At 35.8% G+C, this 288,358-nt stretch overlaps 1 protein-coding gene and 2 pseudogenes across 2 annotated transcripts; all 3 read left to right on the forward strand.

The window, feature by feature from the left end:
* The first annotated feature begins 18,865 nt into the window (after positions 1 to 18,865).
* Positions 18,866 to 236,639, forward strand: CNTNAP4 (contactin associated protein family member 4). 2 transcript variants are annotated; one of them, XM_016155989.2, is made up of 24 exons: positions 18,866 to 19,053; positions 56,799 to 56,909; positions 86,835 to 87,028; positions 131,937 to 132,084; positions 145,812 to 146,015; positions 146,562 to 146,746; positions 147,518 to 147,661; positions 151,040 to 151,301; positions 158,475 to 158,624; positions 163,022 to 163,193; positions 169,509 to 169,615; positions 172,052 to 172,171; positions 179,735 to 179,932; positions 183,834 to 183,990; positions 189,451 to 189,578; positions 203,051 to 203,221; positions 203,931 to 204,149; positions 214,790 to 215,029; positions 216,956 to 217,180; positions 219,441 to 219,574; positions 220,379 to 220,466; positions 231,980 to 232,198; positions 232,541 to 232,612; positions 236,341 to 236,639. In XM_016155989.2, exons 1-24 carry the CDS (start codon positions 18,969 to 18,971, stop codon positions 236,532 to 236,534), a joined length of 3,927 nt encoding a protein of 1,308 aa, XP_016011475.2. In that variant the 5' UTR covers positions 18,866 to 18,968; the 3' UTR covers positions 236,535 to 236,639. The 2 variants fall into 2 exon arrangements, with proteins under 2 accessions (XP_016011475.2, XP_036087397.1); XM_036231504.1 differs by lacking the exons at positions 18,866 to 19,053; positions 56,799 to 56,909; positions 86,835 to 87,028; positions 131,937 to 132,084 and having other exon boundaries at positions 145,906 to 146,015; positions 147,523 to 147,661.
* On the forward strand, positions 150,487 to 150,605 carry LOC118611677 (annotated as a pseudogene).
* LOC118611807 lies at positions 165,604 to 165,722 on the forward strand (annotated as a pseudogene).
* Positions 236,640 to 288,358: the final 51,719 nt, after the last annotated feature.

The following is a 288,358-nucleotide window of genomic DNA, read 5'->3' on the forward strand; positions in this document are numbered from 1 at the left end:
TGCTTCAGTTTTGGATTACTTAAGTAACTAGCAAAGAGTTGTAATATTTTCATAATTGTTACTCTTTTAAAAAAATAATGCCCTTTCCCATGTAAAACAATAAACAACTGGCTACTTTACCAATCCAAAATATTTATGTAACCCATTTTATAATTTCTTTGGACAATAGTCCATGAGTGAATAAATCTTTGTCATTTATCATAAACCCTAATTTCTGAGAGAAAGTGAACAGGCAAGAGAAATGGGCAGGTTTTTATGAGTGATTGAGCTGTTTATCCTAATACAGATTCATATCTTCAAGGAAAAAGTGACTTATTTAATAAGCAGGCCAATGATTTTGATAATATATGATCCAATGAGATATTTTCAAGAGAATCCATGAGCTTCTTAAAATTTCCCTTTGTGTTTAAAAATTAGCAGGATCATTGGTTAAAGGTATGATTTCTTTTCAAGAATGTATAACTCCCTCCCTAAAGGAGGGAGATTCTGTGGCACTCAAATTTTCTTAAAAATGAGTCAAGTGAAGGGATGACACCTATAAAGCTACACATCTAAAATCTGATGTCATTGAAATATTGTTAGATATATAATTATATATAACTGTACCTATACAGATATCTATGTACATATGTCATATACAAAAGACAAATATAACACATATGCTATATACAACACACGTATCATAAACTATTTCACAAATTGAAAGGAACATGAAGTTAAGAAATAGCACATAGAAAAAACATAATCCTAACCTGCCAGTTGAATCTATAGACAACATCTTTATGCAAAAAAAAAAAAAAAAAAAAAAGGACTCTTTTTAATTCAACCAGGACAAGGGAGTATATGATTTCACAAGGACTTTGGTAATTTAAAAAGCCTCACATCATTTTGTGAAAATTTTTTTTTGGCAATAAAGAAAACATGAATATAATGGACTTCGGTAATAGAATTTTTTTAGTGCAAAAATTGATCTGGGGTAATATCATCTGAACATACAACAGATAATTATAGGAAACCAGAGGGGTCAAAACTGATGTTTTATCATACTGCTTTCTGGCAAATTTTATATCTAGTATATATTTTAAAATCTAAGGGTTAGTATATTGAACTTTTGGTTTGGGCTAGACACGTAGTGACACAAATACATTTAAATTATTAGTTTTTATTTTGGAAAGTTTTTAAAAAACACTTTCCTGGGTTTATTTTTTAAGCCACTTTATTGAGGTATAATTGACGTACATGAAGCTATATATATTTAATGTGTACGACTTAATAAATTTTTCTGGGTTTATTTTTATATTAATGATGGGACCCATTTATTAAACCCTCATTGTATTACAGGAACTGGAAACTTTGCGTTAATTATTCTCATACAATAATTACAAGGTGTAAATATCAAAGGTTAGAGAGATTTGGTGACTGGCTCGAGTGGGTGTAAGTGCAAATCAAAACTCTTGCTGTTGGACTCATTCCCTTCACCATTGCATTCAACTGGACTGCAACACTCTCTAAATTTTAACTAAAATCAATACTATTCTATTTTTTAGGTCATTTTTAAAAGTGGTTTTGCTTTTTTCCCTATTATTTCCTCACATCCGAGTTACTTTATTTAAAATTTTTATTTTCAATTAGAGTCAACATTCGGTAGTATTTTATATTAATTTCAGTGTACAGCATATTGGTTAGACATAGTTTACAAAGTGATCCCTCTGATTATTAGTCTAGTACTCATTTGGCATGGTACATGGTTATTACAATTTTATCAACTGTATTTCCTCTGCTGTACTTAACATTCCCGTGACTACATTGTAACTACCAATTTGTATTTAATTCCTTCACCTTCTCTACCCAGCCCTGCAATGAACAATGCCCATGCCATCTGTTTGTTCTCTGTATCTATGTGTCTGTTTCTGTTTTGTTTGTTCGTTTATTTTGTTCTTTAGATTCTAAATGTAAGTAAAATCATACGGTATATTTGTCTTTCTCTGTCTGACTTATTTCAATTGGTATAACACCCTTTAGGTCCGTCCAGGTTATTGCAACTGGTAAGATTTTATTTTATTTTATTTTTTATGGCTGAGTAATCCATTGTGTATGTGTACCACTTCTTTATTGAATTATCTATCAATGAACAGTTATGCTGCTTCCATATCTTGGTTATTATAAATAGTGCTGCAGTGAATATAGGGGTGCACATATCTTTTCAAATTAGTGTTTTGGTTTTCTTTGGATAAATTACCCAGAAGTGCAATTGCTGGGTTATAAAGTAGTTCCAGTTTTAATTTTTTGAGGCAACCTCCACAATGTTTTCCATAGCGGTTATACTAAATTGCAATCCCATCGACAGTGCACAAGGGTTCCCTTTTTTCCACATCCTCACCAACACTTGTTGTTTGTCAATTTATTGATGATAGCCATTCTGACAGGTGTGGGGTGGTATCTCATTGTGGTTTTAATTTGCCTTTCTTTGATGATTAGTGACAGTGAACATCTTTTCCTATGTCTATTGGCAATCTGTGTGACCTTTGGAGAAATGCCTATTCAGGTCCTCGGACCATTTTTCAATTAGATTTTTTTTTTTTTTTTTTTTTGGTGTTGAGTTGTATGAGTTCTTTATACATTTTAGATATTAACCCTTTATCACATATATCATAGGCAAATATATTCTCCCATTCGGTAGGTTGTCTTTTTATTTTGTTGATGGTTTTTCTGTGTAAAAACTTTTTAGTTTGATGTCATCCCATTTGTTTATTTTATTCTTTTGTTTCCCTTGCCCAAGAAGATATATTAGAAAAAATGTTACTAAGAGCAATGTAAGAGAGTTTACTGTTTATGTTTTCTTTGAGAAGTTGTATGGTTTCTAGTCTTATATTTAAGTCTTTAAACCATTTTGAGTTTATTCTTGTATATTGTATGAGAAGGTGGTTCAGTTTCATTTTTTTTGCATGTGTTGTCCAATTTTCCAACACCATTTATCAAAGAGATGGTCTTTACCCCATTGTATATCCTTGCCTCCTTTGTCATAGATTAATAAGCATATAGGCATGGATTTATTTCTAGGATCTCTATTCTGTCTCCTTGATCTGTGTGTTGTTTTTATGCCAGGACCATGCTACTTTGATTACTATAGACTTATAGTATAGTTTGGTATCAGGTAGCATGACACCTCCAACTTTGTTAGTCTCTTTTAAGATTGCCATGGCTATATGGGGTCTTTTATGGTTACATATAAATTTTAGGATTATTTTTTCTAGTTCTGTGAAACATGCCATTGGTATTTTGATAGAAATTGCGCTGAAGCTGCAGATTGCATCTGGTAGTATGGATATTTTAATGATGTTAATTCTTCCTATCTATAGGCATGATATATGCTTCCATTTATTTGTATCTTCTTCAGTTTCTTTTTTCAGTAACATAGTTTTATGAGTATAGGTCTTTTACCTCTTGGTTAAATTTATTCCTAGGTATTTTATAGTATTTTGATACAATTATAAATGTAATTGTTTTCTTCTCTTTCTGTTCATTATCGGTATATAAAAATGCACTGAATCCTGAATATCGATTTTGTATCCTGCTACTTTATTGAATTTATTTATCAGTTCTAACAGTTTTTTGGTGGAATTTTTAGGGTTCTTTGTATATAGTATCACATGTCATCTGCAAATAATGACAGTTTTACTTCCTCCTTTCCAATGTGGATGTCTTATATGTCTTTTTCTAGTCTGATTATTGTGGCTAGGACTTCCAATACTATGTCAAATAAACGTGGTGAAAGTGGACATCCTGTCTCCTTCATGATCTTAAGGAAATGCTTTCAGGTTTTCTCCATTGAGTATGGTGTTAGTTGTGGGTTTATCATATATGGTCTTTATTATGTTGAGGTATGTTCCCTCTATTTTTACTTTGTTGAGAGTGTTTATTATAAATGGATGCTGGATTTTGTCAGATGCTTTTTCTGCATCTATTGATGTGATCATGTAATTTTTATCTTTCAGTTTGTTAATGTGGTGTATCACATTTTTTTGCGAATATTGAACCAAACTTGCATCCCAGGAATAAGTCCCACTTGATCATGGTGTATGATATTTTTAATATATTGCTGAATTTGATTTACTAATATTTTGTTGAGGATTTTTGCATCTATGTTCATCAGGGATATTGAGCTATGATTTTCTTTTTTTTTTTTTGTAACATCTTCGTCTGGTTGAGGAATCAGGGTAATGGTGGCCTTGTAAAATGAGCTTGGGAGCCTTCCATACTTTTGAATTTTTGGGGATAATTCATCTGGGAAGCCATCTGCTCCAGGACTTCTACTTCTGGGGAGATTTTAATTAGTGATTCAATTTCATTAGTAGTAATGGGTCAGTTCAGATTTTCTGTTTTTTTTTTCTTGACAGTCTTAGAAGATAGTATGTTTCTAGAAATTTATCTATTTCAGATTTTCAAATTTGTTGAAATATAATTACTCATAGTATTTTCTTATAATCTTTTGTATTTCTGTAATAGCAGTTGACACTTCTCTTTCATTCTTGATTTTATTTACTTGGGTCTTCTCTCTTCATAAAGAGTCTGGCTAAAGGTTTATCAACTTAGTTTATCTTTTCAAAGAACCAGCTATTTTTTTTTTATTATTGTTTTAGACTCTATTTTATTTATTTCTGTGCTGATCTTTGCTATTTCCTTTCTTTTACACACTTTGGGTTTGTTTACTGTTCTTTTCCTGCTTCCTTTAAGTGTAAGTTTAAATTGTTTATTTAAAATTGTTTTTGTTTCTTGAGGTAGATCTGTATTGCTATGAATTTCCCTCTTAGGACTGCTTTCGCCGTGTTCAATAAATTTTTGAGTCTTTGTGTTTTCACTTTCATTGGTCTCAAGGTATCTTTTGAATTCTTTCTGATATCACAGTTAAACTATTCATTGTTTAGTAGCATGTTATTAGATTCCATGTATTTGTGTTTTTCAGTTTTTTCCCTTGATTGCTGGTTTCATATCGGTGATTGAAGAAGACACTTGATCTGATTTCAATCTTAAATTTACTGAGACTTGCTTTGTGGCCTAACATGTAGTCTATCTTGGAAAATGTTCCACGTGCACTTGAGAAGAATGTAAATTCTGCTGTTTTGGGGTGTCAATGGAGTTTTAAAGTCCTGCGCTATGACTGTATTATTGATCTCTCCCTTTATGTCAGTCAATATTTGTTTTATATATTTAGGTGCTGTTATGTTGGGTGCATAAATATTTATTAGAGTTATGTCCTCTTGTTGGATTGACCCCTTAATCATTGTGTTATGTCTTTTTTTGTTTCTTTTTCTCTTTGTTTTAAAGTCTATTTTGTCGGATATAAATATTGCTACCCTAGCTTTTTAAAATTTCCATTTGCATGAATTATCTTTCTCCATCCCTTTACTTTCACTCTATGTGTGTCATTTGATCTGAAGTGAGTCTCTTGTAGACAGCATATGTATGGGTCTTGTTTTCTCATCTATTCAGCTACCCTATGTTTTTGATTGGCACATTTAATCCATTTACATTTAAAGGGATTATTGAGAGGTACATAGTTCTTGCCACTTTATTACTCATATTTACGTATGCCCCCCACCCCCGTCCCCCTTCTTCTCCTTAAAGAAATTTCTTTAACATTCCTTGTAATGCAGGCTTGGTGGTGATGAATTCCTTTAGCTTTTTCCTGTCTGGGAAGCTGTTTATCTCACCTTCAATTTTAATTGATTTCCTTGCTGGGCAGAGTAGTCTTGGTTTTAGGTCCTTGCTTTTCATCACTTTGACTATTTCCTGCCAATCCCTTTTGGCCTGCAAAGTTTCTGATGAGAATCAGCTGACAGTCCTAGGGTGGTTCTCTTGTAGGTAACTAACAACTTTTCTCTTGCTGCTTTTAAGATTTTTTTCTTTGTTTTTATCCTTTGTCATTTTAATTATAATGTGTCTTGGTGTGAGCCCCTCTGGGTCCATCTTGTTTGGGACTCTCCACACTTCCTGGACTTAGATGTCTATTTTTCCTGCACCAAGTTATGAAAGATTTGTCATTATTTCTTCAAATAGGTTCTCAGCCTTCCAAATAGGTTGCTCTCTCTTCTCCTTCTAATACCCCTATGATGCAGTTGATGTTGTCACAGAGGTTCCTTAAACTATCCTCATTTTTTTAGTTATTTTTTTGTTTTTGTTTTTGATTAGGTATTTTCTGCTACCTTGTCTTTCAAATTACTAATTCGATCTTCTGCTTCATCTAGGCTACTGTTGATTCATTCTAGTGAATCAGTTAGTGTATTCTTCATTTCTGATTTTTTGTGTGTGTAGTTTCTTTTTTTATACTTACTGTCTCATTGTTAACATTTTCTCTAAAATTATTTCTTCTTTTCCTAAGTCAATCGAGGATCCTAATGACCAATGTTTGAACTCTTATCTGGTATGTTGCTTGCTTCCATTTCATTTAGTTCTTTTTATGGAGTTTTCTCTTGTTCTTTTATTTGGGACACATTTCTTTGTTTTCTCATTTTGGCTGCCTCTCTTTGTTGTTTCTATGCATTAGGTAGATTTGCTATGTCTCCCAGTCTTGGCTGGGTGGTCTTATGTAGTTGGTGCCATGTGTGGCCAAGTGGTGTGGTCTCTCTGATCACCTGCATGGGGTGCTTCAGGAGTGTCCTTTGTGTGTGTTGTGTGTGCCCTTCTGTTGTAGTTAAGCCTTGATTGCTATTGGCATGTTAGTGTGTGAGACTGACTCTCAGGCTGATTGGCTGTGAGAACTGTGGGTGCTCACAGGGTACGAGTTGCTGTGGGAGCTAATCCTACAGAGTGGGATTTGCCCCAGCAGGCTTGTGTGCCTTTTGAGACCACACTTTGGGTGTGCTGCCTGCGAGGCTAATCGGGTGGTGCCCTGTTGTGTTCTGACTCTAGTCTCTGGGTGTTTTGATTCCGGGGCCCCTTGAAGGGGCTCCCATGCAGGCTAAGGTCAGCCACTGCTTATGGCTAGCCCAAGTCTACCTGGTAGGAGCACAAAGCAATCTGTGGTTAGTAGCTATCTGCGCTGGACCTGGAGGCATGTGGGAGAGACCACATGGTGAACCAAGTCTGGCTGCCACCAGCACCAGGCATGGGGGAGCTTAGCAAAAGCTCCAAGGTACCCCAAGGCCTGAGGCTGCCTGCTGGCTGCCTTATGTGAGTTGGGTGATGTGCTGTACCAGCAAGTTATCAGGGTGGGGCAATCGTCATTCCCCAAGTTAGTGCTGGTTCAGATTTGGTGACAGTGCTGAGACTGTTCCATTTGCAAAAGTCTCAGATCACACAGAGGATAGATGCCCCCAACACTTTTTCAAGAAATACTGAAGCTTGAGCTAGGGCTGGTTTCCCGCCACCTAAATTGTCTCTAGAGATATGTGAGCTGAGGCCTGTTGATTGCTACTAAAAGAGCCTCTTGCCAAGAGGGTTGTGTGGGGGTTAGTTGCCCAGCCACGAATATTCCTCTGGCAGTTTACAAGTTGGATAGGGCTGGGTCCTAGAGAGGAACTGTGGTGGAGTGAGGGGATTTTACTAGGTCAGTGCAGATTCAGATTTGGCCAGGTCAGGGGAGGGTTCTTCACAGGCAAGACGGCCCCACCTGTAGGCTACACTGGAGGAAAGCTCAACACGGCCATAATGGTGGCTGTCCTTTCACCCCTTACCCTGAAGCTATATCACTGAGTCTTTCTCTGTATGTCTCTGGTACCTCTCATGCTGCTGTCCCTTTGCCAGAGCCCACGTGAGTGCCTGCTAGTGAATGAGTCTATGCAAAGGCCCTTCAAGGACACAGTCTATGTTTCCAGTAGCCTTCCGTCTCACCTGGACAGTCAGAATCCTCACTGATTTTTATAGCCAGATTTTGTAGGGACTCCTTTTCCTGGCACTGGAACCCTGGACTGGGGACTCCCAGTGTAGTGCTGGGGCCCCTCACTCCTCAGGAGAACCTTCACAGCCAAAATATCCCTTCCGATGCTCAATTGCTCAATTGCCACGTGTGGGGTTGGGACCAGCCCATTTCGCATTTCTTTATCTGCCCCCCCCCCCCCCGCCCTACCACGAGTCTTGATATGGCCTCTTCTTTATATCCTTAGTTATAGGAGTTATTTTCAGCTAATCTTCAGATGGTTCTCCAGGTCGATTGTTCAATAATTTAGTTGTAATTTTAATGTGGTTATGGGAGGGGGCAAGCATAGCATTTACTTACCTTGCCATCCTGACCAGAACTCACCAAGCTACTTTACTTTAAAATGTGAATCAGGGTATGCGCACAAATTTGTATTAGAGGACTATTTACTGTATATTTTACTTATGCTGCATATAATCTTTCATCTTGGTAGGCATATTCAACATACAACACCAAAATATTTTCCATGTGCAGTCTACAAAGTTATTTGAAGGAGCTAAGTTTACTTTTTATCCATAAAGGGCATAGCAACTTTTTTCTCTTGAGACTACAATGTGAAATTTTAATGCACATTATTTTAGTAATATTGGAAGGAAAATTGCTTTTAAAAGCTTTTTTTTTTTTTTTGAAAAATTAGGTACTGAAATATTGGCATATTATTAAAATTTTACCCAGCCTTTACAAACATCTAGAGCAGCACTGTCCAGTATAACTTTCTGCTTTGATGGATGTGTTCTATATCTGCACAGTCCAACATGGCAGCTACAAGCCTCATGTACTATTGAGCACTTGATATGTGGGTAGTGTGAGCAACTGACTCTAATATTAATATGGTGAGTGGCTATGATACTAACAGCAGGTAAGAGTGCAATGACTTCACATATCCATCCACTTCATAGGGCTGACCTCCCACTACTGTCCAGACAGTGCACAGAAAGTGAGCTAGTCTCTTTATGAAAGCAAGCGAACCCTGTAACTGCACTCTTCCTTTTTCCTGCTACTGTAAAAATGGCACCATTACCATGTTTGCAAAAGCCTAACAACCAGTTCTACTCATAGAAAATTAACCCCAGCTATCCTCACTGTCCTAGAACTGTAGTTTTCTACCTGAGAGTTGGACAATTGCTCCCTTAAGGCCCTTTAATGCACATGAGCCGCCAGGCATGAAACTTGCTGTGTGTTGTAGATCTGAAGATGTAGGTGGTGAGTAGATTTGATTTTCCTGGACCTGCCTAAGGCCAAAATTGTTTCTGCTTCATTATTCTGAGAAATGGAAACTTTCCATGAGGCATTCTAGAGTTCTAAAACATAAATGCTGGTAGATATAAAAAATTTTAAAGTCCTTATCTACAGAATTCTTTGTTTTCTACAGTAGCTGTGTTCCCTTATGCTTAAATCAGTTCCCTATAAAGATATCACAAATCTAAGCATGACATTTCCTAATGCTGTGCATTCCTACTAGGATAAGCTTTGTCTATCAGAAAAGTAAAACTTTGAATGCTGTAGTCACTGAGACAAAACTGTACAGGAGGCAGATCCATCTTTGCCCTCTAATTATCTCTTTTTTCCTCCTCCACCGTCCCCCACCACACTCTATTCTGTTTTTTTTTTAAAATTTATTTTCTGTTCAACCTTCTTGAATCTAGTGATCTTTTCCTTTTCCTAAATTATAGTCAGTTCCTAGTAAAAGGGCAGAAATTCAGATGAAGGTGATTAAAGAAAGAAAATCTTACCTTTTTAGTGTACTTGAATTTTAAGCATAGTATTATATCTGTTTCAGGAATTGAGTGTTTTATCTTATGCTAAGTATATTTAAAACAATTTGATGGAATCAAGGATTTACTTTTCAGCTCCTGAAATCTCACCTTAATTTTGTATACTAGGTCCCAGGTGGCAAAGGATAATAATCTCTGAAAGTTAAGAAACAAAGTGAGCTTTAAGACTGCTTCAGCTTATTACCTATAGAATATTTCCAGGCCATGATGCAGGAAGGAGAAGTCCATACAGAGTCTGGTGAATTCCCTGAGTTGAAGAGAAGCAGTTATGAGTTTGGGATGATTCACAGAGAGTACCAAGAAGAAAGAGTTGCACAGTGAGAGAACCTCAGACATTTATGGAGGATTCCTCTTGAGTATTCAACAAAGTACTGATCAGTGTATCTATGTGAAGAAATTATCTGAGACCTGAAACAAACTCTCAAATATATGAGAAAGAAAAGGTTTTGGCACTCTCAAAAGGTGTTAAATAATGCCTATGTCTACCAGCCAGTCAAGAAAAATTTATAATTCACAGTGCATAGTAGAGAATACTCAGGAAGGTCTTGCCTCAGGAGTGGAGCACAATTAGCCTTAGCCTAAAGAATTCTCAAGGTCCACTTAAAACTCATAAAAGCAAGACATGAATGGGTCAAATTATTTCTAAGTAACCTAACTGTATCCTAGAATAAAGATTTATAGGAATACAAAAATATCTAGTAAGCAATAAGTTAAAATTCATGCAATGTCTGGCATGCAATCAAAGATTACTAACCAGGCAAAGAAGCAGGGAACACAACCTATAATGGGGAAAATAATCAATAATAATGTATTATTATTATAATCTAACATGTTAGAAGAAAACATATAAGAACATTAAAACAATATAAATGTATTCTATATACTCAAAGTTTAAATATTATCACAGAAGAAATAAAATAGATGTGAATTGATGTTCTTGAGCTGAAAGTTACCATGCCTGACATGAAGAATACTCTGGATGTAACAGCATATTAAATATGGCAACAGGAGATTAGTGAACTTGAAGACATAGAAATATAAACTATTCAAAATAAAATACATAGAAATTATAGATAAAAAGAGCATGTGTGAATTGCAGGAAAACTTGTAATGGCCTAATATACATGAAGTAGAGTCCCTGAAGAAAGTGTGGAGTAAAAAATTTTGAAGAAATAATGGCTGAAGTTGGCAAATTTGATGAAAACTATAAAATGTAAATCCAATGCACTCAGATTCATGGATTAGAAGACAAATATAGTTAAGAATTAGTTCTTTCCATGTTGTTCTATAGGTGCAACACAATCCCAAATAAGTTTCAGACATTCTGTTTTGTAGATATTGGCAAATTGATTCTAAAATTTATTCAGAAAGACTGAAGATCTAGAATAGCCAACACAATACTAAATAAGAACAAAGTAAAAAAAAAAGAAACTGACACTATCCAATTTCAATATTTACTATAAAGCTGTAGTAATCCAGACAGCATGCTATTGGTGGAAGAATAGCTATAGAATAATAGAACAGAAGAGTGCACCCAGAAATAGGCCCACAAATATATAGGGAGGAAATATATATAGAACATATATCTGATTAATGAATTGTTTCCAAAATGAACAAAACTCTTGAACTTAATAGTAAGAGAATAAAATACCCAATTGAAAAATGGGCAAAAGATCTGAACAGACATCTCACGAAAGAAAATATACAGATTACAAATAAGCATATGAAAAGGTGATCAAGATTATTTGTCAGAAGAAAATTACAAATTAAAACAATAATGAAATACAACTAGTTATTAGAATGTCTCAAATTCAGAAAACTGACAAGAAAATTGACGGCAAGAATGCAGAGCAACAGAGCTCTCATTAATTGCTTATGGGAATGCAAAATGGCACAGCCACTTTGGAAGACAATTTTGCAATTGCTGATGAAGTTAAGTATAATATTACCATATGGTACAGCAATAACACTTTTAGATATTTAGCCAAATGAGCTGAAAACTTGTGTCAACTCAACATACTGCTTGCAAATGTTTATAGTAGCTTTATTAATAATTGCCCTGAACTGGAAGCAATCAAGGAGTCTTTCAATGGTGAATGGATAAACAAAAAGTGGCATACCCATGCAATGGAGTATTATTTAGCAATGAAAAGAAAAAAGCAAGTGAATCATGAAAACCATAGGATGAGTCATAAATGCATTTTGCCAAGTGAAAGAAGCCAGATTGAAAAGGCTACATAGTGTATGATTCCAATTATATGATTTTTGAAAAGGGAAAACTATAAGGGTAGCGAAAAGATCAGGGGTTACCAGGGGGTTGGGGGAAGAGTATAACACAGTTAAATAGATGAAACATAGGAGACTTTTTTTTTTTAAGAGCAAGAAACCACTTTGTATCATACTATAATTATGGATACATAACTCTATGCATTTGTCCGGAGGCACAGAACCCAGAGAAACTTATAGCACAAAGAGTTAATTTTAATGTATGCAAATTAGAAAAAGCATTTAGGAGGGCAGGATTCCTGGATGGAATGCAGAATGGACAAAATAATTACCTGTATTAGAAATGCATGAAACAACCTCGTTTGAGCAGATGGATGAAAAAGGTTCTGAACTAATTAACATTGGAAATGAATGCTGTAAGACTAAAGGAATAGTACCTAAGCGCTATACTTTAGCTGATAAAGGTGTTTCTCATGGGAGTACAGGTTAAAAATTGTGATACCACTCTAAAGCCATATTGAAATTAAGTAAATGATGGTAGATCATGGGAGTTTAATTTCTCACTGTTAGAGTAGCAGTTTACAGATAAAAAAGAAAAGATAGTTGGAATAATCCATGTGGTAACAGATTAGATTTGGAGCCTTCAGTATGAAGTCATATTTAGCTTATATAGACACAAATGGATACACAGAGAAATATTTGTAGATATCCAGATACACACAGATTAATATACACATAGAAATATGTATAGATATCTGGATCCACACAGATTACTATATACATGTATATTTCTTTGCTGTTTTAGCTAACAGGACCTAGAAGTAAGGATGTCCAGTAGCAACAAGCTAGGTCTTGGTTTGTAATACCCTTCTCCAGCAAAAGGAACCAGGGCTCCTTAATAGCTGATTCTGAGACTGGGGTAGGAAATGTAAAAGATGAGCTTAGAGAATTTTGTGGTGCCAGAAAGAAAGGGTTAAGCATGTGCATGCGCGTGCGCACGCGTGCGCACACACACACACACACACACACACACACACACACACACTAAAGCCAATATATCAAAAGGACACAGAATCCGACTGAAAAGGCAACTAATGGAACTTTTTCTTCTAAAGTTGAAACAATTTGACTAATAAAATAGAGTAATATTGAATTATAAGTCAACATAAAACATAAATATCCAAGTGATCGAGGTCAACATTATCAATGATAAGTCATGTTAATGGTATGTACTCTTAATATGGTGTGATGGAAATGGCATCTTACCTCTAGTCTTCATCTCAAAACCTCTAATCCCAAAAACAGCAGGCAAATTTCAGCAGAGAGACATTGTACAAAATAGCTGACCAGTATGCCTCAAAACAGAATTGTCAAAAGTAAGGAAACTCTGAGAAACTGTCACAGTATTCTAAGGAGGTATGAATACTAAATGTGATGTGGTATCTGAATAGGATCCTGGGACATACAAAAAATACATTAGGTAAAAACCAAGGATGTGACTATGATAGGGCCTTTAGTGAATGATAATATACCAATACTGGTTCATTAATTGTAACAACTGTACCAAACTAATGTGTTAATAATAGGGAAAACTGGGTGTTGGAGATAAATGGGAACTTTCTTTATTTGTAATTTTTCTATAAATCTAAAAATATTTTAAAATTAAGATTTATTTTTATTAAAATATTTAATAAGTGAAACATTTAAAGTATTTAGAATAAAAAATTTATTTAAAAATGAAGTATTTCAAGTCATTAAAGATACCACACTCACTGTATAAAATATTTTAATCAGAATAGCTAAAATCCTTAATACTTTATACTAAAAACTAAATCACATTTTACTTTAAATATTGTTGAATTACACAAACAATGTCTAGATGCATATGTAAAATATATGTATACAGATATACATTTATATACATATATATGTATAATTCCTTTACATAGGAAAAAATTCCAAAGTTTCTTTAACAATATTAAAGAAAAAAAATGAAGTACAAATGCCACAAAAGAAATGTGCATATTTTTTACTACTGTTATTTTTCTGAAGAGAGCATCCAGTGTTGTCCATATTTTTTATCTTCATTTACCAATTAAATTTTTATTATAGAAGGGTTGTGCCAGGTGAGATGTTAATAGAAAAGTGCATTGCTAGAGCTTTGGGTATTTTCACAGTTGCAAAATTCAGTACTTTGGTTTATCAAAGTCATCACTTGCACTATTTGCAACATACTGATTAAAAGAGAAAACAAAATAGTAGCACTTAGGGCTTTAAAAAATTGCTTATGAAAAGCGCATTTATGTTAGAGAATGTCAAGTCTCTTAACTGAAAATGTATTACAAAATAAAAGTAAATACCATTAATAAAATATTAACTTCATCATGTTTCAATCCTGACAATGTTAATAATAAATATTTTTGTATGTTTACTGGTTATAGCATAGAAAACATTGTTTATATTCAATATAAATATATTTGGGAAGGGACTTTCGGTAAAAACATTATTGCCTCATCAATAGGTGTTCTGAGACCGATTTCAATGTGGGTGTGGGTGTGGGTGTGGGTATTCCCCACACTAACAAGCAGTTCTCAGATACCATCAAGGTTGCCTGAGAATTTAAGTCCGTTCTAAGGCTATCTATCAAGAGACAGCATCACTTCCTGTAGGCGAAGGGCTCAGTTCTACAAGACTGTCTTCCCCCACTGCGTATACCAGTGGCATGTCCAGTTGTTAGTGCTTCTGACTGGCTATAAATCAGAGGTTCCCATGACCCCTTTTTGAGTTTGATTAATTTGCTAGAGCAGCTCACAGAACTCAGAGAAACATTTTAGTTACCAGCTCACTGATTTATTATAAAAGGATATAACCCAGTAACAACCAGATGGAAGAGATGCATAGGGCAAGGTATAGGGAAAAGGCTCAAAGCTTCTGTGCCCTCTCCAGGGGTACCACTCCTCCCAAATCTCCACATGTTCACCAACCTGGGAGCTCTCCCAACCCCGTCCTTTTGGGTCTTCATGGAGGCTTCATTACACGGTCATGATTAATTAAGTCATCGACCATTTGCAGTTGAACTCAGTCTCCAGCTTATTATCCTCCCCAGAGGTGGGGTGGGAGGGAGATTGGTGAGGGGAGTCAAGGGGTAGGAAGGACCAAAAGTTACAACACTAATCACGTGGTTGGGTCTCCTGACAACAAGCCCACATTCTGAGGTTACCTAAGGGCTTTCCAGAAATCACCTTGTTAACAAAAAAGAGGCACCCTGATCATTCTTATCACAGGAAATTCCAAGGGTTTTAGTGAGCCAGGAACCATGGAGGAAGACCAAATATATATTTCTCATATATACATTTCTGAATGACCAAATATATATTTCTTATAAGTCACAAAGTCACACCTCAAAATATATTTCAGTTTTAAAAAGAACTAATTTCGAGTAGTGACCATCAGTCAAAATGCAGAATAAGGAGCCCGAATCCTCCTTCCCCAGGGAGACTGAACAAAATTACACAGAGCAATTACCTTTGTAAGAAATCCAGAAACCAGATCAAAGGTTCAGGTATCAGATAAAACAATTGTTACATGAATAAAGAAAACAAAGAGTCACATTTTCATCTCTTTCAAGTCTTTTGATGTGAGTTTGTTCTACTATAGCCCTATGGTCCTTTTCCAGTCTAAATGTACAGATCCGGAGCTTCCAGGTACCACTGTGGTACCACAAGTCATACCAAGAGGCAATTAAAAGCCTTATTTTACAAATTCTAACGTTTCGGTTTGATTTATGATGCTTTCTCAGACACAGTCTGGCCCATAACATGCATATGCCAAACCCTAAGCACCAGCAGTTGTTTTCATCTTAATCAGTGGAAAGTATAACCACAAATGTGTGCACAGGGAGAAGTGATTCGTGGCATCTGCATCAGCAGTACAGTAATGTGCAAGATTAGGTCTCTACACTTTTCTGATTTTCCCCATTTAGACTCCTTTTTCTGACATTAAGCACCACTTTGGTGGGGGTGGAGAAAAGCACAAGTCAGTAGATCTTAATGACCAACCCTTTTCTGCCACTAATGGGCCATGTGCCTCTGGCAAGTCATAATTCCTCTGCTCCTCGGATTTCTCAGCTGTGTAAAGTGAGCTGTAGTAACAATGATTGCAAGTAACAATACCGATTTTGTAGCTCGAGGGGCTTTCACTTTATAAGCATTATTTCAGCCATGAAGTTGATACTCTGCTTATCCTTGGTGCACAGATGAGGAAACTTAGAATCAAGGATGGCAAGCAGCTTACCCTAGAGCATGCAGCTGGTCGATAGTAGAAATGGAGCAGATGTTGAACCCGGGCTGCCAGATTCCAAAATTGCCTGCCGAAACCACTATTCTGTACAGTCAGAATGCAGAGATCTAAGGCGAGTAAGTAATTCAGGTCCTCATTTGGGGGTTGTCACACATTATATCACAGTGGCTTTTAGTCATTATTCTTTTTAAAAAAAAAAATAAAGGAAATCAAACACCAGAGTAACTCAGTCACTTAATCAGAACCACAGTGGAAACTGAATTTATACCTAGGCTTCTCTGTTTACAATGTCCAAGCTCTTTTCACTGCTTTACTTTATCCCTGCAGTTCTCTGCCCTCTGTGGCCATCAGGCAGGGACAGGAGTTACAGGGGGACAGGGACAGTGGCCTGAGGTCTTTTGTTCATTGCCAGCATCCAGCTCATTCTATTTCCACAGCTTGTTGATAGAAAAAAAATCCATTGTTAATGGCTGCTATGATAATTTACACTTTGTCCTGAAGAGGTTATTATTGGCGTAAAAGGTTCAATTTTCATTATTGATATGGGTACTGATCCTTTAAAATTTTTTTCTCTCATTTGTTTTATGAGAACAATTAAGTACAGAGTTTTAATAGGAGGACAAGTTTTCTCTTCCAGAGAGCCTGAGACCCTGTTCTTCAGTATGGAGTCATTAAAAGTGATGTTTTTAGAGCTTTGCAGACCGAATGCAAAACCCAGCTCTCTCTCCTACACACTGTGGAACTTTAGACATACTGCTTAACTTCACCAAGGTGCAGTCTCTTAGTTAAATAGACACTTCAAGGAATGCCATAATAATTTAATTAGATAACAAATGGCACGTAGTATGTGTTCAATAAAATAGAATCTCTTTCAATAATTAGTTAACAGAGATCATCAATTTATATCTACTTTTGCTTAACATATTACATTTGAAAATAACCAAATTAGACATGTATGACTAGTAAAACAGAGTAAACACTCAAGCAATGACCTGTCTTTCCACTGCCGTTTTGTTCTCTAGGGCCTCAGGTTTTTGCTGCTACTGACAGGGGTCCAGAAAAAGGTGTTCTGTGATCGGAGGGGCATTAAGTCCCAGTGTGACAGCCGTGAAATTGGAGTCAGAAAAACAAAGTCCTGTCCTCAGTATTTTATTTACTAACTCTCTGTCCTCTTCAAATTATTTAAATTCTGTTCTTTTTGTTTTGTTTTGTTTTTCATCTGCAAAATCAGAAAAGCAAAACTATCTCTTCTGTTGTGTTTCCTATGGGTTATGTAGGAGGATGCTGTTGTCATTTCCCTCCTTGTTTCGTTCGTTCCCTAGGAAGGCTGCTGCTCTCTGTACGTTCTCATTTGTGATCACCGAGAGGTGCTCGAGAACTTTAGTATTTCTGCTCTTATAAGATCTAGTACATTTTCAGTTAAATATCCTGACATTTATTTTAGAAAGGTTATTTACCCCCTATGATGATTTATCACTCATCGTCGTGTAATATTAACTCTGTTATTGAAATATCTTAGTATTCTAGTCAAGAAATAGCAGTATCCATGGATCAGCCATTCGAAGAGTAATTTTTCTGTAGTTGTTGATGTTCTGAATTCAACTTTTCTCCTGTAGATCATTGCAATTACATCTGTATATTGTTTAGGCTTGGTGTGTGTGTGTGTGTGTGTGTGTGTGTGTGTGTGTGTGTGTGTGAGATGTGAAGTTCCCTTTCTTTCATATCCCATCATTTTTCATTTTGGGCCTTTTGGGAATTGTTAAAGAATTTGTAGAATGCAACTGTGTATTCACAGCATGATGCATTCATCAAAATAATTCTATCCACAGCATTTAATTTGTGGATTTGTATTCCTGCTGCACTAAAATAAGAAATGTTAATTTATTGCAGACTATTAACAGATGATTTAAAATATCTGCCAAACAGGAATGTCTGTTTCCATGTGAGGAATTTTCATAATAAAATCTTGGCACCGTAGCTAAAGAGGATAGTTTTTTAATACAAACTGAATGAAATAACAGAAAGTATTTTCCTTGAGGACAGTTTTAGCTACAACCTGCCAATGCTGTTTAGTTATTTCTGTCTTATTTTATGCTTTTGTTTTGAAACATAGTGAAATTTTACCTGGATGCACTCCCGGATACTCAGGAATTAGCTCCTTAAGTTGACTGGCTCTGCCAAAGACAATACCTCCAGAATATCGGGAGGCTCTGCCGCCTCTCCCCGTCCCCTACCCACATCTCTAGAGGGGAAAAAAGGGTTAAGGATTATTGAATAATACAGGAGAAGGGAGGGAGCCCCTAGCAGGCCCAGGAGCAGCAGGCCGCGCCTCCAGGTCCAGCTTTCATCAGCAGCGCAGCACGGTGGAGCTCCGAGCGCTGCTGTGAATTTGGAGGAGGGATGCTGCTGTCAATTTCTAAGACCGCTGCTGCGAGGAGTGGGCGTGGCCTCAGCGGTGTGGATGCTTGTTAGGAAAGATGCTGGGTGCTTTTTAGTGAGGAGTCAGGGCTGTGGTGTGTGCGTGTGCGCGCGAGAGAGAGACAGAGGGAGAGAGAGGGAAAGAAAGAGGGAGAGGGAGGGAAAAAGGGAGGGAGAGAGAGGTGGGGAAGGATAGGAGGAGGGAGGGAGGGAGGGAGAGAGAGACTGAGAGACCTAGAGGCGCTGAAGACAGAGCTGGGAGAGGGACTGAGAACAGGACTAGAGCACTGGGAAAGCCTCTCAGGATCTTTTCTCGGAGCCTAATAAATACGAACATGGGGTCTGTCACTGGCGCTGTCCTCAAGATTCTACTACTGTTATCTACTCAAAACTGGAACAGAGTCATAGCTGGGAATTCCTGTAAGTATACAGCAAATGATTTAAACTTGTAGGGGAGGCTCTCCGCAAAACTTTAATTCTCTTGTTTTTATGATTATTATTTACAACTGAAATTACTGCAAAGCATATTGCTATAAATGAAGCATCTCTTAAAAATTTTGTAAATATGACTGGATTTACACCTGTTTTTCCTCGTAGTCTGGTCAAAATATGCAAAGTGTCATTTTTCTTTTTGTCTATGAGCAGAATCTTATCTTTTCATCTTTGAATATTCATTGAGAAAGCTCAAGTTCTAGTGAAAACATTAAATTAGCATCTTAACCAGGGAATAGCCTACGAATGTCTTCATTTCTTTCTCTTTTTTTTAGGATTACTGAATTTTATTGGAATTATGTCTAACAAGAAAACAACTGGCAGACTTTACATTATGCTGCATTAGCTTAGGTTTCTGAAGTTTGCTATTTGGCAGACTGAGAGCTGGCTTCATCTTTAAAATGATGCCAGGCTCATAACTGAAATGTACTGCAGAATTCAGGAGCAGAATTGGTGGAGGTGAACCTCAATATTAAGACTTGTGCCCTCACTGCAAAAAGAATGAGACTGAAGCACTCCTGAAAAGGGGGGGAGGGCTCGATTTCCACATTTTGCTTAAATAAAAAACATCCGGGTGATTTTCAGAAAGTATTATTTTTCAGTGGTTGAATTTCGAACTTTATAAATTTGTAATAGAATATTCTGATACTGAGTTAATTGATTCAGGGAAGATTTATAAAGGTCTTATTTTTAATTTAAGTATCCTCCAAAATAATTTGGCAAAACTCCCTTTATCCACTTTTTATTAGAGATAGAAAAAGTTTTAAAAGTTATATTTAGCTTAAAATGTCTAATGGGAAAATTTTTTCCTCTTTGATGAATGATAAACAAGCTCTGCAAGTACAACTTTTTATCTCTTTTACAGATTTTAAAGGAAAAGCTCATTTGCTTTTCAAGAAAGGGCTGTGAGGCCTGTTCAGGAATTTATGTTGCTGCTGTGTAATCGGGTTTAGGTCGGGGGGTTATGAGAAAGCCAGTAGTAGTAAGGTGTTTGCTGTGGCACATCCCTTGAGTGCACTGAATACCCCGATGTGGGAAGACCATTATTAATGACCTTACTGGTACAAGTCACATGCCCGTTTACACGGCCTGGCTACTGTGATTTTGCATTTCTGTTCAGTATTAGATCATCGAGTGGGCTGGTATAGCTATAATTCTGAAAGGAAAGAACTTTCCTCAGATGCTGCACTGTGTCTCAGATTCAGTTTTCATTTGGGTGTATAAGAATCCCACGAGTCAATAAAATGTGTATATTTTCACCTAGTCAGAATCTTGGAATGCTGTAATGGTAGCGTTTGACAAACATTGCAGCACACAAACAATAACACAGACACATACACAAAGTTTTGTAGAAAGGGCATAAATAATTCATCCTCCAACTACTGAAGTTCAACAAAAAAGGAAAGCACTAGAGGTCACTCTTACAATGTAAAGCACATCACTTGAAGTGTCCTTACCTTAAGAAAAGCAGAGGTTGAGTCTGGCCTAGATGTAGTCATGTCTTTCCAGTACTGTCCCTATTTGGGTTTATGGTATATTGATGTGGTTGATTGGGCCACTAGTTTACATCGGTTCGTTTTCTTGAAGTCAAATGAAAGGCAGATCGACATTAAATAGGCTTCTTTTGAAATATATCTTCTTAGCAAAAGAAAGATGAATTTCTGAGATCTTAGAGGGGCAGATATTTTGGGGACTTAGTTCTAGCTGAGCCTCTGACTCTTAAAATTTCAATCCTGAATCTGTATTCTTTCAGCCTTGGTTTGTTCAGGAAGTGGTTTAATGCTCTTTGAAAGATTTGATAGATGTAAGGAATATACAATTTTAATTTATTAGGAATATTTAAATATTAAAGTTGTAGTTCTTGGTTACCATATGTTAAGGGCTGACTTCTTAAAGTGTCAAAAATACAGTTAAATGACTTTAGAGAATTAAAGTCGCATTTAGTAATTTCTTGTTAATGTGACTTTGGCAGTATGATTTGTAGCAGTATATATAAAAGAAAATAATTATTTCTCTATTTTATTTTATTTTTCAATATTTAGTAAGTTTCTCCCCCCTTTATGGAAGTAAGACAATTCTACTTATTACCAAGCTATTTCATATGTTTTATCCTTTTTGGAAGAACAAGTATGTATGTTTACCAGCAAGATTGGGATTCAGTGTATGGATAAGTAACCATTAACCAGCTTAAGCATTTTTTAAAGTGTTATACAGTAACTTCAATAATTATTCTGGACAAGACTTTATATTGAAACATGAATCAATCTTAAATACCAGTATCGAAGTCAGGGAGAACTGAATATAAATAAAGAAAATTAAAGGTCAGTCTTTCAGGTGAATAACAAAGACCTTCTCCCTTTATTTACAGCTGATTCACCAGGAGCAAATCTGTTATCCACTGAGTCAGCCCAAGGCTGCCAGTGAGAAAGCATTCATGGGACAGGACTCTGTAAACCAGGAACAGCTCAGGGATTAGGGGCACTTTAATGTGAATGTTAGTTGATCTAATTAATCAACAGGGAAACTTTACATTAGAAGGATTCTGTGCGAACACATACATGTTTATGTATAGGTACATGTTCATGGGTATATATGTATATAAATATGTATAAACCCTGAGACCCATGTGCTCACACATTGTTGATGTCTCTGCTTACTCCTTATCTGTCTTAAGATAAAATATGTTGAATGGACCACTTTCTTTGCCTACTAGTGCCCTACTTGACATTTCAACAGCAGTGAAACAGTCCCAGGTCTTTCTTCTTTGTTCTGATGTAGTTGAGCTTTTTATTAGATTGAGGAGTCCCTTCATGAAAGTTTAGAGACAGATTCCCACAGAAGGGCTAGATCTTTGAAAGTTGTACAGGCTGTTGTTGGTATCTTCACCTGCTATTGCTAAGAAACATACATGGAGAAGGGAGTTGTCTATTGTTTAATCGCTCTTAGGAACCTACAACATCTTTCTGATCATTAAGACATTATTGGGGATGGTGTTGACTCACCACAACAGAAGGAGCAGGTATAAGTAGTAAGGCAAGTAAGAGTTTTGCTGTCATTTTAATTCTTGAAGATCATGTGATGAAGTCTCCCTGGCTGCCTCAGGTGTATGAGGCTTTCTCCGAGAATATTTAAAGCTCACCAGGTAGCTTATGAATGACTTAATTAGAATTTAACTTCTCTCTGTGTTCTTTTTTTTCTCTAATTGAAATAAAGGCTACATCTGATATCTACCCCAAAAGAAGCACTAAAGAATATGTTAAAATCAACAATAAGTAGAAGTGATTACTTGAGTAGAGGATCATGCTGTGGACTCTGGGACGCAACCTGAAAGCAACTGGATAGATTCTCAAATTATTAAAACTCAACCTTGTAATTTTTTCTAGAAGTTTATTCTTTTCCTCCTCCTCAAAATTCCTTTCTATAGTTAAAAACAAAAACAAACCCTAGAATACAACAGTAAAGTACTGATAAACTATAATTACATGAAGCAATATATAAATAGTTGTCCTTTAGATATTAAGGCGGGCATACACATTCGCCTACTTTTCTAACGGCAAAACTGATTTTCATCATTTTGGTGCATTTTGTCACTCCTGATTACATGCATCCCAAATCATTTTGATAGGAGCATCCTTCAGTATGGAATAACACAGGTGATAGCTAACATAGGGATCAAACACATGACTTTCATGTGATATCTAGTGCTTCCTCTAAGTAATAAATCTTTTAATGTCTTCTGTAATTAATTGTGGAAGTTGTATTATTTGGAAACAATTTCTTTATACAAACCAATCTCTATATGAAGTTTGAATTCATCTCATCAGTGAAAACAATTAATAGAATTGTATAATATTAGCTATAAGATAATGTAATATTTAGCTCAGTGGTTGGTAAAATATGGCCTATGGGCCAAATCTGGCCCATGGCCTGTTTTGTGTAGCCCGTGAGCTAAGAATCATTTTTACATTCTTAAATGTTTGAAAAAAATTAAAAGAAAAATTCTTTGTGGCACAAAAGATGATGTGAAATTCAATTTCAGTTGTCCATTTTTTCTCATTAGTAGACCTGAATGGAAAGAATTCATATTCAGTTATTAGTATTATATTTTTAATTTTATCAATAAAATTTTCTTAAAATTGATTTCCCTCTTATAATGACCTACATAACATTCTTTACTATCTAGCCCTTTATAGAAAAAGTTCATCAACACTTGATTTAAATAATATGTAATATAATGTAATGATGAGACAAGGATAGTGAATAAATAAAACTGCTATGATAAAACTTAGTCTTAATAATTTAGCACACAAATACATACTTGTAGGGTTGTGGTACTGAATTTAACCACTGCTCTTGCCAGAAATTATAACAGAAGAAGCCTTCGAGTCAATATCTTCTTCATATGTTTCCTCTTTAAGACTTTATTGTTCAGAAATTTTATTTCAGTGACTCTAAATTATAACTATTTATAAAGTTTCAGCAGTTTTGGTTGCCAAAGGAGCACTTTCTAGCTCAAGTGTTCCCACTAATATTAAGAAGTTCAATAAAGTATATAAGTAATCGTGCCTTAGATATTTTGACTAAGAATTCTGTTGTTTTCTACATCCATGAGTGTAGAATATTCCACTCCATACTAATCAGAAACTTGCATTTGGAATCACTGATTGTGTGAGGGAAATTTTCTTATTGAAACAGTGCTCTTATCCCTATGACTTGAACAGTAGTAGCTTCCTAAAAATTCTGAAATTGGCAAACTTTCTAGAGCACTAAATTGAAAATTAGATTTCCATTTAAGCAATGTCCACAGAGAATTCATAATAATTAAGCAGGTGCCTCTCACCTACTCATGCCAAGACAATTAATTTTTAAGTAAATATCTTGTCCATTTGAAATTGTATTTACTTTCATCTCCAAGAACTGATGATTGGCTTCATTTATTTACATTACACTGTTTACTATAGTGATTTTTTTAAATAAAAATTTAAGTTTAAAGGAATATGATATTTTAAAAATTCTTTTCATTGCAATTCTACTATAACATTTTTATAAAATGTCAATGGCCATATGTTAAAATAATTTAATATTCATAATACTATTTATAATGATTCATTTCCAGTAAAGATTTCTGTCTTATAAAAAGACCAACTTCCAAATCAAAGACAATCTAGGACAGTCTCATAGAGTTCTGGGTGTCAACAAGAATTGTGATGGGGTTCAAGACTATTCACTGAATAAATGCTAAGAGATAGTGACACATTACACAATTCTAAATTTCTTTACAATAGAATATCAGTATTGATTTACAAATGCCTATTTTTCACATTTTGATATAATATTTAGAATTTAAATCCTTTTTATTGTAAATCAATATTGGAGCCTTAATATTGTCCGCTAATGCATGATTGTCCTTTAGTTTGCTAATTATTCAGGTTATCAAAGAAGTCCTTCACTAACCTATTAAAAAATCTTTTTCTTTCCTACTTAGTGATTAAAAGTTTAGAGAATGGGCTAGCCCTTGAAAACAGTAGGAAGAATAATAAAGATTTATCCAACTTGTTATATAGACCTCAGATACTCATATTCACATTGGTAGGTGAATATTTCTGGTGAAATCTTAAATAATGTAGACTTTGATCTAATTTTTTCAGTGGCCCAGTGTTTCAATTATATATATATATAATTTTTATTGCTTCAAAAATTTGACCTCAATGGTTTGTTTGGTATTTACGTAGAATCATTATAGTTTTTCAAGTTAACTAGTATGACAGGGAAGAGTGGTGCCATTATAGAATATACGCTTAAAATAGATGTTTCATGAATTAACTGTATTCATAAGGTGAAATGATCTATCTTTTTGTTGGTGGTAGTAGAGTGAATTCTTATGAGATATATGGATAATTGCCTTAATGGGTATTTCAGCTAGAAACTTTTAGAAATACTGTCTAACAAACTCATCTTTAAAAATAGTCTTGAATTGTAGCATCAGTGCTAAGGTCAGTTGATTTCGGTCACATTAAAAAGAAAAATCTCAGAAAGAGAAATGCCCCAAACTAAATGCAGACAAAATTTATGGCACTTTAGCAGACCTCACAACTCTCACTGAAACTCTTCCTTAAAGGAAGAATGAACTCATCAAAAAGCCTCAATTAACTGAGTATACTTAAATGAAATAATTTACTTTGATGATTAATATTGTAATTTGAAGGCTTTGAGGTTTTTAAAAAAAGGTTTAAAATTTCTTGAGAAATAATAGTTTACTCATAACTCTAAGTTACAATAAATTGCATTTCTAAATAATAAAGATGTCCCTGATCATTGGGTTATTTTAGTTACTTTTCTGGGGAAACTTCGATGTCTAAGATTTCACCATTAAAATTTCTTCAGTGATCTCTAAGGCTGTAATTGTCTTGCTTTGTGCTTCAATTATGTATGTATGTATGTGTGTGTGTGTGTATATTTTTTTATTTGATTTCTGGAATTATTGCTCTTTGTTTATAATCTAGGAATTTAGTTCCCCCCATTGCTCCTCCATCTCCTCCCCCTCAACGAGCCTGGTGACTGTGTTGGTAAAGTCAAATCTGATATGCTACTGCACAAGTAAAGAGAGATATATTTTTGTTTCCCAGCTGACTTTTGGAGGATAAAGTTTTTTCCAAAATGTCTTTTGCCGAGGTAGTCACTACAGTATTATGTAATGGAAAAGAATGTACATGCAAAATTCGCTACAAATTACCATTATTGTTTCAGTTCTCTTGAGGAAAATTGATATTTGGAAGAGGAAGAGTATGTGTATTTTTTTTTTTTCCTCCCAGTGAGTTTTCATCATGGTTCACAGAAAAGTGGTATTCTGGTAATAAAACTGGAGAAATAACATAACAGGAGGTAAAATGAGCCTGTTTATGTTACAGTTAATGAGTCATTCCAATGTAATAATTGGAAAAGTGAGTGAAGCCTGAAAACATTTGACATTTTAAGTAGTTTAAAATTAGTAACTATAAAAATTTTTAATGCCATAAGTATTTAATAGAACAGTGATGAAATTTACTTCTAAGTTTTTTTAAATCACAAAGGAAAAAAATGGTATGATATGTATCAGTTGGCCTAAAGCTCTAATTACTTTTTTTTTTCATTAAGTACCTCTCATTACTTAGCAGTGCTCTAGAATAAGATAATATGTGTTTCTAAATTATAAAAGACATATTTGTTTCTGTAACCATTTTTTTTCCACTGGCAATTATGGTACTTATAAGTGAGGTCATAGTTTGATACTAGTTTAGAAATAGCATGTAAATATGTATATAAATTCACCTGCCTCCTTAAATTACATTTGTGGTATAGTTTTTAGACAAACTATAACTTGTAATTTTATTACTTGACTTACTTGGAAGTTATAGCCTATATAGAGAGAGTTCCTTTTCCTTAGTTTTCTAAGTTATTAATATGTGTTTATCTTTTAAAATATGCTGATCAGATGATAACCAAGCAAAAGGAAAGAACTAAATTGAAAATGGTCTGTAAGGGAAATGAGTTGCCAAGACGAAATTGTCATCGTGCGCATTCGCATGCTTGTGCGATTGCGCTTGCGCAAAAACACACGCATGAGCATGCATATGTTGAAAGATATTGTGGATGGGAATTGGGGAACGGCCCTTATTGGTAGAATGGAAAACATTGCCCCTAGGTGGCACATTTTTAATTAAGTACTGTTGCAATATAGAATAACAGTCTTCTTTGCTACCAAGCCAGAATAGTCTTCGGTATGGTTTTAAAATAGTGTATGGGATTAAAAAAAAAAAAAAAAGAGGCCTTTTGGGATCCAATTTAAATTTATTCCCAACAGAGGAACAGTGTTATCCTTTTTGATCTCAAAGTTCTTTATTTTCTATTGTATAACATGAAGACCTCGGGGTCCCCAAAACTTAACTCAATTTGTCAGTCGCAGGGTACTAGTCTTTATGAAAATGGCAATGAAAGCAGAAAATGGAAGGAGAGATTTTAGTTTCAAAACACCACTGGATAAACTGAAGCATAATTTAACTCTCGAAGACAATGCAATAAAGTGATACTGGTACCAAGAGAAGGGCATTATAAACAAAGTTTAACATTTTTCACATCATTCACTTTTATCTCTCAATTTTGGCTGACTTTAAACAAAAAGAATCTATCTCCAAGGCAGAAAGCTGCATGGATGCTTAGTGATCCTCATAATTAAGGATTTATAATACATATTTACATTTGCCATGTTTTAGATGTTTAGGACTTAATTAAAAGAACATTGCTAAAATAAAAGCAATTCTATCTAAAGTGGTGGTGAGGGAATTCTGTGCAAGGTTATAAAGCTGCTCAATTAGGCTCTTTTGTTCCATTGTGTGTATGATTTCTATGTTTATTTGAACTGTTGTACTTTAACATAGAGCCCATTATAATCCTGTTAAGAAAACTTCTTCTACCTGTAAAACGTCATAACATAACCTCAAGTACCATAAAACCTTCCCTAAAACAGAAGAGAGAGATAATTCGGGAAAAGAACTAGGATACATTTAAGAAAGGAAAGAGCAAACATTGAAGATTACATTTCAATTTCTTAAACTCATAGCACCTTATAGGACCTAATGATAAATGAAACCTGATAAAATAAAATATTTCTTAGGCAAATATCTATTAGAGAAACGAGAAAAGTAGGCTACTAAAAATATGGTGTAGAATTTTAGGTACTAAGAATAAAATTATGAACACAGTAATTTGCCATGCTTGATGTATTTACTGGTGTGGCCTTGTAAATGACCATATTCATTCCTTGAAAGCCTTGCTATGCGCTTGCCTATGAGATGAATTCTTTCTAATCTTTCTCTTTTTAATTGCAACATGAAATAGATTAGCATGAAAAGAATGTATGTAGTATCATTAATCACTGAACCATTCTCTAGAGAAGATGCCGGCAGTTCTCTGTTTTTCTGAGTTAGCAAAACTCAGCCTTCCACGATCATTTTCCTCTTTCACTTTCCTGGATGTGAGGATGATCTGGCTGTGGCATCTGTCATTTTAGTGATTGCCAGGGTTGATTTGGCTGATACAACTGGTAAGGCAGCTGTCCCCTTCCTCCCTCACTACTTCTTGTGACTCCTGTTCCTTCCCTTCCATATGATACACTATTCTAAAATACTACACATAATATTGTATTTTTAGGTAAGTTTTCCATAATGCATTAATATATTCAATACATTTTAAGGTTTTTGTGAAAAATGAAAGCAGGTCTCCCCTTGCAGATATTTCATTGTTAGTCGTTTCTAACATTAAGTTCAGACTTATTAGCACAGTGAACAAAATACCTTCCTGCTCTGCATTTGCTAATCTTTCCACCTCTGTCTGTCCTAACTGCTTTGTCTCCCTCACAATCTTGTCCCCATCATGTCCTCTAGCCTCTTTCACCTGGCCTTTACATCTGCTGTTTCCTTTGCCTGAATTGCCCTTAATCACTTATTTCTAAATCATCCTGGAAAACTTCTACACAGAGCAAGCCTCACCTCCTTTCTCCATGGAGTCTCACTTGATGAAACCATCTCAACTCTCAGATTTTCTTAGCAGAAATTCCATAGCACCTGCCCTTATAGAGTAAAAACTTGTTTTTTAAAAAATGCCTCTCTTATAAAATCCTAAAATCTTTGAAAAGCAAAGGTAGTATTTTAATCATTTCTGTATCTGCACCCCCTAGCACAATGCCTGGAGTAAAGAGGATGTTCAGTAAACATGGAAAGGATATACTGATAGATGGATGGCTTTTTTTTTTTTTAAGTTGCAATACTCCAAAAAGGTGAACAGAATTAGGTTAGATAAGTTGGAATATTGTCTGTTTTTTTTTAAATGATGAACAAGTCATTTTTTATTTAGAAGGCCATTAATATTTGCTTTTTAAAAAAACCTTTATTTGACTTTGTATTTATCTTACTGCATTTCATTTAGTTAGGTTGAGTACTTCATTACAGCCTGTCATAATCCATTAAGATGCATGTTACCATGGCCAACCTACTCTTATTGTTTCTTGCTTTCTCTTCTCCTTCTCATTCCCTTTTTAAATTTATAGTTAATGTAATTTGATAGGCTACTGTATCAAGTCTTTTTTCAATGGAGGATTCTCAATGGACAATTGAAAAATACAAGAGTGTTAAGTTAGAAGAGCATTGTCCCCCTTCCAGGTCCTCCTTGTGACTCTGCATCCCCCCCCCCCCCCGTAGCACCTCCCACATCATTTCCTTCAGTCGGAAAGTCGTACTGCAAAGTTTTCTCCACATTCTAGAAAGGAGTTTTCAACTCCTTCATCTATCTTAGAATTCAATTTCTTTATGTTTGCCTTTATTTTACATTTTCTTTTTTGAAGACCTTGCTCCTTTACAGAGGGTAGAAGAAAAATAAAATTAGCTTTCCATTTTTTCTCTTTGTCATTAACTTAATAAAGAGTGTACTTGCAGCTTCCTTGCTTTTTTTTTTTTTTTGCTTACAAATATAAACAAAACTTTTTTCATTGCCTTTAGCAATTTTTACAAGCAGTGATGAGTTCTGAACTTTTATTTTCCTCTCTTAATTGCACACATGTTTTTTAAATTATTTTTTTGTAAAACATCACTTAAAAAAATTTTTTTCCTGGCTTTATTGAAATATAATAGGCAATTAGTTGCTCATATTTACATTGTATAATTCAATGACTTTTTTTCAATTATAGTTGGCATATAATAATATACCAGTTTCAGTTGTATAACCTAGTGACCAGAGATGCCCATAACTTGCAAAGTGGTCATCTCACTAAATCTATTACCCTTTTTCCTCTTACTTATTTATTACAACATTATTAACCATCTTCCCCATGCTACACTCTGCATTTCTATGTCTATTCTGCAGCTATCCATCTGTACCTCTTAATCCTTTGCCATTTTTTTCCCACCTCCAACCACCCTCTCATCTGGTAGCCCTCAAAATATTCTCTGTATCTATGAGTTTAGTATTACTTTTGTTGTTGTTGTTTATTTGTTCTTTAGATTCCACATGTGTGTTAAATCATGTGATATTTGTCTTCTTCTGTCCTTCCCATTTCACTCAGCACAATACCCTCTAGGTCCATCAAGGCAATATCTTTCTCCATCCCCTTTCTATTAGTCTGTGTGTGTCTCTTAAGCTGAAGTGAGTATTTTGTAGGCAGTGTATGTTGGGGTCTTGTTTTCTTATCCTATTCAGCCACCCTAACCTTTGGTTGGCACACTTATGTTTTTTCCATTTCAAGTACTTGTTGATAGGAATGTAGTAACTTACTACTTTTTTTTTTAGATTCCTCTCACGTTTCTATTTCCTCATTATATACATTTGTGATTATATAGCTTGTAGCTTTCCACACATGTTGACATACATTTTCATTATAAATGACAAATGTTCCTTTTGCACTGGGCTCTGTGAGTCTAAGGTGGTGAAATGTGCCTCTCAGGCCTGTGAGGTAGATTTGTTAGTACTATTTTACAAACTAGGAAATTGAAAGTTAGGAGGTACTCCCAAAGCTCCTGAGTAAGGAAGACTGGAGCTGAGATGTGGATGGAGCTTCAGTGAGGCCAAATCCATTGCTCTTTGAAATGCAATACACTCACCTTCTCTATAAGCCTTTGAAATCACCAACCCTGAGAATCAGTGTTCCCTCTCTGGTATGATGAACTCTAGAGTAATGTGCTTGCTTTCCTCCAAGAATCCTGTCACCTGTATTTTATCAACAAGCTCTTCCTTACTTAAAGTGTCAAGTGTCACTCACCATGTGTAACTGAATGTACCCTGATCCCCCTCAATCCTTGGTACCCAGAGACTTACCTACTCAGTCTAAATTCCTTCTTGTGTCACCAATTCCGAGAACAGACACTAAGGGGGCAGAAACAGCTCGAATCAGAAAGAAAAACCAACATTTTTCTGCGAGGCTGCAACACTGCCTGCCCAAAGCCCTCCACCAGTTTTGCTTCTTCCCTCCATAGAGCCCTTCTCCTTCTCCATGCTCAGGATTACCCGTCCTTTGGGTGCCGTATTAGTCTGTTAGGGCTGCCATAACAAAATGTCACAGTCTAGGTGGCTTAACCAGCAGAAATGTAGTTTCTCAAAGTTCCAGAGACTCGAAGTTAAAGATCAAGGTGCCCGCAGGGGTGGTTTCTGGGGAAGCCTCTCTTCCCGGCTTGCAGATGGCCACCTTCTTGCCGTGTCCTCACATGTGATTATTCCTCTGTGTGTGATTATCAGAGGGAGATCTGTGATGTCTCTTCTTTTTCTTATGAGGATACCAGTCCTATCCCAATTAGGGCCTCACCCTTATGATTTCGTGTACCTTTAATTATCTTCTTAAAGTCCCTATCTCCAGACATAGTCATATTAGGGGTTAAGGTTTCAATATGTGAATTTGGGGGGTGGGGGACACAATTCAGTCTATAACAAGTGCTCTCCCAATTATAATTGCCCGAATAAAGTAACTTTTCTCTTGGCGTTGGAAGAATTTTTGAAAATTCAACAGCAGATATATCGCTTTTACTGATTAAAACTTTTCAAGTGAGCGAGGTTGTCTTTTCGTAGAATCCCTCTGCAATAGCATCACTGGGATCCCATGTGGGGTTCTCATCCATTAGCTCTCACTGCCTGGTTGTCACGGGTTGTGATCACTGCTATTTCCTTTCTCTTTATTTCCTTTTATCTGCACTTGATGCTCTCTTGCTGCCTCTACCTGAGAGTTTCCAATAACTCTTCAAGGTGTGCATCTTAATGGCGCACGCGCACACACACACACACACACACACACACACGCTTCCCATGATTTCCCAACTGTTTTATATCTTTGAAGCAATCCATGTCCTTTGTGTACATTATTCTGTTCTAAATTCCCCTTCCGATGGGTCTTAGAGATACACAGGATGATAATTTGCTGCCCTTTATTAAAAATCGCCTCTTTATTTATCACCTACATTCCCACAACTTTTATCACAAATATTATTTTATCCCCTTCCAAATTAGTTTTTCCTTTATGTTACTGAGCTCCAGTTGTACCGTAATTTGCTCTGTGTATGTCTCATGTCCCCTTCCCCAAAGTTGATTTTGCAGTTCTTTTTCTCTGGCATTTTTCCATTTCTAATCTGTAAATCTAAGCACACCAATTCTCCCTTTTCTTCCTGTGATACCTTATATATCTAGCCTAAAACAAACAAACAAAGCATAAATAAAATGAGCTATCATCATTTTAATGACTTCTTTAAATTCAATTTAAAATTTGTCTAATTTTGAATTTGTAGGATGCCCTCCTCATATCAGAAATTGGGACAGATGTTTGCCATACATTATTTCACTCAATCTTAACACAGCATCTGTTCACACCCAATCATTTCCGTGTGCATGTTTTCCCATCTTCTCCATTGCATTTCTCTTGTGGCTAAATAGTCTTTGTATTTATCTTTTTAAATGTTTCATAGTAACCTATCAAATGGATGTGCTCTCATTTAAATATTCCTCTATTTTGAACCAATTGGGTGTTCATTGATATATTTTTAAATTCTCTTAGTCTACCATTATCTGCTTCCAGTTGTATATGGCTATCTTAAGATTCTTTAATTCTTTTAAGATTAGAGTATTTTATACCATGTACAAATGTCAGTGTCATGAAGTGTTCAATGTCTTTGTCCCACTTTGGCAGAAATATAAATTCTTCTGGAAGGAGAAATTTCAAGCTATAACTGGTTTTTACCCTTCCCTCACTCAAGAATTTATAACACTTAAAGATGGTCTGTGTCTCTTCTAGCAGTATCATTTGTTCAAACATGAATCAGAGGTGGTGGGTAGAGATTGCCACATTTGACAGATCTTAGAAGTGCATCTGTCACCCTCCAGGAAACCTGCTCACTCATCAATTGGTCTTGTCAGTTATACGGATAGTCGTCTTGTCTCTACAACCCTTAGCAGAAGCATCAATCATCTCTACATGCGTTCCTCTCAGGAGCTCAATTCCTGTGGCTTCTGATAGGCAAATGCAGGCTTTGATTGTAATGGTGAGCCTAGTGACTTCTCCAGAAGGCAAGAGTCACTATTTATGGGAAGAACCTCTTGGCTGTTGTATCACTTCTCCCTTAGATTTTGATTTCCTTTTGGCACCTTAGAGTTTTGTCTTCCTTTTTTGAAAATTTTATAATTTCTTTTATACTTTTGAGAAAAATTTCAATATCTCAAGAAAACAGACTAGTATCCCTCAATACTTTTATTCCCTCTGAAATCTGGGAAAGCAACCTATATTTTATGACGATCACAATGAGAAACACTTTAGATTTACAATTTTGAATGAGAACTCTGTTTCCATTGCTAAACTGGTACCAATACTACTTGAGCCCGTCTCCCAGAGAGTATATATGATTCTGTGAAATATCTGATATGCCTTTGAATGGTGTTCCCCATCAATCCCAATCCCTTGTTTTATAAAAGAAAAACATCAGAGACATTCAGGGCACTTTGTGCCTCACTCTTTTTTGACAGTTGACCCCTATTCATCTAGCCCGGCTCTCTTTGTAGTTATGCCTGAGGCTCTTAGTATTTCCTCCTTTTATGCACACTATACATTTAAATATCCGCCCTATCAAACAAAGCAATGACATTATCATTTTAATATTTTCTTTGATGTAACAATATTGATGAGCGGCTTTTTAGTCCCCTTCCTGTCTTCCTGATTGCACAGGTAATAAATATTATGGGAAAGTGATTTTGTAGGGTGTTAATAAGTTGATTCTAAAATGAATTTCTTGTTCATTATACAATACATTTTTAGGTGGACTTCTGTGACTCTGCACTTAAGGCAGTCTGTCACAAAGTATACTGTCACAGTTTTATAGCTATTTGCTTGGAACTAATATATTTAAACACACATTTCGTATGCTAAGGAAAACACAGGGTAAAATACTATAAGCAAATAGCTAATCCTAGAATTGAAATTTATTGCACTTTTTAGACTGAAACTTTTTTTTTTTATTAAAAGGTACAATCGATGCCCAAAACTGAATATAACATTTTTAGTGGAGTGGTTTGAACTGAGTGTTGTGATCAGCGTTTTTGCTCTTTATGTTTGACAGACATTTCTTAAACCACACATTCTTCTAAAAGTAACCAGAGTTAATCCCTATCTGTCCAGCCAGTTAAAATTTCAGGGTTCTGCTTCTTTTCCAAGTGAGCTCTTGATGTGATGTACAGAAAAGCAGATACTAGAGTTACCCTAGAGTTTTCATATTTCAAGGTAGAGTTGGTTAGGTGAGGAAATTATTCATCTATCCACTCAATCTCTAAAAGAGCTTGGTATGCATTACTTGTTCTCATTAAGGTGGTAGTATAAAATCATAAACCCCTGCCATTCAGGGACCAAAAACCAAATGGGGAAGATAGAAAGACATGTCTTGAAGTAACTCTAATAAAAAGGAGACTGTGATATATTCCACTTCAATCCAGATTTCTAATGTAACACCATTCTGACTTAATTGGCAACCTATGTGTTTCTTCTTATTTCATTTTTTAAAAAGATCAATAAATGACTTCTAATATCACTAGAGTTGATATGAGTTATATTTTTCACTGACTATGAGTTGATAGTTTGGACATTATCCTCAGGGATTACAGTAGGTGAATATGTTTTATGTTATATGAACCCTGTAATTGCACGCTTGGGGACCATACTTATTTTTCAGTTGGCACTGATGATTCAGAGAATTATACCTAAGAAATAAAGAAATACTAGCTAAATATATTATAAACATGTTTAGTAAAATAATGTTTACATTCTCTGGGTGTATTTAGTTTCATACAATTACTCTTCACTGGGTTGGATGATTATTTATTCAGTCTATTAAAACGTTGCTTACCCTTGTAACTTCGGATGCTTCTTGGGGTTTTGTCTTACTCTGCTCATTTTATTCATTTATTCACTCAACAAATATTTAGTAAGCCTCACAGTGTGCTACCTATCATTACACAGGTCTTTAGCAACAGTGGTCTTGAAATGTTATAATGGTCGGAATCAGTAACTTCTTGCTAACAGTTGAGAATGGAAGTTTGACTCTCAAATACATAATGCTTTTGCGATCATATTTTGTGCCTAAGGGTTTGCTTTCCTTTAAAACAAAATGTGCAGTACTGTTTGAGGGCGCTTTCAAGGTTGCCACTAGCAGTATAGGCAGTGTGCTCAGTTACTGCTTTGACTAACTCTTAGCAGCCCGCTTTGGGCTTTAAGATCAGGTTTACCACCTTCTAGGTCTGTAGAAAAGCACAGCACAGTGTGATAGACACCATGAGAGGTATTTGGGGGGTGATTACAGGCAAAGCATCAGAGAAAGCTTATTCTTGAAGGACTAATCAGAGAGCCAGGAAGAGAAAGAAGGGGAAGGCACACTTCAGTTAGAATGAGCCTTACAGAAGCATGAAGTTTTTGCATGTACCACACATAATCCAGAGAGACTGGCCAAAGGTGTGGAGTGACACCAGATAAAGCTACCGAAATAGTTGTGATGCAGTCAGACCATGAGGAATCCTGTATTTAAAGGACTAAGTGTTTTACCCAGAATCTCAAAAATATCATCTGTATGTTGCGTTATGGACTCACATGTGCATGCCATTGATTAGATTTGCATTTTGTGCAGTTAAAACTCTTGGTGATATGAAAGGTAGGAATGACCAGGGAAAGAGAATGTAGTCTAACCTGGGAACATAGAAATCAGATATTTAACTCTTGAATTAATTCATGTACAAAGTTCTAAGAGCTGCCGAATAGCTGAGGGATTGGCAATGGTGGTAAAGAGCAGTCAACAGACTTTCTCCCTGTGAACGTGCCAGACTGATAGAATATTGTGACTGACTGAAAGCAGAGATAGATGAGAGCAAGGAGAGATCATTTCCAGTTGGTGGCTTTTCCTTTGTTTTATTTCTTGTTTATCTTTACTTATTTCTTCCTTTTGTACAAAAGATTGTAGTTAAAGTTTTATGAGGTTGTGTGTGATATGCACTATGCAATATTTTACAAAGATTCATGCCATGCTGGTATACTGAGTAAAATCTCTCTAAAATAAGGCTCCTGCAAAATACTTCCTGGCATCACATGCAGTTACATTTTAATGACATATCTTATTTTTCAGCAGGAATAAGAATTATCCTGAATTAAAGGTTTTATGAGTCTCCTCTTTCCTCATCACTGATAATCGTGATTTTTTCCTGTCTTTCACTCAGATATCTACCCCTACTCCACTCATTTGGCTCAGAGAGTAGAAATTCGATACTTGCCTCTTAGGACAAAAGGCTGAATTCCTATCGTTGGGTTGTTTAGATACTTTGGGACAAATACAGTCCAGATGGAAACAATCTATCACTTGATGTGTAAAAAGAGGACCTAGATAAAATGAAAAAGCAACAAAAGTCAATTAAAATTTTATAATGTGCTCTTCAAGTTATGTTTAATTTAATTAAATATTTACCAAATGACTGACATGTTGAAGCATATATTAGAAAACAGGTATATAAAGATGTACAGACTCTGCTCTCAAAATGGAAGCAGGGAGAGAGAAAGAGACAGAGAGACAGAGAGACAAAGAGAGATGATGCAGTTCATTATGATGGTACTAAATGTACCATTTTTGGAAATATGTCATTTTATTTTGAATCCTTTTCTTTTGCTATTATCTAAGGATTCAGAAGCCATAGGTGAATGCTATTAAATTATTGACCGTATTTAATACCCCCAAGGATTAAGAAGAGCTAAGGTAATTGCCCCTTCAGAGAGCTTTAATTCTCCAGTGTATTCTGTAGTCTTATATGATCTCATGAGATTTAAAAATCTGTGGCAGGAAACATTTGAGGCTTTCAGTTGCTCTCCAATGGCAACAGTTAAATTTTTAAAATGTGCCTCTGGACATACCCCGCTATGAAGGAAAACTCAAAGTTGTTAAGAAATAACCTTTACTAATTTATAAATAAACTCAGAAGATTTATGAAAAATGAGAAGGAAAGCTCTCTTTTAGACCGTTTTAGTATTTTGAGCATCAAAATTTCAAGTATTACACAATGAGTAACTGGTCTTTAGGAAGCTATTTTAATTGATGATACTATATAGCTAACTCTCCTTTGCCATTTAGATTTAGAATTTGTAATACACTATTATTTAACTTAAATTCTGCTTAAAACCAGCAAACATATATTCAAAATTCTATTAGTTAGGAATGTGCCCCACTAATATAAATTCTCTACATTGCCAAGAAGTTGAGGTATTGAATGAACTATAATAAAAATGATAATTTATATTTATTTTATTCAACCACAATAATATAATTTATTATGTTGCAACTCTAAAAATATAATTAAAAAAGGACCTGTTCTTCCTGATGTACATAATATGAGTCAATTTACAATGGAAATTAAATGCTTGGTATTGAGGAATGAGATAGTAATTTTATAAGGAAATCTTGACTCCTGTCTATCACTAAAACTTCTCTCAAGTTAATTGAAATGTATGCAGTCATCCCTCAGTATCCATGGGGGATTGGTTCCAGGACCCCCAGAGATAGAAAAATCTGAGAATGCTTCAGTCTCTTATATGGTGCAGTAGTTGCATATAACCCCTATTTGCATATGGGCCACAGCAGGGTCTACCTACACATCATTTCATCTCATAGATGCAGTACAGTGCATAGGCATGTGACAAATTCAAGTTTTGCTTTTTGGAAATATATGGGATTAAAATATATATTTTTGATTCTCTGTTGGTCGAATCTGTGAAAATATGTGGATGGTAGGCTTTTAATGCCAGTAGTAGATTGGAAAGGGGTAGGGAGGGTGCAAATGATGTCAAATGGAGTTTGTACTATACCCATTTCTCTTCCTGATTGTGATTCAGTGTCTCTAGAATCTGGTAGAGATTTTTAATGTGATTTATTACAATGTCTTATCTTCAAAAAATTAAATAAGCCAACTTTTTGCAGATGATGTCTAGTTATCATTGATGTGCATTTAAAGAAACTCACTACAGAGAATATGTTCTATTGCTGTCTGTTATGTTGAGAACCTTGCCTATCCCATATCTTGTCCACTTAGGACAATGTGCTTAGTGTAGTTGCTCGAATTTTTTTTTATTAGTTAGATAGAGTTAATATTTTGTATTAGTTTCAAGTGTAAAGCATAGTCAGACATTTATATAATTTACAAAGTCATCCCCTCCATTAGTCTAGTACCCACCTCACACTACTAATGAATGGTACCATATTATTGACTATATTTCCTATGCTGTTCTTCACACCCCTGTGACTATTTTGTAACTACCAATTTGTACTTCTTTATCCCTTCACTTTTTGCACCCATCTCCTCAGCTATCCTCTCGTCTGGTAGCCATCAGTTTGTTCTCTCTATCTATGAATCTGTTTCTGTTTTGTTCATTCATTTATTTTATACTTTAGATTCCACATATAAGTGAAATCACATGTTAATTTTCCATAACTTATTTCACTTAGCATAATGACCTCTAGGTTCATCCATTCTGTTGCAAATGGTAAGATTTCATATTTTATGGCTGAGTAATGTTCCATTGTGTGTGTGTGTGTGTGTGTGTGTGTGTGTGGATGTGGATGTATGTATGTATGTATATATGTGTGTGTGTGTGTGTGTGTGTATCCCTCCTTTTAATTAATTATTTTTTTTAGCATTTTATTTTATTAGTTTCAAATATTCGGTACATTGGTTAGACATTTGTATAGTTTATGATACCACTCCTTTATCCAATCATCTACTGATGGACACTTAGGTTGCTTCCCATGTCTTGGCTGTTATAATTAGTGCTACAGTGAACATAGGGGTGCATATATCTTTTTGAATTAGTGTTTTGGTTTTCTTCGCAAAAATACCCAGATGGTGCAATTGCTGGGTCATAAAATAGTTCTATTTTAAATTTTTGAGAAAATTCTGTACTGTTTCCTGTACTGGCTATACCAAGTAGCAATCCCACCAACAGTGCACGAAGGCTCCCTTTTGTCCACATCTTTGCCAACACTTGTCGTTTGTTGATTTACTGATAATACACCATTCTGACAGGTGTGAGATGATATCTCATTGTGGTTTTAATTTGAATTTCTCTACTGATTAGTGAGCATCTTTCCACATGTCTATTGGCCATCTGTATGTCCTCTTTGGAAAAATGCCTATTTAATTTATTTCTGCTCTGATATTTACTATTTCCTTCCTTCTATACACTTTGGACTACGTTTGATGTTCTTTTTCTAGTTCCTTTAAGTGTAATTTTAAATTGTTTATTTGGCATTTTTCTTGTTTCCTTCAGATAGGCCTGTATTGCTATGAATTTCCCTCAGGACTGCTTTTGCTGTGTCCCATAGATTTTCAAGTCGTGCTTTCATTTTCATTTGTCTTAATGTATCTTTTGACTTCTTCCTTGATCTTATTAACTCATTCACTGTGTAGTAGCATGTTATTTAGCTTCCATGTATTTTTGTGTTTTACAGTTTTTTCCTTGATTTCTAGTTTCATGCCATTGTGGTTGGAAGAGACACTGACATGATTTCATTCTCCTTAAATTGATTGTGATCTGTTTTGTGGTCTAATATGCGGTCTATATTGGAAAATATTCCACGTGCACTTGAGAAGAATGTATATTCTGCTGCTTTGGGGTAAAATGCCCTAAAAGTATCAATTAAATTCATCTAGTGTGTCATTTAAGGCCGCATTTCCTTGTAGATTTTCTGTCTGGAAAATCCGTACATTGGTATCAATGGGTGTTAAAGTCCCCTACTATGACTGTATTATTGTCCATCTCTCCCTTTATATCAGTCAAGATTTAGTTTATATATTTAGGTGTCCTATGTTGGGTGAAAAATGTTTACTAGGGTTATGTCCTCTTGTTGGATTGGGCCTTTGATCATTATGTAAGGTTTTTTTTTGTCTCTTATTATAACTTTTGTTTTAAAGTCTAGTTTTTCTGATATAGGTATTGCTACTCCGGCTTTTTTTTTTTTTTTTCCTTTTGCATTGAATTTCTTTTTTCATCTTTTTACTTTCAGTCTCTGCGTGTCATTTGATCTAAAGTGAGTCTCTTGTAGACTGCAAATGTATGGGTCTTGTTTTCTTATTCATTCAACTACCCTATGTTTTTTGATTGGAGCACTTAATCCATTTACATTTAAAGTGATTACTGATAGGTACATAGTTATTACCACTTTATTACTCATATTTATGTCCCTCCCTCTGCCCCCGCTTCTTCTCCTTAAAGAATTTTCATTAACATTTCTTGTAATACTGGCTTGGTGATGATGAATTCCTTCAGCTTTTTCCTGTTTGGGAAGCTGTTTATCTCACGTTCAATTTAAATTGATATCTTTGCTGGGCAGAATAATCTTGTTTGTAGGTCCTTGCTTTTCATCACTTTGAATATTTCCTCCCAATCTCTTCTGGCCTGTAAAATTTCTGTTGAGAAGTCTTATGGGAACTCCCTTGTAAGTAAACAGCTGCCTTTCTCTTGCTGTTTTTAGGATTTTTCTCTTTGTCTTTAACCTTTGCCTTTTTAATTATGACATGTCTTGGTGTGAGCCTCTTTGGCTTCATCTTATTTGGGGCTCTGAACTTCCTGCACTTGGATTTCTATTTCCTTCATTATATTAGGGACGGTTTTAGTCATTATTTCTTCAACTGGTTTCTCAATCCCTTGCTCTTTTTCTCTGCTCCTTCTGGTACCCTTGTGAAGTGAATGTTGTTACATTTGATATTGTCCCAGAGATCCCTTAAACTTTCCTAATTTTTTAAATTCTTTTTTCTTGTTGCTGTTCCGATTGGGTGTTTTCTGCTACCTTTATCTTTCAAATCACTAATTCGATCCTCTACATCATATGGTCTACTGTCGATTCCTTCTAGTGTATTCTTTTATTCTGATTGGTTCTTTTTTATGTTTTCTATTTTTTTTTTATGCTTACTGTCTTTTTGTTAAAATTCTCTCTGAGATTATGATTCTTTCCCTAAATTGATTGAGCATCCTGATAATATGTGTTTTTAACTCTGTATCTGGTATGTTGCTTGCCTCTATTTCATTTAGTTCTTTTTATGGAGTTTTTTCTTGTTCTTTTATTTGGGACACATTTCTTTGTTTTATCATTTTGGCTATACCTCTGTATTTGTTTCTATGCATTAAGTAGATTTGCTATGTCTCCCAGTCTTGGCTGGGTGGTCTTCCATAGTAAATGCCATGTGTGGCCCAGTGGTGCAGTCTCCCTGATCATCTGCACGGCATGCTCCAGGAGTGTCCCTAGTGTGGGTTGTGTGTGCCCTCCTGTTGTAAGCCTTGATTACTGTTGGCTCATCAGTGTGTGGGATTGACTCTCAGACTGACTGGCTAGGAGGACTGGCTACATTCACAGGGTATGAGCTGCTGTGTGTAGGGGATGGCCCCACAGAGTGAAATTCACTTCAGCAGGTTTGTGTGCCTGTTGAGACTATGCTTCATGTCTTTCATTTGTGGGACTTATCAAGTGATGCTCTGTTGTGGTCCAATGCCAGCCTCCATGTATTTGTTCTGGGGCCCTTTGAGAGGGTTCCCATGAAGACCAAGGTCAGCTAGTGCCTGTAACCAGCCCCAGACTACCTGGTAGGAGTTACAAAGCAATCTGTGGTTAGTAGCTGCCTGTGTTCAACCTAGAGGCACATTGGAGAGGCCACATGGTGAACCAAGTCCGGTTGCCACCAGTACCAGGCCTGAGGCATCTTAGCAAAAGGTCTAGGGAACCCCAAGGCCCGAGGCTGCCTGCTGGCTGTCTGTAAGTCTCAGCAGCTGAAAAAGCCTCTAGTGGTATGAAAGTTGGCTGAGACAGCGTCCCAGGGAGTCATCAGGGTGGGGCAAGAGGTGTTCGCTAGGTTACTGCAGATTCTGGTTTGGTGCCAGTGCTGAACCTGTCAAGACTCACAGAAGTCTCAGATCACACGGAGGCCAGCTACTACCTACTTCGGTTCCACAGACCCCCTGAGATTTGTCCAAGAAATAGGACAGCTTGTGGCTCACCCCCAAAAGTGTTTCCTGAGATGCACAAGCTGAGGCCTGTTAATTGCTGCTATATGAACCTCCTTCCAAGAATATGGAGTGGGGCCATTTGTCCAGGCACAAATATGACTGCAGCAATTTGCTTCTTGGTTAGGGTGAAGTCTCAGAAAGTCATGGGGTGGAGCAAGTGAAGCTCACCAGGCCAATGCAGATTTAGATTTGGCCATGTTGGGGGAGAACACAACAAAGGCAAGATGGCATCTGCCTGTAGGTTGCACAGGAGGTGGGCTCAACATATGCATAGTGATGGCTGTCCCTCTAGCCCTTGCCCTGAACCAATACAGCTCAGTCCTCCTTGTCTGTCTCTGTCACCTCCTTAGCAGCTGTCCCTCTACCAGAGCCCAGGGTGAGTGCCTGCAAGCAAGTGAATCTGTGCACGGTGCTTGGGGGGAACCTTTGGGTTTCCAGCAGCCTTCCACCTCATCCAAGCAGTCAGAATCCCCCTGATTTTTACAGTCAGATTTTGTGGCAACTCTTTTTCCTGGCACTGGAACCCTGGGCTTGGGAGCCCTGGTGTTGGGCTGGGGCTCCTTACTCCTCCAGGGGAACCTCTGTAGTGGAGATAATCCTCACAGTGCTCAACTGCCACTGTGGGGTTGGGACCAGCCTGTTTCATGTCTTTGCCTCTCCTACCAGTCTCAATGTGGCCTCTTTATATCCTTAGTTATAGGAATAGGAATTATGTTCAGCTGGTCTTTGTAGGGTTCTTCAGGTTGATTGTTCTATAATTTAGTTGTAATTCTAATGTGGTCATGGGAAGAGGAAAGCACAGCATTTTCTTACTCTGCCATCTTGACTAGAACTCTGAAGTAACTCCTTAAAAATTCAGGCAGTGAAGTGGAGAGTGGTGCTGGTAGCATAACATAGTCATTAAAAGTAAAGAGATTGAGTGATAGGGGGCACCCAAAGTCTTCAGCAAGAAATTTAAATTCTCTGACCTTCAACTCCATATCTGGAAAATAGAGATAATATCTTCCTTAGAGGGTTGTTGTGAGGATTTAACATGGCTGGGACCTAACATGCAATACATGCAGCTATTATTGTTATTAGCATTTTCTCTAGAAGATTCCAGTTAAAATATCATTGGTACATTGGCATGGATTAGTTCGCTCTATTCATGCTTTAGTTGTTAAACATGAAGTCGATGTGTAGTAGATTAGACACTGTGACATATGTCAGCAAAGTACCTGAGTGATGGCTCCAGGAGAGTGTGTCTTTTACACTGAAAGTTCTGAGGGTGTATTTGTTTAAGTATTTGTTTAAATCCTTGATCAAATCAACAGCATTTTATAGAAACATATGAAAATGATAACTTATAGACATCAAGTCAAAGTAAAAGCCATAAAACACTTTCTAAACACAAGAAAATGTGAACATAATTATACAGAACATTAGCATAAAAAAAAGAACAATTTTGAATGAGATTGTTGAGTTTTGTCTATTATGGGAATAATCAGTTTTTAAGAATAGTAGTCTTAAAAAACAAAGTGACATATCATGTCCACTTGTAATACCATGATCATATTAAAAACTCTAAGGATTATTTAAAGCTATTGTAAGTTCAAAGTCAAATGACAAATATTCAAAGATTTTTAAAAAATTGCATTTGAGGTCAAAAGTGGATCATGGTGGAATGTGCAAAGAAATTGAAATACATTTTTAAATAACTTATGGTCTAATTCAAGATATAGTACATAAGATAACATTCACAGCTAATATAGTGATATTTGTAAATAATATACAAACTTATATACACTGAAATATCTGGAAGTAAATGAATTGCCAGTGCTTGATTTAGTTACAAAGGAATGTTATTAGAATGTTGGGAGTGTTAACAATAGTTTGAAAAAGAGATGAAGGACCTAGAAACATTAAGGGTGCATCCTTCGGTCTCATCTAAGTCTTGGTATCCAAGCTCACTTGTTTGTTAGCAGAGTTTAGTTCCTTGCAGCTGAGACCCTTGCTTTCTGTAAATCTGGAGCTATTGTTAGTTCCTAGAGGCCACCCACCATTTCTTGCCATATGGCCCTCTCCACAACATGGCAGTTGCTCCTTCAAGGCCAGTGGGAGTAATTTCACATATGTTTTCTCTGACTTCGTTGTGTCTTTGACCTTTAAGACTTTTTGAAGAGCTCCCCTGATTAGGTCCTGTGCACCCAGAATAATCTTCCTTCTGAGTAACTAAAAGTCAGCTAAATTAGGGACTTATTTACTTAACCACATCTGCAAAATCCTTTTTGTCATATGATGCAACAAAATCACAGGAGTGACATTCCATCGTATTCACAGATTTTGCCTGTACACACTTAATGGGAAGGGGTTCCACAAGGTATCTACAGCAGGGGGCTGGGCTTTTGGGGTCATCTTAGAATTCTGCCTACTAAGGGACCCACATACTTGGCTGTGGGATTCGTCCCATGATGCTACCTATATTTAAGGAGCTCAGGGGCTGGAAACCTTCAAATGTCCTTGAAATAGTGGTGGTTCTCTAGCAAGGCTGTGGCCTTGTTGGAAAGAAGGAAGTTCCAGAGATTAGAACAGGCATCAGCCAGTTCTCCCCTTGTAAATCACACCTGCTCAGCCAGCTCTTAACTAAATTGCCAAAAACATTGTGGAAATACAGCCCACACTTCCAGGCCAGCTCAGCTTGTCTCTTGCTTGATTATGAAATCAAACACAATAATCTTAGCTAATGAAATGGAAATATCCTCTATCTAATTTCATGTTATTATTCAGAGAAACTCATTATTTCTAGTTGGCTTGGTTCCCCATGGCCTCCCCACCCTTGGTTAGAAATAGATGTTCATTAAAAAACCTTTATGGACTCACCTACTACAATTCATTTATCTGCCAAAAAATTCCTTATCACTATGAAGCATTTCAGCCTCATCTTTAGGTGGGATATTTTGAGATACAAATAACAACTCTCAAAATAATTTAGTAATAAAATGGAGTATTTCTTCACAAATGTTGAAATATCATCTAATATGACTAGAAAAGGAATTGAATTGAGGCTTACCCAATTTTCCCTCCAGGAATCAAAGTCTAAAACATGGCAATTTCAGGTTGAAAATATCAGTTAATGGAAATAGCACACACTTAGGAGGTCACTGTTGCTGTGACTTCATGCACGTGTGGTGTAGCCAGGCATAGACAGCATGCTCTAACTACACCATCAGCAGTGTTAAAGTGAATAGATGCCCCTGTGTTCTCTGAATTCCTTTTCACTTTCCTCATGAATTGTGGCTCCTCAAATTCTGCTTTATATGCAATCTTAAATTCTATATGTCTGGAGTAAATGAAACAACTCTGAAGTTTAAGAGATAGACAGGAAAATATGGCCTTTTGGAACATTAAAAATTATTCTATAAAAGGAAAAGAATGCATCACAATAACATTTTAGTTCCTTTTTCTTAGGTTCATGAGTCTGTGCCAATTTTTTTAGAGGGATGGATAACAGTGTGGTTAAGTATGATAAATATTGCCTTCTCTCTTTTTCTCCCTCTCAAGGGATAATTCTTATAATAAGATTTGTAAGAGATACCCAGCTAAATTTTATTCAGTTCCAACTCTTTATTCTTTTGAATTTATTATAATAAACACTTAAGGCAGCAATCACAGACATTTACGTAGTACTTATTATGCATCAGGTACCAGTACTCTTTATATGCTGACTCTCTTAATTCTCAGAAAGTCCTTCTTGGTACTATCATTATCCCCATTTAGTGATGGGGAAGACAGTTTAAATAAAGTCCCAAAGATCAGTTAGTAGTTGGTGGAGGCAGAACTTGAGCTCAGAGAGGATGGCTCTGAAGCTACACTTATAATCACTGTGCTACACTATGTTATGTCTTCTGTGTAAAGTGACAAGTAACACAAGATGCTGACCCTCCAGACACTTTCATCCCACAGGTAGAGACCCAAACCATGTAAGAGATGCTGGATTAGGAGCCTGTTCACATTAAGGTTGGACCTTCCAGAGGGATGGGAGGGATGGCGGCTCTTTGCAGGTGTATCACAGGAAATGGGGGAACTATTGCTGAAACTTAGAGAAGAAGTAGGTAGTCCATATGGAAAGAAAAACATGTTTAAGCTTTGTACATTGAGGAGAAGATAGGTATAATCTTCCAAGTGATGTTGGGAATAATGTAGTCTTGTCTATCTCAAATCATAATGTATTCTTGTCTATCTCAAATCATACCTGTGAATTCCATTTTTAACTCTAATGACTTATTCAAAACAAGAGGTCTCATCATTAAAACAATATATGTGTCTTACTATTTCAGACTTAAAACTGCTTTTTTTTTTTTTTTTTTTAGCAATTAGTGGGCAATATTTCGAGCCACAGAAACTGAAAAAAAAATTCATTTCTTGATTCTACACCTACAGTTTGGTAACTGTAGTAGGCAAAGTAATGGCCTCTCTTAGATGTTTATATCCCAATCCCTGGAATCTTGACTATGTCACCATACAAGGCAGAGGAGACTCTGCAGATGTGATTAGATTAAGGCTCTTGAGATGGGGAGATTGTCATGAGTGATTCAGATGGACTCAATGTAATCATAAGAGTATAAAGGAATGATGGTTGCAGGAGAGAAGATGATGGAGGCAGAGATTAGAGGGCCATGCCTAATGCAGTCAACCTTTACAAGATGGAAAAAGAAGGAAACGGTCTCCCCTAGAGTCTTCAGGGAAATTGTCGCCCTGCTGACACCTTGATGTTAGCCCAGTGAAACTAATTTTAGACTTCCCATAGCCAAAACTGTAAGATAATAAATTTATATTGCTTTAAAATACTAAGTTTGTGGTAATTTGTTACAGCAGCAATGGCAAACTAATGCAACATTCATACTTCTTCTGCCTCTGTTCCTGGGCTGTGGAAAACAAGTAGTTATCTACAGTAGGTAACTCAAGAGTTTTTACATGAACCTATTAAAAAATAAGAAAAAAAGAGAAGAAAAATTCTTTATATTATACATTTAAAGCGATTTTCTTTTACAGACATGTCTTCATTACTATTTCACTTTAGTTGTTCTGTCATAGATTTTAAAGTCAATTTAATCTGTGTTGTTTGCAATAAATGGAGGAGGAATCCCATAAACACCTATGCATGAGCTCAATCTGTGGGCGTTCCAGAATCTGTGTATGACCAAATGTAGACAAAACTGCATTGGGTTCATCTCTATGTCATATTTTCTCCTTCATCTTTTTTCTTGCTTAACTGTATGTTATTATGGATTTAGATTGTCAATGGCATAGACTCCATGTTTAGTGGACATTTATTATCATTTTTTGTAACTATCGTTTTTTTTAACCTTACATGAGAGTTTTCTTTAGATTTGGCTTAATCTTTATTAATTCGAAGCATACTTTATCTTATCCAAATTACACATCTATTGATGTTCTAAACCTCCCTCCGCTCCCGTTTCATAAAAATTCTAATTTTGTAAGAGGACACTTTATATTACCGTTTTAAACATTTTACACTCTATAATTTCTGATTTGACTTACTTGGAGTTTTAAAATTAAAATTTCTTTCTTCGAGTCCTTTTGAATCAAAAATCACTTCTGAAATTTAGATTTAACCATGAAAGGAACTGATTCAGGATATGTGCACAATCTTAAATCTGCTCATTTTGCTGTCGTATGTGGCCATTTTATCTGTCAGTAAAGGCCTGTGATGTGTATAGATAATTAGAGCTCTGATACTCTACTTTTTAATTATTTCTTCCACCCACTCACCTTTGGTTGAATTTGTTTGGTGAATTTGTCCTAATATCTGGACTTTAAATAGTTGCTATTAAACCTCTAAAATCAATCAGCCTCTGGCTGTGCTGTCATTAAAAGTTGACTGCCTTCCCATTAATCCATTAATTGTGAAGATTAATTGGAAAAGCTATTCAAACCAAGGTTTCAACTTGAGGCATATAGCCAGTGTTTGCCTCCAAGTGAAAGCTTATCCCATTAATACCACAGAGTATTCACAATTATATATATAATTCACCCATGTCTTATTTAGGAAAAAATGAGTAGAAATTTAAAGGCTGTTGCCAAAATGAACTACTCGACAACTAGAAAACTATCCCTGCCTTTAGCTCAGCATTAGAAAAACATACTGAAAAATATTTACTTGTTTTAAGTTGCAGCAACATGTTATTTTTTAGATTTAAGCCACTGATTAACAAAGTTAGAAACTTATGTTTATCTTATTTACTATATCTGAAGTTAGTACCCTCAAGTGAATGTCAATTTTCATGTCCAACTCAAATTAATACTCAAAGAAGGTAAAAAAAATTTAGACGCAGTCACCTGCTCTTACAAAAAAAATTATACTTTATTCAAGCCCAGCTGTAACATCACTAATCTTTAAAATTTATTCTTTTTCTTTTTTTCTCACCAGAATGTCACTGTGCAGCAGCTGCCTCCACACACTGTCGGTTAATGTGGCTGCACAGGGAGAGAATGGAGGGGCGACACCATAACCATTTTTTTTTAATCTTTAAAAAGCCTCAGGAAATAATATAAAAAGCATAAAGACATTTGTGAAAGGAGCAAAACTCTCCTTTAGATAGAATTAACTCGTAAGTCTATTTTAGTGATTTCCAAACTAGCATAGTCTTAGCTAACCTAAATTACACCCCAGACAAAGTCAGAATGACCTGGAATAGGGCACAGTCATGGGCAAGTTTAAAACTTTCTCCATGCTATTCTACTGTGTAGCTAGGCTGTACTGAAGGTACACAGTCCACAGAAGTGACAACCTGGAGCTGATCCATAGAAAATAACATCATCCTCCTGATACAAAAATATATGGATCAGCTCCAGGTTGTATTTTTGTATCAGGAGGATGATGTTATTTTCCAAACATACTTAGGTCTTCTGTAGGTATTTTGGGTGGACTCTGTGGCTTTTCTTTGATGTGCTGAGTGAATGCCTAGGGCGGCTACAACTGTGAAGAAGAGCCTACCGAGTTGGGACGAGTTTATTAGTATAGAAATAAACGAAGACTACCCAAAGGAGAACAAGCAAAAGCTACCCATTCAGAGTTCACTATAGCAAGGGAGTCAGCCACCAATTGTCTTTGGCACAGAGACTCAAAGGCAGGCTGGGGCAAGGGAAAGCTTTCTAGTGGATAAAATGGGAAGGCTTAGGATATGCCCTGATTAGAGGCCGTTGACAGAGGAAAGCTGTAGGCAGGCTGACTACAAACAAGGAATCCTATGTGATTGATTTGTAGGTGTGCAAATTTGGCTTTCTCTGCCTTTGAAATCGCGGCTCAATACATAGTTGAAAACAGGGACACAAATTAGGGAAGCTCTAAATTATTAACCAAGTCCTGGCTCAAATCCAATTGCTACAGGAGTGATTGTCTGGCTTCCTAGGTTGGCTACTAGATAGCAGGTTGGCTTCTTGGGCTGGTTGCTGCAGGTTATGGGCTGAAGTTCTATTTTTGTACATAGTCTGGCCACTGTCCTTTTGTATAGTCAGTCTTTCATTGGGTAGAAGTCAGATGTGCGTCAGGGACTAGATGTTGTGACATGCCAGGGCAGGGAGATGGGACTCCTGGAATCCTAAAACTAGACCTGAATAATACATATACCTCATGCTGGGTCTGTGCTTAGAGAACAATATCATTGCCTAACTTTTGGATGAAATCTTGCCTTGTACACAGTATTTTTGATATTTGTTAGCATAACTCCACACTTCTTTAAATTAGTTGATGATTTCCAATTTCAACTAGATGACAATTTCAATAATACGGATTGGAATAAAACATTTTGTTTAAGGGAATAGATTTCTGGAAGGGAAGGGCATTCTTTAATCTTGAATCTGCCAAAGGAATATTTGGACTAGGTCTAAATAAACTTTATTTATTTGTTTTCCAAATAGATGGAGATTCTAACATTTCCAAAGCTCCTTGTCAGTTGTTCCGCCCCTGCCTCCACTGTATAGACTTTTTGAAGTTTTTGAGCATGTTTTCTATCTAGTCTATTCCGTCCCATCCTATCCCATCCCGTCCTATCCCTTCCCGTACCATCCCATCCTATCTCATCCTACCCTACCCTTCTCTAATGGATATTCCTATAGGAAACATGATTCATTAACAGGCCTGCAACTGATTTTGGCAGGACTTGCAAATAACAGAGAAGGTTGGTGTTACTCATTGGCAACTAAACTGAATGCTACTAATAATCAGCCCTTTTTTTGGTTGAATATATTTTAGATAAGCAGTACTTGCTTTAACAATGTCCCGCCTCAGCATAGGAGTGCTGTGTCCTTGCCTAAGTTATTTAACCATTGCGTCCCTTCCTCTTTCATTGTCCAATGGAGTTAATGGTATCAAGTAGTATAGAGTATTTATCAGGATCAAATGAGTTAATACATGTAAAGCACTGAGAACATAAGCAGCCAATAATATATATACCTACTATCTTAGTACAGGTAGTATTACACAGAGATTAAGAAAATTGCATTACTTTTATTAAAAACAGAACAGCTTTTACTTACTTGAGAATTATGTATTAAAGCCCTTTATAAAATTAAATTAAATTACTTTTGATTGAGCTATATTAAAATACTTTCAATATAGCTTGCATCTTTATTTGTAAAAGGCTATTGAAATTTTTCATATATACAATTTGCCAGAGATCTAATTTATCATTGTCTTTTTAATGACAATGGTTTTTCTCTTATGTGAAGAGTAAATGGTGAGTTTTGAGCTATTGACCTGAAAACTATAGATTCGAGTGTGTGTAAGTGTGTGTGTGTGTGTGTGTGTGAGAGAGAGAGAGAGAGAGAGAAAGTGAAAGTTTTAGCACAAATTAGGTAACTTATTTCCCTGATAACATGAATATTTTAACAAAATTAATTGAAACTTTTCACATATAATCAGCGTATAGAATTTTTTTTTTTTTTACAAAAAGACTAAAAATTATAGTTTCACATTTCCAACAGTATATCAAAGTTAATGTGGAAATTCTAATATCACCATGAAAAAAGCTGAATAAAAAGTAATATAATTTTGGAATGACAGAGAGTAAACGTGATATTCATTTTTTCTTGTGATAGAAAAAAAGAAAAAAAAACCAAACAATTAACCAGACATGCCTGGCTACCATTTTAAATTGTACAAGCCTTCCTCCCTGATGACTGTATTTTTAAATTTCTCTAGTGAGTGGAGTCTTCCTGCTCTCCTGTGCTCCTCTTACCTGGAATGTGCCTCCCCCACTGCTTCCCCCACCCTCCCGTCAAAATCCCTTCTTTATTATTTCTGGTCGCCACCTGGCATGGCTCTGGTTGGGACAGTGCAGCTCACTACTCACAGCGACTGGAGCTGGGCGAGGGGTGGGGCGGAGAGTGGGAGCTGAGTCCCAGCGTGCAGTGCAGCAGTTCTAATCCTGGAGGGAAGCCATTCTGGTGCCCTGCCCTTCCTCTCTAGGAGAAGTGGGATGCAGGCTGGATCTCTCTTGCTGGGAGGTAGTCAGCGCTGTCCTTCCCTTGTGCAGGTGGCAGGGGTATAATAAGCAAAGCTGGTAGCCAAGAAGGCATCAGTCTCCCAGAGGCCCATCCTAAAAGCTGGAGAAGGCAGCAAAGGATTTCCAACCTTCCTTCTAATGTGAAGAGATAGCAGAGGCAAGCCAGGAGCTGGGAGCTACGGCCTCTAGGCCAGTGGTCCCCAACATTTTTGGCAGCAGGGACTGGTGCTCCTATGAGATCAGAGATGCAGCTGAGGCAGTGATGCTAGCGCTAGGGAGTGGCTGCAAATACAGATGAAGCTTTGCCTGCCACTCACCTCCTCCTGTATGTCCCAGTTTCTAACAGGCCATGGACAAGTACTGGTCCAAAGCCTAGGGCTTGAGGATCCTTGCTCTACACCAATGCAAAGCAAAAACTGAACAGAACCAGAGCAAGTGGCACACACATGCCAGCGATGTGCAGGACGGAGGTGAGAGCTGAGCAGGCTGCAGCACTGGAAGGGGGTTGGGGGTGAGGCAAGGGCCACAGCCTGAGCTGCTCCTCTGTTCAGAGAGGGGTGCCGCAGAGGGCGAGGGTCCTGGCCCAGCCTCCCCACTCCACAGCTGGTCCAGGCTCTCCCTGCTTGGAAATTGCTGTTGTGTGCCATCCTTGGGAGGTTTGTAAGGTGGAAGTCAATAATTGTACGTTATATTTTTACATAAGTAAATCACATGTATATTTAATACTGTATCTATGTCATATATATATAATATAGTATCATATGTAGTGTTCTATATATTTATATGCATATATTATGTGTATGTAATATGTAATAGTTATATAATGTAACATAATTATTATGTACATATACTATGTAGTAAATTTACACATGTAAATACATGTGCGTTAATGTATATATAACATGCAATATAAAATATTCATACATGTAAATACACATACAGTTATATATACAATTATATAATATGTATGTATTTCACATATGTATGTGAAGTACATTCATATACATATATACATGTATTATTAGTAGTGATGCATATATGTATATAATATGTATATATATATAACTATGTTCATACATATTTATACAAGGCTTCCATACAATAAGTGTATATGTTGTCACTTATGATCTGATGGCCAACTTAAAATTTATACAGGGTCAGCTAATATACACATTATATATGTACATGTATACATTATAATATGCATATGTATATTGTGATATATGTATATTATAATACATATGTGTATATATGCATCATATATGTATAATTATAATACATATATAAATATTGTACATATACAAATATATGTATATAATATAGTATATACTATTACATAGGTAACATATGTACATATATATGTCCCTGGTGAAGGGACCTGGATGGTATAATAATCTGATAGAGTACATAAGTAAAAAACAATACAATTATGTTTCAAACTGAAATAGTATGTTATTTCAGATTTGAGAGCTCCTTACTTAAATGCCTATATATTTATGCTTCTGGGTGGTGAGTGTATGCACTCTGAAAATCTGTAAATTAGAGCTAATAACCATCGAAATTTGAGAGGAAGCTGAGAGTTTAGGCTGAAAGATTAGCTCAGAAGACTAGCTTACTGGGTCACTTTTTCTGGAGTCTAGAACAGGGTTTGTCAACCGTAGCCCTAGTGACGTTTGGGAGCGGATAATTCTCTGTCACAGAAGGCTGCCTTGTGCACTGTAGAATGTTTAGCAGCATCCCTGGCCTCCTCCCACTAGAGTCCAGTAGCATCCCCAAGTCGTGATGACCAGAGTGTTTCCAGGTATCGTTTAATGTCCTTGGGGGGCAAAATCGCCCCCAGTTGTGGTTCTTGGCTTTATAAGACCAGACCTACATTTTATTGTGTTTACTGGTGCAGCCAGGGAAAACTGGTTTTCTGGAATTAAATTCACAGATGACAGAATTTCATTTCATTGTCTAGAGGGAAATATTCCTTTTACTCATGCTAGACTCATTATTGCTGTCTAAGATCCCCCTCCCTGTGTCAAGACTATTGAAGATCAAATTGGTAATAAACAAATAGCTTGGGAGACCTGGAATTGGAATACAGAATTTCTCGAGAGGTATTTTATTCATGTCATGGCGTCTGATGAAATTCCTATACTCTAAAACTAATGAAATAATCGTTATGGTCATGGTGTTCTTACATACTGGATTCTACACCTCAACACACTCTGTAAATAGCATGGTCCCACCATGATGAGGTTAGCAATTTAAACAAATTCTGTGTCTCAATTACCTGATATGTAAAATGAAAATAATATTAGTACCTCAGAGAGAAGTAGTAAAGATACGATGTGGGCGATGGTTGTAAGTTCATAGTCCAGGGTGCTCACTGAACATGGGCTGGTTATTATTTAACTTTTACGTAAGAATAACTTTAGAATATTTTATTGCTTGTAGTAAAGAGTAAGAATGACATGTAACACCATTCAGGGCAACGACCAGAACTTTACCCAACACCAGGAGCCCCCCCCCCCCATCTGCCTCCCCATTCATTTCCCATGTCATATGCCCCTCTTCCCACAGTGGAATAAGTGCCCCTTCTCTTATTTTAATCCCATTCCTTTAAAGCTAAAAATAGAACAGTATTGATTATCAATTTATAGTGGCAAAAACAAATGCGCAGAAAATGTATGCCCTCTAGAGAGACTGTACTAGAGGTATTTTACATCCAAAATATTGATTTGAATCTGCATAATTGATCGTGAATTTCAGTTAAATACTCTTTTTTTTGGTAGTGTACTGAAAACTGATAACAGTTCAAAAATGACTGTTCTGGTAAATACATACACATACGTAACACACATACACACAGATAATGCACTCTGTAGCACATGCAAACACACAGTTTCCTCAGTGTACTAAATTTAGCATTGGTTGTTGCTTGTGATAGGGCATAATCAGAATTTTCTTCAATACTCCATGGGTTGTCTTTTAACGTCTACACTCCTTAATACCTGAATTACAACTAGATTAACAGTGTCAGTACTTAAGCCTATCAATAGACATACGGGAACTGTGGGCCAGTTATCAAGTCTTTTTTAAGAATTTAAGGTGCGAAATATGAAAAAGTGGACTTTAAATGAAAACGAGGTGATCTTAAAAAATAAAATGTTATCTTAGGCAAATTCTTGCAAAAGGCATTCAAATGTTAAGCTGGTAAATTTTTACTTATCATTTATATTTTAGGCATATAGCTTGAAAGAAAACATATTTCAAATAGCAGGACTACAGAAAAACATTGTAGTTTGAATATTTAAGCAGTAAAACTGCTAGTGACTGAAAAAACTGTTTTTTAAACAAGCAGGATAAGCTTCTGAAATTTCAGAATGATCTAGATAATTCCTATGTTAATTTAATTTAAATTAAATTGCTTATCGTTAATTTAAAAATTGGGAAAATAATCCTTTATGATTTTTAATTACCAATATGTGTTCATCCTAAATATGAGAGAAATATTTTTCTGCGTATAACCCAAATGAACAGTTTAACAATTGTATACAATAAAGGACAAATACTTGAAAGATTGCATAGAATGAAGAATTAACTAAAATAAACATGTATGGATATCATGGTTAACATGAGGCATATTTTATATTTTCCCCCTCTCTTTGTGCCTTATTTTTATCTTATATGTGATACACATAAAGGGATAGATAATAGGTATATACTTTCATTTATATTCTTATATACATGTATGTATATATACACATAAACACACATATTGCCTTCCTCCAAAAATAATCAATCATCCTGAATTTTATGGGTTTTATTTCTTTTTTTTAAATAGATTTAAAAAAAATCATACATGTCCCCAAACAATATATTACTTAGCTTTGCTTGTTTTTGAGGTTCTCAAAACTATGAAACATATATGATTTTCTACAACTTGAATTTTTTCATTAAAAATTTTGTTTTTAAGATCCAACCCATGTGTATGTGTGTTTCTCTGTGTGTATTGGTGTAGTTCATTTTTACTGTTGTGAATTCTTTCATTTTGAAAAGTGCTATAACTTAGTGATCTGTTCTTTGGTCTTTGAATGTTTGAATTGTTAATGATTTTTTGTTATTACGAGCAATGTTGCTAGAAATTGCACATGTCTCCTAGGGCACAAATGCAAGATTTTCTCTAGGTCTGCTTTCCAACTGTTTTCTTTTCATGGAACACAGAAAATACTAGTATTTGTATCACATTTTTGGGTAAGAAGTCAGAGTGCCTTGAGACCAGTAGTTCATGATAGAGACATTCTCTTCAAGAGGACTTATCCGTGGATTTGGAGGAATATGGAGTACAGAAAGTTCAAATATAAAATTGTTTTTTAAAAGTAGTTGCTCAAATTTACACTCCACTAGTAGTATGTTAGAGCTTCTCTTGGCCCACATTCCCTGTATGATCTGGTGTTGTCAGACATCTTAAATCTTGATAATCTACTATTTGTGAAATAGTATCTAATCGTAGACTTGATTTACACTTCTTTTTACTGATTAGTGTGAGCTTCAATTTATATTAGTTCTATTCTGTGAACTCCCTGGTCTTGGTTTGTGCCATTTTTCCTAATGTGTTTTCTAATTGATTTCAAGCTAGTTTTTGTTTTTCTTTATTTTATTTGTTTTCTTAATATGGAATGCAACTTGTATACCGTTTCACAAGTATCTTCTACATGTTGGTATGTTTCTCTTCACTTTACTTTAGGCCACCATAAGTTCTTAATTTAATATAGTTAAAATTATAAATCTTTTCTTATATAAGTTTATTTATAAATTAAGTATAGTGATTTGGTACTTTTGTTTTTTGTTAAGTAACTTTTCTACCTCAAGATAAATCATTTTTCTATGAAGTTTGCCTTCTCCTTTTTTATATTCTCTTGACTTCAATTCTTTATCTTTTTTTTATTGAACTTAATAGACCTATAGGAGAATACTGCATATAAGCAGTAGGCATATTGTTAGAGATCCTAGTTTTTCTTATTTTTGTTTTGTTCATTTTGTCTGTAGAAGCCAAGAAAGCTGTCAGCACTGTACTAATCTGAATGTGGATTTTTTCCCCTTGGCAGATGATTGTGACGAGCCTCTGGTGTCTGCCTTGTCTCAGGCATCATTTAGCAGTTCATCCGAGCTCTCTAGCAGCCATGGTCCTGGGTTTGCAAGGCTAAATCGAAGAGAAGGTAAGTTTTTTTTTTTCCCTCCAGTTCAGAATGAATCTCATTAATTTTCCATTCTCTAATAAAATCATTATAAGTGATATATTGTAAAAAGAAGTAAATAGCTAAATAAGCAAATGGCGGAAACTCATGGGATGTATATGACGTACGGATTGGTTCTGGAATGGTAGAGGGGTGCATTCCATTTTAAAATTCTGTATTATCAATTCAGCACCTAAAGAGTTGAATTCCTTCAAGCTTTTTATGTATCCTATATAACAAACTTTTCTACAACAATATAGATGATCCCTGACTTACGATTGTTCAACTTATGATTTTTGACTTAACGATGGTGCAAAAGTGATAGGTGTTAATTTTTCCCCAGGCCAGAGTTATGTTATATGATACTGTCTTGTGATGCAGGGCAGTGGCAGTGAACCAAAGATCCTAGTCAGGCCGCGATCACAAGGTTAGACAACCGATACCCTGCTGTGTATTGTGTTGCCAGCAGTTTCTGGATATTGCGTTCTGAGCATGTTTAAGGTAGGCTAGGCTCGGCCATGATGTTCAGTCAGTTAAGTGTATTAAATGGATTTTTGACTTATGATATTTTCAACTCGTGATGGGTTTTTCAGGAGGTAACCCCATTGTAAGTCAAGGAACATCTGTATACAACCATTATGTATACGGTAACCATGAAAATTTAATTGGCCCTCTGTTTCAAGATAAGCAAGGAAGTTTGCAAGAAGTAATTTTAAAAGTTGCTATTTAAAAATAATAAGCTCCCGATGTGTTTAATTTACAGTGTGGATGACATGATTTACTCTCCTATTGAGGAATGGGAACTCAATCAGCTTTCATGCTCCTTTAGGAATACTCAATTCATATTGTTGACTGTTTGGTTGTGTTTGATTCCTTGAATACGTTTAAGGGAAAGTGCAGATAATTAAAGGGCAACTTGCTGTAGATATGAGAAAATTTCAAAACTTTTTGTACTTAGAGACAGAATATCATCATGGTTCATATTACTTTCATAATACGCTAAGGCAAAAACCATCTGTGCATATGCTCTATGGGAAGAGGCTTGGCAGTACTAAAACGGAAAACATTTTTAACCACCATAAAACATAAACACGGAAGACACTTTTAACCACCATAAAACAATAGACACTGACATCATATATTATTAAAATTGTGATTAGCTCATTTATTATCCCCTTCGTGTATGCCACATGTCAGACATATCTAATTTTACTCCTCGATGTCATCCTTATTGCTGCTGTTTAACGTTCGAGTACACTGAACACTGGACATTACAAATAGCTCATGTGTGCTCGTGTGTGTGTGTGTCTGTGTTTAATCATCTGATACATGTAATAAATATCTAAAATGTTAGCATGATTTTGAATTTAAGTTTATTTTTAAATGTTATCTCATATTACTTGAGATGATTACTTATGTGTGTTCCAGTTTTTAAATTGTGTATAATTGACATAACTTATGTATGTTTCTGGGTGTGAGAATATCAATAGAGAGTAATCACTGAGATCTTTGCATTAAATGGGGAGTTTGGGGGCCTGGAATATGTTTGTGTCCATAATGCTTGTCTGTTACTTTTATTTGCCCTGTGGTGAGAGTTATTGGTCGCTCTGAACTATCTCTCCCTATTTTCCATTCTGACTACCTTACTGACCACAGGCAAGTGGGCTCTCCAAGCCCTCTGAGGGCCAGTACAGAGCCTTCGCCCATGGTGCTCCCAGTAGGAATGCTGCCATCACAACCTTAGCATGGGGCACATCTTGTATTCCTTTTTAAAATAGAGCAGAGTTTAACCTTTACCACCACTCCATTTGAATAATAAAAGCTTTCATAGGGTTTGGCCCTTGGAAAGAGATATAAAATTTAATTTAACTATTTACCTTTATTTCATTTGTTGAGTTTCAATAAATCACAAAAAGTGTATATGTTATTCATTGGATCAAATCATATTTTTCATTAATTTATATACTCATCAGAAATGTTCATCAGTGGGACTCATTTTCATTCTTAATTCATTTCTATGGTGAAAGACAATATCAAACTTCATGAATCTCATTTGCATGTTAATGAAACAGAAACAAAATAAGATCATTTTAATTATCTTTTGCTAGTTGTCAACCTACTTGATTACATTTTTTCTTTTTTATTTAGTTTTCTTTTTTTCCTATTAATTACATGAAGTATTCACAAAGGAATGTCAGATTTTGAGTGATTTATTAAAGGATATATATTATTTCTAGTATGGTGATATTCCTTGTAGTATTTAGGTCAGGCTTTGGAAGGGCATTCAGCCAAATCAACAGGTCATGTATAAATAAACTAAATCAGCAAATAAAGGTCCTGGTGTCCTAGGAGCACAGGTATGGTGACTTCTTTCCTGTAGAATCTGGAAAACTTAGAGCCAAAGATTGATAGGCAAGAAATGAGGAATGAAGTTCAACAACCCAGTGCTTTCCGTCTGTGAAATAAGAACTGTGAAAATATCGAGGCCTTTGAATGGGGAAGGAGATGGAGAAAAGACTTAAAGTTTCTATTCCTACCAGCAGGGAAGAAAAAAAAAATTAACCTGTTTTGGAGGAGGGATTTTAATTTAATCTTGTCACTAGAGTGCAATTGTGGGTTGAAATGTGTCCCCCAAAGGATACATTCAAATCCTAATCCTGATACCTATGAACGTGACCTTAACAGGACATAGAGTTTGGGGTAGATATGATCAAGTTAATAAAAGGTCATATAGGCTTAGGGTGGGCTCCCAATAAGGCCTTATCAGGAGAATGAGATTTAGAGACACACAGACACAGAAAAGACAGATAGAAGGAGGCCCTGTGAAGACAGAAGAAATTGGAATGATATAGTTATAAACCAAGAAAAGTCATGTATTGCCAGCAATGAGCTATCAGAAGATAGGAAGAGGCAAGGAAGGATCCTTCTCTGAAGCCTGCAGAGAGTGTGAACATGCTGACACCTTGATTTTGAACTTCTAGCCTTCAAACCTGTAAGAGAAAAAATTCCGTTCTTTTAAGCAGCTCTGGAAAACTGGTACAAGTGCCATTGAGTGAATGAGTTCGTTTTCATAGCTCCTTTACACTGGGAAGATGCATCTCAATTTGAACCTGACAGGTTACATAGCTCAGAGAAGTATAATCCAAACTTAACTGTAAACAACACAAACAAAAACCAATCACTTGCTAACACTGGCTATGTAATGACATTAAATCGCTCTCTGCCTTTATAGAATATTTTTATTGTTGTAGCTTCTGTATAGTTTGAATTATAACAGGCAACTTACATTTTTACTATTGTCATAGAGTTCAAACAGGTTCTCTTGCACTGTTTGATAGTCCAAGTGTATCCTTAAGACAGAATTTAAAGAAGCCACGTAGGTAGAACTGTTCCTGAGTTACAGTATAATCCTGATGAAAGTTTTTATTTTTGTGTACTTGGGAAACCTTGGAATTAGATTATTGCAAACTGACATACTTGTGTCTACAGGTAAAGTAATAAAGCAGCAAATAAAATTATCATACACAGCAAAAATAAAATGTTTATAGGCTTGAGTATAAACATAGATGTGTACATGTGTTTAATAATATAGCAGAATGCTTCCATAACTGATACATACAGATATGCCTCATTTTATTGTACTTTGATTTATTATGTTCACAAATGTTGTATTTTTTACAAATTGAAGGCAAGACTCTCCACCAGCAAAAAAGATTATGACTCGCTTTATTGCGGAGGTTTGAAACAGAAACCACAATATCTCCAAGCTATACCTTTTTACCCTCTTCTTTTCTTAAAGATCATAGTATTTCCTGTGTTGCCATAAAGTAGAATATTTGTCTATATTTTGCTATTATCTGTTTTTTTTTTTTTAAACCAGGGCTAAGCCCTTCTACTCTAAATGCTTATAAACAATGCTTTCCTCAGGCCTATAGGGTCTGCTGTTAAAATCAAGCACCTACATGTAGAGAATTTAGTGTATTTGGTTAATTGACAGAGACAACTCTCATTCTTGGATGGACTTCTAGTAATAATTATAACATTCTAAGCAGAATCATTTGGCAAATCTTAGTGCCCTGACTCATTGTGCTTGTTCGCACACAACTATTATGCTTAAATTAAAATCCCAAAGATAAATTTCCAAGGCATGCATGATATGTGTCAGTGCTCGAGAGGACAGATGAGGTGAAGGTTTCCTGTTGTTAAATATAGTGCATGAAATCTTTATAATTATTACATTTAAAAATAATAACATTAATATACTTAGTAACAATTCTTTACAATGAAAAGAATAAGAAATGAATTTTGTACTGGACTGAAAAAAAACTCAGGCCTGAGGAAAGCGGTGCCTTGTTAGCATGGTGAGTGTGGGTCTGAAATATGCCTGAGAGGTCCCCAGGACCAGAGGTGGGCAAGCTTCACTGCCTGAGGAGTAGAGTATTAACGGCATTGGGGCTGGCCTTTTCTTGTAGAGTTTATTAGAGAACAAAAAATGCCAGCAGATTATTTGCTTCTATTTCTACAGCTTCCCCATCATATAGGATCTGATGGGCTGAGTAAGGTCTTGACACCTCAATAATTAATTGAATTGCAAGGATTCTGTACCTCCGTGCTGATTCAGGCTGTGGCACAGGACTTCTTATTAGCCGTGCCTGATTTTTATGTCTTGTGTAGTAATTTATCTCTGGGATTAGGAGATGTATAGTTCTTAAAACTGAGTTGAGAGCTCTTAAACCTGACTAAATCCCTGAATAGTCAGATACCTGAGAGTCACCCCTGTGATCACAGAACACACACTTTCTCCAACACACTTGAACTTCAGCTAACCTGCTCTACTTCTCTGTGTTGCACTCTCTCCAGAGGATTATAAAATTTTCGGCGAAGAGCAAACACTTCGGCATTAAACATATCTGGAATCAATTCACCACCCCTGGGTTTGAATCCCTGCCACTTCTTACGCATTTAAGGACAGGAAAAATATTTAACCTCTATGCTTTAGTTCCCTAATACTCTATTGGAAGAACTAGTACTGGAATAGCATTGGTCTTATGGAAGAAGGTCGCAGCACTGTCCTCTGGTCACAAGAATTACAAAAGCCCAGTCCCAAGAGAATGTTTAATGGTTTCAAACTGTGTCCTGCCAATTAACCCCATTTCAGCAAACCTCAGAGGACCAAATTTATACATCGATTTATACAAAGGTAATCTCAGGGAATTCAGGCTTTCCTATAACTCTGGTAGGAAGAGTTAATTTATTCCTGATGAATTACAAAGCAAAGTAGGGTCAAAGATTTATAGTTACATTTTATATGTTCATTATTAGCTTGAAGTAAAGACAAAATGTTCTCATATATCCTTAGTCAAAGTCTGTGAGCTAGGCTGTTCTGATGGTTTTATTTAAAATATTTTTACTTTTTTTTTTTTTTTGTAATTGGAAATTGGTTTGTGAAGTTAAAAAAAAAAAACTTCCTAGCATTTTGATAAAGGTGTGGAAAATGAAGTTGCAGATCAATTTTATGGTCAGTAGTGTGTCACTTGTGCTTGTAGATTATATTTTGTGTACTGGCCTTGAGAAGGTGAAATAAAAATGAGTGAAGATTTGTATCTGCTTTCTCGATATGCTTATATTCTCTATTTATTAAAGAACAGAGTTGGCTCTCACTTCTGGGATTAATATAGAATCTTTTCTGATCTATCGATTCATTTGATTTAATAGCAGGGATGATTGTCCATCTGACCATTTGATTCTCTCTTCACTTTGGGTGTTGCTCTCTTTTCCGGGTCCCCTTCCTTGGGGACACGCTCCACTCTCTTCTAATCCTCTCTCCAGTGTGTCGGCACGTCCTCTCTCTTACCCTTCATCGTCCTTGTCTTCCCTGTAGCAGACTTTCTTTAGCTTGACTCAATCTGATAATGTAATATGAGGGGATGTGCCAACTAGCCAATCCTAAGCATTTTATAATGATAAAAATGCTGGTTTTGGAATCCTGAAAACTAGATTATAATACGAAACTGTGGGTGGCCTTGGGGAAACGGCATTTCCTCTCTTTTTTACCTTTCTTATAAATGTATGTGGTTGAATTTGAGGATTTCTAAATTCTATGACAATGTGCTCTTTTATTTGTCATATTCTATAGGCAATGTCTTTTCTTTATAACTCACTCTAATAATGGACATTTTCAAAGCATACGAATGAGTGAAATTGATTCAGAAAGAAAGAAAGAGGAGGACTTTGAGGCAGATTGTCTTTTTAAAGCCCCTCAAACTAGGAGATACAGAATGCTCCTGGCTTAGGAAATGTATTCAACCGTATAAAATCTAGGAATTCAAATTATAAATATGATCCTACTAAAACTGATACAATGACTCAAATTTGGTTAATTAAATATATTCATAAAATTAAAATTTATCAATGATACATAACTTAGATTTCTTTGTGTATATCTAATATTTTTCACAGTATTGAGTAGGAAAATGTCACATGTAGGTATAGTGTGTAAACCGAATTAAGTAATCAGGTGGTGTCTTAGGTTGGGTTCTCTTAGTAGCACACCTGGGACTGATTATTGAGGTGCCAGTGTTACAGTGGGTAGCTCCTAAGAAAAAACATTGAGGGAGCGGAGGAAGCAGGATAAAGAAGGCGAAGAAACCAAACCATTCCTTGTAAAACCTGATTGTCCAGAAAACTCTGGATAATAATAGCGTTTTAGCTAAGACTTTGTCTCACCTCATGGTCAAGAAACTGAGTCTAATAAGGTGGTTGTCTGTATGATTAATTTAGAAAAGTTAGTGTCTTAGTCAACTTGGGCTTCTGTAACAAAAAACTGTTGACTGGGTGCCTGAAACAACAGATGTTTATTTCCTACAGTTCTGGAATCTGAGGAGTAGAGATCAAGGTGTCAGCAGATTTGGCTCCTAGAGAGAGCTTACTTCTTGGCTTCTCCTGCTGTGTGTGTGTGGTTTTTTCTTGGTCTATGCATGTGGAGAAAGAGAGAAAGATCTCTCTGTCTTCTCCTTGTAAAAGCACAAATCCCATCATGAGGGTTTCACTCTCAAGATGTAATCTGAACTTTATTACCTCCAAAAAGTACCAAATACCCTCTCATTGGGGGTGACGGTTTCAACAGATCAATTTTAGGGAGACACAGACATTCAGCCCATAACAGTTAGCTGAATTTCTATAAACTAGTAAACCAACTAGAAAGTGTTAACTGCTTGAAGATATCTGAGAGAAAACAAGATAGTCGGGCTGTCAAGGGCAATGGTTCTGGAGGAAAGGAAATACTATACAGTGAGCCTGACATTTTCTGTACCAAATAACAGAGCTTCAAAATATATAAAGAAAATGGACAGATATAATAGGAGAAATAGACAATATAAATTGAAACACAGACCATAGCAAGGGGTAGCTTATTGAAGAATTAGCTACAAAAAAGCAGTGGAAACACAGAAGATTTTAACAGCAAAGTTAACAAATTTGACAAGATATATAAATATGTAATTTATATTTTAATGTGTTACAATATACAACTCTGCCTCCAACAATTCCAGAAGACACATTTGTATCCAGTGTATCTAGAATATTTACTTAAATTTATTCTGGGCCATAAATAGTATTTCAACAAATGTCAAAGGTTTTGAATCATATATATAGAGTAAGTGTCCTGGGTACAGTTGAATTAAGCTAGAAAACAATAATTAAAAATACTTAAAAACTCAGAAAGGTGTGGAATTTAATTAATGCACTTCTCCAAAAGAAATCTCAATTGAAATTAGAGAGCATTTTAACTCAATGATGACAAAATACTGTAGGTCAAAATTGTGAGCTGCAGCTTAGACCACATTGATAGCCTTAATTATGTGTATTACAAAAGAAGGAAGGCTAAATATTAATGATCCATGCATTGCCTAATTTTTGAGTTTCTCAAGAGATTAGAAAAACAATAGGTAAAACCAAAAATAAGGACCAGGAGAGGGAAAAAAGTACATTAATTAACGAAATAGAAAAACTGCAATACACATAATCAATAAGACAAATATAGTAATATTTTAACAAAATTCCTGCTAATAATTGTGAAAATTTAAAAGAATTGAAAAAATTATTTGAAAAACACAACCTACCAAATTATAGCCAAGAAGTAAAACAAAATTTAAATATTTCTGTCTTTTAAAGATAGTCAATCCATAATTCACATACATTTACAGAGAAAACTCCAGGCTAAAATGCCTTCATATGTGAATTCTTCCAAATACTTTAAAGGAAGATATAGCTCCAATCTTTAATTTTCTCTTCCACAGGACAAAAAAAAAAAAGTCAAAATACTCCCCAACTCATTCCATGAGGCCAGCATAACCTTGATACCAAGCCCTATCAAGGACAAACAAGAAAGGAAAATTAAAAGCCACTCTCCCTCATGAATATAAATGCAAAATACTCTAAACAAAATATTAGCATACGAGTGTGAAGGGACTCAGCTTCAGAATGAGAATGTATGTGTGCTCTGAAAACATGGTGGCTGACAACCAAAGAAACAGTGAAAGCAGGGGCTTAGAGCTTTTTCTGGTACTGTGCTTGAGCGTTCAGATTATCTTCTCCAGGAAAGGATTGAACAGAAGTATGATAGCTAGAAGTAGAAAACCATCTTTTTTGTATTCACTCATATTAGAGACTATTATAATTAAAAATGTGTTATAATCTGTCATGAGGGTCCCCAACTGGGTGACCGGGGTATCGATTGTGGTCTGTTAGGAATGGGGCTGCACAGTAGGAGGTAAGCAGCAGTTGAGGAAGCAAAGCTTCACCTGTATTTGCAGCCGATCCCCAGCGCTAGCATCACCGCCTCAGCTCCACCTCAGATCATCAGGCATCAGATTCTCATAGGAGCACCAGTCCCTGGTGACGAAAAGGTTGGGGACTGCTAATCTATCAGACCCTTGTTGAAGGACACTTACATCCTTTCAGCCCTACTTCTTTCTCCAGCCAGTGTGGTAAGGACCAGCTTCCCATGGGTATAACAGGGCTCTTCTTGGGCTGCACCACTTACCTGTGGCTTCCTGCCCCTGATGCTGAGGGATGATCTGCCTCAGGGAATCCTCGGGAATCATGAACTCTGATGGTAGGCTTTGGGGTATGCCTACCTATGAGGCTAACCTCAACCAATAAGGGATGGGGACCGATGGGTAAACTCTTCCCCCTTTTGTTCTCAGGGTGGAAAGTTCTGGGATGCATCTCATAAGGCTGCTCAGAAGTGTTAACCTGCTCTTTTTATTCTTTTTATTCATGCATTGTTCTGATTTTTTTTTTTTCTTTTTGTGTTCTCTTGTACCTCATGAGCTTCTTTAAGGTGATCATTTTGAATTCTTTGTTAGGCAATTCATAGATCTTTATTTCTTTGGGGTTGTTTACTGAAAGTTTATTAGTGTCATGTTTGGTAGTGTCATGTTTGCTTGATTTTTTGTGATCTGTGTAGCCTTGCATTGTCGTCTTTTCATTTGAAGGAGTATCATTGGGCAGGTCCCTGGACAGGCAGGATTGGTCTCAGACTGTGTCTGAGAGAGGCTGGAGCAGACTCACAGGGCTGCTTCAGGGTCCACAGGGTCTGCAGGCCGGTGTCTGGGGCATGGACAGGTGTGCCTCCTGTGAGTTTCCTGTGTAAGCTGGACTCTCCCCACACTGAGGCAGAGCATGGCTAGAGATGGGTCCCAAAAGGCTGCTTCAAGATTCATGGTCAGACCAAGATCAGCAGGTCTGCCTTCAGGTCTCCTGCCAGGTTCCTGCTCAGCAGGGCTACTCTCAGACTGTGGCAGTGGGGAGCTGGAGCCAGGTCACAGGGCTACTTCAGGGTCTGCAATTGGATCAAAGTAGGCACAGGTGGGTGTGTCTCCCTCCATGTCCTTGAATGGGCAGGACTGTTCCTGGACCGGAGCTGGGCTAGGTTACAGGACCACTTCAATATCCACAGTCAGACCAAGGCTAGAGGGCCCACCTCTGCCGGTGGGAACTGGCTTGTCTCCCAGCAAGACCACTCCCTGAAGGCAGCTGTGAGGGGCTGGAGCCTAGTTATGGGGCCACTTTAATTAAGATCTGCAGTTGGACTGTTGTCGGGTGGCCTGCCATGGGGACACAGAGGAATGTGTCTTCTGCCTGGTCCCTGATTAGGAAGAACTGTTCTCAGACCAGAGCTTGGACAGAAATGGGTGGGCCTACCTCCAGAAGCACAGGCAGAGGTGTTTCCTGATGAGTCCTTGGGAGGGTGGGACTGTTCCTGGCCTAAGGCTAGATCCTAAAGCTCCCACAAGGGCACTTTTGTCCATAAATGGCTGCCAGTTTTTATTGCTGATGGGAATATGAACTGGAGACTTCCCATTCTGCCATTTTGCTGACATCTATCTATCTATCTGTCTGTCTATCAATCATCATCTGCCTGTCTATTGTCATCATCTATATATCAGTTCTGTAATTTTAAATCTTTTGCCATGAATTTTCTTATTTGATTTTTAACTGTAACCTTTTTGAAGGCTGCCCTATAGAAGTAATTCCATGAGAAAAAGATGTAGAAAAATTACAAGATTTTATAAGGACTTTTCTGTTTCTTTTCAATAGGACTTCATGTCGGATGTCTCCCTTAGTGGGCATTGTTAGGGCCTTACAGGTCTAATTAAGTAGAAAGATAGCTAAAATCACATCTAAGTGATTTGAGGATTATTTATTATTTTTCTCTTCTCTTTTTAATCTATTTTTTTTAAAAAATTGACATTTAATGAATATTAACAGTAGAAAATAAAAGGGACCCATAAAATTGACTATGTCATTGGCCATATAAAATATAACTGATTTACTAGACTGTATAAAAATATCCGACTGTACAAAAGTGAAAAACAAAGTCAGAGACTCTGTGCCGAAACATGAATGTTTATGTGGGTTTTTCTGAAGCCTCATCCTTGACTTTGACATTGCGCATGCCCTCTCTGACTGAGCCAGACCACCTCCAGGGCCTCAGGAGGGAGCCTGTGCAAACACCTCGTACATATGTGCTGGAGGAGAAACATGTCTAATAATCTCCTTTCTTATATTTTCAACTGCCTGCTGAAATTTTCCAGCTGCCTGCTAGACGTCTTTATAAAAAACTCAACATATCGTAAGTTAAATGTACCACCTCTGAACCAGCTTCTACTTGTAATTTTTTTTTTCCTGGTTCCTGGTGATTATCTTAATCACCATGGCTTAAAATTCACAGAGTCACCTTTTATTTCTCCCTTGGTCCCTCCTCCAGAAGATGATGAATTCTGTGCATTTATGCCTTGCAGTCTCTCTATCTTATACTTCTTTTTTGTTGTTGTTGTTTTTATTACTACTACCCCAATGCAGTTCTTTGATTTCTAAACAATGCTATTTTAATATACCCATACTGGTCATGCAATTTTGAGGCTTTTCTTAATAAAAGTAAATTGTAGACATAAATCTGAAACTAATTTGTATATCAACTGTACTTTAATTTTAAAAAATTAGAGTACATTCATGACCTTATTTTTTGCCTGCTTAGACTTTCAACTCCACCTCCATGACATGTATGGGTGTTTGTGAGTATGCTTCTTAAGTCCAGCTAATATTCTGCAGTGGTCGAGCAGATAACTTGGCAGTTTCAAAGATAAAGGAATTAAAAAATCATAAACTTTTCAGAAATTAAACTGTAAAATAATTTATGATTTGTATATCATTCATTGACAGAGTAGGCTTTCTCTTAACTAACCCATCCTTGCTTAGGTTGTATGCTATTACCGATATTTACTATTTTGCTGTTAGCGCTACATGGTATTCTATGGCTAGTAAAAATATATAAAGGTTGATGCATCATTGATGCATAAAAGCACAAAAGAAAAAAACTTACAAGAAATAGAATTCAGAATACATCGTAAACATAAGGTGCGACCACAATTTTAGCATGAAGAATAAAATATGTGAGCCAGGAAATGTGAATATTTGAATATGGTGATTTCATACAAGCATCTAAATAAGAAAAATGCTGGATAGACAAAGCAAAGGTGTGGACTTACTAGACAAAGATTTTAATCAGCTCTCTTAAATACACTCAAAGAGCTAAAGGAAACCATGGACAAAGCACTAAAGGAAACAAGAATGATATCTCAATAAACAGAGAATATCAATAGTTGCAAATTATAGAAAAGAACTAAACCAGTGATTTCCAATGTGAATGTTATGATTTTATTCTATAAAGGAAAAGAATATAAGTAAATATACATAAAAAGTGCACTCCTAATGGCAAAAACACATCTTGTTACTAATAACATTTGGGGAGCAAAGCAAAACAAGCTGTTTGCTAAATTCCTCTATCAAAAGACACTATTACAAACTACATTTTTTAGTGGCTCTGTATGTGGAGGAGTAACTTATGAGAAAATGTTGGTAGACTCCTGATTTCTCCAGTGTAAGAACTACGTTGATTTCTGAGTTTTAATCCTGCTCTTGCCTGTGTAAGAGCAAACACCAACCTTTCAATCTGGTTAGAGGCGGAGGAGAAAGATCTTTTCCTTGTATTCAGGGTTATCTGGTCTGCCATGTTGTAGCTTAGAAGAGGCTGTGTATCTGGACTGAGGCAACACTGGACGGACAACAAAAGCTCTGTTCACAGAGCACAGTGGCAGTCAGTGACATGTCTCAATATTATAGTGTTACCAAACTGAGGTCACTAGGAAGTGTGCAAAAAAAGGGGCAGTAGATTCTGTTTTTCTGCATTAAAGTACACTGGTTGATGTTGGGAAAGGTTAGCACATAAATTCCTCTAATCAAGATGAAATAGAGACAATTTTAAAGACAATAATACCTTTTTTAGAGGTCATTTCTATGTGTGGTATAGTGTGAGGAGTAAAAATGGACATAATCTCCCAACTTGTCCTTTGTCTCCCTTCCCGGCTTACATAGACTTACGCCACCCAATGCTTAAAGGGAAAGGGATCACAGCGTAGCTGCGATCAAAGTGGGTATCTTTAGGTCTGAAATGTAAATAATTTAAAAGGGGAAATGGTCGGCCTGAAAGAATTTTTTCCTCATGCCCCACTGAGGGCAAGAGGAATGGAGAGTTTAGAAACGGAGGAAGAGAGTTAAACATGAGCAAGTAAGTGTAAATACTCATTTTTCCCTGAAGTCCTGTCCTCAAACTAAGTCTACAGTAGGCAGCTTCATTCACTTTCAATGATCTGACTGTGAAAGGAATGCTTAGGGAGGGCTCTTGGAGAGGAGACTGCCTGCTCCCAAGAGAAGTCACTAAATCATCCCGTTGCTGCGATGCAGAAACGGAAGTATGGCAGAGACCCCACATCAGCCCCAGATGGCATGCGAGGAGAACCAAGAGCTACTGTGGGCACCAAGAAAGCTTGCAGAAGTTAGAGAGTGAAGCGATGGGTGTGGGTAACGTGTCACACCTGGATGGGAGGAAGAAGAGCACAATGCCAGGATCAGGTATGTCCCAACTGACCTGCGACAAATCACCACAGAGCAGAGTGGAAGCTACTTGACTGTTGGGATGATTCATCACCCATGTAGATGACCATGAAGGGGTCCCCCTCTCCACTGTGCCAGGACTAACTCCTAGGTCAGCGAGAAGGGAGGGTGGTCCCTGCAAGCATTTTGAAGCAGAAAGTAATAGAAACATAATCCTGAATTGCCCAAGTAATCCATGAATTAGACCAAGTTCCTCTGAAATGATTAGATTGATTTTTCTACATCAAACAGGATAGGAGCTCAAGAGAGAAAATTAGATTGAGTTAGGGAAAAAAAAATGCAGTTTTCCTACCTGAGGCTGTAACTGAGAAATTCATAACTGCAATATGATTCCAACTGCTTTGCTCAAGTAGCTTATCTGAGATACCGTTAATAACCTGCTGGCTTGTGAGAGCCCACTGTGAGCAGCTCTCCCCAACTCAGCATCATCGGGTTGGGAGCTTGCAATCTGCTACGGAGGGAACATTTACACCACAGGAATTGACAAATGCTATCAAAGCAGGACTTTTCTCCCCAGAGAACAACTTATTAAACACCTACCAGCATACCACTTACCTGAACTTATCTCTTATGAGCCAAAATATAATGATGTTGGGATAAAAGATATTAGAATTTCTTTTAAAAAATTGGACTGTGATGCAAAAGACTTTTGAACCAAAAGAGTTTGACTCATTCCTAGGGCTTGATTGTTTGCTGCTTTTTAAAAAAATGTATAAATATGCTATTTTGTGTATTCGCAGTACACATCATCTCTTTTTCTCAGTGGCATATAAATGTGAGTTAAGATTTTTTATTTAGTAAATATGAAAAGTTAGAACTTAAACCAACTGGCTGTGGAAGCTGCCCACAGCCAAACTATCCATCATCAAGCTTGGTATAGCTTGGTAAAAGATTACAAATACTCTCTTCTTTTAAAACAATGTCAGTAATCACTCATGTTATTAATGATCTTAAAATATTGCTTTTTCTGTACATTTTAAATAGTCGTGGCCTTTTTTTTATTATTATTAATTTACCTAAAATTGGTGATTTACATGTGTGCCAAACACAAAACACACACTAAGTGGTCCTCAGATGCTGAAAGTTTCTTCGCTCTGGCTCCACTCTCTTCTCCTGCCTTAATAACCGCTGCCCTCTCCGTGCCCCCTCACTCCCTTCAGCCCAATTACTGCCATCCTGAAAAATGTGCCTTGCATTCGTCTGCCCTCATGTCACTCCTCTGCTTCGAAGGCTTCAGCCCTTTATTTTGACCTTTCAAAATCCCACTGTAGAACCTACATGAAATATTTCTTTTTCCCTAGTCACTCAGCCAGCAGTGATTTCCACATCCTAAACTTTTTTACTTTGGTTTCAGTTCCTAATATAACACGTGTCATCTGCTGATGTGTCGTCTTACTCTTTCATGAAAGACAAACTCCAGTGATGGTGGAAGCCGCATCATGTGTGAAGAACAGGCTCTGGGTCAAACTGTGTTTAGGGTTTTGCCTGATTTTATTGCAACTCTGTGATCTCTCACAGATGATGTTATCTCCCTTTCTCTTAGTCTATTCACATCTAAAACTGGCAAAAAAAAAAAGTTTCTATCCAATAGGCTTATTTTGAGAATCAAATGAGTTAGGACCGTGAAGCACTTAGTACATTATGGAATACACAGGTGATTTTTATTTATAGCTAGTAGATCCAGAATCATTCTTAACATTTCTTTTAATTATGTAGATGCCATTAGAAGTATTAATCACATTTTGGTTCAGGTGTTTAGAATGTAAATTGTGGGTATTAAGGATGGTGATTAGAATGATGTTGATACTTCCTTGCATATAGTAGTTTTCTCTATCTGAAAAGTTTATATGTAATCTAGCACTGAAAAATATAACCAGTCAATGTGATTAGGGAGATTAATTCTGGACTCTTTGTAAAGAGATAGCATTTAGGAATTTTAAAGAAGGTGATATATCATAACTTTATTTTCTTCTGCTTCAATAATTTTTTAAGAATGAGAAATGTCCTAAAACTTCATAGGAGCCCCTCTTTGATTCAACTTTTAATGTCTCATTTCCGCCTTTTTCTTATTTTGAAAAGATGTGAGAAGTGTTTGTTAACAGTGTTTAGACTGTCCAAAACCAAAATCTACTTTGTAATCTATACACAAATCAACATAATTTAAAATTTAAAACATTTAATTATATAAAATACTTTATCAAGTCAATGTTCAGCCAATATTCACTTGTTTGTTGGAATTCAAGACACATTCAGATACTCCAAAAAAAGATTGATGGGAATTAATCAGAAGTGTTTCTAATAACAGAAATGGCAAAAAGAGAGTTTAAGGTCTTTTGAAATGTCTACTTTGCTCATTAAAAAAGTCTATCATTTTACTTTATTACTACAAAGCTAAATTCTTACAGCCCTTTGACCTTCTGAAGTCATCTAAGAATCTAATTTATTTCAATTGCTAATTTATTTCAATTACTCAATTGGTTGTATTAGAACAATAACAGTTCACCTAATAGCAAGTCTGATCAGCTCACAAAACTTTTTACAGGGTTGGATTCAAATATGACAATGGTATTCTAATGTGGAATTGGATTCTTACTTATTAATTTAACAAACATAAATAAACTCGGTTGTCTTATACTACGAAGTTCTTATATGTAACATACTAAATTGTAGGGGAGGTGGTATTTGAGCTCCAGCTGAGAGATGGAGGAAAGAAAGTCCTGGTCAAATGAGAGACCTAGGAATACATGTAATTCAAATGAAATCACAAAGAATGAGAATAGTTTTCATAACAAATTTTACTGTTTTCTGAAGCTCTAATGCCAAATCGAAGTTGCATTAAATGCTGTGCCAAAAAAAAAGGTGCCTTTGTTACTACGGGAGAAGTTATTAACCTGCTATTACCAAAACAACTCTGGGAACAATGGCAACAATAGATTTGTTATTTAAGAGGCACATGTTGAAGATTTCTAGGAAGGGGAGGCTATTGGGCAGGAACATGATTTTCTGTCTTCTTCCCCAAACCCTATGAACTTATTCAAATCTCCCTGACCTTGCTTCCTTCATTCTCAGCATCCCAGAAGAGCTGCCCCTCCATTCTAAAGCGAATCACTCGACAGCGTCCTAAATCTTTTGTATTTCTGCAGGAGTCCTGTTCCTTCAATTTTACACCTTTCAGATTTTCCTTCCACTAATGATTCTTTACTCTCAGCACCACCATCCAGAAAGTTTTCCAAGTTTTCATCCTCGACTTTGTCCTCTGCCTCCTCCTTGCCTTCTCAACATCTAATATCTGAAGGGTTATCCACAGATCATCACATCCTACCAATTCTACCCCACTAAGATGTCTCAAATGCTTTCACGTCTTTTCAATCTTCCATTTACTTAACTCAAAATGATATCCCCAGCAATTTTCAAATAAATACAGAAAATAATTTTTTTAACCCCATGGTTGAAATAATACAGGCTCAAACTAAAGTGGCGATAATGACAAGGCAAAAGTTGCAATGAAAATCACTTTGGAGGCAATGTAGGCCAGATTTGGCAATTTCTATACATATAGAAATTTCTATTTCTGTTATTGAAAGGGAATAATTAGGAATGACTTGAAGATGTGAAATGATGTGGCCATCTGGTTTTGACAGGAGTATGGCATCCATTTTTGGAATGTTGAGTTCGATATATTTATAGGGCATCCATGAATAGCTATATAGGAAGCATTCAGAAGCTGGGATACAGATTTAGGAAAGTCAGAGCTAAAAATATAGATTCAGTCTTCATCATCCAAAACCAAAAACTTCATAATTGTAGCCATAGTTTAATCATTGAGAAACATAGTTCACTGAGAATGTAGTAAAGTTAAAGGAGAGGAGAGTTGTGTTAGCTTCCAAATGAAAGTAGAGAAAGGGAAGTCTATGAAAGATGCTGAAAAGGCTGGCCAGAGAGGTTGGGAAAAACAAGAAGTTGCAGTGTCACGTGGAACTAAAGAAGGAAGAGCTTACTTTAAGTGGCAGGATTTTGGTCATGACTTCTGGTCTAGAAACTCTTCCTGATGTTTTTTCCTCAGCTCATTTATAGACATAGATGAATATTCTAAAGATACAGGATGTCAGCAAGGCAAAATAAAAAGTTTTTTTTTTTTTAGAGCATCATGTCAAGAATCATGAAAATCATGAATTCATCATTAAAACTCTACTTATAGATCATCTGGGAGTTATATGTAATGTCCATAGTATCATATTATCCCTCCTATTTTTATATAAAGGAGCATAAAATGCTAGGAAGCTTGTATCCAGGCTCGCATATCATTTTGCAAAAATTATAGACTTTAAAAATTTTATGAAGGGTATATAACACAACACAATATTCTTCTACTCAGTTATGCATCTGTCGAAAGAAAAATTGGTGCCTTTAAATAAAAATATAAAGTTCTTGACATTTATGTTTAACTATTGAGCTTGGCTGACTCTGGAAATATTACATTCATATTTCCTAAAATTACAAATTGCCAATTTTTAAAAATCACTTTATTGAGGTATAATTGTGTTGGGCCCCAAGGCGGGCCTTCCCAAAATATCCCACAGTGACATATTGATTATTTTGAATTAAAGTTATTTAAGAAACTGCCAATGCAAGAACAAACGCTCTGACCTCTCTGACTCTCTGTCCTTCTGAAAGCAGGAGATAAATCTCCCCCGTTAAAGGTGCCCTCCCTGCACCTGGGGGCTAATGAAAGTGGCATCCTTATCACCAGCCAGGGAGTTCAGGGCTGAGAAATGTATATAAACAAACGCTATTAGGTTTTACTAACTTGCTACCCCAAACCCACACTTTGCTTAGATCACTAATGAGCACCTAATTCTAAGTTTCTTTGTCTTGTATGTTCTTCAAACATTTATTGTTCTTATTTATTAATTATTATTATTATTATTATTTTTGGTCTAAAAAGTGTAAAAAGCTGCCTGCTTTGATTCTTTCTCTGAGCATCACTTATGATCTCCCTTATGCACATATTAAATGTTTTTTTTCCTCCTGTAAAACAGATCAATTTTATTATTAGTCCAGCCATAAGAACTCAAAAGTGATACAGGAGGAAATTTTCCTCTCCCTAACAATTTATACATAAAAACCTGTACATATTTAATGTGTGCAACTCGAGTTTGGAAATAAGTATACTCCCATGGGACCATCACTCTAATTAAAACCATTTGTGTATTCATTACCTCCAAAATTTTCTTTCCACCTATTTGTTTATTTTTATTTAAAAAATTTTTTTAAAAAGATTTTCTTTTGTGTTAGCTTTCAAAATTAAAATGCAAACTTCTGAACCCTGAAGCTATATTCCAAACAGCAACACCAAATTGACCTTAATTTTTTCCTTTTTATTTCTAGAAAAAGAATCTAATAAAGTAATAATCATTGCAACGTGATAATCTATGCTGGTAATTGACTTTCCATTTTGCTTATCAAAAGTATTTGCTTTATATACATCACAAACATGCATTGAGCCGTTTCTGCTAGGATGCTATTTTTCAGTTGCCACATGCTTCTTTGTGGTAACAGAGTGTGTGGAAAACGCAGGGGTGTGGATGAGATTCGCAGTATTGCCAGAAGCAATTTGAAATTGGCTTGGCAGAAGCAGACCTATTTTTTTTTTTTTATCTCTCTTTTTTGATCCAGAAAATGTTTGCATTAACTCTCATTCCCCGCTGGAAGCACTACTTTATTATGACTCAATGGATCAATATACACTGAGAACCATGAACTATGATAGGTGGCCTGACAATTGTATGAAAGGCCTCATTGGTTTGAGTGGAAATGAGGTTGCTTTGTGAGACTTTCTTTTTATCAAAAAGGACAATTTAGAACTTTCCATTATACATTACAGATAGAAATAGGATGGAGATAAACAGAGCAAAATGGTCTGGTTTTTCCTCTTCTGTCTGCACTTCCTACCTTCCACATCCTGACAGGCTCAGTCATGCTCCCTCAAAATAAGATGATTTTTATCTTGGCGAAGCCAGGGAAATACTTCCCTACTCTTTCTAATACAGAAAAATTAATGGTGTATAATTTTAGAAAGTATTTATTCTTGGTTTAGGAGATACGATGACAAAATTACAAGTTTAAAAACATAGGTTAAAATCAGATAAATAAACAAAAGTGCTGTGATTAGAAAAATCACCCAGCAGTGGTTTGTTACATTTGCATCTATTTGTACTCTTCACTAATTTAGCATAATATAATATCCCCAAATTGAATATATTGAAACTTGATTTGTTTTATATAATGAGGTAAAGAAATCATTTGAAATACATGTAATAATTGAGGATAATTCTTAAAAATCTAAACATATGTCAATCACTGGCAAAATTAATGGTAATGTTTTATAATTTTAACATAAATCTCATTAGAGCATATTTTTTCTCTATATTTTTAATAAAATCATACCCCTTGTGTGCTCCTTTATTTGTACACAAGCCAGGAGCCAGATAGAGCTGGCTAGGGCGCTTGGATGTTAGAGGAAGCAATTCATTTGTGTGACAAAAGGGTCTGCAATCAAAAGTATTTCTAGAATTGAATATGTGCACAAGAGAATATTGTACCTGCTGGCTTCAGACACTAAATTCTGTTTGTATTCACTCCATCATATAATCATAGAACGTGATATCTATTAAAGCCTATATATATATGGATATGGATATATATACACACATACACACACACACATATAAATAAATACACACACACACATACACACAACATTCGTTGGGCATCAAAATGACTTCCAGTACCAAGGAAGCAGAAATTTTCTCCCCAATGAATGTTGAGGAATTCTGCTCTAGAATGCTAACATGACTGTATCAATGCTGTACCTAAGGCAGAATAATTTTGAATCAGATAGATCTATCGATTCTGGTTGACCACCCATATACACATACCTGCAGATAGCATTGTTCTTGACAATCCACATATAGTTTTATAAAATTACAATGTATATAAAATGCATAATTAGCAACTTTTGGAATGTTAAGAATGCAAACAGAATACTCATTAAGATACTACAATGCATTAATTACATAGATCTGAAATATTGGTTGATCTAATTTTCTTAGGCCAGTTGCAAACTTCTGAGTCTACAGCTTATGTTAATAAGTGGAGAAATAACATGGAAATACCACTTTTTTTATTATTGTCAAAACTTTAGCTGCTGTGAGTATTATTTTAAGGTGGGGAGGTCCTATTTGCTCTTCATTCCAGAGACTATTTCCCATATATGCCCACATATCAGATAACCTCAAGTTCCCTAGCCTCGGCGAGGGAAAGTAGTCTCTTTTGGTTCTGTTAGTCTCTTCCAGGTACATGCTTTCACTTTCTGATTTCCTAATCTTTCCTGTTACTCCTTCCCAAAATGGCAGTTGGCATTTGAGGAACTCAGATGACACCATGGCACAGTTGGGCGGGGAGCATCCTGGGCATGCGTTGGTTGTGCTGGTGTCCACCACAACGTCATTGGCCGGATCCATGTGTCCCAGGTCAGTGATGTGTGCTGAGTGTGGCTGGGTTGGTACTAACCCTGGATACTTGTTGACATGCACTGCCAAGTGTAGTGGCCAATCAATTCCTTTGACCGCTCTCTTGGCAAAGGCCAGCTCCTTTTACTGGCTCAGCCCCATGACACTTCTTGTTACTATTCAGATTTCCTGAAGTTGGCTGTGACATTCTTTTGGTTAATAGATGGAACAGAGGTACAGGAGTCTCAGATACTATTACTACCATGAAGAATCTCTCTGGTTAGCTTCTAGTCAAACCCTCATTCATTTCTAGGCATTGTTCTTTATCTTTTTCTCTTAGATTCTGAATGTGGAATGGTTTCTGGGGAACATGATTCAATAGATAGAAAAATAAAAAACACTGTTCTAATAAAAAAAAAATCTGTCAAAGAAAAATTGCACTGCATTGAATTAAACTCAGAGGAAAGACTTAATTCAAGACTATAGCAATGAGGGCCAAGGCTCTTGCAATAGGGGAGAGAGAAGTCAATTGAAACAAAAGGTGGAAGAATTTTTAAGCACTGGGCTGAGCTAATAGGAAAGTACTGGAGAACATTATGGAGGGAGTTGGTCAGTGTGCTTAGGCCATTTGTGTTTACTAATTGGCTCTTTTGGAAATTAGGCTCCTATCCTTTCACAGAGACTGGGAGATAGGGCTTCTATCTTCTTTGATTTACCAGGGACGATTCTCAGGACTTTGGGAAAGACATTATTGGAAAATGAAACTAGAAAAAGGCTTAATGAAGATTTACATCTCAAGGGGGCAGAGAAATAATTTAGAATTGCAAATTTCCTAAATTAAATGCTCTAAGAAAAGGGAGGTCAGGGACTTATAGTCAGGAAGAAACTAGTAGTGTAAGGTTTAGTCAAACTGGGGTACATTAAGGCCATCTTGGTCACAAGCATCACTAATTATTTTTCCCATTTCCTGGAAAATAAAAATTTTTACAATGAAATAACACCTAAAAAGGAATAAATCATGGTATTAGATGAAGTATGTATATTCAAGACTGAATTCAACAAATAGCTAAGCCTAGAAATAAATACATTTCATTAATTGGGAACATGATGCTCTATTAATATGTTTTAACATTTTTACAGATTGAGAAAATAGTGAATGATTTAATCAACCAAATGCTTGGGATTAGTTTTGTACTTTTTACCTTTTGATATATTATGCCATAGTATTCTGTTTTTTGTTTTTTGTTTTCAATCATCATGTGTAAATAGTGTCTGCTGGCTATAAGAGGAGTAACTTTGGTTTCTTGACCCAAAAGAAGTGATATGAGGACATTTGACTCATGACAGCTTATCATCTCTGTCTGGCTGGGAAGATTAAAAAAAAATAAAGGTAGGGAAGCAAAAAACAATTTTTCACCCTCTGGGATATTGTCAGTATGTTCTTTCTGATGCATGATGTCATTTACTGAAATGACCTGCCTCACTGTAACAGATCTAAATCTAAACTTTTAGAAAAGTATTATAATGGGCTTAGAAAGCAAAACATGGGCATGTCCTGATTATCATCTGAATTTCTAGACATCATGTGCTAAAAAGTTGTTTTTCCAAAACTATGCATTTGAATTAAATAAAATTTACCGTGATGAAAAAATTTAAGGCACAGAATTTAGTGTTTTTGTAATTTTATTCTAGCTTTCCAGAGGAAATTTGACTGTCACAAACTTTGCAAATCAAATAACCGCCTGAAAAAAAGAAAAGAATGTAAATATTTACTTTTCAATCCACTGAATTATTAAAGATTTCAGAAGTGTTTGATCTGGCAATGGGAGAAGAAAGACTGAAAGTCAGTCTGCCAGTTTGCCAGGAGGGAAAATTGATCATCAGCAAAGAACTAAAACCTAAGAGAACTGAGTGAGGTATTATTAATTTAGAACCTTTCTGGGGAAATGAAATAAAAAGCATCTTTCTTTTTCATTGTATCAAAAAATCAAAAACAAGGCAGTAAGTACACCCAGGAAATATAGTTTACAAGTTATTAAACCGTGTGACTTTGAGGCAATTGGTAGTCAATATATGTGTGCATGTGTGCATGAGTACGTTTGTGTGCATCAGCCAAGTGCTTAAGCTTTCTGAAGTTTGAAAATCTCATTGAAAATACTGTGCTGCAAAGAAAAATGTCTTTTGCTTTTATTTAGTTAGGCTCCAGTTTCAGTGTTACCAGTCATTTGGTGTACAAATTTATATTCTTCTTATACTCACATGGCTACATATTTATTCATTCCTTTATGCGGTAAATATTTTTTAATCATCTATGTGTCAGGCACTGTGCTGAACACTCAGGATCTATGAGTGAACAAAAGTGGCAAAGAATCCTGACCTCACAGAGCTTCCATTCTAATCTGGCACAATAAAGGGTAAAGCATAAATATAATACATAAGAAAATTATATGCTGTGTATAGAGATGTCAATTTCTACCAAAATGAAAAAGTGGTTTATAGTAAGATGAATGATATTAGGATCACTGGATGGAAGGAATTTTAAATAGGGGAGGACGGGAAATGAAAACCTCTAGGAGAGGGATCAGATCTGAGCAAAGACTTGAAGGTGGCAAAGATGTCAGCTCAGTGTATCTCGGAGAAGAGCATTCCAGGCAGAAAGGATAGCTTCACAAAGCATGGGTTGGGAGATGCGAGAATGGCTGGGGTTTGCTCAGAGAACCTCAAGGAAGCAATTGCTGATGGAGTGGAGGGAGCTGGGATAAAGAGGACAGGAGGTCAGACATGGGGTCGGGGTAATAGGGGAAGATCATGTAGGACTCTGTAGGCCATGTGGTAATGACTTTGTTCTTCACTATGTGTAAAATCGAGAGTGACTGCAGTGTTTTGAGCACAAGAGTGATATTTTAGCCATTTCTGTAAAGAATGTAAACTTAGTGAGCAAAGGTAGAAGCATGAAGACTTGTTAGGTGGCTGTTGCAAGAGTCCAGGCTAGAAAAATGTGGCTTGAACCAAAGGAGTGCTAGTGAAGGTAGAGAAATAGTATGATTCTGAAGAGGTGAGTAGCATCAACAGCATTTTCTGCTGGCTCGGTAGTATGGTAAGAGAGAGAAAGGACTCGAGCACAACTCCATTGTTTTTTTATGTCCTTAGAAACTGGAGGAATGGAATTGTCATAAATTGAGTGAAATTCTAATTGGAGTTGGCCTAAGAGAATGGAATGAAAAAAATTGCAACAAGTGAGTCTGAACATCTTATTTGAAGAATGTTAATACAAAAAGCAGAAAAAAAAGTAGAGTGGGGTCAAGAGAAGCTCTTTATTTTTTCTTTCAAAATGGGAAAAATAATTGCATGCTTGTACTTTGAAGTGAATGACCCATTAAAGGGAAAAAGGTCATGAAGCAGGTGAGAGAGAATTGCTGAAACAGGGGCCCTGAGCAGGTTCCGCATGAGTGGGAGAGCCCTGTGCCACGGAGGGCACCGGGATGCAACGGCAGAGGCACGACGGAACTCAGGGGTGCTGGCCATGCCGTCGGAACGTGGCCTCACTTCATCTCCCAGCTCTGCCTCCCTCTGTGCGGGCTCCACTCCGGCAGGCTTTCCACAATAATAGCTCCTACCGCTTGATGCCTACATCTCATCTTTTCAGCATTCAAAGCAGAAAAGAGGGCTTCTTCTCCAATTGTCCCAACGGAATCTTAGAATTGCCCTACTGGCTTGACGCAGGTGACCTGCCCATCCCTGAAATAATCGCTGTGACCAGGGGAGGCAGTGCCAAGATTCAGGAATGTACCTGAGATAAAAATGGCAATGCACCCAGCATCAATAGAGTCATGTTTTCCTCCGGCAAAAAGAACTATGCTGGTAAGAACACAAGGCAGTTAAAGGGTTTTAAATGGTGGCTCAGGGCCACCGCAGACCATTTAAGGGATACAGACAAATATTGGTACAATGTTTTTTACGTTTTCTTACACTATTGTAATTTAATGTCAAGATCAAAACGATCTGGGCAACCTTGGATTTTGGGGGCAATCTAGATGAAATCACATGTGAAAAAAAAAGTAATTATCTTAGAAGGAAATTTCTTTGACAATTTTAATTAAGCCAATTATTTTCTAAAAATGTAGGTGCCCTAATGGTAGCTAGGACTGTCATTCAACCATGTTCACTTATGTTTTGAGTCCTTGAACATCTGTGTCCTTTTAGACTTTAAATCCTGAGAAAGAAATATGACTTCCCCTTTCTGTGTAGTTCCTACCTGTACAAAGTTGATAAACTCTGTTAACTCATCACCTTCATTGACGACCACCAGGAATGGAAGTCATGCCATTTTAATATTAGGAGGAGTGAGAAGTGATTCTTTTCTGTATTTTAAGGCTTCAGCCAAGAGTATTCTTTTTTCAATTTCTCTTTTCATTTTCCTGAAATTATATGACCAGGATATATGGGTCTTACATACAATTCAGCCAACCACTTATTTACATTTAAATAACACTGAATAAATTATTTGGATATATTCTTGGGATAAAATAGTTGTTTGATTATTTCAGGGGTAAGTAATTTAAAAGGAGATGATTTTTAAAATGAGATCCTTATGCAGATTTAAGTTGTTTTAAAAGTAAGTAATTTCTCATCTATACTAAAATAATTTGCATAATATTGGGAAAATTTGCTTAGCCTCTGCAAATCATTTTTTAAAACTTTTATTTGAAAAGAAGAGATGTTAAAACATATTTCATCTCACTAGATAATTTTAATAATTAAGTTTAATATGGTACATAAAATTTCTAGTTGAGTACTTAGCATAAAACAGGCACTGAATAATTTTTATTGGGCTTTTCTTTCTTGACAATTCACAGCAACATATACTATAGAAGCAAGTTCCTTAGGAATTGGATGTTTAAAAGTGGTAGGCAGCAGATAGAAGAGAGACTGTTTTGTGGCCATTTAGTAACTAAATCTTTTCAAAGTTCACCTTAATTGTCATCATAACTCTGTTTGGAGTTGGTGGCAATACTTGTTTTACAAGTCAAAAGGTGACGTATTCTCATGTTTGCTGTGTATGAGAGAAATCAATAGGTACTTAATATGTTTTTAAAATTTAATGCTCATAGCAGCACTACAATACTTAATTTAAAAGTCTAATTAGTGGGGAAGGTTTTTATTTTTAAATGTGAGTTTTCAGGGTGTTGTATGAAGAGTCAAGACATGTTTCTGTTTGAAAAGATTTATGAAACTTTATTATGTCAAATCTCAGTAATGAAGCTAAGGCAGGAGATAAAGGAGTGTAGAATAGGAAAGAAAGACTGTGGTGTGGGGAAGACAATGAATGGAGGGGCAAGGCTCTTGTTTTCGTTTTGTGGGATAAGTGTCTGTAACCATTGAAAAAGATCACCTTTGGTTTCACAGGTATTGGTTTTCAATGATGTTGAATATATTGGTGTATTAAAAACACCATTAAGGATGAATAATCCTTGACCAGCAGTTGAAAGGTTTGGTTAATAAATAAAATAAAGAATGCATTATTATATTTTATTTTTTAGTAATTCAGAGTTTGTGATTTGCTGTAGTTAGCCATCATTTCTCCATTAAAAAAGCAACTATGGCGGTAGTATGTCTCCAGGAGACATAGTGGTTGGCGGTGCCATATGGCTAGTGCAGCTTGACCTCAGCTGCAGGCACATTTCTGTGTCATGTCACTCTCGTGTCTACCTGTCGTCACAGGCTGGCACTACCAAATGTGCCAAGTTTCATGTCCCTCCCTCCCTCTATGTCTATTCTATATTTGCATTTTCTATATTATTAGGCATTTGTTTTAAAAGAGAGCAAGCATAACACTCCATAACACACTTACACCGTGTGCATCTGCAGAGCCGCGCAGCTCAAAAACCACGTGGGGGTCTGGAGTCCCTGCTGATGACTTATCCTGCTGAACTCACTTGGTAAACCTTGGAGCATCCGAATTTCCATTGCTTTATTGGTGTACCCCCTTAATGATAGAGCTTAATTTGCATATCCGTAGTACCTTTCACCACAGGTGAGAAATTGAAATGTTCAAGGTCAATTAATCGTGAATGTTTAAAGTTGGTTAGTGCAGCTATCACAGTGAGTGATGCTGAGAAGAGGGAGCGGTCAGTGAGAGGTTCCTCTCCTGATGAGAATTGATGATCCTGTTTTAACTCACTAGAATCACCCCTGATTCTTTTTTCCTCACTGTGCTTCTCTCTTGTGTTTACTTTTTAAACACTGGTCTGTAAAGGAGTATCAAAATGCCAGAGAAACATTATGCAAAATTTTTTAAATCATTTCTTCAATTAAAAAAATAAATTTTTTAAAATTGAACAAAAATATATCTTCATTATTAACTTTAGACCATTAAAATTAGCTAGAAGAGCAAGGAACAAAATAATCAACATTTTCTTGGCGGCATAAACTGATATGGATAAAAGTCCAAATGTAGAAATGTCAGGTCAAGATGATGTCTGGCTGGGGGCATGTCCTTTATTCCTTTCCAACTTTCCTATGTAAAAATAGGATAAAAATACAAACAGATAGGCAGCTGCAGCAGTAAGAATACCAAGGAGGATTTGTTAACATCAGACCCCAGAAGACTTTCAACTTCCAAACTTTTGCTAGATCCTGAGGCAGAACAGTTTGATGAGCTGTGACAGTAGAGGGAAGTATTGAGCCATTGACCACTCCCCGCATGTGCCCATCAATTCCAATCTCCCTGGAGTCAGGTATAGACAGCCAGGGACAACCCTATGTCCTGGAACCTCTTCAGATTAGCCAATTTACAGGAGCTCACAAAACCCACCTGACTCCACCCCTTTTGCCATACATTAGCTGTCCCAACATCTCCAACTTGCCACCCTTTCTTTGGGTGCATCTTCCTGTATGGACCTGGCTGGCAGCCTTCTCTTCTTTGGAGCTGTAAGTAACAAAAAGTTCTGCCTTTCATCTATCAGAGTGTCACTTTCTCGTGTCTGCCATCAAAAAGTTTTTAAATCTTACAAAAATAGTTTATTAATATAGATGTTTCCTTTTAGATCTCATAATGCTGTGTGCTACGCCATAATAGCAAACATTCATTGAACATTTCTTTGAGCTAGAGCCTGTATTCAAGATCTTGTGAAACAGGGCATAGATATCAAGGACAATGCTTGAATAAAAACTGTGTATAAGTTAATGGTGATCTCTATCTTAAATGGATGGACCTCAAGATAATCATGCTAAGCAAAACAGGCCAGACAGCAAAAGGTGAAAATCACATGATATCACTTATATGTGGGATAGAAACCTAAAAGCAACAAATGAACAGGACATACGAACAGAGACTCATGGACATGGACTATGACTAGTGATTACTGGAGGGTAGGGAGTAGGGGAAGAGGAGGGAGGTAGATGGGGCAAAGGGGGTCAAATATAGGCAGGTAGGGGGAGTGTGAAGTGAGTAAAGGTATCAAATATATGGTAGCTAAAGGAAACTGGACGTTGGGCGGTAAACACACAATGGAATATATCGATGTCAAATTATAATGTACAACTGAAAAATATGTAATTGTATTAACCAATGTTACCCCAATAACCTTAATAAAAAATAAATAAATAAAATTACAGACCTTAACAGATTCTTAAGGTGGATGGCAAAAAAATGGGAGAAATAAAACATGTATTAGTAGTCTTAATAGGGTGTTATATGATGTTACATTTTAATAGTATTAAATATTAGATAATTGTGAATTTTAAAAAGTGTCAAATGCTATTTCATGATGTTTACAATGATTGCATATTGCTCACACAGTCAACAATGTCATCATTACTGAAGATAAATGAATTCTTCAAATAAATTATTCTTATATTAAACTATAAGGATGAAACATCTTAAGACATATAGTAGTCACATCTATAATTTTCTGGTGTGCGTTGAATTAAATAAATCGGTAAACTTCGTTCTACCCATACTTCCTTGAATGTACAACAAACTATTTTTCACTTCTGAGTGCTTAAGCACAACTTACTTTGTGATCTTTACCATGATTCTTCCCTACCCCACCTCTTACCCACCACCATCCTCTCCCCAGGTGGAACAGAGCCGGTGGTGCCCTGGTAAACTAGCTGGGGTAGGGGCAGGTGCTGACTTGGAGAGACTGCCAGTTTTTGTGGTTTAAATACTCCTACCACAGCCAACTGCAAAGATGTTTATGTTTAACAATTGGCTTGAAAACTTCCTGAAAATTTAATTATCTCTCACACACTGTTGCAAGCCAGCTTCCACTGGATAGAACTCTCCATCATTTATCGTGTTATTGTTCCCTGCACATGCCCCACTGTTAACAATTTTCATGTTGTATTTCAAACATGCTTTTTAATGTCTGTTCCTCCTATGGACTGTAAACTCAGGAGAAGGATGGTTCCTTGACCATTTTTGTATTCTCAGGCTTCATGGTGTACTTCTTACTCTAAGGAAGCTATATGACTAGACATCAAAAGTAATTTTCTTGTTTTGTCTTAAATTCAGGCCTCAGCAAAAAGATTGAAGGCCAGATTATTACCTAATCATGCATGTGGGCAGTGAACATGCTATTTCCAAGTGTTGAATTAAGCACTTTAGGCATTAATGAGACCCTTAGTTCTCCCTAGTGTCAGGGAATTATAATACCTAGAAACAAACACAATGAACATAGCCTCCATCCATTTATAACTAAATTCATGTGTTTTTTTCCCCTACAATTATAGAGATGTTTTATATTTTGGAAATTTGACTTCTTAAGTTCCATATAGGAATACATTCTTATTGTTGTTTCTGTTCCACTAACATAGATTTATTTGTAACTAATTCTTCTTTACCAATTTTCTCTTGTTTCTGTTTTTACAAAAGGAGCTGGCGGCTGGTCTCCACTTGTGTCCAACAAATACCAGTGGTTGCAGATTGACCTTGGAGAGAGAATGGAGATCACTGCTGTGGCTACCCAAGGAGGATATGGGAGCTCCAACTGGGTGACCAGCTACCTCCTGATGTTCAGTGATAGCGGCAGGAACTGGAAACAATATCGACAGGAGGACAGCATCTGGGTATGTTTCTTTAACAGAATGCACGGTTTCTCAGGGAAAGAAGTATATTCATCCCTTCATTTTGTTTACTTCATTCCTGCATGAAATGCGTAACCTGAGTTGAGAAGTGGAATCTCAGAATTACTTAGAAAACATTTTTTTTAAGAGAAAAATATGTGAACATTAATTTTCTAATGCATTTCATGGTATAATTTATGAAACTACTAAAAGTAAATTTATTTCACAGAGTCCTCATAAACTGAAAATAAAATCTTATTTGTCCACTAAAAAGTGTGGAACTCTAAGAAATAAACAAAACATGTATAAAATTTTTAAGTTTTGTTCAATAACATAGTAGTTTTGTATTGTCTTTAAGGTTAGTCAAGAGAATTTATTCTTTTTATTTCCTCTGATGGTTCTGAGATTTCTGAATTAATCCAACCCCTTTCCATTCTTTTTCCCTCTCTCCCTCTCTCTTCTCTAGTATATGGTGCTTTTTATATACAATATTTGGAGTATTTATATCTACATAATATATACATATGTACACATATATACACATATATGATTTATATATAAACCATTCTCTAGTCTTTTAAAAATGTGTAAGTATGTGAAATGCTGTGTTTTGTGAATGGACACAGCTCCTGTAAGAGAGAGACTGACAGGGGACACTTGGTGATAAAGTGGGTATAACTTGTAGTTGACAGATTGTATAGCAACACCTGGTGGAAGAAGAAAGCTAAAGGAAGTTTGCTTGGTGGCGAAGAATGGAATTCTTTGTTAGTGTACAAAAATATTGGTTTGGATCTTACATGGACCAGGAACAACATACTACAATCAAAGAACAATTGTCCTCCCCCGTGCCCCTCCTCCCCATCCCCTCTCTGGCTGAGCTGCCAGAACAAGAGAAAATGAGTAACTTAATGAAGCATCATTCTTAGCACACAGATAATTTGGAAGCCTATTTGGGCACATAATGATAATTTTCTTTGATCAGTCAACTGCCTCTCTTTGAAACTTCCTAGAACTTCTTTTTACATTACAAACTCATTGAAGAAATGGACTGTGATTTACTCACCTTTGTATCTCTGAAGCACTTGGTGGCCATTCATTGCATGTTTATTGATGTAAATTGAATTGAGAGGTATCCCTGTTCTTTCCCTGGAGAGAAAAGTTAGGCTGGAAGAAGTTGCCTACGAGAATCTTTAAGAAAAGCTGCCTTAAAACCCAAAGCAAATTGAAGTTGTGTATAAGAGTGACAAAAACTGGATATGATGGTTAAATTAATTCCATAAAAACCATTCAAACTATGGCTAAAATAAACAATAACCAATAACAGTGAAAACTTAGTGAGGTATTTATTTTAACTAGGTGTTTGAACTTTTACTCATTTTCTAAATTAAACATCGGATTTTTAAACTAGATCAGAAGTAGCCAATTCATATTAATATTTAGCTGTGTTAAGTAAAATGTATGTTTTTGACATTTTTAAAAATGATAGCTCCACCATGAAAATTGTCTTTCCGTTCATCAAGCTCGGAGAAAGCCAAACCTGGACAGCGCCGTTTTCCTTTTTTGCTCTTGCTATCAAAGGCGAGGTGCTCAGGGTGAAATAGTGGCGTGAATAATACCCTTAACTAATCCAAACCAATCAATGTAGAGACAAATGGCATCTATCACAATTACCTGTCAAGGTAATGTTATTTTTTAGATTATCTTATAATTTGTTGATGTACTCACTGTCTTCCCTTCTCAAGTGTGAATACGCTGGAAATAGGGCCTGTACCTTCCACCCTTTCATCTCAGCATCCCCAAATCTTACCAGTACATGACAGGTTGCAGGTGTGGGGGAGGAACAACCTTTCTTTTACTCTCGAGGTTCTTCTGACTGGTCTAATAATCAAATAGACATGAGACGGATTAGCAAGAGATAATAACCAAATTTAATATGTACATATGTGTGAAACCCTGCATACATGAGCAAATCAGAGACCCCACATGCATGAGAGGTTCAGAGATAGAAAGGGAACACGAGTGTGTAAGACATTCTGAGCTAGGAATGAGGTAATGCACACTGGAGGCTTCAAAGGGTCATTGCAGAATTATAAGAAGAACAGATATTTAGTGTACAAAAGTTTGCCCTGCCATATAGGTGGGTCAAAAAGAGATTATCATTGATAACCTCTTTTATGAGCAATTTTTAATTGATATACATAGCAAGGAATTTAGCCTTTGGTCATCATTTTACAAATATGTATTTCCTAGCTTTTTTTTTTTTTGGTATTTTTTTTTTTTTGCCCAGTTTTTCTAGATATTACGGGATGTATACAAATTAAACAAAACATGCCAATTTTCTTTAAGAGCTTCACAGTCTGCTCCAGATGATAAAAATAAATCTATGAAAGAGAGTAAGGAAACACATAAAGTATGTGATGGAAAGAGGAAGAAAAGGCAATTGTTATAAATTTAAAAACAAATAAAATAAAACCCATCAACACAGATTGAAATGCTTCAGTGAGGATGCCTCATTCTTCCCTCATTTGATCCCATTTCAAGAACTAGAGAGAACAAAGACTTCTATATACCTGAAAGAATCAATAGAAAGCCCTGTTGCCTCTCACAAATAATCTTTAAAAAGAAAGAGGAAATATTTTATTTATTATCTTACAGGTCATGCCATATTTAATAGAACTATAAGCTTGACAGATATATATTTTACAAATTAAATATTAAAACATTTCCTTAAAACAAAATTATAGTCCAATGCTTATAAGTGTAATTTATACCAAATACTGTATTAGATGGCATATAAATATTTTACAAAAAATTAGAAAATGCAAGCCACAAAAATTATTGCTCTCAAATTGAAGACAAAACAAAATCCCTGAACAAAAGTCTTTCTAGTCAGTTTATTGCGAATGACTGAAAAGTAAATGTAAGTTATCATTTTCACTCATTTAAGAACAATTGCTGAAATTTTATGAAACTAACATCTTAGAAATTATTTTAAGTAGATCAACATCTGCAGGAACTTAGCCAAATTTCCGAAATCTCTCTTACATGTGCCCAAGATTCTTTTGAGCAGATTGTAAGGGCAAAGAATGAGATGGTACCAATTTTATAAATTATTTAAGTGAATATGATTGTTGTACACAAGAGTAGTTTACTTTTTTTTAATGGATTTCAGTTATACCTGATTTTACAAACAAAAATCTTCCAGCTTATTTCTGAAGTTATTATAACTTTTTTTTTCTTTTTATTTGTTTTAATTAGAAATGTATGATGTTATGGTTCTGGGTTTGGCTGGTAAAAGATACAGAACCCCTGTGACATAGTCAATTAGTTAGGAGTATCACCTGTCATACAGTATTTAAGCCATTATTATCACTGTGAATGATTGAGTTTTCAACTCTATAAACTAGACAGGGCAGAAACACTACCTGCAAGGATTTTAACATGCATTTGTCTCCAGTCAATTAAATAAGCAACTGGGAAATTTTGGTAGAAAACCAGAGGAGGTGGAAATACAAGTAGGAGGTATACTGAGAGCTTGGTGAACTCTCTGGCTTATGAGTTGGATCTTTCTTAGCCCTTGCGCTATGTCGAGTCCTTATTTGAGTGGCCTAAGCCTACAAAAATTATTTGTGGTCACATAAAGTACAACAGTACTAAGGCCATGTGTATCAACATGTCAAATTATCAAGCTTAATACATTGGCATACTTGCCTCAGCACTTGGGCAAATGCCTAGAGAATGCCTTAAGCTGTTTCTGCCTTTCAATTGTGCCTCTACTTGAATGCCAAAAAGACATTTTTATTGAAAGTCTATATTATTAGTCTATATCTTCAGGGAATCTCTTGTTTATATTTGTATTTAATATGAGTTCTCCACCTTTTTGAAAATGATTAGCCTAGTAGTACATGGTTAAAGGTGGTTGACTTTGGCTTTTTAATATGGCATCAGTCATGAATCTGAACGGTTTGTTGGCTAAGCACCTTCTCTGTCAAGTCAGGGGTTTATTTTACCACATTGCATCTGTGTTCATTCTATATAATATGTCAGTCTCTTATTTGGACACACACATATTGGAACTTTATATCAATATGTACTATACAGAAAACATCTATAAATACCTATGAACTATAGGTACACCAACCAGAGAATAACATGTTATAAAAACATTTTACAACTCATATCCCACATTTTACCATATGACATTTCAGTGATAACATCACCTCCTTTTCTCCATTCCTCTTGTTATCTCTGTGACGTGATGCCGTAGGTGTCTAATTCTGGGTTGTCTCATTCCCTAGTCCCAGGAGGCTACGTTTAAAGTTCTTCACTCTTAGAGGCATTTCTGTCCTTTTGAAATATTTCTTTATTCTTTAAGACCTAGGCAACTAGGTCTTCTAGAAAACAAAATATTAGGCTCTTTTTCTTAATTTTACATTTTTAATTTCCCTACTTATTCAACATATTTCAATCAGAGAAGAGGACAGAAAAATATGAAAAGCTAGCAGGAGGAGATAAGACAGCATTGATACAATATTTTTCTTAGAACTCTAAGAGAATCATCTTACTATTTTTTTAAAAAAATAATTCAGTAATGTGCCTAACATAAAATTAATTTTTAAAATCAGTAATTAATTTATCTTCCTACATATAAATAACTAGATAATATAAAAAGAATACATATCCACTTATAATACAACCAAAATTTAAAAAAATTTCAAGAACAAACTTAAAAGAACATGTACAAGATGTATGAGAATAATATTTAGGATATTACTAAAAGACATAGAAGACTTGATTAAATGCAAGGACATATTTGTTTTGAAATAGGAAACAATATTATAAATATACCTAAAATAACCCATAAAAATAAAATTATTCTGACTTTTCCATACAAGAAATATTTATGAGGAAATAGATAAGGTAGCAAAAACAACAGTGGTAAGGAGAATCTATGTGTTTGGAAAACCTTGTAAATCTGTATTAATTAAAACACGTTGATGCTGGCACATTGAAACATAGTGGAAGAACAAAAGAGAAAATCTCTTACTAAGTCCAAATCCACTTAGGGATTTGGCTAAGATAGATGTAGCTTTGAAAATATGTGAGGAAATATAAATTAGTTAATATGGAACTTGGTAAGCTATAGCTTACATTTTTATATCAAAATAAATTCCAAAAGAATTGAATATTTAACAACAATACAGACACAGAAAATAAAGTATTAAAACACAGGAAAATTTATAGATAAACATATAATATTGGAAAAGGCATGTCTTCCTAAGCAAAGGAACCAAATTCAGATGCCATAAAGGACAAATCAGATAATAGAAAGTTGCATGAAAAAATAGCACAAACAACATTAAAAGAAAGAGCATAAGTTGAAAAATATTTTTAGTCTATATGATGGCAATGCCCACTTAATTCTCTAGCATCAGTAGTCTTGGGTTAAGATTGGTTCTCAGAGTGAATATTCACTCACCTGAAAGTTTACTTAGATTAAAAGAAGGATCGAGGACAGGCAACAGCACAAAATACACAGCAAGAGCATAATGCATAAATATGTGTTCAGTTATACTGAACAGCTTCTAAATATCCCATCACTTTGATAAATATGGTCACAACGAACAAACCTGGGTGCCACCATCACAGATCAGGAAAGCCACCTGCTCTAGGTGCCTCAGCTTATATACTTTGCTAATGATGGAACTTTTCTGAGACACCTGACAACCCCCTTCTCCAGTGTACATGCATCTCGCCAATCCGGGGTTGCTCACTGATCACAGGTTATGTCTGTGGTTCTCTGATTTTACTGCACATTTAACTTTTGATGCCCAGGCAACATCCATGCCAATTAAATAATATTTAGAGGTGGAAACCCAAGTATTGAGATTTAAAAAAAATAGTTCGAGGTGGTTCCAATTTGCTGCAAAGTATGGGGACCACTGGATTATTCAGTAAACAAACTTGACAACTAAGTACAGGTGTTTAGGTTTAGTATAAAGCATAACCAGCAGGAAACCAGTTCATCTTAGATACAGCATAGATTCCTTGAGTATATGCTGCAAGAAAGATTTGGCTTAAGATCTAGGCTAGGTTAAAAAAAAAAAAAAAGCTATTATCCAGATGTTAACTCTGTCTCTCCAATTAGAAAGACCCAATTCACTTAAAATTTAAAGATATGCTGTTTAATATGGTAGCTAATAGCTATTCAAAGGCTATTTAAATGTAAAATTTTTTATTATTTAAAATGAACTAAATTAAAAACAAAGTTTTACAGTCAGACTAGCCACATTTTCAGTTCTCATTAGCTATATTAAGCCAGGTTACTGTATTAGACAGTGCAGTTCTAGAACATAATCATTACCACAAAAAAATCTATTAGCACATGTAGAAAACATTTTTTTAAATTTAATAATAAAAGATTAGGCTTCATTTTGGTTTAAAAAAGAGGCAAAATACAGATGGGCAGTTCATAGAAATAAAAACATGATATATAAATATGTAAGTGTCTTGAACCTCATTCAATATTGAAGAAATGCAAATCAAAGTAGGTGTCGGGTAGCACTTCCTAAAATTTTGAAACAAAAGTGAATGTTGGGACCACAGTTTTATTCAAGACATAATTTTCCAAGTTGTTGTATATAACAAAATAATGTTATCTTTAATTTTAATACTGATGCTTTTTAATGTAATGGCTTTTCTTAAAAAGTTTTTACTACTTTATTATCATATTATGGATACTACTGTTTAACACAAGAAGCTAAAAGTGAATTTTAAAGAACATTTAAGAAGAAGAATGACCATTTATTCAATATTTATTATATGCCAGACACTATTCTACATGCATTATAGATATATATACAATTAATCTTCACAACCCAATGAGTTAGGTATTATGACAATGCCTAGTTCCTGTTTAAGAAAACTGAGGGATAATGAGGTTATTCTTCCAAGGCCATGTAGCTAGGCGGGGCAAGATTTTGATATCCAAGAATCTGGCTTAAGTATCCCCTATGCTATATGTTCAAGTATCATGTATTTTGAAATCAACATTTTGAAGGAGAAGTCAGATGATTCAAGACAAGAAAACATTTCCATGGGGCATGGGGATGCGGGAAGGCACTCACACTCTTCTTGTGGGAGAATACATAGGTACAAACTCTTTAAAAGGTAATGAATGTTTTTAGTGCACTGAAGGAAGGGATTACAAAACAACATTGGTTAATGCATTAAATCTACCCAAATATATAATCTACACCAAGAAGCAACTCAAACAGCTTGGGTGATTGATCCTGCAAGTTCACTTGCATTGTGCAAAGGAAACATATGCAAAGATATTCATTGCAACATTGTAATAGCAAAACAACATTGGTTGAATCTGTCAGCAGAATGTAGGTCACTTGCTTAAGTAAATTAGAGTACCTCCACACAATGGAGTGTTTTATGGTCATCAAAAACACGATGTAAGTGTATACTGGCCATTTCTAGAGTGAATTCCAAAACTGGTGTAAAATTTTGAAGTAAGTTGTCATTTGGTACTAAAGAATGAATCTGAAGGAGTGAGGAGGAAGAGATGGGGCAATGAATGGAATATAGTTATTGAAAGCATAGATAAAGATTAGACTTATATGAGGTTTCAAATGGATAAAGCAATCAGAAAGTGAAAGGAACAAAGGATAACAGAGGAATATGGATAGAAAATAGCCCAATTATTGAATTCTTAAGAAAAATAAATAATATATATTTCCTACTTGTTATATGACATTATCCTGTATCATTTATTGATGCTATAAAATCTATGGGAGTTATCAACCTGAAGCATCATATATTATTTTAATATTTATTTTGTTAGTACTTTAAAATATATATTTATATTTATGTAATGGCTGGGTGGCACTTATAATCTTTGATCATATTATGACAGGATGTAAAAACACATTAGTTCAGATTCTTAGCTGGTCTCTGAGTCAGTGCCAGTCGGAAAAGCAGAAATTATTCTGGGCATCTGAAACTGGGAAGTTGTCATAGGAAATTGGTTACAGGTGATGGAAAAGCTGATCAGTCCAACGTGTGGGTGTGAGGCAACTCAGAGCTTAGAAACAGCAAGAGGATAGTATAACTCCAAGAGCTGGAGAGAGAATGAGAAGGTGGTGCTTCCAGAGCTTAGAAGCTGACAGTGTTCATTTAGTGCCAGAACCGTGGCAGGGGCTGCCCAGGAGAGGATTATGGAAGCAAGGGGTGCCCACTGGGAGCAGGAGCTTTGTAAAAGACTCAGTCACTACCAAGAAGCTGCCTGAGGCAGAACAAAATAGGGAGAAATATCCTGGTTCCTCCCTTCCTTTGACCCACTAGTCTCTCTCTAGTGCCCAGCTGGAAGCATGTGAACCCAAGAGCCTTGGATTCTCAGTCTACTTCACTCAGCCCTCCTATGGCTCAGAACAGATCAGGGAAACAGTGATGCATGGTTCTAAGTGAAATAGGAAAATGACTAGTACAGCGCTAAGAAGATACATTACTAAAGACAACTCACCTCTATGAACTTCCTTTTCTTTACTTACAGAATAAGGGTGCAAGTAGAATACAGGTACTTAGTGATATCTCATTCCCTTACAGTTGCAAAATTGCATGCTTCTCCATCAACCTATAAGGACAATAGATCAATAATATTTTGATAGTGAAGTAATTGAGATTTAAGACAGTAAGTCTCCACCTAAATTTATGTTAACTAGTGCTACATTTACAATGTTTCACATTTAGCTTCCTTCCCTTCTGCTAACATTCATGAGTATGCAAAGCTAGCAAAGAACAGTATTTCAATATTCTGAAAGAAGAGAGTCCATGGCGAAGATGAAATCATTGGTTTAGGGTCCTCCTTTTTTTTTTTTTCCTAAACACATTATCTACTCTAAGGCAGTAGAATGATGCCATCTTTCATAAATTAAGGGATTTGATGTTTTGTTGTTTATCAAAATATGTACAGTAGTTCAAAGTACAGACTTGCTGCAAACATTTTGCAGGTGAATGAATGCCAAGGCTCACTGCACAGGACCAAGTAGAAGAGTCTATATGTGGATTAAAACACACCTGTCGTTTCTTCTGGGATGGCGTTATTACACACATTTGGCGTACAAAAAACAGTGCACTGTTATATGTTTTGCTTGGAAATGTTTTGCTTGGCTGGCAGACCTGATGGCTCTGTCCAACTAAACTTGGTACGTTTTGGTGACAACTTTCTTATGTACCCCAGCTCCCACCTCAGATGCTTAATTGTTACTCTTAGGATATTCATCAAGATTTCTTGTATTTTCAGTTTTCTTTTGGATCATACTCTTAATTTATCTGAGGCCTACTTGCCAAATGTTCTTCAATGCATTCTTCCAACTCAGGGCCTTCTAACCCCTTATTCTCTAGCCCCCTGCCCTACCACTTTTCCATTTACTAACTCATCTCTAGGGTCTCAGTTCCAATAACATCTACAACAGTGTTATTTCCAGGGTGTCTTTCTGGGTGACTTTGCATTGTTTGTTATATATAACCTTTATTAACTGAATTTCAAACTCATTCACACATATTTTTATTCTCTTTTACTCTACTTATATGTTTTCCATTATTCCAAATTATACAAATGATATAAATAAATACCCAAATGCTACTGGACAAAATGCATAGTATGCATACTGTCTTCATTAAAAAGTGTAATCATTTCTTAATTAAGGATGTGAATTCCTAGGAGATAGGAACATCATGCTTTTTGGCGAATGTGGTTTAGAATAGATATTAATAATACCATCATAGTAAAAGGAAACATTTTTTATGATTACCTACTTCAAATCCAAAAATGCAATAATCTTGTTCACAATGCAGAGGTCTGTGTATGTACTGAGTTGAAGGCATGCACCTGACCTTTTGTATAAATATGTAAAAGAAAAACTTTTGATCATAGGAACCAGAACTTGAACCATGTGACTTTATGTATCCATATTTCCAATTGCCTTTAGGAGTCACACCTCTAAGTTGGCATTGTCTAAGATTTTCTTTTTATATTGTTATCTGCATCTTACTCTTTTCAGAAATGTTCTATAGCTGTGCCAAAGACATGATTCAAGTGTTAGAGCATTTGTCCAGAAGTAGCCATGACTGTGAAAGGAAGAAAGAAAACACAAAGGAAAAATAGTAGGAAATACTCTACAGAGCTGTGTCTATAAATCAGAGAGATGCGGTTCAAAAGAAATCATTTTTGACTTGTATTCTGCAAATGAAATTTTTATTTGGCTTTGAACTCCTGTCTTCCATTCTCTGTTTCTTATTGTTATTATTAATCTCTCATACTGAAAGGTTGTCTTCCTTTTGGAGCCTTGAAAATTTTAAGTACTTAATAATAGCGTTCTTTTTCAATAAGAGAGGGAGAAGAGAAAAATTGCTGGAGCAGTGAAAAGAAATCCTCAGGGAGCGATGGCTTTATTACAATATTTTCGAGTCATCATGAGTTGGGGTGGGCTGGGGAATATCAGTTTCAGGGAAAAACTCATATTTATCTTAGCAAGTTTGTGGAAAGTTGCAGAAAATTGTCCCAAGAGCTACAAAGCTATTATGGTAATAGCAGTTCCATCTTATACCCTGAAATAACAAAAGGTTAATTTTTTTGTTTTGTTTTGCTCATATGCCACTTTGGAAATAGTCTTTCTGCCCTTGGATCAGAATAAACACGTGATTTAATTAAGCTCATTATGATACTTGTGCTCTCTTTAAAAGTCTGCATGTCACATATGACAAATAAATATAAACTTCTCTAAATGGGAAAGAAATCCGTCTGTCCAGTTTCTCTTTTCCCATAAAATCAAGCCATTTGGTTACATGCACACACAACATTGAATTTCCATGTGGATTACTCTCACTTTCTTAGTTTGTACTTTAAATTCCTAGCCCTTGAATATTTAATCCATCTAAGCTGAATAAAGTATGTACTTGGTTATAGCACAGTTTTTTAAAAGGAATTTTTACCAACAAGGAACTACGTTTGGTGTGATTAGAGTAGGCACATATTTATGAAAATACATCCCTTCTGTCTCATCCTACTTTGAACATTGCATAGAGCTTCACACTGGAGTCTTTTGCTGTGTGGAAAACCCGCGTGACTTTTCATGGTGGACCACACCACAGAACAATGGGCGTCTCTTGCCTCTGCCACAGGGAGAATACCTGTGAGTCATCCTCGCCTCTCTTCTCTTCCACTGAAACTCACCATTCCCAAGCTCCAGCACTGGAAACAGTAAACGTGACTGGATCTGATAATCTTGGGGCAGGTATAGCAAATAGCATTGGCATACTGTCTCAGTTTCTGTGTGTGTGTGCTTACGGTGGCTTTCTGGAAACAATGGCCCTATTTCTCTTGTCTGAGCCAAGAGTGACTCAAATAGCATGTTGAGCCAAGTCCAGTTCAGGGTACCACAGCTATAGCACACAAAAGGAAGAAATGAGAGCCTGTGGGTGGCAGTTAAGGATGTCATCCCTGTGATCAGATTGCATGCCTTCAGATGCAGGCTCCATCTCTTCCAAATTGTGTGATCCTGGGCAAGTTGCTTTCACCTTCTCTGAAAAATGGGCATAGCAATAATACATTCTTGAATCTATGTGAAAAAGCAAAAGAAAATGAGCAGAGTAAGGATGAGGCTGAGAAGAGAAGGGGAGAGGGAGGGTGGGATGGAGTAAGGGAAGGAGGAAGGAAGAAAGAAAGGAAGAAAGGAAAGAAGGAAGAGAAGGGAGCAAGCTTTGCAGGATTAAATGCAAAATGAAAAACCCTTGTACAAAATTAACAGTAGATCTGAGGTTATGAGCAATTCAGCCAACAGGTGAGAATAAACGCCTGACTGAATGCAATGGTTTTTGGAAAAGAAACATGATAAAGAGGAGGGGAGAGAAAATGGCAATATTCTTCTCAGTAATTTGGCTGTGTAGAGAAGGAGCGAATGGCAATAAGGAAACAGGGATGAGTGATGCCTAGACAGATGGAGGAGCTATAAGCGGAAAGATTTGAGCAGAATTATAACTTGACTGGTTAAGCCCATGCTGGTCCAGAGGTTAAATATGAAGGTGATTTCAGAGGGTAGATGATAGAACAAAGGGATCCAGATCACAGTTGGCTTTGAAGAGAGACATATCCTCTTATGAAAGAAGAAAAAAGTAAATATGAGTTTGAACTTCAGTCTGTAGAACAGGCCCTTGATGTGCAAAAAGATCCCATATTTACTGAGAACAGAGAGGGAGAAGTGAGGATGGTGCCAACTAGGAAAGTGACCCCCACAGAGCACTGAGAGGCCATCATAGGTGGCGATTACAAATGGGGCACCTGTATACACTGTCGTTGGTTTTCTTCAGCCATGCGCAGCTGCCCGTGTGTAGAAGCAGAGGGTGCAGATTCTTAGTTCAAACCAGGGTTTGTATCTATAGCGATACTGTGGTGGGAGGACACTAGGACAAGGGTACATATGGGCTGGCACCAGCAGAGAGGAAGGGAAGTACCATAGGTTAGCACCATGTAGGGGAGGAAGTGAAATCAGGGGGGTGCTGATGGAAGATTGTATTAGTCAGAGTTCTCCAGGAGAAATGGAACCAACAGAATGTACATAGATGTATTTTAAGGAATTAACTCATGTGACTGTGGTGGTTTGGTAAATCCAAAATCCACAGGGTAGACTGGCAGGCTGGAGGCCCAGAGAAGAGTTTCAGTTCAAATCCAGTTTGTTGGCAGAGTTGTCTCTTATTTTTGTGAAGTCAGTCTTTATTCTACTAAGACCTTCAACTGATTAGACGAGGCCCGCCTACATTATGAAGCGTACTCTGCTTTATTCAAAACTCTACTTATTTAAATGTCAATCTTATCTAAAAAAATACCTTCACAGAAATATTGAGAATCATGTTTGACCAAATGTCTGGGTGCTGTGATCTAGATAAGTTGACACATAAAATTAACCATCACTGAGATGAAGGAATTCGAAGGAAGAATGGAGTTACTGAGGCTGAAGAACAAACAAGTGGGAAGGATAGGAGTGGAGGAACTGGAAAAATCTACTGGTCTAGAGTCAAAGAGTAGAATATAAGCATTTGCAATTTCAGAGATGGCACACTCACAGGAAATGATTAAGTACCAAGGTGTGGCCAGGGAGATGTTAAGGGAGGTATAAGGGAGCGTGCGAAGGTCGTTTTAGGCCGGTGTGTTTTATGGGTCATTGAAAGCATGCTGAAGCATAGAGTTTCTGAGAAAGCTGCAGTGAATAGGACGGAATGACCTGTAGTTTGGGAGAGGACCCAAGCTAAGAGGGGCAGAATTTGCTATAACCATCTGGTATTCATAAAAAAGGAGAAGAAATGTGTTTTCTCTTTCTTTTTCCTTTTGTTGGCTTATTTTCATGAGGAAGAAAGAAAAATTATACAGAATTGGCAGGGCACTTATAAAAATACTTAATGACTCCATAGAGCATTTGGGATAAAGTGAGCAAACTTCACTTTAGATCTCAAAGTGTTGATTTGGATTTCATGGGACATGATAATCTCTTCTAGAAACGCGCTCACAGACACACCCAAAAATAATGTTTTACCGGCTATCTGGACATCTCTTATCCCAGTCAAATTGATGCATGAAATTAACCATCACAGATGCATGCCTTTCATTCTGCACCATTCCTCCACTATTATAGGAGCTAATTAAATCTGTGCTCTACTCTCTGGTCCTTAACAAATTGCTCCAATTGACAGAAAGATATGGGAAATAGAAGAGAATGCCAGAGGATCATGATTTTTGGAAGTGACCGTGGAAGGCTTTCCAGAGAAATTCATACATGCTGAAAGAGAACGAAAGAAGCAGTAACTCTTAACATCTTACTTCTAACCACAATATAGAAGTTAGTTTTACTCTACTAGTTCTTATTCTATTTATAATTTTCGTTTTCATTGAAAATTTAAGTTGTAAAATTTATTTTCTCGTTTTAACTTTCTTTGGAGTTGGCATTGGTTTCGCTTTCTGTTTTTTTTCCCGTTCTGACTTCAGCTGAGTCAATTCCAAAATAATGCCACTCTTCCTCTTACTGATTTTGTCTTATAATTGCCATTCTACCTTGTAGATTGAAGCCAGAGGTCACGCCCTAATCACTCAGATGCTTTTTTATCATTCATGTGAGATGCAACTATTAATCATGTTTTCCCTCCCAGTGGAATTGGAGATTAATCAAACTGTGACATTTTCTTTTAAGCAATTTTCTATATCCTACTTCTGATTTAGTAGTTATGTGCACACATCAGTTTCAATCATTAGTGACTGATCTTAGTTGGTTCTGACCAGGACAATGGTCTTCATCTTTTCTCTAAATTGATTCATGGATGTGTAATATTCTGGCTTTTGTTCTGTACTTGGGTTAATGATTTGTGAAGGATTTCTCTGTGCTTAAGTTTAGATTTAGAAAGATATGTTTAACATCTATATAATAGTGTACATCATGATGACCTCAGGATATGATGCCCTTGACTGTGAGTATATTTGTCTTCTAGTTTAATGACATTCAAAATTTCTACATTGATGTAGGAAGTCAAAATTGAATGGTGAATATTCTGCATATTTTTTGAGAACAATATTCTATCACCTGAAACTCAGGTTTACTGCATTATCTCAAGACAGTCTATGTCCATTATATTATGCTGGAAAATAAATGTATTTGAAATGACCCTATGTATTTAGGACTAGATGACATACACTATAACTTATATTAATTTGAATAAAATATAATATTTAAAGGGTTTGTGGCATCTAATATGGAAATTAGGTGGGGTTGAAGGTTTGTGCCAGGTACTTATGATTGCTGAGGGGAACATACTGATTCTGGCATGAGTACACAGGACTAGGAGTTGTATATGCTGAGCAATTCCAGGCTACTCTGTATTACATGAGTTGGTTACATGATCTTGGTTTCATTGATGAAAAGAAAATTGGAAACTAAGTTCCATACTTTTCCTCAGATTGCAAGATCACTCTGATATTAGTGTTGCTGTACTTTTAAGGAAATGGTGGGCACGTTTTTTATTCTGTAATTTATCTGCTTTTTATCCATTTTAAAAATGCTCACAGTTATGTGAATAGACTCAAGCACAGTGTAACAAGATGACTAAGAGATGACTTTGAAACCGAATGTGATTACAGGGATTTTTTTTTCTTGAAAACATTCATCAATTGCTTATTTGAGATACTACTTCTATACAGCCTAAGAGCTGTGTTATTAACACTAGACAATGCTTGGAACAAAACAACATGTACTCGAACTATCTATAAATATTTAAAGTTTTATAATGTAGCATTTACCAAGGATAGAGCCAATATGTGCTCAGGAAGTCAGATATACCGGATGCTTCTTTCACACCACAAGCATCAATGCGTGCACCTTAGAATGCTAGGAAAAAGTTATGACCCATCATGAACTCACTTTCTTTTAAGTTAGACGTTTGCTGTGGTAATAATTGTTATATTACTATTAATTACAGACCACCTCTGGGTCTTGCCTTGTTGTTCTTCTTTGTAAATGTGCTCTGTGACTTTCACTAGTTTTTCCCCATTCCTTAGAATTTCTGTTCTCTGTTGTCTATTACCATTTATCCACGGTTACTTTTTCCTAAGACTTTCTCAGCAAATTCTCAATACTTTCACAGTCTTCCCCAAAATGCAATTCATCAGATGGTCCAAATTTTAAAATCTGACAATTTTAATGAAAGGAACCTTTTTTCCTAATTCGACGGTCTTCAAAACCCAGCTGTCCCTAGGCACATTAACATAGAGGCCACTCACATGCCTTTGGAGTGAATGTCCAAAGGTGGCGCTTGAGACAAGATGCAGTAGCCTCCCCGTCCCCTCAACTCAAGTCTTTTCCCAACAGAGACTATGAGAAATGTACAGCTCTCTCATGGGAAGCCATAATAATAGTTCTGACGTCTCACTAGTGGAAGGAGAAAGCAGGTGGCCAGTGGTGCCTGAGGAATTAGGTTAGAAAAGAGGCTCTAGAATATACTGTAGGATGTCCTGGATTCTATTTCCCCTTTCTTCATGGGATCACTTTCATCTGGATAATCTTTAAAGGGTGAAGACCACTCAAAAAGATTAATGTGGCAGCTTACCTCTACCCTTCACATTTGTTTAATTATCTTGACAAAGACAAGGTGAAGAAACTAGGTAGGGTCTACTATCATTTATTTAAATAAAGAGAATGAAAATAGATGCATAGATTTACCATTTGCTTTTTTTTCAATAATGGGAGGATAAGCAAGGCAATCTTTTCTTGCACAATTTTTTTTTAATTTTTATTTTTCAATTATAGCTGACATTCAGTATTATTTTATATTACTTTCAGGTGTATAACATAGTGGTTGAACAGTTACATAATTTATGAAGTGATTCCCCCCGATTAGTCTAATACCTACCTAGCACAAGACAATCTCTTTTTTTCATACCAATTCATAATTTTAATAAACCTAGTAACTTGTTTTTCCAAACCTTTATTAAGATATAGCCACATATCATACAATTCGGTCAGGTAAAATGTACAATTTAATGGCTTTTAGTATAGTCAGAGTTGTGCAACTATTACTACCTCAACAAGAAACACCATAACCTTTAGTAATTCCTCCTCATCCTCTATCCCCTCTCCCAAACCTCAGCAACCACTGATCTATTTCCCGTTTCTACAGATTGCCTATTCTAGACATTTCATACAAATCAGATCATACAATATGTAAATTTTTTGTGTGTGTGACTGGATTATTCCACTTAGCATAATGGTTTCAAGGTTTATGCATGCAGCACTGTAACCTGTATCAATATATTATTTCTTTTCATGGCTGAACTATTGTATGGATATACCACTTTTTATTTATCTGTTTATCAGTTGACGGGCATTTAGGTTATTTTCACTTTTTTGTTTATTATAAATAATGCTGCTATGAACATTCATGTAATGAAAGCATATACTTAAATAAAAACTTTTTTTTATATGCTTTCATTTCTCTTGGATATATAACTAGGAGTGGAATTGCTGGATCTTTTGTTTAATCCTTGAAGAACTGACAGACTGTTTTCCAAAGCTACTATACCAGTTAACATTAAAGAGTTCTCATTTATCTATAAGATTATCATTTTTTAAAAAAACAATGTTACCTCTATGATAATTTATAAGGGGGAGGGATGAAATAGAGATAGAGATAGAAACCCAACTTTGCTGAATATACCTTGTTTTTTAAAGCAATATATACAATTTAATAATTGTTCATCAAAATTAAATAAAATTTAGAAAGCTATTTCTAAAAATCAAAAATAAAATGCAAGAAGTAAACCTTTATGTTGAATTAAAGGCGTAAGCACACAGAAAAGAATTATTTTAAGGGATTTCAAAACATAGCAATTTATGTATCTTTACTATTTTATACAAAAATATTAAATGCCTTTTAATAATCACATTTCGTTAATGACACTAATTATGCTTTATTTAAAATATTATATTGTGACTTTAAAACATATTCTGATAAAACAGTTAAATAAATATTAATATCTATAGAAATCATCATTTCAGTATAAGAGAAAAGAGAAACAAATCTAAATTTGAAGAGGTTGAGTAAATATTCTGCAGTCTTGAATTTGGATTGGATATATCATTATGAACTTCAAATATATTTTCTCTTATGGAAAATAGATTTCCTAGTTCTATCTGTGACCAATCTAAAAGAGTGATTTACTCTAGCACCTAGATTGTGGGCCCTAAATAACACTTTACTCTGAAAGTCCCCAAGATTCCTGTGAGAAATGGCTGAATCCACACCTGGGGCATGAAATATATGAAATAAATCTGGAATATTTTATGCCAGAAAACTAGAATTTTGTTTTGCCAAAAAGACTCAGGAGCCAACTCAGGATTTCACTGGCCAAAATGAAACAATTAAAACATTGATAAGAATAATATCAGAAATGGATTAAAAAACTGAGTAAATTAAACATCCATAAATTTATAATAAATAAAAAGTCCTTTCACCATTATTGAAAAATGCTAGGCAATTAATTCATTATTTTGAACATTAGTTCATAAAAGGAAAAATCAGGTATCTTTCTACTTTTTCTGATTAAAGTGTACCTCAGAGTAACCAAATATTTGATGAGAGGAAGTTTATCTTTGCAGAAGTATCTAGATTTAAAAAAAAAATATTGAGGAAGGAATGATAGAGTCATAATGTCATTATTTAATAACTTTTAAGGAAATAATGTACTTAGAGAATACCAGTAATCACTAGAATCATAGGAAATAGAGAAAGCTAAGTATAATGCATATCCTGATGGAAGTATACAATGTGTTCTTTGAAGAATTCTTGCTAAAAAGTCAAACCTAAGTCAAATCAAGCCTCAAAATCTAACTACAAGTATATAAGCAATATAGGAACAGAATGACATATCATATGAGATCATAGAGAGACAATCAGAAAACTGTGGGAAATTATGACAAATGGCCAGACTTTTTCAATAAACAAATTGAAAAAAAAAAAAAATGAAAGGGAAAGTGATCTGTAGGTAAAAGGAAATTTAAGAGAAACAACCAAATACACTGAATGAAAATTTTTTGTATCTTGATTTGAACAATATAGTTTACACACGCATGCACACAGGCACATACACTTTCAATAGATAAGCAATCATCACAGGATGTTCATGACATTACAGAACTATCATCAACATCTTAGGTGTGGAAATTAAATAGTGAATTTGTTTCAGAGGGAATCCTTATCTCTAAAAGATTATTTTTGGACATTTATGCAAGAAATAATATGATAGCTGAGACTAAATTTATAATAATCTAGTAGGAAAGGTGATGAACTGGGAGGGGGCATGGGTATAGATGAAATAAAATTGACCATGAGTTAGCAGTCTTTTAAGCTGGATATATGTAACCCTTCTGTCTTCCCTACTTGGATATATATTTGAAAATGCCCATAATAAAAATTCTAATGCCATATAATCATCTTTTTCTCTTTAAATTTTTAGTAGCTAGTTTCCATTCTTACACGATATGATTTTACTTGAGATAAGGTGGATAATAATGAATACCATTAAGATCACAATGAATAAAGAATTGAGATTAATGCGAATTAATGAGATTAATGTCAATCAGGGATGAAGGAGGTGGTCCAACCTAAGTGAGGCCAGTTCTGACAAAGGAGCAGTCAGGTTGGGAGTGCTGTGGCAGGAGATGAAGCTTGCTGCTACCAAGAAATAGAGAAAAGGAAGGAAAGACATTTTACAGAGAAGATATGGGGAAAAGAAGGGAATCGAAGGTGGCAGCCATATCTTCTCTTCCTTCTCCACTCGCACAGCTCATTTTGAGTGATGCTTGTGCCCTTGAGCTGCATAGATTTGGCTGTGACTTTCACTTTCCCCCATTTAGAGCATACGGGGCAGAAAGGAGCTAATGAGTAGATTAACGTCCCTGCAGTGGGGTAGATTCCTTCGCTTCTCTCACAGAAACTCCCATGGAAGGTGATTGGAGGTGGTCGTGTTAGCCAAGCTTTAAAATAACCTCAAAATCATCTAATCTACATTCAACTAGCCTTTTAAACATAATTTCAAAAGCATATTTGTATGCATAACACATTTTCCACAAGGTTTTTTCTTATTATAATTAATCAGCATCTGTATTTATAGTTCTCTTGTTTTTAATACCCTAAATACCTAATATAAAGTAAAACTGAAAAATGAGAATGACTGGGAAAACATATATTTCAATACATGAGCTACATCTGAAGTGTGTATTTAAAATTTTTAAAGAAATCAGTGATTTTATTTATAGCCGCTATTCAACAGCTACAATATTTTTAAAGAAAAATAAACATAGCAAACACATACACGTGAATTATTCTGACAGTTGATAGGTACAACTTGTGAAGTATGAAATAGCTTATATGGTAGGAGCATAATTATAAATCTTTAAAGGTCATTTTTTATGCCTTTATAATCCTTTTTGTGTGTGTGTGTGTGCTTGATTTGCCTTGATGCTTACTCCAGATTTTTCCAGTTTATTTAAAGCAGTAAGAGTTCTATGGTAAATACAGTTAATTTTCTTTATTCATGGTAGTTATATTTATAAAGTCTCTGTGGACAGTGAATTAGCGAATTTTGAACCACTGCTCCTGTGGGAAATACAGGGTCAGGTTGCTATGAGCCTCAGTCACATTTTCATCACCTAGTTGATACATAACCTTGTTTTTGTGTGTTTCTATTTAAAGATACCTTACTTAATGTGTATTGTTGATTCATTAATATTGAATTCATGGCTAACAGCAGTATAACTCATGCCTGAATAAAGCTTATCTATCACATATATTTTCTCCATAAGGTACATCACAGCCTTCCTGCACTTATGAACACTAGACAACCTTCAGCATTAATAATTAGGGGCCCTTTTAAATGGCAAAATCACCAACAAAAGTACAAAAAAATTGTGAAGACATGACACTAATAGACCATGAAAAGGACCCTTGCTTTTACAGTATGAGAACTGAAACAAGAAAACAGAATATTGTCTATTTAAGTTCAGTTGGAAACACACACCAAAGGCAACTCAAATTTTTCATCACTCTGGTCTTGCGCAAATGACCACAAAGCACCATGAATACTGATTTTGGGGTTACATAAAAAATTTAGCTAGTAGACTAATTTACAAATACAGAATCTGTGAATAAAGAGGATAGATTGTAGTTTACTATTTGCCTAAAAAGTATGATACAGTCACTAACTCCAATATATTCTTTCTACAACTTTTTAACTTGTTTACAGAACAATTCTGCTTCAGACAGAATCATGGAGTACATTTTTTTTTCCTCATGGAAACTGCCTTTTGCTTTCTCAGTGGTGCACATTTTTTTTTTTTTTTTAAAGTCAGCCTATGTTTGCTCCTAGTTAGGAATTGATAAGACTAAAATCTGGAATGCAAGCTCCCAAAGATAAAGATCACATCCATCTTGTGTATGTTAATACAAAGCCTAACATGGTACATGAAATGTAATAGGTGCTCAGGAAATGCTTAGATAAAATAAACGAATACGTGTCATTAATAATATATGTCCTACTATGATAAGCAGAATGACCCTCAAAGATACTCACGTCTTAAATCTCAGACCCTGTGATTGTTACCTTATGTGACAAAGGAGATTTAACGTTGCAGGTGGAATTAAAGTTGCTACTCAGCTGATTTTAAGACAGAAAGATCACCTAGAATCACATAGGTCAGCCCAACAAGATCATAAGGGACCTTAACAGTAAAAGAACAAGGCAGAAGGGGAAATTCAGAGGGAGATATGGCTATGGAAGGAGGTTAGATTTCTGCAGTGTGAAAAAACCTCAACCTGCTGTTGCTGGTTTTGAAGATGGAGGAGGGGGGTCATGAATCAAAGAATATGGGCAGCCTTTAGACGTGGGAAAATACGTGGATTGTCTTCTCTAGCTTCCAAAAAGGAATGTGCCTTGCTGACATCTCGATTTTAGCACAATGAGACTTGTGTCAGTTTTTTGCCCTACACAACTATAAGACAATACATTTGTGTTGTTTTAAGCCACTGAATTTTTGGTTATTTGGTGTACAGTCATGCCATAGAAAATTAATATACTCATCAAATAGTATTTGTAATCTAATAAGTGATGTCGCAAATTTGAAAAGTCTTTGAGACACGCAACAATGACTAGATGGGTATCAACGTCAAGCATCCTGGCGAGGACTAGAACTCATATTTTTAGAGAAGCTCATTCCCAGTTTCTAAATATGGTAAGATCAACTTCACAGTACTGAAAAACAAAGAAATTACTCTCTGAAACTTCAGAATGCATATTCATGAAATAACCTAGCAAAGAAGTAATGAAAATTAATGTTTTAAAAACTGTTGAACATGGACAAAATCTTGATTGCATATTGTTAGCTGATGTAATTTAATAGAGTTTAGACAAAGAAGATTGTGTTGTCATGAGAATGAAGTAGGATGATATAGAGTACTTACTTCTGCCTAATGTGCTGCCTGTAGGTTGTGCTCAGTAAATATAAAGCTGTTGTTATTGTCGGGGATGTCATCGTGATTATGTAAACAAGATAAGGCTATAGCCCCCTCCTCCCTGTTTTCTAAGTCAGTAAAATTATTTCCTCGAAAAAAACCATTAATTTTCCTGAAACCCCAAACCATGTACATATTAGTCATTTTGCCCCGAAATGAAAGGTTTTATATTTTTACCATAAGTCGCTGATGTTACTTATGCATGAAAACCACCCTCAAGTATAGGTGGGTAGGAATTACTTTATAAGTTCCCATCCTGTGGATTTAGCCAAGTCAGCTTCTTGTGGTGTCAGGAACATTACTGAGACATTTACCCAGAGAGTTCATTATAGCATTGTTGTTTATTTCATCCATCCTTAGAAAGGCAGCAGCATTATGTACTGCCAGGAATTCACTCTCCTAGAAAGTCAGCATTTTTCAAACACTGCTATAATAATTAAAATGAGAGGAAAAAAAAAAAAACAACCACTTTCCTCTACACAGCAAAACACCATTTCTTTCTTATTTGGGGCAGTGATGAAGTGGTCCTGAAACATTTAGAAATGTACGTTTAGTAGACTATTGATTAAGTGAATTTAAAACAATTGAAGGAGATGTTAATCTGGTACTACTGTTTTCATAAATATATCAGTCAATTTCCACATGGTAAAATGAACACAAAATTAAAGGGAAAAGTTAAAATACTCAAAGTTATCTCATTTGAAAATTAAGCACCAGAAGGCCGCCTCTGTCAAATTTTATTTCATCCTTGTTCCTCCTTGGCTCTCTTAGCTAAATTGAACTCTTTGACCATTTCTGGGTTGAAAATTAGGAATTTACCTTCTTGAAGTTTGGAGAATAGAGTCTGATATTTCTTTCAGTTCCTATTAACTGCTTGTGTCTATTGATGTGGACAGTAAGTCACGCTGACTTTTGGCCAAAACGTAAAGATTATTACTGTCCCCTCATCCTTCTATATGAGAAAGCATCAGACATGGCAAGCATTTCCAACATAAATGACCTCAGCTGTTACTTTATTTTACACCTCTTATTACTTTCTGCCGAAACAGCTGACCCACTTCCAATTTTTTTTCTCCACCAGTGGCAGTCTTTCCATTTTGTATCCGACTTGTAGAAATTGCTTTTTAATGGGGGAATGTTCTAGAGCACACTAACGTTTATTTATCTAAAATGTCCTGTTATCCCAAAACTGTGTGCTTGGCCTAGTAAGAGTCAGGTGGGCATTTTATGGCTCAACTAGATTACCTTGTATTAGGATTAGAGAATGTGAGATCCCACCCCAGACCTACTCAATCAGAACCTCTGGGAATGGGGTCCAGGACTCGGGTTTTAACGAGCCTGCCATGCGCTGTCACGCACACCACGCCGGAGCAGCACAGCTCTGTGACTTTGCTGCTCAGCTGTGGTTCTAAGACCAGCAGCGTCAGAATCATCTGAAATGGGAGCTCGTTAGAAATGCAGAATCTCAGGCACCACTCCAGGCCAACTGCGCCAGAAGCTGCGTTTTAGCAGAAGCTCCAGAAAATTCACGTGCACATCAAAGTTTGACTAGCGCTGTTCCTCAGGACTTAGCTTGTGTTTTCCATGTCAGTAACAATAAGATGTGTCATATTATTTAATAAAACTGGCATTATTAGATATGGATCCTAATATACTTTAAATGAAGTGTTATGTTAAGGAAATATCCCTCAATGTAACTCCCCCAAAGGGAGAACTGGTATTGACTCTGAAATCAAAGTTCTCATTGGAGAGCCATGAATCAGTATATTGAGTATCTATCTATAAATGAGTCCTACAAAAAGATAGCTACTAGAGATACAAGGATAGAGAAAGTCACCTTGCAGACCTACTGTCTACTTCATTCCTTTTTTTTTTTTTAAACAGGACACTGTAAGTCTACTGAAAATGACTGGAACTCATCCTTGAGGCAATGGGGAAAAAATGCCTTCCCTCAGTGCTTAGTGCAGAGATTGGTTTTCTAGCAAATACTGCCAGCTCTGCTCTGGCACATATTGCCATTCGGGAAATGTGCCTCAGTCAGACACACAAAAAACTAATTTTTTTGTGAGTGTTGAGTCCTTAGGGAAGAACTCTTGTTTGAAATAACAAATGGACATGAAATTTGAATTTTTAAAGCTTGCACAAGTACGTGGACACCTGGGCACGAATTCATTCCTTTTGCGCTGACATCCCTGAGTCTCGTGGCTCAGAGACAACTGTCAGCTGTCACGGCAGGGCAGGTTGCTGCAGCTGCACTGCTGGGAGGAAGAAGCCAAAGCCCTTAAACCAAGGTCTGCATCGTACCTCGCCGTGTTGCAACCACTTTTGCTTCTTGCTAAGCCTGAGAAATGGGGTCTTAGCATAGTAGCCTTGTCGGTTTCTCCATAAAGATTTTAATCTCTATAAGCCTGCAAAATGGCTTTGACAACTGTGATTATCTCAATCTCATTCTGGTATCAAGCTCTTCTTTATTCTTTTATTTCTGACACTCAAAGATTCTCTACCAGATTCACTTTCTTCACCAACTACCTTACAACCTTTTCCACTAGGAAAGAAAGAGAACCTATACATTGATACCTTACTGTTGCTATGGTTATTCTTAACAATGGAGATCAATTTTAATATCCATTTCAAAGCTCCAGAATATGCCCTAGATAGGAAATGTGATGAATTGATCAATAAAGCTCAGAGGTAGTATTAATCATATCACAAAATGAGGGGGACGTGTCACCAAGTTAACCTTATATTATACCACATCCCTTATGTCACATGCTTATTTATCTCAGCGACAATGATACGGGCTGTCATTCGGGATCGTATATCCGTTCAGTCAGCATGCACTAAGTACTGGGCACCTGTTATGTGCTGCTGGGTGTTAAAGTTAAATGAGACAGAGTTCTGAGCCCCAAAATGATCACAGCCTGATAGGGCTGAGAGGTCTGTGATGCATCACAGAGGGCCCTACCTGCTTGTGGGGGTCAGGTAATGCTTTAGTGAGGACCTCTTGAGGGTTAGGTGAGAGGAGAAGGAGGAGGAGGGCATTCTTGGCAGAGGGGAAGCATATGCAAAATTATGGCAGTGGGTATGGGGTAGAGAATGGTATACTCAAGCAGCAGTGAGAGGCTCCACGGAAGTGGAGAGCATGCTGGGAGAGCCTGATGGGATGCGGCAAACAGTCCATCTTCAAGTCAAGCTGTGTCTCCAATCAGCCTCCCTAAGAAAAGACTTCAGCCCTGTGTGCTGTGAGATCCAGCTGAAATCTAGCAGTGCTTGATGCCTCTTCAGAGAACTTTTGGATCTATCAAGTAGCTATAAAATAACTTAAACATTAGGGGCTTAAATTAGATCAGAGAAAAATATAGTCAATCCAAATGACTTTTCTCATTTTTTCCTATCAGAAACAAACTCTGTTAGACTGTGAGCACTTCAGTGTGTCTAATACTCTCTTGATTGTTTTTTTTCCTCTGGATATACTTTTTTATGGGGATGAACAGACATGCCAAAGAAAAAAATCAAATAGAGCAGGGAGAAAAGTTATGTCTATTTATTATGGCAAGCAATGGCTTCTGCAACATCTGAAAATTCATGAGAAAATATGTACTTTTAAAATTTGTCTTATCATTTGACACTTTTCACGAGAGGCTCTGATCTTAGTAGTAGTATGGCGTTGGTCAGCGATGTTTACTTATTTTGCAAGTTGACCTTGAACAAGTTATTTAAATAGTGTCTATTTAAATGGAGTTTATTCTGTAAATCACAGATGTCATGTCCTTTATTGCCACTGAAATCGGAAAGGTTGGATTTGCAAGTGCACATATACACCTCAGAGTGTTGAAAAGTGCAAATAGAGCAAATCTGTCTTCTAAATGTTAATTAGTTGAATAAAAATGAACAATATTGTATTTACTGATACTGAATTACAATTATAAACTGATTTAACAGATAGGATATAACTATAAACAAACAAGAAGAGGAAATGACCCAATTTTCTCCTCTAAGTTTTAGAGTGACCAGATTGTGAGTGTGGCCTTTTTTTACTTCTCTTCTCCTTTTTCCCCAAATTCTGTCGCAACATATTTAAATAACTTTTATAATGAAAGATTTCATTAAACATAAATTATACTTTGAAATAAAATTATTTTATTAAAACTAAATTTAAACACTCTCGTTATCTACTTAAATATTTATTTAGTTCAGTTAAGACATTATCATTATCAAAGAAGCCCTCGGTGATGTCAGTGAAGGAATGCGCGAAACCTAGAAGGCATAGACGAAGTCAGCTGCTATGATGAGTGATACATCGTTTACATCGTCATACTGTGGAAAATGCCCACAGTTTAAGTCATCCGTTTATGCCTTCTCCAGTTAATACTGTCAGGTTGTAGGTCCTCTTAGGGCCACCATTACTTTTTCCCTGAGTGATGTCTAGATAACATAATGAATAAATTTCTGCTAATTAAGAGAACAACTAGGCAAATCATCGTGACCAGAAGTCCCAGACATTCCTCTTTTTTAGACAGTTGTGTGTTTGAAATGGTTTATTTCTGATGGCAACACATGACTCTTCTGGAAGAATGACCAGAGTGACAATTAATGGAAGCCACCTGGCAAGCACTAAGATTATGCTGTAGGGAGTTCGTGACCTTTTGAAATTGTTCAAATCAGATTTTTAGAGGGGATCAGGGGACTTGACATTATTAATATTTTTTTCACTTTTACTTTTTCTTTTTTAGGCTAAAGGTTATTAAAATAGAGTGATAAGTTATGCCATTTGAAGAGAAATTAAATATTGAAAGTATCTGCAGTAAAAATAAGTGTACAAGGAGAATCTTTTGGCAGCTCTGTCTTGGTCACATTGTAGTTAGTAATGGGGCACCAGTAGATACCATGGACCCCTGAAAAAAATCTCTGGTTTTTAAATTAACCTGAATGTGGCTAAAATGAAAAAATCACAAATAAGGAAAGATTTCAACATCAAGTAAAAAGACATATTTTTACTTTACGATCTGGACTTTGTTTACCATCTTTGCCTCCTTAAACATTGCTTACTAACTTCTTACCCATTTCTATGTCTGAAAGAGCAAAAGGGATGATGACTTCATGTCTCTTGAAACTCAGGGTAGCTAGCCATTTAATTCGACAAATAATAGCAAACATACCGATTTCAGTAATAGCAGCCATTGTTGTCTACCAGCCAAACACCACCAGATACAGAGCTGTAGTCAAATTGGGCTTATTACCTGTTGCAACGAGGGAAAAGCCATATCATATTTGAGTATTCGAATTTTTATTCAGCAAATGAAGGGAGGGGACAGAGCTAAAGCTGTAATAATTGGTAAAGAAGGAACAGTCACTCATGCTAGCTAAAGAGGTGGGCATTTGGGCACTTTTGTGGTTTAGACATTATTTTAGTTTTGGTCTTCATTCAGACAGATCATAAAGTGGTCTTATTTTTGTCTCACTCTATCACGGTCACAGAGTGACCTTGCGTGACATTGGTGTCCTGTGACATTGTTTATGTTGAATAGTCAGACAGCAGCCTGGCTCACAGCTAACAGCAGTCAGGGCTGCTTTTATCTTTCTCGCTGTCCTTCACTTCACGTACGCTGTGTATCAGCCAGAACTACCAGATCTGCACATAGACCACTCACTCTTCAAAACTACCCCACGAGAATAGGAGGTTTCATTCTTCCTGATTTATCCACAAAACCTCCACATCTCTTATATGTCCGGTTGCTTGCCCATGGACACACAGTGAACAACTGAAGCCATTTATTATAAAAGCATAACTAGGTCAATAAGTAAACATGTAAGAAACAGTGAGAAGTTTCAAAGGAAGTAGAGACACAAGTGGTTGAGGGGAACTGGAAAGACTTGTGGGCCTGCAGCATATGGTATGTCATTTAAGTAGTGACAGAAACTCAGAAAAAAGGTTTCCTGGGCAGGTGGTTTCTGGGAGTCATTCCAGGTCCACTGTGAGCAAAGGCAGAGAGGAGGAAAAATGAGAGCACAAAGATGAGTATAACTGGAGTGACAGCACACAGAGAAAGTATGAGAAAGTCAGGAGCAGAAGACCAGGATGGGGTTCGAACAAAAGCCTTGAGAAGGGCGTGCTTAATTCATCACTGAATGTTTTTGACCTAGGAAGATTATTCCAAGCTGCGAGTGATGTGTGTAATAAAAATGAACCTTTACTGAGCTTTTAGCCATCAACTAATCATTCATTCATTCAGCAAATACTTATTTAGTGTTGTGCCTTAGGCAATGAGATACATGCAGGGGAATCAATCACGGATAAGACATTTTCCCTTTTTTTAGAGGGTATCACAATGACACATGGAAACAGGACTTTATAATCCAGTTTCTATGTTAGTACTCGTGTGAACAGAGACCCAGGGGCCACAGGAGAAGGACCAGTGACTCTAGGTGGGTGTGGGGAAGGCCATATGTATGTAATAGGTGGTATTTGAACCAGGAGTCCAAAGCGTGGCGAGAAGTTTCCAGGCAGAGAATCCATGGATGACACTGGGCAGAGGGAGGGCAGAACATGAATAGACAAATAATGAGAACTGAGAAAAGTTGTTAAATATGACCATGAGAAGAATGCCGGTGATCACTGAGCTCTTACTGTCAGAATTGTAGGGAAGGAGATAAAATCATAAAGAGTTAAATATTAGTGAAAATGAAAGAGGCAGAGGTGGTGGTTGTTTATGTCCCCTTTCCAGGGAGAGTAGGGTAGGGCACGCGATAGAGAGGGAAGCAGCTCTGGAACCTGCAGACAGCACACATCAGATATGGAGCGTGCAGTTTGTTTCTATCATTATGCATTTCTAGGGATAGAATATGTAGCAATTGTTACATACCTAAGAGTAACAGTAGAATAGCCCCAAATTATAAAGCCCGAACTGTAAAATAATAGTGCTATCGTCAGTTCGCAAATTCTGTCATTTCGTGAGTAAAATGTCATGATTGTAATCACAGCATTATAAATAAATTAATAAATAAATAAATATGTGGAGAGAGAGAGAGAAAGATTTTGTGCTAGAGGAAACCTTGGACTTATGTAGTGTAACGGTTCTCAAGTTTGTTTCACATGCATTGGAATCGTCCAAAGGGCTCACGCACTGCCGCGTACTACCGCGTGCTGGGCCTCTGCCCTGCCTAAATACTCTCTCTCCCAGCCGTGGACACTCAGGTTGTTTTCAGCCCTTAGCCCCATGCTGCATATAGCATCATGTCCATGCCTTGTATGCACCTATGTGAGAATTACTTTTGGATATATATCTACAAACAGAATCACTAGGTAATAGAGTATATACATATCAGTGATTAGACTACATAATGCAAGGGTGCTCTCAAGAATAGCTATGCCAGTCTACCCTCCCACCAGCCATACACGAGGCTTCCTGCATCTCTATGTTCTTGCCACATGTGGTATTATCCACTGACTTTTGCCAGCCTTTTAAGCACAAAGTGCTACCTTATTTCCTACTGTCTTTTAAAATAATAAAAATTGAGCATCTGCTCACATTTTTTTTTCCTTTCTTAATTTGCTGTGTGACCTTGGATGTCATTTCAGCTTTCTAAGTTTCAGTTCTCACATCTGTAAAATGAGGAAAAAGTAAACCTCTTTCATAGGAAGGTCATGAAACGAATTAATGCTTGGAATGTAATTTGTGCTAGATCTGCAAAGTAGTAAGCTCCCCAAAGGAGTTATCTATATTTCTTATTCTTGATTTTAAAATACGATTTATCAAAAGGCATATTCAAAAAGCATTTAAGAAATTCGGTTATTAGGAAATGCCAGTAATCGGAATTCAGTTATTCTGATATTCAGTTTGGAGACATTCAGGTCACTGGATTCCACAGTGAGAGGTGATCAAGAAAAACAACACAGCCGAGAATGTCCAGGACAAGAGAATTTTGGTAAAGGAAAGAGGCTTACAGATGAAAACAGAATAATAGATTTTGCTTTTTCCTTTTTCGTTTACATTTTTATGTGTATTATAATTACATCATTACAAATGACCAAATAGAGGAAGTTATAAAAAGAAATTCATAGTTTATCATTTTAAAAAATGATTAAAACATAGATGTACCATCATTATTCTTTTCTTATTATGCTTAACTTTGAATTAACTTATAAGTATGCGGATCACACAGTCACGTGTTATACCTAATAAAGAGAACATGCTAACTTTTCAATGGTCTTCAAAAATCACCATTTCAATTGCTTTATAATATTCCATCAAGTGCATGTGCCAGGGTAATTACATTTTAGTGCTCTGCAGTTGAAAGTAATCCAATATCTTCAAAAATGTGTAGTATAAATTACAAATTATTTTAATCAAATGGATTTAAATGTGTTAGCATATCTTATTGTAAGCCAACGTGTTTAATGATACCTTATATTTGTACAGCTCCATAGAGAGTAAACACTTAGTAGCATTATCTTCAAGCAGTGCTGTGAACTTAGCAATCTGAGTGTTATTACGGTGTTCGAGATGAAAGAACCAACCAAGGCTGTGTGTTTAAAATATGCCTGAGATCTGACCTTTGGAAGAACCTGTACAGGGATTCCATTCTCCAGTGTGCTTCCTTAATACATCATTCATTACTTAAGTGAAGCAGCTCACAGTAAGGTTAACTGAGGGGCTGAATTAGAATCTCTCAGTACAGGTGAGTGTTCGATTAATCATTCTTAAGTTGCTTAATACGTGGGGTCTTTATATAAAGCTCTGTCAAGACTTTTGTGAGCATTAAATAAATATGTGAAATTGCTTAGCACAGTGAATAGACATATTAGAAATTTAAGATTTAATGCAAGAATTGCATAATACTTTATATAAACACTCATATTTTGAGTATTTCATAACTTATGACAATGACATGATGCTAAAGAATTTATGATAAATGTATGATAAAAGCATGTATTTCAAATAAGGAAATAATTTCTTGAATTTTGAATAGAAATGACACAGAACTAGTAGACTGCTTAAACGCAGTTGTTAATGAGCTTTTATCAATGGAATTGTGTTTTTTCAGGGTCACTTACTATGAGCACTTAGCCCTCACTATCAAAGGTAATATTAGGTTATATTATTCTAGACACCACCATAAAACCACACAAGCATTGTGATTGCTTCTTGCCGGTGGTCACTTAGGTCTGATCAGTACAACTGCTGAACAAAATAAAATGGAAAACTGCAACTTTCAATGTCATCAATTTCTAAATGTATAGAAAACATACTGTATAGCATGTGAATGGGTCCCTGGATTATAATTTTTTATGTTGCTAAAGAATATAATTTATAAAAACTGATAATTTTATCAAATATAATCAATTTTCATTACTAAAAAAAACAATTTTTTTTTTGTGGTGCACTGAGAGTTTTTAAGTTGACTAGCTACACTAAAATGAGTTTCTTACCTGTCAACAGGAAATTTTCAAAATATATGCCTATGATGAGTAGAAGAATATTATGAAGACTTCTTACATACTCTAATTCATTTTATCATCCCAATGATCATCACCTGCACTTACTCCCATACACACAAGTAAAGCAGAATGAACACCCTTGTTCACATGCCCCAGCTGTTAAACCATGCCAGTACTGTCCCATCCATCTCCCTGATATAACTTTTCAAATACTTCAATCTAATAAAAAATAAAGATTCCTATGCAGCACTATTAATGCCAGAGCCTGTTCTCTGCGCACGTACTCTGTACACCATTGCCTCGTTCACTCTCTGATCCTCAGGTGAGACTTGAGTCCCTGAGGAATTGCCAAAGGCATACCTATTCAGAGGAGATCCTAATTCCCATTCTTATAGAGTCATGATTTTCCTACCCAAGAGATCAAAGCCAGAAGAGGTCACTGTGTCTGTTGTTCCTTCATTCATAATTGTGACATTTGTGGGCTAAGAATTTGTGACTGTTCTGGAAGAATTCAGAGGAAAATTTGAATGTATAGAACAATGGACTCTATATTACATTTTTAAAAAAGACAAATATTATTTAAGTGTAAAATAATAAGCCCCAATACTGTGTTATTGGAATTCTAGTAAAGGTTGCCCTCGGATTCATCTATTTTAGTTTCTTTATAGAGAGCCACAAAGCATTTTACCTGGTTCCTTAAGGAAGTGCTTATGGTTATTCTACGTATTATAAATATTGTAATTTCTTAAAATTTAAATAAGCAGAATTTGAATACTTATACAATATCATTAAAACCACATTCAATGTTTTATGAACTGACTTCAAGGATGCACACTGAAATCTATCAAGGTTCTCCATGTTTAAATTTATTACATACATTGGAAATATTTTTCAAATGCTCATCAACTAATCTCAGTTGCACTGAAACAGAAATAACATGAGTATTTAGGAACTTCTTGCTGCATGGGGCCATAATTATACCGACTGAAGTGTAATTTCCGAAATTTATATTCAAACTAAACTAGTTTAAAGAGAAATAAAGCTCTGTATTCAAGAAACTGAAACTATTTTTAAGTGACATTTCTGGGGAAGTATTTTCTTGACATCTTGTCTTGAGTTGAAAAATATCGTCAACTACATTCAAACCAGTATTTGCCTTTACTTCCTGTTGGGATCATCACTTTGATCAAGGGATATTTAGAGGAGTTGCTATTTCCCTTTGACCATTTAGCTGAGAGACTTGGATGTTAAGCCTAAACAATGCGATTCAGTCAGACTAATTAGCTGTTGGTGACAGGGGGCCACCTGTGAGAACTTGATAACTACACAACGCAGCAACCACAACTGCACTTTATTGAGGTTTATTATGAGCCTGGGAGATGATAATCTCTTCATTTTACTTAATTTGCACTTCAGACTTTGAAAGTAATTATTTCTATCCCCAATTTATAGATGAAGAAAACTGAGGTTTGGGAATATGTGTCATTCACGATTCTCTAGCTATTGTGATAGATCCCAATCTATCAAGAGCCATGATAAGTCTGATTTTTCCAGGGCAAACTAAAGTCTCCAGGTCAAAGGTTTGGATGAACGTCTTTAATTTCTCTTTATGGAGAGGGGGTGAAGGCCATATTAATGTTTTAGTTGTAATAATGACTATTGGGGCTTGAAAAAAGTTTTGTACAAAGATAAAAGAGATGTTTGAACCTGAAATAGATGAGTTTGTGTTGTCTCTGTTGAGGAGAGGAACTATTTCCCAAATCTCAGGCATGCTTACATTAAAAATGAAGCACATGTATTAAGGCATTTATGTTTTCTGTATCCTTTGTTCCATTCATCTACATCAAGATACCCATGGGTATGTGAGTCACTTACCAGTTTGTTTTGTTACACCTGGCAGTATTTCAAAAGGCAACGCAAGTACGCAGGTGTTATTATTGATTAAAATAAAAACACTTTTGCACCAGTCTCTCTAACCCAGTGTCTGCTGCATGCATTTATTCACTCTCTGCTCCCAGATGACAGATGAATTTGTCTCTTTGGTGAAGAATAGATTAAGAAAATCTGCACGTTCTTGCTCCCTGGTTACATTATTACTAAGTAAAGTAGTGTCTCTTTTGACTTTCTGTGTGAAGAAACTTTAATTGCGTGACCAAATTATACAGAAGTTGAAGGTCAGACAACCCAAAATAATACTGCATTGTATTTTTGGCTATGCATTCTAAAAATATTTGGTAAAATTTAAAGTTGGCACCAACTTTAAAAAGAATACTTTAGAGTCCATTAATCTTTGTATCTGCTAAGACTCAATGTTACATTTAGGCACACCTCAGAGGTTATACATCTTCTCTGAGTGATAAGCTTCTGTGAAAGTTTGGATTATGAGCTAAATGAAGATACAGTGCTCACCAGTCAAATGAGGAATATAGTATTTAATGTACCTCACAATGTGCATTAATATACATGTAATATACATTAATGGTATAATATATTTAATACACATTAAATAATGAATGGCTTCAGGGGCCTAAATAAGAGCTATTGACTCTAAAACCAGAAGGAACAGTTAAGGACTGATTGAACTCTATCCACGTTTTTCAAACATTTCCGTTTTTCAAAATAAGTTTAACAAAGTCGGTATTTTATTCTGCTGGAGATATTGGTCGATTTTATTAGTCTCTTTCTAAAACACATATTTAAGTTTCTACTTGGGAAAACTATTAGCAATTCATTTAATAAATAAATGGCATCTTGAAGCACTCTGACGACTAATCAATAAATTAGAGAAACTATAAAAACATTAATAGAATGTAGAGGTAAGCGAGGAATAATTTACTTTAAATTTTATAATATTTCTAATAGGAAACTCAGTTTTCTTTCATCACTGAACAATAGCTATTTAAATGGTAACGGTTATAAGACTGCCATTATTCTTTGTAAAATTAATGGTAAAAAGGAAAAATGTTAATGGAGCTCTTTATGGTATAATGGATGATAAATTATATGATATCTAAAATCCGAAGTTGAAAGGTACTTCTCATGGTGTTCTTAATGATCTATAGAAAAGCACAAAAGTGAAAAACACAATTTTAATGAGGTATTCTTCAAAACTCTTCTGTTTTTGCTTTTGGATAAATACATGCAAATTTAAATCTTGTCTTCACTGAGCTATCTTTTAAAACGTTAAGGATTTTTTTCCATTGTTAGCTTGATTAATTTTGTTTAACTTTTTTATATTGAAGTACTACACACATCCAGAAAAAGACAAAAACCATATATCTATACAACTCATTGAATTAGCAAAAAGTGAACACACCTATGTAAATATCACCTAGGCCAATGATATTGTTGCATCTTAAAACAACTCCTTTTGATGCTCTTTTTGATCACTACTACCTACCTCTTTTCCCAGAGTAATCACGATCATGACTTCTAATTATATACAAAAGAAATCAATAGAATATATACTTTTTTACACCTGGCTTCTTTGGTTAACATACTTGTAAAAATGCATCCATGTTGTTGTATCTAGGTATAATCGATTTATTTTTATTGCTTTACAACATTTCATTATATGAATATATTAAAATTTGTTCACGCATTCTACAAATGGACATGTGAGTTAAATGTTGGGACTATTCTAAATGATACTTCAAGAACGCTCATGTGCATGCTTTTTGGTACACAGTGCTGCTTTTTTTGTAGGGTGCATTCTTCAGAGTAGAATTGCTGGCCCATAAAATAAATATATGTTTAACTTTAAAAGAATATGTGAAAGCCTTTTTGTGGAGATTGTGCTAATTTACACTCTCAACAGCAGTGTACGGAAATTTCATTTGCTCCACATCCTTGACAACACTAGGTGTTGTCATTTTTCTCTTATTTTAGCTTTTTATCATTTCCTTCACTTTTAGCCATTCCGGTTGGGGTGCAGAATTCTCACTCTATGATATTAATTAATTTGCAGGCCCTATAGCTAATGAGATTGGACATCATTTCATAAATTTGTTAGTTATACAGACATTTCTTTTGTCCCTCTCTTTCTTATTGCTTTGTAGTTCTCTATATATACATATGAATTGAAATTATGCAACTATTAGAATAGCCAAAATCCAGAACACTAGCAATACTAAATACTGACAAGGATGTGGTGCAACAAAAACTCTCATACACTGTTGGTTGAAATAAAAAGAGACAGGAATCACCAAGATACTGTGGAAGAAACACAAAGTTGGAGGATTTTATTTGCTGGATAGAGTTTTAAAATGTTATAAAACAGTAAGAAAATGTCATATTGGCAGAAGGTTACTCAACTAGACCAACAGAACTGAATAGAGAATCCAGAAACAGATGCAACATATATGGAGAGTATGGAGAGTGAATTCTTGACTTCCTGTTTCATTCTTGGTTTTAATTTACTGTACATTTCTCCCAACATTTTAGCTCATTAATTACCTTCCATAGCTCATTAATTACTTTTCTTCTTTTTATGTCCATGGCTCAGTAGCAGTGATTTCTCTATCATTTGTGATATTGATCATTTGGATCTTCTCTCATTTTTCCTTGGACAGCACGACTAGGGATTTACCAATTTAAGTAAACTTTTAGAATAATCAGCTTTTAGTTTTGTTGATTTTTTTCCCTAATATTTTCCTGTTTTCAATTCACTAATTTGTGCTATCATTTTTATTATTTTTCTTTTGTTTATTTTAGACGTACTCTATATTTTTTAGTTTCTTGACATCAAAACGTTATTCATATAGGTCTTTTTTCCCTTAATATAGGAATCGAATGCTATAAATGCTGCTGTATGCCACAAATTTTGATAAATTGTATTTTCATTTTCATTTAGATCAGTTGTGAAAAATTTTACTTGAGACTTCTGCTTTAACTCTTGGATTGTTACTAAATATTTGGGGGGACTTTATAGCTATCTTTATGTTACTGATTTCTAGTTTAATTGTGATTTAAGAGCACACTTTGAATGATTTATATTCTTTTAAATTTATTAGGGTGTATTTTAGGGCCCATAATGCAGTCCATTATGGTGGATGTTTCATCATATAAACTTGGATGGAATGCTTCTTGGTTGGAATAATCTAAAGGGTCAATTAGACATAGTCGATTAATAGGGATATACGGGTCTCCTATATTCTTACTGTTTTTCTGTCTTCTTGATATATCAATTACTCTAACTATAATAATGGAATTTTCTTTTCTTTTTTTCAATTCTATTAGTATTTGCCTCATGTATTTTGATTATCTGTTATTAGAGACATACACATAGAGGATTGTTATACTAACTTGGAAAATTGATGGCTTTGTTATTATGCAATGTATCTGTTTGTCTCTGATAATTTTCCTTGTTCTGTATTCCTCTTTGTCAGGGATTAATATAGTTTTTCCAGCTTTCTTTAGATTAGTGTTAGTGTTAAAGTAAAATACAAAATGAAAACCAAGCTTCAAAATTCCCTGAGCAAACAAAACCATTTAAGCCACATAAGCAAAACTAAGTCTAGCTTATTTTATCAACATAAGTGAAACTTAATGTAGTTTGTTTTTTATAAATATCTCACAATTATCAATGAAACGTAAATCAATTTCCTAAAAAATGATATTAGATAATCATTTTTAACCAATTCGCTGGAAACCTCCTTTGTAATAACCAATCATCATTAAGGTTTAACAGTTTCCTCATCTTCACTTTATAAGCTGCCTTGTAACGTCATGTCTTTGAGCTTTACTTCATGTCAATTTTGGTTTGAAAGTTTCCAGTTCTTGAACCATTCTTACACGCACAATAAACTCTTAACGAATTACTCTCTTATTGATCTAGTGGTTTTAATTTTGCTATTTCTGGATCTTTTGGTAGTAGCATGGGCTATTTTTCTCCATTCCTTTACTGTCTTAGTCTTTATATTTAAAGTGAATTTCCTGTAGATAACATGTAATTGGACTTGGTTATTATACTGCAACAATCTGTCTTTTAAGTAGTGTATCTAGATCACTCTCTTTTAAAGTGATTGTTGATATATTCTGATTAATATCTACTATGTCTATAATTGTTTTACATTTGTTGTCATTTGTTTCTTGGTCAATGTATGAATTTTGGACAGACATCATTCAGTCCATAGCACCATGTAACCTCAATTTTCTGACAGGTCTCAGAAAAGTCTTTGATTTTCAGTTTGTCCAGCTTTCTTGTTGTATAGAGTGATATTTTTCAAGGTCTTTAAATATAGAGCTGATACTTTTTCTATTTACTAATGTTTGTGTGAATGTTTACATATGTGTATGTGTATTTAAGACTATAAAGTTCCCTTTAAGAATAGTTTTTGCTGATGTTTTATTCTTTTCTTCTGGGTATAGGACATTACATATGAAAACTTTTACAGATAATTTGGGATCTAGATGGATATTTTTTTACAGAGTGTAATTACATTTGCTTCTACAGGCAGCAGGAAGCACTAAATATCTCTGATAATCTTAATATAATTTCACAGTTTGAGAAGATGGGGAGCTGAATTTTAATCTCTGTGAGGAGTTGTCATTTTCTGACTTACTCTTTATTCTACATTGTAGACCTTCAAAGTTCTAACACAAAACCTATGGAAGCCTACAGAGTATTCCCATCCTTGAGGGTCCTAGAACTAAAATTTTCTCACTAATCCTGTGAAGTTTCAAAAGACCTCAAGTTCTGTGTCTCAGTTTTTCCATTTTAGAAATCATTTAGTCACCTATAAAGAGAAAAAGCCTTAAAAAGTAGGGCTCACCTCTTCGGATTTTCTTTTCTCAGAACTTGGGAATTTAATATAAATTGTCTTTCAGTACATCATTACCTATTTTTTATTTTGTACCACTTTTCTAGCAGGAGAGTTGTTCAGAATTTAGTAGTCTGGCATGACCATTACATGATGATTTTTTAGTTAAAAGTTATTTTCCATCTCAATAAAATTTTATTCTTCTTCCACAAAATCGTACACATATTATTTTCATATAAATTTAAACTTAAAGACTTCTCCATATATCTTCCATAAAACACAGCCTCCCTGGTCACCTCCTATGGGTTGCATATGCCCTCCTATTGTAGTTGAGCCTTGGTTGCTATTTGCACATCAATGGAAAGGATTGACCCTCAGGCTGATTGGTTGTGAGAACTGGGTAGTGACCACAGTGAAGGAGCTGTTATGCAGGGGCTAACCCTATGGAGCAGGATTTGCTTTAGCAGGGCGCTGGTGCCTGCCCAGTTGGCCTTTGGGTGTGTCTTCCTCAGATACAGCACCAGGTGCTGCTCTGGCTCAGTCCGAAGCTGGTCACAAGGTGTGCCAACCATGGGGCTTCCTGTGAGGATCCTCGCCAAAAGCCAAGTTCAGCTACACCCTGTGCCCTGCCTGGCTGGGGTCACCTGGCATGAGCCACCAAGCAATCTGCAGAAGGCTGCCACCTGTGCTGGGCTGGGAGGTGCCTTGAGAGGCCAAGCCCCCAACTGAGGCTGGCTGCTGCTAATGCCAGGCTTGGGACCGCCTGGAATGATGTACAAGGCACTCCAAGGCCAGATACTATTAGGATTTTGTGAACTTCTGAGAGATTTTAGGAAAGTCTGCAGCATGAGCCAAGACAGGCCATGGGGTGAGGTATCAGGGAATCTCCAGGGGGCACCTAATCACTTTAGCTAGGTTGATGGAGACTCAGATATAGTAGTCACTTGCATCTGTACTTTAGAAAGTGCTTAACAAAGGAACAGTAAATTATGCCAGCACTTCTGTCTAGAAGAAAACTGCACCTCCAGCCCTTGCCTTAAAGCCAGATAATTCAGTTCCTCTAATATCCCTGGCACCTTTTCAAGCTGCTGCCCCAGTGCTGGAGCTCATAGCAAGTGAGTCCCTGAGCAGGCCCTTTAAGAGGAATGCCTGGGACTCCAGCTGCCCTTCATTTCACTCAGCCACAATATCTGCTGGCTTTCACAATGGAAATTGTGGGGACTTCTCTCTCTGGCACTGGAACCCTGGGCTGGGGGCCTGGTGTGGGGCTGGGACCCCTTGCTCCTCTGCAGGAGATATCCCTCCCAATTTTTAACTGCCACAGTCAGGTGTGGACCAGCCTGTTTTGCATCTCTGCCTCCAGTTTCAACATGGCTTCTTCTCTGTACCCTTAACTGTAGAATTTCAGTTCAGCTAGACTTCAGGTGATTCTCATTGATGGCCGTTCTGTAGTTTAGTTGTAATTTGATGTGATCATGAGGGGAGGCAAAAACAGTGTTTACTTACTCTGCCATCTTGATCAGAAATTAAAAGTTATTTTTTATCTGGGTTTATGTTAGCAAAATTAGCACTTTTCAGTAGTTCTTATTTTTCTATGCTTTTCTTTTGCACTTTTTTAGACCAGACAATGTCTTGTGAAGCATATTTGATAAATATGTATAACTGACATCATAAAATAAAAAGCTCATTTCCATTAGACAGCATTTTATGATATATTTAGTGTCTGCACATCAGCTGACTGTGTCAAAAAGCGTTGTACTTGGAAATAGGTCATATGAAAGTCACATATGTAACTCATAATAAGAGAGTCCAGGAGATTTTCGTGTTTGCCTGTTTGTTGTGTAAAATTTCTGCTAGTGTTGCTGTTTATTTTTGTGGGAGCTGGATCAATTTTTATGTAATTACAGAGTCTGCTATATAACCACATGTAACTGGTCCCATGGTTCTGATTTACTGCAGCAATATTTTGGATCCCCTTATGAACTGCCATATGAGCATATCCCTTTATGCATTTTGGCTTTCTTAGAAGAGTTACTCAATTAATACTTGAAAAAAAAATTAATGTTATTATACCTCTTCATAAATTTTAAAATCATTATGCAAATACTTAAAATCCTATGAAAAACTTTAATTCATTAACCCCATGTATTATATCGGTTAGAATGCATTTCCAAACCATCTATGAACACCTCATTGAGTTTGAAAATCATCAATTCTCAAAGAAAGGAAAAATGCAATGAAGGCTTCCTGATTTTTATCACATAAGACACATTGCCTTAATTTTACTTGTAGATATTTCATGATATAATGGCATATTCCTTTACATCCTCTATCTGTTAGAAGGTTATCATTTATATGCAAGAGTTCCATTGATTATGGAACATTTGTCTTTTATTTTCATTCTGCTCTAATAATTTTGAGAAAATGTAAAGTTTAATAGAACAATCTTTTTGTTTATTAAAGTCAACTGCTAGAGCTGTGTCCCAGTTCAGCAGTAATCTAAGTAGTGTTACTCTCAAATGTGTTGAAGATTTTAAATATAAATTAGGAGAAAAAAAAAAAAGCCTCAAATAAAATATCAAGTTTCCTCTAGGGTGAGTTGTTCACTTCTATATTCTGTTAGAATGAGGCCCTTTTGATGGCTTAGCTAAATTATGGGCTTTGGGGTCAAGAAAGCCTGGAATTAAATTCTTACTCTGCCACTTTCTAGCTGTGTGGCTTTAGGCACATAACCTCTACAATTTTCATTATCCTCAGTTTTAAAGTGGGTAGAAAATAACTACTTCATAGGGTTCAAGCAAATATTAAAGCAATGTGATATATTTCTACTGTGTCTGATTCTGAGACACAGACTTTGCATTGAAGACATTTCTACTGATAACACAGAACACAGTTGCTACTTATTTCTCTTTTTGGAAGTTAGCCCTAGCGAACTCTTCTCCTAAAATCTTTTCTCTCTCCGAAAAGCTTTGAGATAACACAGAGAGGGAAAATGATCATTGTTTATCCACAAGCTAGTAATATTTACAAAGAGTGAGCCCATGACCAAAAGCACAAATTAGCTTGGTTCTCACTAGAAATGCAGAGTACAGCCCACCCACAGACTTAGTGTGCAAGGTGCAGGATCTAGAAATCTGCATTTCTAAACAGTACTAGTAATTCTGACATATACTCAAGTTCAGGATCTAGAAGGGAAGACACAAGCAGTCACATAATAATTTTTTTTTTAAGAGAGGTATTTAAATCTGTGATTTCCTTTACGAATTGTGATGGCATGAAAAATCTTTATAGCAAGTTAAAGAATGTCCCCTAGGCAAAGGAAATATAACCGAAACCTGATAGCGTGCACAGGACTTTCATTTATAAGGTAATGTAACTTCAATCCCATGTCTCGTTCACAAACATTCTGAAAAAATTCCCATTAAGTACTGGATTCCACAGCAGAATCTTTGTTATGTATGTATTGAAAACATCTTCAACAAATGGAGCAAAACAATACAAATATTATTGTTCAGTTAAATATATTTAATTATTAGTAATGACGCATATTGATATGAGAAAGTTAAAGTACCCAGAGGACTACTCAATGATGTTTTTATCTATTGTGTCACTGTGCAGTCTCCCTGTGTCCATGTCTTAACTTTATTGTACTAATTACTATACAATTAATACAGGCTCATTAAAAAATTGAGATATGATTGAAATGTGCTAAGTAAAAACCCCATATCTCCCACCTCACAATTTCCCTCAGTCTTTATAAGAAAAAACAGCTTAAAATTTTGAATGTGCCAAGGTATTTTTATTATATAAGCAAACTAAGTATCTTACATTTCTTCTTTATGTTCTCAAAATTCAAATAACTCGCCATAGATTCGGTAAATGTGAAAGGCCCTCATTTTTAGACCTCCTCGTTCTACTGGCCTATCTGTTGCCAGTGTCACGATGCAGCTTTTCTCCTGATCCCTTAAGATGCTGAAATCATGGTAGTGGCATCCATCTAAATCTATGAAGCTACATTACTTTGGAAAAAATGTGATCTTTTGGAGGGTTATCTAATTCATCATCCATCTGTTCACTGAAAGAAATCATAATTAGAGATTGTATTAGCCTGCCAGTGGCACCCAGGAAAATAGAATCAGAGTATATAAACGGGTTAGATTAGGATTGAGTATCTATAGACCAGGTTCTCAACCCTGGCTGGACACTACCCTGATTTGGACACACACACACACACACACACACACACACACACACACACGCCAATACCAAGGGTGTGAAATTTTGGAATAGAATGGAACTTCCTAGGAGGATCTTGTTATCAGTCCAAATATCTGTGGCACTAAACAATGTTCTCTTATTTAGGTTCTGAGAAATAGTATCTAAGAATGTGGGTGTAATATGTTTGAAACAGGCTGGATGACTGTCCTCGTCATGGAAGACCCAGTGCACATTTGCACATTCACATTTGACATGCTCTGAGAGGCCCTGTAATTGAGAGACCTGTCGAACTTTGCCTTGTTTTTAAGTCCAGCCTTTTTCAAACATGCGCAGCTAACAAATATTTAATTGAGAATCCCTTTGAATCAAGCTATGTTCTAGGTATTACGAATGGAAGGCAGTAAAGCTCTCTGCTTCAATGGAGTTTGTTTTCTAGTGGGATAAGATAAACAAACATAATAATCAAACAGAAGTAGAACACCCCAAATAATGAGTAAAATAAAATAAAACAGAAGATGCAAAGGGTGCCAGATATGCTACTATAGAAGCTGGAATCAGAAAGGGCCTGTCTTAAGTGGTAAGATTTTGACCAAAGCCTGAAATGGTAAGAGGAGATTGTTGTATAAAGATCTTGAAGGAAGAACTTTCAGAGAAAGGTCTGATGCCAAGACCCTAAGCGGGGCTGAGCTTGGCTTGTTCACAGTGGTCCAGTGTGGCTAAAGCATAATAGAGGATGTTGCCAAAGACCGTGTATGTTGATAAGGAGATTGGATTATTTTCCAAGTGGTAAAAGAAGCAGTGGGGCGACATGGTTTAATTTACCTTTAAAACTCTTACTGACTGCTCAGAAGGGAAGAGATTAGGCATTACAGATGTGGATGGTGACAGAGAACTGAAGAATAAAAAAGCGAGGAAGAGGCCATTGAGCTAGTTCTGGTAAGATAATGCTTTGTTGAACTGAATGGTCATAGCTGAGAGGAAGAAATATGCCCAGATTTTTGATATAATTTAGAGATGCTATCACAGAACTCTCTGTGGCATAGAAGCCTGAGAATGGATATATGAGAGCATTGGGGGGGGGGGGGTCTGGGAAAAAGGTAAAGAATTGATTGACAAGGGGAATAAATTGGAATTAATTTGACTGTGAAACATCCAACATTTTTTTTTTTAATATATTAGAAAATATGTTGGTAAATGCTGATAAAGGGATATCTGTGAAGTAGAAAGAAGAGTAAGCAAATAAATAAACTTCCTGGGTACTGGTATTCCTAATGGATTTGCTTTTGCCTTTGCCTGTGTAATCATGAGGTTGACCTTATTTGTTGATCCAGTCATGGTAAATGGTGTTATCATGAGCCCACACAGGGGGTAGCATCATATCTTATTTTGTTTCTACATATGATGATTGTTACAATGAGGAGGAGGAGGAGGAGGAGGAGGAGGAGGAGGAGGAGGAGGAAGGGAGGTGGTAGGGAGAGAGGGAAGAGGAGGAGGAGAAAAAATAATTTTGAGAATAACTTCTGCTTCATCTTATCTTTTTCCTTTACAAAGCCTTATAATATGTCATATAGGAGAAAATAAAATCTGCTTAGATGTTAGATGCTGTAGTATGTTAGTTTTATAGGTGAGCTATGTGTTATGTAGGTGCATTCTGATATTGTGGAAGGAACATAGCTCCTGATCTTACTAAATAATAGTTTTACAAATGCTAGAGTTTTTTAATTCCCCACCTTCCTGACTTTTCATTTCCTCATCTGCAATTTGACTGCTGGTTTAGCATCGTTCCCAAGGTCTTTCTGGCTTTCAAATTCTAGAGTCTGTAAGTCTAATTACAGGTCTTTCCATATAATTGCTTCCAACTTCCCTTAACAGTTTTTAACATGGGTATCAAGCATCAACAAGAAGTTTATCAGCCTGATATTAAAGTGTAGTTCCGACTTGAACATTGGGTGATTCTTTTATGTTAATGAGCAAGATAAGAAAGTGAAACAACAGAGAAATGTCAGAACCTTACTCATTCATTAGTGATATAAGCAACTTCTTTGCTGAATCAGATCATGGTTTTTGGAAGAAGATTTTCTCATTTTTGTGCTATTCATAATGTTTAAATTTAATCTGTACTTTATAAAAACAAACTTTATTGAGTGTATCATCCTTGAAAGCTGGCTTAACGGGGATGACAGAATTCAGAATAGTCTTAAAAAGAGGACAAGTTTACACAATAGTAACTTCTGTGGATGGAGAAACATCCTGACATAACCGTTAATATGAAGTTAAAGAAGTTAGCCATCATTTTAGGAAAATAAATCAGATGTTGCTCACTGACAAGGTGAAATGGACATACTTTGGGTGAATTGATTTCCTTCTTCCCCTTTTCTTCTAGGGTTTTTCAGGAAATGCAAACGCAGATAGTGTCGTGTACTATAGACTCCAGCCTTCGATCAAAGCCAGATTTCTGCGCTTCATCCCTTTAGAGTGGAACCCCAAAGGCAGAATTGGAATGCGAATCGAGGTGTTTGGATGTGCCTACAGTAAGTGTTTGTTTATCCAAAACACTGAAATAGGTATCAAAGGAAATGTTTTAAAAGCCAAACTTCATACAGAAATTGACTTTATAGATATGTAAAGAGAGAGAAAAACAGGAATGATTTTTGTGGAAAGCTTTGTGTGTGTGTGTGCCCGTACATGCCAGTATTGACTTTGGTGGTCGGCTTTTATATTTTAAATCAGAAATGGAAGTATTTTATAGATAGAAAAATCAATGTGGAGATAGATAGAGATACACGTTTGTGGACATATGTAAATTCATTTATTCAAATCTAATATTATTGACTAGATCCTAACTTTCAAATATTAGAGCTTTCTCCACATGGAATATATTTTCACTCGGGCATCCTGAATTTAATAAAAGAGGCAGTGTTCTATTTAATATAACTAGTCATTTTTAGGAAATCGAAGAATATTTTTCTAAAAATAATATACCATGCAACTCACTTATGCTATGCTCTCAGCATAAATTCATAGAAAAGGTAAAGACCTCTGTCAAAATATAATTTGAGTTTGAAATACTTTCACATGAAAATAAGATAGAAACCACAGATTTCACTTAGTCTCCTCTTAATGAAGTATTTTTATTATATCTTTTTGTGGGACAAGGACCTAAGAATTATTGATAGCCCACCTCAAGCCTCACCATCCTGTTAGATGCTCTTTTATTGTAGAACAATGACTTTGTTAATATGATCTACAGTCATCGAATTGAGCAGTCTGAGGTTTAGAGAGATTCAGTAATTTGCCCAGCACTCCATAAATAGTACATGGAAGAATCTGGAAAAGAATGTCAGACCGTTAAATTTTACCACATCATTATTTCTCTAGTACACTTTTGGTTTTTAGCCACTAAGACTTTTTTCCCCCCCAAATATTTTATCACTTTGTGAAGTTGAGTTAGGTTCTGGTTCACGTTACTTACATGAAAGGAAGGCTTATCACATGAGGGCAAGCAACTTGCTGAAGTTGTCCAAATTGTGTCTGACGAAGAAGCCATGTTATACATTACGGATCGCGTAAGTCTCACTGCATCCTTAGTGATGTTCTCGGTGTCCACCGCCCCATCAAACATTCTGTCCCTGCCAGGGACTGCAGAATAACAATAATAGTGTTAATATCAAGAGTAATAAAAAGGATCGCAATAACACTGATATTAGTAGTCTTGATTTTTATTATTTTAGAAATAGCAAGCCTTTCTTGAGTGCTTACTAGATATCTGTACTATATCAACCAGTTTGTTTATTATTCCAAAAAACGTCCAGATAAGAATAATTAGATAACTACTCCAGTCCTCCACTTTGAAAACGGGAGCGCTGAAGCTTGGAGAGGATGACTTGCTCAAGCCACACAGATAGGAAGTGACAGAGTTGGGTGTACAGCCAAGCCCGCCAGACTCCAGAACTCAAGCTTATGCTCATTTTCTCTCCAGCTGCTACATCAGCGATGAGCCACGGGCCGCTTACTTCTCACCATCTGCCCAGCCTACCACATGGCGTAGGTGCTCCCGTTATGTGTTAGTTCCTCCCTTCGCCATTATCACACTTAAATAAAATCATCCCTTAAAAAAAATATCCCACCCCCAAATTTAATTCTAGAGCACAGAACCTTGACAAGCTGTCTAATTTTTCTTTGGATCACAGAGTTTAGCAAATCCCATTCCACACGATGGACAATTACCAAAACAAACTTCAAAATGCTTCATATTTGTAGTCACATTCTGCCCTATTCAGAGCATCCACTTTGCAGGATATTTATTGCAGGATAATAATCACTAACAGTTATGTAGCACTTAAACTCAGTGTCAGATACAGTTTTTATAGATCTTCTGATTTAATCCTAAAAATCACCCATCTAATAAAGTCTTAGAAATATTAAGTAATTTTTCCAGTAGTAAACACTTACTATTCATTCAATCTAAGATTCAAATTCAACATTAGTGTGACAAGACTATCGATGCCGTTTTTCTGAAACTAACACACCTCTCATAATGTCTCTATGGAAGTGACTGCTGAGATACAGGCTCCTTTGAGTTCTGTGCTGCCATGTGCTTAAGGATAACTCAAATATCCTCCCACTTTTATTGATTTGCAATCCTAGGGAACATTCTTTTCATTGTGACTTTATTTGGCATCTCCTGGAGCGAGTACCATGTCGACTTATTCAGTCAGCATCCTTTCTTCATTGACCCACAGTCAAAGTAGCAATACTGGGAGCCAACATGATTTTAAATACGAACATAAACACATATGGTAAGATGATTTGATAGGATTCAATGTAAAATGACTGTTGTGTAGTTTAGCATAAAAGGGAAAAAATAATAAACCTAACGGAAAAATACTCTCATAGATTGCCTAAAATGACCTCAAAATGGGTTGAGTGTGAATGCCTTATGGAATTGTGCTTGATCAAATTGACTTTAATTCCTCAATTATGCTATAGTTACACTCATATTCTCCACCTATCATAGCATCAGTCTTACAGAATATTAATTTACTAAAATATGATGCTATAAAACCATCATTCATTAAACAGTTACTATGTGTCAGATACTATTCCTCTTGGCATTTTCTGATTTACTCCTAACAACACAGTGAAGCAGTATGTGAATATTACCATTTTATTCAGATGTAAGAGGAGGTAAACAGAATTGTTGGTTGAATGGGGCCTGTGGCTTGCTTGCTCTGGGTTGCCCAGTGCAGAAGTAGATGGGACCATCGGCCTCCCCTGTCCTCAGTAGGAAGAGCTTCAGATGCCATCGGCACGAGAACACAGCTGCAAGATTTTGTCCGAAAGAGTCCAGATCCAAGATCAGACTGGATTTTCTCCAGATTTACAAGGCCGTTCTCCTGCAATCCCTATAAAAAGAAAAGTGGTGTCGGGGGCTGGGCAGGGTCTCTCTTTTGGGTCACAGTTATGGATACCTGTCCATACTGGCAATTAACTGAGCCTCTTGTGAGGTTGATAAAAGCCTGGAGGATTGCATGCAGCCCGCCTGCCTGTGTGTCGTCACCTGCACCAAGTTAATGTGACTCTTAGGTGTGCTCTGCCAGAACCACTCACTCAAGAGTGGCGTGTATTGGGGTGCTTCAGGTCTCTTGATGTGGGGAAAAGTAAACCTTAGAGAAATCAAGAAACTTGTCCAGGGTTACAGAGCCTGTGTTAGATCCAGGATTAAAAAATCAGATCATCACATTTCAAAGCCAACAGTTTGACAGCTAGATGAATCATTAGACATTCACATTTTAAGTATTTATTGACACTTGCTGAAATAGAACTCTATTAGGTATTGGGTACAGTGAGAAATTCTAAAATACTATATATTTTCTTACTATGGGAATTATTATATATATACATATGTTACATAGATTTATTCAATACAATCCTTTCACTCTACACAACGAAGTAAAAACACAACATTATCTAAATTGCTACAAAATTACAAAGCTCAAAACAAAATTTATAGTACTGACTGTACATTGAAAGCCAAAGTAACTGTACACGTTGCCAAGGTAACCTGCAGGACCACCGTGAATATCAGAAGTAACCGGGCATCCGTGATGGCACTGTAAAACTAGATGTCAGTTTGCTCGCCAATTTCAGAGAGAGAGGGAAATGTGGAGAATGCGTGCATGTGCGCAAGTACATGTGAAACAGAACTATTTATGGTAACTAATGTGGAGTATTTGACCCTAGAGGTCAGAAGAAGCAGTCATAAAAATTATACAAACTCAATGTAAACTTATTATAGCGTATGTTTAGGGTGTGAGCAATAAAGTGATTGGTAAATTGAAATTAGTATAAGACACTAAGATGCAGATACTTCACATAGGAGGCTGGGGGTGGGATAGCCCAAATAGGAGAAGGGGTGTACCCAAGCCGAGCACAGGAATGAGGAGTGCTCGGAGGATCAGTTTGTATTTGAGAATGGTCATTCAAACCGAAATGAGGGGCACAAATGGGAGAGTTAAACGAGGGGTACAGATTAGAAAGTTAAATGAGTGATACAGATTGGAGGCAGCAGCTCAGGAGACTTCCGACGTCACTTGTGCAAGTGACAATGGAGCCTCAAACTAAGGGACCAGCAATCAGGAGAGAGGGTTCTTCTGACCTGAATCAGATTCAAAATATACTGAGCATGTTCAATCAAGAGCTTAGTGATTGTATGTGAGGGACACTGAGTTATGAGATTTGAAGAACTGTCTGGAAGGAGTTATTTACTGGGAGGGGGCCCTGGAGAATTAATGAGTTCTGAAAGGGCACAGGAGATAATTTGTTTTATTCTTGACTCGGTTGAATTCAAATGCCGTGAACTGTGGAAGGTTGGAACTCTAAACCCTTTTAGTGGTAGACAGATCATTAAAACCTGTATAAATATCATTATTATTATTACTAAATCATACCATTTCCACTTATTGCATTACTGTTAATAATACAAATATAAAGTGCTGTGTTTGGACCACGACTCATATCTTTGAAAAGCAGAAATGCATTTCTATCATAGTTAAGTAGGGTCTTTATTCTGTCTTTCGGATAGTCTATATTTTTATGTCAGGCCCTCCTTTGTGCCTAATACATGTGTTTGCCGAAGTCCTAGGTGGAAGCTGGTCTCATGAGCATTGCAGGGAAAGTGGTTACTGTGAGATCTGCACCTAATTTTATTACCTTCTGTCCCAGTGAGTGAGAGCAGGAACTTGTTATGAAGGAGCATCAAATAAATAGAAAACCCAAATCAAAGAGCATGTCCTACTTTTATGTCAGTGAATGTGAAGTTGATTCCTGAGTAATGAGAGAAGTAGAAGCTAAATTTTAGGGGTTCAAAGAGAAAGCATAAATTTTAGATGTCTTGGCCAGAGCAGCTGTGAACATGTTTATGGATCTACACACAAGATGTAGGTAAGGAAATAACTTGTGAAGAAACAAAAAGAAAATGTTTCAGGATAAAGAAGTACTACTCTACTAAATGTCCCAAAGGAAAGTAAGGCATGGTAGACAAAGGCAGGGAAAGGGAAATGACTGGGTGAAAGTGAGCGTGTCTGAGACATCCTTACGAAATGGTAATCAAGCCACAGAAGATGATGCCCTGTAATAATGGGTGAATTGCTGAGACAGTTGCCCTTAGTATAAATTCTAAGTTCCTTTTCTCTAAGTCTTGTACAAACATCCTCATTTACAATCCATGATCTTCCTGTCCTCATCCTCAACAAAATAAGAACATCCAACTGCCCAGCCATACTAAACTAATTTCCATTTCTTTCATATGCCATGATGTCATGATTTTTCTAGACTTAGGATCTCTGTACTATGCTTAAGGCAATCACCACATATCCAGGTTTCATGCCTCTCCCTAGATAATTCTTTTACTCATCGCCATTTCTCCACATAGAAATCACTGTTTCTGCCAACTTTTCTGACACACCATTAGGTCTGAAGACATTTCCACCTGCTTCTGGAGCCATTCTGCTCCTAATCACATTATGCACTCATTATACTGCGTTGTCATTAGACATTCCTTTTTTTTTTTTTTTTTTTTTTTTTTTTGTTATTAGTCTTCTGCATAGATGAACGAATGAAAGGAGGCAGGCTTGGTGAGCCTCACGAAGGCTTTTCCTGTCATCCTAGCAGTATATTCAGCCTGTTAAAGATAAGGCATAGAACACAGGGAGAACTAAGTGAGAAGATCGGAAGAGAAGAAATGTATGCAAGTCTTAAACTGATGTTCCATTTACTAAATAAAACTCATAATTTTCTCTTAAACGGTCTACATTTAAGCAAGTAAACACAATAGTTTAAGAATGTGCATTTTACAATGTAAAAATATTGAAAGTTGGGACTACTTACTTCAGTACATTTCCATTTAAAAAATATATTGATCAGAAATCTAAGATAGTACCGTGAAAAGAACAATGTAGATCTCTGCTCGAATTTCCCTTACAACCCTCATGCTCCACTTAAATTTGTAAATTTATATGCATATTCATGCAATGAGTTGCTTGATGCTTTTCTTTTTCCTTGTTTTGGAGGATCCATGAGGACAGAATGTGTTCACTGTTGTGACACCATCTCCTACTGTAGGACTTGGTTCAGTACCTATTTGTTAATGGATGAATTAAGAAAAACATCTGATGAGCCACAATATAAACTGAAAAAATTAATAAATATGTAAAAATCATAAATGTATTATATTAATACAGTAGCAGTTGAATAAAGGAGAACTGTCTCTGAGGTGAACATATGAGATTTCAAATATTTTTTATTATCAAAGTGACAATAATAGCATATAAATTTAATAAAACGTTGAGGCGTTTTGATACCCTTGACTTTTTTGTGTAGTATGAGAGATTGGAATTATTCTCCACATCTTCCAAACGAGGAAATTAAGAATAAGCATGTAAGTGACTTCTGTGGCATTATAAAATTATAAATAAATATTAGAAACAGTGATACAACTTACATTCTCCAGTGGCACACTCAAGTGACCTTGACGTAGTAGACATTACCAATTTCAAATCTATTTAAAAGGTTAATTCAAATTGATATTTCAGCATCAGCGATCATGTTTGTTCCCATAACCTCCTGGAGTACTGTCACTGACCTTAACTCTATTTAAAACTGTGATAGTAACGTCACCTCTTCCCTGTGGTTATATGCAGCATTTGATCCTGTGTCTTCTTCCTTTTTATTGAATTAATTTTAGTTGTTTTAAACTTAAGAGTCCCTTAAATCATTCTGTGCTCTTTTATGCTACTATGCAAAAATAGTACAACCTATTTCCTGTTGATTTCTCAAGTGCCTGGTCTCTTTTCTCCATCTCTTTAAAACCCAATACAGTAATGCAGATCTCAAGTGCCTATACATCATGCTGTTGCTTTAATGTTTCACTATATAATAGTTTAACGGTGATTCAGTCTGACTTATATTTCTTAGAAATCAAAATTGGACCTCTGTTTGTTTAGCAATTCATCAGTAGTAAATTTTCAAATAAAGAGCAGCATGATCAGTGTTTAAGGCTGATTTCATGTAAGAAGAGTTTGGTCCATAGCTCTTTTTCCAATGGTAGCACTCTTTTTTATTTTTTCCCTATGTATATTTTTGAGGTGACTCCCAAAGAATTAATAGAAGACTCTTGTGTTTTTTCAAGAACTTTTTCATGACCTTCAAATAAAGTCAATTTTCTATTATTCGAGGATTCGTTTTCAAGTTCACTCATTTTCTATTCCAATTTTTCTCTTTTAAGTTTCTTAGTCAACTGATCTCATCAATAATGTGATGATTCATAGTTTAACTCACAGAATCAATTTCTCCCTGAAACATCTTTCAGGGGAAATCACTCCCACCTCCACAATTTCCTGCAAGTACCACCTACAGTATAGATAAAGAAAACATATTTATTTTCCACGGTACAATTCAGTATGCATTGAGGTCATTCATTTTCAGAGACTAGGTTTCTGTCACCTTCTTGTTCTTCTTGTCAGATAACCCTCACGCTGTCATCTGCCTCAGGATCACTCAGGAACATTTATTCCTGGGTATGACTCAGAGCCCAGGATGTTAAATATTTATTCTCCTCAGTTGATTCTGGGGTGGGGGGCGGGGTGGGGGGCGGGAGGCATGGAGCTCAATTTAAGAAAGCATGCTCTTGGAAATGTTACTCTTAGTGATCTACTTGGGGAGGGGATGTAGGGAGGATATTGCTTTTTTCAAATGGCAACCTCTCACAATTGCAAAGCCTCAAACTTCTGGAGCAGCAGTAGGGCGCAGGGGTGAGAGAAAGATACCCGGTCAAGTGGAAGATATTACAATGAGTGTGTTTTCATGTGAAATATGCCGAGGTAGAAAAACAGTTTACTGCTCAGAGAGGTGAAGCGTTCCTGCAATTTAGTTGACATCCTTCTCTGAAGCTGAGTGGATCGACTTCTGCACATGTTAGAAATCACTTGGGACCCAGCCCTGACGCAGAAATAAAACTCCTTGGGGGAAAAAAAGCACTTTGTTTTTATGCAATGCCGTGTTTTCCACTGGGTTCACAGAGAACTCAATATAAATATGTGCTGCAGGAAGGAGCACAGAATACACATTTTTAGCAATACCACGCTGACATAACTCCTTAAAAGTAATTTGAATATTTTTTATTGGAAAACTCTGAATTCCATGGAAGATTGTATTTTTAAATCATGCAGATAAAGCAGACTGTCCCTCTTCCTGTGGTCACACGGAGAATTGATATGAGAGAAGGCCCACAATCTTTGTGAGTCTTTTCTTTCTTGATTCCTGCTATAAATGGGAAGATTTGAAATGGAGGTATTCGCTGAGGAGGATTCAGGTCACCGACAATTGCCATGGTGAATCAGCTCAGGCATTCACTGACAGACAGAGGAAAAGCCACAGAACCCGCAGATGGCTCAGAATCATTCTTGCTGCATAACCTGGCAATGACATTGATAATTGAGCATTTCTTGTACACTTCAGAAATCCATTATTTTTTAAAGAGGTCGCTTTTAAAAAATGAATACACCAAATGTATTTATTAAACTATTTTTTATGAACCTGTTTCCCTGCTCCATATTCTAATAATAAATCATTGTATTAGCATTAATAGTAGCTAACATTTATTGAATTCTAATTATATGTCAACAACCCTTCCAAAAATCATGCAGATATACATTCACACAAAAATCCTGTGAAGAATATACTATTGCTGTTCCCATGTTACTGTTGAGGAAACAGGGACTAAGATGTTAGGTAGCTTGCTGTGATAAAGTAATGCCTTGTCACCTGCAAATACGTTACATTCTATGACATGGACACATTACAGATGTTATTAAATTAAGGATGTTGAGATGGGGAGATTATCTTGGATTTTCCAGGTGAACCCAATGTAATCACAGGGTCCTTAGAGAGGTGAGAGGATCAGAGTCAGAGAAGTGACTACAAAAGCAAAAATGAGAAAGCGTGAGAGATGGGAAGATGCTATGGTACTGGTCTTGTACGTGAAGGAAGGTGCCACAAACTAAGGGATGCAGATTGTGTTTAGAAGCTGGAAAAGGGAAAGAAAGGGATGATCTTCTGTAGACTTCAGAAGGGAAACAGGCCCTGCTAACACCTTGGTTTTGGGACGTCTGAATTCCAAAGCCGTAAGATAGTATATCTGTATTGTTTTATGCGACCAAGTTTGTGACCATTTGTTACAGTAACAATAGGAAACTCATTCACTTGTGCAAGGTAGAGTGAAGATTCAAGCCCACACAGACTAGTTGTTTTAACTACGAGGCTAAACTATAATACTGTACACGTAACCTAAAATGGCTCAAAATGGGGCTAGGCTAAAGGAGGTGACTGTCAGAATAGTTTGCAACTTGTTACTAGAAAATCAGAGTACATGCCTTCCCCACAGTGAGCCAGGGTGTAGCAGGGCCATGTTAATAATACTGATAATAATCCAATCATCAAAATATAACCTCCGTTAATCAGCATGCTAATGAACAAATTTACAATTAGAGAAAATTATTCCTTTCAATTAAGTAACATCTTCTTGTATATCTTTGGACTATATGTCTCTTACTGACACAAATTTCGTTAAGTTCTGATTCCCAATTTTCCCTATAGTCAATTTTCTAACACTTGTATTTTTTCTATTTATGCAATTCAACTGTGTACAGAAGATTCTTTTCCTAGAGTATTTGACAAAAGATAAGAATAAATGTGTCATTGACTTAATTTAAATATTAATGTTGTTTTGGATGCTTAATTTAGTGTTTTCACCTAAATTATTCAGTTGGATTAATTTTATTAATGGTATATATCCAGATCTCTCATAGGTTAGATTCAGTGTAAAGAAATATTGTTATAAATCATCTGAACTCTTTCCTTTATGAGAATGTGTTTGTGTTGTCAGTGCTCTTCAAGAGTTCAAAATCTGAAAATCTTTGTGAAATAGTGAAAATAAATTCACTCCGAACTTTACCAGTGATGGCTAAGACTTGAAATGTTCCTTTCCCAGTCAATGATTAAAAGTCTGAGTATAGTTTTTAAGTTAATAGGGTTAAAAGTAAAAATTTTAAAAACATAAAAACATGACTTATTCAAATACAGAATATATACATATCAAAAATGCATTTGATTCATTAATGAAGGAAGCAGAAGAATGGTAAAGCTAGTCCAAAGAAAATTCAAGAGACTGAGTGCATACAGAAATTCAAGAAATAATGTTGGGTTACTAGTATCAGGTTAAGTACCCAAATGGTTAATGTCCATCAGGACAATAAAAAACCATAACTTAGGGGCATGTATTTTCTACCAGACAGAAGTCATTTGCATTTCTACTGGGGGAGAAAAAAAAAAATCTATGAATTAACATGTAACTTGAGAGAGTCTGGCCCTACTCAGTAATAAATAGTAAAATCAGACTTTTATTAATTCACTTAGAATTAAATAATCTTTAGATGGGCCTGTTAGAAAATATTCCATTATGACATTGAAAGGATGTGAAATTATGCCTTTGATTTATTTTCAGTTTTTCTAATTTTTGTTAACAGTAATAAGATTACTTTTGAGAGAAATTCTATACCAGGAGTCCCCAACCCCCCAGATCGCAGACTAGTACCAGTCTGTGGCCTGTTAGGACCCGGGCTGCACAGCAGGAGGCAGGCCAGCATGTGAAGCTTCATCTGTGTTTGCAGCCACTCGCCGGCACTAGCATCACCACCTCAGCTCCACATTAGGCGTTAGATTCTCATAGGAGCACTGGTCCCTGGTGTCAAAAAGGTTGGGGACCTCTGCTCTGTACCTGTCTCTTCCACCAGCATCCTTAGAATGCGAGGTGCTGATGATGATACATTGAATTCAAATGCTTGCTTGCGCACTCACGCTCTCTCTCAAAAAAAAAAAAATTAGCTTTTTTAGACAGTTTCTGATTTTTATATCATTAAGTTCACGAGTTATAACTCAATGTTTTGTGATTGTTTAAAAGTGAGTGCTTTTTATATATCATATATGTTGTATAAATGGCTTTTAATTACAGCGACTTCTATTAGAGATATTAGTTTTCCCTTCTAAAGTAATCATCTGAATATTTTTATTGAGAATTTATATATATATAAATATGCATATATATGCATATATATGCGTATATATGCATGTGTATAACTTGAAGTTTTCCTTTACTGACATTGTACTCGCATTCTGAATTATGCTTCCCCCACTCTCTACCACCCCCCCACCCCCGCTCCAAAGAGTATTGTTCACAATCATGTGAATCTGTGATGTGTTTGCAGCCTGTTTGTTGATTCCCCCACTTCACCGCTTTCTTCCTTTCAGGCCCTTTTTGTCAAGGCCAGCTTCTCCCTCACTCCTATTTTCTCCTTCTGAGAACTAAATTACGAACTATGCCTGCAGTTTCTCAGGAATCCTCAGAGCTTCCTTTTACAGCAGTGAAGGAGAGAATGTATTGGGAGAATGTCTGTGCCTCTTGGAATGAAATGTTCTAAGAGTAATTCTGGTTCATGGGAACAAATATTAGTCTTAAAGAGCATGGAGAGTAGGAAGCTTATTGATTAGATCTACTTTAGTACCAGGCTTCTAGACCCAAGAATTGAGTTTCGTCAGCCACCTTAACAAAAGTGACCTCAGTCTTCTTTTTACCTTGATCAGAATATCTTTTATAGTCTGGAATGTTTTATGAATTTATTTGTTCACTTTGTAATTGTGATCCATCTTCACCGAGTATAAGTAAGCCCCATAAGGGCAGGGGCCATGTTTATGTTGGTCATTTTTTTTTTTTTTATCTCAGCATCCATCATAGTACTTTGAACTTTGAACACGATAGGCTAAGTAAATATTTGTCGAATGACTGCATCAAATTACTTAATGTATACCTGTGAAGTAAAAAGAAAACAGACAAGAGTGAGAGGAAATGGCAAGTGGCTTTGGTTTAAGAGACAAAACAATATGCCATTGCTTTAGTCATCATGGGATGACTAAACATGGGATGAAAAACATGGAATGTTTTTCACTATCCCATTTTGCTGATGTAAATATTCCAGGCACAAAAGCTTTACGTGCCGTGAAAGGTTAATATGACATTACAAGTGTAATAACAACAGCGAAGATTTAAAAAAGAAATAGTAGGCTAAAGTAACACAGACTAAACCTTTCCTGGAAAAGAAATCCTCTTGGTAGCTAATTCCAAAAATATACTTTATCTAAAATAAAATCATTATTACAATGGTTGCCTTTAAGCAACACATTAACTCAGAAATAACTGTATTGCTCCAAATGTGTCCGCATTTAAAGTCTGTCTTATTGGAATTTTTCTTAATTTATCGTAATCTAATAATCATAGAACACATTATTTGTATTTGACACAAAGTTATGTTTTAACCATGCACATTTATTCAGCTATATAACAAGGAATAATTGTTTGGTTAACATTATTCTTTCTGCAGAATGCAATGTTTATTCATGTGTACTTGGTGAATGAATTTTTTATAAGCACATTAACAAGATGTGGAAAAATCAAATGTTTGAAATTTCAAAAGATAGCTATATAAAATAGTTGAAAAAAATTGGTGATGGTGAATATGAATAGTTCACATTAACTATGATGGATAATCTGAATGAAATGCATATTTGGGCATACAAGTAAATGTAATGGCTTTGTTCAATGAAACAAGATGAGTAAACTGTAATGTCATTTCTTTGAGAAGTCAGCTAGCCAGTTGAAAAATAGCTTCATATTTTATTGGGTTTCCCTATCCTCTTAATTTATTACATAAATGCATTCTTGAGGGTAATTACCTTAAAAAAATCTTTGACTTGTGAAATGTAGAAAACACTGGTAGGCTTTCTGAGTATTATGAGTTCTTTTATTGTGTCTCTTGTTCAGGGTGCAACTGATTTTGACAGATGAACTGTTATGTTACCGGTATAACATGACACCTTTTTTCAGATGGACTGAATAGAAGTGATCTTGACAATGAGTAGATAAGACACTGTCTGAAAGCTGAAAAAACATGTCAATGTCACAGGTGTGACACAAATGCAGAACAGCCCTTATAATATCATTAAGTGAACGTCTTTTTAACGATGCCCTTGAGAAGACAGACAATAATAACATTGCTCTTAAACACTTACTTAGCCATAAAAAATAATGAAATTAAACAAAACACAAAGGTCAGTTTAATATTTATTTGAAGTGGCATTTGATGAGTCTGATGTATAAGTATTTACTTGTATGAGGGTCTTGTTTATATATGGTATGTATGAAAGAATTTTGAGATATCCTAGCCACTTTTTCAGGAGCAAAAAACCATTTAACTTCAAAATTTCAAGAACATCATTAAAAAATATTGATTGTGGAGTACGCGAAGTGGTTTTATGGATATTGCTTATAACCTTTTTTTCTCTTCTTTTTTTTTTAATGGAATGAAAAAGAACAGCCTTTAATAATATAAGAGAAAATTAGGAATACCTTTTAAAATGTACTTTTAGATCATGAATTTTGTAAATAGGTTAGTAAAGACCAAAATGGAATCAATCTCAAGTATCAAGAGGGAATGATACATGTGGTGGTTTTATTTTCACTTATTATGACTGGCGTAGAGCTGAACTATACTGTATTTGTGTAGGTATGATACTTTATATATAGGCATTTAAAATGCTTAATGAAAAGTATATTTATCCTTAGAATGACTTTTAATATCTTTGTCTCTAGAATCAGAGGTGGTTGATCTTGATGGAAAAAGTTCCCTTCTCTATAGATTTGACCAAGAATCCCTGAGCCCAATAAAGGATATTATTTCTTTGAAATTTAAAACCATGCAGAGTGATGGGATTCTACTCCACAGAGGAGGGCAAAGTGGAGATCACATCACGCTGGAATTAAGAAGAGGAAAGCTCTTTTTACTTATTAATTCAGGTAAAACTATTTGCTGAAATACTTGAAAATCTGGTCATTTAGCTTTCACTTCAGTAAGTTTTTTGCTTTTATAGCTTATCTTATAACAATAAAGGTATCTTATTTCCAGATTCAAGGGCATATATACCAATATTGTACTTTCATGTAAGAATGGTTCATATTTTGCAAATAGTATAAGACCCTCATTCAGTGGTTTTTACATAGTGTCAACAGAACTACATAGCTATTTCTTAACATCATGTAAAAAGGGGTGGGTCATTGAAAAATATTAAGGTAGTAAAAATAATGAGGTTGTAGCAAAGATCAAATTTATATTGAAAATGAGCATGCGATGGGTAATGCTAATAAAAAGAATTAATAGTGGAAGAAATTACAGCAAGGTTGAAAGAATATTATATTCAAACTTCAGGCAAATCAACACTAGTGTTTTAGATGGAATGCATGGAAGAAGATTGTAATTATCATGAAAGATGCTGGCCCACAAAAGGAAAACTTTTTTTTTTTAGACTGAGAATAATGGTGCTGTTATTTTTTTTCTCTTTTAAGGTGATGCTAACCTGCCCTCTGCACATGCCCTGATCAGTCTCACCCTGGGCAGCCTGCTGGATGATCAGCATTGGCATTCTGTGCTTGTCCAGCGCTTGGGCAAACAGGTCAACTTTACAGTGGATGAGCACAGGGAGCATTTCCATACCCAAGGGGAATTCAGTTACCTGGATCTTGATTATGAGGTGTGACAGTTATGTTTCAATTAATACAGGTTTTATGATATGTATGTGATTTAGCCTAGCAAAAGAAAATACACGATAAGCGTAAAAATCCTGATAAAGTGTTTCCCCTAGTCGACATAGCTCACAGCAACAGATTTGGGCATATGCTACTGAGTCTTCTTCTTCCTCATTATATGTTAATTTATTATTATGAAGAGAGATCATCTTTTTTACCTGAAATAGGCAGTTGTCAGAATGTTATATGTAGGAAATCTCCAAGAAGAGATCTGATTATAACAAATAATATAAATTATGTGTTATGATATTTGTGGTATGGGACACCCCTGAAATATAGATTTATGGAGAGGCTGTAGCAATGAATAGATTAATTAATTCATTAACAATTGATTCAAATGCACAAATATCATTGTGTGCAAGAAATGTATGTAAAATCAGGTGTCATAATTGGTTATATTATTAAAAAGATCAAGATAACAATGAATAGAAAGATGCCTTTTTATTCATCAATTAGCAAACATCAAATCCAAATGTGATTAGCAACTCGTAAGAATAATCAAACTCTAATGTAGATTAAAACAGAATGCATGTAAATTTGTTTTAAAATATGTATCTTAATTAAAAAACTCCATTTGAAATGAATAATATGGCAGTGTAGGGTGATGAAAAATTGATCTATGCGATGATTATAGCTACAGTTCCTAATCATAACTATTTAAGTAGATTATCAGAAAATCACTAAACAATATTATTGATGCCATTTTTCTTTCTAAGATCAGCTTCGGAGGGATTCCAGCACCTGGAAAATCAGCATCATTCTTCCATAAAAATTTTCATGGGTGTTTAGAAAATCTCTATTATAATGGAGTGGATATCATTAATTTGGCCAAGCGACAAAAACCACAGATCATCACTACGGTAAGAGAGTCTTCATGTGAAAGAAGGAGTAAAAACTATGCAGCTTTTCCACATGATGAAATTACTCCATGTTGGACCATTTGATAATGATGTTTTAAAATTTACTCTTATTCTTTTAAAACTTTTCTCTGCTTGGCAATATGCATATGTGATTAATTCTATCCAAAGGAATTATAATTCACAAGGCATGATTATTTTTTTATATGAAGTAAAGCAGGATGTTTTTTTTTTTGTACAGTTGATAATTTAATTTCGTTGTGATATTATTATTCCCAGGAGATTAATTTCTTGTGCCCTGTAATTTTTTAAATAAGATATTCCCTGACAAACTCTGAACAAGCATACTGAGTTCCTGGAATCGGATTAACATCCACGTATATATTAGAAGGGCTTTTGGTAAACTTTTATTTTGCCATGCTCACTCATAGCAAATAAAAGGAACTAATAGGCTGTTGCAACATTGCAGCTGCCAACCTGTACCAATAGCAGTATTGGTCATGCTGCATTATATTCTAATTTTATGAAAATGCAGCAGAATTTAAAGATAACTGTATTGGTCAGGGTCCAGTCAGGGAAGCAGCACAACTATGAGTTTTATGAATAAGGGATCTATTTTAGGAGTTGGCACTTAACAATTGCCGGAGGAACTGGAAAGTGGAGGCCAGCTGTCAGGAAGAAGAGAGAGGGCAAAGTGAAGGAGAGCCAGAGCAAACGGGACCCAGCTTCTCTGTGGTCATGCTTCACTGTGCAAGACCGCACACACACACTCAAAAAAAACCTTTGGAGGAAAATGGCCAGTGTTTCTCTTCTATCTCAAATATCAGGAAGGCTCCCTTTTGCACTGACTTTTAACCAGAACCCTGGGAAACATGGTTTTCAGTTTAACTTGATGATAGAAAAATGCGCACACACATACATATCCATTTGAATATATTTCCTTAATTGTTCAAAATTAAATATGTAAATTTAAGCTCGTGTTGTATCTACAAATCCTAAAGCACATCATGAGAATATTTATTGTTTATAAAATATTTTATTCCCAATTCTTTTGTGTGAATTGATAGTATTTACATGAATATGCAATCAGTGAAATTTTAAGTCTTTTTTTAGAATTGGGAAAATGATTTAAAATAAAAATAAAAATATTACAGATATATTGATGTGTGTGTTCAATTGGCAAAATGAATTTCCAGAAACTGCTCATGCAGCTAACACCCACTTTTCATTGGCAAGAGGATTTGCTGCTTACAGGGTAGCAGGCAGCTGTCCCAATGAAGCATGTGACCAGCTTGCAGCTGCTACATGTTTTTATTTGTACTAGGTTGGTTAGTCTCATAATTGCCTTTACATTATGGGTTAGTGTAGTTTACTCTTCAACTTTTTGTTACTTCATTCATTAGGACAAGTCATTTGTCCATAATGAAAGCTAATTCACTTCTAACAGAATTACAATAGAACCAAAAACTTCTGCTTAATGAAAGACCCAGTGGTTTGATTTCAATGTGTATTCTTCTAAGTAAAGTTGATTTCATTGACTTTTCAAATCAGTATTTGGAGAAAATATTTTTTAAATTATTGTCAGGAAAAATAAAAACATTTCATTTCTGAAGCATGTTCAGGAACATGCTTAATTCTTTCTAAATAATTCAGATTTTAAGGTTTTTTTAAATCCTTAAATATATATTTTATTCTAATAGAAAAAGTTTTTTCATATATAGTATTTTAATGAAAATTTGTGCAATCTAATGTATCTTGAAGATCTATTTTTAAACCATTAGATGAAAAATAATACATGTATATCTGATGACTGATGACAAGAGCATAACGATAAGAAAAAGACAAAAGTAGTTTAAAAAGGAATATAAAAAAATAGTACATTGTACATTGTAGTGTCCAATGTACAACCTAAAGGAAAAATAGGAAAAATTAAAAATAGGCAAAGGATATGCAGACTATTCTGAGGAAAGTGAGTCTAAAAGAGCAACAAACTCATAAAAAATGCTCAGATTCACTATTAGTCAGCTAAATGAAAGATAAATAAGAATGATATATTACTTTGACATTTTGTCATTGAATTCGTACAATTTTAAAAGATCCCTAATACTTATTTCTGCCAAGGATGTGGGGAAAAGGATATCCTCATATATTACTGGTAGAAATGGGGAATATTTTACCTTTTTCTTTTTTGGAGAATAAGCTGGAGATATTTATTAAAACATATAGGTACAGGTAGTTCTCACTTTAGAACTTCCTTCTGTAGAACTGAAAACACCAATACACGTAAAAGCATGCAGAGTTATTTATGACAGCATTGTTGGGAGAGGCAAAACCTGGAAAGTGCACGCACATGAACAGGAAAACTGTTCCTTTCATTGAGTGAAAATTTGAAAACTCACACAGTAATTATGTGGTCAATAAAAAGAAGGAATTAGGTTTATGGCAGATAACTCTAAATAACTTCTTCAAGGTATATTTTAGTGATAAAATCATAAATGGCATAAAACATGGCTCCTATTTCTATAAACAAATACTGGTGTATAAGTATATGTATTTATAAACATATTTAAGTGTATAAACTGAACATATACCTGAAACATATATATATATACATATATATACACACACATATATATAGGACTCAATGGGAATAGAGAAAAATATGAAAAAATATGGACCAAAAAACAGTAGGCTATGTTATAGAGTGGCTTAGAAGCCAAAGGCAGCAAAGGGGTGAAGTGAGGGGGAAGGGAAAGCCAAGAAAAAGATCAAAATAAAGAGTTGACTCTCAATAAAACTATTTTTTAAAATTAAAAAAAAAAAAAAAAGCCTACAGCCATGCTACCCTGAACAAGCCCGATCCCGTCTGATCTCAGAAGCAAAGCAGGGTCAGACATGGTTAGTACTTGCATGGGAGACCACCTAGGAAGACCAGCTGCTGTAGGCATAAAAAATAAAAAATAAGAGATTGTAAGCTGACAAGGTTCTTGCAATCTGTGAAGTCAACCAAGGGTTGCCTCGCCTAAAAAAAAAAAATGAAATAAATGAAAATAAATAAAGAATAAAAATAAAATTGAAGAGTTGGCTTGAATAAATTTTTATTGACTTCAGTTACATCGAGTTCGACACCTCTGTAAAGGTCAAGAATGGGGAGAAAAGGATTTCACCTAGAAAAACCCAGGGAGAAATTTGCTTGACCACAATATCTCTGGATTTGGAGAACCTTTCAGATGTACGACAAGCATTTGAATTTTCATGTTGAAAACTTTTGTTGTTTTAAATCGAAGGTAGTTTGATAAATAGCCTTTGTGAATATTTCAATTTCTATTGCTGAAGTGATGTGACTCATTCTTAAAGCTTTTTCTTTTACTTTATTCTCAGGGAAATGTGTCATTTTCTTGTTCACAACCACAGTCTGTGCCTGTGACTTTTCTCAGCCCCAGGAGTTACTTAGCACTGCCGGGCTCTTCCGAGGAGGATGAGGTTTCTGCTGCTTTTCAATTTCGAACCTGGAATAAGGCAGGGCTTCTGCTATTCAGTGAACTTCATCTGGTTTCAGGGGGTCTCCTCCTCTTTCTTAAAGATGGAAAACTTAAGCTGAATCTCTTCCAGCCGGGAAAATTACCCAGTGACGTCACAGCAGGTAATAAGTGCATTCCCGCAGGCAAAGCATATGGAAGATTTCATTATCCCTCTGTTCCTTCTCCATAAAATTTTATGCATAACCAAAAAATTAATATTTGTTTAATAAATGAATACTTGAGTTAATAAGATTATCAGTACTCTTTTTTAGAGGAACTTGCTTCTAATTTCCTTTTAAATATGGCTCCAACGCTAGCAGTTCTTATTAAATAAAATGATACTTACAGGGAAATAGAAATTTCCTTCTGTGACCCTCTCGCCCACTCCAGGTAAATCAACATATGCTGAGGAAATGTTTTTTGGGAAAAATGTGAAAGACTTTGGAGTGGACCCAAAACTTTACTGGATGTCTTCAGCGGAAAACTAGGCTTTGTCTAACATAGCTATTGGTGTTACCTGGTCTGTGAGAAAAACAGAGGTTTTTCTTGTATCTGTATCTCTATATTAGTGTTGTAGTGTCTAAGTACTTAAAGTAGCTTTACTGGCTGATGTGTCTGTACAGAGTTGTACATATTTTGGGAGTATGAAAAGATTCGTGCAAAGCTCCTCATTTGGGCTCTAAATGTAATTCTCTCCACTTCTAGGCAATACGATACAATTTTAATGATTCTAAGTAATATAATTAAGGAGACTATATGAGTGTCTGGAAAATTAATGTCTAATTTAGGTCAGTGGTTTGGGTGAAGGATATTTTTATCTTTTCATTAAAATTATATAGTTTTTGACAAGGAATCTCTATCACATTTTCACATGTATATGGGATAACATCCAAGTAAAGCAACTGCAGGTCACGTTGGGGTAAATTGCTACATCAATTTAATAAACGATCTTTAAAAACAATTTAATGATGCCATTGCTCTACTCCTCTATATGAACTCTGACCAAAATTAATAGGCTATAACTAAGAGAGGGAAAAAAGCTAAAATGCAGTCAAAAACTAAATAAAAGAAAAGCAAGTGTACAAGTGGATATGCAAATACATGGTCTTTATATATCTTTTTCGTTGTTCACCTATGACTGCAGTTCAAATGTGGGAGCTGAAAGTTCAATATTAATTATAATTTTTAAGAGGTACTTTGCTGTGACTTTTTAATATGATACCCAAAATGTGGTAGATTTGCAGGCTTGACAAAGGAAATAAATCAATGTCATATTAATAATTAGTAGGTTCTCTAAAATGAGGGCCTAAAAATGCAAGCCTGCTATTAATGTGTAGTTTATTGTGATTTATTTGACATCCTCAGAAGTGGTTATATTCATAGCCTTATTTTAAACATTTTTAAAGAAACTGCTTCAGAACAATGTTATTGTAGTGAGCCCCATGAAGCGAATTCATTTCTTTACAAGTATGTATATTTAATATTACTTTACAATTATGTATATTTAATAAATTACTAGGTGTAAGTCTATACAGAATACTCTGAATGATTTAAAAATCTCTAAATTAATGTTTAAATATATATACAATATGATCTATTATGACATCATATGACTTAATGTGATTGTTTCCATAGCTAATAATAAGGAGCCTAGACTAAATGTGATTATCAATGTAAAAAATTGTTACACTTCAGATAATACAAGTAGGCTTTTATTTACCAACTCCCCTACTCCTAATTTCCCTTTTAAAAATATTAATTTTTGCTAGTTTCAGTGAGGCAAGTACATTCTGCAATTGTAGTAGACTGTTTAAAGAGTAGTTGGATGGATGGTCATCTTGTTCTCTCAAAGGGAAGGACTTCCCACGTGTTTCACATGTCAGTGTTCAATAACTAAATCAGTTGTCAAAATGTATTATAGTGACTCTTTAAAGAGAATCAATTACTTATTGGTAGATTAGTATGATACTATACTAAATCTTTCCATTATAAAAGGATGGCTTAATTTTTCTTAGCTTCTAGTTTTATATGTTTAAAAAACTAAAAAATTTTATCTTTTACGATGGAATAAAAATTAAATTGCGTTGAGGAAGAACTGAATTGTGCAAATATTTGAATTATCAGGCTACAATTTTAATGTGTACAGTTTTGCAAATTGTCACTTGGAATTCTTTGAAAATATGTCAGCCCCGTATCATTTTTAAATATTAAAGATAGTATATTTGTCTAAATAAAAAATATATATTAGCACTACTCAAAATCCCTCATGACACAAAATATAGTCACTCTTCATCACTTCAAAGCAAAGATCATTCCGATGGCATCAAAAACCCAACCCACAATACTTAGATTGTTATATAGTATTATATTGTATAGCAATATTTTCCTATTTAAAACAAATTATTGTCAGATTTGAGATTTCTGCTGTGATTTTAGCATTTCTGCTGCTGCTTTTCCCTAAAGGTGAAGATCAGGCTTATAAACAGACTTCTTGCTCCCAAGGGCAGGGCCTGACAGATGCAGGCTTGCAGAATATAAGGCGTTTCTGCATTTTTCTTTTACTAGGCATTTGTGATTCTTTTGGCGCTGGCAGTGGAGAGCACTCTTGATTTACCTCACCCTGCAGAAGCCTTTTTTTATTCCTTCTTCCTTTCGCTGTTAGAATATTCCTATCCTTTCAGATTGTAACACTGTCACTCGCTTAAACTCTCATTTTTCCTGAAATTGATTAGTACAATGAGCTCCATATTTTCTTTTATCTTGGCAAGAGCTATCTGGTGGTTTGGATCTTTAATCCTGGTTAGTGGATATAATTAGTGGATGAAGGAATTTCTGGCACTGTTTCAGAGCACTGGAAGATATTCAGAAACTGGCAAAACACTTCAGTTGCTTCTTGGGTAATAGCCTGTGTATGATTGCCTTCTGCACCTTTGCAAAGAACCCACCCTATACGGCAGGCTTCTTTTTTCTTTATACATCTTACTCCATGGATGCGTATTATAGTCTTATGAGAGAGTGATGGTGGTCAAGCTGTCACAATATTTCTATAGCAATTTAGGAGTGCTACCAGAAGATCCAAGGAACAGATATACAAGGAATAGATATAAGCCTTTTTCCTTCTGCCATATTTTGTGTGTTCACTTGGTTTGAGACTGAGAGGGTAAGAAAAAGAGAGGGTAAGAGAAAGGGGAGCCAGAGGGGGAGGAGAGGGAGAGACTTTTGGTAAACAATCCTGTTCCCTCTGACCAGCTGCAATTGCAAACACTTTTGTTTATTATTCCATTCTTCCGTTATTCCATTTGGAGTTGTCAGTGCTTTCCACCCAAAGACCATGATGATCACAGCTGTAATCAAACAAGCTGGGTTTACTGCTGATTGCAACGAGGACACATACCCTGGAGAAACATGGGGGTGTCTCAATACAAAGGTGTTAAGGATGATTTATTATAGGATTTGGGGTTATGTTAGCTGATTTGGGAGAGGTTTCAAATAAGTGGAAAATTGCTCTAGATTAAAGCTGCCAGAAAGTGAGGGTAATTGTATGATTAGGTATCTTTGTAAATCTTATCTTGAAAGATGGAAGAATGAAATAAGGCTAAAAGAGTGTGTGTGTGTGTGTGTGTGTGTGTGTGTGTGTGTGTGTGTGTGTAATCAGTTGCATATTATCAGGTACAGGAATTTGATATTTTTGTGGTTTTCACAGCAGTCTTGTTTTTGTCTGTGCTTAGGCAAGATTACAAAGTAGTGTTGATTTTTTGGGGTCCCATTTTGTTGTAGTGATAGAGTGACTTTTTTCTGATTTTGATATTCTGGGATTATGTTCAACAGAACACCAAGGCCTAGCTCTCAGTGGCAGCCAACTGCTCACACCACCGAAGCCTCACTGAGAGTGTTGGGCCATTTCCTAGCTGTTAGTCTCAAAGTTAATCGTTTAATATGAGCAAGAAAATCAAGGGACTGCCTGTCCTGCAGGCAGAAACCAGTGTGGGTTTCAGAATCAGCTCACCAGCTGGATACTACCTTGGCTGATTTGTTTATCCTCCTCGAGGCTCATATTCTCCATATTTAAAATGAGAATAATAATAGCACTGTTGAAGACTAAATGACATAATGCATATAAGTCAAACAATACTTGTTATAAATAATAGTTCAATAAAACTGTTTTTATTATATTATTATACCAACACTATTCCCCCTCCCTCAGCCTCAAAAATTATGAGCCATGGAAGCAGTGTTTTGGAATTAGCATTTAGTTACCTAACATCATGAACAAGAAGAAAAAAATACAAATTCTACAAATTCCTCCTCTCCTTCTCTTTCGCAGACTTTTGAAAGGGGCTCACTCCTTATCCAGCCTAAAAGTGGGAAGAAGTTGTATACTTAAACAAGTAGAAGCTGATTGAAAAATTATCCTTTTCATTATGTAGAATTAGGTGAAATGAATTAAAAAGTTCCTTCATTATTTGAGTAATAAATCCCGTTGATGGGTAATCAATGTCCTCATCATAAACAACTGATGTGTATTACAAATGAGGCTGGAGAACAACTTTTTGAAAGTTTCCTCACCAATACAGCCCACATTACAACTTCCTAGATCTGAACATTTAACTGTATCCAATTACAAAGTGGGCTGTCCTGGCAGTCTTTTGTTCTTAATTTAAATTGGCTTCTATATTAGCAAAAGAAGACCCTGAGCCCCCAACTTAATCCTGTCATGTGCCTAACCTACCAGTTACCTGGAGCATTGCTACCCAAGAGAGTGGTCTCTGGAGTAGCATTGGTTCAGTGAAATACTTATTACTAAGATGAGTATAAAAGTTGAGATGAAGCTCTTAGAAACTGCTATAGCAATAAGATTTTGCTGCAACGTCTAAGCACATGGTCAGTGGGCTTATATTTTCTATGCCTTCTTTGTGTAATTTTTTTAGGAATTTATTTTTATTGGATTTTATAAAAGGATCAATCTGCAGTAGTTTAGAAAAGAAAATAATAGAAATGTTGAAGACTAAATAACACAATGCATATAAAGCCCACAGTACCTATTATAAATAATAGTTCAATAAAACTGTTATTATTATTATTGTATTATTATGTTCATCACCACAGGTAGTTTGAGAAGCACTGTCCTAGGCCAATGGGAAGCCTAGAATGAAATAATAGGAATAGAGTCATGTATACGGGCATATCCATGCTTTGAGAGATGATAGGAGTCACATGGTGGGGCGGAGGGCGTGGGAAGTGTCTGTGTGTGATATAAAACTCCGTACCAGGATTTTCCCTCTAAATGCATCCTCTTAAAGGAAGCATTGGATGACAAATCTGGGACATTTGATTTATTTTAGTCCAATCTCATACCGTCAGGGATTACATAACTCAGCTGTCTATTTCAGAGTCTACTTTTAGAAAATATGTCTAAAAGTATCTAACCTACATTCTTTATTTTTCAGCTTTCAGGTCTTTCTCATTATCTTTTACAAACCAAACCAGGGTTAGGTTCTTTCAAACTGTTTTGGTTCATGAATGTGATGTAAAAATGAGCTTCAATGCCTACGATGGGACTTGTGTTACACTAAATGAGTCCAGGGCAAAGAGCTTAATGGCCATAAGGGAGCTTCTGTGCATTTTCTGTCTGAAAGCTTGTGGTCAAAAATAGGTGGGGAAATAAAGAAAGTGCACGTAATATCAGGAGAGAGGCCCATGACTTCCGTATCTCATCGAGTCCTCATATTTTTGTTGGATCTGCAAAATCATACAGAGTTGCATACTCAGTGTATGTAAAAACACTGGTAAATCCAGTGTAGAGGTGCTTTAAACCCCACCTGTCTGCTGAATTCTCAATCACAGAGCCCTTGCAGACTTAATTCCCTTCAAGAGGGAATGACTATACCATCTCATAGATTCATGACCCTGGGGCCACCTTAAGAAGGACTAGAGATTGTTTCTTAGATTGGATGAGAAAACCTTGATTTTTGGTTATAGCAATTTTAGATTGTATATATAAACTTGGGAAATATAGAAAAATATAAAAATGATTAAAAACAACCACAATTCGCCTTCATGCAAAAATTACTGTTTTTTTTTGTAGGTATATTTTCTTTCAGTTCTTTCCCATATTTATACAAAAATTAGGAATATAATTAGAACTGTATATGGAGAGTTGATTTTTTTATTACTCACAATAGTTATGTTTAATAAAATTGATGTGAACACTGACTTAGCAAATACTGAACCATTGCTCCTATGGCTCCTATCACAACATTTTTGTCAGCCAATCAATATATAATCTTGTTTTGTGTGTGATTCTGTTTAAAGACACCTTAATATATATTGTTGTCATTAACATTGAACTCATGGCTAACAGAAATATAACTCATTCCTGAATGAAGTTTATCTAGCACACAGATCATGTGAAGGTACATCAAAGGCTTTCTGCACTTAGAAACAGTAGACAGCATTGTCCCACTCTGCTTGGGGTCCTTTCCAATGGCAAAGTCACCAAAAAAACCACAACTATGTGAAAAAAACATGTTTACATATGAGAACTGAACCAGGAAGTATCGCCTCGTTTGACTTCACCTATAAACATGTGTATCGATCAATTCAAATTTTTCTCTGCTCTGCATTTCTGTGAATAATTTCAAAAGTGCTTCAAGTACTGATTTGGGGGTTACAAATAAGTTACGATAAGTAGGTGAATTTGCAGAAACGGAATCTGCAAGTTGTGAGGATTGACTCTGTAAATATAGTTTTACACACTGCTTTATTTTTTAACTTTTCATATCAGTAAACTTGGCAATTTTCGTTATAGTCTCTTCAAATATTTTTGTAATGATTGACTTGGCTAAATATTCTACTGTAATATTATAAAATATGATTGATTATGTGAAAGCATAAAAAAACAGATAAATCATCTTACTGGAAATAACCTAGAATTTTGGAAAGTATCGGTGCTCTTCCCAAACCCTTCCCCTTAAGAGCTAAATTACATGATGAAAACTGAAAATTAGTCCATGCCAAATAATTGAAAGATTTTAACTATTTAGGATTGTTCAAAGTCGGGAATTTTGTTCTTTACTGAGGTCTTGAAAAAGGAAGATAATGAAGCACCATTTTTTTCATAGAAAGTGCTGATTTCTCACTTGCCTCCTTTTCCTCTCTTTTTATTTCCTTTTATTAAATTAATAGACGTGTGTGTTGTACTTGATCGAGTGATGTGTATATTGCTGTTTCTAATCAACCGTTTATACTGTTGACTGTTGCTAGGTATCTCCTTTAACTGATTTTATCTCCCCTAGGGGTCGGCTTAAATGATGGGCAGTGGCATTCCGTCTCCTTATCTGCCAAAAGGAGTCATCTGAGTGTGGTGGTGGATGGCCAGGTGGCCTCTGTTGCTCTCTCTCTGTGGCATGAGAAGATTTATTCAGGAGACACCTATTATTTTGGAGGTAAGAGAAGAAGTCAGGGAATATGGACAAGTAAACCCTATTTGCAGTTACTACCATTGTGTCTTGGGGATGTCATTATGTTTTACCTCATGTTAATACTGTGGAATAATTTCTCACTTTCTCTGAACATGAAAATGTTGAGTGGATCAAGGTGACAAACTATGACCTAAAATGTATTTATTCGAGGTAGACTTAACTTATGTTTATGGTTTCTGCAATGAGATTGATTGCAATTAGGCCACCCTGTAAAGTTCCTACAAACTTTGTTATATTTTACTATTGTTAAATGGTCCTTACGTGTCTTTTTCTAATTTAATGGGCTGATTTTATTACAGTGTTTTCCCGATCATGCCTCTTAGCATCTCTGGAGCATCCTTATGGCTTTCCTACTGCCCAGTACGGAATGGTAATATTATGCCAGTGAACAGATAATCTAACAATTAACTGGAGACACCTCTTTTGATTGCTAAATGATAATGCACTGACTGATTCATTTGATGAAATTTGCGCATCAGCCTTCAAAACCAGGCTTCATTTGTTTTTGTTCTCAGAGAACAAAAACAAATGAAGCATTTACCTGCCCAGTGGATGTTTAATTGAACTAAAAGATTGGAAAGAAAACCTTGAAAATGGAAATGAATCTATAGCATTGAAAAATTAAAATGAAATGTCATTTCCCATTAGGAAGGCAGAGCTGTGAAACTGTTAGTAGTAAGACTTTCTAATAGCGACTTGTGATGTTTCTTACTATTGTTATTTTAAATTTCAATTGTTACTTCTGTCTAGAATCACTTTTGAATTTGGTGGAAAGCCCAACACTTATTATTCATCAATAAAATGCAAATGCCTTTCTAAGAATTGACAGTAAGACATAGATCATGAATCATTCATCTGATATTAAGAGCAAACAAAGAAACAAAAACCCCTGCATAATCCATTACTGCTAAAGGCCGCATAGTACCAACAGCCTTAAATGATATAATTGCTTCCTTTAATGAGATTTGTACATTTCTGAACCAAGTTATTTATAAAACCTGATGGGATATATGATTGGTTTTGTGGCAATCCATAGAAACACGTTCCTTTAATAGTAAGATATATTGTCCAACTTAACCAAGAGCTTTCACTTTAAAGGAAAAGATTTAGAAGCACTAACAGAGATAAGGAAAAAAAAAAACCAAGCATATTGTTAAATCATACTAAAAATATGGTAAAAATTTGGTATTTATTTTCCTCGTGACCTTTATAATTTGATACCTATTAAAATGTTTCTAAGATTTTAAACACTATACTGTGGACACTTCCATAATAAAATTCTAATTTTAGCACTTTAAAAAAAATAACCAGTCTTAAGTTTACTTAGGTATCTCTGTTTATTCAATTATCTTTTCAATTGGTGTCCTTCGGTACCAGAATATGTTGGATCTTGGGATGAGATTTTAACCATTAGACACATGCCCTGCAAAGTATAGCATCCTGATAGTTCCATGGCTGGGAGCAAGGGTCTGAAAGAAAGCAGGAGGCCTTCTGCTGCCCCACTTCTCTCTCCTCTTCCCAGTCTTGTGCCTCCAGGACCTGGAAGAGGAGTTCCATCCTTCTGGAAGCCCACCTGGGGCTTTGGGGCTGGGAATTCTGGGTTCTGGCAGTGGACTGGAGAATGGGGAGAAGGTTCTGAATTGACACATCACCCTACCCTGTGAAGCCTCCTGGGGCTATGGGCAAATACATGGCTGGAAGAGAGCTGGAATAAGGTCCCCTAAAGTATAGGATTGGCACAGGGACCCTAATTGCCTGAGTGATGCTAGCAATGGGGTGACCAACTCTCCCCAGTTTTAGCACTAAGAGCCTAGAGTCTTGGGAACACTCTCCGTACCATGGCAAACTGTGATAATTGGTCACCCTAGAAAACCTTCTGTTCTGTGTGCCTGAGAGTCCCCTTTATTACTAGAGCCTGTTTTATCTAGGTGGAAGGTTTTTCTTAGATAGTTAATTCTTCATCCAGTTTATCTTCAAGTAAATATCTCATGTTCTGAGACACTTCCCGTCAGTTCTTCTTTGCTTCTCTTTAAATTCAACTGCAAATTTCCAATTATCTTATCAGCAGATGGTCAGTCTAACTTGGCTGCAGTGCCCTACTGCCAAAGAACATGTGTTTCGGCAGCTTGGGTCGTATCTCCATTCTCGGTCAGTCTTGGGAGCGACCGTTATATTGGGAGAATGGTCTGCAGCATTCTGCGTATATCACACGAAACTCCACTATCTGTGCATCGTTTTTTACTTTTTCCTGCCCCTCTCAAATGCATGCTTTTCAAAACGTCAGACTGCATCATGGTCAGCTTTAGTTATTTATAAGTTATAAATTTTAAATCTGTTTTCTCCAGATTGAGGATGGATGTATAATTTCTGTGTGTTCCCCTATGTACTCTTTGTGCTATTGATTAACACACCGTATGGCACAAGCTAAGGACACCAAACTGCATGCAGAATTCTCACGCTCCTAATTGTGTAGATCAGACATTATCCATCTAGTGAACTGGCTGTGTCACCATGAAGTCAAACCCAACATCTCACTTCTGGCACAGTGACATACAGTAATAATTTATCTGTCATCCTTAGAGGTGCTTAACATGCTGACTGCCTCTAGTAATGGATCCATCCATTAATTCAGCATTAAGTATTCCCCAGAAATCTTCATGTTTTAGAATTTTCATCTCAAATGATTTCAGTGCTGAGCCTCTCTTTGCTATCGCATTACATTAACTTGCAAATGCCTGTTATCACAGACTCATGAAACAAACCTGGCTTGAACCCTTCTTTGTTCTTAGCATCTCTTGCTATTAACCATTCTGGCTAGGAGTATGAAGTGCCTCATGATATGAGGGTGTACTTTCTGCAAAGTTCTATGACCTTTCCTTGTGACTGCAGGTTTTCTTAGTTTTGTTTCCTACAGGCATATTACACAATTTATTTCACTCTGAAATAGTTTGAAATGTGTCAGGAAACACCACCTGGAGAAAAGGAGATTAGCAGAGCTGTTTGTATTCCTGGCATATTGTAGTTGCCCAAAATATTGAACTATTATACTCTCAATTTTTATTTTAACATTCTTAATTAGTTAATAAGTCATCTAGAAAACATAGAGATATGGTAATCATATCCTATACCACAGAAGTAATTTAAGCATTGAAAATGTGTAGAGTACTATGTACACTAAATTGATACTCAAAAAACTTACATTACCTTTTCCTGATGTATTAAATTAAAACTTCATCATCTCCATTAGTTACAATATTAACATTTCAATGTGTCTGATAATAGTTTTGAATATGACTCTGGCCTTGAATTGGCACGTAAATGTATTTTGTTAGAAAAAACATAGCATTAATGGTAAATGTCCTCAGTCGAAATATTTAATTATACTGGAAATTCCCAGGTAGAAAACTAGCATGGATTGTATAGAATTAGGAATTTGTTGATTCATTTCTTATTCTTTAAACTCATAATAGTGGTTGACAACCATAACAGCAAAGAAAGATTAATGAAAAATGCATAAGTATAATATATGTGTTCATACTCCATAAAATTATTTATTTCACTTGGATAGAGAAACACTTAGAATATCATTAAACTCCAGACAATAATGGTCAATATTATAGTTCTTTATTATTTAAATAAATAGTAATAGGTCTTAGATAAATGTCAGAAAAAAATCAATATAAATAGAACATTCATGAGGCAAAGAATAAGTAAAATCAAACAGTGAAATCTTTTTGATATTAAACCATTATGATTTATTAAAATGCATGTATATATAGCTCTTATATGCATATGAAAATAAAGCACTTAAGTAAATAAAATAGTCATTTTATTCCATTTTATTTCCAAACAGTAAGCTTTAAATCCAAAGGTATTTTATCATTATTGATTTATCTTTTCTTACCTACATACAGTGCACATTTTCATCCTTTATATTCTTCTTTTTGTGTTCCAAAAAGCTGAGTTTTTGTATTTAAGTTATATATAATTTAATCCTGCTGACTAACATGTTTAAAATTCTGGAGCTAAGTATGCATAATTTTAAAATTTAGATCAAGTTAATATCCTTGCACATTGTTATATCATAATTTTCTACAAATCCTATGATAATAAAGAAAAATACTTTGTATGAATTGAAATTTATAATTTAGATCAAACTAATGGTGACTGGAATGGGCTTTTTCTCCCTCTTTTAATTTAAGAAAATAATCAAACACCTATTTTATTGTTTTAATGAAGTATTTTATGATAGTGAATCCTGACTCATTGTGATATATCTTGCTTTTTACTTGGTTCTATTTGTTTTTTTGTTTTTTGTTTGTTTGTTTGTTTGTTTGTTTGTTCTTTGTTTTTTTAATCAGGTTGTCCTGACAACAGCTTTGGATCCAAATGTAAAAATCCCATTGGTGGATTTCAGGGATGTATGAGACTCATTTCTGTCAGCAACAAGGTGGCAGATCTGATTTCAGTTCAGCAGGGGTCCCTTGGGAACTTCAGTGACCTTCAGATAGACTCCTGTGGAATCACAGACAGGTAAGGGCCGTCTCACTTCTTTATTTGGACCTGTCCATTGCCAAACATTTGGCAGCAGATTAAAATTTATATGTAAAACAAATATTATTTTCTCTCCTGTTTTCCACCATCATCTGGAAATGGAATATAGTCACATTAGAAAAGAGAAAAATATGCCTTTAGTTTTATACTTTATATTTACAACCGATAAAATTTAGATAGAATCCATTTGACTGTATTATTTATACATATACATGCTACCATTTCACAAAAGATATTGTTGATGCTGCTATAATTTAGGTGGGTATGAATGTATCAAAAATGTATCATTAAACTCAATAGCTTAGGACATCTTAACAGTAATATTGATCATAATGTACCAATAAATCAGAGACCTGTCTGGTCAGTTATCATACTGAGTTTTGCTTCCCTGACAACGGAGTGATATACTCAGAAGCATAGAAGTGTAACTGGTTGCTATGATCCTAATGTGTAAAATCCTTTACTAACTTCTCTGCAGGGAATATAAAAAAGGAACCTCTCTCTGGAAAAATTTGACTGTAGTATTGATCAAGGCGTAAGGCTGGTCCAGTAGTTTTGATCGGAGCTCCAGTGCAGTACATGGTAGTGCAAAAGTTGGAAGTTAACTGTAGCAGAGAAGCAACTTTTAGAATGATAATTGATAGCTAATAATTTAAAAGTACTTTTAGGCATGGTCAACTATAGCCAAATAATCTTTCCAGTTATGCTTTAATATCAAGGCTGTTAATTTTAATTATCGAGTTCAGTGGACTGTCATGGCCATTACAGATTTTAAAAAATTAAACAGTGTTACAAACTTACCCCTTACCTCGTAGTAGTGTTCTGTCTATATTTTGAATAAATTCATAAAATAACTTTATTTAGCAAAAGATTAGGAGGACGTTTCCTCTCTGTGAATAACCCAATATGTAAATAAAATAGTTCTTTCCATAATGAAAGATGATATGTAAAGGGAGAATTTAGATAATAAACCACCATTGGCTTGACAGTGACCTTTTCCATAGATACAACCACACCAGCCCTGAAACCTTAGTTTTGATTTTGGGGAGGGCCTCACTCACAGAGCTTGGGAGCCCTACCTCTGATGAGTGATAGCCATCAGAGATCAGTGGGGGCGGGTCAGTTCTCCACATCATGAATGATAGTCCTTTGACCATCTCAGATTGCAGAAAGTTCTTTCAGTACAAAGAGATCCACACTTCAGTGTGCTTGCTCCCAAGCTGCCATTTTACATGAGGAATTCACGTAACCTGCTTTCTGGAGGTATATATTTGTAAAATCGAATGTGATACAGCACAATTAGAGAATGTGTGGGTCTGTACCACACCTTTAAAGGACTTCAGAAATAGTGAGCAAATTATGGATCGGGTAGGTCTTGACTATACATTTTTTTAAGGAAAACTTTAGGTGAATGGTAACCCTAGCAATCTTAGTTACATTTGTATTCCTTTTATTCCAAATGTATCTCTAAATTTATTCTCTTGTATTCAGAAGAAAATATGTAGTCATCCTTTGGTATCTGCCAGGGGATTGATTCTAATCCCCAATAAATACCAAAAATCTATAGGTGTTTAAGCCCCTTATATAAAATAGAATAGTACTTGTATATAACCTATTCACATCTTCCATATGCTTTAAATCATCTCTAGATACTTATAATAGTTAATACAATGTAAATACTGTGTAAATAGTTATTATATACTGTATTGTTTATGGAGTAATGATAAGAAAAACGTCTGTACGTTCTGCATAGGGGTGCAGCCATTGTAGGTCTAACTGCATAGTATACATCAACAGTAATGTAACTTTTTTCCCCAAACATTTTCCATCCCTGGTTAAGTGAACCCACAGATGCAGAACCAGGGGATACAGAGGGCTGACTGAGTTCATTTATTTTGGTCTTATATACAGTACCTATTGACATAGCTTCTAAAGCATTGTTAGAGTATTTTTAAAATAAGTCTGTATTCCAGGCTCTATGCTAAGCACTTAACAAGAATTAGTATTATGTGTGTGAGCATCTGCATAAGGAATATGTGTGTGAGCATCTGCATAAGGAAGATAAAAGTATGTAAGGAGTGGGGAAAATGCACGTGTGAATGACCTTACAAATGTGTGTGTGTGCATATGTATGCACGTGTGTATGGGTTAATATGTAAGAAGTTGTGTGATTGTGTGGGTAAGAGTTTGTGCAAGAAAGTTATATTTTAAAATTAATTTTAAATTAATTGCTTAATATGTATTTCAATTAATCCTCATGAAAACTCTTAGAACCAGTTCGTAGTAGTATTTATTTCTTATAAATATGGAAACAGATGCACAGAGAAATTAAGCTGACTAAGATGACATGACTAAGAGGCAGAGTTCAGCAGCAAATCTAAACCCTCTGGTCTACGGCCATGCCACCCTAAACGTGCGTAATCCCATCTGATTTCGGAAACTAAGCAGGGTCAGGCCTGGTTCGTAGTTGGATGGGAGACCACCTAGGAAGACCAGGTGCTGTAGGTGGTAAAACAAACCAACAAATCTAAGCCCTCTGGTTCCAGGAAAGTTCCTCTGAAATATATACCTGCCACGTCATATAGCTCTCTCGGTGCTCATTAACATTTATTGTGATTATTACTTAATCTGTGTATAATAAACTCATAATTTAATGGTTTAATAAATCGAAATTCAAAACAAACAGGAACATTAAAATATATTTAAAAATTTGACAGGAACTAAAACAACATATTTCTTTTTTATTGTAACTAACTTTAAGTCGGATCAAACCTACACACAATGGTGACCATACATTTGCATGCGTGCTCACATTCACAGTCATACAGTCATTCACACATACTCTTTACACACATAAACTAATTAGTCATTGCACATGGTCTCTCACACATGTACACACTCATGTGCTCACAACATATTCAAAAGCTCCTTACCACACATAATCCTTATGCATACACTCCATGTACATACGTTCACACACCTCCTCACACTTTAACTCATGCACTTATACACATACAGTCTCTTACACACCCACACCATCTTTGCACACTCATAAAATTATTCCCACATCTTCCTTACACACAGTCTCTCTCTCTCTCTCACACACACACACACACACACACACACACACTCATCCGGAAGCCCTCCCCTTGTCTTCTGTCGACATATACCTGTAGGGAAGGTCGCCTCAAGCCCAGGGAATCTGGTGGGGAATGACTGAAGGGTGAAGGCAGTTGGTCTCTTCCTGGAGGCGAGGACAGAACTTCGACGGGAGCTGCCATTAGTGTTCCCATGTCTATTTCCCCATGTCCATATCCCTATGTCTTGGCAGAAACTCAAGTGGGGCTTGGGCAGGGGTGACAGTTGTTAGGGCATAAACACTTACTAAGTTACTCGAACCTAATGCATTATTAAACAAAAGAATCCAGTGTTTTGATATCAACGTTTTAGGAATATCCTCTGATTGAGGAAGGTTACCATCTCAGACCTGATTTACCTACTCTTTTCTGAGTGGAGTAGGGCAGAGGGTGTGGTATGTCTCTGGTCTCAAATGACATCTGGGCTACTGAGACTGCTGACAAGAATTGAGGCCGTTGTGTCACATTCACCATGGCAACCTCAGCAGGCCCAGCACCTGCCTCCTGGCTTCCCCAGCCTGCAGCCCTCATACCTCCATCGTACTGTTCTCCCCGTCCACTCCCACCTCCCAGTCCTTGGGCTTGGGTGGAGTCTGCATTGCGCATTCTTCCCTCCAGTGTGGCCCTTGGCTTCCCTCCAGCCACACCCCTTTTCTTTTTCCCAAGGAGCCCATTAAGCCTGCCCTTGCTCCTCTTCCTTATGCTCACGTGTGTTTTTTACCCCTGCTGACAGTTAATACCAAGTTCATGGTGTTATTCTCTCTCCTGTAACACTGAAGACATGGCTTATTTATCTGGGAGAGAAAAGGGTGGAGTGGGGTGGGGACAAGGGGCTGGTTCTTGTTGATTTTATAGTTATGACATTTGAATGCAGGTGGTCGCCATTATCCTAGGACCAGTAGGCACTCAACTGTTCGATTTTCCTAAACGTGGTGATATTATAGAGATTTTTACTTCAATATCATTAATTCCAGCCAAGTTTCACGTTGTGTAAAAGTCTTTTGAAATTTATATTAGAATGGACAGGGAATCAGGATAAACCAAAATAGTACACATCACTTCAGTTTTGGGCATGTTGATATATACATTTGTTCAAATCACAAGCAATGAAAATAATGATGGAAAAGTCTAAGGAAAAGGCTAGAGGAAATGGGTCACTGGGATGTTTTGCTTTGTGTTGAAATGACTAGTGAGGAGAAAGGTGTACAATACAATTGTTAGAACATTTAGTTAGAATCACTACTTCACTGTGCAATGTAATTTGACACAGGTAAAAAAAGAACTATACGATGAATTTAAATAAAATCCACAATTCAGTCTTTCACATTGTGATTTAAAAATGTAAAAAGTCAAGTCCAACTAACAAAAATCAACAAAAATGGATTTGTGTCATTTAGTAGCACATCAATTAGAAATAGCATATATATAAAAATAATTAAAGATTATTCTTCCGAATTTTAGGCATAGCTACTTATGTCTGCTCCCTTTTAATATACAGTTGTGGTCTGTTAATAGACTGCTCTGTCCTTTTCTGATGACCAGCTAGGATTGCTATTTTACTTTTTAAAAAATTTTCTCTTCTGGATTGTTATTGATTCGAACTGCTTAAAATATTAAATATGTCATGAACCATTATTTGAATGGATTCCTCTGAAACTATAAAAATGCTAAAATATATGTAAAATTAATTGGCATGGAAAGATACCCATTATTTATTAAAAGGCAGGTTGTAAAAATAATGCGATTATATATGTATACACATATATAATTTATATATACACACAAACACATATATGTTTATAGTGGTTATTTATATATTGGGATTGCAAGGAATATTTCTTTTCTATTGTTTCCTGGATTGTTTGATTTCTGTACATAGGACTTCTATTTTTTATTTTCAGGAAAAATCAATAACATTATTTTTAGTTAAAGCTGAAAAAATTCTGTAAGCAAAACATGAAGTTCCTGTGCTTAGCTTTAATAAAGGAAGAAACTGTGTCACAAACATATTCTTGGGAGATTTTGTAGTTTATTTATTTTTTAATCTGAGATGAACGAGAACATTTAAAGCCTTATACTTAATGTATCTTTCAGTAATTTTTTCATAGTATCTTAAGCCAAAATATGTACTTAGCAGTTTCAGTTAAAAAGTGGTGTGGGTTCAAACAACTTCATAAATGTTTATGTCTTAACAATGTAGTAACTCCTTTGAAAAAGATCTATCTATCTATCTATCTATCTATCTATCTATCTATCTATCTATCAATCTATCTATCTATCTATTGATAGATATATTTGAAAAACATTTTTGCTTCACTTTTAGTTAAACACAATTACTTAGCAATTGCACATGCTTACCGTTGGGTACTGTACAACTTTTCAAAACTTGAAATCTTTGCAGGAGACACTGCCAACTTCATTTTTTGTTCAACGTTGATTTTACATGGTACTTGTTTTTTATCAGCCACTAAAAGTTCTTCTTCTCAAAGTTAGGATACCATTAAAAGGAATGTATTACGATCAAATGTTGAAACTGAACTAGCTCAAGCCAGTAAGTCTCATAGTGTTTGATAGACGTTGAGTGTGTCTGTATTTCTTTAGAAAATTTAAATATCCTGGGAGCCCCCATGAGTTCAGTTTGGCACCCTAGGGCACCTTGACACACTGCCTGGAATGTGTGTCTGCGTCATACAACTTCAGCATTCCTGGACGTATGCGTCAAGTGAATAAAGATGTCCCTCCCTCCCACTTCCTTCTCTCCTTCCCTCTTCTTTATTTCTTCTTCCTTTAAACATTCAGCGTAGTGAATCAATATGAGCAAATGTTATTTTGTGTAAGCTGTTCATATTTCTGGCAACATATTAACTTAGCGTTATGTCACTTAGGGAAAAGAAAGAGCTCTAATAGAGTAGGACATGATGAAAATTAAGCAGCCACAACTACCTGAGAATTGGTTAAAATCTGATGAATTTATTGATCTATGGTTTAGTTCTGTGATTAAAGTACCATAATGACAGACTGAATAACCATTAGTTATGTTAAATTTACTCTTTATGTTAATGTTGACATTCTTCTTTCACATGACCATATACAAATGATTGATATTTTATGATATCTCAAGTGGAAGAATAGTAATTGTGTCTGCATCTTCTTTTAGGTGTTTGCCCAACTATTGTGAGCACGGTGGGGAATGCTCCCAGTCCTGGAACACCTTTCACTGCAACTGTGCTAACACTGGTTACAGGGGAGCTACTTGCCACAACTGTAAGCTAAACACATCTGCTTGTTCTCGCCTCCCTTCTGATTTCCCTGTTTTATTTCCCTTTTTGTTACTGTGTGTATATATGTCCATGTATGTGAAACCACGTATTGAAATGTATATCCTTGAATTTTAGCATCCCGCTGATTTATAGTTGACCCAACTTATTTAATTCTGATCACCCTTTAATAGGTGGGTACTGTTATTATCCCTAATTTAGTCATGAGGTAACAGAGAGAGATTGATCACCTTGCCTAAAGCGTCTTAAATAATTGAGCCACAGCAAGGAAGTGAACACTTGGAATTATGCTCCAGAGCCTGGGATCACAACCAGTGCTCTTTTCTTGTATTATAAACCATATCTTTTTTGTCGGATGAAATGTTTGCAGTTATTGTAACATTCGTGCCATTTTGTAAGTCCAGATGTTTGGTCCATGTGATGGGGGAGGCCCAAGGGCGTTTGTTATAGTCATCGGCCTCACCCATCACTGTATGCTGCTTTGCACTCCTGCCAGAGTTGAGATTGGAACCCGGGGCTCGCAGCCCTGGGGCCTCCACCAGGGGACTCTGAGGGGGCCTGTTCAGTGCCGTAGTCAGAGTCATTCCTGGAACATCATCTTACATACTGCCTTGTAAGCTCATGAAGAACATTTCCTGTTCACAAAAGCACACCTCAGTGTAAACAGGGGCCACGTTACTGGATGCAGGTCACCCAGCTAGCAGAAGGAGAGGACATTTTAATTTTTTATATCCTCCATCATTTCCACTGTAGTAACTAACTCAAAACAGAAAGCTAATTGAATGTGTTTTAATTGACTATTTGCCTTTAATTATTATCAATGACTGAATCTAAATATAAACCCAAACAGTTCTGAGGAAAGAAATGGTCAATAAATATATATTTTTACCTGTGGCCCACAGTTTGACCCCAATCACTGAGTTAACTCATTAGTGTATTGAGCAGGTAGTCTAAATGAAGCTGAATGGTTTCTTTTTCTTTCTTTTTTTCTTTTTGCTAATAACCATTCTGAGAAATGAGTCCAAGATGGGAAACCTAGTTATAGTGAAACTATCATTATCTTTTGCATAGTAAAGGAGGGGCAGCAATGGGGTCTTTTAAAAAGTTTTATTAGAAAATAATATGTTAAATAGTCATATTATAAAATGTCAAGCACATGAAGCAAAAGTACTACCAATTATCCTTATCCAATCATGTGACCTTTCTAATACCTACCCTCTCTCCAAAGTTATACGTAGATCCTGTCAACATCTTTCAAGGAATTTATGAACATAGGTATATGCACATAGAAGTGTATAAATTATTTTTATGTGCCTGCTTCACTGCACAAAGTACAAATGTGATTAGAAAGCAAACCATACTTATATTACATCTATATAATATATAATATGAAAAGAAACTATCAGATCATGGAGGAGTGGAGAAGTAATTTGGTATGATTATCTGAAATTTTTGTAACACTGAGCAAATTAATTATATATAGTCTAAAAACTCATTAACATAATTTTCAAAATTTTAGAATAATACACCAGGGAAAGACATTCAGGGATGATTTACTTCTCATTTCATAGAATAAAGAGCTTGATGGAAATTATCAGTACATTTGACCAAGTATTCAGTGAGATTGGGCATTATATATAGGTGTTAATATCAAACCTCATACATGGAAATCATAAAATTGTATAATGAAAAGCTTCCAATTATGGATAAAAACACAGTGAGACCACTTGGTGGCAAATTTCATGTAAATATTTCTTCTGATTTGAATTTTAATCGTTTTGAATTCTCATTACAGAGCATTAGAGAAAGCCTCTTTTGTAAATTAGTTTTTAAATTATGAGGAACTTTGTGAGCCATATTTGTTTTATAAAAAGGGATTTTATCTATAGGTAATTTTGTGTGAGAAAGGAGAATAGTTACATTATTTAAAACTTTTCTATTGTATAATTATTGGATAACAGCAGGTTGTTCAAGGAGATTACATTATTGTGCTTCAGATGTCAGATTATTACAAGGTGATACAGAATTAGAAATTCCAAAATGGATGTTGAAAAATTTATTTGAATGGATTCATTATAAAGATTCATTATAAATGTCTTAACATGTAAACTGTTTACCTTTTTTTTCTTCTACCTAATGTAATAAATTTTAATTTTAACTATTATATTCTTTGAGTGATAAAAAATAATGCCATAAAATGTAAACTCATGCTCCTTTTTTTCTATTTAACCCATTTTCATCCATATCAGTTTTTAAAAACAGAATGAGTTTTGTTTTAAAGTACATTTTACTTTTTCTTCTGGTCAATAATGTATGTATTACATTTCGAGACTTGGAATATTTTGTGTCTATATTAAAATTTAAGAGATTCATTTTAAACTATTCAATTCATAACGGTCCTTTTTTTTTTTTTTTTTAACAGCAATCTATGAGCAGTCATGTGAAGCGTATAAGCATAGAGGAAATACTTCAGGGTTTTACTATGTAGACTCAGATGGAAGTGGTCCCCTAGAACCGTTTCTTCTATATTGCAATATGACTGGTGAGTTAATCAACTTTCACTTAATAGTTAAATTTGCATGAATGCTTTAGACACAAAATTTAAATGAAGCAAGTCGGGAATTGACCTAATTTGCAATTTGATTAAAATGTATATTTTTCAGTAGAATTAACATAAATCTTTAAAAAATAATTAATGATGATGATTGAAAATGTTACCATTATCTTCTATGCATGTGGTATATATATAAAACACCTAATAGTAAATTTATTTTATTAAGTCCCAAAACAAAAATGATAGGCTTTATTCTCTGAGAATGTTAATGCGTATGAAAGCTTTAAAAAATATTTACTTCTTAAATGTAGATAAATGTGAAGTTTATTTTTGAATTCTTTACTTATGTATATTTAAATAGGAATTGATAGTCATGAAAAAATAAGTTTGATTAAATTCATCATTTATTCATGATATAAAAGAAAATGAAAAATCAATAAATTACCAATAGAGGAAAATTTCCTTAAATTTGTTAAAGAGTATCCACACACACAAATAAACCCTATAGCATATAACACAGTTTATGGTGAAATATTAAAAGTATCACCCCTGTCACCAGCATTAACAGAAGGATGTCTGCTGTTGTCACCCTGTTCTCCATTGTTTGGGGGTCCGAGCCAGTGCAATAAAGAAAGAGAAATGAAGGAAAGATATAAGTACTGAAAAGGAAGACCAAGATTCTCTTTATTGTAGATGACCAGGTTATGTATTGAGAATATTCTAAACAATCTAGAAATAAACTATTAAAATTTAGGATGATATCAGTTAATATAAAAATTAACTGATTTCCGAATACCAGCAATAAGGACTTAGACAATGAAATTTCAGAAGATTCTATTTTTACTAGCATTAAATATCTCAAATACATGGTGAAAAATGTAATGACAGATGTGCAAGGCTTCTACATGGATAAATATTAAATGGTCTTGAGATAAACTAAAATCCTAAATAAATAGAGAAATATAAAATTTTCATTGATTAGAAAATTCAATGTGGTACAAATATCAATTTTTCTCAAGTAGGCATTGATTTAGTGCAAACTTAAATTAAAATTTCAGTGAGGTGTTTGTTTGCTTGTTGGTGTGATTGTTTTAATGAAAATAAGCAGTTTCTAAAATTTATCAGCAAATGCTAAGGGATAAGAAGTACCAGATTAATCTTGAAGAATAAAGCTGAAGGCTTCAACTCTATCTGATATAAAGACATTATACCGATGGGTTAAGTAAAACAGTGTGTGATTAGCACAAGGATAAACAGACAGACCAATGATATAAAACAGAAGGGATCAAGATTCCTTTTCAACCAGTGGTGCTAGAGAAAATTGTATATAAATGTAAAAAGGAATCTTGATCTCTTCATCATCAAACACAAAGAAATGGATTCTAGATAAAGTATGCTATCCAATAGAGTAGCCACTAGCAAACAAGTATCTATTTAGATTCAGGTTAGTTTTAAAAACTAAATGAATTGAAATTTTTAAAAATTTAAATGAATTTATTTTTTATTAAATTTATTGGTGTGACATTGGTTACAAATTTAAATTTAAGTTAATTTATTAAAATAAGGTTAAATTAAATGTCAGTCCCCCAGTCACACCACATTTTAACTGCTCAATAAATGCCTATTCCAACACTGCAGAAGGTTTACTTTGGACAGTGCCATTTCAGCAAGTCAAAATTTTATGGAGCAAAACCAACAGAAAAAAGAAATATTCAATTGAAGCAGCAGGTGTTACAGAAGTGTATTCACCTCTTAAAATACTGGGGAAAGAGCCTTCCAGGCAGATGAGATATCTAGTGGTTAAGTCCTGAGCAGGGAGCTCTTCCCAGGTGTGTTCAGCAACCAGCAACCAGCAACCAAACCAGTGTGGCTGGGATATGGTGAGTAATCAAGGAGTAATAGGAGAGCAGGAGAGAGGCAAGCAAGGGCAGGGGAGAGAAAGGAAGAGTCAAGGGGCCACCACAATGTCATAAGGTCTCTGGTATTACTGTGAGTGAGATGAGAAGACACTGGAGAGTTTTAAACAATGGTAGATGCAATCTGACTTCTTTTCATAGGATCTTAATTGTTCTTGTGCTGGGAGATGCCTATTCAGGAGCAGGGGTAGAAAGAAGTTGGGAGACCATATTTATACCATAGATATATACGCACATACATACAGTATATATACATACACATCTCTCTCTCTCTCTCTCTCTCTCTCTCTCTCTCTCTCTCTCTCTCTCCTCTCTCTCTCTTTCTCTCGTAAAAGACTTAGGAAACCAGTGTGGAGACCAATTCAAGAAAGGCAGGAATCCAGCAAAAGCTGATATTGGTGGCTTGCACTGGATAATATAGCAGTGCAGATGGGGGAAAGAGATTTGGTTTCTCATTGAATATATGTGAGGTGTGAGAAAAACAAAAGGAGCCAAAAACAGCACCACATTTTGTCTTGGGTCGTTGGAGTAGTTAACTTGCCATTATTTGAGATGTGGTCAGAAAAGGCTTGAGGGTCCAGATCAGGTCAGTTTTATACATTTTGAGTTTGACATGTCTGTTACACATTCAGATGAGATACTGAGACGACAGCCACATATGGAAACGATGGCTCCTTTGTATTAATGTGTAATTCTGAAAACCAAATGGAGGTCAAACCTGGGAAACAAATATTTGAGAGAATATTATAGAATGCATCTTTAGAGATTTTTTCAAATAACACAACCAGATGGCTTCTACGAGCTGTCACAACCATCAAGGATACTGCCCCTTGGTCCTTTCTGGCTGCTCTAACCAAATATCAAATGGAGTAGCTGATAAACAATAAAAGCTTATTTCTCACCCTTTTGGTGACTGGAAAGTCTGGCGATAGCAGAGTTGGGTGAGGGTTCTCCTCTGGTCACTGATTTCTTATGTCTTCACATGCATTTATTTAAACACCTTTAAGCATTACAAGCTAAAAGATGCAAAGAAAATCTCTTTTGAATGGACATTTTCCTAAACTAGTCTTTCCAAACAGTATTTTAACTATAATTTGAATATAATTAGAAGAATATGAACTCCAGTGTCTACCCCTGTTAAAATGTATAGGACTCTTTTCTCCTACACTAATTCCATTGCTTTTCTATAATGAAATAGTTTTATATTCAAGAAATTTCTCATTTTCAAACACTGCCTAAGAATGTTTCAGTGGGGAAAAAACGATATGAGCTGGAGCAGTGGCTTTCAAACTTTTGTGAAAATGATACTTCGGTGGCTTAAAGTCACCCTTGTTCACTGCACTGCTGTCAAGATTCTTGGATTTAGTTTCACTGACTCAGTAAGTTTAGAGACCAAGGTCTGAGTCTCTATTCCATTAACAAGCTCTCCCCACATTATTCTAAGATAGGGGCTCCTGAGACCATTCAGTGAGAAGTCTGGGGAGTAGAGGACTTATAATAGAATTATTTTTACTTCAGGGATTTCGATAATAAAGGCTTTCTTAATAGCTCGGAGAGTTAATAACTAACTATCTTTTTTTCAAATGCAGCCTTGCTTATATTGTTTTGCTCCAGAATGTTCTTTCCTTTTATCTCCTGGCTTTCCTTAACATAGCACTTCCTACCTGCTCTAGTCTTTATCACATCCATCACCCTCAGCTATTAAGTATGAAGGAACACAAGCTCTGCAACGGTGTTGCTTAAACAGCATGTTTTTTCCCCTCTACACTGCTACACACTAAAAAATAGCAGTCAGCCTAGATAAATCAAGTTCTTAATTATTCAGGTGCTTTACATACAATTTATATTATTGGAAATCTCCTCAGGGAAAGATAACAGTAGACCCAAACTGCCTTTTAATTTTTTTCTTGTATTTATTAAATTTAATAGATTTTCTGCCTATTTCAGCTGTCTCTTCTTACTTGTTTCCCAGTGTATCCTTAACAACTCTCCTTGAATCTGGTAAAGGATAATTTTTTAAAAAAATCATGGCTTTTATACAGATATAAAAATAAATGTTAAAAAACACATTTTAAAGATTTAGTTTAATACATTATTAATGAGGAAACGGTTAAGATGTTGCAACTAGTTCAAAGGAGAATCCAAAGAACAGACATACGTACATGCATATATATACACACACACACACATATATGTGTATATATACATACACACATATGTATGTATGTATATGTGTGTGTATGTATATATACACATATATATGTGTGTGTATATATATATATCTCAGGAATAGTGAAATAAATGTGCAAATGGAAGCAAATCTGGCTTCTTCCAGAGTGGAGGAGAGAAGTCAATCAAATCTTTACCAGGTAGAATTTCATTGTCTATAAACAAGAATTACATGTTATAAGGAAACCTGCTATCCAAGAAAAAAAAAAAAATCCAAAAGCCTGGGTTACAGGATAATTAAATGTTAAATAATGTTAAATAAATAAGTCCAAAATTGTGACGGCTATGAGATGTTATTATTAGATGGAAATTAGAGATAGGGAATTGCTCTGGAGAGATTTATAGGCTCATCTCCCTCAGAAGCATTTCCTACACTCTAAGAGTGGTAAAAAACTGAAGATTCGCACTTCTCCTCTCTCACTCTATGGAGGAGAAGAAAAGATTCCAGCCTTCCTCTATAAGCTGGAAGCCTCATAGTTGCAGTGTGGCTCTTCGGGGTGTAACTCCAGCACGTGCGGGTGCATCTGGCACTCATCGTGTGGCCCCTGGAAAATTGGGATGTGGAGAACAGACGCTGCTAAGGTTCTCTGTGAGCAAATGGTCCCTGATCCAGAGATCTCCTGTATCTGTTGGTCTTTATCTATATATCCTTATCATCTATAGCTATATTAGCATATAGATAGATAAATGTAGATAAATATAATTCGAATATGAGACAGACAGGATAACTTAGCTTGCAAGTAGAATAACATCTCATAGCCTTCACGATTTCAGACTTAACATTATTTTGCAATTCAATCAGTTATCTGTAATTTAGAGTTATAAAACAGCTAAAAGGTAATGAAAGTCTCAGAGCCACCATAAAACCAGAATCAGATAACCTGGAAGGTTGTATTCTAATCTAGACAATGGATCATTTTTATTCATTTGTTTGTTTATTCCCTCATTTAACTAATGTCTTCTGCATGTTGTGCCAAGCCCCTGTGCTATGCGCTGAAGGGACTATGGTTAACAAATTGAAAACTATCACTCTTCTTACAGATGTGTGGAAAAGACCAATAAAATAAGTCACAAAATACTGAATTGCAAATTGTGATGAAGTCTATGTCTTTTACAGTTGTGATTTCTAAATCAGTGTTTGTAGAAATATCGGATGATACATTCATGTCTGAAAGAACAGAAAAGAGGCTGTAATTTAATATTTTTAAGAGATTCCCGTTAGTAAAGTACATAAGAGGTGGAACTTGGCTGCTGAGCGCTCATTTCCATTGCTCAGAAACTGTTGTGATGATTTCATTGTCTCTGCTTTGCCCTGGAAATCTAGATTCCCTAATAACTGTGGCATTTGTTCAACTTCCTGCTTTGTAGCACTTTTTATTAAAAAATAAAATCACTTACAGAAACAATCATAATGTTAAAATTTTAGAATTTCAAAAGGAAGTATTTATATGAGCTGCCCTTTAACTACTGTCATGCCCTATGGCCTTGACTCTCTTGCAACATCTTAAAAGACCTTTAGTATCATGTGTTAATTCTGAACCAGTGGACACTAAACTGTAGGGAAGTCCCTCTCAGTGTGACCCAAAAGGCACAAGGACAAAGGCTTCACGCAGGTTTATTGTTCTGCTCTTTCGGCGGCTGCTCAGCCAGAGTTGAGCTCCTCCATGCACCATTGATTTACCACAAGAAAAGATGAATCATTTTACTGAACAACAAAGGCAGACTCCAACAGAGGCTGGACTAACAGATTTGCCTTGTTAATAATCTTAAACTTCTAACAGCCAAGATTAAGTTGGCTAAAATTATAGAATTTCAGACCTACTATGTTGGTTACTATATCTTTGCCACTTTATTTGGAAATGGAAGCTCAGATTTTCTCTGACTTTCTTATGGGTACAGATCTGTGCCACACCTGCTACTCAGATCTGAGCATCTCAGATCTACATCGTACTCCCGCCTGGCTGTCTATAATTAATTTCATTAGCTTATGTGTCATGTCCTTTTCAAGGAAAGTATTTTACTGATAAAGCTCTACAGTGAGCTGAAATACAAGGCAGAAATAAAAGTAGCAGCTATTGTTTCACAGAAAAATTATACTCCATATAGGCAATAAGGCTGTCGAAGCTGTGTCCTGTCTCATTTATTTGGCAGGCCTCTTCTGTTCAAACTCCTAGCGACTGGGAGAGGGCTGGGAGTGAAATTTCTCAAAGCATACCTCTTTGTCTTGGTTTGATTGTTGAACCATGTGAATGTATTAGCTCAAAAGAGAGGTGGAGTAGATTCTAGCTGCTGTTTTCCTCTGATTTGGAGTATTCCTCTGTAGTACAGAGAGTTATGTGACTTAACAGCTCATATATACCAGAATTTTGACAAATTCCAATCTGTTTCTTACCTGTTAAATCAGAGGATTTTTGATTCATCTGTTTTTGTGTGTGTGTGTGTGTGTGTGTGTGTGTGTGTGTGTGTGTATACATATACATATAATCACAGTAAATATAATATGAAGTCTCGGTGGAAAAGTTGAAGGATGGGTACATTATGCTGATCTTCTGTTACAAATATCTAAATAGTTTTGATAATCAGTACGATGGAAATGTTTGTAGACATTTAGGGGCCAATAGTGATAGCTGTAGTAAATACGCAAAGATATTTTATTTTTTTGTGTTAATTGAGTTGCTTATGCTGAATTAGGGCGTGGTCAGTTCAAAAGTGTAATTTCCTATTGTATTGCATCACTATGCAGATCACATGATACCAAAAGGGACATTTCAAATGTGATTTAAAAAGAAATAGATGTATACTCATGATTAAATGTCTGAAGACAGGGATATACAGATCATAAAAATTTGACTTTGTTTTTGTGGGTAACATGGATGACTTTTAAGACTAGAAAAGTCATTGCTTATATTATATAATTTAAAATATTATATAAATTCTAAGTTATACTTTTTTTTTTATGTTGTGCATCTTTGAATTCAGAGTATATCAATAATCCACAATGTTTTACAATGATAATAGGTAGCATTATTTTTCTTTAAGTAAAAATAAAATGAAATTATGGATATTTAAAAGGTACAATATCAGATTTGATGAAATAAAATGTACCACAAAAATTTAATAATCAATTTTCTTAATATTTTTCAACATGAGTATTATCTGGCTAAATTTCATGAAAAGTAGCATAAAATCACTGCAAAGCATGGCAATTGTATAAATTTCAAGGAATGGAATCATTTTAATTCAAAAATTTTGAGAGTTCATTTGTGTTAATTCTGGCACTCAGAGAGGTTTGATGACTAGAAAAATTTGACTCAGATAAAAGGTGATTTTGATTTTCTTTATTTATTTTAACTTTTGCAGACTAGTGATGGTCTCCTCTCTTTCTTCCCCCATTTCTGCATCCAAGAAACTGCGTGGACCATCATACATCACAATGGCTCTGACTTAACAAGAGTGAGAAACACTAATGCAGAGAACCCGTATACTGGGTTTTTCGAGTACGTGGCCAGCCCGGAGCAACTCCAGGCCACCATGAATCGTGCGGAGCGCTGTGAGCAAGAGCTTGCCTACTACTGCAAGAAGTCACGGCTTGTGAATAAACAAGGTCAGTAAATTGAGGCATTTGTCCCCTTGCGCATATTGCACAGTGCACTTTATTTACCAGCTCCTGAGGACTTTAATTCTGCGAGGTGCTGGCATATAACCACTGCGGGTGTGTGCTCCCTGTGTATTTAGCTAACATTTCACAGTCTGGAAGTCACAGAGACACTATTGCCTGAAGAAAAGAACAAGGTCAGTTTACACTGAGCTTTGTTCAAAGCCTTGATTGCTTTTGGAGGCTCTTTCTGGCCTTAACCTGATAACCGTACAGAAAGGGGCTTCATTCTGATACTCCGTGAATTCACAGTGTTTATCCCTTGTAAAGAGCAAGTAACACATACTGTTTGTTTTATCGTGGAAAAGAGCTAATAAAAATATGACTCAGTTATCTGAAAGTAACTATTCTGTGTGATTCTTTTTCGTGGATTGTTGACAATGAGCCTCCGGGTATAATTGAAAATTAGAACAGGCTGCTAAGCAACCCCGTTTATTCAGTAGTTCAAGTAGAAATCAGAAAAACATCTTAACTCTTACTTTTATTCTACTTTTAATAACCAGACTGCTCCTAAATTCGATGTTTGTTTTCGTATTTTCTCCCTTGAGAATATCTCATTAAGTGAGACTTTCACAGTTCCCGCCAGTACTGCCTTAGTGTAGGTCCTCAATGGCCTAATTCTTAAAGTTACTGCAAGAGCTTTCAACTGGCCTCCCAGCTTGCATCTTCCCAAGTCATCTAACCATCCCATATAGAATTTAAAATCTTAATCTTTATGGAAAAAATAACCTTTAAGAAACACGGCTTCCATCTCGACACTTTGCTGTTTAATAAGCTCCAGGGCCCCCTGTCTCCTGCCCGTCCAACACGGACTCTTCTGTCCGGACACTGAAACTGCATATTCTGGACCCATCTGCTCGTGCAACCTTCACGGTTTCTAGCAGACATATTGTAGCAGGCTTATTTTTCTTGAGAAGTTCAAGAAGATTCTAAGACATTTGCATGATAAAGTCACTTTGTTAATGTTTGTTCCTGTTTGTTGTCATAAGAGAGGTTGGAGTTCCAGACAGAATGACCAGAATTTTAAAAGCAATGTTTCATATGTGAATGTCATTTGTCATATGGATCATACTGAAGAATTCCGAACTTTTGGTATGACATTTGAATCTGTCTCTTCCAATTAAACACCTCTCCTATATATTCTCCACTCACGTAAAACAACCAGATTTTTACCCCCATGCCTAAGTTCCACCCCTTCCCATACCCCTCCTTTTCCTCCTTCTTCCTCTTTTTTAGGATATTTTTATTTGGCCTTTTACCCCACCTTACTGGTCCCCACTCAAATCTTATTTCCCCAAAATCTCAATTTCATCTGTGACTCACTATCAGATAGTCCCAGTGCAAAGAGCACTGGATATAGAGGTGGGGAGAGATTTAAGTTCAAGTTCCAGGTCTCTCATTGATTAGGTATAGAACTTGGATAGAGATGTTTTTCTCAGTGTTCGTTTTCTCTTCTCTGAAATACAGTGTTAATACAGCCTCACAGGGCTGTGGTGATGATCGGGTGCATAATACATACCTATGAAGGTGCATGAAGTGAGTTCCTCATTCGCAGCTCTCTTGTGCATCATAGTCATAGCATACCAGTTTAGTGCACAACCGATTGTTCCTTATTGCTGAATATTGATCTTAGAATCTAAAAAATAGATAAGCAAAGATGGAAGTACATGCTAAGAGAATGAGTAAATTAATGCTTTGGACAAAAGGGACTAAGTGGTTTAGCTAAAAAAGGAAAACAAAAGGAAAGGCAATCATCAAACTTACAAAGAACTCAAGCTCTAAAAGAACCAGAAAATAAAATCCCCAAGGGATTAGTGAGCAAGCACCACACAAAGTAAAGGGGAAGTCATAGAGTTGAAGGAAACCCTGCCTGTATGCTTGTGGTGCTCATGCATTTTTTTTTTTTTTTTTTTTTTTACTCTCCCTAGTGGCTTGAGAACCACTAGTGAAGAAAGCTGCAAACTCTAGAAGTCAGTAGAACAGAAAATGATGACATTCTTAAATGCACAGCTTTTTCTCAGGTCCATGACCCTAGGATTCATGTTGAATAGATTTGAGGTGAAAAAATTAAAAATAGAACAATTTGGATTTTGAGGTCAAATTAATGTATGAGGAAGAGCAGGAAGGTGGTGTCAAACATATTAAATTTATAGTTTCAAATCTTGAATGTAGCAGTTGCAAGGAAGAACGGTATCATTGTCGTGGATGGATAAAGGGGGATATATGTGGAAATACGTTTCCAGCAAACTGTGGGGCTGCTGACTCAGCACATTAGAAGGATGATGATGTGAATACTAGAGTTATTTGGGATTTTAACTGTGGGAAGGAGAAGGGGAATGTTCTATGATCATGAGATTTTTATCATTTTAATTCTTAAATGTTAAAAATTTCTCATGGTTTTCTTAATTCTTTTTTCTACTTCTTTAAATTCTTTAGGACATTTTTAAAAGTCTTGGATGGAACTAAAGGTATCTGGTACCACTAAAACATTCATTCGTTTCTATTTTATAGGGAAGATAGGACATTTAGGGGTAAAAATATTATTCATACTTCAGGAATAATGATTTATTTTCTCTTTAACCTATGAACACAATGTTTTAGGCAGTATATTGAAATATATCTAGTACATGTTTCAAGTAGATTCCACCTTCTGTTGATGAGTTAATATACAATTAAAAAAACTGAAAATATGAAGGCTTAATATTAATGTCTTTATGCATAACACAAGCTTTGATAACTCTTTGTTTCTTTGCATGGCTGAACTGGTGTGTATAGTCATGCTAGGAAAGAGGTTTCCAGCACTAGTAGAGGTCCTATCTAATAGTAAGTTATAATGAGCATTGGCATTTGTAAATAAGGGAGAAATTAGTGAAAATCCCAGATTTTTAGTGGGGCTGATGATAACAACTTAAAAGATTTGAATGCCAACAGAAAATGATCAGGCAACTTTGAGTTAGTGACTGATTTGATGTCACATTCTTCTCATGCTCTGATTCTCCACTGACTACAATTTTCCTCTCTTAATTTTTTTTTTTTTTAATTTTTGTGAGAGATTGCCCGTATGTCTCACCTCCTTTTCTCAAAATCCTACCTAAATGTCTGGTCTGTTCTTTGCTCTATTTGCTCGGCATCGTGGTCAGTCTTAACTCTGAGAAGGAGCTGCTAGCCGAACATTCATCATAGAAAAAAATGCATTTGGTTAAGGGAAACATTGTTTTTGAATGTAGTATTTGCTTCAAGCATTAAGATCTTTCAGTGTTACTGTGTGGTCTGCAAATAAATAGCCAGCCCATTAAATGAAAGAAAACATGCATGCTTCCAAATAAATCTTAAGTCATGACAAAGAAGTGCCATACCATGTCTAATGTTTAATAAACATCTACTATATTTTTAGCCAATAAATGTGCTGAGATAAATCATTGATTTCATATAACATTCTATAATGTTTTAATGGGCATTTGATTATCTCAAGTAAGTTTTATTTCTGATATGTTAATTACTATGATTTATATTTTTATACCAATTTGTTTCAAAAATTATTTTCAAAGAAATGACATATGTGAACTGCTCTCAATACAATTTTACTATTATGCCTGAATTAAATAGGAATGGTTGGTGTCTTTTCTACTCAAAGAAAAATATATCAGTCAGTTAATCTTAAATAATACAATAGTTTTTAAAACTTTCTTAAGGAAATGCCATCAATTACAGTGTGTGAAATATCAGTACATCAAATCAATTTTTCTCTCCTTTTATTCTTTTTAATGATTTGGGAGGGAAGGACATCATACTGGGATGGAAGGCAGTGGGGCATAAAGCAGATGTTACATTTCTTGTGTTTGTCTTTCAGACGGAACCCCCCTGAGCTGGTGGGTTGGACGAACCAATGAAACACAAACGTATTGGGGAGGTTCTTTGCCTGATCCTCCAAAATGTGCTTGTGGACTGGAGGGGAACTGCATTGATTCTCAATATTACTGCAACTGCGACGCTGACCGGAATGAATGGTGATTTCCATTTGATTTCCTTTATGCAAAAGAAATTCTTTTTTAAAGAAATGAATCATTCAAAATATATAAAGTTAGGTAGATACTGAAAATGTTAGTACACTGAAGAAGTTAGATGAAGGTATGTTTTGATGAAAGGTATCATAATCAATCTGAATCCTAAATATTAGATCAATATCTTTTTATTTTTTTTGTAATGAACTGTTAAGTCATGTACATTTTATTTTTGTAGTAAGATGAAAGAGGCATTGCTTTTATGTTTTCTCTCCATTGTAGGTCATTTCTCATTCTCTTTAAAATTAAGTGTAATTAAGCATTCTATTATTCTCAAAATATGTTTACAGCCAATAATTACTAAAAAATTTTCCTCAATAAGCTGCCTAAAAAATCTTTAAATATGTAAACTTAGAATTTCTCATAATTATATGAATGTGTAGCTTTTATTTGTTTAAAGGAGAAACCATGTCACAAAGAACTAATGTTCAGTTTATCATATTTTAAAAGAGGAAATCTGTGACATTTTAGGGATTTGAAAAATGAACTTATTCTCCAAATAGAAAAAAATTCTTATGTGTTTTTCTTTGAAAAATTTTAAAAAAATATTTATTATATTTTTATATTTTGTACTAGAGTTAGAATATACATTGATTTTATTTATTTGTAAAGTAAATAAATAAAATCAAATAAATATTGGATCTGCCAATAAGAATTACTTTTTAAAATATTAATAACCAACCTGGCTATAAATATGATTGATTTGGTTACAGAATATAAATTAATTCCAGTAATCAGTTTGCTGTTAATTGAGCACATATTTTGAATTATATGATATTTCATATTTTGGGGGGAAACATTACAACTATATTATATCAAAAAATAGATTCTTTTAGAATACCCTAGAAGGAGGCATGTGTGTATGAAGTCATGATTATTCTTGTAGTGTTAACATATTTGCTATGAAGACTATTTCTCTTAATCCAATTCTGGTTTTTAAAAATTTCTACGTCCTTTGGAAGGCTTTTTTTTCACTGCCTTCACAAAATACACCTACACAGTAATATTGTATTTTAAAATGTGAATAAAATGTTCATAGGAATGCTTAACAGAAGAAAAAAATAACTAACTGATCAATATCCTTTCTGATAACTCTCCAATACTTCCATAACATATTAATCATCAAAAATAATTTTTTTGAAACTTTTTATATTAAATTCTGCTTGTGGTGATGTAGCTTACATAGAAATAACCTTCCCCAGAGAACATTTATAATCTCAGAAAAACTATAAAAACAACTACTCGAAGTAAGTGGAGAACAACCAAATCTAGATAGAAACTGCCAGGATTAGGAGTCTCTGACTCCCAACCTTGAAAGAAGAAAACTCAAGTGGGTGAGATAGAGGTTTATAAGTGCCTTTTCTACAAGGAAACTAACCAGACTAATGCTATGGGGTGGATAGAACTCAAAAAGGATATTAGCTTTGGGGAAGGGCCTGAGGTGTCAGAGCACAGAATTTGGGATTGCCTACATGGCTGGAAATTGAGGAGATTGTGGAAATCCCAGAGAGGAGAAACCTTCCTGAGGAAAGTCCATCATTTATCAATTCCTCTCAGGTTCTCAGCCGACCCCTGAACTGCACACAGGACCGATTTCTAGCAACCAGGCAGAGAGACACAGCTGGAAAACTGAACAGGCTGCATGAAGATTTCAGTAGTTACTGCCAGAGGCGACACAGGATTTGGAGTTTAAGTCTCACTAATTGAGATGGGCTTTGTAAACCCCTCAGCTTTCCATAGAAATAACAGAGGATTCATGTCTTTACAGCAAAGGCTATGTCCCAGAACTGAGTTACAATTGAAAACTAAGAGTGAAGCTGATACAGGCCCACCTTAATGAATTTATTGTGATAAAGTTGTGATTTAACTGCCTGTGGAAACAAAAATGAAGCCGTCAGAGAACAATAGCAGAATTGAGTCCCTACACTATCACCCATAATGTCCAGAACATGGTAACAGTTATCGCATATTCAAAAAAGGGTAAACTTGGATCCAAAGTTAAGAAAGTAAAAGCGAGGGTTAAAGAAGTACAAATTAGTAGTTGGTCATAGGATGGGGAGCATGGCAGAGAGAATGCCGTTAGAATTAATATGTTGGCTAGGTGGAGGACCAGTGGAGGGAGGAAGCAATTGGGGGGACTTTTTTATGAACAATATAGATGTCTATATTGTATTATATACTTGAAATTAATGAAAATGAATAAATTTTTTAAAAAGAATATGAAGAAACACTTTTTAGCAAACATTAACAATGCCAGTGAAGCTCTAAAATGGGTTGGCAAACTAAAGTCCATGTGCTAAGTCCAGCCCTCTGCCTGTTTTTGTAAATAAAGTTCTATGGGAACACACACACAAATAAAAAGGCTCTTCAATTTTAAAAACATTGAAGAGGCTATAAATAAATTTGGAAGTGGAGAAGTAAAACAATTAGTTTGATTTATAGCTATATATTGATTTCTCTATCCTACAAACTGAGATTAGACTTTCTTTTAAGGACCAAAAAAAATATTTTCAAAACATTGCCTCATATTATTTCAGAAGCATCATTTGAATCAATAAATCAAGAATCAAGAAAAGTACGGTTATAATTCACATTCTCCATGGTCAATGGCATAAAACTACAAATTAATAACACTAGCATAAACACATCAATTTAAATACTTTGAAAATTTGAATAATAGCTAATATTTATTGGATGTATACTACATGCTTTTAGTAGTGCATGCTGAGATTTTCGTCTTAATCAGCTCATTCAATCCTCATAAAATCTTTATTAAGTAGATACTATTATTATTACCATTTTGCATGTGAAAAGGTTTATAACCAGAGAGACTATGTAAGTGTCTATTTACTCAGCTAGTAACTTATATACATGGGATTTAAACCAAAGCAGCAGTCTAATTATGTTGTATGTAACTATTTTCCTATTTTTCCTCTTCTAACCAGTTTTGGAGTAAAAGAAGAAATCAAGAGCACAAGAGTATTTAGAGGAGAAAATGATAATATAAACAAACTAATAAAAGCAAGAATTTATTATGAGTAAAACATGTTAATAATTGTTGAAGGTATATAGTGGATACTTTAGGATTTATTGTACTGTTGTGTATTTATGTGTATGTTTGAAAGTTTCTATGATATACGGTTATAAATAAAAGATAAAAACGGGGGGTGGGGAGGAAAGAAAAGAAAAGCAGTTATTAGAAACATACCCTGGGACACTGATGTTTGATTAGCAGGCTGAAACTTTAAAGCATCTATTATAAACATCTCCAAGACTTAGATAAAAATAATAACGAGTGAACAGAGTTAACTAAGCAGATAAACGAGAACTATATTAAAGAAGCTAATGTAGATTTTAGAACAGGGAAGTACATCTGAAGTGAAAAATTTACTGGATGGACTTCAACTTATATAGGGCACAGCAGAAGAAATCATCGGTGAATCTGAAAACAGATCGTAAGAAGTTATTCAGTCTGAAGAACACAGGAACAACAATAACAACAACAAAAAGATTGAGAAAACAATTAACAAAACCTTTGTGACTTTTGGAAAAAGAGCAACGATTTAACAGGCAAAAAATTGGAGTCCCAGAGGATAGGAAATAAAATGAGACAAAAATATATTTGATGAAACTGACCGAAAAAATTTCAATTTTGTTTAATAAACATCTGTGGTAGCAAGTCCTATGATCGATCATCCATCTTTCCTATTATTCACGCCATTGTATAATTCCTTCCCTTCGAAGGTAGCCTGGACCTTGTGACTTGCTTCTGATGAATAGAATATGGTAAAGGTGATGAGACATCACTTCTGAGATGAGGTTATAAAACACGGTGAATTCTGACTTGCTCGTACCTCTCTCTTGGACTCTTCCAGCTTTCTTGTTCTGATAAAGCAAACTGTCATGTTATGAACTGTCCTGGGGAGAGGCCTATGTGGCAAGGAATCGACAGTGGCCTTTAGCCAACAGCTGGCTGTTGAATAACTGAGGCCCTCCGTTCAGCAACTGGCAAAGAATAGAATACTGCCAACAACCACATGAGTGAGCTGGGAAGCAGATCCCTCCCTAGCCAAGTGCTGAGGTGACTGCAGTCCTCACCAAAACTCTGCCTATGGCCTTGGGAGAGAGCCTGAGCCAGAGGATTTCATTAAGCTGTGCCCAGAGTCCAAATCGGATCTAGTTCATAAATGTTGCTGTTTTAAGTCACTAAGTTTTGGGGGTGATTTGTTATGTCATAACAGATAACTAATACAACTTCAGTGCACAGGTTCCAGAAACTCAGAGGATCTGATGCAGAATAAAACAGAGAAAAGTGCACCTTGGCTTGTGTGCAAATTGCTTAAAACTAATGACAAATGTTTTGAAAGTAGCCAGATTGGGTGGATCTAGTAGAACATATTCCATGCGGGGAACAAGCATACAAATGAGGGCTGACTTCTCACCAGCAGCACAGGTCAGATGTCCATGGAATGATATTTTTAATGTGTTGAAAGAAAAAGCAATGTCAACCTAGGATTCTACAGGAAACAAAATATATTTCAAAATAAAGGTGAAATGAAGTTCTTATGAAATTAAACACATGCTGAGAGAATTTGTCGCCAACAGAGCTGCACCATAGAAATACTAAAAGATATTCTTCAGGCTGAGAGAAATAGCACCAGATGAAAACTCAGATCTTCAGGAAGAAATACAGGAACTTGAAATTGTGGATATGTCAGTAAATATAAATCCTTCTCTTCGCTAAAAAATTAATTAAAATTTGCTGTTGAATTATAAAGTTTATAACATCTGGGTTTAAATATATTACAACAGTAGCACAAAGAACAGGTCATATAAATGTATGTGGAGGCGGGGGAGGTGTGTGAAGGAAATTATCCTGTAGTAAGTTTTCGACGTTTTATATTAAATAATACAACATAAAATCCAAGTAGCCTATAATAAATCAAGGATGCGTTTTTTAATTGATAAAGCAAATATTAAAATATAATAACCAGGCATATAGCTAAAAAGTTAATAAATAAAATAAAATTAAATACTAAAATATGGTATACACTGAGAGGAGACAGGACAGGGGGACAGAAATCCAAGATACCATACGGGGAAAAAAAAGAAACATATCTCAAAATGGTAGATCTAAAAATGCAACATCAATCATTCTAGTAAATGTTAAGGTAGAAAACAGCCCACTGAATTTAAAAATCAGCTATATGCCATGTGCAAGAGATATTATAATGTTGCCATATTTTTATATGCTCGGATGAGCAATTTGATCCTTCTTCTTGTGTGTATGCAAATTTAGCTCCGAACATCTTGGCTTCGAAATGCAATAAGGTCTATTGTTTATTTGAAAATTATATTAATCAGAGTAATTTTAAGAATTTTGTTGCTGTTATTATTTTTTTTTAGGACAAATGACACTGGATTCCTTTCTTATAAAGAACATCTGCCAGTAACTAAGATAGTGATTACAGACACAGGCCGGCCGCATTCAGAAGCAGCTTACAAACTGGGGCCTCTGCTCTGCCTGGGAGACAGTAAGTGGTGGCAATGTGTTGTAAACGCGTCTGAGGAAAGTGATGTCAGTTAAGAATTGTGTCTATCATATAACAATCAATCAGACCTATACTATGAAAGTCATGAGCAATGTCTGAAGTATTCTTTTAGTCAACAAATAAAATAAGAAATGCAAAGCCCTGAAATGAATGCTATGAAGGCAAACCTTCCTGAGATCCTAGAGAAGGAAACCACTAAGCATCTGGGTGATTGGTTCATAAATGCATTCCAGCATTTCCTAAATTTCTGCATGCCATTAGCTATACAAGAAAGACTTAGAATTATGCAAAGTTGTTAACAATGTATGTTAATTTCCTATTGTGCCTGGGGTCAGAGTAGAATGTCAGTAGAATCAAATATCAGTGTAATCAAACATAATTCAACTTTTAATCTTATTTTTTTTTTTCAGTTTGTATATGTGTTTAACACCATGGGGCATGCTGTTGTACCTATTCAATGTATTAACATTCTAAACCAGCATTTTAAAATTCAAATATAGTTTCACAGGAAATACATGTTTTTAGCAGGGAATGAAATGAGCGTGTGTGTCCATTCATAAACTCTCTGAAATCAGTTAGGTTAGAGACTGATGCATTAATTATTTAAGCTTTTAGTTATTTCTAGAATTTAAAATGGAAATTGAAGAAATATTTATTAACCTTAAAAGTATACACTAAAATAAAATTTTATTCTAGCAGCTCGACAGAGGAAGAGATGATCCGACAATCCAGTGGATTTATGGAGATACGTAGCAAACGTTGCTTAGTTAAAAAGCAAAGATGATACTAGGCTATAAAAATTTATATATACATTGTAAAAAACTGTCTGCCATTATACCTATCATCCCTAATCTTTATCATCTCTACTTCCTGTTCTGCCAGTAGGCCTTACACGATCACATGAAGATGACATAGGATATTTCATGGAGAGAAAAATTATGTGCTAAGAGATGAGGTTGTAAATTCAGGGTGCATCTGGAATAGTGCCACAACTTCGTGTGACCATTGGAAATTGTTCTATACATCACATACATTTTTCACTGCTGGCTCTGCTCTTAACCCTTTGGGAATCCAGGCTCCAGCCCCTTCTTTTCATTTGTTACGGTCCCTGGGGTAATGGTCTGCTTTGACTGAGGTCACTAACTACTCTTTCCCTTAGGTTTCTTTCTCAGAAACTTCCTACCAGGAACTCAAGCGCACAGCACCTTTTCACTTAGAGCAATGATTCTCTATCCAAGGTGATTTTGCCTTTTCAGTGGACATTTGGTAATATCTGGGGACATTTTTGCCTGCCACAGCTGGGGAGGGGGAGCGGTTTGAATGCTACTGGCATCTAGAGGGAGAGGCCAGGGATGCTGTTAAATAGTAGACAGCGCACAGGGCAGCACTCTACAACTAAGAATTTTAGCCAGTCCAAGATGTCAATAGTGCCGAGGTTGAAAAACTAGAGCATTAAATGTTTGTGACCGTAGGGATATGGAGCTGGGAGGATAACAACATTAGGAATGAGAATTTACAAATGGTTTGTGTTTAGAGACCTGCTAATTAATCTCTGGCTTATTAAAAAAACAGTAATTGAGAGCTTTCTTTGCTTGGCCTTCTTGTCTCTTACATCTATTTTAGGGTCAAGGCTCATCCTTACATGAGGTCATAGGACCGATTCTGCACAAAGGGCTCATTTTTATTTTCTCAGTAAGAAGAGCAATGGCCGCAGATAAACAAATACCCAGTTTTCTCTCTATGGAAAATCTGTACCCCGAAGGTTAAATGCCCTGGGAACATTTTTTTTTCTTTCCAAGTGAGATACACTGTATAGATATGAGGCTTCTAGATATGGAACTGTGCACAGTGGGCCTTATAAGCAGAAGAAAGGTACATGGACCTTATCCAGAAGGCATTAAGACCAGAACACTGAAAAAATTAAGGCTGAAAAATAGCTTGATCTTCATGATTCAAATGAAAGTGTGCAGAACAGTTATAAACCTAAAGATCAGCAAAGATGTAAGATGAGGAAAAGTGATGAGGGCTTGAGCTGGGCAATGGCTGGAGGCTTCACTGGAGAGGCGCATTCAGCATGGTTTACAGGGGCGTGGAGGCTGAAGGGCAGGAGGAGGACCTCCGGCTTTCTGATTTCAGTACCGCTGGTAACCCCCTTCATTGAGACCAGGAATTTTTAGATTTGAACAGAAAAAGGGAAAGGTGAGAATAAAAAAAAAAAAAACGTTTCGGTTTTATCACACAAACTAGAGATGTTGGGAATTTTACATTAAGCCCCGTTTTTCTAGGAAAGAAGACAGAAGCCTTGAGAAAGCAGGACAGACGAACGAAAATGAGTATGAGACTTACTGGGACCAGACGTGAGCTTCCACCTAGTTAATCAATATTGTCTTTTTCCCAGTCCTTCTTTTCATTTTTTAAAAGACGTCAGTATCCCCGAAATCCATGTCACTGCTGCTGTCGTCGTTTGATGTCAAAAGTCATAGTTCACATCATTAGGTGTTTTACCTAAAGTACAACGTAGATGAATGATAAAGCTGCCTCTAAAGTTGTGCTGCAGACATAAAACTTAGTAAATATTGTCCTTGATGGATTTATTTATTTATGAGTACGGAATAAATTATAATCTATAAATATGTAGGTTAAAAGTAAGAAGGCTCTCTCCTATACTTTCCTTTTTGCTCCCTCTCCCAGGGGCGGTGGGAATATCTTCATTGTCGAGGTACCCAGCAATTCCTTGACTTCAACATGCATACAGATGACCTGGAGAGCATGCCAGGTGTAGCTGGAGTATCTTCAGAACTCTTCCCAAATGCTAAGGAGAAAGAGCAGAAGTCCAGTATTGACACACAGGGTTAAATGTTTTTGAACTTCCTTCAGGAGGATGTCTACAGGGAGCTTTTCCTGCTTTTACAAGTCCCACAGTACAAAGAACTTGTGGATCGCTGATGGCTTCTGGCTTTGTTTCCTTTTCACTTGCTTTCCTTCATCTGCAAAATCTCCCCAATCCTTTTTACCAAAACGTTCACGCTCAGACTCAAACCCTTCCTCCATGAAGCATTCCACTGGACTCTAGAACACTTAGTCTTGCACTTTCAAAGAATGTTGACCATATTACAAAGACATATTTCTCATACAGGCTTTTCATTATTTTTGAGCCTATCAAGAGCAGGTCTATTGTTCATTTATTATTGTGTTCCTAGTACTTAGTACATTACCTGTTACATGAAAGGAAATCAATAAATAGCAGTTTGTGAAAGAAAGAGAATGATCTATCATATACAGCTTAAGAAACCTATAGCTCGTGAATTATTCATGAGACAGGAATAAATTTTTGATAAGCAATTAAATGATATGCAAATATATACTTTTAATGAAAGTTTAGATTATATTGAAAGACTTATTCTGATTTAAAAAAATCACATAGTACAAGAAGCACCTAGGTCCAATTGAACCGTGAGCCATTCCTCATCAGTATACTTGGACTTGTGGCAGTGGAAGTGCTTTCAAATAAGCACACATTTTACTCAATATTACTACTCTTTGCTTTTCACTTTTTAAATAATATGATGCCTTCATAAAATTGAAATGCTTTCTACTTCTTGGAAGAAAATGTTTTGTGGCCTAATTTGCTTTGTTTTTGTTTCTGTTCTTTAGAAAATATTTGTTACTAATAATTGATATTTAAGAAATTTCACAAAAGAGAGGGAACAAAAATTCTTTCTAACACTTTCAAAATACTCTCATTTTTTGAGACTAGGAATCCTAATAATTCTCAGGAGTACAATAATACCCTTTCTTGACAACTTTATACACATATATACCTTTATTCATTGTTTTAAATATTAAACATTAATGTAATGATACAGAGTTGTTATACAATTTTTAAGGTATTTCGAGATGTCAAAGAGTATAATAATCACCAAGAGTCACACAACTCAGAAATACTGAGTAATACCAGTGAGTGTTATTCCAGGCATCGCTAGATATTTCTAGGGCAGGGTTTTCCGACCTTGGCACTCTTGACTTTTGGGCTGGATGATTCCTTGTGTGGTCAGGGATTGTCATGTGCATTGCAGGACACTTAGCAGTATCCCTGGCCTCTACTCACTAGATGCCCGTCCTGACAACCAAATATGTTCCCTGAAGTTTCCAAATATCTCCTGGGGTGCAAAATTGCTCCAAGATGAGAACCCCAGCCCTATAAAGGAAAATAGAAAGAGATTTAGAAATAAATTTACAAAATTTTATTAATTGACATTGAAGAAGAAGGGACTAAAATGAAGCCAAAGGAATTGCTTTATATCATTTATATATCTGATAGATATTCAACTTGAATGATCCCACTGAACTTTTGAAAAGCTACGAAATTTTTTAAATGTTACGGAGTCACTGGGTTTTATATTAAACTACTTTTTAAATTTTAGACAATATTGAGCTATTCTGAAAACTGGGAACATTATCACTCATTTGTTCTATCATCTTTTTTCCCCTGCCACCAAATTTTTGCTAGTTTTGCTATTATTTGTGTAGTTATTTATTTTTCAATGCTAACCACTAGTCCTATCATCAGACCTTCTCTATTCTTGAATGATTTTGATTCTGAATTTCTTCTTGGATCACATTATTAAGTAGTAGATATTTTCATTCCCCCCCACCCCCAGGAAGACTCCTAAGCGTTGCTTGCATTTCCTGAGTTGGCACATGCTTGAGAATACTTGTTGCCTCAGAACTCTATACCAGACTTGGCTGGTTTAACTTTATATTGTTTTTTGGTAACAGCTTTATTGTGATATAATTCACATGCCCTACAATTCACCTGTTTAAAGTGTACAATCCGATCATATTTTAGTAAATTTAATTATTTTAGTATATTATGCAGTATTGTGCAATATACTAAATCAATTTTAGTATTACCACAATCAACTTTAGAATATTTTCATTATTTCCAAAAGAAATTTGTACCTATTTAGCAGACACTTCCTGTTTCCCTCTCACCCACATGTCAGCCTTAGTCAACCACAGATCTACTTTTTATCTCTACAGATTTGCTTGTTCTGGACATTTCCTAGAAATGAAAACAAAATACGTGATCTTTGTTACGGCTTCTTTCACTTAGCATAGCATTATCCATGTTTATCCATGCTGTGGCATGTATCAATACTTCATTATTTTTATGACCAAATAATACTCCATTGTATGGATATGCCACATTTTATTTATCCGTTAATCAATCAATAGACATTTGGATTTGTTCCACTTTATAGCTTTTATCAATAATGCTGATATGAACATTTATGTAGAAGATTTTTTGTGGACGTATGTTTTCATTTCTCTTGTTTATACATCCAGGAGTAGAATTTCTGTTTTGTAAGGTGGCACTACACTTAACCTTTTTAGAAACTGGCGTAACAGTTTTGGGTCATGCTCTGTGACTTTCACCAGTTCGTACATATTATTCCACTCTTCACTGAGAGGTGCAGGCATCTTTTTTTTTTTACATCTTTTCTAGATATTTTCTTATTGACTATATTTTATTATGAAGTAGAGTTTTATATTTATTTTTCCCCTAGAGGGTTTTTATGTACTTTATTCTCAGAGTTATTTCAAACCTGGGCATGCCTGCCTATTGCCTTAACACTTAAAAAAAAAAAAAACAACTTAGGCTGGATACACATTTTCTTTCTGTATTCAGTGGTTCTTTATCTTCTGGTTTTGAACGTTGCTGTGGAAAGTTCTGGGTCAAACTGACTTTCCACCTTGTAAGTGACTCACTTTTTCTGAATGAGTAATTTAAGCAATAATAATCCTTAAAGGTCAGTAACTTAACAAGGATACATATCAGTGTTGTGCATTGGTATTATTTTTTCCTGAAATAGAGCATGATGTGCTATACACATACATTTTATAAGCTGTTAAAGGAGTCATTGAAAGCACAATCTAAATTTCTGCTCTCAGCTCATTAATCTGAACAAGGTAGTATTTTTATTTCTTCAGCATTTGAAGTTTTCAAACAATTTTATTAAATGTATTTCTTTTCAGTTAATTCATTGTGTTGAAATTTTATGTCTAATCAAGGCATTCCCCAAATTTACATAATTAGAAAGATTTTTCTAAGTTTCTTGTTCTAAGGAATTTTTGTCGTTGAAATTATTTTCTGCATTTTGTCTGCATTGACTTGTTCAGCTGTCTGAGAAATCACAGCTGCCCAGAATGCATTAAATAATCAAAGGTGCAAGTAGGCAATAAATAACTTTGCAAAAGTTATATTCTTAGACTGGAGAAAGGTATTGACTAGTGATTTGTTTAATTTCTCTTCCGTTTCGCAGAGTTCTGTTCCATTTGGCAGACTACATATAAACCATTAAAAAGAGTGAAGATCAATTCCATTTTTACAAATAACATATAATGTAATTTTGCAAGCTCTACTGTGTCTGATAATCAACAATTAGAACATTCTTTTTATTTTAATTTTTATATTTTATTTTCTTTCCTTGGATTTTCTTTATTCTTTCTAAGGTTTCTCCACCTTTAACCCTCTCCTTGTCATCGTCTTTTTCTATTCTTTCTTCCTTCTCTGTCTTTTCTGTCTGCCTCTTCCTACTTATTTACTAAAGAACTTGAATGTATTTATTGAGATATATATGACACAATCAAACTGGGATCAGTGACTTTAAGCTTTGTGATTGCTACTTCGAAAAAGGACATCTTATAATTTCATTTGACAAACATTATTAAGCCTATACATTGCACTGTGTCTTAACCACATTCAGAGAAAAGAGGGGGTGGGGAGGGGAGTGAAAGGGAGAGGGAGGGAGAGGGAGAGAGACACACATAATAGGAAAAAATACCTGCATTTCTGCATTCTTGGAGCTTGAGTTCTCTTGGGGGGATAAACAACAAACAAGTAAAATATATGCTATGATAGATGCTAGTGCTGTCAAAAATACAATATAAGTGAGGCAGGATGGGTAAGATTAGAAATTTTAAATAAGATGTTCATTAAATGTACACTAAAATGGTGGCATGTGAATAAAAATCTGAAGGAAGTAAGAGAGCAAGGCATGTGTATATCTATGAAGGAGTACCCTAGACAGAGGGGAAAACCAGAGTAACCACACAGGGATGGGACTAGAGCTGGTGTGCTCGTGGAACAGCAAAACAGACACTGTGTTTTGAGCAGGGTGAACAAAGCAGAGAATGGTAGACAAAGTAAGAGAGGAAACTGTGGTGGTCAGATTATGGAAGATTTTCCTGAAAATTATTTTTCCACCTTAATAAGATTGGAAAACATTATAGAATTTTGAGAAGAAAAGTGATGTGATCTAACTTATGCTTTAATGAGATTGAGCAGGGTAAGGCTGATGCAAGGAAACCATATTACCAACTCAGATGGTAGACATGGTGGTGGCTTGTGCCATAGGCACGATGATGATGATAGTTGCAGTATGAGCACAGTTCAGAAGAAGCAATAAAATTTGCTGATGGATGGATGTAGACTGCAAAAGGTAGAATCAGAATGACACAAGGTATTTGGTCTAACAATCCATTAGAAACATAGAATTGGCATTAATTGAGGTGGAGAAGATTGCTGCTGGGGCCATTGAGTCGCAGAGAAATATAAAGGTCTAATCTTTGAACATATTAAAGTTGAATTACCATCAGACTTTCAGATACAGATATGGAGTTATTAGTTTGATAGTTTCAGGCTTCAGTTATATATTTGTAAGTTATCAACATATTTAAAGCCACAAGATGGCCCAATGGGAGTTGTGTATGGAGAAGTACAATGACAAGACCTTGGAGCACTCAAACATTGATAGGTTGAGGAGGTGAGGAGGAAGAAAGAAAGAAAACGAGGATTATACCACTCATGAGGAAGGCAAAAGTGCTGGTTTTTGAGAATCTAAATGAAGAAAGTATTTCCAGGAGGAGAGAACAATCAACCATGTTAACTGATATTGATAGGACTAATATCTAGAATACATAAAGAACTCTCAAGAGTCAACAGTGAAGACAAGATTAATCCAATTAAAATACAGATGTTATGGATTGAATTGTTTCCCCTCCTCCAAAATTCAATTGTTACAGCCCTACTCCCCAGTGTGATTGTATTAGGCTGTAGGGTCTTTAAGGAGGTAATTTAAGTTAAATGAGGTCATAGAGGTGAGGCCCTATCTAATTAGATTTGTGTCCTTATAATAAAAGGAACAGATACCAGAGAGCTGTTTCTGCACTGTACACAGAGGAAGGGCCATGTGGGGACACAGTGAAAAGGCAGCCATCTGGCATTTCTATATTTCATTTTATTCACTTTTAGGAAAAGTAGTGTTACCAAACTTGAGTATTTACATTAAATATGTAATCATACTTCAATAAAGTGCTTTTAAAAAAGAAAGGTAGAATGGTTAGCACATCACGTGCATTTTGATCTTGAAAGTAATATAGTCTTAACAATATGCATTTTTCAAATACTGTTTTCTTCTCAAATGCCTTTATTGAGGCATAATTTACATACCACGCAATTCAGCCATGTAAAGTGAACTGTTCAGTGACTTTTAGTATATTCATGACATTGTCCAACCATTAGGAGAGTCAATTTTAGAACATTTTTATTACCCAAAAAGAGCTCCGCACCCCTGAGGCCCTGTCATCCTTCAGGTGCCCTATCTCCCCAGTCCCAGGAAGCAGCTCCTTTTGTATCTATAACTCTTATTTTTAAAAGGATAATCTATTAATAATATGAATGTCTTCAAAATTATTCATAATCTTAACATTCTACTATGTTAAATTTCCCAATTGGCTCTTTTTACTTTGTGTTTGTAATTAAATACTCAGTACATCTTCCTCTTCCACATAAAAAACTATTTAGATCCCGTTATCCATTATAAACTTTTTTAATTCTGGAAAGATTAAAGGTGATATTCCTGAAGGAATCATTCTGACTCTCTGGTACCCTAAATTGAATTTAATTAAAATATATTAATTATTAATTACTTTTATTAGTAGCAACTATTAGTTCCTTAAACTAATACATTGTGGGTTTTTTTTGTTGAGATGATTAAAGGGGCTCTTACTTTCTTGATTGGCATTCATACATAAGTGATTGCTTTCAGGTCCACTATTGGGGCAGTTTAAGGATTTTTAAACCATCTCATAGCCAAGGAATCCTCTCTTCAAAAGCCTGCAGCTTCCTGCTGGTGCCTGCCAGCTGGGTTCTGCTCTGCCTCTTCCTGGCCCCTCCTCTCTCAGAGGCAGCCCAGAGTCTCCCGTGTGCTTCTTACAGTTTGCAAAGAGCCGAGATATCATAACGTTATTTGATCATAGAAATAACAGCCTTTGCTTTCTTTATAATTGTTTCGAATTAGCGGCAGTTTCTTCTTCCAATTATTTTTTTACCTATTGTCAATCTGTAAAATAAGGTTTGCTAACTAGATGAAATCAATACTATTATGTGTGTGAGAGTATTTAAGCTCCCAAAGGTAATAAATTGTTTTCATTACTGTAAATTGTATTCATTATAAAGATAGCAGCAATTCAAAGAATTGTTCCTTTGTTTCAACTAGTTTCTTGCAACTTCCTATAGGATGCTTTATTAGATTAGCTGTGATATAATAATGAAACAAATGAAATAGTATGTCTTATAATAATATTATCTAATTTAGTCCTTTAAGTAATTTTGAGTGTTCCTATTTCTAATCAGACTGAATGAATAAGATTCATTAATATTCCATAATTTAAAGTTACATCTTTATTTTAATTTTCATACTATAACTTTTCCACAGAAAGGCATTTAATTTCCTCTAAAAATAGGTCAGTTAAGAACTTTTAAGAACACAAATGTGTTGTTACTCCTGACTTGATATTGTGCATTTTCTTTTATTCTTTCCTAGAGATAAAAATGTCTCAGCTTAGAAATAGCTATAAAATGAAAATAAGGACATACTCAGATAATATACGATTTCATTTGCTGTACGAAAAACAAGCTCTCGAAGTATATTCTCAGCTGAAAAAAATCAGTTCTAAAATTGTCCATCTATGATCTAAGAATTGACTTTTGAATAAGGTCCATAAGAAAAACAAAAAATAAAACACCGTCATGTTCCACATGACGATGTTTCTGTCAACGAAGGACTGCGTATATGACAGTGGTCCCGTAAGATTATAATGGAGCCGAATTTCCTGTAAGAAATGGAAGGATGAGTCGTCCAGGAGGAATTGTTTTTCTCTGATGGGAGTAATATCTGTGGGGCTTGGCATTAGGCTCCCTCTGGCTCACAGTACCTCACTCTGATGCCCAGGTGACATCCCAGTCAGCCAGCCATTGACCTGTTTCAGCACAGAGGAGCCTGTCCCCCAGTGCTATATATTCAGAGGGCGCTATAGCCCTCCCAGAAGTAGCACGATGGTCTTCAGAGTGCATCACTGTCAATTCTTTGTTGAGGACCCAATATCTTATGCAAGGACACAGGTCCACGGGAGCTACCTTAACAAATATTAAGTGTCACTGTCACCTCAGTAAAAGCTTTCCGTGGTAGTGTTGATTCAGCCTGTCCCTGAACTTTGGAAATATTTTCAGGTCGTAATGAAGAAAAGCATACATAACTTTTATTCCTTCTGTCAATTCAATGCTAGAGATAGCCTTTCATACCAGATAGGGTCAATGGAACCAAAATCAAATTCCCAAAGTCTAAATGTTGGGGTCCTCAGTGCTATACACTCTGCATGTTAAACACCCTCTTTTTTTTTTTTTTTAAATGAGCGCCACAAAGTTTTCTAATCTGACCACTGCTACAAACGCGATCACAGCGACGAACCCCTATGTCCCTTTCTCTCTCCATCCTGATTTCTTATTCCCACTTCTCCTCCGGTCTCCTCCCACACCCTGCTGACACTCACTGTTACAGGCAGTTTCTCCTCGTGTGTCCAATCAGGCCAGCACACATCCCTGTTCGTGGAGCGGCACTGACTGCATCCGGTGGAAGCCGGGGGAGGGCTTGTGGGACAGTGTTTATAAAGCCTGCAGTGGTGCACAGTAATGGCTCAGGCCTTCACGTCACTCACCACTCTCTCATTGACTTACCCAGAGCAACTTCTAGTTCTGCAGGCTCCATGCTTGGTAAGTACCCTATGCAGGAGTACTATTTTTTTTAATACTGATTTTTACTGTACCTTTTCTATGTTTAGATATGTTTAGATACACAAATGCCATTATGTTATGGTTGCCTACAGTATTCGGTACAGTAATATGCCATACAGGTTTGTAGCCTTGGAGCAATGGGCTATGAAGCCTAGGTGTGTAGTAGGCTACACCAGCTAGGTTTGTGTAAGTGATGTTCACACAAGGACAAAATCACATATTGATGCATCTCTCAGAACGTATCCCTGTCATTAAGCAATGCATGATTATAGGTATAAGCACTACTTGTTCAGTCCAAATCTATGGAAAATAAATTAAAATCTAAGGTACAAATAGAAACTGAGTCAAGTTTGTGATTCGTGACTCTAGCTAGGTATCTATTCTTTGTAAACATAATGAACCATTTTGGGGTAAGATTTACTTTGTTGTAAAACCTTAAATATACTATGGAGTTTTTTTTCCTATACATACATACCTATGATAAAGTTTAATATATAAATTAGGCACAGTAAGAGATTAACAACAACTCATAGTAACATAGAATAATTATAACAATATACTGTAATAATAATTATTGGAATGCAGTCTTTCCCCACCCACCCCCGATAACGGATGTGATAACTGAGATGGCTACTAAACGACTAACGGGTGGATAGCGTATACACTGTGGAGATGCTGGAAAAAGGAATGATTCACGTCCTGGGTGGGACAGAGCAGGACGGTGTGAGATTTTATCATATTACTCAGAATGGCACACGATTTAAAACTTAGGAATTGTTCGTTTCTGGAATTTTCCATATAATATTTTTGGACCACGATTGACTCTGCAGGTAACTGAAACTGCAGATAAGGGGGGACTGCTGTACGCTTTTCTTCCAGGAAGCTAATTTAGATAGAATTTTATCCAGTGTGTGTGTGTGTGTGTGTGTGTGTGTGTGTGTGTGGAGGCAGTTACTTGAAACTCAAGATGTATATTTATATTTGATGTGACGAGAACTTGCTGGTGTCAGCAAGCAATGCATAATTCATTTCTCTGATAATGAGTCTCATCAACCACACATTTCCAGTTGGATTTCACTCCTGTCACTTCCTGCCACTGCGTTTATATTTTATTTTTCATACTTTCCATATAGACCCACAATGTTTGTTCAAAAGGAAGGTTGTAGATATAACAACAACAACAACAACAAAAATGAGTGGCAAAGTAGAGATAAGACATCCATAGTCAACTTACAAATTTTTCTGATCTCTTAAATTACACTGCAGACTTTTGCACATTTCCTTCTTATTTTGAACATTTTAAAACTTTTTGAGAACACTTTTCCTACTGTTTATCTGTTTCACTATTATAAGCAAAGTAGAAGTTAATTTTGAATGAAAAGAGCATTTTCATGAGAATATCAGCATAGCCCAGAGTAAGTAGCATCTTGATCTTTAATTAAATGAGAATATTTTGAATGCCAATCTCAGTTTAGAAAATCACAAGGCCTGTTAATGAAAACAGTTAGTTGAGAGTGTAGCTGTGAAGAGTTTGTGTTAGAAGTGTTAGAACAAAAACACTTTGAGCTTCTTTAGGGATTTTGTTATTCAAAGTAATATGTGTTTAAAATTTCAAATTATAAAAGAATTAAGTCTTTTAATTAATGTTTGGAAGATCTTTATCATATCACTTTGCCAGAAGATGGTGATTAGGCTAAGGATGTTTGTCTTATATCAAATATAACATTCAGACCATTTCTGAAGGGCTCATTCCTCTCCTATGTTGGAAGGAATCCAGAATTTCAATCCTTATAAAATCTCCAGTTAGTGCTCATGTCCTGCATATTAGTTAATGTCTAAAAAAAATGAAATACATTGGAGTGACATTGGTTAATAAAATTATATAGGTTTATATAAAGTGTACAGTTCTATAATATGTCATCTGTATATTGTGTTGTGCGTTCGCCAACCAAAATCAAGTCTCCTTCAGTCACCCTGTATTCGACCCCTTTATTCTTTTCTCCCTTCCCCTCGCCTTACCTTCCCTCTGGTAAAAACCATACTGTTGTTCATGTCTATGAGTTTGTATTTGTCTTGTTTGTTCTTTTGTTGCTTTCAGTTTTACATCTCACATGAGTAAATCACATGGTTCTTGACTTTTTCTGTTTGACTTACTTCGCTTAGCATGATATTCTCAAGTTAATAGAGAAAAGAAAAGCAGGTTTTATGAATTAACAATATTTTCAATAGTAACAATACTAAAAGCAGAAATGTAATTATGTCATTCATTTTGCCATTAATTTATTTTCTTTTTGATTTTTTTTTTTTTTTTAACCAGAGTCATTTTGGAATTCAGCTTCCTTCAATACTGAGGCTTCATACCTTCATTTTCCTACTTTCCACGGAGAGCTTAGTGCAGATGTGTCTTTCTTTTTTAAGACCACAGCTTCGTCTGGGGTATTTTTAGAGAACCTGGGTATTACTGATTTCATACGGATAGAGCTACGCTGTAAGTCATCTTTTCCAGAGAAGTCTATGGGATTCTATTTAGTAGTAAATCATCTAACTAATTTATGAAGTACTGTTTTTCTACTTTATCAGCTGAATCTTTTCATTGTGTGCCTTTGAAAAAATTCTATCATAGAAACTTAGTCTTTTTGCAAGAAAACAATTTTATATTTAACCTGTGATAATTTGAGGAAATTATTGTATTCTCTAGAACCAATTTAAAAACACGTTAAATTCAAATAATTTTTAAAAATCTTTTTAAGTGAAATTTTCAGTTAATTACAAAATTACTTAAATCTACTAGTTATATTACTTTGATATACTCTTAGACTAATATCAGTATCCTAATATCAAATGTACATTGCATGCTTTTAAATTTATATAAACTTCGGATCACTGTAAAAATTTTTTAAATAAAATTCTGTTTAATTTTCTTGCCCTGGCTAAATAGCTTTACTTTTTATCAATATGAAAATTAGCTCTGAGGATGAATTTCTTAAAATTTGTTTTTTTCCAAAAATACAAATGTATTTCGCTGTCTCCTTCTACATTTATCCTTTACCACTGTCTGTGATTGGTTCCTTCCATAAAATTCGAATCATTGTCTTTACACTTAGCAACGGCTATGCTATGTGCTATTCCTAAGTATCTTGAAGACTCAGCTGTCCACTACTGGGACTAACTTGAACAATCTTCATGTATATTTCCAGCTCCAGCAGTAGTGACTTTTTCATTTGATGTGGGGAATGGGCCTTTCGAAATCTCGGTGCAGTCCCCCACTCACTTCAACGACAACCAGTGGCACCACGTTAGGGTCGAAAGGAACATGAAAGAGGCGTCTATTCAAGTGGATCAGCTCTCACCAAAGACGCAGCCTGCTCCGGCTGATGGGCATGTCCTTTTGCAGCTCAACAGTCAACTCTTTGTGGGTAAGTTCTGTTTCTAGGCAGTTTGTCATTTAATTGTATGATATAAATGCAGAGATGGGCCAAAATCAAATAATAGCAACTATAAAAATAATTTTAAAACAACAACAACAACAACAAACTCCTATGTGTTAAGACTGTATTCCAGGCTGTACCAGGTGTTTCATCTCTTCTACGTAACCAATTTATGAAATGGATATTATCCCTATTTAACAAATGAAGTAACTGAGATTGAGGGATTGAAGTGATTTATCTTCAGAAATCTGCCTAGTAAAGGAGACTCAAATTTGTGTTTGACTAATTCCTAAACCCACTTTTTTAATATTACAATTTCATGAATTTTTCCAGAATTTTTTTTTTGATATTAAATGATTTTTGTATGATATTGGAGATGATTAACTCTATTCCCAGGGGAGTGGAGGAACCCTCCCTAAAATTCCAGACCCTGTCAAAAACAGGTCAATAGCAGACAAAAGAAAAGCAGGAGCAAAATGTGTAGAATCCATGCTTGACCAGTTTCGCCAGTTCTGCTGGTGTCTCTCATTTTGCCCATTTTTTTGATATCTTCTGATCATCTACTTCATAGTTATATCCAAACGTTGTTCCTTTATTTCCTAAATACATTCATTTGGTATTTGTAGAGCTGACAGCAGACTCTTTCTGCCTGTATTTGTTTTACTGAGCATCTTTGCTATTCCTTTACAGAACTTACATAACCATAAAATTCAAGAGATTTTCTATTAATTGTTCACTTTTCATATATTTTAATGTATGTAAGGATGTACAGCAGGATAATGTATATACAACAACACTATAAAGCAGGACAAATTATAAATGATCAGAAATTATATTTAAAACATTTTTAAGAGTTACGCTTTAGAACAGAATTCCTCAGATCCTCATTACATCTTCTGTTGCTTAACAACCTTGTTTTATTAACTCTCGTAATGCAAAGGATGAAGCTTATTTGTGATGTTTTTGATTAAGATATGTTTGAGATTTCTAATGAATTTATATACTTGTTTCTATCATTTATTCTTTCTTTGGTTCAATAAATATTTAATAAACCGCTATGAGTAAGACACTATAATGGGCAATCTAATCATGATCTTATGGCCACTCAACTGAGTTATTTAAGGGTATGGAAATAATAAAGAATACGTGAGGAGGAATACCTAGGTTTTCTTTTAATAACATGCTAGAAGCTCCATCAGGAAGTTGACATAGATATTTCTTGAATTACAAAAAATGAGAGATGGCCACAGCAACAGGTATGGCAATTTAAAATCTGTCAGGATCTAGGAAATAGCCTTACTATTCTTGGAAATTGAAAAGGCTGAAATAGTCCTCGAATCTTTCAGTGAAATCTGCTGCAGTTTGCCTGTACATGAACTTTTATCCTTGGTATGAATTTTAACTTCGCAGAAATGGAGACGCCATATATTGTGTCTGATAGGAATCCTGGCCTTAATTTGACTTCAGGTAGTTGTAATGGATAGAAATACTATTATGATATCAGAAAACCATGTTAGAACAGATTTGATTCTTTTGCTATCAATCATGAGTTATAATTTTAATAAGGATCTAAGAGATTTCATCTTTATGGAGGCAGTTGGTTAGGCTTTTGACATTCCCGTATGTGTTAAATTCAAAGATGACTGTGTTACTTGAAAGTTTTAAAAATTGAAATCTTTATTATGTTTAAATCAAAGTCATTGAAGATTTAAACATAAATGGCAGAAAGACATCGCTGAAAAAAAAGCGTTATGTCTACTATTCATAAAAACCTACTTATATAATTCCCCCCTTCCTCCTTACAGATTATTGAGTAAATTGAAATGATTAATATAATGATATTGAAAAGATTCGTTAAAAAAATAAAATAAAATAAAAAGGCTGGTAGCCTTAGGTAGAGGCAGATCATTGGCTGTCAAGAAGCCACAAAAAGGTCTTGTTTATATCTTTACCTACACCATGAGAGTAGACTACTTTCTTAAAATAATATAAGATAAAACATTAATTTATCAATTTACAACATTTCTATCAAACAAATCAGATTTTTAAAAACATTTCTAGAGGAAAATACTTTTTTCCTGCAAGAATTTTGATAGAAATTAAATTATAATTTAAAAGGTTATACCAAATTCAAGGGGGGTGAAAAACTAGTAAAAAAAATACCTAGTTAAATGTAGCACTTGCTAAGACCAGAAAGTCATTCTCAGCCTTCCTGAGAACTACATATTTCAGTAGAGGAGACAAGAGGCAGCTAATAAAAGAGTAAAAATTAAGACTAAAACAAAAAAAACTATATATGCATATATATGTATATATATGCATGCACATACATATGTGTATATATATGCATATACATATTATTTCAGATAATGACAAATACTGTAAAGTAAAAAGCAGAGTAAGGACTCAGGCAATGATTTGGGTCAGAGGGGTTCCATGTCAAGTGGGGTGGTCAGGGGAGTTCTCTCTGAGACCTTAGATCACAACAGAGGCCAGATAAAGCAGAAGAGGGAACTCTACGAATGTCCAAAGGAAGAGAATTCCAGCAGGCGGCAGGAGAAAGCATGCGTAAAGTGGTGAAATGAGCTTCAGGCAGTCAAGGAGCAACGAGAAAGTCAGTGTGGCTGGAGGAGAGAATCAGCATGACTGAGTTTTTAAGGCCATGGCGAGGAATTTGGAATTTATTCTAATTAATCAGGGCAGTGGCGTGATCTAATTTATATTTCCCACGTTTTGCTGCTGCTGTGAGGCATATGGATGGAGGGTCTAGGATGGAAGCGGACTGTGGCAGTAGTTTGTATGAGAGAGACTGGTGGCATGGGCTAAAGTGGAAATGGTGACAAAAAGAGTTGGGACATTTTAAATGTCAATGTACAAACTTGCTAGTGACACGGTTATTGGTGTTAGTGTTCCACCACGTACCCCCGCTGTCCTCCTTCGGGCAAAACACTGCTTTGTAGGTCTCCAGCTTCCTGACACCATTTCTCAGTTTTTCATTTTACTTGAACTTAGCTTTTCTTTGTTTCTTCCTTTATCCTCATCTGTAGCATGATTAAAGCTGTCCTTGGCCCCACAATCTAGATTATGTACTACAAACCACACTTTGGTCAGGCTGTAAAAGGCCTCCTTGGTAGCCCATAGAAAGTACCTCACCCACTTCCTCTTCTTCAGTGAGATCCCACCTGTCCCATAATCACTCTCACCAGGAAATTGGACTTCTTCGTTCATATGTTCTGTACAAGCACAGGTCAGCTATAACCTGTTTTCTGCATATTAATGCCTTCATATATGTGAGCCTTCAATCTGCTTTCAGAGCCAGTGACTGTGTGAGTAGGAATCTCTGTTTTAATCCAAAAAAATTGATTTTCTGGTTACAATTTTAAAGGGTAATTTCATTCCCCTTGCTTATAAGTTCAAGAGTTTAATTTGTAGTTCACCTGTCCATCTTAAAAATAATTAGGGTTAATCAATATTTTTAAGCATGCATAACAACTATTGTTTGTGTTTGGATATTGGGACAAATGAATGAGTAAATGTGATTGCAAAGAGTAAGTCCGCAGTTTTCAGCATAACTTGTTTCTCCTAGGAAAAATGTTTTAAATCCAGACACTGATGATAAGGATGATGATGATGATGATAATGATGTTAACAACAACAACAACATTTTAAATTACATGAAAATACAATCTTTGTAAATGTAGGATAAAACTGAAGGACTAAGTTAGTGTTAGTCTAAGATAAATTTTTTATCATCCCCCATTTAGTAGCTCTTATAAAAAATGGACCGTTTGTAAACAAATTTACCAGAAAACATCAAAACTATTGTGAGATTTTTTCAAATTCAAATAAAAATAGGAAATATTAAAAATTTCAGTAATGGAGAAATGTATTTGAGATACTACCATTAATACTTTTGATGTACATATTAAACATCGTGGATATTCAAATATATGTTAACTTTGATTTAAGTTATACTTTCCATCTCACTGTCCTACCATAGCCAGTTCTGTGTTGATGATATTTATTGACATTACATTTTTTTAGATTAAAACTTTGAAGTTTCCTCAGTATCTCAGAAGCGACTACTGCAATGAGATAAAATGAAAGATTTCAATGTATTTCTCCACTGCTTGCTTTACTCTCTTCCCTAAAGACCAATCATAAAGAATATTCACATTTCAGACTGAAACTCTGAGGCAAGACTAATGCTTTAACTTCTGAGAAAAAAATAGTAAAAATAAATAGAAAGCATAATTAAAAACGTGATTCAGCTGGAAAACAATTATATGTGGCAATTGAAATAGGGATAAGGAAATGATAGTTTCAGAGATTCAACTAGTGTTACCATACATCAAAGAATTAAAAAAACACATGGATTTTAACAATCCTTGTAGTTCCAAACATTAGAACAATCAGCGTTAGCTAATCTCTACTGTAAGATGCCATGAAAAGTGAAGGAGTCATTAAATAATGAACAAAAATCTTTATATGAAAAAAAAATAAGAAAAGTTAACATAAATGCAATATGATGGTCAGATTAGAAACAATGAAACAAACTTCTCCCCTTCCTCAAAAAATCTCAGCCATCACATTGCTTTTCATAATATAGATGATGATTCAGCTTCTATCTGCAGCCCATTTTTTTCCATCCTTCCTCTTAATTATGGCACTGGGTCTGTAGTGACCTTTTCACATTCTTTTACTTTGTCCTTTTTTGTATAGTGTGATTTATAACATAAATAGTCCTATGCCTAGGTGACATTCAGTATCTTATAAACCAAGTTTACTGACATGATGCTAACTGGTGTGTTGAACATAGGTCCTTGACCTCGTTAACACCAAGGACTCAATGTCCAGAGTCACTCCTTAAGTTATCATACACCCACACTCTCCAGCCACAGAACTGATGGAGAGAAAAGAATCAGTCATTTTTTTTGAGCTGAAATGTGACAGTGGTCATTTTCTATTCTGGTTTGTAAACTCAGCATTTTTCTTAGAAGCTTCTTAAATTAGCCTTGAATTGATTTTCATTCAACCAGCTCTGCAATTTTTGTTTACAGTCTAAATTCTTTTACTGACAGGTTTTTAAATGGGGCAAACCCATTTCAATACTTTGTGACTAGAGCCTGAAGGAGAAAGAAGGACTCCTGACATAGACTCAGAAGTCACTTACATTACATTTGAATCACATCAAACCTACAACCATTTATTGAGTATCTAAATACCATACACAAAGGTTATATTGACCTCTAAATGGATATGGAGGTTGTTCCTCAGCCTCAGTTGCACATTAGTACCACTTGGGGATCTTTTGGGAAACTGATAGTACCAGTTTGAAGATGTGTTTCTGTGCTGTGATGGGCATTTGTGTACATTCACAGTCGGACATTGCCAGCACATCCTTGTACTGGTCTTCTGGTGAACATCTGCTTCTATTTCTGTTGAGTGGACACATAGGAGTGGAATCATGGGGTCGTAGGATACGCGTACATTAAGCATTAAGAGACACTGCTAAATCTTTGACGACTGGCATATCGTCCTTTATGAAGTGGCTGTTTAAATCTGTTGTTCGTTTTCTACAGGGTTGTCTTCTTTGAAAAAAATTTTTTATAGGACTTCTTTATGTATTTTGGATGAGTCCTTTTCACATAAATGTATTACCAGTCTCTCTCTATGGGTTGTATTTTCATGCCGTTAATGGTGTCTTTTGATAAACAAAAGTTCTTAATTACAATAGATTTTTTTTTTTAAGCACAGTTTGTTTTTTATAGGCTAAAATGTAGTTACAGGAAGAGAATGCCAAATAACTTTACATTTGACTGATTTTTATTTCAGATTAATTTTCTTTTGCAGTAAATATGTTCCCCTGTTATCGAAGTGCAATGCACTAAAAGTCACATTTCTCTTTAATGTAGTCATATTGTTTATTTCAGTTGTCTTCTCCTTTCCCTGAGATGTCTCTTTCATGTTTAGCCTCAGAAGCCCCAGTGGACTTTTTCATGTCCAGTGAGCAAATCTGAGTGATTATTGACTAAAATCAGGATTTGGATAGGATCTCTTGAGATCAGAGAGTATGCATGACTAATACCACCAACAATTCACGTCTTTAAAATAAGCCTTAGTATGGTCAAACCAGAGAGCTGCCATGGCCCTGACATGTGAGAAGTCGAAATCGCCCCACTTCGTCCTGTGCTGCCGCCCCTAGGACAGGCTCTTCCTGCTGACTGTGGCTCTAGAAAAGGCGACTGAATTTTCTGCCTATGACGCTGTTGCTTAAACCAGCTGCCTCTTTTGACCATAATAGTTTCTTGAACATGAGGAGATCATTTTTCCTTTTCCCAGCCCTCCCAGCGTTTTGCTCAATGACAAAATTATAGCTGAGCTTCTGATCCCCCAGCCCCCCCCCCCCCACATTAACTAATACCATCATTTCTGCAAGGCTGTCTTCCCTCAGGAAGGCTGGGTAGGACAGGACTAAAAATCCAGTGCCAGTGCCTGCTGTATAGAAGAACACTTTTTTTTCCTTCAATCCCCTGACTTGGCCCTGGGCCTGGACTGCCCGTCCTATCCCTTTCCTGCCCCAAAGTTGATCTGTGGACAGGGCCTTAGCTGCCTTTGCCTTTCTCTGCCCAGTGTCATGGTAAGGGAGAAGCCCTTGTACTCTGCTAGACAAACTTCCGTAACTCTGGATTTTAGGGAGAAATGTGGGAATCTTGATTCTCTCCTTTCTCTAAGGCCCCTGGGTGAATTTTGCAGTTGTTCCCAATTAATCCTCAGTAATATCCAATCACAGCATATAAATAATTTGCCATTAAAAATGAAAGGTCTTTCTGCCATAAAAATAATGGGAAATTGGCATAGGTAAGAGTCTGCTCATACTCCGTGACAATAGCCTGTGTCATGTAGACTAACTTCCTGAGAGTGATGAACGTGATGAAAGGATTGGGCCCACTCCGTCTCTGCTCTGCGCCTAGCACACTTACTTAGGTGCGCTATTCCAATACTGTCATGAACGGAGTCATTTATATTCATTTCCACAGAAAGGTAAGGCATTTGTCCCATTGAAGACTCAGGGAAGTTCCAGAATTCATTATATCTGATATAGTATGGCAGGTACATTGATAGAAAATTAATTGGAAGACAGTTCCAAACATAATAGCTCAGCAGAAACATCCAGAATCAATTAATCAAACTGCAACTTGTTTTAATTAGACATACTCTAACCCAGAAAAGGCAATGGAATCTTTAATTAAGCTTTCAAGCCCAATCCTATTTACAATATCTATGTTTTCCAGAACAGTTGCATTTTGAAATAAAAAGTTATTAACTTGAAACCTAATGGTAAGGTAACAATCTTAATACATGTATGACACACATGTTTATATTTAATGAACATTACTTTTTTGATAACTTAAAAATGTAGTTTAAAACGATTTGTTTAGGTAAACATTAATGCTTTAAGAATTAAGAAGTCCTGTTTACAAAGCTGAGTATTGATTTTCTTTTCATGGTTACAAATATGCACTATTTAAGCATGTGTTTCATGCATATATACACATATTCCTTCCTGTCAGCATCCCCATTGTCTGACCTTCTTCTCCACCTAGTATATATTTTTACCATCTGAATCACAGGGTAGTTATGTGTTTCCCTGTCTAAATGTAGTCATAGACCGTGAGTTTTTTGAGTGGGATCAATTGCATATAACTCTGTACCTACTGCGTCAGACACAGTGTCTGGCAAAGAGCTGCTAAAAAAAACTTACAGAACTGAAATGCCATTCAGACCAGACCAAAAACGATCTGAAGAGTAGTAGAAAATGGAAGTTTTCTTCTCTCTCTCTCTCTCTCTCTCTCTCTCTCTCTCACTCTCTCTCTCTCTCTATACACACACACACACACATATAGGTAGATATAGGTATAGATATAGATATAGATAGATATAGATTTAGCAAGGAAAGGGGCTTCCTTATAACAAAAACTCACTGAAGTTTCTGGTCCTACCTTTGCCTCTAACTAAATGTGTTCATTCTAAAATTTCTCAGCTGTGCCCATGGGCTCATCCCTAGACTTCTCTATGCCTTTAGTTTCTCATCATCTGAAACAAAACAAAATAAAACCAACAAGAATAAACAAGTTGAAACAGATGGAAATGGATTGTATGCAGTTGTTGGATCCAAGTTAGTTATTATTATGTCACTAGCAGACTGAGATAAGCACCTAAATCAGAGAGACTGGATGTTTCAGAGTGACACATGCATTACAGATTGTGATTTAACATCGCTATGTGTTATAAACTGTATACCATGATCTTAAAGTACTAGACCATGAAGTAAATGAAATATACCAGGAGTACACCTCTAATCCAGATTTAACAGCATCTGGCCCTCCTCCAAAGAGTTCCTGGACCATAGCTAAAACCAAGGCCACAGGCCACCTTACTGAGGAAGGAAAACACCAGCAAAGATGCCGGAAGAATCTAAGTCAATGACTTAACTCTGAGCCCTAGACACTTACTGGGTTGAATTAGCCGGGTGGGAGAATAGGGTGATGTGAAGCTAAGGTGAGTAGCAACTTTGATTTGGAAGAGAAAAAAAAAGGAGTCCTGAGAATTAGAGAGAAGAGAGACTACAAGAATGGCAGGAGATTGAGTAAATGTAGATGAAATGAAAGATGATTATCAGTTGTTCTGAAACACAGATAAAATCAACTCCTTCTTCTCTGTCATGCCCGCATACACTGGGATTGGAACATGTCTGTCTCTATACCACAGTGAATCTGGATTTAGAAATAGAAAATCTGACCCATGCTCTTAAGACTTTCATTGAAGAGGTGTAAATTATGTCAATCGAAGCAATTTGAATACAGAAATATAAATACAGTCATTTGAAAAGAGAACATTACGTCTATGAATTTAAATTATAAAGCATGCGAGTGCCATGAACCCAGAATTCTCAGGGATTCTTTTTGTTTCCTCTTCATGGTATTTTATTGTCTCACAGTATAGAATTAACTTATTCTATATTCATTGAGTTTTATCCTCATTCTCAGTCTCAGGGACTCAGACATCCCTGTGCAGCAAAAGATGTTCCTCTCTTCAACCTGTCTCCCACTCCTAAGGTATATTCTGGTTTAATGAACGACCGCATTAATTAAGGATTAAAAATAAATTCGGTCTTCATAGTTATTGTTAATGTCAATTACTAATTCATTATTATTATAAATAGTTGTTAATGAACAGCTCTTATATGTCAGGCATCGTTCTGTGTGCTGGGGATAGAGTGATTGAAGCAGCCATCATCGAATGTGCGTGCCAGTGGAGGGGCACCGATAAGATACGAACGTAAAGCCCACTAGGCAGTGGCAAAGACCCATTTATTTACGGTCTTTCTGGCCAAGTTTTATTTATGAAATACAAAAATCTGTGAGGATAGGAGATTTTAAGTAATTAAGGCTAGGTTAGGAGCTAGCTACATGACCTGGGGAAGAGGGAGTGAACATGGTGTAGGGAGAGAGAATATGTACCGAGCAGGTATGAGGCCCTGGTGGCGAGGCGGCATCATCACCTGTTCAAAGAAGAACCTCCCGTTTAGAGGTCCCATGACCATCCAAGTGCCTCTCGGGAGAATCGCCCAGATTGATTAGGTTAGAATACTATTTTGTCGCTTCACATTCTGAGCATTATTTATGGTATTCCTGGACACAGATTTATGTGAAAGTCCAACTACAGCTTACATTCTTATTAGGCTAGAGTTTTTTATGTGGTCAGGTGATTGTTTGAATAGAGTCACCCATGAAGCTGGTTGACTGTTTAGATTCACAGTCCTGTTTCTGGCCCACAAAATCAGTGTTTCTTAGAGTGAGCCCCTGAATTTGTATGTTTAAGAAGTTCTTCCATGTAATACTTATATTCCTTAAAGTATGAGAACTTCTGCCTTAGAAGAACAGGGTCTGATCCTATCCAAACATTTTAACCCTCTTCAGGGGTGACTTGATGAGTACATATTGTTCTATTTTATTCGATAAATGTTAGTTGTACCACTGTGTTTCTTCATCAGTCCCCTGTCCCAATTTCATTCAGAATCATTTCAAGCTTAAAACAATGAACACTGGACCAACATTTGAAAACATTCAACAAAAACAAAACAAAAACAAAAACAGAAAACAACCGAAAGATCACATCAGTGCACAGTCAAATTAGAAGAACTTGAGAATTTCTTCATAATTCTCACTAAATTAAAACTGTACCAGCGTCAGGATCAGATTTCAATATGAAAGACAAACCACACTTACCCACAAATATATGCTTATTTAAAATTGCAAAAATATTAGTCTCTACATTTTGTTCTTCAAAATAGAGACTAATAAAAACCCTCCTCAATTTAAAGTTTGATCAAAATTTTTTAGAAAACAAATGTGTAGCAAATTCACCTTCTGAAAAATAAATTGAATTAATGTTTTAATTTTTTTTGAAGTCTTTTAATGTTTTGCCACAAATCGTGCTTCCAAAACTATATTCTTGTGCATCAAATTTTTGCCGTTCTCTGTGAGGCCTCAGTTTTGCTTGGTCTTTAAATCCTGAATAAAACACCTAGGAACGTGTTTCCATTTGCAGTATTTCCCTTTTAGGTGGAACGGCCACCAGACAGAGAGGCTTTCTGGGGTGCATTCGGTCTCTGCAGTTGAACGGGCTGGCCCTGGACCTGGAGGAGAGAGCCAAGGTGACTCCCGGAGTGGAGCCAGGTTGTAGAGGGCATTGCAGCAGCTACGGAAAATTGTGTCTCAATGGAGGGAGATGCAGAGAAAAGCCCAGTGGGTTCTCTTGTGACTGCACCTTCTCTGCATACACGGGGCCATTCTGCTCAAATGGTAAGTATGACATGGTCCCCTAACAGGTTAATTACCCAATATGCATAAAACGTCTGACTGTTCTTATCTGCATTGCTATTTGAAACAAAAATATTTACATTTCTCTCTTTTTTTTTTTTTGAAAGTTGCCTATTTTATGCAAGTCACACTTCATTTCTTAGGTATTAGCCTCAATTCTTAAAAAGCTAGGGACTATTAATGATAAATCCCCTAATAGTTGCCTCTAGATATCTTAAAGCATTAACTGCTCAATCTGCATTTTTCTGTCTAATGCTCTTAATATGGTCTTCAACAGCCTGCCCCTTGAGGCAGCTCTCTATTTAAAAAATTTTTAAGGGATTATTGTTATTTTTGATGAAGATCAGCAACAATGAAGAAATTTAGGAATCATTGTTATTTTTGTGTGTGTGTTTTTGCCAAACACATGTTTTCCTAGGAATATAAATAACTTTTCCATTAATATTGATGTGTAACAAAATAGAGATACTCAGGCACTTTGCTCCATGATATATCAAATATTTGGTTGTAAAGTAAATTAGTGGAATATTTTTCCGCTTGTCTCGTTTGCTGATCTACATCATAGAAATAAAAAGAATTGAGTGTAGCATTAAGTGTTCTGGACAGACTTCTCTGAATATACTAACATTTGTTATACTTTCGTAGTTTCTCATAGAAAACTGTCATCCAATTTAATTCAATTGCTTTATTTAAGTGTTTCTGTGTTACTGAACCTTTTCTGGAAGGAAGTTAACAAAAATTGGCTGTAAATTGAATCCACCCCCAATTTGCAAAGAAAGCATTTGGGATTATTTCATGAAAAGTTGCCAAAAATGTATTCTTCTAGTCATTTTTTAAATCAGGAGTAAGTTATAACTTAAAGTCAACCAGTAGTCCTAAAGCACACAAGCACACACTGCCGCTACCATCTTAGGAGACTTTTTACATTTAAGGTTAGAATTAAGACCATTTCTTCACAAGAATACATCTTCATTTTCTAAATCTAAATAAGTTCTGGTTCATCTTGCTAAGTACAGTCAGGAATGTTAATCTGCATACACACTTTATATTGAATGTAAAAAGTATATAGATAATAAAAATAAGCAAACAAACAAAAATCTCCTGAAGTGCCAAGGGAGCGGACACATTGCTATGTTACCTATAAGAATCATCTGGCCCTTTATCGGGTTCAGGGATCCAAAACTACCCCTCCCACTGTCCTCTTCATTTTATACATATGTATTTGGGGTGTGTGTGTGTGTGTGTGTGTGTGTGTGTGCGCGCGCGCACACGCGCATGTGTGCACACTCGTGTGAATTTGGGATATTAATCTCATATAAGGAAAATATTATGCTTTTGTAAAATGATTGAAAAGATGCTTTACAGTTCCTTATGTTAACCATTGCTACAAAATTGCCCATTTCCCCTCTCTCATATTAGTGCCTGACTTAGCATTCTTTTTGTAGTACACAACAAATATGAGAAAGTATTACGGTATAAAGGAAAATTTATCCCTGTTGATCCTGGAAGAAAAGAGGATCCCTCAAATTTCCTTTCTCCCTATTACTGGAAGACTAGTATATTCTAGTCACAAAATAATAGATGGGACTTAAAATTTAAATTAAAAAATGGATGGTAAGAGAGATGAAAGTCAAGAAGCCTGGTTAATGTCTGAACCCAGGAGAGCATTAAGCTTTCAATTATAACATTAAATAGTGAATTAATTACATATAATTCTAACATAAAGCCATTTCAAGGACCATCACGAAAGCTCTATTAATTTGCTGTTATTTAATTCTGGTTTGAGACTATTTGTTATAGTTATATAATTCATTATTTTTTATTTTAAAAAATCAGTTAATGTAACTTGAAATGAGATCCTTGTACTGAATTTTTTTTTTTTAACATAAAATGTGTATATCATTTCAGAGATTTCTGCATATTTTGGATCTGGCTCATCTGTGATTTACAATTTTCAAGAAAATTATCCCTTAAGTAAAAATTCCAGCTCCCACGCTGCTTCATTTCATGGTGATATGAGGCTGAGCAGAGAAATGATCAAATTTAGCTTCCGAACAACACGAACACCAAGCTTACTGCTTTATGTGAGCTCCTTTTATAAAGAATACCTTTCAGTTATCATTGCCAAAAATGGTGAGTGCCTTTTAGATGAGAGAGAGAAAACTGAGTTAGAGTATTCGATTAGTAATAATATGGATCATTTTTGTGTTCTATCGTCTCAAACTACAAATGGGGGAAAAAAGCATGCCTCTTTTTTGTATTCAATTTTGTTTTTTTTTAGTAATACGCTATAAATTTAATCTAAAAGAATTACTTAAAGTAATTAAGATTCTTAATCTTTTCATCATTTTGATAATTTTACATGCCCAATGTGAATTGAAATATATTTATATTAAATATTTATTATGAAATATAAGTATTATTATATTAAATGTTATTGCTAAAAGCTCTTTTCTATATAAATATCAGTATCATTCTTTTGATTCATTTTGAAATAAGATGTCTTTCTATATATAACAAATATTTCCTTCAAATCAAAGTAGAGATGTTTTGAAGGAATGTTAACAAACTAATTTTATATGTAAGAAAATGTCCACAAAATTATCTGTCGGATCTAATTGTAGGCAATAAAATGGTGATGGGAAATGCTGGTACATCGATGTAGGATAATGGCACATGGATTAGGACATCTGTATGCTACAAAAACCTTGTCACAGAAACTCATTTACTATTATATTTTTTCCTCCCTATAACCTCATTAAAGATAACATTTTTTAAAAAATTAAAATTTTTAAATTTAATTGGTCGATAAAATTATATAGGTTTCAAGTGTACAGTTCAATAAGACATCACATGTATATTGCAGTGTGTATTTACAACCCAATGTCAAATCTTCTGTCACCTTATATCTGACCCTTTTAACCTTATCTACCTCCTCCACCTCTCCCTCTGGTAACCACTAAACTGTTATCTGTGTCTATGAGTTTTTGTTTGTTTGTCTGTCTTGTTTGTTTGTTGCTTTGATTTTATATCTCACATATGAGGGAAATTGTATGATTCTTCACTTTTTCTGTCTGACTTATTTCACTTAGCATGATTATCTCAAGTTCATCCATGTCACAAATGGCAGTATTTCATCTTTTCTTATGGCCAAGTAATAATCCATTTTTTATCTAATCATCTATTGATGGGTATTTCAGTTGTTTTCATGTCTTGGCCACCATGAATAATGAACATCGGGGTGCATATATCTTTACAGATAAATGTTTTCAAATTTAGGGGGTAGATATCCAGAAGAGGGATTACTGGGTCATATGGTAATTCTATTCTTATTTTTTTGAGGAACCGCCATACTGTTTTCCATAGTGGCTGTACCAATTTACATTTCCACCAGCAGTATATAAAGGTTCCTTTTTGCCCACAATCTCTCCAACACTTGTTATTACTTGTCTTGTTGATAATGGCCCTTCTTCCTGGAGTGAGGTGTATCTCATTGTGGTTTTGATTTGTATTTCCCTAATAGCTAGGGAAGTTGACCATCTTTTCTTAGGTCTGTTGGCTGATACAAATGGCCAATAGACACATGAAAAGATAAAAAATTTTATAAATTCTCTGTGTGAGGAAAATAAACAAATTTACAAACATGCGAATATATCATTTCAACTAAATCAAATGTGGCTGAAGGGCACTGAACAGCAAAATAAAAAATAATATTGTTCAATAAGTATATTTACCCTCACTGTATACATTTTGAGCTTAAAGCTTATCTATATATTAGGACATTTTCTTTATTAAATTGGAAGAGATTCTGTGAAGTAAATTAATTGACGTTTTTGTAGGCAGTTGAATAGTATTAATTCTAATAGTAAGTTTGGCTTAAAATCATTCATTTCATCCTAATTTTATTCCGAACTTTGTGACCATGGCCATTTGACCAAATATTTTTCATCTTTAGTAAAACTACACTTGCTTATGATTTCATTAATCAATTGTGTTTCAGGAGTGGCATATATGTATATTTAAAAGATGAGATTATAGAAACAGAATGTTATTGCAATATTATATACTAGACATTTTATAATATACCAAGTTTTATTTTTTTTAAAACTAAGGGCTAGTACAGAGACTTGCCTTTGCTTAACTGCATATTGACTTCTAGGGCACAAAAATTAAGGATTTGCGAGAAAGAGCCTGCTTATTAGCAATATCCTTGGTCTTGATTATGAAAATAGTGCAATTTCACATCGAAACTGACTTCTAGAAATTATGATGAAAGGATACACTCAATTACTGCTCCAGAAATTAATTAAATAACAAAAAACATTCTGAGTTATTATAAATAATTCTTTAAATATAATTTTAACTAAAAATATAACTTTCTCCCCTTTTTTAGGAAGTTTGCAGATAAGGTACAAACTAAATAAATATCAAGAACCTGATGTTGTTACCTTTGATTTCAAAAACATGGCTGATGGGCAGCTCCACCATATAAAGATTAACAGAGAAGAAGAAGTGGTCTTTGTAGAGGTAATATAGTAAATCCAGTGGTAGCAATGGATAAAATTAGGACTCCTCAGCATGAAGGATCCACAGTAGAAATTTGATAATGAATGGAATCAACACAGACATTCTTTCAGTGCTGCTTGTGCACAGATTATATGCAGATCATCAGATGTGTTCACAGTTTTTTATGGGATTAGATTCTGTCCGAGATTCTTAAAATGCAAACTTTCCTCATTTGTTTTATTTTGCGCAGGAGGGAAATGCTGTCTAGTTTATGTACTACTGGTAGGACTATCGCTACTCTGATGAAACCAGTTCACTTCAGATAGGTATAAATGCAGCCAAGTGCTATCATAGAAATTAATTATTGCAGTATGAGACTATATAAAAAATGATGCGAGTCACAGCAGAGAGAGTGAAATTATTCACTTTACCAACTTTTAAAGAAAACCACTAACGTTTCGGCCTTCTACATAGAGGAAAATTTCTTAGCCAAATGACTCAAGTAAAAATAGCAAGCTAAATTAAAGTATCAGGGTGAAAATAAGTCATATCATTTTGTTAGTTTGACTATTTTGTATTACTTATACAGTAGAGAAAAATAAAGTGATTAAAGGGATAAAAGGGCACAGCACTATCTGAGGGTAGTGTAGAAATAGTTTAGAAAATAATATTCACCTTTATAAGTGGCTAACTCTTTAAAATTTATTTTTCTGTCTTTGGGGCCATATTAACGATTGCCTATTTTATGTCCTCTCCCCCCCCCCAACCTTCCTTTGCTTTGTGACCTCTTCTCAACAAAATGGCATCCATTTGGATATTTTGTAGATTGATGAAAATGCAAGGAGACAAGTCCACCTGTCATCAGGTACAGAATTCAGTGCAGTCAAATCTCTTGTACTGGGCAAGATTTTAGGTAAGTAAAAGAAATGACCTTTGCCCTGGTCATGATGCATAAACATGGATCAGAAGGATCATATTCTATACACACACGCGCACACACACATACACACACACTGCAAATTCATCATGCCAAAAGAAATCCCTTGCCTTATTCTAATTATGAAGGTAGTGATAATCAAGGCAGCAACTGAGCTTTCTCAGAGGTACATGAATCATGTACTTAGCCCACAGGAGGGACTTCCTGTGGGCTAAGTAGGCATTCTCTTTTGTAATGCCACTCTGGTTTCTGCTGAGCCTCAATCCAGCATAAATATGATATTCACGCACTTCAAAAATATCAAATAACAAAGATAGAAATAACAGGTAACCTAGATGATTTTGTCCAAAATAGTAAATGGAATTTTTGGGGGCCCCTTCTGTTATTTGTCCCTGGATTAATCATTCCTTACATTCCCTGTACATAATCTCACAGTCTTGACAATGTTTCATTAAACCCGTGGGTGAATGACCAAAATATTGGCCCTTGCGAAGGTTAATAGTGAAGTTCATAAATATTTATAGGCTTTCTAGTACTATGATGAACACCAAAATAGTGTGCTCTTATTCTCCAAACAAACAAGAAATATCATGAATTGCAATGTTCTTCCAGTGTACTGCAGTGGACATAAAAAAATATATATGCAAAGTACTACTTAGATATTCAGAATTTTAACCGAAATATACCAAGAGTTTCATAGTGTAAATTATATAAATTCTACTATAGAAATAAAAAAATCAAACAAATGTAACAGATCCTTAGCTCAAGAGTTCCTCAGTCTAGCAGCGTCTGAGATGAGGCATTACATAAAAATGTAAAGATATTTTACAAGATAGAATACAAAATAAATACAAGATAGAAAATTATAATAATTATGCATAATGTTGATAAAATAGTGTTTTTGAAGAAGTAACATCTTCAAATGTAATGCCAGAGTTACTGATGAAAATAGTTTTGGGGAATAGAAATATGTTAAATAGATTATAAAACAATTCGGAAACTGATCTGCACTCTATGAAGAGGATTGCATTAATCAAATAGGAGAATAATAATGTTTAATAAGTATTTGTTTCTCTTTTTGTAAATAGGGGAGATTAGTATGGAATTAAAGATTTTAAGGTTTTTATTTAAGAATAGCATATTACTCAAATGCATGTTGCTCATGCTGAAAAATAAGAATAAAGTCCAAATTCTCCTAAAAAGGTAAGAAAGAATTTATTTGGTATGGAATATGACATTGGAATAAAATGTTATATAGTATATTATTATATTTTAGTACAGTATATTAATTTATAGTAAAATAAATGCTAAATTGGAATTATTAATTTTCCGGAGAGTTGCTTAGTCTCGAAGATTCTTATTATATTGGTCCAGGTCCTCCAAGAAGCAGTTACCAGGACAAAGTGAACCATGTGAAGATTTTATTAAGGGAATATTTATAAGAGAGAAAATAAGGAGGGAGCTAGCCAAGACTAGCAGAGCCATCAAATGGTCATGCAACTCTGCCTCCAAATGAAGGAGATGGGGAGGGAAAGTTAGACTTCTGTGAAGTCTAAAAAAGGTTGAGAAGTCTTTGGGGAACCTTTGAGTCAGCCATCAGATGAGTCCCCTGTTTCCTAAGAATGGGCTTATCTTTGGATCCTGGATGTGATCAGCCATGGGCCAGAAGCAGCCAGTGGGAAGCATGGCATTGGCCCAACTATAAAGATGCATTTCAGAGCCCAGTGACTGGGGCCCTTGGTCAGTTACTTTCTTGTAGCTGGAGGTCTGCAAGGCACATTCTCATTGCCCCTGTGCTTATCAAATATGTTTTTCATTTTCATAAGCCCATTTGACTTACCGATTCACTTAATACATACTTTGCGATCACCTGTTGTATAAACAGAGAATGCCACTCAGCCAGGTAGACACTGCACCTGTCCTCACCTCCCTTATTGTTAGTGGGCATTATACAAAATGTTCCTCTGCATCTGAGTAGAGTGCACCTTATGTTGCTTTAGATAAAATAGTTCCAAATCACTCTTCAAATTATAATAAATAAGAATTCTTGTATCATTTTATAATTTCTTATTATTTCTTTTGAGAGAACAGAATATAAACACTGACCAATTATTTTTTTGAGTTGTAATTTGCCTCCGTTTTCAACCAAAGATTTAAGAATGTGACCATCTGCTACCATTTCAGATGGAAACCCAGAAACAAAGGAAATACTTTCCCACTCTCAACTTTCTCCAGAACTCATTTCTTAAACTTAGGAAGAATTGTGAGATAACTTGGATTACTGTCTCTGTTAATAAACATTACTGAAAGATATTAAAACAGGAGGGTAAATTTTAAGAAACAACATCAGACTGCTCAGTGATGACATGAAAACCATCTCTAAGTCCCTGTTACACTTAAAATACTGAAGGGCTCACAGACTTTGGCAATAATAGTGTATTAGTAGTTGGGAACTGTTGTGGAAAGACCAAGACTTCAGCCAAGCAGCTCAGTTCAGATAGAGTACATTAAATTTGTTTTTCATATTCATAATGCACTGTAAAATTAAACTTCGAATTCTGTATCTGAGTTCTTCTCTATGTCAGAGTAGCTTTGAGACTAAGGGAACCAGTTGAATGGGAGAATATATTTGCAAACAATGCCTGTAATAAGGGCCTAATATCCAAAATATATAAAGAACTCAAACAACTCAACGACAACAAAAACTAAACAATCCAGTTTAAAGAAATGAGCAGAAGACCTGAACAGACTTCTCCCAAAAGATATACAAATGGCCAACAGAGTTATGAAAAGATGCTCAACTTCACTAGCTATTAGGGAAATACAAATCAAAATCACAATGAGATACCACCTCACTCCTATAAGAATGACCATTATCAACAAGACAAGTAATAACAAGTGTTGGAGAGGTTGTGGGCAAAAAGGAGCCCTCATACACTGCTGGTGGAAATGTAAATTGGTACAGCCACTATGGAAAACAGTATGGAGGTTCCTCAAAAAAAGAATAGAATTACCATATGACCCAGTAATCCCTCTTCTGGATATCTACCCCTCAAATTTGAAAACATTTATCTGTAAAGATATATGCACCCTGATGTTCATTGCAGGATTATTCACAGTGGCCAAGACATGAAAACAACCAAAGTGTCCTTCAATAGATGATTGGATAAAGAAGAGGTGGTATGTATATGCAATGGAATATTACTCAGCCATAAGAAAAGATGAAATACTCTCATTTGCTACAACATGGATGGCGCTTATCATGCTAAGTGAGATAAATCAGACAGAAAAAGCTGAGAACTATGTGATTTCACTCATATGTGGGATATAAAACTGAAAGCAACCAAAGAACAAGACAAACAAAAACTCATAGACACAGACAACAGCTTAATGGCTACTAGAGGGATGGGAGGAGACAGGGAGGTAGATAAAAGTAAAGAGGGTCAAATATATTGTGACGGAAGGAAATTTAATTTTGGGTGGTGAACACACAATGCAATATACATATGATATATTTTTGAATTGTACATTTGAAACCTATATAATTTTATCAAGCAATATCATCTCACTAAATGTTTGAAAAGTCAAAAAAAAAGTTTAAAAAAGAATAGTTTTATGATTTATTTTAAGTAAAAGCTGGAGATTATTTTCACTCATTCTGAGTAGTAATATTCCTATATTAGAAGTGATGACCAATAATGATCCTTTTTAATATAAATTTATTTATTTAAATTAGTTTCAAGGATACAGTACATTGGTTAGACATCTATGTGGTTCATAAAACGACCGCTTAATTGCTCCCTCCTTCCCCTGACCCTCTATTCCTCCAGCCCCCCAACTCCCCTTCCCTCTGTCACCAAATTGTCCACTATATTTGAATATTACACAGCCATTAAAAAAAATGAAATCCTCATTTGCGATGACATGGATGGACCAGAGATGATTATGCTGAGTGAAATAAGTCAGAGAAAGATAGATACTATATGATTTCACATATACGTGGTATCTAAGGAACAAAAAGAACAAACTAAACAAAAACAGACTCACAATAGTGATCTTTTATCTCTTCTGAGACTACAGAGCCGGGAAGTACACTCAGATTACTGCTCTGGAGATTTAGGCCAGATGTAAATTAAGTCTGCAGTCAGCAAGGAAAGACCATCTACTGTCTCCTCTGCAGAGCTTTCTTTAAAAACAGTCTCCCAACACACCAGGAATCTTTTATGTAAAACTTGCTTCAGTGCCAAGAAGTAAGGAAAAAAAGTGACGTAGATAACCTGAGAGCACTGTGACTTTGTAAATACGTTGTGAAATGACTCTTAAGATAATGGACTGGTTATTTTAAAAGAAAAGTTTTAATAAAGAAGTACAGTTTAGAGCAAGAAAACTACTTAAAATATTTTTTTTTATTCATCAGGTTGATTTTTGAATATTTGAACTATTAAAATATCATAGACTATCTTCAATATATAGTATGACTACATTCTTGTAAGAAACTACTTAAAATCATTTCGTGCTCATCGAGTTGATTTTTGAACATTTTAACAATTAAAATAGACTGTCTTCAGAGCAGGGTGTGACTTCATCCTTGTTTTAGTCATTTCCAGAGGGTCAGGTATACTATTCTGAACTGGCTATACCTAGAAACTTAAAAACGCCACTTCTATTCATGGGACATGAGCATAGATAATGAGGGTCATGCCTGAGATGGAAAGAACACTCATATGCTGCAACGTATTGTCTGGTTTTAACTATAGAACAAATGATGAGGTAGACATTGGGATTTGTGGGCCACGTATGCTCCAGGGGGCATGGGCAGGCCTGCCCCTTTCTTTGACAGTGACTTCACCCTCATCACTTTCATTTGGTCATCAAACATAATAAAACATAGAACTCTACTTACACTTCAAAAAAATACCGAAGGATAAAAGCAAAAGCCACAAATCCCAAATTATATATTGGTCAGCTGCCAAATCTGGAAAACTTCATACAATGATAAAACTAGGATAAGTTTTAAAATAAAAAGGAGAAAGTGATCGTTTATTTCTTTAATTACTAGCATGCTTTAAAATGTATCTGCTCCAGGATTAAGTAAAAAATAAAGCCATGATCAGGGAGTCATACTATTGTGTGACTTTATTGAAGTATAGGCACTGATGGAAGAGGGAGGTGGAAGGAATTGGCAGAGGTGTGGATGAATATAGGACCCCGGGCAGTGGAGAGAGGACACAGCCACAGCGGGGGTACTGGGCAGGCCAGTCTAATGATCTGTAGGACTAGTCAGAATAAGAGCAGCGAAACTGAATTCTGATGGTGTTGCCCGTTAATTGTAATAGAGGGTTAGGGGTGGTTTCCATGTCATCATGGTGCAATTTGATGTTATTACATAAAAATTACCCTCCTTGCTTGATACCTGCTAGTAATGCTTGTTAACAACGATTGGACTGAAAAATTGTTCCTACAGTCTCTCCTCATTTGTAGAAATGAGTACTGGAAGGACAGAGAGAAAACAATTCCTTCCCTTCTGGTTCCCCTTCTGAAAAGGCAGACAGCCTGATGCCGTATCTTTGTCAAATGCACTTTTTAGAATGTATTAAGTACCAATTGCCAAGGTTAATGATTCTTTAGTCAGCTCCTTTAAGAGAACTATTTGCTTGAAAATTATATACAAAGAGATTTCTCTAAGATTTAATTAATAAAAGGAAATTCGAAGGGATAAAATTGTGTTGCTAATTTATTAAGCTTTTGTTGGGTAGCAGTTCCACCACAGGAAAAAAAAAAAATCTCAATTAAGATCATTGCATAATCTTGAAATTTCATAAATCCTCTCATGGAAAATGTGCCCACATTTTGAATAATGATGTAATTTAATCTATTTTAAAATGACTGAAAAATCACTGTTCAAAAGCTGAGTGTACTACTGTGTATTACTTTTTTTTATCAGAGAGATATTGGTGAAGGAACACCGACCACAAAAATTTGTTGGTACGCCCTGGTGGAAGTGGGAAGAACCAGGTGGCATCCAATCAACTGGCTTCGTATTCTTCCATAATTAATAGGCTGCATTATGTTTTCTCTTTATATCCAAAACTCATCGTAAAGTTAAATCATGAGTTCTGTTCATGGATTGTTTTTACATTAGAAGTTCTCTAAAAGCCCAGAGACAGTTTTTACTCATTCTGAGCAGTAGCTTTGGTATATTTAGAGGCAATGACCCATAGGGGTCATTTATCTCTTCTGAGGCAGCAGAGCCAGGAAGTAACTCAGGTTTCTGCAGTGGAGATTTAGGCCAGATGTAAGTAAAGTGTGTGGTCGGAGGGAGAGGATGTCTACTTCATCTCCTTAGAAGAGCTTTAGCAACAGGCTTCAATCGCAGATATATTTTATGTAAAACCTGCTTCAAAGCCAAGGGAAGCCATAAGAAATTTAATTAGATTACTTAAGGACACAGTGATTTTGTAAATGTCTTGTCACATGACATTTAAGATTAGATAGTTTATGCTGAAAGCACAAGATGAGTGCAGGTTACTCAGAGATATCTAACTGTAAATAGCTTTTGTGTTCATCAGGTTTTCAAGGTTGTATCTCAGAACAATAGGTTTCATTGGCAAATAAATACCTTTTATGAAACCTTACTCCTCTATCCTCATGGTATTTGCTGCCTGCTTTGCTATTTTACTTTTTCACTTACCTTCTCCTGCTGTTGTTGAATCCTTGTTGTAATAGCATATAATGGTATGATGCCTTCAGGGTTTAGACCAGCTTTTTCCTTGATTCACTGTACCATATTCGGGCAAGCCTTCTTTATTTTTATCATCTTTATCTTTAACTATCTTTATCTTTATAGATTAAAGATATTGAGGTAGTTTTAAAGGATGGTCCCTTTTCATAGGTATAGCCAAACTGTTTAGATGTGTTTTCTGGCTTTTATTTATTTTTGTTCTGTATTCTTCCCCCCCCCCCCACCAGTATTTGGTGGTTGTTGTGTTTTTTATTTTTTATTTTTTCATTTTTATTGCATTTTGTCTTGCTATTTGGTTACTAGAACCACAAGAAATTTCCAAAGCACTCCTTGTTATTGCTCTTCCATTTACTCTATATCCTTTTCAGAAACAGGAATAGAAAGGCACTTCGTACAAATTTTAATTCCTTAGTACTCTGTTTTTCTCATAGATCTTTTGTTAAAAGGTTTCTTCCTTAACAAAGCAGAAGTCCTTCTCTTTGTTGGAAAATATAATAGAGGCTAATTTTTTAATAGGCAAGACTACCCCAAAATCTGAGTTAGTTAAGGATTTTTATAAGGGGAAACATCCAAAACATGATTATCTTGTCAGAATTTGTGTAAAGCAGGAGACACTTGTTTTCAATTCTTCCACCTTCCCCGTTCTAACCTTTATGTGATTTGGCATCTCAGGAGTCAGATAATAGGAAAGATATATTTTTGCTGCTTGGCTTTATTAGCACAATTGTCAGTGCAGATATCTGGTGCTGTGTATTTCTAAGGCCAACTTTGCTTATGAGCAACTTAATATAGACATTGAACTCAATTCTGGGGAGATGGAGGCAAAGTCTCTGCAGTTCCCCTTCACTCCTAATTCTTAACTCCAGTCCTCTGGCTCCCCTGAAACAAGATGTCATTGATTCAGCCCAGCAGGACGAAGGAAGCCTGGAGGTTGCCAGCCAAAAACTTTTGTGGGCTCCCTGCCTTCTGGTTGGAAGAGAGACTGGGAGCAGTGAGAAGAGTGGCAGTGGGGGGGGTGGCGTGCAGACCTGAATCGTGGTGACCCTCCCTGCCTCCCAGCTTCCAAATGCTTGGCTTGCATAGGTCTCTGCATTGCCTGGGGGACAGTCAGTATTGAAAACATCAGAGAGCCCATTTTTCCTCTTTGCTCAAAAGGGAATGACCTGAATTTTGAGAATTTCCTGAATCCTGCTGAGGATTACCTGAAACTTGGGCCAATTTCCTCTCTGTCCCAAGGTCGAGTGGATGCTTTGTCCTGTAGTTTCACTGACATGATGGCTATGTTGTCTTCTGTCTCTTGGCATCATTCACCTAGAGCAGTTAGTGACTAAGAATCAACTAGAAGATGAGAAAAGCAACCCATACTTAAGAAGATTCAACATCTGTAAAATGGGAGAAAAACTAGAGTAACCAGAATCATTCCCTCTCAAAATAAAGCTATTCAAAGACAGGCTCTGTCTTGAATGAAACTTAGTAAGAGCTTGAAAGAAATTTTAGCAAGGCTGCAAAAATACCTTCAGGAACTAAAAAGTATGATTTTTCCAGACTAACAAAAATTCAGCGGGAAAGAATGATCTTTGTCGATGTTTGAATTCATCTCCTGGAAGATCAAGTGAATGAAACACTTGACCCACACAAAAATAAGTCCTAAAAGATAGAAATCAGGAGGGAAAATAGGTTAGAGAATATGCACACCCAGTGTGAATAATTCGCAGTCCAGAAGGATAAAAGGACGAAGATGAAACACTGGCTGTATGTACAGTGTATGAAATTTTCCATGCTAAAGAGAAACCTCATGTCTGCAGATTAAAAGAGCACACCATGCTCTATGCAGAATAGGTGAGGGAAGATTCACACCTGGGGACAATCTGATAAATCCACAATTACAAAACATCTTACAAATTTTGAGAAAGACGTGAAAGAGCCAGAGCTGCCGGCGTAATATCTACAGACTACCAAGAGAACAGAGCTGTGAAAAGAAGTCATGTTTACAATAGACACGCACACTCAAAATCACATTTATCAAGATCAATTTTGGTTTTAGGTACATTTCATCACATTTTCCAATTCTTAAAAGCATTACCATTCTTAACATTTTTCATTAGTTCCTTTATGTGAGTTTGCCTTCTGTCTCCCCTACTAGAATGCAAGATGCTCGAATTTCAAGGAATCATTTCTTGTGTCTTTAGCTCTTAAAACAGTAAATATTAATTGACTGTCCATTTTCATTTTAGAGTTGAAAGTTTTTATACAATAATTTATAATAGCTAAAATGTTTTCAATTCAGTGGTATGGTTTTAAAAAGTTGCCTCATATTGGATTTGTACCAGAAAAGTGAATCTTATGTATTTACATTTTTATCTTTGGTTCAAAGGGTAAGTTTTTTTTAAAGGTCTATAAAAATTTAATTCAAGATTTTAACATTGTGGAAAAAATGTGGAAAGCACCATCCTGATTATGTTTCCATTAAAGTATATTTTCTTTTCATTTCTTGTTAAAGAAGAAGAAGAAGAAAAACTCCAAGGCAAGAATGCAGTCTTTCTAAAAATGCATATGCTCGAATGTGTCGCTGTTCAAATGTGTGACTGCTCTGTGGGGGGACCAAGTTAGCAAAGTCAGTTCTTTGGTGTGTTCCAGTTGATGAAATGCCTCCTACATAACAATGGGATGCTGGGTGCTGAGGATCACGCATGTGTTCAAGGAGAGTACAGTCCAGCACGTGAGCAGCAGAGGGATAATCTCTCAGTGCTGTCTTTGTGCCCCGAGGCAGGATAGTCTGGTGATAAGAACTTGGCCGCCAGAGTTACAATGCCTGGGCCTGAATGCCACATTCCCCACCATAACAGGAAAGTGATGTCATCTCTCTAATTTTCAGATTTTACAGAGAATGATACTCATGATACTAAACATTTCATCAGCATTTATATTATTAGGTATAAAATGTGAATGAAAATGGAAGGAAAAGAAGTGTTCTTAAAAACTTTCATATCACGCGACAGGCTCAATCAGTGCTGAGTTATCCAGAGTTACCTCAAGAATGGCTGCTCTCATGCTATTTCCAATAGCCAAGACATGGAAGCAACCTAGGTGTCTATCAATAGATGATTGGATAAAGGAGCTGTGGTACATATACACAACAGAATGCTACTGAGCCATAAAAAATGAAATCTTACCATTTGCAACAACGTGGGTAGAGTTAGAAGGTATTATGCTAAGTGAAATATGACAGAGAAAGACAAATAGCATATCATTTCACTTACATGTGGAATCTAAGGAACAAAATAAATGAACAGACAAAATGAAAACAGACTAATAGATACAGAGAACAATTGATTGCCAGATGGGAGGAGGGTTAGGGAACTGGGTGAAGCAGGTGAAGAGATTAAGAAGTACAGATTGATACTTACAAAATAGTCATGGGGATGTGAAGTACAACATAGGAAATATAGTCAATAATACTGTAGAAACTATGTATAGTGCCAGGTGGGTACTAGATTAATTGGGGAGATCACTTTCTATATTATGTAAATGTATAACCACTATACTGTACACTTGAAACTAATATAAAATAATATTGAATGTCAACTCTAATGAAAAATAAAAATAAATATAATAAAACAGTAGTTACTCTCAAGTCCCAATGATAATGATGATGATGATGATGATGATGATGATAATAATAATAATAATAGAAGACACTGCAGAAGATATAAGCAGAGTAAAGGAAAGAATCTGTTAATCAGAAAGTGGTTCATAAATGAAAGTAGCTTGTGATTTGAACTCCAATAGGCCTGGACCCAGTACATAATACCAACAAATTACATAACCTCAGGCAAATTACTAAAATTTTGTCTCTAAAGGTTTTATCTGTGTGACTGGAATAAGATGACTCATGGGTACTATAAGGTTTATACGCAAACATGCAAATCATTTAGAACAGTGCCTGGCACATAATAAGCACTCAATAAATGCTTAATATTATATTTATTTTTTTAAAGGGATACAAAAATGTAAATGTCTGTGTTCACGTATGTGCAGTGCAAGGGACAGTAGGCGTGCTCTTTTATGGTCATATTGGATGAATGGATGCATCGGAGTCTGATAAACTTTGAACTTTAAAACTCTATGATTAATTCCTGTTGTTTAGATTTCATGGTCTCTAAGCATGAAATATAAATATATTCTTCACTGTAAAATTGTGAATTGATATTCTGGCATTCAAGCCAATCTCCATTTCACAATAGTCCCTTATTTACTAAATTCTCATTAAATCGAAAGGAGTATATATCTATCTGTAGGGAACACACAGAAATTTTTGTCTGAGTGATAGGCAGACAGGGAAACATGGAGATAAGGCAGCGAGCTATGAAAGTTTTCACTGCTAATTAGGGAGAGTCCCTAAAAATTTGGGGGTATAACCTTTGCTCTGTGATAACATCATCATGAACCCTCATCTGTTCATAACCTGACCCATTCTTATGGAGGCTTTAATCATTTCAAGAGAGTTTGTCATATCAGATTTAATTAGCTGTATTTAAAAACTTGCCTTTGTTACTCTGGAAAGTCTCACCAATTGTTGGGGCAAGACTTAATGGATCTGACTCTTTTAATGAAGACAAAAAAAAAAAAAATTTCAGTTGCTATATCCATATATCGCTATTGCATGAATGGACCCAGAACATTGCGTGTGTGGCATTCCCATCTGTCCTTGCACTATTAATATTGCAGTGTTCCTTCAAATTTACAGAGCCCAGTGATGCAGACCAGGAGACGGCGCTGGCCGGTGCCCGGGGCTTCCTGGGCTGTCTTTCTGCAGTGCAGTTCAGCCACGTGGCCCCTCTGAAGGCTGCTCTGCACCCCAGCCGCTCAGCCCTCATCACTGTCTCAGGACATGTGACGGAGTCCAGCTGTATGGCCCAAGCTGGCACTGATGCCACATCAAAGGAAAGGACACACTCCTTTGCAGGTGGCCTATGGGTCTTCCTTTATCTTGTCACAAAAACAGTTTGGCTATTGGATTTAAAATCTTCTGACGTTACTGTCATACTACATTCTCAAAATGGTTTCTTAAAATGGGTTTGGTTTGTTTAGATGTCAGTTCTCTTTCCCATTTCTTTTCTAGATTCTCACTTTCTCGTGCATGTGGGCCATTGCAGTTGACATTGCTTAAGTGTAAAATAACAGAGATCCCGCATTGACCTATGTAATTCCGTTCTGGTATAAAACACAAGTTTTTCAGAATTTCTTCTTTTTACTTGCCTATTTCACTCCCCTCTCCCTCCCTGTTTTTACCCCCCTTTAACTGCAGATCATTCTGGAACAAGAGATGACAGAGAACCCCTAGCTAATGCAATCAGAAGTGACTCTGCAGTAATTGGAGGTAATAGAAAGCATGAATGAGCTCTTCTTTGGTACTTACTTTCATTGCTAGTAATGAATATTAAGCATTATAGAAACTAACTATAAAGAATCCACACATATCCCAAGTGTTAAGCAATGATCCTGAGGTCACTGAGGGAGGTTTATTATTTATACTGGATTGTCTTATAGCCTTCCTGGAATCCCAACTTCTTTGGAGCTTTTTCACCATAAATGATTGATAATTTCACTGAAGCACCACACTTAAAGTATATTATAAAGTGTATAATTACAAATTGAAAATGGCCATCTATATTACCTAGGTAATTCTGAATATATTTGAGGAAATATCATCTTTGATGGCTTCTTGGACATATCACTGCTTCTGCAAGGATTTATGTAAAAAGTAGGAAAAACCTGAAATTAACATTGGAAGCATATATTTTATGTTGCCTTAATGTCTAATAAAACAGATATTTTCATGGTTTAGATGCTACCATCAATGAATATTACACTTTTAGTTACATTTTTATCAAGCATTAGGTAAATGGAATAAAAGTGGTTCATAGTATTTTATGTTGCAGAATTAACAAAAAAAATTTAAGTATATTTTCCTGGGAATGAAACAGTATTTTCTCTGAGATATAATTTATTCAAATCCGACCTCCAAAATAAATTTTTTTCTTTCAGATTAATTATCTTAAGAATGTTATTCATCAGATTATTGAAATGTTAAGTGGACATAAATGTTTATGTCCACATCACTGCATATGATATGGACATAAAAAGTAAACAATTATTTTATTACATTGCGAGATAAAGTGGTTACTCATATACTTGGGCAACTTACGTGGGCTTGATAACTGATTGACTTGGTTTTACTTTCTATAGCCTTACTCATCTGGACGGCAAGTTCTTTTAATTACTTAATATTTTATTTAGACAAAGCATAATACTGGTCAAATGTTTGTGAGCATATTAACATCCCCAATGCTTCTTCCATTACTTTCATTTTTATCAGATTCATAGTACATAAATTAAAGATACCTAAAATAAGATCCCCAATTAGTCATGTAACAAGCAAAAAACAAAAACCCTGTTCGAAGTGTAATTAATAACTGCATGTCTAAAAGAAATACATTAATGTTATACATTATGTAGTAAAAATTATTTAAAACTATAGCATTTCAAATGTGCTTAACATTTTAAACCAGGGTTTTTAATCAAACAAATTGTCTCAGTCTCATAAGGGTGCTTTCTATACATTTAACTCGTATAGATACAGGAAAACATAGATAAAAAGATATAAATAGTGATTGTATAGTCAAGCCAGTGTTAGAACAAAATATTTAATCTTTAGAATATTGTTGCTTTAGGCAAAGATCATTGGCAAGATTTATACAGTAAAGGAGATGTGTGTTGATAGGTCATGCTGTGTTATTTTAGAATGGAAATAAGTTACAGGTCACCTGTGAAATTCGTACTTGATTCAACTGTGTTGAGCAGAGAAAGACAATATGGAAGGTTTGCAGCTCAGGGCCTCACCGGGGTCTGTGGATCTCGTGTCTGCTTTTGCTCATTGCAGGACTCAGCTTCAGAGGCAGGACAGCTGGTCATGGCCATCTAAGCTCAGAAGGCCTTGTCTGGGACCATGTGCAATTTATCTGCTAAATCACAGAATATCATCCTCCAGTGCATTTCTCCATCTGGTAGCATTGTGGTAGAATTTTTCACCCGTTGTCTAGTTACTCATAAATCGCACCCACCGTGTGACAATAATTAACCCATTTAAAGATTTTCCAAATTGGATAATCCCCCAGTGTTCTACATTTTAGATGACATTTTCTCGGTTATAAACCCTGAATAATATAAGTTAGGAAACTGATTTAACAAAACCTTTAAAAACTGGCGACCCAGATACTGCAGATTTGTGGCCAGGCTACATAGATGTGGAGGGTCAGATTTAGATGGAGAAAAAGTTGCACAGTTTCCTCATAAAAACACCTTCACACAGAGTTTCAAATGGCAGTAGCAGAGAGTACAGTAGCTGGCCATATTTTATTTAGAATATCTATTGTTAGTTTTGTTTTGTTTACATAACAATTTCAATTAAGGTTTTTCTTAGACATGAAAAATCCTGACATATTTTCTCCAAGTCAAAAGATATAGATCGCTGAACACACGGAGCATGATTGGTTCTAAAGTCCACCCAGGTTTTTGACTAGATGTCCTCTCTGGGCCAATGAGATGTTGATGTTTATTTTATAACTGCAGTAGCCTGCTTTCAATAACATCTCCATCAGCTTTTTCACATTGACATTATTCAGAATATCTTTCGTTGAATAAGAGGCCTATAACCAAACAATACAAATATTTATGGCACTTCGTTTGCTTTTCAAAGATGAGAGGCAAAATGTAACAACGAATGGATATTTTGATTAGAATTATTATTTATTAACATGACTAATAATAACAAAAAATAACCATATTCATTAGTAAATTCTTCAAATTTGAAGTGCAAAATTTGGTTATCACATTTATATTAGATTTATCAGCAAGGAATTGCTATTCTTCTCAGAAAAGGCCAACCTAGCCAAAAATCAGGTTAGCCATTGGCAATATTGTGATTTGCCATGGTGAATCTGCCCCTGAAGTCACGTGCTGAGAAATCAACTGTGACCAATGAGAACCCTCATAGGTTTGGCTTGGTGAAACTTCATTAGGGTTGTATACACCTACTTTAGGCTAGAATGAAGAGTCCTAGTGTTATAATAAGAGAGTTGATCCACATTGCCATTTTCATTGTACCTATTTTTGTCTAAAAAAAACCTAGTGTTAGTTCTTCATCAGGGTCACTCTTAAATGAATCCGGCTTTTCTTTTTCCTGTGATTGCCTGGCAGCGCAAGCCTTTCTTCCATTTTATGAATTCAACAACCACTCTTATGTTTGACTGCCTTGCCTTAATTCATGCTAAGGAACCAGTAATTTCCCCAACCTTGTTTTGCATTATCAGTGGATATGTCAACACAGTGAAAAAGCTATTTAGAATTATTAAGAAAATAGTTTTGACCCGTGGACCCCCCTTAAAGTGTCCCAGAAACCACCAGGGATTCACAGGTCACACTTTGAAGACCACTGACCTAATATAAGGCCAGAGTTGATAACCATTGTGATAGCTAACAATTGTGGGATTTAAATAGTTTATTGACAATCAGATGCTTTAAAAAAGTCCATATTCCTCATATAGAAATAATCTAAATATATCCACATATCAGTATTAATATATTTCATTAATCAGGATTATTCATATACATAACTATTCTTGCTATTCAGTGTAGGACAAATGATTTAAAATCAGCTTCATTAAAATGTTCACATATTTAAGTATAAAAACATTTAATTATTTTTACAATGCTACTACTATATAATTTCAAAACAATTAAAACTTGTCTGCATATTAGTATGAAGTGACCACATGGTCTTAGAGACCATCTTGTGTAAAATATAAATGCACTAAATAAATCCAATATTATATACATTCAGAATAGCTGGAGGTGAACCTACAAGGTTAATAGAACTCAGAAGTAAATTCTATATATTATAATACCACTTGATGCAGAAATACCTGGTTTTGATGCTTCATTTAAGTAAAACATAATTTTACTATGACTTATTACACAATGAAGTCAACATAGTGTCTGTTCAGAGGAAAATTCTAACTTTATATTTCTTTTCTCTTCTCTCACTAGGTTTGATAGCTGTTGTGATCTTTATCTTGCTGTGTATCACTGCCATAGCTGTTCGCATTTATCAGCAGAAAAGGTTATACAAAAGAAATGAAGCAAAAAGGTCAGAGAATGTAGACAGTGCTGAGGCTGTTTTGAAAAGCGAGCTTAATACACAAAACACAGTCAGTGAAAATCAGAAGGAGTACTTCTTCTGATTGGCAGCTGTGATTTAACTTACAATCACGGTAGTGTATTTTAATAGCCAGGGACTCTCAATGGACAAAAAAAAAAAAAAAAAACAACAACAAAAAAAGTTCTTACACTGAATGTACAGGCAATGGATTTGCAGCACTGCCATCTTGCCATATCCAGACTCGAGATGGCTCCAGGAGGTCTCATCCAGTGACACATTTCCCATAGCAGACATTCTGTATGACAAGGAATTAGATATTGCTGTTAATTTCCAACTGTTCTATATGATCTAAAACAGAAGTTCAACTCACTTGATGACTACGGTTTTTAAAACTGTAGCCCTGGTCTCTCAACCACGTGATACGTAAGTTTTGTTAGAAGTAAATATCAAAATTGGACTATGATGACCTTGCTTTATTTGAGAACATATGCTCTGTTTGCTTTAGTGTTCCCATGGTGTTATTCATAGACCTGGAAATGCTTCTAAGATCCTTTTTGGCTGGTGTTTGCATCTTCAGTGGCCAAAAGCGTTAAAACAAACCCCTTTGCCTTTCTCTGTATTACATTCAATACAATTTATCGATAGTCTCAAAAGATGTTTTGTTGTCATTGGTTTGTTTGTATTGCTCTTTTTCGATTTGACTGTTCCTAATGATTTTGAATACATTAGGTTTTGAGTGTCAGAATTCAGCTCTGAACATAGAATTCATGTGTAACAAGACTCAGAGAGTGCATTGATCGTCAGTGTGTGATGTTGGGTCTTTAAATTTTTTTCTGTTTAATTAGCTCCCATTGTCTGGTAGTGGCAGTAGATAAGACCCTCGGCAATGCCAGTTTCCCAAGAATCATGAAATGTTTGCAACTAAACTTGTTGATATAAAAATATAATTCTTAACACTGCAAATATTATTTTTATTTACAACTGTAAGATATCAAATGAAATATACCTCTGAGATTATTTTCCCCAAATGTATGTCTGGTTTCTTTACAGGTTTATACTCCTGTTTTTCTGAAGTTTATCACTAACTTTTCTTTGATCTCCCTTGACTATATTCCATGGAGCATGGTCTTATGTATTGTCGGGGGGGGGGGGGAGTCACTTTAAAATGTAGACCTCTGTTTCCCATTCTAAAATATATACCCCTTCAGGCATACATCTTGCTGTGCACTGACTTCCAGGACATACTTTTTGAAATACAAGCTGCACACATGCCCAATTCCACAAAACTTATAGAGTGAGTAAAGGATGCTCATTCTAAAGGGTGATGACATACTATATGAAAGTATACTAAACATTTCTTATAGTCACTTTTCATTTACAATAATGGGGTACACTTATGATAATGAAGTACATTTATCAGAAATTACCAAAAATCAATATAATTCACTAACTAGTACATTCTGACTAGGGGATATATACATATCAGGAGATTAAAGAATTTCCAATAACCTTATGAAACTTATACAATAATTAATTTTGAGGTCATGTAAACAAGATGTTTGCATGTAGCTATCTTTGAATTCCACAAGCCAATTATATAATAAAGGCACTTTGCGCTTTATACTCACACTTTCCAGCTGCTTGCTAAGGAAAATTGGATTCCTGAATTTGTCCACACCAGAATAATTTCGAAATATGTAAATTAAGTGTCTTATTTTCCTTCTTAACTTTCCTTATAAAACTTGCCTGTCTTTTCTCCTAGCACTGTATCCATTTTGATGTTTCTGTAAATGCCTGACTAACTCTAAGGATATGAATTAACACAGGAGTTTATGAAGGACCTATGTTGACAAATGGTATACTTTTTTTGTTGTTTTAAGTGGAACAGTTTGTGTTGGTGGCTAGTGGAGAACTGAACACAGAAATGGTAATTTTTATTTGATGCAAAGCTGACTACAAACATAACAGCCCTGAATCTTTTAAAAGTGTTTATTTGTGTTCTTTAGTAGCGGCATTAACTTAGTTGGGAGCTGGGATGCAGACAGGTTTATAGTTGGTGAAGCCTCATGTGGTCTGTGCTACTACAAACTGCAACATTATAAGCACCAAAATCCATTGATGCATCCTATGCCATGACTTTCATTTCCTGATTTGTTACCTGTTTCTTCTTTTTTTCTTAATAAAATGCATTTTGGAATTAAAATGCACAATATATTTTAAGAAACATTGTATAAAAGTTTAAAATGAGGAAATTATACTAGATTTTTTTTTCTCAAAACAGTAAAAGATGTGTAAATGTATGCCTTCTGTATTGCTGTGTGTGTTTTTTAAAGCTTTTGGTACATCCTGTGATTATTATAAATTGTTAACAAAAGCTGCATTTATAATGTATTTTTTCTTTTAAAGGGACTCAGATATGAAAAAAAAAATAGAAAAATGTTTACTGATTGTAACAAGTAAGAGAAGTTAAGCCAGATTTTAAGTTTTGTCAGGAAACAATGATTTGACTATCAGCAATTGTTTGGCGGAGGGTTATTATGTATTTAAATTGGACGGTATCTACTTCTGCAGAGAGCTTGGCCAATGAGCACTATATAGAAGCACAGGATTATATGGAAAAATATAGTGTCCCCTTCTGTAATATAAAAATTACAAAGTCTATTTGTAATTTCCAATTAAAAATGAAAACAATATATAATTAACATTCTCTTTTTGGGAGGACTACATTTTTCAAATCTCATTAAATTCAAATGTACAATATGCAAATAGAGTGGAGTTAGTGTGGCATGTGAAATGAAGGTCATTTTTGGGAAACGACATCTTAATTTTGTAGAAATCATGCCACCGAAATGGGAAATAGCTTCATTTTTAGAGATCCATTCCCAAGTGTTGCTCTGTAAAGCACGTTTAATAATTTCTTTGGATGGTAAGTTAAAGACGACAACAGGAAGAAACACTCAGACAACCAACCAAACAGAAGTTAGTCATTTAAATTTATCTTTCATTAAATGGAAATTGTCCTTCATCTGTAATCAGAAACTTGCAACGGAAGCCGTTATCCAACTGGAGAGCACCGGTGTATTATTTAGTTCGGGTACCTTGGTTTTACCGTTAAAGTGTCCAAGATGCAGATACATGAGGTGTTGCTCGCGAGGGGACATGTAGCGGCGTGTGTGAGTGGTGAAGTGGGACTAGAATTTCCTTTTCACTCCACATTTTGCTGACCTTCCAGGACCTGAATCTTTGACAGTTACTTAGTGATGAAGAACATGTGAAGGATCTTGATATCTTTATTATCCAGAAAAACCAATAGTTCTAGATCTTTTCCATATCATTTTAAAGTGAGCGCAAACCTTTATTTGATAGGTCATTGCCATTCCTAGGTTTGGTTTTCTTTAACATTTTTAAGCTTCTTGTCCTTGACTCTAGGAGAGAGGATTTTAACCGGAGCACTTTATACAGTCTTTGTGAAATCACAATATGAGTTAGATCTGACTGATTGAGTCAACAAATATTTTCCTTATGATAGGAGAAAGATGACACCTCTCATAACAAATGTGTTGATTGTTTGACTCTCCCATCCATGCATCAAGTAAATGATGACTACCAGATTCATCCTCATGTCCTACTTGTCTTTTGCTTTTCCAAAGTTTGAAAGATAGAGAGTGGTAATGGAAGAGAAAGTTCAGAAGCTGACTGTGTTGCAATTGTGTGTGAGTGAGAACATGCATCTGTACAAGAAGCAATACAAAATGAGGAGAAACGGAATATGAAACAGTTTTCATATAACATGGTAAGAAAGTTTGACTTTGGGTGTATCGGTAGGTTCCCTGGAGCCTGGCTTTGAAGACTCGCAAATGAAAATAAAATGGGATGGAAAACAATCTGATCCACAGTTATACCAGTGCATTCGTATTTTAATCATTGCCCTTATTTATAACATATTTAAATTCGTATTTAAAATACATGCATATATTTTAAATTTCAAATAGCACAAGAAATCTTACAAGGAAAAATAGCTCTCCATTACCATACACCCTCCCCATCGCTTTAACTCATTTAGTTGTGTCTTTTGAGCTCTCTCCACATTTCTTAATTACATGTTGTAACAGGCTGGGTTCCCTGGGAAGCAAACTCTGAGACAGAGATTATCATGAAGGAAATTTATTATGGAGTACTATAGAGATTAACATCTGTGGGAGAAAGAATGATGCAGGATGGGACAGATGGAGAAGTTGGGCTGTGGAGCCATCGCTGCAAAGGTTCAATAAACCCTGTTGATATGAATCCTTTTAAAGATGTCCTGAGTTAACATGAGGGGATTGGGCACTTATACTCTGTATCACCCAGACATTGGATGCTGACTGCCTGGCGAAGTGGGCATGAACTTGGGCAAATAACTCTCTTCTACTTAGGCAGTTCTGAAGAAGGAAGACAAACTTCTTTAGCGACTGGGGGAAATGTCATTTAATCCTGAATCAGGGCTCTGATGGCCCAGTACAGCATCCCTGAGAGTCCAGCTCTGTGCTGCTCAGGTCCTACCTGCTTCATGTAAGTTCTGGGAGAAGCTCCTTTAGGAATCTGGTAGGTCCCCTTTCCTGGGGGAATCTTACACCAAGAAAGAGGATTGAACAAACCCCAGACCCTGCCCAGGCAGGTGGTCTCTTGGCTGCAGCTAGTACTCATCTTTTCCCTCCTCTCCTACCCATACTAGACTCCCCTATCTCCAGCTGAGAGCTCTGCAAAGAGTTTTAACCCTTGTGTATTATGACCTTCTCAGGCTGTAGCTGCTGCAATTTGCATTTACCATTAAAACTGGTCAAAAGAGTATCTGCATGCCAAACATTCTTCTTGTCCCCTTAGTGTAACCACAGCTCTATCTATTATTGCCAATCAGAGACAACTAACATTACAGCAGCCAATGATTCATGATAAAGCCAAGGATGTGTGGGAGTGAGCGCACGCCATGAGATAATGCTGGTCCTTTCATACCGTACCATCAGAGGTTCTAGTAAGTCCTCAAAAGGTAGTGTTGGCTGATGATGCCTTGCAGGCAGTTAAGGCAAGCCATAGATGAAATGAGTAATCTCTGTCCCTTCCAGAGTGGAAAAGATCTGATGTAGCCAACTTGCCACAAACTTGGGGTCCTTGTAGAGGGGAATCATTTTGGAGAAGGGCCACTGATCTCTGCCATTGACCGTTTGAACATCCAGGAGAGGTAACAGCTACGTTGGTGCTGATGAGTGGGAGCTTGTGCTGCTTCAGGATGCATAGTTTCCATTCTTGCCTCCATGGCTACCCTGCGCATACACCCATTGTATTAGCACTTCGGTGACCAATGATTGAGGTAGGTTGTTGATACCAACTGGCTGACTCATTCAGTCTACTTGGTCATTCAGTGATTATTCCATGGTAGCATGTGCTTTCTGGTGGGCAAAGATCTTTACATATCATGCCTACTCCCATTGGTCATCCACATGCTTCTAGCTTAGACCTCCTTGTCTCTAATCTTCCAAATTTCCTTCTAGGTCCTGTTAAATGAGGCAAATTACTGCCTATAGGTCCATATTATAACCTTGGGTAATTTCTTTCACACGAAGTGAATGACCAGGGGCACTATCCCCAAATTCTGCTCTTCGGGAGGGTTTCTTCCCCCGTCCTATCTTTCTATACTTCCCTGATCAGGGGTATAGTGGTGCTGCCTTCTGTTTTCAGCTTGCACCCACATTCTAAATTAACCTATTCGTGCACCAAGTTCATACTTTTCCCTTCTTTGGCAGTTGACAATTTGTGCAAGCCTAAGTGTATGCTGAGGGAAATGTGCTGGGGGAAGAGTGGTGGATAACATGGGCACCTGGGCTAGTGACTTGTGTATCTTGTTTGTTCCTGCTAATGCTTGATACCAGGCACACCATTTCTAATTTATGATGGCTTTATGCTGGGCCCAACTAATTTTGTGACTTGATGGGTCACAGCTCAAGCTCATTGTGGGCAGTCTTACCCACATTCAGTCTCCCAATGGGAGGCTCTTCATCTCTAGCAGGAGGAGATTTCTTAGAGTTGTATGTTTTTCCTCTGCAGACATTGCTCCCAGACCTCAAATTCCTGCAATGTGATGTTCGCATTGATAACAGCCGTTGAAGTCCATGTAACATCTTTTTCCACCAATGATACCAATGGTATAGGGGCTGCAGGGTTATATGATCCAAGGGTCAGGACCACTTGCCTGATGTCTAGAGCCACTGTAGATCCCTTTCTTGCTCTGAACCCCATTTAAAGTGGAAGCTTTACATGTTACACAATATAAGGTCACAGCTCCATTTCCAAGTGTGGAAAAGGCTGCCTCCAAAATCCAAAGATGCCTACCAGGCACTGTGCTATCTTTTTTTGTAGTGAGAAGTGTGATATGCAATACGTTGTTATTTACTTCAGTGGAATGTCTCAGCATGCCCAGAGGAGGGATCAGCAAACTTTCTTCATAAAATGCTAGATAGTAAATATTTCAGGCTTGTGGGCCAGTCTCTGCTACAATGACTCAGCTTTGTCATTATTGCATGAGAGTATCCATAGACATATATATTGAAAAAAAAAATGACTATAGCTGTGTTCCAACAAAATAATGTACAAAATAGGTGGTGGGCCAGATTTGGTCCATAAGGCCATAATTTTCTGATCTGCACCCTAACAGACTTGATTCTTGATAACTCCTGATTGGGCAGCCAGTAGAGTGGTGATGAGTGTGGTGTCCTGCAGGGTGTCCAGATGGCACAAGCCCTTCCAGACTATACTGTGACAGAGAGCAGGAGTGTTAACATGGCCATGGTGCAAGATCGTTGTCCATTAAGGGAACTACAAACCATTTCTAAATTTCCTCTCCGATAGGTTTGGAAAAGGACGTATTTTTCAGATCAGTATCCACATACTATATACCCGAGACCATGTTACTCCACTCTAGCAAAAGTACCAGCATCTGGCACAGCAGCTGCAGTTGGGGCTTCTGCTTACCTCATTCACCTTTACTGTGTAAGGTACCATACTCACAGGTTAGGAACTAGGATGTGGACAAGCTGTGAGGGGACCACTAATCCTCCTACCACACTCCATTTACTGAAATTTTCTTTATCCAAATGGCCCGATATCCTTCACTGCAGATCTTTTTTGTTTGAACCTTTCTAGAGAGACCTATATTCTGGTGTCTCTATATGCTTCTATGTGTGAAGAGCTTGTGAAGTAACTGCCTGTCCCCATATTTCCTCGGGTATACAATGTCTGATTCATTTCTTTACATATATTTGTTTCATTTTCCTTATATGGAGGAAATGCAAATAGTGGATCTAGCTGGAACAGAGCCTGGGTCCCTCCCATGTCTCTGGCTTCCTGCTAACCCTTCCTCCTCCTGAGAAAGAATTGGAAATTCTCATAATTTGACTTGCTCAGTGGCTTCTAATTGCCTTGCTAACAATTAGGAGTTCTAACCATTATTATTTGAAAAGTCATTAAATTATTAATACAGATATTTTCAAGCCACAAACTTGCAAGACAAGCTCTTATAATAATTCTGTGCATCACACCAGACTAATTTGTGTTTGCTCTTAAAATAATTTCCTTATTCCATGTGCTGATACTGGACGTGATTTTATGCCCATTGAACTAACACATCTGTTTTCACACTGTTCATATGAGAAACTTTCTGATAAATTGTTTCTGTGAATGAATTCATGTTTTCATTGAAAGTAACCCTGTTAATAATGATTCATGTTTCCCTATATTAAAAAGGGAACAAAATAATTTTTTAACTGAGCAGTGAAATGACCCGTTTTTCCAAAATACATGTTAAAATAAGATGGTCACAAATGACTATGATGATTAGGAGACTATTTGCAATAAGTTTTTCATTTACTTAAGATATTTGACAAGCTTTTCTTAGCAGAAATCTATAGCACCAAATAAATTATTGTAGAATGACATCTTCAGGGATAGGATTGTCATATGAAGTGAAATAAGCCAAATATAACAAAAGTACCACATTTGATCGTGTCAAAAAATATTCAGAAACTAAAACAAATACTGACCAAACTAATTTCAACTTAGACAGAATCCTTATATTAAAAACTACAGAAATGATAACGCTCATGATAGTTTCTGAATGGTGTCACAGTTTCTGGGCACACATCCTTTTTCTATCTGTAATTTGTATAAGACAGTGAAAATCTCTCATCTTTCCTGATGACTTTCTTAGTGGAAATTTAGTACATACACTTTGGCTTTGCCATAGTGAAAATTTCATGATGTATGAAATTGATATGGTGGTGAATGTGTCTTAAAATCTCTTTGAGCAAATTCTACTTTTCTGTTGGTTTCTATCACGAAATTGAAGATTAGCTACAGAATTTAAGCTATAAAACATAATATAAACATAATCTATCTTTGAAATAATTAACTCAAAGGGAAGTATTTTCTGAGATATTAATAATCCTGTACAAACAAAATCACTTATAAATTGCTAGAAAATATCATAGTTATGCATATGCACCTTTTTGTTTTGTTTTGCCATGTGAGTACTTTTCCACTGAAGGAGTGGGTATGGGAAAGGGCCAGAATCTCCTATTGGCTCCCAGACAGCCCAGGGAAACCAACACAGACTTCAATCTGTGCCTTCAGCCTTCAGATACCATTATTCCCTTTAATACCCAAGTAAAAATAGTTTAAGCTTCTATCTCAGAGTTGTAGGAAGTTGAATCTTTTATGTGTATACCTCCTCCAGGATCTTCTGGAGGTCTTGAAAAAATGATGTCATGTTCTACTAGCCCATCTTGGTCCTTAGAAGTTACTTCAGCCAGCTGCCCACATTAGGACACTACTCTAGTGACCAAACTAGAGTCTAGTTTAAGCTAAATAGGTTACCTCTGTGGCCAGCTACTTCTAGCTACAGCTCAAGTTTTTCTCTTAATTCACTAAATACAGGGAAGACTAGACTGTAACATTTAAGAAAAAAATTATGGACACCTTGGAGATAATATAAAAGGTTGCAAAGCAGAAAACCTGAATTCAGTTTGATATTAATTATTACAGTTCCTAGAGTCCACCAATCATGCTGGTGTGGTGAGTTATTCTACTTAGTCCTCTGGACTATCCTCTCACCCAAACAGGTGCAATGGCCTCCCCACCCCCACAGCAAAGAGGAAGTGCAGTTCCTTGCCAACACCTGATTTATTTCTGCCCCAGGATGAATGACATTTGCATTATTTAGTGGAAAACTTTAGCCCAGAGACAGGACAGGGTCTAGCTCCCAAGTCATTGCTAAGACGATTTGAGGGCTTAAAAGTGAATTTCCTGGAGTATAGAATATCCCTATTTGCAGAGTTCTGGGTGGCAGATTTTGACATATTCTCTCTGGTCCATTCTATGGACTCAGCACTGGGTTAACATGAAGAGTAACCCCATCTTTCATGCTCTAAGCTTCATTCCAACAGTGTGCCTATCTGCGACTCCCTACTGCCGGCTTCTTCCAGCATTTCCTATTTTGTGGAACAGCAGCACCATCTACCTGGTTGCCAAAGGTTGAAATCATACCAGGCATTCCTTTTCATCACACTCCCTATTTGATTCATCACTAACATACGTCTCTTCATCCCTTAAATATATCATAAATCTATCTCCTCTCTTTCCCTAAAACCCCTTGTTCGAGTTTTTGTCATCACTCGGATAGTCCATTAAGTGGCCTCCTAATCAGTCTATCGCTTCAGGACTACAACCTCCCAACCTCCTAGCCACTTTCTACTCTAAAAACCTCTCTATATGTCATTTTGCACTCATTATCAGTCTTTAGAAGCTTCTCTTTGGTCTTAGAATGAAGGTCATGGTGACCACATATTCCATATGGTTATACTTATTGTATCAGATTGATTAAAAATGCATCTTATTTCACTGTCAAAAATATTTTACTTTACATGATATATGATAAACATAATCATGATCTGTCCCCAGCCTCATATCAGGCAGATAACCCTTTTTTTTCCACACTGATATTCTTTTAGTTCCATTTATTTTCCTTTCACCCCTGCCCCCACTGCATAGCTTTTGACTTTGCCAATCCTTTGTAGTAAATTCTTTTCTCCTTAAATTAATTAGTTATCTCACTCCCATCATTCTGAGCAGTGTTTTCTCAGCAAAGCTTTCCCTGGTCTCTGCAGGGCCATACTCTCCTGCCGAAAGCACTCTCTCAGCACTTACAGGCCTTCTCCAGATCAAGAGATGTCTCGTTTCACATTCAGTCCCATTACCAAGTTCAAGACCTAGTGTTTAACAGCCACCCAACAGAGTTAATTGAATGACAACAGATTGAATAAACAATGACGAATAACTGGCTGCTTGCCGTATACATGTAAGTGAAGGGTCAATTTCTGATGACCCACCCCATAAGGAAGGAAGACTTCTGCAAAGATAAGTAATTATCTCTCTCTCCAGACATGGAATACCAGCCTAAATACAACTTTTGTTATTAGCAAAACAGAATAACCTTCTTCCATGCCACTGTATTTATCAATAAATCCTCTTTAATCAGCATCTTGTGTAATGCTACACCATTAGTGAAATCAATCTTCTTTTGCTGTTTCATAAACAAACAAATTAAAAAGCAAACATGTGCTGAAAACTTTATTCTCTAGTTACAATTCTTACACTGTCTAGTCCTTCAATCTCTTATTTGCTCTTAATAAAACACATTAGCTTCCACCCTATTTTTCCATATTTTATAAACAGAGTGCTGCCACAATCAATCATTTTCTTCTGTCTGTTCAGTATTATTCAGGACATTATATAGAATTGAAAGCTAGTTTCTTAACAGTTATCTGATGTAAAACTTTATTTTGTTGAGTTTATGTAAGATGTATATTATATGTACTCACAATTATATATGTACTCATTGTTATGAGCATGTGGATTAGTTCCACAGAAAAGGGTACTGTTTGAGCATTATAGATTAGGTCATGTGTTTAAATTGGGGAAAACAGGGATTTTCAATATGGCAATGATTTTACATAATTTGTTGGGTGAATGTATTTTCTGATATAGTCCTGTTGGGTTTGCAAATTGTTTCACTTGAAAGCCATGTGGAGTGGAGAGAGAGGGAAAGAGCCAGGACAAGAGGTGGGGGGGGGGGGAGGAAGGTTGGGAGGGAGAGAGGGAGGCGGGGGAGATGGGGAGAGAGACAGTCTAATTGGACTGGATGCTTCAGTTGCTTCCTTGCCTGGGCTCTGAGGAGCCAGAATGCAGCAGCCCTGCTGTGGTTTACACAGGAGTCAGCATGACTCCATTTGAAAGTGACTTTGGCATGTAGGATGATTGAGGGTGATTGCTTTCACTTACTCTATTAAAACTTGTAGAAACATAGACCATCCTCCAGTTATTTTTTATGCATCTTGCTGACTATTGTTTTTCTTTTTAAATGGACGTTTACTACCTATTTAGAACAATAAAATACCTCAAAGCAAACATTAAGCAAAATGTAGCTTATCTATCACATGCCCAACTTCTCTTGTTAGTAATAACCATGAATACAGTGTCCATTACATCGTAAATACTACATTTGTATAAGTTGTTTTATAGATTCACTTTGTGATCACTAATAAACCTATTTAGAAAGTATCCAATTAAGAAAACCTTAACGAAAGCCAATTACTCAATGCCCTAAATTTGCTAAATTTTATTTTTGAGATACTGAAATGTGTTTTAAATGAGTCATATTATGTACATTAGTGCTAAAACCGTCGCCCTTGTTCAATACCAATTTACCCACAATAACACTTATGGGTAATTAACATTTCATTTTGCATGCTATATACATCAGTAATTTTCTGTTACTTATTGTAAAGAGTATAAGTACATTTATACTGAATGCATTTTATTAGTAGTCGAGTTGGACTTTTGCTGATCAGCAGACCTGGCAGTCTACATGGGACGGTGTGTCCACTCCAGAAAAGAAATGAAATGTCTCGTTAGCGTTTTAGGTTTAATTTGCAAATAGCACAAGAAAGGAGGGAGCCATGTGAAAATACCGTGTGTCTTTTTAAAAACTTTTTTATTTGAAATAATTTTAGGCTTACAGAAGAGTTGTGAAACTGGTACAACCTTCAGTTGGTTTTCCTCATATTAACTTATATAATCATATTTCAATTATGAAAACCAAAAAATTAATCTTTAATACTAACCTACAGACCTTATGCACATTTCTGGTCGTTGCAGGATCCAGCCCAGGATCCCTGATTATTCTTAGTTGCTGTGTCTCTTTAGCGCACTTCTTTCTGTGACAATTTCTTAGTCTTTCCTTGTTTTTCATGACCTTGACACTTTTGCTTTTTAAAAAAACAACATTATTTTGTAGAATGACATTCAATTTTGGTTTGCCTGATGTTTTCTCATTATTAAATTAGGTTTATGCAATTTTTTGACAGGAATATCACAGAAGTCATGTTGTGTTCTCAGTTTATAATATCATGGGGTACACGATGTCAGTATGTCCTATTACTTGTGATATGGACCTTGAATTTTTGGTTAATGTCACCACTGGGTTTCTCCTTTGCAAAATTACTTGTAGCCCAGGCTGATATCCTGTTTCTCCTCATTAGAGGACCTTGTCTCCTATAGTTATTACTGTGGTTTATGCCAAAAGGTGCTTTTGTATTTCCCTCATTTCTTCCACATTAATTGACTTGAATTTTGCTATCGGGAAGAGCTGCCCTGTTCCACCATTTAAATTATTTATTAAGTTACTTAGTTATGTACATACAAACACAGGCATATTTATTTTATTTCATAATCTATGAAATACTATGATTATTTGCTTTGTTGCTAAGGTTATTCCATATTTGACTTCCATGGGGATGGTCCTCAGGTGAGGTTAATGTGTGGGTACAGAGTGTATGATCAAGCCAGCTGGGTTTTTGTTAAATAAATTAAAGTATTGACATCTATATTTAACTAATCACAAATACTTCTGCATATTTCCAGGAGAAAAATACCTAATGGAGCAAGAATAGCCACATTTTTCCATGCAAAACATCTTTCTAGACCTCAGTAATTTAAGCCCAGTTCAGTTCAATTTAAGTCTGATTTCCCTTGCCCTCTTCTATTTTAAGCTGTGACTTCTCCTCTGACCTGGCTGTTTCGCATAGCCCATACTGCTATTGTCAAAGAGAAACAAAGCCAGCCACTAGTTAAAACGGAAAGGACAGATTTTAATCAGTGATAACTATTACAGAAGGGACACACGTCCAGAATGAACTGAACTCAACTCAGATTCGTGCAGAGGTGACTGGGAATTTTAAAAGGAGAATGAGTGAACAGGGAGGGAGGTGAGCGAGGGCTCAGAGTCAGGGAGGTGAAAAATTACAGATGGTTGGTCAGTGTAAAGGCCATTAGTCCAGCTGTGTGTGTTTGTTGGCAATTATGGAAGTTAGGCTTCTCTCCTGTCCTCAGGTGTTGGCTGGAACAAACAACAAACTGTTTTGGCAGCCAGGTTTTTTTTTTTTTTCTTTTTTTTCCAGGAAACCACATTAAGGGGGCTAGGGCCGTTTTAGGGAAGTTAGAAATAATGTTAAGGGTTAGTTCAAGTGTTTACCGGACAAGATTGAGTCCTAGCGGAGATGAGGGCTCAGAGGAGCCTCGCTAGAGTTTGGTTAAGGAGAGAATCTGTCACTATATCCTCTGACTTTTAATCTTTTCATCAGGTTAATTGTTTTGCTCTAATTGACACAAAAATATAATTATGGTTTAATTCTGCAGACACTAGAGCTCTCAAGTTTCTGAATCTCCTTTTAAGAACATCTTTCTTTGACGCAGAGGTTTCTATCACATCCTCATACAGTCTGGCTGTGACCTGTGAGTATGCGTCTGACAGAGAGCTCTCCAGTCACCCCTGCCTGCGTCTGTGGCTGTGACAGTCACCCACAGACAACCTTTGTTTCAGAGTGTTTCAGTGGGTACAATGTTTTTTGTGAACCCCAAGTTTTAAGGAACCAAAAGTTTTCCTCCAGAGTTTTCATTGATGTTAAACAAGGAATATATGTATATGTGCATATACGTCTATAAATATACATATATATGCGCCTGTGTATTTTATGTATTGTACGTGTGTGTGCTTATGTCTGTTTTAGGTACTCTGTGTGTATATATTTTCTTTTACAGTAACTTGTCTGAATTATAAAAGACGATTTTGAAATCTGCTTTGCTAGAAATTCATAAAGGCAGTGAGATGATTTTCCATTTGAGATGGTTAAAGGAAACATAGTAAATAGCTTTGTAGACTCATTTGGCTTGCTAAGTTTTCAAAGTGTTTCTTTCCTCCAAATTAACTTTATCTATTTAACAGCACAAACTCCAAGCCTTCTCATAACAGCCTCCTGGAAGATACATTTTATAAATCCTAACAAGTAACTTTCTATGTTACTGTATAAATGCACTTAAGATATGTAAGCTTGGAGTATTCAAAGGGCTGGATAAGTGTTATGGTCTATTGTTATGCATTTCGCTTCAATCCAAACAACTGACTCATCAGTAATAATAATTCCCATGGAATATTTAACGTAAATGAGGGAACATGTGTTATTTTACTACAATTAAAGTATAAATTTGAAGCATCTCCAAATTGCTCCCCAGGACAGGATAGGAACACAGGCTAATGCTAGAGGTTTCTACGATGTTGATCGACATTCTCCATGGATTAAAATGCACAGCTTTTCCAAATTTAGTGAAATAAGTCATCTCAGCTGTGTATTCCCAGATCCCCAAGTCAAGTGGTTCTTATTAAGTGTGAGCCACAGGAGTTTCCATTTTTAATCAACGTGTCCATGCTGGTAGAAGGCTGAGCTAGAATTGGCGGTTTAAGACCTCTTCTCAGGATTCGCTAGTCTAGAGAAGGTGAGTAGGCGGGGCTGGGGGAGGTGGGACTGGGCATGTTTATAAGCAGCAGCGGCCCGTGAAAGGAGCCCAGCTGGGTGAGCGGGCGACTTCCAGGAGATAGTGAAGCAGAATCACTCTGGGGAAGCTTGGTAAGTTCTTTCTCAGTAAGCCAGAAACTACCCAACCTTTGCGTTCGACCTCATCTGGTTCGGTGTTAAATTTATTGACAAGTGAGTCATCTCAGTATTGATTTTAGTAAGAGGAATAAACTTTAAATGTGTGTTTTCAAAATGAATAACCACCTTGCAACAGTAACATATCACCCAAGAAAAAGCTAAAACATGAATGTCTGATTTTTTTGTGAAATCAATGGCAATTTTCAACTTAATTTTTCTAAAAAATAACTGTCTGGATATATTCCTTCCTGCCTTGTGTTAGAGACAGAAACCAATGGTTCATATGATTTAAATGATATTTTGGTGCAGAATTTTTTCATCCTTTTGTTTCTATTTATTTTAAAACTGGAATAAAAGAGATAATGTAGCATTCAGCTTTCACTTCCAGTATAATGTAACTCCTTTGAAGTTTATGAGCCAATGCCCAGTGTGCTGAGTAGTCTAATGTTCAATTCAGCTGAGCATCTTCCAAGCTATAAATGTATCAGGATTAAATACAAGTTGTAATAACGTGAATGTAAAGACAGATTTTTGCTCTCAAGTGATGTAATAGCAAAATATTTTGTTGTAATTGTTAGTCTGATTTCTAATTATATTTTCCAGAGTTATTTGGGCAATTGAAATTCTCAATATAAATTAGAATTTAAAGGGTTTCCCTGTTTTAAATCAGTGGTATATACTTGTTCATCTGTCACTATAAGGTACACTACCCAAAAAACTCTCCCAAATTTAGAATTTAATTGCCGTTGCAAATATATGTTGAGACGTAAGATAAATACATATGGAAGCTAATGATAACCTATTTCAAAAAGTCGGATGCCTATGTCAGAAGGAGGGGAGCAATACTAAGTAGTCTTAGGATGTATCCAAATAGTCTGATCATTAGAATTGCACGGGAATCTCTTTTGTTGTAATTATTATTTCTATCACTTGTAATACTAAAACCAAAGCTTCTTGAAGGCAGAAAATAATTAGATTTTAGACTAATTGGTTTTTAATTGCTATAGGTCTATCATGACGGGTGTTTCTAGTAAGCTTGTTTTAAAACTGGATATTGAGAAAGGTAAAGGTGGGGATGTAAGAAGGGAGATAATTTGCATAAGAATTATAGTTAAAGCTGGAGGGGAGTATGAGATAACCAGCAGATTAAGCGAACTAGAACAGCTGGAAATCATTTGTTGGCTTGGCCTATAGTGATTTTTCCCTAAAAAAAAAAAAAAAAAAATATATATATCACTGTTTGTGAAGATAAAAAAAACAAAAACTTTAAATATATGAAATGCAAATGCGAAGTATCCAGAGACATTTGAAGGGCAAGTTATCTAGAACCGTGACTGTCAATTTTAACCTACATACAAATCACCGGGGATCTTGTTAAAGCTGTTTCTGACTCAGATGGTCTGGGGTTTGCCCTGAGTGTCTGCATTTCTAACAAGCTCCCAGGGATGACAATGTTGTTGGCCCGTGGACCACAGTTTGAATTGTGAGGTTTTCAACTGAGTGTGTACACTCCCATGAGTGGCTGTATTTTGAACAACCAGTGGGAAGGAAACACAAAGAAATATCAGAATTATGTCAACGCTACACTGATATAGAGAGTTTTTTGGAATAAGTCTTTTCCGAGACTCATGTTTTCTTCCATGAGGAGGAGGGTCGTGGTGGTTAGTATCCAGGTCCTAAAATTTAGCCGATGATGCTCAGCAGAGAAGCAGGTAGAGTTGATTCCGTACAACCTCGGGGAAAAGATGATTCAAACTAAATGTGTCAAAGTACTTGAACTAAAAACCCTTGGAATTTTGAGACCTTGGCAATTCCTGGCTGGGATGAATCTGCGACTGGGCACGTACCATTTCACGTAACGGGAACTCTCTTCCGTGTTCTTATTTGTTGGCTTTTGCCACACATTCTTTGTTTTGCAGACAACTCAGTTTCCTCAGTGAACTGAATGTTATGGTTAAACGGTAGAAAAGTTTCGATCGTTTATGACATTTAACAACTCCTTTTTTTTTTTTTTTTTTTTGGAAAACTATGTTTAAATTTTTTTCTGCCAGAACTAAACTGTAGTCTCAATTACAGAGCTCCAGCCTCCCTCAGTTGTAGTTATAAGTTCATGTTGAGTATTACTGGGCATCTTTACAAATGTTCACCCTCTTTTGTGAAAATTATGAAACATGAAAAATTCATAGGTAAAAATGCAGATTAAAAAAATTCCCTAGCGTGAAACAGATAAAGCAGTGCCTTAATGCGAAGTGATTTTTGTCCCCGTGGTTTAAAACTGTGGCAAAATTTCCTGTTTGTAAAATATCTTTAAGTCGATATATTTTTTTCTGTGACCTTCCAAGTGTTGTCAATATATAAGATTCAGGTATATTTGGCTTAACATATCTAAAAGAATTATTTAACTTAGGACTTTACAAGCTCACAGGTAATTACGTAGGAATTGCTCAGTGACATTAGTGATAGTTGCTATATGGGCATATTTGCTGATAAAACTATGCGATACATTTATACTCAGTCTGATAGAGTAGTGACCCTTCGTTATACCCACGGGGCACTGCTTTTCTGCCAGAGCCCTTCACAATCATCTTTCCCATATCTTTGTACATTCTTGTGTGAATCTCATCCTGGTCCTTAACTCTGGGCTACAGGTCTTGGATGCTTTTTGTATTTTCTCCATGTTTGACTATCACTCTTTATGGTATTTCATTTCCCTCTTTTAAAAGTCCTCTATGACTTCCATAGCAAAACTTCTTTGCCAGTTGTATATTCTTCAATTTTTCATACAAATTTGATATCCTGGGGTTCCTGATTTGTGTTGTATCCTATATCTGTTTTCAGGATCTTTTGGGCCAACTTCCCCCAATGCAGTAATTTGAATACTATTCTATCATGCTGGTTCTCAAACTTTTGGGGATCTTTTCAAAATTCCAAAGCTTAGGCTGTACTCTAGACCAATCAAATTAGAATCCCTGGGTAGATTCATGCATTGGTATTTTTTTTTTTAAACTCCAAGTATTTCAACATGCAACTAACTATGAGAGCCCATGATCTAAGGCAGCAGCCCTCACCCTTTTTTGGCACCAGGGGCGGGTGCTCCTATGAGAATCTAATGCCTAATGATCTGAGGTGGAGCTGAGGAGGTGATGCTAGTTCTGGGGAGTGGGTGCAAATACAGATGAAGCTTCACTAGCTTGCCCGCTGCTCACCTCCTGCTGTGCGGCCCGGTTCCTAATAGGCCATGGACTGGTGCCCTTATTCCAAAGAAATCTTATACTTGCATACACTCCCATGGCATCACTGTTCTCACTAGCCACATTTACTGTCCTCTGCGGAAGCCCTTGGATGACAGGCAGGGCTGACAACGTTGGCTTTGTTGCATGCAGCACCTAGAGCACCCAGCCCACAAGCCAGTTTGATTCTACAGTGGCCATGACAATTTCTGACAACCCTCCGTGTCTGTTGGTTGAGCTGCCTTCTTTCATATATTTCTTCAAAGTTATTAACCTAAATTCAGAGATTCTGCAAGTTTTCAGTTAAAAATAATTATGCTTGAGGGACATTCGGAAAGCTGTTCTTCTGAGATAATAAAACAAATCTGATGTCTCTGGCCTTTCATTTTCCTTTAAAACTTCTTCCTCTTGCCAAAAACGTTCTGCCAAACTTACAGCCCCGCTTTGCAACAAAAGAAACAGTGACATCCCAGAGAAAAGCAAATAAGCTAACTCACCGTCCAGTAGAGTAAATTAAAATAGGCCCCCTTTTGTGAGGCTTTTATCGAAGTTTCTATTTGTAAGGGAGAGAGAGCAGGCAATTCGGTTTTTACCTGTATGCATTTTAGTTCAACTCATTTCTTTGGGAGTTTTGCCGCACCTTCCCCTGTTTCTCATTGGAAGTACACCTACTGCACTGAGGTGGGGTTGCCTGACTCAGACGCAGGACTTCAGTCTCCCAGCTCTGGCTTGTGTTCGTGTGTCCAGTATTTGGCCCCACAGGAAAATCTCAATAAATGCTTCTCAAGAGCATTCCTACGAACCCTATAGTTGGTTAGAAATTCGCCTCTTCATTCCAGTTTCTTGCAATAATTACTTAATATCATGAGCTAGGTGCTTGCTAGAAAATTAGTGAATCGGAGATTTTTGCATTCCGGGTGTGTTGCTGTGCATAATCTGGCAATAACAAGATAATATGTTATAGGTGCTTAATTAACGTGTTAGGCTAAAGGCCAAGAAGAACACACAAGGTAGAAGTTATATCGTGATTCCACCTGTGGCTGTAATTTCAGCTAGTCCCCGAGGGTGGGTGGGATTTTGAGAGAAAGTGATGGAAAGGAAAAGACTCATGAGTGAATGTGGAGGTGCCGGGGGAGGGGGGCATTGAGTCAGTTCCCCTTTTCATTATCGGCAGATGTAAAGAAATTGGATAAATGAAAAGGGGGGATTAAAACTGTACAATTTCAGTCATTTCCTCAGCAGCTATCTCTCTAAAGGTTGGTTCTGTAGCTGCTGGCAGGTGGCCAACTTGCTAAGTCCTCTTAAATTGACAGAGAAGCCAGATAAATAGCCACTCTTGGCAGCACTTCCCTGACAGATGGTCTGGCATTCATGGTGTAATCCAAGACAACAATGGTAGAGTTAAAAACTCTAGCCTAGCATCTCTTAGTTACTGCGTGCAATATGGAACTAGGATTTCAGTGTGCTGTGGGGGAAACGAGAGGGAAAACCACTTATAATAACCAAGAAATTGCATCCACATCTAAGAGGGTGAATGTTTTTGATGGAAGTACATAAAAAGCTGCCTTTCAGGCTTAATGTGAAAGAATATAAGAAAGCAAGCATAGTTGTTTTTTATTATTATTTCTCAAAGAATACCAGTAATTCACTTATGACCCCAAATGAAATGGAAAATAAATGAGCTCCTAGGAAATTTCATTCGTAGCTTTTCAAGTCTTTTGGGCAGCAAGTTGAGTTTTAGTGTTGAAAAAATTCAAACAACTTATAAGTGTCCTCGATGACTGTAATTATTTGTACCATTATTTTCTGACACTATACCATGAACGAAAATAAAAGACAATGGTGTAGTAATGGCCCTGTGATTCAGAGGAAGTAGTGGAAAGAGGATAGAGCACTGTTACTTATACTGGGTCCTTCAGTGTGTCATTACCTCACACTTGTTCTTTTTCTTAACCAAATCTCTCCTTTGCTGATCTAACTTTTACTTTGGAGACATTACTGTGACTTACCAAAAGCCACTCATTTCTCTTTCCTACAGAATGACTTAGTATCTTAAAGAGATAAGTTTAAGAGAACAGCTAGAATTCTCGAGATATTGATGGGAAGTAAATAAATGCCTCGTGATAATGAAGAAATTAATGAAGGTCTCTGAAGATAGTGGAGTTGATGCCTAAATTAGGGACTCGAAGAGGAAAGTATGGGACTTCAGAAATAGAGTAGACTAAGGAAAAGGAGTTGTCGATGCTCCCAAGTCTTTTAAAATCATGAAGCCATCTATTACCACAGCTGCCAATATCGGCAGCAAGAACTGTTTGAAACTTACAGCCCCAGAATAATTACCACCTTGGAGTTCTTCTTTGAAAGGAGGCCATGATTGATGAGGGACTCTCACAACTTTGTTTCAAGGTAGCTAGGAAGTTAATTGTACCTACTTTTCCTGTAGGTCCAATTATTTGTTTCTAAAAAAAAAAAAATGCTTTCAATTTATATTTTTGTTTATAATGTCTATTAATGATAAATTTTTATACTATAGTTGAAATATCATAGTTTCAGGTGTACAACATTGTGATTCTACATTGATATACCTTACAATGTGATCACCATGATAAAGCTAGTAACCATCTGTCACTTCGCAAAGTTACTAGGATATTATCGACTATATTCCCTGTGCTACACATTACATACCTGTGACTTATTTATTTTCTAACTGGAAGTTTGTACCTCTTATTCTCCTTCACATTTTTCTCCCGTCCCCTTACTCCTCCCCTCTGGCAACCATCAGGTCTCTATGTCTGAGTCTGTTTCTGTGTGTGTTGTTTTTAGATTCCACATACACGTGAAATCATAAGGTCTTTGTCTTTCTCCATATGACTTATTCCACTTTATTTCTGAGTGTCCCCCCCAATAGACGTATACCTAAGAAGATAATCGGTTCTCAATTTCTGAGTTAAATAATGTGAAGTCACTTAGGAGGGGACCTGATCCAGAAGAGGTGATGGGTCCTCCAGTGAGGACCTCCAAATTCTGTTTGTTCCTGATTATTACACAATCCGTGTTGTTAGGAAGGAGAGAAAGATCTGTCGGGGGAAGAATACTTCTTTCGATGACTCAACAGAAAGGTATTGATCACCAAACTCATGTCAGGGTGAGTTTTAGTCAGTAGAGATGTGATAGTGAACACATATGGCAAAAAAGTTTCCTCTTTCTCAGGTCTTACAACTAACCATAATAAATAAGTAGCTATCTTAAGTAGTGTCAGTGCCTGCCAATTAAAGGCCACCATCTTTAGTGAAATAAAGCTGGGCTTATTATTCATTGTGACAAAGGACGACACTGTGGGGAAAGAGTGTCTTCAATGACAATATGATAGGACTCAGAGTTTGAGTTTGTTAGACCATTTCGAAGAAGTTTTGAGAAAGTGGGGCTCTGCTCTGGATTGGATGCCATTAGGAAGTGGGGACTGATGGCCACAGACTGCCGACTGTGGAGGAGATGCAATGTAGCTTTTTTTTCTTCTCTCTCTCCCCTTTTTGGCATAAATAATAACAAAAATTTATTTTCTCACACTTCTGGATACTTAAAATCCCAGATTACGGGTGTTTTCTGAAGCCTCTGCTTGGCTTGTGAATGGCCATCTTCTCCCTGTGTCTTTGCATGGTCTTCTGTGTCTGTCTGTCTCCTCCTCTTATGAGGACACCAGTCACGTTGGACTTGGGCCCACCTTGGTGACCTCCTTTAACCTTAAATACCTCTTCACAGACCCTCTCTCCAAATAGTCACATTTTGTGGTTCTGGGGGTTAGGTCTTCAACATACGAATTTTGAGGGGACATAGTTCAGCCCATAACACTTACTAAATCAGGACATATATTTTGACATGATTCCCAGGGGACCCATGTGTACATGAAAGTTGGAAAAGTATTGTCCAGAGGACATGGCTTTTCTTGTTAAGCTTTATCAAAGTCAGTAAGAGGAAGAGTCTTCTAGCAAAGCCTAAGTTACCATCTTTTGTAACCTAAACATAGAAGTGTCTTCTTAAAGTCAGTGTATTCTTTTTGTTAGCATTTAAGCTAGTCAAGTGGCGGAGATTACGAAAGGTTTTGAATACCAGGAGATGGAATCATCTGGGACCATCTTAGAGGCTATACACCATAACATGTGTGCGTATGTATCCGTGTGCACTTGTGTCCGAGTGCATGCATAAAGCATTTCTAGAAGGATTGAAAATACGTTGTTACTGGAGTGACTCTAGAATAATAGAGGCAGACGACCGTTCATCATCTTTTGTTGTCATTCCTTTTGTTTTGTTACTTTTCGACATGTAAAATCTGAGTTTGAGATACTGGTTGGATCTTCAACTGGAGATACCTGAGAGTGAGTCTGAGAATATGTGAATCGGGAGTTCAGAGAAAGCCTGGAACTGGATATAATATTTGGAGTCACAAATCTCTTAGACGATATTTGAAGCCATGATCCTGGATCAGATCGCTCAGGAAAAAGGGCCAATAGAAAAGAGTTCTGAGGGTTGAGTCTAGGAGTGCTTCGTTTTGTACCTTTTAAGAATGTATGTTGCTAAGCCATAAAATTGCCTACTGAAAATATGTTGCTGGCAAAATAAAAATGTTTAGAAACATAAAATACTCAAAAAATGGAACATGGTAAAATGATTTCTAAAATTGTGTTTAGGGCGATGGTACTGTGATTAATTGAGGTTTGGTTTACCACTCAGCAACCACAAGGCCAATTATTAACCAGATTGACAATTTAGAGTAAAAAGTTGAGTTTCAGGAGTCCAAAAAAAAATACAGCAGTCAGTAGAGAAAAGCAAGGAATTAAAGTCAGAGGGAGTTGATATGCTTGATTTCAAACTCTACCTTGAAAAAGCCACAGGGCCCTAATAACCTATAGCCCGTGGCTGTCTCCTGTGCTGTATGACCCCCTTAGATCTGAAGTTTGCTCAGTTCCTCTGCCTTTCACTTATTCCTGTGGCAGTTTATCTGCCAGAAATTTTTCTCTGAGATAGTTACTTTTATTCCCACAAATGCATAGTTATCAGGGGTGCCTCACAGAGGCCACACAGTTACTATATCAGTTATTAACGATATCTGAAGGGAAAACGTGATTTTGAGCAATAAACTAAAACTTCTCTGAATTTCATCTATTCTACTACCAAATAGAGGTTTGGGAGTAGATTACCTTAAGAATCACTTGGACCTTTAAGAATTCATGGTTTTAAACAGGAAAAGTTGGTAGTCCTAGAGCTAAATTAAAGTATTTAAGTTAAAATTGAGTAAGTACCAGGCTCAGATGAAATTTGGAAGCAGATAAAACTGTCTTTGGTACCCTCCCTGCATCCCAGTCTCCTTCCACCGATCCCTTTGGCATTTATCCATGGGATTTCTCTCCACTAGAATGAAATAATCACTGCTGATGCTAAGGCAAGGGCTGTGTGCACAACACTCACCCATACAAACGCAGTGCTCATACACACCCAAATCTCCACTAACTTCCCCATACAGCCACTTCAGGAATCTCCAAATCTCCATACAAATCCTTTCAAAGTTCCCCTTGTGAATACCTCATCCTTGTGCCTCCCTTGCATTCATGTTTCCCCTGCATGGGTTCCTGTAAGTGCCTCCCCAACACATGTCCTGTACCCTCAGACAACATAGATCCTCACCCAAGGATGCCTATGCACCTCCACTCACACATACATTCACTAATGATCACACACATTTGAATTCCCATATATTCCCAAAATGCACATCCAGATTCAACATGGGCACTCAAATGCACACCTGTGAATACACATCCATACTCATGCATACACATTTAAGCACACATACATGTACTTAAAGATTTAGTTCTTATTTTCATAAATTGGATTCATTTAATACCAAACTATGTGTTTCAGGAAATTAAAAGGGTTATGAGTAATGTGGCTTACATAACAACTAGAGACTTTTTTATTTTAGATGTTAGGCTAATATGGTGTGTACTATATATTCCATATATTCAATAAAACTAAGCTTTTCCAGTATCCATTTAAATTAGCTTTTCAGATTCACATAAAAATAAGTGCTTCGAATCTATCTTGTCAGCAATGGTTTTATAGAATTTTCTGTCCAGGTGAAAGTTAATGCTCTTTGAGTTGACATATGGAGCTAATTTGATGGATGGATGTTCAAATGAAAGATGTCTCAATGATTTAAAGGCTGAGTAACACTGATACGCTAGCTGGTTGGATGGTAATTTTCTATATATATAAATTAAATCATTTTTACAACATAAGTACTTAGGGGCCAGCACTGGGAAAACTAGGAAGTGGAGACTGTAAAGATAATATTTATTTTAAAAGACAAATAGCACTGTCAGTTTTACTTGCATTTTCTAAAATTTACACAATGATATTAGATAACACCTATAATTTTGTAGTTTTACCTATGTTAATGTGGAAGTCTGTGTTTTGTCATAGGAGCATTGCATTTGTGTGTTTTATAAACAGTGTTTATCCATTTTTTTCAATGCTGTTTCCAATACTTTGCACAAAGCAGAAGTTATTTTATCACACAGGTTTTTCCTAAAGACTTTGCTACTTAAAAATTGGAGTGTTTTGAAAGATGGTAACTTCTCCACAGAACATGGGCACATGGAAATAGATGAAATTGAATATCTTTTATTCTTTAGAAATTCTTGTGTAATACTAGACATCTTCAAATCTTCACTGAAAGACAATATCAGGAGACATTTTACTAAACTCTCACTGTATATTTATGGATGTGATGAAGACAATTAAACTGGACTGTAGCTGAGTTAATTAAAATCATGTAGCGTTTCCCTTAGTTCTGATTGTCAGCAACGAACCACAGTAGTATTAATAGTACCTGTGATTTGTACCACTAGTAATCAGATACTTTCATGTCACATTATAGTTGCTACAGATATCTCAAAATGCAATTTATATTCATAGTTACTAGGCTGTCACAAACACTCAATATTTAATGTAGTAAACATACATTTGACATAATATTTTGATTCCTATATATCAGTATTATTCTGAGATAGGGTTCACAGACTCCACCACACTGTAAAGTGGTGTGTTGATCCAACATGGTCAGGAACCCAGTGGATAAAGTTGCTGGAAGCCTTTGTCATTGATTCGGTGTTTTTCAACAACAAAAAGCTTAATTAAAATGTAGAAATTAAACTTAGCAAAACAATGTGGGAAGGGTACTTATCAAGATGCAAAAGTTTTACTGGAGAGAACAGAAAACGGATGGAGATATAAATATTCTGCACACATAAACCACCAATAAAGATTTCTACTAATTAAATATAAGTAAGGCTTAAAAGCATCCATCTTAGAGAACACCTAGGTAGTTTCATTAACTAAATTGTTCCAAATTAGTCCTTAAATCATTATTTCACAGGGTGGCAAAAGTCAGATCAAGAATTGTTTGAAAATCAGTTGGAAGAAAAAAGCTTAAATCTCAGAGTAGAATCTTAAACAATACCATGTATCATGTTTATTACATTCTAGCTATTGGCAGGTAGTTATGTAGAAAACACAAAGAAATGTAATCTTTGGGGGCATATCATTTAACTTACATGGTGTTAAGTCGATACATCACTTTTTTCTATTGATATTAATCAGCTTTAAAAAAAGAAATTAACTGACCTAAAATGCATGTCTCATGATCAGGTTATTAGTAAACACAGCCAAGATTCCTAATTTATAATATATTTATAAGGAGGTGATGTGTGCAAGTGTGTGCATGTGTGTGAGAGTAGATATATAAATTGAAGCACAAACATTTGCTATTCAAAATGATTTAAAATTGTTATATTTATATTTATAATAAGTATCTTCCATTAGTGTGCGATCTTCATCTGAATATGGCTTGTAGGTTTCAAATATTGTACATTCAAAGCATTAATAAAGCCCATTTTATTGAGAAAATTTAAAAGAAGCAATGTAATAAAGCATCTTTGTGTCATACATTATGCATCTGCTTTAGGAGCATAATCATCTTTATGCACTTGATATTTGGGAAGCAATTTGTCTATCAATAACATTATATTTTAATATAAATTCAATTTATATAAATTGTGTTCAGTGTCAGCTGCTACTGGATTAAAAGTGTGATTTGAATAGGAATTAAATATTTCAGTTACATAAATTTTGAAGATAACATTTTCCCTAGCATGATTATTTCTGCCTATTACATTACCTTTTTAAAGTTTGTATTATTAAAAATCTTTCTATAAACAACTTCTTTCATTGATACTTTTGACCATCCTTAAGACTGTTAGAACAGTGATAGCAATGTTACTTAAATGATAAAAAAATGAGTTAGATTTATCCAGTATGTCGACTGTCAACTTGAAGATGTGTAGTCATGTTGGGGAGTCTGGACTTTGCTGGATTAACTAGCTGGACTGTGATTGCTCACATCAATACCATGAGAGATAATTGAGCCATATTCATAGTGTGATGGAAAGACATCAAGACATATAACAAGCCATGTTTGTAAGTTTTGCTATAAAAAAAAATAGACCAAAACACGTTAAATCTTTCAGAAAGGTTTTCCTAATTAATTCCTCACTAACCCTTTTTACTATACATTTATACTCTGTTTTATGTATCACTTAAAACTGCAAGCCTTTTACATATTTTTATCCCCTTATGCTTTCTCTTCCACTAATTTCTAAATCCCATGGGCATGAATTGTCTCTATTATGTATATTTTCCCCATAGACAAAGTCGAGGTCCTACATTGCACAGTGGGATCTGTTTATGATAAGAGGGCATGAATGGATTGGTGAGTGAGTGGAAACTGGTCTACCTTCTCAGATTCCCACAAATGTCTTTCTCTTTCTTGGTTGTCATCTCACCTATGCCAGACTTTTGAAGTTAGGTGAATCATTATACTTCAGAGTATGAGATTCGAGTTTCTTTGTGGCTGTCCAAGGGGTCTGGATGCCGTTAGCTCTCCAACGGGGGAACCAGGAAATGGAAGACAAAAGGAAGCCAAGCAGATAAATTCCCCTCTCTTCCCTAAGATGAGATTCCTCTTTGCGACACTTCTGGAGAATTTGCCAGTGGCCAATGAACATGCAGTGTCCTGTGGATCAGGGTGAAGCAGTAGCCATGTCACAGCAGAGCATCTTCCTTTGCCTCACTTCCTTTCTCACTCCCTTCCTCTTCTCTGGGCGCGTACCACCCAAATGTGTTAGCACCTGAATTCTTTCCTTGGGCTCTATTTTTGAAAATTCCTGGGCACAGATAATTTGTACTAGAAGTATTTTTAAAAAGCAGCTCTTCAAGATGGGTTTTAGGATTTAGATAGCTCATCTGAAAATAACAGTGACCATATTGCTAGCCATTAAGTAGGGCGGTAGTAAGCCTTAGCATCCAGTGCCTGGGTTTCCTTGCAAGGAGGTACTAGCTCACGACAATACCTTGGGAGAATAAGGAAATCTTGCTGTACATCATGATGATAGAGCAGAATGGCTTCTGACAGTTTCCAGAGAGATGCGATAATCTCAGGGCAGTCAACTGCTAATTTAAGATATGTTCTGAAAGCCAGAGGACCTCTGATGCAGGTCTGAGGGGTACCCTTCTGTAGCCTCAAAGAACAATGTGCTGAAAATCAGGCTTAGGCTCTGATCATAAGATAGCAAAGCTACAAACAAAACTAAGTGTGCAACCCCAGTAGATTTCCTTTGTCAAAATCAGGGCCCTCACAGGAAAAAAAAATTATTCTCTCAGACTTGCCTGGGAATATATGGGTGAATATATATGTGTGGGTAAATGTAAGATATTTTTAATCTTCAGAGGTCCCTGAGACCTTCCTTGTCAAAGAGATTAGCTTTCTGTTGCCTGGAGACCAGGCAAAGGCCTTCCTGAAAGCAGGTGCCTTCCAGGATAAAACTTTTTCTGCCTCCACTGCCCCTCATTGCCTTTAAGTCATTGCCAGTGTCAGTTTTCAACATGTCCTGAATGGTGAAATAGAAGCCCTGTCCCTGGGGAAAAAAGCCAGCACAGTAAGGCAAATTCAGGACATTGCTAATACATGTCGACCAGAACCAAGTGTACATGGATAGAAGTAATTTTGAAGGATCTCAGACTGATTGTGCACACGTGTGTGTATGTGCAATACAAGACTGAATATGACAGAATTCATCGACATGAATACATTCTCCCATAACTCAAGAGTTAACATTTTAGTAAAAACTCTTGGAGCTGATCCTAATAATTTTCTTTGATGGCACCATGGAGCCTAGATCAAAGTCTCCAGATAAGTGAAGTGAAAATACCTTTACATAGTGAGGAAGAAATTGGAAGGCTCAGGAAGGCAGGTGTGTTAAAATGATTTATGATGTACGGTCTGTCTCCACAATCTGATGTAATTGACCTGCCTTACTCTGAGAAACTTTGATATAGATAAAATTCTTTCTTTGAATGCTTCAAGAAAAAGGAATTAATAAAAAGAGGGTCAACTGATTTATTTTTCAAAATGTAAATATTAATGGTATAGTAGATATATTAAATTCTAAATGATTTCTTTATCTTTTAAAAAATATATTTTGCACTTGCAAGATAATTCTGAATAAAACAGGGACACCATCTGGAGGTGGGCTATGAAAAACAAGATTGAGATTACCAGGATTGACTTATAAATTGGCCATTATTGGCATATGTACTGAAGATGGAAAACAAGTTATAAAATTAGAATATGTAGTTTTCTTGAAATGAGTTCATGAATAAGAATCACTGTAGCTGAATTCCAATAGTGATTCAGTCATTAGAAAGTTAGGTTCTTTCACTCAATTTCTTTTTAAAATGAATTAAGATTCAACTATTTCAGAACTTTTTTCATAGAAGTTATATAATATTACACTTATGAACTATGACTCACGTTGAAGTTATTTGTGTGGGTTGAAAATGTCACTGACAGTCACTGGTAAATCGGGTTTTAAGGAGCACATCACAGAACCTAATGGCTTCTAAGATCCCCAAGGAAGGCTAAGATCATGTGGTTCTCTAAGCACATTTACAAAATTAACTTTTAAAATGTATTTTGACATATTAGATCTGTGGATTGAGTCACTGAATGCTTTTATCAACAAATGTGAGTTATTTCTCAAGGATAACTTAGTTTTTATGCTATCATTAATCTACTAAAGACAGATGCTATCGAAATCTGCTACTTCCACTAAAATGGAAAAGACCACACACGTTTCTAAACAATCTTTCAATAAAATAATTGGCATCGAATTTTAAAAATTACACCATAAATTATGCAATATACTGGGGTACCTGTACTTTAATAGCTTCAGATAGCCCAATGTGTATGTGCCTACTTTATAGATCACCACAGATCAGAATAGATAAGACTATTGCTGTCATCAGCTAAAATGAAAAATGAATAGGAATTCCTAATAGGAATAATTATTATGCATCTCTGCAAGAAATGGTCATTCGGTTCTTGAATCTTGCATCTATATTTATAAGTACATATTAATTAAATTTACACCAGTGTTGACACTTAGTCAAGAAAAATATTTTCTAGAGGTACTTTCATTAGTGTGATTTATTTCATTGATATTCAATGTGATTGAATTGTATGAAATTATTTTTTTTTTTTGCTTTTTAATTTTACTGGAGGTATTTTTCTTAAAACGTTTTCCATGTAGACAAGAAATTGGATTCATAATGGAGAATTTTTATCAACATTAGTTTTAGTGATTACCATTACTCACATTGTAAGTTTCTTTATAGGGGCTATGTAACCCAATTCACATTATCCAGAGCCAGGTTTTGCAGTTATATCATTTTTACTCATTTCTAACTTTATATGGGGCACTATACTCTTTACCTCTATGTACCAGCTAGCCAGCTATATCCACTTCACCTTTCTTTCATCATCAAATCTGATTATCAAAGACGAGTACAAGTTACCAGTGAGACCTCGTTACATTAGCAGGATTTTTAACATACCAGCAATTACTTTCTATTTTTCTTGATTTATATAATCAAAAAGAGATCAATACCATTGATGACTTTTATACCCTACTAATTGTGCTGTCTTTCTGTGGAAGTAACGCTGAAGCGTTTATATGAGTCAACAATGCTGGTTGATTTGTCTCTAGTTGGAGGCCAGGCAACTCTAATGAGGTCAGCTTTTGGGGATTAGAAAGAAGAGGATGGAATTAGGGAAAGTTCTTTTTCTAAAACCACTGACTCTTTTTCAACATTTAATCTATTTGTAATCTGGCTGTAATTGTATTGAAGATCTATCAATAATTTATACCATTATTTCTTGAAAAATATGTTATGGTTATAAATGGCCAGGATAAAATTAACTTATTTTTGAAACAATTTGTAAACTCGCCTCAAACATAATTTTGTGATTAGTAGGTAGTATTGAAATTAGAAGTGTTAAAGAGGTCTTGGTGACTAAAAAACTGGGTTTTGCCACAGAATGATAACAGTACCTTTGTGGCTGTCAGGATCCTTGCTCATCTATTTATTCAAAAATGGCTTATTGAGACACTGTACTAGGTATTTATTATGGATACAGTAATCTATAAGACAGATATGTCCATTGACTTTCTAGTCTTACAATTTAAGGAAGACAAGCAACAGTTTGGTAAGTCCTAGGACTTAGGAAGTCCAGACACCCTTGAATATCTAGCCCGGGCTTGGGAAGTTGCCCCATGGGGAAATGTGATCCCAATTTAGGACAGAAAGGGAATGTAGACTGGTCTAGATCTTAGCTTAGAGCTTTCCTATCTCAGACAATTCTAACAGTTCTGTGGGTTCATAATTTTCTTGGATATGACCAAGAGTTGCTGATACATGAACTGCAAACACTAATATGTGACATAAAATCCCAAATTAATGATTTATCAAGAGGATCTAAATTTCTAATAAGATCATTGGCTATTCATTTTCAGGGTATCTTTTCTCTGTGGCTGAGCTCCATGCCAAAACCAATTTGTAGATCAACATTTGAATAATTTTTGCTGGAAAGCCCCACCAAGTCATGATGAACTCTGAAATAGCATCCAGGTCTCAGATTAGAGAGTGAAAGTGCCTGAATCTCTTTCCCTTTTTTCCTTCCAGTTAGTTCAGAACCTATTTTCTCATTCTTTAATTTAAAAGCAGTCTACCACTGTTTCTCTGTTTACATAACCTTCTTATGTGTTAAAATGCGCTGAGATGTCCTCCAACCATCCTCAGTTTGTTAGCACACCTCCTTAGTCATATCAGAGTTAATCTGGAACACTAGAGAAAGGATTTTTAAAACTGAGTTCAAATCTTTGTTCTGCCACACATTCACTATGTGACATCAGAAGTCATAACCCAATTTAAATAGGGAATAATTACAGTCATCCAAGGTTATGGCAACAGGGTTAATTTTAGAAAGTAAATGAAAAATTTTAAGATCAATGTCTAGCATAGGGTAGCTAATGTGGCATATGGTACCTATTATTACTGTTGTTTCTATCTCCCAGTTCTCTCCTATTCCTTTAATCAGCACTACTAACTTTCTTATTCACAAGGTGCTACATTTCTGCACGTTAGGACCTTAATGGGAAAGCTAGTTTCTAACTTCTGTAGGAATCTTACATCTAAGGTACATATTGATTATGGATAATTAATAAGCAACTAAATAAAAGTAAAAAAAATTGGAAGCTTTTGGAAGAGAATGATAGAAGTATAAAATATGATAGACAACAGGAAATTTTAGAAGTGGGATTACGGGAAAATATAATTTTCAGGAAGCATAGGTGGTAAGGTAAGAAAAATAAAGGATTGAGAAGCATAAAGGATTGTTGCATTTAGTCAATTTTTTTTTTTTAATTCCAAAATACCTTTCTGGGAGTAATTCTGTTTTAAGTACATTTAAATTTTATCCACATTTGCCAGTTTGGTAAGCAAATTCTCAAAGAGACAGGGAAAGAGGGAGGGAGGAAAGTAAGAAAAATTCAGTGTTGATTTGTAGCTTTTGCCAGTTTCCACAGTGTAAATAGTCCCATCATGGTCCATTTCAAGTGACTAACTCGATGTCTCTGAATGAAGAATTAAAAGGAAATCCACGGAATTCACTTTCTTGTGAGATGGTACAAACTGGCTGCAGCAGACCTTTTGCTTTTAAACCTTGTTTCAAAGTGAATGCCTATAGTATTGTATTTTTAATGGTGACCACAAAATGAGCCTTAATCCACATGCTAGAACTCTGAGTGAACTCGATATATATTGTGTTACTGTCTCTTTATGGGCTTCAAGGCTGCCTTTTAGGAACTGCTCATGTCTTCCTGAGTTCCATGGTTTCAATTACAGTTAACTGTGACCATAGAAACTATTAATCATTTGGCAAAGGCTGCTTTTGTGTGTGGGGAAATCAAGGGAATGGATTGACACGTTAGACAAGTAATAATGGCTTTTCCATTATAAAAATTTTATTAGAAATAGCAAAACATAGCCTGTAACTATTAACTCATTATTTATATTAGCATTAAGCAAATCTTAAAAGCCCGTAAGCATTGGGGTCCAATTCAGCTCCTACTAAGCATCCATCTGATCAGCCTATAAATGTTACAGTTAATTCTCCTGAATCTAACATTTTCCCCTCTATTCTCTTTAAAGAGATTTCTTTTTCCTCCTCTGATGGTGCTTTAGGTGTTAGAAAGCCAAGACCTTGACATTTATATGTATTTCTCTGAGGTAGCCAATACAGGTCTCTTTTTCATTGTTGTAAATTCCCTCAGTGCCTATTCTAAACATGTCTTTGGAAGAACCTGAGGATCTGGGAGAACCTGTGGATCTGTGGGAACGTGGGAGCCAGCTAGAGAAGGAAGAGGTGGATACTGAAATGTCTATGCTCATAGCTCTGATCAGGCAAATAAAAATTGTCCCTTTCATCAAGGCAATGGTGAAAAGCAATGGCGAAAGGGGTGGGGGTGGGCGTGGGGCTGCCTAGCTTGATCAATGAGCCTGTACCTCACCATAAGGCACAGAAAGACAGGGATGAGAACAACAAGGTGTTTTACTCCACCAATATATCAAGTTGACGTCCTAAAGGGGCTCTAATCGACCAGGTTCACCAGGAAGCATTTTTTGAAGAAATTCTAGCACATTAGTGTGCCTTCACTCACAGAGATGCTAGTTAACTGCCCTTGGGAGGTGGTATCGACAGGCCAATAGGGAGTTATCAATTCTAAAAGCCAAACAGTTTGGAGATAAACATGGGGCACTGGGTCCCCCAAAGAATTTGTGGCATGAGAGGCACTGAGAGGGAATAGTTTGAAGTAATTAAACGGAGTTGATGTTGAGCATGGCCACCCCCATGAGCTGCGTCTGGTGGCACACACAGTCCTCAGCAGGGAGCTTGTTGTTGGGCATCTTGAGGGACAATCTTAACATCGCTGTTCACCTGTAAACGGCACTAGCTTTCATTCAATCTTGAACAAGGAAAATATCGACTTTTTTTTTTTCTTTCATCATGCTCTTTCTTAAGCTTAGGCAAAAAACTACTTTAACTTAGAAACCCTGGGAGTTTGGGTGCCTAAAAACTTATTGCAGAGTCAGAGAGTTAATCAGAGGGGAGGGCTAAGGTGCTGGGACCCTGGGTTGCAGGACTTAGTGCTTAAAGATGCTAATGAGTTTTCAGCCTTCTCTAGGGGTCAAGTTTAGACATTAAAATTCCCTTTAACAAAGAATGCTTATATATAACACATTTGGAAAGAGTAATTATCACTTTTATCACATGTTTATTTCCAAGTGTTTGGTTTAGAAATCAACAGACATCTTTAACTATTCAGGCCTCATAATCATAGTGAGACCAATCTTTTTTATTATGCCCAAATAAAGATGGGAAAACTCAGTTTTAGGCACAATGTGTTGCATCCAAAGATTTACAATTAGGATATGATTTGGACTCACTTATTTCAGAAACCTAAGAGGTGAATTTTTTATCATTTCTGATACTGAATATATATACACACATATAGCATTTAAAATATATTTGGATTCTTTGTGTTTTTGTTTGTTTGTTTGTTTTCACCTATCAACTGGTATCAGGCAATTCTGGATTGGGATTTACACGTTTATGATAAAGTAAAAGGAAGCAATTATTATCCGGGTAAATCAGACCAACAGTATAGTTTTCCTGTAAATCGCTGAATATTTGAAATTTATTTTCAGCTCTGCTTATATCATGTTTGGATGATTATTTGTTAAATGAGGAGGGAAAACCCAGGTTTTGTATTCTGGGATATATGGGGTGAGCAGATGTGTCCTAACCTTCAGGGGAAGAAGTGGGGGAAGGGCAGAGCAGCATAGTAAAGGGGCTCATGGAAGCTCATCTGCAAGCAAGTAGATATTTACGGTTTAATATTTCGGCAAGCCAGTTTTGAGGAGCTAATTTAGCATTCCACCATCATAGAGAAAATCGATCCTCTTGTCCTTGCCTAAAGTCAGATGTAGTTAGATGAGATGAAGCTGAGATTTTTTTGTCTGCAAACTCACAGGAGCCAAATGTTAACCAGCTATTAAAAACTAAAATAATGTTATCTTTTCCCTGTTTCTGAAATGACAGCCAGAGCAGAGCCACTCAACATCATTCAAACAGGCTCTGCCTTTGGAGTGTTTAACTAATTTCCTTTATTCTTTAAAATATATTTTTACTGTAAGCACCTATAAAAAGGATTACCATAATTGTTTCTGCCTATGGCAAAGTATGAAGACCCAAGCTTATGCAGTACAGTTATTTTTAAGCACAAACATAGCAGCTTCTTTTACATTCGACTACCCAACAATTTCCATAATATCTTCACAATTATATATTACATAAATGCTTTCACTACATAATGAATATTTTTATTTCTTGATTCCGTTTTATGTTAGGGAGATCATAATGGCATTAAAGTGTGGAAAATTCTTTTTTTAATGCTATCTGGGTTTCTATAATATATGCCAAATGGATATTTGAATTCTAAAAATTGGGTACAGTTGCTAACTTCAACTTTATGACTTAAAGAAGGAATTTGATATATAATTAGCAGATCCAAACTATTTCACCTTATTGTTTTTAGATACCTATTTTCAAACAAATTGTGGGAAAACCTTAAATTTAAATGTTTCCATTTAAAGATATTGTCTATCATTGTTTTTAATAATAAATGATTGCAATTCAAGCAACAAAGAAAAGTATAGTAGTCCTTATCTGTGGTTTCCCTTTCTGTGATTTTAGTTAACCACGGTCAACTATGCTCTGAAAACATTAAACAAAAAATTCCCATCAAAAAAATTGATAAGTTTGAAACTGCACATTGTCCTGAGTAGCGTGATGAAATCTTGCATTGCCCTCTTCGTCCTGCCCAGGACACGGATCATGTCTTTGTCAAGTGTCTCCACCTTTGTCACCTAGTAGCTGCCTTGGTTATCAAATCAAGTCTGTGGTGTTGTATCGCTTGTGTTCAAGTCACCCTCATTTTACTCAATAATGGCCCCAAAGTGCAAGAGTAGTGATTCCGACTATTCAGATATGCCAAAGAAGCTATAAAGTGCTGCTTTTAAATGAACAGGTATGTGTATATACAGTATATGTAGCGTTTAGTACTATTCATACTTTTAGGCATCCACTGGAGGCTTGAAGCATATCTCCCATGGATAAGGGCGAGGGGCGTGGGGACTGTCGCATGCAAAAAAATAAAGCATTTCCCTAAATCACACCATCCAAAAATAATCATTGATTACATTTGGTGAAACTCATTCTGGTCACTTTTAAAATCATGTATACAAGTAGGGGGAAGAGAGATGATAAAAGTATATAAAAAAAAGTACATCTAAAACAGAAATTACATCCTATATTTTTAAATGCAATTATTTTATTAAACACTAATATATACGAGCGATAGAAAATGTTACCAAAAATGTTTTTTCTCCCAACACAAAACTTTATTCTCACACTCTAGGAATAAAGAAGAAAACAATGTTACTTAGTGAATTTTTAAATGAAATATTTACATGTATAACATATTTAATACAAAGCTCTATATTTTTACTATAAGTGGAAAATAAGCAGGTGAAACAAAAAATCAGTTTTGCACAAATGTTTAAACACAAAAAGTACAGTATTGCTTTGAAAATAAACTGTCTGAAGTTAAGAAAGAACAATGTTGGTCCTTTAGAAACCACATTACATCATAACTGAGACCTAAATAAATGTTAAGCGCTCTGAGAGTTATGATAAAAAGAGCAGAATTCAGGTATCATAACCTGTACATGTGTTGCTTTTTCTCTCTGGAGATTTATTGAACTGATTTTTTTCATTCTTGAATATCAAGAACATTTTCATTTTTCTATGTAAATAAGTCCCATTATTTAAAAATATTTAGTGATCATTATTAATGCTTACTAAATGTTAAATATTATTCAAATAATGCAGAATTTTATCCTGTTATTGAAAATAAGAATGAGGTTGGAATAAAATGACTTCACCTCCATTTTTAATTTTTAACAAAAATGTAAGTGCCTAGGAACTTAGCTGTTGTAATTTTATGTTTTGATTTATATTTCTATGTGTATATACTACCCCATAATTTAAAAATAATAACTGACATTAATTGAATATTTACTAAGTGCCAAATATTCTAAGCATTTTAATTAATTCCTCAGAATAATTCTTTGAGTCAGAACCTGATACATTGCATTTAACAAATTGTTCCACATTACATTGTAGGAGAGATGGTATAATTTAAGTAGTTCAGCTACCAGTTCCACATGCTGGGGTAGAGAGATGATAAATGTATATAAAAAAGTACTTAACTGCTTATGTACTATGCTTAACATAGCTTAACTGCTATGGTTTACTCTAAGTTTTGATCTACGTTAGCACAGGGATACAAAACAAAAGAGAGACGCTGCCCTTACAGACCTCAGAAACAGAGGAGGCCAGGCTGTAAACCAGTCAATTCCACCCAGTGTGATATACAGAAAGCACATGATGGGGTCTGTGCAGAAGCAGTAAGAAGGGGAATGGGAAACACTTCAAAGAGGAAAAAGTGTTTGAGGTGGGAATCAAAGAACAGGAGCAGTTTTGGAGATAATCAAAAAGTGTGTGTGTGTGTGTGTGTGTGTGTGTGTGTGTGGTGTGTGGAGCATGGAGGGCTAAGTGAGGGAGTGAGTGGTAGTATTTCTATGTAGCCAGAACATCAGGTATGATAGGAGGAAGCCACAAGCAGCATGAAATAATTGGATAAATTCCAGGTACTGGTCTAGACGAGGTGTAAGATGCAAGCAATTTAACTAAAACGTGAATTTGGTGGGAAAATAAATGATAAGGTAATAAAGGGCTTGGGATGCCTTGAAAAGACATCTCATTCTGCAGGTGGTAATGTGCAGTAGAAGATTTTAATCAATGAAGGAAGCATTTATGTTGTAGATTGATGATTGATCATTGGTTTCAGATTATAAGAGATAAATGGTGGAAACACAAATGTAGTTATAAGGCTATCATAATTCTCTTAGTGAGAGATAATGTGGTGCTTCATTTTCTCAATATCTTAGTATTTCTTAGAAAACACATAATATAAACATTTCAGGGAAAAATAGTTAACTGTAACATGAAAAAAATTACTGCCTAAAATGGAGAGAAATGTGGTTCTGTTGAAGGAAGTCTGTACTGAAATGATGTCTTATTTTCAATATGAAAAGAAAATAGAGGAACATAATGAGAGCTAAGAAGCAATTGCAACTAAAGAAAATAAAGGTCTCGGCTCAAAATTTCTAGGTAATTGGTTATAGTGTTTCTATATCAGGGAAAATTTCAGATCTTGATAAAATGTGAAACCTCTCAAAGCCTTTTTTTTTTTTTCCTGCTGAAATAGGTGAAATACATCACCAAGAGGGTTTCGTTGTCAGAACTACAGAAACAGAATTGATCCACGATAGAAGCCGTTTGAGGAGTACAGGCACTGGGATAACTTTGCAGCCATGTAGAAACAATGGTATTCAGTAATATACAAAGGAGGCCTGAGTAGCTCGTTCAGTGTAACCTTGTATTTAACATAGTGTGAGAATCAATGTCTTCTTTTGCATCATCTCATCAAGGTTATCACCATTAATTAAATTCTAAGCCCATATGTTCACTTAACCCTACAACAACTTTGAAGAAGTTAGCACTTTTAACAATACCTATCTCTGTCTCTCTCTCTTTTTTTTAAAGCATGGAGTTAATAGGATTTAGGTTTCTAACTCTAGTAAATTCACGTTTTTATCCAATCTGTCTGAATCTGGAGCTCATGCCGAATCCAAATATTTGAAGATAATTTAAGAAAAGTTGGGATTAAGCCTTTTGCTGCCTGATTCCAAGGAAATAGGATTAGAAAAGTGAGAAGAAACTCCAAAGAGATGCATTTAGGCTCAACAGAAGAAAGTTATCAACAATCTATGCTGGCCCAAAATAATAGACCTGCCCCTTGAGGTTACCAGTTAAGCTAGATACTATGGAAAATGAGCGGGGTGGGTGGGTACTAGCATGGTTCTCAGGCTGCATATGTAATAACTCATCTAATCCTGATCAGGATGCCATAGAAGGGTTCTATTCCTATTATCCTAATTTCATGCATGAAGAAAATAAGGTACTAACCAGTTAACTGGCCCCTTGTCAACAGCTAGTAATGAGGGAAGCTAGGACTAAAACCTATGCAGCCAAGCTGCAGAGTCAGCCTCCCTCTGGAGATGCTTCAAGCATCAGAACATATGGTTGCACTACGTGAGTTTTACATACCCTTCCAACCTTGAAACTTGATGATCATGTGCACTCAGCTGAGTGACACATTCATATAGAAAGCACATACATGGCACCTCCTTGATGTTACACTGCCTGTCATATTTAGAAATTCTTGAGGAAAAAACTGTCATGCATGGACAAGTGCTATAATGTGAAAGGAATTGAAATCCTAATTTGAAGAGATGCTCCATTTGCATCTACATATAGCTTTATGATTTATAACAGGGAGGCTTTTCAGCTAAGATGGAAAGTTTTACAGTGTGAGTGATTTTTCATTTTCCAATCTCAACAGGAACTTGGAAATCAAAATTTAAAAACATCAAAACATTTCAATTTTTATTAGAAAAATTTAAAACATTTCCAAAGTTTTTTTATTTGGCGTACTAGTTTAGTTATCTTTTATTGCAATCACATAGGTAAATGAAATACTTGTTTGTAATAGGCAAATTAAACCTCTAAAAACAACAATATAGAAAAAAATAAGCCACAAAATTATATATTTGTATGTGAAGTAGTTAGCCATTGTGAGAATTCCAAAAATGGTAGTTAAGTACTTAGCAATTTAGAGAAACTCATCAATATTAAATGCAGGTATTATGAAACTTCACGAATCTCCATGGCATTTGATCCTCATTACATAACTTCCAAAATCCTCTTTTTCTTTCTCCTCAATTATGTATGCAAATACCACTAATAAAAAAGAACATTGTCAACAAAGTGTTGTGTTACCCCACCTCTACATATTGCAACCACATACAAAATCATTCAGGAATGGAATCATTATACATATTTTTAAATTACTCTTCTTCAAGCAGATTTTTATCTGAATATAATAAATATGAGATATTTTGCCATTCTCATGGAATAACATATTTTTATCTCCTTCTCCCCTCAGTAAGCAGAGAAAAGCAGCAGTAGTTATTGAAATGAAGGCAGTGAGATATCAGTGTGAAAGATAATGCACAGCCTGGTTCATCTAAATAGGTTAGGAAATTTCATTTCCACTATATAATAACTCCTGGAGAGTCAACTTTCTATTTTAGATGAAAACTCTCACTGTCATAAATCATTGAGCTGCATGTACATGCAAATGGAGCATTTCTTCAAATTATGGTTTCACTTCTTTTCATATCAAATGGAAGTTTTGTGATTTTATTTCCATGGGTCAGCATAACTTGTCAGATTTTATTATAATCAGTGTTAATAACATATCCACTTATATTATGTTCATCCAAACTATGCAGTTTTACATGGATAAAATAGAAGTTTAATAAACCACTGATATATCTGATTTCAACCAGGTCCCTACAATGTGAAAATGATAAAGTAATAACCAACTGATTGTTTTTTATCTTGAAAAACTAAAGATTCTCCTAAATTGCTCTCAACTTTTTCCAGAATTAACCAACAGTGTTATGCAGTGGGATTTTTGGAGTTAGATCTCTTTGCAGCTCAAATAATTAAGAGTTAATTAGATATTCTAAAGAAGTCAGTCAAGTATGTTAAGACACAAGGTTTGCATGTAAAGGAATGTTGCACCAAAGGATGTTGTTGCATTGTAGGCTAGTATAGTTTCTAGTGCATTTGAAAATTATTAACGCTCCCTCACAAGATTTTACTCATTCTGAAGTATATGCTGGTGTGGAATTTGCTATGTGTGTGCTCCTTTCCAGAAATTCCAAATTGGCACATCTTCCAGAGAAAAATCAGTGCTTAATACTTGAAATGATTGTTGAGTAATTGGTGATAGCCAGAAAAATTATTAAACAGTTTAAATTTTTTGTATGTGGCTATGGCTAAAATGTAGCATGTTGCCTGCATCAGTCCAGTCTCAAGTTTCATTTTCAAAATCAATTCTCACGTGTTTCTAAATATCTTTGACACTAACAATGTAATAAAAATGACCACAAATTATTGATTAAAATTGCATAAAGAAGACTGTTCATTGTAGGATTTCAAGTTATTTTACAACATATATTTTCAATGTCTAGAACACTATATACATACATACACATATATATCACTAAAATATATATATGTATACATATAATGTTACTATACATATATATATATATAAGATTTTCCCATTTAAAGAATAACATTGGCAAATAAAAGCAAATTATGTACACTGAGAATGGTATACTAACCCTACTCAAACAATTACATCAAGGAAAGATGATTACCAGTCATATATCAATAACCATATTAACCCCAAACCCCCGTTGCCAGCACTTTCACATTTGTCTCTCTCAAAGTTTCCAGGTGGATGCTGGGTGAGACAAATTTGTGTTTTACTGTGGCAACTGGTTTTTTCTTAGGAAGATTTTTCAGCAGTCAAAAGTATGTATGCTTAGCCAGAAATTAATTTTATTTTCCCATGTGCCTAAAGAATGGCGGTTCTTTGGTAGTTGGCCATTCAGCCCAAAGCACCAGCTGGCAAATAAATCAAGAATATTTTTTCTTGGTGCATTGCCTACATGTTGAATGCAAAAGAGATGCTTTTAAAATTACATTACTGAATAGAATCTGGTGTCCTAGCCTGAAAATTTATTAATGTTATTGAGATATCAGATCAAAATATGGTATACATTTGAAGAAGTTCCAAATACTAGGTCTCTGTTTCCTCTTTCTTATGGTGGTGATTGTTGGTTTTAAATTTGTCTACAGGTTACATCTTAGATCGGGAAAAAGCAGGCCTAAAGGTAAGAGTATTTGTATAATTTTATAATGATACTATACAGATACTATACATCGCAGATCGGGAAAAAGCTGGCCTAAAGGTAAGAGTATTTGTATAACTTTATAATGATACTATACAGATACTATGCATCTTAGATCGGGAAAAAGCTGGCCTAAAGGTAAGAGTATTTGTATAATTTTATAATGATACTATACAGATATGGGCAAAAATTATCAGTAGAAATTTTAATGTCTATTTAAAAATGTCTTCTAATGCTTGAAGAAAATGAAAATTGTAAGAATTAGGGTAATTTAAGAGACTGGGCTATTGAAACAAACACGCTTGCAGTCCTTGAATTACTTTTTGTGTGGCTAAAATTACCTTTCTATATGTGTGGCATATAGATAAGAGCCGTACCAGTCACTGTCAGTAGACGTTGAGCAGGCCATTTTACCCCTCTAAAGTTTGTGCCCCTGCCTACAACCAAGGTATCAGTTGTAGCATAGCAGCCTTCCACGGTAAATGCGAGTTTGATGCTGATGTTCATCTCCTGGTATGTGATATGGGATATGTAACTCACGTGCATGCACAGAAAACTTTTTTGATGCTTGAAAAACACTATCTTAACTGGTATGCATTAGGCATTGTGGTAATATTTATAAATGTTCATTTATCTAATCCACAAACAATTATATGTATGATATAATTAATAATATATTATCTATATATGTTCATACAGTTATATATCATTGTATTATAATTGTTATACATAAAATAATAAGGACCAAGAGGGAAGCTAATATAGAAATATATAAAAATTATATGTTGTATATTACATAAATTGATATATATATTATATATAATATATAAATGTATAGATAACATATTATCTAATCCATATAATAATTATACATAAAAGGTATATTTTTTAAGTATAAAAATGTTTAATGACATGTCTAAGGTCATATTAGGCAGGAAATCCGGGATTCAAATGTTAGCTGGTTTCCAAACTCCGTCTCTCAATCAGTTAAGTTCTTCTAGGTAATCATTTTAAATATCACTGTTTCTCAGACTTTGGCCTCACTTTCTTGGAGACCATGCTGGTATACTGGAAAGGTCACTGAACTGGGAGTTGGAGGACAGAGGCCTGTTTCAGATTGTAGGTTTGCTTTTGCACATATGAAATGAGGGACAGCGTTAAGGACCATTCAAGCTCTAAGATGGCCTGATCCTATGAAGGCACGAAAGATTTTCTCATACGGTGCTATGGTGAGGGAAAAAAAGGAAACCATGTCAGCAGACATCTCAAGGAACATTACCATCTGCCATGACTTTCACAACAATTCAAAAAGAACAATAACAAACCACAAAATTCCTGATCAAAGCTGTGGCTGAATTTATGAATTTGATTTTCATGTAAATTCAGCTCTGAACATGAAATGAGTCGTGAAATGAAATTTGAAGGGGTCGTGCTCTGCGCTCATGACTGACTTCAACATCCATCTGCCCAACTCCCTATGCAGCCCCCATCCTCACACAAAAGATATCATTCAGGCTGATATTTATCAGATGCTGTAAAATGGAGTTAATCATTCGAACAAAAAAATGAAGTTGTTTTTAGACTGGTAATGAAACTCCCATTTGTTTTAGAGACTTTTTTTTTTCTCCCACTGGAAACATTAAAATACTACAAAATCTTATCTATTAAAAATTGTATATAAATATATTTGAATCCCTGTGGAGAAGTCCGTAGAGAGAATCAGTAAAAATTCAGATTTTCTGTTAAAATTGTCATAAAAGTTTATGAAAAATAATAAGGGACAAGATAGAAGCTATATTAATAAAAAATTTAACGTCTTTTATTCCAATAATAAGATAAAGCAGAAAACATCTGTAGTATATATAGTTGTAATATTATCCATAAATGTAATGTATGAAACTTTTAATATTTAGGAAAACTGACTTTTCAAGGGTAGTGAATGATTTATAAATTTTAAATTGCTTAATCATATTAATAATTTTCATCTTATTTATTCAAATAACTAGTTAGTCTACAACGTTTAATTCTTATCTAGATAGACATAACTTTCAAATTGAAAGAACAACATGCTAAATTCACATTACTTGTTAAATCATTTCTGCTTTATATTTCACCTTATATTGTGATTGAGAAGTTTCAAGTTATACCATTTGTTCTGAAAGTTGATATTACCATTTTGTCTTGTAAATTCAAAATCAACTTATTATGTGTTATTACAAACAAACTAAGTCCTATTTACTGGCTTTGATTATTTTTACTCTGGAATACATGTTGTCGTAGTTTGCAAAAAAAACCCCAACAAAACTATAAAGAAATACATGTATGTATAAGTAACTGCAAAGTTCTAAAGCCGACATCAGTGTGATAGGTATTTGATATCTGGACACCTGAGGTAAAAATGCTCACCCTGAGTACTTGCAAAGTCATCTCAGTTGCAAGGGGAGAGCATTTGTATTTTAAATCTAATTCGTAAAGCGTGGATTCTTACAGCTTTCATGTTGCTTTCCCATTCAAACAGAAGAGTGTTTCTGTTTCCGTCAACCTCACAACCAGAATAGAACTTGTAATGTTGTATTTCTAGGCTTTGTTTATATCTTTGAATTTCTTTTTCTTTACCACAGTTGTAGTAACATTATTTAATCATAGGCCTGATATTTACTCTTCTAACAACAGGATAGTGTTTATTCAGAACACATACTTTTTGTATTAGCCAAGGCTTTCTGAAATCAATCTAGTGTGTTAGATGAATATATAATTAGGCATTTTTCTAATTATCCAGCAGAAAATTTCTTAGATCTAACGTACCCAGAGTGGTTAGTAACTCAAAAGCAATAAAAATACTCAAACATTCTCACGCTTTATATTAAGGCATACATGAAGAAAAATGCAGGAGTCATTACTATATAATAGTGAATTTTCACAGTGAAGACATGACATAGAACATTACCAGTCTAATTCTTTACAGTGATTACTTATCCACATGTAACCTCTATTCTGACTTCTGCCACCATTGATCAGTTTTACTTATTTCATTAACATCCTGTGAATAGAATCATAAAGTGAGGGCTCTTTTGTTTTTGGTTTGTTTTATCCAACATTATGTGTCTGAGATATATCCATGTTATTACATATGGGATGAATTGAATTTTTCTCATGGCGCTATAGTATGAAATCATATGAACATACATGAAAGATATAGCCATTCTATCACTGAATGACTAGGATGTTCATGTGGGGTTTTTAAGCACATGAATGGTATACCTGATTCACACTAAATTTCAATCTATGTGGTGTCTGGGAAATGGACTGGAATGAGGCACAGTATAGCTGGCCAGAGCATTGTAAGAAATGAAGACAGCTTGGATCAAGAATGTGGCATTAAGGAGGAGAGAATTCAGTGATTTAAAAATACCATTGATGTCAATGGCAAGGTTTTTCTGATTAGCTTGGTGCAGGAGTTAGAATAAGGAAACTGTGAAGAGTGGCTCTTGTTAAATGATTTTATTAAGGTATGACTGACAAAAAGCTGTGTATATTTAATGTATACAACTTGGTGAGTTTGGAGATAGTTATATATTTATGAAACTGTCAGTACAGTTGCTCAGAAAAAAAAAAAAAGAAACTCTATACTTAAAAAAAAAAATGAACAACTGGGTGAGTGGAAATTCTTTTTATTGAAACCAGTTTCAGAATATCAAGGTGTTAGGCCTGGGCAAGTTACATCAAGCTGTCTGTAAGATAACCATATCTGATTGTTAAATAGGCATTTGGCCAAACACATTTGGAGTTCACCAGAACTAGATATGTCAGTTAAGAATTACTGATATCTGGGTAGTTTTTAAAACCATGGGAATGGTCACAGTCATCTAGGAATGGAATAGTGAAAAGAGAAGATCTAAGACTGAGTCTTAAAAGAAATTCAATATTTAAGTGATCACATGAAAAGGGAAACTTGAGAAAGAAGTATTTTAGAGTTACAAGAGGGACAGTGGTTACCGTGGTGATGTAAAAGCCAAGAGAAGAGAAAAGCTGAAAGACTGGAGCAATGGAATCAAATAGTGGTGAGACATCTGGTAGGCTAAAGACTAAAAGATGCCCAATGGATTTCGTAAAAAAAAAAAAAAAGTGTCTGAATTTGGCAGCTAGATTGGAGTGGGAATGAGCATTGAGGAAATGGAGGTCACCTTGAGTAGACTGTTCTTTTGAGGAATTACCAATAAAGGGAAGTAGAGGATAAAATGGCAACTGGTGGTATATGGGGTTAAAAGATTTCTTTTTAAGTTAGAACTGATTAAATGCATTGGAATGCTGCTAGGAATCATTAAGTTGAAAGAGATACAAGATACTGACAGACAAGTGACCCAAAACCCAAAAAGATGATGGAGCGCTAGAACCAACTTTCAAGAGGTTGGATAAAGTTATAGGGTTGAATTAATCCAAGATGTGATTGAAAGTCTCCCTGAGTAATCACATGATCACCTATACTCCGTAATGTCACCTGAGGTAGCAGGTGACACAGAGACCAGTGTTAGGAGGGTAATGACCCCTTTCTCACTCTCTCTCTCTTCACTTCTCCCATTACCTCAGGGAAGAGTAAATATTCAGAGTTTCCCAATCATCCATCATTGAGCAGACTAGCAATGAACTGCTTCAATATGCATACTTAAGTTCTCATATGAGAGACTATTCTTGCAACTTTTCTCTGCCTACACTGGGTATTGTGTTCCTTCTCCAGCTTTTCATAACACCTCATCACCCTCAGTGTAGTCTGTGTTAAATACTGGCTCTTTTCTGTATTCTCCTCTGTACTGACAGGACCAGGAGAGGAAGGTACTATGTTTTGTTCTTCCATTTATCTGATATCGATTTGACAAATATTTACTAAACATTTTTAAGTTCTTAAGGCATTTGTAATGTCTGGCCCACAGAGGATGCTATGAGAAATTCTGTTAAATGAATAAAGGAATGAATGAATGAATGACATCTAGTAGGAGAAATAATCGGAGTTGTATTGGGTGGTAATTAGATGTCTGGAGTACATTCTTTATAACCTTGAACTTTGATGTTGATCTGTGAACAACGTTTAATCATATGTTTACTGACTTTAAAAAAAATTACACCGTTTACAAAACTTTGAATCTGTAATGAGATTTAATGAATATTTAAAACCATTTTTATTTATTAAGAAATCTTTCAAACATTTAAATACATTGTGTTATGCAACAAACTAATTTCTCCCAAGCCTATGTGGTATGCCAACATGAACAGCATGTGAGAATAATTCTAAGAAATGTTTAATTTTGTAATATCCATTTAAAAAAATTCATTGATCAACTACAATTCTGTCAAAGGTGCTAGAATTTAGAAACGCTTATGGCTTTAACCAAAGATCCAACCAGAATTGATCAAAAACTTACTTGCTGTTGTGTGTATAGACATCATTCAAGATGGTCACAAAATAATCAAATTAAGCACCTAGAAAGTATATTTTCTACTTTCTGGCATTAGGGTGTAATGTATGACAAATCTAAAGGTAGATGTCTGGAGTTTTACATTTACTGGTAAACAACACATGTAAATATGTTGGAGTTGCACTATATTTGTTACCATCAGCTTTTTTCCTTCTTAAGTAAAACTGCAACAGAACCTTCTCTCCCAGTTGCACAACCTCAGGAGAGGGTCCCAGTGGATGGCAATATTGGTTACATTGTGAAAACATTTTCCCTGAACTTTACCTCAAATTGTGTGTGGTTTGAAAACAAATCGTTTTCTACCCAGAATTTAGAATAGCATTTGGCCTTTAGGAGAAACAAATACTTCTATTAAACAAATGAATAAATGACGAAATGTATGGATTTCTCCCAGCTTCAATACACAAGCAACAGCTCAAATGGTCAAGTAATGACTCAGGCACAGGACTATCAACGAGGTCTAGTGCCACATGTGCTTTGGGATTTGAGTTCAACTGAAAGAGATTGTGTGAGATTTAAAAGTATTTCCTTGTCCAAGGGGACTTTCTGTTTCTGGTTCTGCATGTAAGGAGCTTGGAAGTTGCCACTCCAACCTAACAACAGACTGGAAATTGATAACTCTTCTTGGATCCATAGGACTGGGGTGGGCACAGGGCAAACTTCGCCCTATTGAAGAGACCTGCAGGTGAATACAGGGAGTCACAGCTTTGCAGACAGCGGGGACTCGAGCAGAAACTGGTGGTGGGAACCAGTGCTGGGGCAACCCCACATCTTTGACCAAAGTAAATGAAAAAATAGCATTACTATTAAGATGGGACATACTACAAGAAATCAGGTTTTGTGTTAGAGGGCAGATTTTTTTTTTTTTTTTTTTTTACCATTATCTAAGCCTTATTACCTAAACACACTAGGTAGTCTAAAATGTGGAAGTCATATTCATTTGTGTTTTTCAAAATATTACAAAATCTATTTAACCTTATGGGGCTATCTCTTCCAAAAATATTTGTGCACGTGTGTCAGTAAAACACACGTGCACACACATGTGCAACAACAAAAAGCAGTTAGAACGAGAAAGTTCCAGTTTTCACTTCGAATAATAGATGACTGCTTCCCTGATTTGATTTCTGTCATCCACACTACGGTGCTTGGTATGTCCCGTCGTTCAGATTTTTCTAACTTACGACATTAAAGCCCCAAATAGATGAGCGAGTGCCAAAAATAAATATTCTGTTTCCTTAATATTTTTCTCTTGGCTTGAGTTTTCTGAGGGAAAACCACCGAGCTGCAAACAGCAGCTGCATTCTGGAAGCAGAGCTGTCAACAGATATAAGACAAACTCTACCACATGTGACGATGGGCTGAAGGCCCCAGCTGCACATGCGCTCAGATGCCCCTTAGCACAGGCCTGTGGGAAGGGTGTGGTCTCTCCGTTCCCACACAATGACTCAAATAATAAGTGCTCCGGCATCTTGACAATTTACCCCCAATTTTCCCCTTGCATTGAAAGAGAAGAGTAAGGCCGAGTCAGACTAGAAAAATAATCACCAAAAAACCCAATTCAGTCCATTTTAATTTTCTGTTGTGATTCATCTAATTACTTCTACTTTGTCTCCAACAATTACCGTTGTTTGTGACGATGAGGAATCAATAGGCTGTGAAGTACATAGTGGGAATGTTGTCATGCAGTGCCTTGGGTCTAGATAATAGATTTTTAAAGTTGCAGAATGAATAATTTATTTAAAATTGTGTGGATAACCTCCAGAATAATTGAAACCAAAAGGTGGTTAAAATAGATGAGACTGAAGGCAAGAAATTACATGTTAGAAGAATTTTGTTTTTCATGATAAGCCCTTTGGCACTATTTATTTTTTTTTTAGATGTGCATAGATTCCTTTGTTGGGTGTATATTTTTAAGTAAAGAAAAATTTTTTTAATTTGGTAACTTCAGTTAAATGAGAACCCTAAGCTATGAATAGCTAATTAAAGGCACAACTTTACCTAAAATCAGGAATATAATGAGTTACTTTTAGAGTGTCAACAGACCATTCACAACTGCAAAAAGACCTGCATGGTCCCCTTTAATGGAAATGTCTATATGCAATTATCTGCTGTTCCTTAATCTTTCATTCTTAGAGGCTGAACTAAGACTAATAGGTCAATAAATGTCTGCAGATTGAATAAATTGAAAGGGTCTGAAACTAAGATTGAATCCTCATTAGAGGCACATGGAGAGGGCTAGTTTAGTTTTGGAAAACACAAGAACTTTTTGTTAATTTGAATCACAAAGCTTATTTTCATAAGCCAATGTATTTAAACCCATACTATTATACTAGCATTTTCTTCACTACAAATATTAATTTTCAAATTTTTGTGTTAACTCATGCTAATAAACTTCCCATCCGCTGTTATATACTGTAGAAGTGATATTTCTGGAGGGATTTGTAGGGATATATATTATTAAAAAGTATTACCCAGAATCTGAACCCCTTTCTCAAAGTGTGACAGGCCCCATTGTGAGTCCTGGTGGTGGGCAGGCACCTGCCTGCTGATATGGAAGAGGTCTGCTTAGGTATCTTGTGGTGCGAAGGGCAGGAGGATGGATTACTGCACTCCAGTCAAATGCTCCCATTTGGGACTTGAGGCGGAGACATACGTACAGACAGTGGAAACATCACCATCATTAATTATACAGTGGAAGGGGTATCAGAATCCAAGGGGTGGCCTTGATGTGTTTCCCACTGCCTGCCCCTTCTCTCTGTTTCTGCTAGTTGACTAAGCCTTATTCTCCAAACTTCTAGTTATGGCTTTCAGGTGTGTCTCCCAAGCATTCTTCTTCCACTTGAGTTACTCAGAGTTGTTTTTGTTGCTTGCAACCAAGAAGCTTTACAGGTAAAATAATGATGACATACTTTAGTGAAAGGGACTTATGCACATGCAAATTAATTATCAAGAAATGGACCTTAACAATTATTAACTACAACATTTGTTTTGTTAGAGGTGTTAGAGCAGAAGAGCTAAAAATTATACTTAAAGGAAACTAGGAAACACTTAAATGTTCACCATCCATTCCATAGCCATGGGCTTGGTAAATGAGGGTTTATGAAGTACAGAGGAAATAGATTCTCCGCCCATGAGAAATGTGAGAATGTTGAGATAGGCACTGTTCACTTCCCCCTTTTTACTATTGATGAATGTTACTACATAGAGCAGCCTTGACCAATAAAAATATGTGAACCACATATATAATTTAAAAATTTCTGGTAATCACATTTAACATAAAAAAAAATAGGTGAGATCTACTTTAATATATTTAATCCGATATATCAAAATGTTATTTCAATATGTAATAAGCAAATACATCTTATTAATGAGATATTTTACATTCTTTTAAAATTACATCGTATTCAAAATTCAATATATTCCATTCATAGCACATCTTAACTTGGATTAGGCACATTTTGTACCCTGAGAAGCCACATGCAGTTAGGCTACCATACTAGATAGCAGACATTGAGCCACCAAGGGGAATAACAACCCTCCTTTCTTTCTGATACTCTTCATTTCTGTGCTTTGAGACTGATAATTGGCTAAAGAAGGGAATTACGCAGTGGCTTTTCAAGGCTCCTCAAACTGCAAGTGCAGAAAAAGTTGCTGTAGAGCCTGTTACTTTAAGTGAACATCTGCTTCAGTTCTAGCCATGGCCTACAAAAGAGCCTCATTTTTACATTTCTTGGAGATTCTTATTACCCTCATGTAAACCAGTAACTTTTAAAATTTTCATTTTATTTATTTGTATGTCATCAAAAGTGGTGGAAAGATCGGGGAAGGTCTGAACAAATGTGTGGATACAATTCCATGGTAGAATTGAATCATTCAGTGTATGGAAATGGCCAAAGTGCATGTTCGTACTTGCATGCAGCATCTGTAAATGTATTATCTGTGGCCAAAGATCCGAAGAGAGTGGGGACTATGAGGATTAGAAGGTTCATGTTTGGCGAGAAACCCAATGGTAGTTTCACTAATCCATATATTGCTGTTGTGTTGGCTGCAGGCTTTCTGTTTTAAGTGCTGGCTACATAGAAAACTCTTGGAGATTTGCATTTACTTGGTTAGATATATATAAAACATGTGCCTCTTTAATTGTTGATGACCACTGGGAAGCTAAATCTTAGTTCCAAACTGCATAGTACATAGTACTGCAGAGTAGAGTCACTTACCATCGTTCTTTGACTCTGGTAGTTATTCTCCTCCTGCTATCTGTACTTTGCTTCCTCTCACGTCTTCTCCTTCCCATTGGTGCATGTAAGGAGAAGTACGTGCATGCATGTAAATACCTGGTTATGAGCATGTGTGAACACTGATGCCTAGTAGATGTTACAAAAAAGGTTTAATAATTTCAGGAAATAAACACACTAATTTCAGGAAATGCACCAGATGTATGAGAAGCATATTTTATTTAAAAATTTAAAATTCTCATTGAGGTATATTTAATATATAAAAATTGTACATATTTAACATGCATTTTGATGAGTTTGGATATACGCATATATATCATAATTAAGGTAGTAACATATAACCTCCAATAGATTTTTTGCATTGCTCTGT

This window comes from Rousettus aegyptiacus, unplaced genomic scaffold (assembly GCF_014176215.1).
Source record: "Rousettus aegyptiacus isolate mRouAeg1 unplaced genomic scaffold, mRouAeg1.p scaffold_m13_p_14, whole genome shotgun sequence".
Lineage (NCBI taxonomy): Eukaryota > Metazoa > Chordata > Mammalia > Chiroptera > Pteropodidae > Rousettus > Rousettus aegyptiacus.

What these genes read in the sequence shown, in the direction of transcription:
- CNTNAP4 (XM_016155989.2), top strand. Translation starts at nt 18,969, where the DNA reads ATGGGGTCTGTCACTGGCGCTGTCCTCAAGATTCTACTACTGTTATCT. An exon ending in GGTGTTTGGATGTGCCTACA is followed by an intron (nt 132,085 to 145,811) that starts GTAAGTGTTTGT and finishes CTTTGTCTCTAG; the next exon opens with AATCAGAGGTGGTTGATCTT. An exon ending in CATACGGATAGAGCTACGCT is followed by an intron (nt 203,222 to 203,930) that starts GTAAGTCATCTT and finishes GTATATTTCCAG; the next exon opens with CTCCAGCAGTAGTGACTTTT.